Source organism: Pteronotus mesoamericanus, unplaced genomic scaffold (assembly GCF_021234165.1).
Source record: "Pteronotus mesoamericanus isolate MK-2021 breed Mesoamerican mustached bat unplaced genomic scaffold, CSHL_Meso_final scaffold_476, whole genome shotgun sequence".
In the NCBI taxonomy this organism is placed as follows: Eukaryota; Metazoa; Chordata; class Mammalia; order Chiroptera; family Mormoopidae; genus Pteronotus; species Pteronotus mesoamericanus.
In genome coordinates this window covers 2,543,480-2,811,888 of record NW_026555318.1, presented here as the reverse complement: position 1 = coordinate 2,811,888, position 268,409 = coordinate 2,543,480, and the positions used below count along the sequence as shown (strand labels likewise).

At 41.9% G+C, this 268,409-nt stretch overlaps 5 protein-coding genes and 5 pseudogenes across 12 annotated transcripts; 6 read left to right on the top strand and 4 right to left on the bottom strand.

Moving 5' to 3' along the window:
* Positions 1–3,392: 3,392 nt before the first annotated feature.
* Positions 3,393–14,229, bottom strand: STAC2 (SH3 and cysteine rich domain 2). Its single transcript, XM_054593606.1, has 11 exons — positions 14,140–14,229; positions 7,568–7,874; positions 7,117–7,214; positions 6,876–6,966; positions 5,765–5,877; positions 5,597–5,669; positions 5,444–5,505; positions 4,895–4,992; positions 4,465–4,516; positions 3,986–4,123; positions 3,393–3,502 (listed from the first exon to the last, which is right to left on the bottom strand). The coding sequence occupies exons 1-11, from the start codon at positions 14,227–14,229 to the stop codon at positions 3,398–3,400; spliced, it is 1,227 nt and encodes a 408-aa protein (XP_054449581.1). The 3' UTR covers positions 3,393–3,397.
* Positions 14,230–24,717: 10,488 nt separating this feature from the next.
* Positions 24,718–32,846, top strand: LOC129087078 (transcription factor CP2-like protein 1). Its single transcript, XM_054593887.1, has 15 exons — positions 24,718–24,818; positions 25,313–25,464; positions 25,598–25,671; positions 26,408–26,513; positions 26,616–26,722; positions 29,123–29,275; positions 29,517–29,627; positions 30,127–30,224; positions 30,422–30,476; positions 30,752–30,845; positions 31,206–31,296; positions 31,724–31,806; positions 32,053–32,198; positions 32,325–32,376; positions 32,809–32,846. Exons 1-15 carry the CDS (start codon positions 24,736–24,738, stop codon positions 32,844–32,846), a joined length of 1,443 nt encoding a protein of 480 aa, XP_054449862.1. The 5' UTR covers positions 24,718–24,735.
* Positions 32,847–34,895: 2,049 nt separating this feature from the next.
* Positions 34,896–135,448, bottom strand: FBXL20 (F-box and leucine rich repeat protein 20). Its single transcript, XM_054593662.1, is given in 16 exon segments — positions 34,896–41,672; positions 43,146–43,358; positions 44,342–44,398; positions 47,769–47,813; positions 48,424–48,484; positions 50,785–50,915; positions 54,020–54,094; positions 55,201–55,327; positions 57,398–57,493; positions 63,144–63,212; positions 63,885–63,979; positions 65,504–65,578; positions 68,199–68,253; positions 84,311–84,372; positions 135,123–135,286; positions 135,289–135,448. Coding segments are annotated over 16 exon segments (1,593 nt in total). The 3' UTR covers positions 34,896–41,564.
* On the bottom strand, positions 69,609–69,927 carry LOC129086925 (60S ribosomal protein L36-like; annotated as a pseudogene).
* On the top strand, positions 74,419–75,808 carry LOC129086889 (60S ribosomal protein L7-like; annotated as a pseudogene).
* On the top strand, positions 124,906–125,884 carry LOC129086924 (magnesium transporter NIPA2-like; annotated as a pseudogene).
* A 5,188-nt stretch (positions 135,449–140,636) lies between the features above and the next one.
* MED1 (mediator complex subunit 1) lies at positions 140,637–165,431 on the bottom strand. 2 transcript variants are annotated; one of them, XM_054593716.1, is made up of 17 exons: positions 165,060–165,431; positions 162,768–162,874; positions 158,811–158,889; positions 156,144–156,198; positions 155,907–156,039; positions 155,173–155,201; positions 152,289–152,360; positions 151,705–151,779; positions 151,021–151,094; positions 150,567–150,656; positions 149,430–149,541; positions 148,791–148,915; positions 148,421–148,539; positions 147,442–147,643; positions 145,692–145,787; positions 145,469–145,574; positions 140,637–144,089 (listed from the first exon to the last, which is right to left on the bottom strand). In XM_054593716.1, the coding sequence occupies exons 1-17, from the start codon at positions 165,082–165,084 to the stop codon at positions 140,852–140,854; spliced, it is 4,737 nt and encodes a 1,578-aa protein (XP_054449691.1). In that variant the 5' UTR covers positions 165,085–165,431; the 3' UTR covers positions 140,637–140,851. The 2 variants fall into 2 exon arrangements, with proteins under 2 accessions (XP_054449691.1, XP_054449692.1); XM_054593717.1 differs by lacking the exons at positions 155,907–156,039; positions 158,811–158,889; positions 162,768–162,874; positions 165,060–165,431.
* Positions 161,535–161,866, top strand: LOC129086966 (60S ribosomal protein L36-like; annotated as a pseudogene).
* A 7,267-nt stretch (positions 165,432–172,698) lies between the features above and the next one.
* On the top strand, positions 172,699–242,172 carry CDK12 (cyclin dependent kinase 12). 7 transcript variants are annotated; one of them, XM_054593685.1, is made up of 16 exons: positions 172,699–173,799; positions 178,640–179,518; positions 185,994–186,170; positions 187,214–187,353; positions 187,865–188,035; positions 192,369–192,558; positions 197,439–197,495; positions 197,877–197,978; positions 203,164–203,241; positions 204,226–204,342; positions 204,822–204,953; positions 206,637–206,848; positions 207,724–208,176; positions 212,067–212,443; positions 224,307–224,415; positions 242,068–242,172. In XM_054593685.1, exons 1-16 carry the CDS (start codon positions 172,751–172,753, stop codon positions 242,142–242,144), a joined length of 4,320 nt encoding a protein of 1,439 aa, XP_054449660.1. In that variant the 5' UTR covers positions 172,699–172,750; the 3' UTR covers positions 242,145–242,172. The 7 variants fall into 7 exon arrangements, 6 of the variants coding, with proteins under 6 accessions (XP_054449660.1, XP_054449661.1, XP_054449662.1 ...); XR_008530867.1 differs by lacking the exon at positions 242,068–242,172 and having other exon boundaries at positions 212,067–212,870; positions 224,307–224,422; XM_054593686.1 differs by lacking the exon at positions 242,068–242,172 and having other exon boundaries at positions 212,067–212,484; positions 224,307–224,389.
* Positions 242,173–259,835: 17,663 nt separating this feature from the next.
* Positions 259,836–260,476, top strand: LOC129086953 (60S ribosomal protein L18-like; annotated as a pseudogene).
* The last annotated feature ends 7,933 nt before the right edge of the window (positions 260,477–268,409 follow it).

Sequence of the window (268,409 nt, the reverse complement as noted above, 5' to 3'; positions counted from 1 at the left end):
CGTTTCTCCTAAGTCTAGGTAACCTATATCCCCACACAGTTGAACTCAGGCTGAGGTGGGAGGACGGAGGGCACATGTGGGTCAGACAACGACGCCACATGGTGGGTTGGCATCCCCAGCAGGTTCCTGGGCATCCTCTGCTCCAGGCCAGTCGTGTTTCTGGTCCAGGCCCCCCCCCGGAGTGGGCACAGAGGAGGGCAGAGGCTATAGCGGGGGCAGCAGCTGTTCCCGGCTCTCAGGCTGCGAGCGTGCTGTCAGTGGCTCAGCCACCCGAAAAAGCTGTTGTGCTCAGCAGCGCAGCAAATGGGCTGGGGAGGAGGCGGGTTCCAGGCCAGCTGCTGGCTGGTAGCAGATGCAAGTGGGGTGTGCAGAAGGCTTCACTGAGAGGCTCCCGCCGTCTTTTTTGGGGTGGGGTCTTGATCCCTGGAGCCCCTGGCTCAGCATCTCAGGATATCTCTGTTTCCATCTTGCTGGTTTAAGGCACTGAAAGACCCAGGTCCAGTGGAAGAGCTGAACTGCCAAGAGATAGACCTGAGCCTGGCTGGACCACTATTTTGCTGGGTGACCTTGGGCAAGTTTCTTGTCCATCTAGGCCTCAGTGTTCCCGTGTATAAAAGGGGCAAGTTTGGACAGGATAATCTCTATGACCTTGAAGAAGCCACCTAGTACCTCTGGGTCTCAGTGTCTCTATCTGTGAAAAGGGGACACCACCGCTTTCATCACTGGATCATTGAGAAGATTAAATAAAATTAAGTTCCTGTCTTGGTTCTGGGACACAGTAGGTGCCTGTTTATGTGAGTTTCCCTCTTTCTAAGCTTTTGGACCGGATCTGTGACCCTGTTTTTCACTCCTATCATCAGAGGTCCTAGGAAGCGGGGGGGGGGGGGGGGGGGGGGGGGTTATCCTCCTTCTCCTTCTCCCCCACCAGCTCTAAGTCCTTCCTTGGGTGAAGGGACCCAAAGGAAGCTCAGGGCCTGGTCCCATCTGGCCGATCTTGCTTTGGGCGTGGGGGGCTGAAAGCAGGACCGGGTGAGTGCCTCTCGGGAGGAGCGGCCCCGCCCACTGCGTTATCTCAGCACGGCGCTGTCCTGGCACCCCCACAGCCCGCCTCCTGTTCGCTCCCGGCTCCCCTCTGCCTATAAATAGCACGGACATGCTCCCAGTGACGCTGACTGGCGGAGGGGAAGAAGGCAGTTCTGCCCGGAGCAGGTGGGCGGCGAGCACCGCTGCGGGAGGGGCGCTGTCCCCGGCCCGCTTCGTGCCGGGCTCCCGATGACAGGGAGCTTGAGTCATCTCAGGACCCCTGTGTCCGCGACTGTCCCCGCCGCCAACGGCTGTGCCTCGGGGTTGGGAGGTTGCGGGGGCAAGGGTGGGTATTGAGCCCCCCAGTCCCTGGACGCGGCCGGGCCCTCGGGGCAGCGCTGAGGGGGCAGGAGCCGTCTCGGTGCTCAGGAGTGTGCGCCCGCCCCCTGAGCAACGGAGGCGCGCGGGGAACCAGAAAGTGGCCGCAGCCCCACCCTGCCTCCCTCCAGCGTCCCGCAAACCCTCGACCCTCCTGTCCTCAGGTCCTTTCCTCGTTCTCCTCTTTCCCTCCCCAGCCCCTTCTCTCAAACCCCTCCCAGATCCCGAGTCTCACGCTGCTCCAGTGAAGGGGAGTGAGGGGGCTTGGGGACCCCTTCGCTGTCAGCCACACCACCTCCTCTCAGAGACTGACAAATTCTTCCGCCTTCAGGCCCGTCCCCTCTCAGTCGCCGCAGCCCCCACCGCACTCCTTGCCCCTTTTCTTTCTCCCCACCAAGCAGATAACCCAGAGCAGACAGACTGGGACAAGAAACCTTTAATTAGGGGCCTGGGGGCCCAGCAGTGCCCCGGCAGACCCGTCATGCAGCCTTATGTACAGTGGGCATTGGGCCGCCCCAGGGGTATTGCTGAGGGGGGCTCACGGCAGCAAACAGGGCAGTGTGGCTTGAGTCCCCCTCTGCGGGGTCGGGTTGGGGGGAGAAGTGGGGCAGGGCCAGTGGGTAAGATGATGTTCCTCCCACGGCATGGGAGAGCGTGACTGTGCCCAGGATGGGGGGTGGCATCAGCTGGCACGGTCAAGGGCACAGGAGGAGGCTCTGAGCTGGGGGGGAGAGGGAGGTTGGCACCAGAGAAAAGCATCCTGCAAGGAAGTGGTTCCCTTTGTGTGTGCTCACCCGCCCCCAGGGGCCTACTCCCTTCCTTTCCTAGTGGCCAATGATCCACCTTCCTTGTCTCCCACTTCCTCTTTCTCCCAGGGTTCTCTGTCCAGGACAAGGAGCAAATACGGCCAGAAAAGGGACCCCTGCAATGGCAGCCCTGTCACCTGCAGCGCTCAGGGAGGGAGGGAAGGGAGGGCCACTGGGAGGTCAGCCCTGAGGGGAGGGGGCGGTTTCTGGGGCCCCCTGCGCAGGCTCCCCTGGCTGGCTGGTCGTGCTGGGGGCTTTGAGAGTCCTGACAGTGAACTGGGGCTTGTTTGGACCACGCATGGGCCAGCTCTTTGTTTTCAGTCGGGTTTCTGTGTTCAGGTTGGTCTTGGGTATCCTTTTCCAGTGGACAAGGGGAGCGTGAGGCCACTCTGTGGTGGCTACTCTATTCAAGGGGACAGTCTCTGATTTGCCACACACCCTCCCCAGACCTGAGCCCTCGCCTCCTCTGTCCACCCAGGTTTCAAGTAATGGGAGGGATTCCTGCAGAACTTTCCTGAGAATTGATGAAGTGACAGAGGCAGTGAGGCCAGGAGGCGGACCCTGAACCCTCCCATAGCCCTGCCTCCCCTCCCAGCCCAGGGCAGAGGGCTGAGAGCCCGGGAAGGCACCTTCCTCAGGCCCCGCTTCCAAAGGGGCAGCATGGTCACACACACGTAGACCCAAGTGGAGGCTCTGTGGGCAGAGGGGGTCAAAGCAAGAGCAGGGTCTGAGGGGTGGTCCTGGGCTTGGCTCGGGCCAGTGGCTGGAAGAGAAGTGGTCTTTGGAGCCTGAAGAGAAGGCCAGTCATGCAAAGCCAGTGTGGGCACGGAAGGCTTTCCGAATGAAGCAGCAGGGAAGTTCTCCCAAGAATGCCCCTCAGGGCTGCACTCAGCCCTGCAACTGGACCGGGGGCACCTGCGCACTGGCCAGGCCTACCTGAAGCTTCTCCACTCCCTCCCACTCTCTCCTCCTCCCCCACCCCCAAGTCCCAGAAGAGCACGTCTCTCAAGACACCCTGAGACCCAAGAAATGAAACCTTCCTCAGTGTAGAAGGCTCCCAAGCCATAGTGAGCAGCCTCTAGGAGAAAGGCAGAGGGAGGAAAAACATGGGCAGATGCCTGCTCCCCTCCGGGACCAGGAGCAAGGGCCAGGCATGGGCAGGGGTGGCATCTGGGTTCTCTTGGCTCCTCTCAGATCTCGGTCAGGGCGTCGGCTGGCACCAGGCCCCGCTTCTTGCCGCTGCTGACGCGGATGAAACCGTCAGCATCCTTGCTCCTGCCCACGCCCACACAGATCTGAGCCAGAGAGACATGATGCTGAGGCCTAGCACTTCCTGCAGCCCTGGCCCCGAGTCCTGCTATGGCTCCCAGGGGGCCCACTCCGGGGAACAATGAACCTGGCACCAGATGTGATTGGAGACCTCCGCTGGGGTGATGGGAGCAGATCCCATGAGAGTACAGGGTGCAGCAGCAAGACCAGGACATCAGCAGACACAGAGCAGCACTTTGGGGCTGACCTGTGAGATCAGCTGGTCTAATGTGGTCTTACTCCCATATCACAGAGGGAAAAGAAATTGTTTGAGGCTACATAACAAGCCAGAGGCACAGCCAGCATTCAAACGCAAGCCTCCAGACTCCTAGTCCAGTGCTCCTCTTCTCTCCTGAGCTGTCTCTAATGTCATTCAGCCCTCTGCCTCTGGACACCCATCCCAGATCCCAGCAGGAGGGGACTAGAGGCAGCCCCACTGCCTCTAGCTGCCTCACGGCCCAGGCACTCACCTGGTTCTCCTTGAGGCTCATGTGGCCCTGCTCCTTATTCCCAGAGAACGGTTGGCAGCAGCGCCAAACATTCTCGCCTGGCCTCACCCGCTGCACAAAATTGGCTGGAAAGAAGCCAACTCGGTCGCCAATCTTGCCCTGGGGATGAGGCTGGCATGAGCACCAGTGCCACCCCCACTGCCTTCTCTAGACCCAGTGCCCACTAAGAGCCAATGTTGGGTTCTGAGCTCCCTGTATTTGAGCCCCCAGGCGGGTGGCTTCTGCGTTAGGAAGGGCATCAGATGCACCGAGGGTCAGGGCTGAGGCAGGGGGTGTCAAAGCAAGAGCAGGGTCTGAGGTTGGGCCTGGGCTTGGCCAGGGCCAGTGGCTGGAGAAGTGTCTTCGGGGCCTGAAGAGGGGAGGTGGGGCTGTGCCCATTGAGGGCAGAGGTTGGCGAGATGCCCACCAGGGTCCCTCCGCTTCCCACCCTGCCAAGTCACCTTCCACCAGTCCTCGTTAGAGTCATCCACCAGCATGATCCGGTCGCCAGGCCTGGGAGGAGAGAGCCAGGCAGCACCTGGGGCAGGGCGGGCTTGCTGTCCCCACACCCCTGGGCCCCCAGGTTTCCGTGTGCCCCCCTCGGCTGAAGGAGGATTCTTGATGCCCTCAGAGGAGGACACCTTGTGACCGCAGGGACAGGAGACATTCTCCGGGACAGAGCTGGGGCGGGGGACAGGAGCCACGCCATCAGCACCAAATCCCTCTTGGACTCTGGGCAGCTCTACTTCTCTCTGGGCTCAGCAGCCTCAACTATGCCAAGAGAAGGTCCTGAAGGGCCCCCTCGTACCCATGTCCCACGGTCTGGGAGCGTAGACCCTGAGGCTGGAGCCAGGCGGCCTCCCGGTGGGGCCCAGCGCAGAGGAGACTTACTGCAGAGCCAGGTCGTTGTTCTCCTGGGGCAAAAACTTGTAGAGCGCAACATAGGAGTACATGGGCCCCAGGTCCTTCCGCAGGGATGGTCTGGGGGGCTGTGGCTGCGGGAGACCTCTGAGTCAGCGATGGGAGGGTGACACCCTCCTCACCCACCTACTTGCCCTGGCCTTGCTACCTGGGGGTTAGGAGGTGGGACACAATGCTCCTGTGAGTAGGGATAGGTCAGCCTTGCCTGTCTGCTGCACTCACACACCCCAGGGGAGCGGGCCAGCAGGGAGAAGGGAGATGCCCCGGTGCCTGCTGCTGCACCCTGAAACCGCCCACCCTTGGGGGAACAAGAGTGGGGGCTATAGTCATTGGGTCAGTGGTGGAAGGTGTCACACCCCCTGCCTCCCGTGCCCACTCACCCGTGCAGACTGACGATAAATGATGGAGCAGCGATGCTCCCGTTCACCCTGCTCTCACCCACCTATGGGCCAGCGACAAGGATAAGGGACATCCCTTTCCCACCCGGCCTGCTGGGGCTCGGTGCCAGCATCAGCTCACCTGCTGTCCAGGGCTCTTCTCCTCTGGTCCTGACCCGTCGCCCTCTGCAGGGGCTGGGAATACTGCAGGTGCCAGGGGGAGGCCAGGGCGTGAGGCAGCAGGAAGCAACCGCCCTGCGTTCCCTTCCTGCCCCTGGTCCCCACCCCTACTCACCACTGTCAGCAGGGCCCTCCTCGGAGCTGCGGATGCTGCTTTCCCCATCCTCAGTCAGCTCGTCCCGCTCACTCTGGGGACAGAGAGAGAGCAGGGGGGTGTTCAGCCCCTAGAACTTCATTCTCAAAAACCCCTGCCCCCGAGGTTCCCCATTGGTGCCCACCATACCAGGCTCCGTGTGGGGGACTCAGAGGTGCTGCTAAAGCTGGAGCGATTCATCAGTGCCAAGGAGGTGCCATAGCGCAGCGTCTCGTAGATGGGGTCCACCTTGCCGCTGGCTCCTGCCGAGGATCCACCCTCAAGGCCAGTCACCCAGCTGCCAGTCTCTCTCAGCCCTGGCTGCCCCACCGACTCTGGCTCATCATGCCGGAGGCTGAACTCCGGTCTGCCCTTGGCTGCCCCGCCCATGCTCCCTTGTCAGGGGGGCGCTCCAGGGGAACCTGTGCAGACACCTGGGGCATCCTTGACCCCTCGCTCTCCTCACTGTCTCTGTCACTCCATCACTTAGTCCTGCTTCCCAAATGTTTCTAGAATCTATCCCCTTCTCTCCATTTCCACTGGTACCAGTCTGGTCCAAGCTACCACACTATCTCTTGGCGATCGCCGCGGCCTCCCAACTACTCTCCCTGCTTCCACTCCAGCCCCTCCAATCCACACAGCAGCCAGAATGCTCTTATAAAAACACAAAAATGGCCTTCAGAATAAAGTCTGAAGAACAATCCTAGAATGGACCCCAAGCCCCTGTACCCAGGGTCCGGGCGCACCTTCTCACTCCCACTCCCTCGGCCCCTGCCCCCGCCCCTGCCCACCTCAGGCCACACTGCCTGCCCACACCGGCCTTCCTCGGTGCACTTCCTCCCCATCCTTTACCAGGTGCCTTCCTGGTCCTCGTGGTTAGGACGGTGCCTGCTTTATCCTTTCTTTATTCCCTATTTTGTTTTAGGCATTTATCTGAATAGTGATTAACTGATGGTGGATGTAATTATCCATTTCATGTCTCGCTTCCTTACAGACCGTGAACTTCACCTTCTTCAATGCTGTGCCCCTGTGTCCGACATGGTGCCTGGCACTTAGTAGGTGCTCAATAAAGTTTTTGTTGAAGAACAAATGAAAGAATGAATGAATGAACCCTACATTCAGGACAAGAAGCTTCCAGAGAAGGGAAGCGGCAGCAGTGCCCAGAACCGGCACTGCCAGTGTAACTCAGGTGCCCATCTGAGGAATGCATGGGTTTCTCATCATGCCACTGTGCAATCAGGAATGACAGAGGGATACTCACCAGTGGGTGGGGACTCTCTGCTTGTGGCACAGGCTGGTGGCGGCTCATGCACCAGGAGCGGGGAGCTGAAGTTGCGACGGAAGGAAGAGGACTGTGGCGAGAGGGGGCGGAGAGAAGGCACGAGGATGTCACAGCCCACAGAGCACTTGGCTTTCCCCAAGCCCAAGGACCACCGGCAGGAGGAGCCAGCGCTCACTGCCCCACGGGCCGGCCCAGCCATCTCCGCATGGTGCCCACTTACCGTCTTGACCGGGCACTGCTGATGGGAGATCTCCTCGGAGCACCAGAGGTGGACGCTGACTTTGCATGTCTTACACCGCAAGCCCTGCTTGGAGTTTCCTGGGAAGAATTTGAGTTTGGAAAGAGAGGTTGATCAAGAGAGGACTTATCCATGGGCAATGAGCAAAGGAGGCGGGTTAGGGAGTGGGGAGAGAGCAGGGGGTTGGGCATCCTCATGCCAGCCTCTGAGACTGGCACCTGCCCCTGGAATAGTCAGCCTGTGAACGGGCACTGAAGCCTGAGCCGGTAGTAAACACAGCAAAGCTGAGCAACCGCCCACCCCAACGGTGCTCATTTGTCTGCGCAGGGTGAGGGGCACAGTTAGGACGGGGAGACCTGCATTTCAGGAATTTCCACGGGCCCACTCCCCACACCCACCCTGGTCCATGACCCTGCCCGCCTCAGGCACCTACCCACAATAAGCTGGCGGCACAGCTCACAGGGGCTGGCTCGCTTGAAGACATGTTCCTGGAAGCTGTGCAGCCTCACTGGTTTGAGTGGTGCCAGGGGGCGTGGGGCTGGGCAGGGGGAGGGTGCCGGGGTGGGCAGGCCCCTATCTGTGGATGCCAGTGGTGGGGAGGGAGTGGGCAGCGGGGTCGGGGGCGTCAGCAGCACCTCCGTGGGACACTTGAGCTCAGAGCCCGAGCGAAGGAAGAAGTTCTCCACACTCTTACTTCGGAGGATGGTCTTGAGAGACAGCGAGCGCTTGAACCGCTGCAGCTGAGAGAGGGAGAGGGGTTGTGAGGAAGAGGCTGAGAGGGGGCTGGCTCTCCTCCAGGATATCTCTGTTGGTCAGCAGCAACCTGAAGGCTGAGTGCCAGAGGTGAGATGAAACCTGAAGAGAGAGGCTGCCAAGTTCCAGAAGGTGGGCCACAATCCCAGGTGCCTACGGCAACCTCCAGGAGCAAAAGAGTTCCGGCTGAGCAGGCACAATTCGGAGGAGTGGGAACTGCGGCAAACTACACAGCCAGGGAGCCGCCGCTGGTCTCCGAGCTAACTGAGGTTAGCCCAAGTGGCCCGCCCAGTGTTACTGGGTTTTCCAATTTTTCAAAAGAAATCGAGACTTTTATGTGAAATTGAATAGAAACAAATTGAAGAGGTTTCATTTCCTTTTCTCTTTGCAGAAATGGTAGTATATTATTTTTCTTGTACCTTGCTTTTGTCACTTAATAGTAAATCTTGGAAATCATTCCATACCAATACATAAAGAATTCCATCATTCTTTTTTATGGCTACACAGGGTTTCATTGTATGGGTACACCGTTTACTCAAGTTAAAAGAAAACAAAAACGAAAAAACCCCGGAGTGGTTCAGTTGGTTAAGCGTCATCTCACAAAGCAAAAGGTTGCCGGTTCAATTCCCAGTCAGGGCACATGCCTGGGTTGCAGGTTTGGTCCCCAGTCAAGGTGCATATGAGAGGTTTCTCTCCCTCTCTTTCTCCCTCCCTTCCTCTCTCTATGCAAATAAATAAAATACTTTGGGAGTCATGTTCCCAGGTTTCCACCTGTGTCCTGGAACAGTAGGGGAGTGGTCATCCCGGACCCTCAAGCTCAGGGTTCATTTTCTGTCTAGAACACCTCTTCAGCACCCCCGCCACCATAATCCCTCATCACCTGCACAGCCCCACCTTAGTTCAGGGCCCAGCGCCCCCAGTCTGACTCAGGGCCGCAACCCCTTGTCTCCACCTGCTCTCCACGTGGCAGCCAGGGAGGTGATCCCTGACTCTGCTGAAAACGTTTCATGGCCCCTCAGGGCCTGGCCAAGGCCCTTGCCCCAGACATGAGATTCTGCAACTTGGCCAGACCTGCCTTTCCAGCCCACACCTCTCCCCTGCAGCCCAGGCATGAGGACTTCAACGTATCCGTGTTTGAAGACTGTAAGCTATTGACTTTTTTGTCCTCTTCTCTGCCTTATGCAGTTAACACCCTCTTTACCCTAGAGGGTTTCCAGGGGCTCTTCCTCTCCTGGGAAGCTGTCTCTTCTACAGGTGTTCTGTTTAGTGGCGCCCACTCGCACGCCTGCCTCTGCGGCCCGTTGTGCCCTGCACTGGCCTCCACCATAGCTCCAGCCGGGTTCGTGTTATCATGCACTTCTCGCCTTCCCAAGGGGCCGTGAGCTGAGGGCAGGGACAGCTGCTTCGAATCCCGACACAGGGCCTCAACACGAAGTAGGCGCTCAGTCAACATTTGTGGAATAAATGATGAGCAAGTGCCTAGAATCTTAAATGCAGCCCGTGTTTTGGAGGGCAGGGTGGATTCTGCAGTGAGACCGGCGTTCTTTCCACTGCTCGCCCAAACATACCATTCTTGAGTCTGTCCAGAGTGAGGCCTGCAGACCTCTCTGTCCAGATCCTTGCCCCACTCCCTTCCTGTTGAGAGCCCCCTTACCCCTGCCCTCTCCTTTCCACCAGTGAGAGAAAAAGGGTGCCAGAGGCCTGGCTTCAGACGGGGGTATTTGGCCAGGGCTCCCAGCTGGCACACTGGGCCGCCCGTGTGCCATGGCTGCCAGCCTGGCAACCCTGCCAAGAGGATGGAAGCGGTGGCCCCTCCAGCCCCAGGGAGGTCAGCAGGCAGCAAGACAGAGAGGGGAGCAGAGAGGGAGATGTTTGGGCACAAGGCAGGCCCAGCCTGCCAGCTGGGAAGCCGGAGCCCTGGGGTGTCTGGCACACATTGTTGCACCGTTCCTTCCAAATGCAGCTTCCTGGACAGCACTGTGGGCTTCTTTGTGTGTCTCTGATATTCCAGGCCCCAGGCCCCAGTTGCCTGCACGTTGGGGCAGAGGTGGAGGGCCAGGGGGACAATTAATTAGAATACAAATGTGTTCTATCTGCCAAATACTGCTCTGGCAGCTCTCACAGGCCCAGAGAGGCAAGTGAACCGCCACCGCCCAGAGGCCGTGGGCACAGAGCACATGAGGTCTCAAGAAGGATGCGCTACGGGTGGAAAAAACTAAACCTGCCGCCTAAAGGCAAGTTGCTTCACTTCTCTCCCTGAGCCTCAGTTTCTTCACATCCAAAAGGAAGGAGGCAGGACTACATGTTCTCTAAGGAATGCACGGTTCTGGGTCCAAAAAGCGAAAACCCAAACTTACAATGAGGGGCTGCCGTTGTCAGTGGACTAGAAGTGAGCTAGCCCTTTATATGCAGCATTTCATTAATCCTGGCACTACCCTCTGAGGTGGTGACAATTATCCCACCTTTCAGATGAGAAACTGAGGCTCATAGGGATTGCCACTTACTCATCATGAGTCCTAAGCTGGTAAGTAGCAGAACCAGGACTTGAACCAGTGGCTTTAGCTGTTGAACCCACGCGATCAGGAGCACCCTGCTGTTCTGTGCCCTCACCTCTGCCCCTCAGTTTCTTCACGGGCTTGTCTACTAGGTCAATAATGAAATTTAGGGTTAAAAGGGACTTGAAAAACTGGCCATCTAGAGCAGTCCCTACCCTGTCACCCTGCAGGTCCCTTCAGAATGGTTGTCTGCCTGTGCTGATCACCTCTGTGACAGGAGGTACACCCACTGTAGGGACAGCCATTCCATCTTTGGGCAGCTTCAATCGCTGGAAAGTGCTTCCCCATATAGAGCTGAAACCTGTCTCCTGCAATTTTTGCCTACCAGCTCCTGTTCCTCCCTTGGCTCCGGAAAGGGCTACTCCCTCTGACATCAGTCCTTCAAATACTTCAAGATATCAATCACGCTCGCCCTTCCTAAGCCATTACTTTCATGGTAATCCTCACAGGATCACTGTAATACTCCCTATTCTCCAGCCTGTGCCCTTTCCTGGTGGCCCCCTGGCCTCAGTGCCACGTGCCACCTCTGCAGGTCAGGTCCCAGAGGTCTCTGGAACCAAACGTTCTCTGGCACCAGGGCAGCCCCAATTCTGTCTGAGATTCCCTGGCTCAGCCGTGGGCCCCGGGCACCACCTGGTGTGGCTGGCAGATGTCAAGAGCTGTGGCCGGAGGGCAGGAAGGGGGCACCCCCGCCAAATGGCTTGCTCGATGCCTGCCCACTCCAGAGACATCTGGTTTGGCTACGCAAAACTCATCTTGGCTCAGCTTGGCCAGGTATTCCCGTTCCTGGGACTTCTGGTTCCCAGAAATGGTCTTTCCTCATCTCCCCACCAGCTATCTTTTTGGTGCACCCAATGTCCCAGGACCCATTCCCTGGCATGGGGAGAAGTTGCCATGTGCCCTGGAGAGTTGGACCACCTGGATCCTACTCCATCCCAATGTACTAGGAGCTTGGTGGCTTGGAGCCTGAACCACCAGGCCTGTTCTTCTGAATCCCCTCCCAGAGTCGGGGCCTGGCTTGTCTGCCTCCCTCCCACTTGCCCGCACCCCAGACGGTTCCCTCTTCCCTCAGTTCTCCACAGTACGGCCTCACTTCCCACCAGCATCTGAAAGGGCATTAAGCAGGGGGCGGTGGATGATGGCGGACTTGGCATAAGCTGATTCAGAGGGCAGAGCTGGCATGGCAGGGTCTTCTCAAGGATGGCACCAAAGGGGGTGACGGCAAGCCCTGTGTGGTGTACTGGATGGGGACCCAGGACAGGTGATATGACAGTGGGAAGGTTGTTGAGTAGCTTGGGTGCAGGGGTGAGACCCAGCCTTAGGGTGGGCAAAAGGCTGGATTGGGGTTGGCAAGAAATATCCGGGGGGCCCCAAACACTGACATATAAGCCTGGAATGTTGGCGTCACTGCCTGCTGGGCACCAGCCCCTCTGTTGTACCTGCCTCAAAATGAGCTGGGTGGGCAGCAACCAACTCTGTTCCTTTCCTCTCCCCACCTTCTACAGTTGGAGACAGAAGTTTCTTTGAGGCTGGTTTGGGGGGCAGATGGAAGGAGGCTGGCAAGTGTCCTGAGTTATTCCCTCTCTGCCCACCTCTGTCCTCCTGACTGTGTTGTTATTACTGAGTCCTTCACAAGGGAGAGGTACAGGACCGGGGAGCTAAGGTGCAGGGCTCCAGCCCACCCGGCACAGAGGGGCCAGGCCAGATGTGCACCCCCCCTTCCCCCGCTCCTGGGATATCCATGGCTCAGACCCAGGGGTGATGGCATTGGAGGGTCCTTGGGATGGGGGGAGGGCGGCACAAACCTGCCAGGCCCAGACCTCCCTGTCCCCATACAGCTGAGCTTGCAGCTCGTCGACTGCTGAGGCAGCACTGCCCAGCGCTCCTGCCTGCTTCCACTCCTGCAGGCTTGTGGGGCGCTCTCAGGGATGGGCCGAGCTGTCAGGCTTTGGTGTGAAAAGCAGGGCAGGGCCTGGGAGGCCCCTAGGCCCCTGGGAGCATGGAATGGGATTGTGTATGTCTGTCCAGGGTGACTGGAGGCAATTGAGGTCAGGGGCCTTGGAACTCAAGATGGGCTCAGCTCCTGGGACCCTCTGCTTGGAAGAAGCTGTCCCAAATATTCCAAACGATATCCTCCCACCCCAACACCTCTTTGCTTTCCCAGTAGACACTTGGCTCTCTGAGGGGAAGTTAACTCTGTGGTCTGAGAGTCCACAGAAGGGGGGGGCAGGCAAACGTCAAGTATATATCTGAAGGATTGGACAGGAAGGCCCACTGGGTCGCTCTGGTTTAGGGATGGGAATCTTCCTGGGCTGCCTTAGCGAGACTCCACCCTGGCCCTCCTCATCTTCCCCTGGCCACTCTCCTGATGGCCTTGACCTTGAATTAACTGTATATCCTGGGAGGGATAGTCAAGATAGAATGAGGAGGAAAATGGGCATTAGAATTATAGATGAGCTAGTCATACCAGGGGGAGCTAAAGACCCCATCCATGTCTGGTTCTCGCTGCCCCCCTACCCGTCTGGATAATAGGAGTAGGGTGGAAGCAAAACACTAGGTGGAAGGGAGAGGGAAGGGGGTCTCGGCCTGAAGTCTGGGGAGAGAGCAGAGAGCACCCTTGACACAGCGGCTTCTTCTCTCCGCATCCCCAGGCCGGCTCAGGTTGCCTCCCGCAGAACTTCTTGCGGGTCAGTTGTGAGCACCTAGAACTTGGGGGAGGGAGCAAACAGATTTTGGGGGGTTGCGTAGAATGTGAGAGGCGTTCTCCCCCTCATCCCCTTCAACGCCAGGAGTCTGGGCTCTGCCAGACTTCACTGGGGAATAATTTATTCATTGTGACTCCCGCAGGAGTAACAATCATACATAATTAGGGTTAATTATGACATTCATTAATTACGATGACTTCTCTTTTTGCTTTTACCCTTCCCATCCCACCCCACTCCCGTCCCGCTCCCGCGGAGGGGGTGGGGCTCCCTGCCGTTCTGGTCTGGAGCCGCAACAACAGTCCCCCGGTCCCCGCCCGCGGTGGCCTGGCTGCCGCAACCCCCAGCGTGGCCTGGGAAGCTGCGCACCCCTGAGCCGCGGCCTCACGTCCCCCATCCTAACCTGGCTGGGAGGGAGGAATGCAGGACTGCGGCGGGTCAGAGAGAGGCATCCAAAGAGGCTCAGAGAAAAACACATGGAGACGCCGAGAAAAGCCGGGAGAGACGCACACAGAGAGAGATGCCAAGGCAGAGACAAACAGGTTGTAGAGACATTTTCAGAGAGACAGAGACAGAGAGGGACAGGCTGAGCTACACCCAGAGACCTGGCGGACACCAGAGGGGTGCGCCTCGCACGTACACACGGGCGCGTACACCGGCCCACACCCGCTACACAGGGAAACACTCTACCTCCGCCTTCGCTGCGCCGATTCCCTCCAACAAAGCCGAGTTACAACCTCCCTGGAGGGTCGCGGTAGTGCGTCCGCTCATCACGCGCGCAAGGGCGTGCCGTGCTTGTGTGATGGGGGCTCCTTGTGGCCCGTCGTCGCGAACCCACTCCCCCCAGGTCGCAGCGCGGAGCCTTAGGAATCACACACTTCCCGATACTGTGACCCCGGGGCACCCAAGCCCACAGAGGCGACCGCGTCCGGAGGAGGGCGCCCCGGCCGGGGGTGCACCGGACAGGGGTCCAGGCCTCGTGCCTCCCGAGTTACCTTGGTTTCTTGGAGGACAGAGACGGTCCCCGGGGGTGTGTGGGTGGCCGCGTCATCAGGTTCGTTCTCCTTCTCGCTCATTTCGGTCATGGTTGGGGTAGAGGGGAGGAGAAGGTGCCGACACCCGACGGCCGGCCCGCTGGGGGGCAGGCTGAGGGTAACGGGCGTCTCGCTGGGACCCTGAAGCCCTTCTCCGCAGACTACTCCCCAGTGAACCCCAGCAGAAACCCGCCCAGGCAATGCAACCCCTCTCTCCTGCGAGCGGGTGGAGAAAGTTCCCGGTTTGGCCGGTGAGGGGTAGTAATTACACGGGGCGGTGGAAGCGGGACGACCCGAGGCGTGAGGACAGAGGGTCTGCAGAGGATGCTGCTCGGAGCCGGGGGAGGAGGGAAGTGGGGACGCGGGACTGAGCTGAGGGAGGGAGCGACGGAGCTGTCAGTGTCCGGCCGTCTCCGCCGGGCTCTGCGCCCGCCCCCCATCCTCCGCCCCCTCCCTCGCGGGCCCCAGCCCCACACCCTGCAGCCCCCTCCGCCCAGTCCTCGCCTCCTAACTTTGATTTAGGAGGTCGCCTGGTCCCTCCCCCTGCCCTCCGCAGCTCCCTCGCGCCGCTATGCAAATCAGGTTATCAGCTATTGGCTGCCGCTGAGGGCGAACTGGGCGGAGCCTGGGGGCTCGACAAGATGGGGAGGGGCTTGGGAGGTAAAGAGGTGGAGGGGGCAGTTTTACACTGAAACACCCGGAATGGGTGGCGTGATAAGGTTGAGGGATGGCTTGGAAAATCATTAGAGTCTGTGTGGGGTTGGGGGAATAGAAATAGGTTTCATCTGCAGAAGGATAGCCGAGAGTGGGATCCAAATTAGGACTTTCTGATAGCTCAGTGGAGGAAGAATGGGGACTCTTCTGCCCCGCTACCTGGATGTCTCTCTGCCCTAAAGAAACTCTCTCCAAACATGCACATCCTTGGACTAAGAGGTAGAGACTTCCTCAAGCAGAGGAGGGACAACTTAACATCAGGTATCAAAGGCCAGGTCTGACCATTGCTCTTTCGTGGATGGGAAGCAGGAAAATTGTGTCACTTTCCAGTCTTATTGTCTGGACTTCAGTGGAGATGTGGCCTCGGTCTCTGTACCTAAGGTCCTCTAAACTTCTCCAAGATATGTCTCCCTGCCCCCCCTCCTAAAGACCCTTCCGCAAATGGAATTACATCAGGGGGCAAGGAAAGCTAGAGGGGGAAGCAGGTTCTTGCCCTCCAAGGAGTCCTCCAAGTTACTGTCCACTTCTTCTGAAGGTAGCTATTATAATGCATGTTGCTTACCTGCCATTTCACCAAGTACCCCTCCTTCACCTCCTGTCCTGACTGAAGGGTCTAGCTTCATTCCTTGGCCTGTCCAAGGAAACGGAGGTATGTTGCGGGATTGAGAGACTCCTTTCCTGGGTGTGGGTGGAGAGACTTCTGAACCCAAGTCTCCTTCCTCCTCATCCACTGTAGGTGATGAGATGGGGGGCAGTGTACTCAAGGGGGTCCTGCCTTTACGCCGGCCCTGGAGGAGAAGCTGAACCCTGTGTCTGCCCATACACACAGCTCTTCATGCGGCCTCTGTCCTCTCAAGGATGAGCTCACCATTGGAGCACCGCTCAGGTTACTGTGTCCAAGAATAGAGATGTATTTGACAGTGGCAGAAGTAGGACAAGGGCAGACGTGATTGTGGGGGCTTAGCCCCCTCTCCCTCCGTATCCATCCAATGCGATCGCAAGCTCTGAGTGCTAGCTTTCCTGAAAGGAGTTCCAATGGAACCTGGCCTCAAACCAGTCTCTCCAAAGGCCCATTCATTGCCAGCCTTCTCCCAGTCTCCTCTGAGGGCTATCCTTTTCCCTCTTGCCCAGCCCAGATCACCCCCAAGTCCCCTGCCTGGACAACGAAGACATAAGAATGCTCAGAGCACCCTGAGGTAAGGTCATCAGGTCCCCCATCTATCCTGAGCTGGAGCAGACGTGGGTTCTGCACTTGGAGACCTCCTGGGGGAAAGTATGCCTGCTTCTCCCAATGAGAAGAAACTCTGGCTTCCTTAGAATTCAGTACCTGTACGCTCACTAATTAACTGTGATCTGGGGTGAGTATCGAAACCCTTTAGGGCCTTGATTTCTTCATCAACGAAATGGACATAGAGCTGCTTCACTGTTAGGAGAATGAATGAGAAGACAGGCAGGGAAAATTAATTTTCTTCTTTCTCTCCTTTCTTCTGGAATATTTGTCCCTGCCCAGTGCTTTTCCTGAGGCAGAGAGAAGAAACAGCTTCTTTCTCCTCACTTCCCAGGGTCATTTGGAGCCTGTTATTTCATGGGGGAGCCAACCCAGAAAAAGATTCTGCTGAGACACGGAGAAGAATTCCTAAGAGAATCTGGTACCAGTGACCAAGGGAAAGCCAGGAAAATTGGTGGGTCCTGGACCCATCTGGTCTTGGCATCAGAAGCCTGAGGTGGGGCAAATGTGGAGGAGACAGGGGGCTGGATGCCATGACCTCTGGATGTCCTTTCTGGACGTGTTTTAGAGAAGTCTTTCATGAACTAAGTCTGAGTCATTGTCTCAGTGCCAACAACTCCTACTGCAGTGGCTCAGGAACAGGGCAGGAGCAGCCAGACTAGCTTCTCCTGGAGTAGGAGGAGCATTGTCCCATCTCAGGTTCAGGGGCTGAAATGAGGAGGGGGCAAAGCAAGGGGCAAGGTGCCATGGGAGGGTAAGTGGCAGTCACACTCTCAGACCTCCCTAGACTGGAAGTCAAGACAGAGCTACTGCGGTGCTTCTTACTAGGAGAGCGACATGCATGAGAGTGGGTGCTGGGCTCTCGGGAGCCCAGGGACAGAGGGATGGACCAGACGACTTAAAATCTGCGTAGGGCACAACGCCCAGCACATTAAGAGAGCCTGATCCTCATCCCAGTCTGCCCTTTAAAAAAAAAATCCTAACCCAAGGTTATGTTTATTGATTTAAGAGAGAAAGGGAGAGATGTGAGAGAGAGATCTGTCAGTTGCCTCCTGCATGCACTCTGACCAGGGATCGAACCCAGTCCCTAACCTGGTGCCCTGACTGGGGATGGAAACTGCAGCCTTTTGGTGCACAGGATGGCACTCCCACCCACTGAGCCACCCGGGCAGAGCCCATCCGCCCTTTTCTTTCTGTTCTGCAACGTTGGGCAGAGAGCTGTTCTCTGGAGGGACTTTGGTTTCCTTCTGTTTAGAATGGCGGAATTGGACTACATTAGGTTGAAATGGAGAGTTGGATTAAAATAAGGCAATAAGTTCATATCTCTTAGTATTCTTTTGTGGATTAGATGAGTTAATACATGTAAAGGACTGGACAGAGTACACGCACAATAAGTAGTTATTATTGTTATTTTTTTAAAGAATCCTTAACCTCGAGCTTGCAGGTGAGCGTTCGGGAATTCGTGAACCCCTTGAAGCTGTGTAAAATTTTGGAGCATATGCACTTTCTGAGAGAGAGTTAGAGCATTCATCTCCTCCTCAGAGAATTTAAGGCCCCCAAAGATTAAGAACCTTTGGCCTGAATGACCCCCAGGGTCCCTCCACTAAGACACTGAGATTCTCTGATGTGAGGAATTGCTACTCCTTCCACGAGGACTGACCTCTTTCTCCTGTAAAAACCTTCAGCTCAAGCCCCTCCCACTGTGGCCTCTGCCCCCATGGGTTGCCTAGGACAGCCCAAGATGAAAACACGAGTGGCTGTCCTTTCCCTCTAGCTTTAGAATCGACACCCCCAGGGTGGGGGAGTCCAGGTCTGGATTCTCATCTCCCAGGTCAGGAGAGGAAGGGGGCCGAGCAGGGCTGGGGAGCCAGAGAACACCATGAGTGGCCTGGCCTCGCCCAGTCTCCCCTACCTCCCCCTGCCAGTCCACCCCAGGGCCCCAGGGGCAGATACCACTCTAATGAGCTAAGGCTCATGGCAGGCATCAGTAATTATGACTTTATGGAAATATAGAAGGCTCTTACGCAAGCGCCTGACACACTTCCCGGCTGTGGCATCTGGGACAGCCAGGTCCCCCGGGGCTGGAGGAGGGCCCTTCCACCCCCTGCTGCCACCAACCCCCGGAGCTCAGGACACTGGCACAGAGCCGCCCTCCCACTGCTTGTGGCACTGTCCATACCCTGCTCTGGGTGAGCTGCTCCCTCTCTCTGGGCCCCAGGCTCCCTGGAGGGGAACCGCATGGACTCCAGGGTACACACCCCCTCCCCGTCCCCTGCCAAGTCCGAGCTGTCCAGGAGACTTGTTCTTGTGTGAGGGGGGCAATGGGGTTGGGGACGTTTCCCTCTCCTCCATGAAGAAAACTTTTCTTTCCAGGAAGATGCCCCCTTCTACCCTATTTCTTTCTCCTTGAGGCTGGGGATACGCGGCTGACATGGCCATGGTGGGGTGGGTCAGGCCCCCTGCCTGTCCCTCCCCGGCCTTGTGCCAGCTTGCCCACCCAAACCTCTGATGGTGTCCTGGAGCCCCTGCTTTCTTTCTCTAGACCATCTATTCCCCCTACCCACCCACAAAGCATCTGTTACCAAGGTAACAGGAATGTTATCTTTTGGGGTGAGCAAGGGGGTCAAGCCCCGTGGCCTGGGGGCCTTCTCAGGAGATAGACTTTTCAAGAGATGAGAACTGAGGGACCCTAAACTATTAAAAGAGGATCCTTTTGCTAGAGAGGGGCCCTGGATACCAACTGGGTGGAGGCTGTTGCTGAAAGCTGGTGGAAAAGGGAGAGGAGGAAACCTGGCAATAACTGGATCCAGGGTTATAGGGGGACTCTGGTTTGTCACGTGGGTGAAGCGTAAGCATGGTGATGCCGAGGACGCTTTGAGGCGGGGAGGGTGGAACCTGCCTGTAACCCCTTGCTTGGGGTCCAGTCCTTTACCTTCTGGGGAGAGGTTTTCTGGCCGGGAAAATCTAGAGTGGACTGAAGCAGCGCCGGAGAGCCTGGGGCGGGCCTGGGCCCACATCGCCCCCTGCAGGCTGCACAGAAAGCAACACTGGATGTCCTGCACTGAGGCATGTTTGGTCTGCTTTTGAGGGTCTGCATTTCAGACATCTGACCCGTGAGGTCCTGCTAAGTGCCTGGAGTGGCAATGCACATTGGGGCGCCCAATCCCTGCACTAGAGGCCTGACCCAGAGAGAGCAACAATTCAGAGGGTCTTTCTGAGCAGAGTTGGGGGTAAGGAGCAGAGATGGATGTGCTTCCAGCTGAGTTGACAGAGGCCATCAAGTGTACCAAAAGGCAGAAGGGGCCAGAGTATTCTAGACAGAGGTAACAGCCTGGGCAAAGGCACAGAGATGTGAAACAGAACAGCCTGTTCTGGGAGCCGCAGGCAAACAAGAGGGAGGAGGAGTGGTGAGAGGGAAAGGCAGAAAAAAGTGGACTTGAATGTTGGGCCAGGAAGCTGAGTTTTCCTGTACAAAGTGGCTCCTCAAACTCACTCACTGGAGCCCAGCAGGGCCATGGAGGAAGGGGGTGGGGGTGGCAGAGAGCCGGCAAAGGCTTCACTCAGAACTTGAGAGCATTTTAAAGACGTGGCTCTGTATTAAATGTTTGTGCAAGCTTTGCATTTGACTCCAAGAATACCTGTGGGGGTTTTCTTACCAAAAAATTGTTTTAGGCACTAACCATTGTGTGCCTCCGATGCCCTGGAAGACGGGCCATGGCTACCCAGGCGTTTTCACAGCCCAGCTTAAGAATAGTTCTGAGAACGATGGGGGAACGTGCGGGTTCTTCACAGAGGAGCCGTACAGTCATCCCTGTGTCTGGGGGCGGGGGGCCCTCTGGCTCCCAAAGGCAACAAAAAAGAAACGGAACAGGGGTGGTGGGCCCTCAGGGTCCTCTAGCAAAAGGCTTCACTGTGGGATGGGCAGGAAGGAGTCCCGTGCCTTGGCCTGGGTGGACTGTAGTTGTGCAAGGCACTGAGGTGGCTCAGGTTCCAGCCCACGACTTACTAGCTAGTGATCTTGGGTAAGGTGCAGTCCTCTGTTTCCTACTCTAACTGGGAACTGGCTTATCTCACAGGGCGGTTGTAAAGAGCAATGGGACTGGGCTCTCTCCAGGGGGTTCATACAACTCCAAATCCTCCAGGACGGCTGCTCCCCTTGCCTGCAATGCTTTGCCCTCTTTCCTGAAGCTTCCCCATGCTGCTTATCCCAAGGGAATACCCAAGACTAGCAGGACCCCATCGTGGCCTCACCCGATGAGGCCGCAAATCCTGTTTCCTGCACCTGTCCTCCCCATCATTAGCCTCCCCTCCCCCCTCTACCCGAACAGCCCAGCCCACTTTCATTCATATTACTCAGCCCCAGGGCTCACAGCCCAGGAGTGAGACACAGAGCATTCTGTCCCCATTTTGCAGCTGGAAAGGTCAAAGCTTAGAAAGGCCCAAGGTCACTGCCATCATCAGAATCATTTTGCTGGGTCTAATGCGTCTTCGGGAGTTGTCGAATGAATGAATGCATGGGTGAGAAATGCTCCCCCTATCAGTCTTGCTTTCTCTGGGGGAGCAGTAGACTTCATTCTTCAGCTCCCCAGGTTGGACTGTCATTTGGAGATTGATTTTAAAATTCTATACTAAATTTATCAGGTAGAGTGGGACATAGGACAGTGAGTAAGAACAGGGTCTGTGACCTAGATTGTTTGGGTTCAAACCCTGGCTCTGTCTTCTCTTAGCTGTGTGTTCTTGAGATAATTACTTACCTCTCTGAGCCTCAGTTTCCCTATCTGTATAATGGGTGGGATAATAAAATACTAGCATCTGCCTCAGAAGTTAGGCTGTTTGAAAAGCACTGAAGAATAGTTTATTTGACAAATAGACCCTCCATAGATATGTTATAGAAATAAACTTATAAGTGTTAAGTAAATAAACCTATGATGTACTGGGCACTGGGGATACATAGAAAAAGGACACCCACATTTACTGAGGGCTCAGCTATTATCTCATTCAGTTTTTACTCTATGGGGTAGAGGCTGTCATCATCCTCTTTTCATAGTTGCAGCTTGAGCCTCAGAGAGGTTAAGTTACTTGTCTGAAACCACACAGCTGCACTTGAATTCAGTCTATCTTGACAACCATACCCTTTACCTCAACTGTAGCAAACCTCTCTTAGTCCCTGCACTCAAGGGACTTCCACTCTTGGTGAAAAAAATAGACAAAGTACACAAAGAATAAACTGAACACCAGAAGACTGCTATGAAGCAATTTGGTGAAGGGCACAGACAGGACAGGAGAACATAAGCACCAACTGGCTGTGCTTGCAGGAACGGTTAAGAAGCAGGCGGTAAGTTAGATACAGGAAGAGAGGAAAGGGTGTCTTTCCAAGGCCAGACTTACTAGTGGTTGAGAACCACTCCCAGGAGTAAGGGATTGGAGGCTTGGAGCCAAGCCTACGCATTGTCCAAGTCTAGGGGGCGCTGTTTCATGCGGTGCCCTTTGGAGCCCTGCACGGACAGTCCTCAGAGGCACTTTACTGGGAAGAGGGATCGCTTCTTGCGGGTGGAGGTATTTGTGTGCACTGACACACAGACCACACAGGGATGGCCTTATGGCATTGTCAGCTTCCTCTGTGTGTGCGCGTGCGCGCACATGTTCCTGCACACGATGTCTAAAATATCCCTTCCTTTTAAAAATAATTTCGCCTGGAACTCAGGGCCCAGGCCTTTTGACCACCAGTGTAGTGGTAGCAAAAGGTGTCTCCTGAGCCTTGTACCGGCAGAATTCCACCCACCCAGTACAATGTGTGGAGCAAAAGAGAGAGAGAGAGACTGGTAGGTAGTAGTCGCTTAATAACATTTTGTTGAATGAATGAATGAATGACACTTTTCCTCTCAGCCCCCTCTTTCTTCTTCTTCTTCTTCTTCTTCTTCTTCTTCTTCTTCTTCTTCTTCTTCTTCTTCTTCTTCTTCTTCTTCTTCTTCTTCTTCTTAAAGATTTTATTTATTTACTTTCAGAGAGATGGGAATGGAGGGAGAAAGAGAGGGAGACAAACACCTGTGAGTGAGAGATACATCAACTGGCTGCCTCTCACATGCCCCCAACCTGGGACCTGGCCCTCAGCTCAGACATGTGCCTTGACTAGAAACCAAACCTGCGACCCTTTCATTCGCAGGCCAGCGCTTGCTCAGTTCACTCAGCCACACCAGCCAGGGCTCAGCCCCTCTTTCTTTGAGGGAGGGGTAGACCTCACTCTTCAACTCTCCAGGTTCAAATGTTGCCTGGGGATAGAAAGCAAAATCAAACAAAATGTTTTGGTTAGAGGAGAAAAGGACACTGAATTGTTATTTCTCAGCATTTTTACAGATAAAAAGTTACTTTCTTGGCTTAAGGAACCCAAAAGGGTATTATTAGGATGGAGTTATGCCATGGCCTAGAAAATGACAGAGCATTTTGGGTGGCAAAAAAAAATCCATTTAAAAAAATTACACCCAAAAGAATTGCCCCGAAATTATCTGAGTGGTGAAGTTTCTGGGACAGCCATGTCTGTACCCCTTAGGACTTGGGACACTGGAGTCCTTTCTGGTGTCCCCCGCTACCCCAAGGGAAGCTTCTGGTAATTAAACCCTGGAAAAAGATTCAGCACCACAGACTTAATCCTCACTGCCACGGTGGGTGGGAGAGGTCTTGCTCCCATCCGGAAAGGTAAAGAGAAGGAGCCTGGGCCTCTGCCTCCCAGAGGAGGGCACGGCTCACACCCGCAGGGGCATTGCACGGAGGGGCCTGAGACTCCTCTGAGAGTGGGCTGCCTGGACCAGAAGTTTCCTGAGGCCTCTCTGGGCTTAGGGACGGGTTGTTCGGCCCCTGTGCCATGCTGGTCCAGGGGCCCAGTGAAAGAGTGGGGTGGGGCCTGCAAGTAGCCAGGATCCGCTGCCTCGAGCCTGGCTTTTTTCCTTAGAGAGCCATGGAAAACCAGAAAGAGGCCCAGAAACATCTGGGTGGGGATGGAAGTGCCGAGAGATGGAAGGAAGGAGTAGTGACTAGTGGAGAAGAGATGGGACTGGGGAAGGGGGAGGAGGAGGATATTAGCAGCTCTGGAGCCGGAGGGCGGGTGAGAGGGCAGGGGATTGGGTGCTGGAGTTGGAGTCCCACTCCCAGGACTTGCTCAAAAGACTTGCTTGAGGGTGTCCTCAAAGGGGGCCTGCACCAGCCTCCACCTTTTTCACTTCCACCCACCGGCTTCTCTCCTGCTGTTCCCAGGCCTGGGCCGAGGCGGCCGGGACCCCTCGGACTGCCCTTCCCCTGGCCTTCCTGGGATCCTGCTCTGTCCCACCTTGGAGGGCCCCAGGGAGGCCTCTTTGCCTCGAATCCAGCTTTGGGCAATGGGTGGGCTCTCCAAGTCTTTGGGGTCTTATCCCGGGGATCTTGGGTACTTGGGCTTCTTTGGCCCCCACTGGCAGGCACGTTCCCATCCCCTTCTTCTCCCCTCTTCCACTCTGCCTGGCTTTGTGGCAGGAGAAAGTAAGTATAGGAACCAAGGGCCAGGTACCTGGAGATGGAGATGCCCTGCCCGGTGTGGGGTAGAGGGACACTTTGTTTTCCCTCTCCCCCAGGCAGGCTCCTCAGAATCACAGAGCCTGGGTAGCTAGGATCACCTGAGCTCAGGCTGTGTGTTTAGAGCCCTGTCTCTGCTATCTGCAAGGCCCTTGTCTGTTTATACCAAACACAGTAGTTGGTGGATGGGCATCAGGGGCTGGGGCCGTCTGTGTACAGTGACAACAGGGGCTGATCATGGGGACGGAAGCCCTCCCCCAGGCAGACTGTATTTGTCCATAAACACCATCCACCCCATACTCCGGGGCAGAGGGGGGACAAAGAAGCCAACCCCATGGGAGCTTCACTCCTCCTGCTGCCTTGGGACCGGTCACCCACAGGCACACCCCTCTCCTCCCCACTGGCAGCCTTTCCCTCCCTAAGCTGTTTCCACAGCAAGCTGGACTATGTTCTGTAAACTCCAGTCCCCTGGCCAGGCAGCCCCAGCGAAAGGACAGGTGTCCTGCCATCACTCCACCTGTGTGTTGGCGTCAGGGGAGAGGAGGGAGGCCAGCAAGGAGCAAACACCCTTTGCAGGTCCATGTGAGGCTGCATGTCTGCCTTTCCTGTCCCCTGGGAGTGGTCAGGTTCCTGCCACGGGGTCATGCAAGGGGTCCAGACCCATAGGTCTCCAGGAACCTACACGGTTCATGGATCTGGGGCCAACCTTGAAGCCTAAGGGTGCCCCCCTCATTGTCTCTGGGCCTCTTGGGGAAGGGTGAGGGCATGGACGTCCATCCCTGTGACTTTGTCTGCTGTATCGCCATCTCCCCTTCAAGTTAATGATTGGTAGGGAGCACTGGGGACACCGTTTCTTGATTAACCCCCAGCCTGGGCTGCCTAATAGGTCCAGAGTTTCCTAGGCCCCTGGGTACTCAGCCCCAATCACAGGCCCCAGACTTCACCCCGCCCTTTATACGGAAGGGTTTGCTTCTGTATATATAGAGGCGGAGGCCCCAGGTAGACAGCCCAGCGGTTCCAGCCTAACCCAGTGCTGAGCTCTGTCACGCTCCTGGCCCTGCTCCCTTTCCAAGATGCTGTTTTGGCACAACCAGCCAGAGCACCTGTGGCCCAGCCCTGGGGAATTGTACTCTGGGCCTCCAAGCAGCTTGCTCAGGTAAGGGCCAGACCTGCTTCTCTCAGTCCCCAAGAAGGCCCTGGTCTGAGCTGTGGCAGACATGGTAGGGCCATCTGTTTCAAGTGGAGGAGGATGGGCTTCCTGCTCTTGGGTTCCTTTGAGGGTGGGTATGTGGTCAAATGTACCTGGAGTTTAGTGGGTCCTGGGACATCTCAAAACACTCTGACCACCACCTGCTCAGGATACTTTGGTTGGGCATTGACATGGTGTCAGGCAAGCCTGGAGGTTGCAAACAAGTAATTGACTCCAGCTGTTTGCAGGTATCTGGGAGCATCTGGGACTTGTGTCTTAGCAGGGTCTCCCAGAGGCCACAGGAGCTGAGTGGGGGCCCGCTTGGCCTCGGCTGTGCCAGGGTGCTTGCCACAGGAAACTGGGGGCCCCCGGGAAATAGGACCTGGCACAGAGAGCCAAAGCCCCACTGGGGACGGGCTGGACAGGGCAGGGAGCTGGCAGTGCCCTCCTCCTCCTGGCAGGGAGTCTCTGCCCTTGCCCTGCCTGAAGCAGGAGGAGCTGCCCAACATGCCCAGCATGGAGCCGCCCTGCCCCACGTTCCAGTATGTGCTCTGTGCAGCTACCTCGCCAGCCATGAAGCAGCAGGAGGAGGCCCTCACCTACCTGAACCAGGGTATGCTGGGCCTGGGAGAGAAAGGGGCTGGTGGGGCAGCAAGCTCTAGAGGCTGTGCCAGGGTGGGCTGGGGGGGCAGGCACCATCCACGCCCCTCAGAGTGGGGCTCACACGTCCCCTTCATCTCTCCCAGGCCAGTCCTATGAGGTGCAGATGCTCTGCACCTCCAAGCTGGGTGACGCCAACCCGGGGCCCCGGCTGCTGAAGGTAGGTGCGTCCCTTCCCAGATCTGGCAAAGGCTGGGTATGACTGTCCCTCTGGGCAAGAAGCCAGTGTCATCACTGTGATGTCATTGTCAAGTAGAACCCTCTCAAGGCCACCTTTTAATTTGACCTTCGCAGTAATGGGCAGGAATTATTGAGGCAACAGGCACAAGGAGGTTAGGTATTTCTCAAGGAAACAGAGTCAGTAAGTAGCAAAACTGGGATTTAGAAATAAGTTATTCACACACAATTCCTTCTCTCAAACAGTTATTCATTTAGCTCTCATGTATTGCCAGAAACTGTCCTCTGAGCTAGGGATTCAGCAGTAAAGAAACAGATGTAGTTCCTTTCCTCAGGGGGCTTGCATTCCCCGAGTGAGACAAATGTGTAATTACACAAATTATATGTAATTAGAAGTTGATTTACAAATTGCAAATTGATAACTGCTGCGAAGAAAAGAAATGGGTAGAATGACTAAGAGTGGGGAGGGATTAACTCCCCTATTTTACAGATGAGGAAACTGAGGCTCAGGGTCTCTAAGTTACTTCCCCAGTTTCACAGCTTGAGAGTGGCAGGTGGGCATCTGGACACAAACCTAGTGATTCTAAGTCCTGTGGCCCCTGGGAGTGGGAAGCACGTGGGGAAAGGGTGGGATGGCCAGCCTACGCCAGGTGTGGGAGCTGCTTCCCCAATGCCCAGGAGCCCTCTGACCCGTGAACCGCGCCCTCCTGTGCCCACAGAGCGTGGCGCGGGTGGTGTTCCATGACCGGCGCCTGCAGTACACGGAGCAGCAGCAGCTGGATGGGTGGCGATGGAGCCGACCTGGGGACCGCATCCTGGACATCGGTGAGTGGAGAGTGACCATGGACCCTTTAGGGCCACTATCTGGCTTGGTTATGGATGGGGACGGCTGAGCCTTGCTCCCTGCTAGTCACCTTGTGTCTGCAGATGTACCGCTGTCTGTGGGGCTGATAGAACCTCAGGTGCTGCCCTCGCAGCTCAACACAGTGGAGTTTCATTGGGACCCAACCAAGAGGACTTCTCTCTTCCTGCAGGTAAGTCTGAAGCTGCAGGTCAGATGGAGGTGGTGGCGGCCTAGATAGGAAAGGGAGGTGAGTTTAGGTGGGGGTGAGGGGATGATAAGAAGAAATCACTTCTAGAAAACACCTTGAGGGAAAAAAAATATGGATAAAGGTTTATCGAATCTCACCATAAGGAAGAACTTATTAAACACTAAAGCAATGGAAGAAACTACAAAACACTGGACTTAGCTTCATACAAAGTCATGGTAAGGAGACACTAAATGGGAAAAATCGTGGCTAATCTATTATATCCTTGATATATAAAAAGTTCTCATATATCAATAAGAAAAAAATAGATGAAATCCCAATAGAAAAATAGGGAAAGAATATAAGTAGGCAATTTATATAAGGATACTAAATGTAGACAGGTCAACCTCATAAAATGATAACTAAAATTTCATATACATCATGGGGCTGTAAAGTATGGCATAGGGAATATAATCATTAATATTGTGATAACTATGTATGGTACCAGGTGGGGACTTGAATTATTGGGGGAATCACTTCATAAATTATATAATTGTCTAACCGTTATGCTTTACACCAAAAACTAATAAAAAATAATATTGAATGTTAACTGTAATTTAAAATTAATTTTTAAAAAATATTTCATATTATAACTGTTCAAAGACTCAACAAATTATTATTGGTAACGTTCAGGGAAACAGATATTCTCATATCCTGAGAATGCAGATTGGTGCAACTACTCTGTAGGTATGGCGGCACTTAAATTTATTAAATTAATATTCATACCTTTAAAAAAAGATTTTATTTATTTATTTTTAGAGAGAGGGACAGGGAGGGAGAAAGAGCGGGAGAGAAACATCGATGTGAGAGAGAAACATTGATTGGTTGCCTGGCCTCTTGCACTCCCCCAACCAGGGACCTGACCTGCAACCCAGGCGTGCGCCCTGACTGGGAATTGAACGGTGACCTTTTGGTTTACAGGCTGGCACTCAATCCACTGAGTCACATGAGCCATGGCCATATTCATACCTTTTTACATAGTAGCTCCACTTCAAGAAATTTATCCTATAAAAGATTGGGAATAATCACAATGTCCATCAGGAGAGGACTGACTTCTAAGTAAGTTTAGTGCAGGCTTACAATGGAAATTGTGTAGCCATCAAAGTGATAACTCAGAAATATTTCATTACAAGAAAAACTGCTTTCCTATACATAAAGAATAGGCAGAATACAAACTTGTATTTAAAGTTTAATTTCTATTTTGTGAAAACCAAAAATATATGTGTGTGTACACACAAATTTTCCTCCCTATTTCTTGCCCAGAGAAAAGATGGGAAGAGACAGTATTTGAATGCCAACAGTGTATCTCTGAGGGGTGGAGTGATAAGGGAAGCCTATTTCCTTCTATATTTTTTTAATGTTCTCCACACTTTCTATGGTGAATAGATTTCCCTTTATAATCAAACAATATTATCAAAGTCCCTTTTTTGAGTGCCCACCATGGTTTAAGTGCCTGCACTAGGAGTTAGGCACATGCGGCACAGCATCTGTTCTACCACGTCCTAGCATGGATCTTGCCCAGGTCACATACTCTCTGGGAAGCGTGGAGAGAACTAAAAAAATCTCTTTGAGGGTTTTCCCCACCCTCAAGGTTAGACCCTATAACTGTTCTTCACAGGATTGTGGGAGGCTGTAGTGGCCACTGGGTGTGAACAGAGCGGGGAGACCCTGGTTGCCCTTGGAATCCTGGTGCTAAGAGGAACACAGAGGCTACAAGCCATGTGGGGAGCAGGCCAGAAGGCTTTCTGGAGTAGACTGCTAGATTTAGCAAGCGAAAAACAAAAACAAACAACCCCCCCCAAACAAAAATAAACAAGACACTCAGTTAAATTTGAATTTTAGATAAAGATTTAAGTATATCCCATGCAATACTTGGCACATACTTATACTAAAAAATTATTTGTTGTTTATCTGAAATGCAAATTTAACTGGCATCCTGTATTTTAACTGGCAACCCTATGCTGTAATGGGATGTCTTGGCTCAGACGTGAGCAGCGAGAGCTTTCCAGGTAGAGGGTTCTCCGGAGAACGCTGTAGGAGTGTTGGGGCATAGGCTGGCCAGATGGGTCAGCAGGTTCACTATGGGTGAGAGCAGCCACGCAGTGAGGCTTGACTTGACTCTTCAAGGTACTCAAATGCCGGGGCCAGAAACTGTGTTTCTCACCCCATAACCCTGGGGAGCCACTGAAGGATTCTGAACAAGAGAAAGAACCTAATAAAGTTACACTTTAAGAATAGGTGTTGCTTGGAAAGTGGCAGACAGGTGACAGGCAGGCAACAGGTTTTAGGTGGAACCCCTAGACTGTAGGTGGGGCCTGGAGTCACATTGCTTCTTGCCCATCTCAGGTTCACTGCATCAGCACTGAGTTCACTCCTCGGAAAAAAGGTGGAGAAAAAGGCGTCCCCTTCCGCCTCCAGATTGACACTTTCAAGCCAAGTGACAAGGAGCTTCCACCTGAACACCTGCATTCAGCTGGCTGCCTCATCAAGGTGTTCAAGGTAAAGGCAGCATCGGGTCCCCTTCCCCCTCCCTCTCAGGGCTTGTCACCCTGCCTTGCTGGTGGTGTGGATTCTGGCCCTGCTTTGCTGTGGGCCCTCAGCCTACGGCTCCATCTCTGGGACTCTTTCCTTCTCTGCACACAGAGGGATGGGGCTTGATCTCTTTCTTAGAGCCCCTTCTGTAACGAGAAGTGTGCAGGTGAAGAGGGGCCTCTGAGGTTTCCATGTCTCCCTCTTGTAGCCCAAAGGAGCTGACCGGAAACTGAAAACTGACCGAGAGAAGATTGAGAAACAGCCCCTGCACGAGAGAGACAAGTATCAGGCTGCTTGTGAGAGCACGGTCTTTGTGGAGGTGTGTGGGGGGGGGGAGGCAGGGATGGGAGGAGAGGTTTGGAGAAAAGATGCTCATTGCACACCTGCCGAAACAGGCTTCAAGGGCTGTGACTGCTCCAGGACGATCCCCTCCCTCCCCCAGTTACCTGTAAAGACTCCTCCCCCCTTCCCTGTAAGGACTTCCAGGAGCTGACACCTTCCAGACCGCCTCTCCTGTGCCCTGCCATCGCTGCCACCTCCCTTCTCCCCCTGCCTGGAGCGCCTCCCTTCTCGCTGCTGCTTCTGGCCAGCTCCTCCAGGAAGCCTGCCCTAATTCCCCCAGCCAGACCTGCAGGCTAGTTTCTTCTTTTCTTTGTGAGGAAACTTCCTGTTCTTGTTAGGGACTCCTAGGGCAGGGACCAAGTCTGGTCAAGGCAGGTGCGTTGTCAACTCTTAATAGAATAGACGGAGGGAGGTGAGGGACAGCCACCATTGCCCTCGGACTGCCCAGGCCCACGCTGCTGTTTGTTTGCCCACAGTGTTCTCCGTGGCCAGAGCCCAGTGCAGGACCCTACCAACCTCTCAGTCCTCTGGCTCAGATCTCCCCCAACTCCTGCAAGCTCCTGTCTCCGGAGAGGTGAGCGGGGATAAACACTCCCTATCCTCCCTTTGGGGTGAGAGTGAAGAGAACTCCTCCGCCCAGGCATTGGGGACGGCAGGGTTGAGCGATGTGCTGAGGCCGAAGAGCCTCAGACCCGTGCTCTGGGGAACGACACCTGGCAAGCAGCGGGTTGCCCTGCTCCGCAGAGCCCCTGACTCTCGGCTCCCCCACAGGTTCTGCTGCTCACCCCCATTTATCTCGGACACCTTGGGGGGCAGCCCAGCTGAGGTGAGTTTTCCCTTTTCAACTCTCCACCCAGTGTGTCCTAAACCCTCAGCAGCTTCATTTCACGTTCTAGAACGGGGGGCCTGCCCCCTGGTGGACAGATGTGGTATGGCCAACAGATCACAAAACTTCCCTGATGGGGCGCGCCACTTCCCACCAGTAGGATGAGCCTCCCCTGTCAGACTTGCGGCCCCCAAGGGCAGGGACCCTTTCCCCTACCCCTTGTTTTCAGTCTGTCGGTTCGTGGTGTTACCCGGACTGCCTTCTCTATGTCTCAGGATCTGAACCCTGGAGCTTCCATCTTAGAGACGCAGCAGTGGTTGCATTGGCACCGGTTCTCCAGCTACTGCCGGATACTAGCCAATTTCACTGGTGAGGCTGTAGGGTACTGAGGGTGGTGGGACACTCAGCAGGAAGCTGCCCTCTGCCCTGGCGTTTTTGTGTCCTTCAACTAACTTTTATTTAGGACTAAGAGTTGCCAGGCACCATGCTTGCTAGGTTCTCTTCTATTTTTCCATACAATTTATATACTACCCATTGAGGACGGGTCTCAGAGAGGCTAAATAACTTGCCCAAGGATACCCAGCTAGCAAGTGGCAGAGCTGGGGTTTAAATCTAAGTCTGACTAAGCCTGGATATACTAGGGCTATCTGTAGACTAACGTCGGGCTGTGTCCCTTGCCAGCCTTGATCCAAGGCTCTTCCCCCAATCTGGTCCTGTCTGCCTCTGCAGGCACCGATCTGCTGAAGCTGACCCGGCAGGACCTTATCCAGATCTGCGGGGCTGCCGACGGGATCCGCCTTTTCAATACTCTTAGAGCCAGGTGCTGGGCACTGCCAACCAGGGTCCCCGTCCCACCGTAGTAGCACCTACCAATTCAGCTAGTAGTCATGTTTCAAGAATGTTCAAGCCAAGGGGCATCTTGAAGGATACCTATTCCACAGAGAAAGAAATTCTGGCCGAGAAAGGACAGTGACCTGCCTGAAGTTACAAGACAGGCTGCCAGGGCTGGGCTAAAAAGTTAGGCTCCTATGACTTCTGTCACCCTCCCATTTGCATCACTCAATTTCTGGGTACAGTTAGATTTTTCTCATTTCCTCTCCCCCATCATTCAGCATTCATTAAATGCTTCATGTTTTCTCCCTGGAGACCTGGGAGGAAGCAGGGTCTCTCCCAGGGATGGGGGCTCAAAGTGGGAGCTGTTAGTTCAAATATGAAGGGCTGATACGTAGACTGTTTTCCTGGCCCAGGCCCATCCGTCACCGGCTGACTTTGTATGTGGCTCAGGAGGCCTCTAGGCAAGAGAATGAGGTTCCTAAGAACCATGATTCAGGTGAGGTTCTGGCCTCTCTTAAGAAATTCAGGTGTGGCTGCATGAAATCTCTTCTGGCCTGGGGAGAGAGTGATGAAATAGGTGAAGACCAAGTGGACTTACAAGCCTTTTTCCTTCTTTATTCTCTCCCCTCACCCGCACCACCTCCATGAGGCTGTCACCATGCCTTCATCCTCCTGGTATCTGGGGCTTTCTCTGGGCCCGGTCCTCCACTCACCGCCTGCCCTTGTGCCACCCACACCCCAGGAATTTATCAAGAGATTTCTCTGGATGAGCTCAGTGTCATAGAGCTGATGGGGAAACTGGCAGAGCTCTTGGCTCTCCCAGCGAATCAGATCCACCGCCTCTTCCACCAGGGCCCTGGAGGCATCCTCATTCTCCTCAGCGACCAGGTAAAGGGGTGGCAGTTGCTTACAAGGCTCCACAAAGGTCTGGATCACTTGTTTCCCTTCCCCTACTCTGGCTTATTCTGCTTGACTGTAAGAGCTTAATTGTCAGTGACCCCTTCTCCCTTGCAGGTGGTTCAGAATCTTAAGGATGAATCACACTTTGTGGCTGTGGTGAAGAAAGGTAAGGGTTTTGGAGGGCGATGCTAGCTTTGTCAAAGACGGAGATTCATATAGCTAAAAGCTATTTATTGCTCAGGAAAACCGTGACTGGAAAAAATGTTCTCATGCGGGGGGCGGGGGAAATGCCCGCGTTTCTCTCTTAGGTAGTTTATTACAAAGGCAGGCAAGACCCCATTTTTCTTCTGCCCCATCATACCTACATCATACCCGGCAGGAGAGCAGATGCTCGCTGACCAGTCAGCTGGTAGTTCTGGCTATTTGGGTGCTTGCCCTCTGTCCCTGCTGTGACGCTACACACACAGGGAGGCTTCTTAAAGAAGGTGGACTTGAGGTGGGGGTGGGAGACCAGCTGGCTGTGGAAGACGGGCTGCAGCGCACAGTCGCAGCGGTTGGGGCGGCCTCATCCCAGCGGTGCCCTTTTTACTGCTTTCAGTGCAGAATCCAGATGGCTACTACCTGGTTCTGACCTAGGCCCAGGGTCGCCCTGCTGCGGCAGAGACTGATGCCAGCCTGGTGCTCCGGGACCATGTTCACCAGAAAATCCTCATTGCTTCCCCAAGCTCCAATCCAGGTGAAGAGCCAAACCACCCTGTGTCCTTCCCCTGGGGAGGAAGCCAGCAGCCCCCGGCTCACATTTCTTTCTGCTTAGCAGCAACAGTTGTTGGAACCTGGGACACAGCTCCCCAAGATGAGCTGAACTGGTCAAGCCTGAGGCAAAAAAACTGGCAATATGAGCTTTTGCCCCTTAATTCGTTTAAAATTTTACTTACCCCTTCCTTTTTTGCAATCCCCCCTGCCCCCACCCCAATGCTTGTTCAATGTTCCTGGCGGTATGGTCCTCCTGGAGAAATGTCCTCTGCCTAAACTATAGACTAGGGTGAGGATGGAGTCTGGGACAGAGGAATAAATAAATCTCGGTGACTTATTTTTTTTCAATTAGTTTCAGCAAAAACTATTCACGAAGGTCTCCAAAAGACCATTTAACTATCAAATCACTGTGCTTATTAAAAAAAAAAACAGAACAAAACAACAAACTTGCAGTTCTAGGTATTTGGGAAATACTATAGCTACTCTTGAACATTGAGGCCATAATGTTTTATTTTTAAAATGTAGTTGAATTTATTAATTTTTTTATTTTTAGGTCTTAAGAAAGTCTTTCCTTATATTAGATCATAAATAAACTTTTCAAAGTTTAAATTTAAATTTTAATTTCGCATTTCACTTTTAGATCTGTAATCCACCTGCAACTATTTTTTTGGTGTATATTTTCCCAAGTAGAAAATTTTATATTAAGTGCTTTTTTAAAAAGTGATACCAGGCCACATCTTACTCTTCTTTTCATTCCCTTCTCTCAACATTTTATCATAAAAAATTTCAAACATACTGAAAAGGGAAAATCCACATGCACAGAGTGGAAAACAGGCCAAGGCACCCTCTTAAGGATTACCTGCTTAATTCTTTATTATTAATCATTTACCTCAGTTATCATTTACTGATCATCTTTGGTGAGCCAGGAAGCCTCTGGCTAGGGAGGGTAGGAAGTAGGAAGACTCCAAACACTGACTGAATTAAGAACTGATGGGGAAGGGGAAATCTGCTTATCCTTAAAGACCTGGTAAGCACCTCCCTCAGCATTCAAGGCTGATTCAACATGGGAAACTGAGTAGGCACCTGCTTGTACCCCTGGAAAGGAGCCCGTTGGTCTCACACCAGGTCTTTACCTCAGCAGGATGAGTGGACTTCAAGTGGGGTCTATTAGTCCACAGGACTGCCCAGGGGTGTTTCATGGCAGGATGGATACCCTGAGGTTTAAACTTAGATTGCATATTTGGCTCTATTGCTCATCTCCACCAAAAGGACAGGGACCTAGTATCATTAACTTCTGTGTATCTCTCAACCTAGGAGCCTCTAACACAGACCAGACACTGAAATTATTTGCTGAAATGCAATGAATACAAGCAGGCAACATGTGTTTAAAATGTGCCATTATTAACTCTTTTAATCTTCACAACTCTAAAGTACTGTTACAACTACTTTAACAATGAAGATGAGACACCTGACTTTCAGGTAGAAGTCAGGCAATCTGACTTGGGAGCTTGTGTGTCTAACCTTCACACATGCCATCCTCACTCCTTCCTAGCCAAAGTTAGGGCAACCCTCCGCACAGATAAGGGACTCAGGTTGAATTGCTACTATCAAAGACAAAAATTTTTAGAAGCTCTGATTTCTATGTCTTTGGTTTTTCTTAGAGACAGTGGAGTTCAGGGCATTAAAAAAAAAGACTACTAATAAGGTATTAAATAAAGGTTATTAAACAATATTTAAAAATACAAGGATGCCAAAAGAAGCCCCTTCATTCAGCCTCAGGAGCCTTTGCAATTCTAGGGTTCAAGAAAGTTAAGAATCGTAGCTCCAAGTCAGGCTATTTCCGCAGCAAAATGAAAAGTCTTCACAGCTTATTTCCTTTAATTACATCATAAAACAAAATTAGAACATACAGGAAACAATAATAGTTACATAACAATTTATATATTTATATATAAAAACATTTCTTTTTAGTCCAAAGATTTTAAAGCAAAAGGAATCCTCTACTGCCACCTTGGATTTTATTTCGAGTAACGCTCCCTCCCCCCAATCTCAGGTGCCAAAAGTATTGGGTGGAAACAGTCACTTGGACAGCTAATGGAATCCGGTGTTAAGTCACCATGTAGGGAACTGTGTTGGTCCCAGGGACTGCAAGCGTTGGTGGAGAAACAGGAAGCAGCAGCTCCCACACTCTGAAGCACTCCAGGGTGGGCCAAAAGGCTGGGGAAGGCTTAGGCCAGACAACAATGTTTGGGATCGGACACTGCCAGTCAACCTTCCTCTGCATTTTACCCCCTCAAGGGCTGGGATCAGAGGGGGGCCAGTGTGAGGATGAAAGAGACTGGCTTGAAGACAACAACTTCTCCCACAGCACCATTTACCCATCTATCTTTGTCCCCAAGCAGTCTGGCGGGTGGGGACAGTCCTCACAGTATTTCTGAGCACCACACAGGCCCCGCTTCTCAGGTCTGTGCTCTCAGGATCACTGCAAGGTGGGCAAAGGGCAGGGAGAACAGTTGAGAAATGCCCCAGGCAGGTTATTCGGAAATGATTCCCGGGAGGAAAAAGGAGGCTTCCAGAATGGGGGGCATCTGAAGGCTGAGTCATGAAACAGGAATGGAGAAAGGCAAAACTAAGAAATAACCGTCAGTACTGGCCGGCCACAGAGCCTCAGCGGCCAGCTCCAAGAGCTACAATGAGGTGAGAGAAAGCACAGGTAGCTTCTGATGAGCCCCATCCTACAAAAGTTGTAGAGGTTAGTAATTCGGGCGTAGGGTGAGGAGGGGAGTAAGAGAAGAAATCTCAGGCTCACCTCTTCCTGCACTTATTAGAAATAACAGTCATCAGAGAAGCACAGATAAATTATTCTTAAGGGAAGGAGAAAACTTGTAAACCCAGAAGAGTAGCAGCAAAGGTTGCACTTATTACAGATCTATTATATAGCACTAGGGAAGAAAATCATTCAAGTCTTTAGGGGGAAAAAAGTAAACTAATCAAACCATGCCATTTAGAGACTCCTTTCCAAGTTAAGATTTTCTAAGACTTTAGGTTCTCATTCACTAGTGCCATAAAAAAAAAAAAAGAAAAACAAAAACAAAAACAAAAAAAGAAAAACAATGACTTCAGGTGCTGAGAAGGGTTAGACTAAGGTAAGAAACATACATGTGTGTGAACAGCAGTGCAGTAGAGATTTGAATGAATAAGAAAGAGTAGTAAGAGACAATGACAAGCAAAACTTAGTGGGGCAAAGTTCTTCTTTCACTTTAATTAATTAAAAAAAGACATCACTTCAAAGATTTCCTTGGGTTTTTGGGCTATGGCAGAAGAGAAAAGGTATGTCCGGACAACTCTCTCCTCCCACCTCTTTTTGGGGTGGGGATTCACGCTGCCTACCTGCTCTTGCCCTGGTGACCACTGTGCCCTGAAGCAGCTGGGAAGCCCTGGGGGCTCTCTTTCAGTGGTGCCAATCCCCACGTGGATGACTCTGGTTAGGTGTGTGGAAAGCAGAAGCTCTCATTGCCAGTAAAAAGGGTATGGATCTATTTGCACGTGAAGCAGCTGTTTCTGTATGTTCAGGACAGATGCTTATGCCTGAAGCAAAGAACTCCAGTTCCAGAACTGATTCTTTCCTTCACTTTAGAAATCTCATCTACCATTTTCCCACCTCAATTCTTCAAACCACCACACTGAAAAACAGAAAATACAGAGGGTCAATCGATACCATTCTGGTTGTGTTGTGGTTCTTTTTCCTGAAGGGCAGTGAACCACACTGGTGCAGGAAGCACTGAGAGTCAACACCTGGGAATCAAATTCTACCAAAGGCTTACTCAAAACACATGAAGCAGAGATGGAAGACGTGCTTTATGGAATTCCTCTTAACATCCCACGTGTGAGCTTGTCCAACAAAATTTCTCCTGCTGAAAATTGAGTGTAACTCTCTCAGGCTCCATAGATTCACTAAGATTCAGCTGAGAGGTTTTTATTGACTTTCCTAAAGATCAAATGCTTCAGAAATGTACCACTGATGTTCCCAAGAATAAAAATGGACAAAATAGGTAGACTTGCCTTGAGGAGGGAGCTGCAAAAGCCCATTGGGCAGAAAACTCACTTGCTTCAAATGGTAGTTTCTGGCAGATAGAAGGTCCCAAGTGACAAGGCAAGCTTAAGAGAAGCATTGTGTTTGCTCGAGAACCAAGATGGTAAGTTAGGGCATCTGGATACAGCAAATACAGCCAAATTTTATTAATTATACACTACTTACATGGTCTTTGGCAGCTTTCTTTATCTTCCAATGTTACAATTAAAATTTGACAGAAATAAGGGTGAGGAGAGACAAAGACTCCGTATTTTCCCTCACTCTCCTACTGCATTTAGGTTTCTTTGCTCCTAGATCATTGTAAGAAGGGTTCTGCTTTAAGACCAACCAAACATCCTAACCCTCTCTTTAAACAAAACTTGGCTCATTCGCATGGCCTGGGTTTGAGGTGGGTGACGATCCTAGAACTGGTGGGCAGATCAAGAACGCAATCTTTTCATAAAATGTTCCAGAAGCTCAAAGCATATCACTGAAAGTCTGTCAGCAGGATCCATAACAGGGACAGAAATCTACAATTAAATCATGCAAACAAGGAGGGAAAAGGCAAACAGACCAACTTCCTCTCTCACTGGTAGTGACTGCTATGAGCAGTCTGTTACTTTCAGCACAATAAATATTAAATGGCCAAGGGTCTGCAACCATGATGGGCCAGCGTTTCTCCTTTCCAAAATACAGTTCCTATGGATATGCTGCCAATACAGGCAGGCGGGAAACCACCGTTTTCTTTCCAGTGATACTATCATATTTCCTAACAACTTCAAACCAAGACAGGTTCCATTGCATACTTCATTTAGCTGCCTACTGCATTAGTGGGCTATTAAACCAGTAACAATGCATTTTATAAGGCAATTAGGATATAAGAACTTGACTGCTATAGCGTTATAGCTATATTGAACTGTTCAGTTTGGAAAGCCAAAAATAAAGCATCATAAAAATATTTACCAAGTTTGCCTCTAAAATGTGTGATATAAGGAATATGTAAAACTTCTAATTTATATGTCTGCTAAATCAACTTAATTCATGAATGTGGAAATTTACAAAACACAATGTAATACTTTTACATCCACTCAAGAGCAGAACAGGAGAAAACTTTTTTACATTAAGTACAATGTACTTTCATGTTCCAAATATTGGAGAGAAAAATGAAGCTAGACCCCCTTTACTGCTCATATACATGTTTGATTTCAAGTTCAGTAAGCAAATATCAAAGACGACCCAGTGAAAAATGGCTTGAGCCACACGACAGTCACTGAATTCAAGGCTGCTCAGGATAGTTTGCCTAGTTCAGGACGAGGACCCAAAGAGGGAGCGAGGCTGGAGAATTTAAGAACTCGCAGCATCACTGGGAGTGAGATGGAGGCGGTAAACAGACAGTGAGAATAGGATGTATGTAAGAAGGAAATGGGAGAATTAAAAAAAAAACCACGCTGGAATCACTTTGATGGGGCCAATGAAGAGGATGTCAAAGATAGTGATGTAGCAAATGATGCTGGAGAATGTAAGGGGAGAAAAGGCTGCTTGGAAAAACGATCTGGATGTTTAATAACTTCCTTCAGAGGACACTGTAATAATTCCTCCTGGCTATTGGCAGGTTTATGGCAATAACTTTGAGGGTACCTTCTTACTTCTTCCAAATCTCTTCTCTGTTCATGCTGCAGTTTTTCATTATAGAAGGCATATTGTAGGGGGGCTCTGGAGTCAGACAAATGGAACAATAAGCTTTTCCTAAGGAGAGGTACACCTGTGAAACCTTACTAAATTTTCAAAAGTGTCCCTGATGTTGAAACAGGAAGCATTATGCTCAGATAACAGGACCCTTTCCACCTGACCAAAACTTACCATGTTCTGGGTTCTCAAAGTCCTGGTACATTTCATCAGCTGGCTGGTGTATGTTGCAGATTGGCATAAAAAATGTATTTCCTTCCAAGCTTGATAGGCCTGAGGTTTTCTTGCGAAAGAACAAGCTTCCTGCCTGACCACATACTGCTGCATGCTCCAGGCTTTTATTCTCTCACTTGACTCTGTTCTTGGCCCAGATAGGCAGGGATCGCCTGGGCAAGTCCACATGGACCTGTACGTGGGTTCACTCTTTGAGGAGAAAAACAGCATTTCCACGACATTCATATATGGGTGAGTAGGGTCTTTTAAACCTATATATATTTTTCAGGTAAAGAAGTACCTTTAGAGCCTCAACTATTGGGTAATTCAAATCCAAACTCACTAATCAATCAGGGTTTTATGGTCAATTTGTTCAGGCACTATAAAAAAATTATACATTAGAGCAGATGGTTCCTAAATATTACTTTTTAGTTTTGTTTGAATGAGTAACCTGGGGATCTGAATAACATGAACTACATCTGGAAGTGTGTGTACAAGTGTATATATTGTTATGTGTGGGGTACAGCCAAGAGAGTGAGTCTTACCTTAAAAAGTATGTTTCTCACATTGTAATTTGTAAACTGGGTAAGGAGAAAAGGTGAATTAAAACTGTAAGTAATTTGAGTTTTTAAAAGGGAATAATTAAATAGAATTTAAAATAAATATAACGTATTAAATACTGATGGGTCATACACATTTCTGAGACCCTTTCATGTGGCTGCAAAATGAGACCCTTTCATGTGGCTGCCTGGGAAGAAATAAATCACAATTAATTTTCACACATGCTGGCTGAACCAGCACTTGAAGCATTAAAACAAGTCTTTTAACAGTCTGGATCATGCAGATGATCTAGTATCATGGTGGGCTGCACACTAACGTTCTAAAAGGCCAAAAAACAAAAAAGGGCATTCTCCTAAAAAAATCATACAAGCTTTCTAACCTTGGGGTTTAGAAATATACTTCTACTACTTTAGAAACCCATTTAACTCATTCAGCATGATTTTTTTGGTAGTCGAGGAGCAGCTTCTTTGACTAAGTCATGGGCACTGAATATTCTATCCTGCCCTTAGGTCTGATAACCAGGCTGGGCAGAGGCACTGAGCCCCCTACTTCCTCTCAATGTTCTCTTCCTGCTGCCCCAATTTCTCCATCTGGCTACACTTGTATTTCATTCATGGGAAGTCTGGAACATAAAGAGAGATATGGATGACAGGTTCTGAGAAGGTTCTGGTTCCAATATTAGATATGATACCACCAACACTGACCTACAGCTGACCACCTGTTACAGGGTCATTCTTGCATTCCTGATAGGCTGAAATGGGGATAGGGAGATGGACTGATTAGCTAGACAGTGCAGCTCCTCTAGCAGCATTCCTGCTAAAACAAAACAACCTCACAAACACAAATCAGAGATGTGACTGATCATACCTAGATTTCAGTGAACATACAACATGCCTGAGTTAGGGTGGTGGGGGCTTTCAGGCTCAGTTTTGGGATTTGCCATTCCACTCTTTGCTAAAGTGCATTTTGCTTTCCTTATTAAGTTAGTGGAACTTGATGGAAGGAAAAATGTGCAGGGGAATATTGGGCATATCATGCGTATTATCATATATCACAAGATACAACAGAAACCAAAAGGCAAAGTTTACTTTCATCAAAATAGTTTTAGCTCAATTTCTTCTCATAACTTTTCTTGCTTTTGTAATAGTTTCCCTTCAGACTAGCAAAGATTCAGGCAGGTCCCCTAATGGTAAAATTTAGAATTAAAAAAATATTTATTGATAATGTCTCTTTTAAAAATGTTTGGTAACCCCAACTAATCATCCAAAATGCAAACTGTAAACACAACAACAGCAAAAGAGTAACAATTGAGTGTGAGTAAGCAGACTATGAACAGATGACAGACTGAGCAAGAATGCTGGAGGGAGCAACAGAGGACAACAGGTGCACAAGTGTGCTATGGAGAGTGACAATTTGAGTGAATAAGTAATCACATTTGGACCACAGCGATTTCAATGCAACAACTTAGGAAACCTCTGGGCCAAATACTAAAACAGAAGGCGAAAGGGAGCCTTCTTTGTGAGCATGCTCAGCATGTTGGCATGGGAACAAGGAAGCACAGAAGCTGTGTAGTCATCTCACAATGGATGGCTACCATTTACAGGATGCAAAGAAATTTCCTTTCTGGTCCCTGGATACAACATACATTGTTTTTCTATGCTTTCCTTGACCCCGGAGGACTGCAGTTGCTTTTCCAAATTTGCCAAAAAAAAAAAAAAAAATCCCTTAACAAAATAAAGAAACTGTAGTAGCAGTAACACTGGGTTTGTTGGACTGCCCCCTTCCCCCTACCTTGCCTATGATTTTCTTCTGGGTACATCCAACAGGAATGGTAAAGTTTTACCAATCCACTTGATAAAGCCAGCACGATCTTCAGTCCCCCGGTCACAGAGCTAGAGTGGGTGGGGGTGAGGGTGGGTATGTGTATGTCTGTGTGGCTCTGGGAATCTGGATGCTGCCTCACTTTGTAACCCTTCCCAGGATACTGGGGTCGCTTCCACTGGAGACTCCACGGTAACTCTAGAAGTGTCATTAAATACTCAGTTCGCCAAGGTTGACCACCTCCACTGTCATAGGATGATGCAGCATCTGCAGAAGCGCTGTCTGCTGCCCCCTACTGATGGGGGTGGAGTGACAGGTGCGAAGTAGGCGTGGACTTTAATATTGGGTAAATGGGTCTGAAACAAGACAGAAACATTACTAAGAGAGAGGGCTTAAACAGAAAGAGCAATGTTGCTTTTCAGAAAAAACAATGAGGGGCTGAGTGGCCATGAAAGCAGGGCACAGGCTGAACACTAGCAGCCAGATGTTGAGAGGCCTGGGTTCTACTCTGTATCATCCCACGCTATTCTAAATGACTAAATCATCTCTGGTACCCGGAGTTTAACAACTCTGATACCCGCTACCATAACACTACCACTGGGAAAAAAACTTCATTATCAGTTCCTTAACCTGCACCAAAGGAGATTCCTAGTTAGATTCCCATAGTTGAAATAAACTATATAAGCTTAAAATAAGATTTTATTCCAAGTCATTGTAAACAATGTTTCTTCTGATATTTAAAGAATGAAAATTTCCTCTTTTAACAACATGCTTCTAGTTTTTACTGTATGAATAGTTCCTGAGTTCCTACTATGTTCAAGGCACTGTACTAGTTACATTAAGAGGTGTACAAAGATAGTCAACATGATGATCCTGCTCTTAGGGAACTTATAGTCTAGACATGCACATAAATAGCTAAGCTAAAGTAGAAGAGGTGTTAAGGGACTTGAAGAACATATAAAGACTCTGAAGATTCAGAGATGACCTAGTGTAAGTAAGCCACAGAAGAGGCTCTGGTTGATCTGTGGCTCTCCTCTTTTCAAGTAGAAGAAATAGGGCTGCAAGGACTCCCCATTGCAGTCATGCTCTCAGTCTTGTAGGTCTGACGGGAGAGAAGGAACGAGGCCAACTAGAAATCAAGATGAGGTTTGGTGCTCCTTTATGTGATCAGGTGCCATTTGGCCAACATGGATTTTTTTTAGAGGTTGGTTGTAAGGGATAACTAAGCACAGTGCCTCTCTCACAGCAGGTGTGAAGCAGATGTTCCAATAAATGTCTGTTGAGCTGAATATTCTAATACACAGATTCATCCAGCTTCTTATAATCTCCTTGCTGGCAACCTGTCTTCCAGTCATTTGGCTATGCATGGATCTCTCTACTATGGAAGGTGGGGCAAAAAGAAAAAGGGAGAAAATTACTTGATTCATTTGTTGTCTTAAAAAAATGAAAACCCCAGCAAAAGGGGTTGATGTGAAAGGTAATACGAATTAAATTCTTAAATCCTATTTAACTAAATAGTTTATCTTATTTTTTTTCTTTCCTTTAGAACCAAAATCTGGCATATGCTTTTGACTCCAGGCATGTTATTAAGCTCTGGACATTACTGGAGGAACTCTGCTGGGAGGAGACCTCCTTTTCTTCCCTTTAGTGGGTATTTTTCTACTAAATTTCCATCTGAAACTATCTACCTTTAGGTTTGTTCTCCACATTTCCCCCTTTGCTAAATGTGTAAGTAAATGTAATAATCACAGGAATCTAAATCTAAAAAAATAAGAGGAGGAAAGGGTGCTGAGAACATGAAAGCCAGAGAGTGATGTAGCCATCTTTACCCTGAGTCTCTTGATCCCAGCCCGTGTGATTTGCTGGCAGTCATAGAGTTCTATCCGCTCAAGGCTGTGACAGCTCTTCAAGTGCTCCAGGGATGCGTCTGTGATTAGTGGGCAGTTGTCCAGTTCAATCACCTCCAGCTGGTCATGAGCACAGGCCCCATTCCCCAGGTGACGAATTCCATCATCTGTGATCAGCTCACAGTGAGACAGACTCTGTGGCCAAATAGAGCAAGGAAGGACACTGAAACATCCTAAGGCATTCTTCTAGCCAGAGGCCTGTCTACCATCAGAAAGGGGGCCTTTCTGGTTTGATTTTGATGTAAGTGGAACCATTACTAGATCCACATGATAAAATGAAGAAAGCAAACTAGAGTTGCTGGGGTTCTGCTTTTGACAATCAATGATAGACATTTCTGTGTGATTCTAACTGTATTTTATGAATACATGTAATGACTATGAAATAATTAATAAACAAAATAAGATTATCTCCCCCACAAATGAACACTTCTCTTCTTTACAGGGACAAGTAGGGCTCAAGATTTTCCTGTACAAAAATTTCTGGAATTTGGACTAAATGTTGATTACTTGGTACAGGGGGTGCCCAGTTAATTAAATGAAGTTGATTCTTATAGCTGTCAGGTGTGGTTATCGCTTTAGACAAATCTCTTCACTTTATCAATTTTCCTTAAAGGTCCTGATTCTACATGTGAAACTCAAACCCCCTGACCCAATTTTGGACAGTAATGTGTTACCAAATACACCAAAAATGAACCTAGATACAGACGGTCAACCAGAAGACTTTCCCATAGTGTTACTAGAAGCAGTAGCAGAGGACTCCCTGCAGTAAAGTCTTGACTGCTTTTGTTTTGGTCCCAAGGTGAAGCAAACTATGTTTTGGGCTATCTTGTTCCCTGGACCTCTAGAAATTTAAACATCATTTAGATTAGACAGTAATTCATGTGGGGGAGAGAATTCATACTTTCCATGTCAGTGTTCAATCTCCAAGTTTGTTTTTTTTTTAAACAATCTCCATGTATTGATAAAGAAAACATTTAACATTTTCAGTTCCTCCCTTGGACTTCTGTAAGCCGGCAATTTGGAAAAACATACTTTCCCAAAATGGTAGCCAGACACCAAGAGGAAAGGAAGAGTTGGGTTTTGATTAGTAAATATAAAATTTTCAGAGTTAAACTCACCAATACTTGAAGTCGAGGACAGTGTATAGAAAGTTGGATTAATGTGCTATCTGTTATCTGAAAGAAACACGTAAGTTTATTTTAGGTGTAATTCCAAAAAAACTCATGGCTTGTAACTTCATTCTTGACTGTATTTGTAATCTAAACTGATATCCTGATTGATAAATTATCAAAAACAAAATCTTGAGGTTGAAACCCCAATGGCTATCTGAATTTGTTTTTTGAGAAGCTAGGTTCCAAACACATCTAGTATTCTCTAGCCTTAATTTTTAAGTGTATTTTATCGATTACGTTATTACAATTGTTCCAATTTTTTCCCCTTTGCCCTCCTCTGTCCAGTAAACTCCCTTCCTCCACAAATCCCCCCCCCCCCGGTTAGTTCACGTCCATGGGTTGTACATAGAAGGTATTTGGTTTCTCCATTTCCTATACTATTCTAAATTCCCTCTACTTTGTACCTACCAATTATGCTTCTTAATCTCTGTATTTCCCCCCCCATTCTCCTTCCCATTTTCTGCTGCTAACCCTCCGTGTGATCTCCATTTCTATGATTCTGTTTCTGTTCTAGCTGTTTGCTTAGTTTCTGTTTTTTAAGATTCAGTTGTTGATAGTTGTTTGTTGTCATTTTAATGTTCATAGTTTTGACCATCTTTTTCTTAAATAAGTCCCTTTAACATTTCATATAATAAGGGCTTGGTGATGATGAACTCCTTTAGCTTTACCTTGTCTGGGAAGCACTTTATCTGCCCTTCCATTCTATATAATAGTTTTGCTGGATAGAGTAATTTTGGTTGTAGGTACCTGCTTTTCATCACTTTCAATTCTTCTTGCCAGTCCCTTCTTGCCTGTAAAGTTTCTTTTGAGAAATCAGCTGACAGTCTTATGGGAGCTCCTTTGTAGGTAACTTTCTTCTCCCTTGCTGCTTTCAAGGTCCTCTCTTTATCTTTAACCTTTGGCATTTTAATTATGATGTGTCTTGGTGTGGCCCTCTTTGGGTCCAACTTGTTTGGGACTCTGTGCTCCCTCAATTTGTACGTCTATTCCTTCACCAAACTAGGGAAGTTTTCAATTTCTTGCTCTTCCTCTTCTTCTGGCATCCCTATGATTCTGATGTTGGCACTTCTGGAGATGTCTCAGAGTTGTCATCTTTTCTCCTCTTTTTTTGAATTCTTGTTTCTTCCTTCTGTATTGTTGACTGTTTATTTCTTCCTTATGTTTCAAATCATTGACTTGAACCCAGGATTCCTTCCCTTCATTGTTGGTTCCCTGTGGATTTTTCTTAATTTCACTTAGTGTAGCCTTCACTTCTTCCCTTATGCATTTGCCATACTCATGCATTTGAGTTCTCTGAGCATCCTTACCACCAGTGTTTTGAATTCTGCATCTAATAGGTTGCCTATCTCCATTTCACTAGTTCTTTTTCTGGAATTTTGATCTGCTCTTCCATTTGGGCCACATTTCTTTGTCTCCTCAATTTGGCAGCCTCCTTGTGTTTGTTTCTGTGTATTAGGTAAAGTTGCTTTGACTCCCTGTCTTGGTGCACCTGTTACATTTATAAGGCGCAGATCCTTAGGTGTTTGCGAGAGCAGGGGGAACCCGCTTCACTGCTTTGTGGTGCTCCATGTGGAGGAGGGGTTGGAGAGGGAACAATGCCGCTTGCTTGGTACTTGCCCCGTTTACAGTCACTTTACCCACTTCCTGTATGCAACTGGCGCCCCTCTTGCTGTTGCCCTGGTGGTGGTTCCCAGCGTGGGTGGGTTTGTATACATTCTAGGACCGTGGAGTCCCTTTAAATGGACTCTTCTGAGAGACCGGCAGTTTCTTTCAGCATCCCAATCCCCACTGGTTTTTACAGCCAGAAGTTATGAGGCTTTCCCTCATTTTCCCAGCGCTGGAACCCTGGGCTTTGTGGTCTGGCCTAAGGCTGGGATGGCTTGCTCCCCAGGTGTCCCTCCTGGTTTTTATCTGTCACACAGCAATGTCAGACCACCCATCTGCCAGACACTGACACCACCTCCTCGCTGCCGCTGCCTTGACACCGCAGCCACACTGCATCCTCTCCGCCCCTCCAACCTGTCACCTGTCTGGATGAATGTTTCTTCTTTAAATCCTTGGTTGTCGGACTTCCACACAGTTCGATTTTCTGGCAGTTCTGGTTGGGTTTTTTTGTTTGTTTTGAGGTTAGTTGCGATCCTTCTTTTGGTTGTGTGAGGAGGTGAAGAGTGTCTACCCACACCTCTATCTTGGCCAGAAGTCCTAGTATTCTCTAGTCTTAATTTTTTAACAGATCTGTTGAAAATTGTTTTGTTTTTAAAATGAATGAACCTGTGCCCTCATAACTTACCCACTGGACTTTGTATTCTACCTCCTTAGAACCATCACAGAAAACCAGCAGAAGACACTGCTCCATGAAAAAAAATTAATGTGAACATTCTCAAATTTTTAGATAGTTGGCCGATATTTTATAAGCCTTGCCATAACTCAGGATTGATATCTTGGGTGTCAGTTTTCTTCCCAAAGGTGGCACAAAAGGCTGTTGGAATCTGGGTTACCTATGAACATTCAGGAAGGAAGAACTCCTAAAGGAACAACAGTTTTTTATAGTTATCTTAAGACAAAAAGTAAATCAGTGCTTTTCAAATGCTTCCAACTCTTGAGATATTATATTACTCTAATATATAGCTTCACAGAAGCTAAGAAATAAGAAATGTCAAGAGTGCGGGGAGCTGGAACAGGCAGGTGTGTGCACATCACCTGGACTAACACTGGGAAGGACGCACAGGACACTCAGGCATGTGCAACAGATAAATGAATATAAACAAGTTTTAGTTTAGTAAGAACTAATAGCTGCTCAATAGTGTCGTATAACAAGTAATTTTTAAAAAATGGCTTCAAAAGTTACCCAAGTATCTTCTTTATTTTTACCATTAAAAAAATTCATTGCTCTGTCTTCTTTTTAGTTTCTCCCCAATCAACTAATCTCAAAGCTCTTAAAATTAGTAAGAAAAGAAATTGCTGATAGAGAGATATTTGGTTACCTGTCTGAAGGACAGGGTTCCATACAGTGTCAGGCCTCCAGGGCTAATGAGGTAAGGGGTCCACCACCCAGTTAAGCCAAAAAGGGGCAGTGCTCTTCAGTGTGATGGGGCTTTAATTATATTCTAGTATCAAAACCCTGTAGGTCTTTGGAAATGTCTTTGTAGCCTGAATGTTTGGGCCTTCTTTCTCCCCAAGGGCAATCTTATTGATGGCATGTATTTTCCTAGTTCCTGAACACATAACCACGAGTTATCTGCCTGCTGTGCCTGGACGACACCTCAGTAAATGGAGAGTCAGCAGCGCTGCCAGGCACTGCACTACACCAGGGGAGGAAAATAAATGTTGTCATGCGCATGTTATATAAGTTTCTATGCGCATGTTGTCTTACCTGAACACATTCTTCTAGGTCCATCTTTTCAAGCTCATGGCAATTCTACAAAATACAAAAGCAAACATTACAATACAAACATTTAAAATATGGGAAAAATTTAAGGCCAGAAAACCAAATGTTATTAAAATATCAATCTGCCTGACAGCAAACGTCCTTCCCTTTGTTCCATTATATTGGTCAAAGTCAGCTATAATTTTAAATACTACTCTTATACAGTGATATAGACCACTGTAAGTATTAAAATCTTCTGGAGAATACAGAAAATCCCTTAAAACATCTCCATTTAAAATTAGGATTACATGTTTCTTTCAACATTACTCTCACCCACCAGTCGCATACAAATAACCAGGTTAAGTTTCTTTCACAGAGCACTAGAAAATCTCTGCTTTATTTATAGTAAGAAAATGTAGAAAATGAAGTCTTAGGAAGGAGCATCATGTTATCCAGTGTAGGTCTGCATTTCTAGAGCAGTGTGTATTCTACAAGTCTGTAGCTGTGGCACAAGAAAGCTCAGGAACACCAGCCACAGATAGGTTCCCCCACATCCCACATCCTCAATTCTGCTGCTATTTCCACATCTCCCGCCTTGCTCATTCTTCTGAAACAAAAATCCCAAACAAAACCTACATAGGACCTGGAGAAAAATACTCACCCTGGCCAGAGTGGTAAAGCCTACATCTGTTAATTGAGAACACCTTGCCACTTCCAATATCCTGTTAAAAAAACAAAGTGAAAATCAAGACCGTGGTCCCTGAAAACTGCATTTATTAAAACATCAAGAATTTAAGAAAAAACCTCCTATTTCCTAAGGATTATATTACATAGTGACATTAATAGCTAAGCAAGTCTGTATACAGATCTTGCCATTCATTTTCATGGAGTCATCATAAAGTGGTCTTGTAAATACCACATTTCAGAGTGATGCAATCAGAAGAATATAATAGAAGCTTGTAGTTAATGCCAAAATGCATTTAAAAGGCTTCTTGATGGCATACTGTTTACCCCCAGAGGGCAGCCTGTTCCTAGAAAATGGAAATGAAGATACCGTTAATCTGTTGCCAAATTATTCTTTTCCTATTTTACATGTAGGTCTACTCAGAGTTAAACAGATTTTTAAAATGTAATGAAGAAATTGGTTAATTACAGGCCTATCCAACATATTAAATTCCATACCTATGAAAAAATACCCTTAAGTTTCCTGCTTCCTCTCATAGGCTCCCAGGGAGGCCCAGACGAGAGGGAAGCTGAGCTGGCAGCCACTCTCCTATTCAGGAATTGCTAAACACCAACCTAAATACCAGCCACAGGACCAAGAATGAAAAGCAGCTTTTCTGTGAAAAGTTTGGTGGCCTCTGCACAATCGTACCATAGAATATTTATATGTTTGCTTACAAATTACTTATAGAAGTTAAAAAAAACCCCACTAAGGTATAAGAAATTATTATCAACTGTCAATCAATTAGAAATGAAGTGCTGTATCTAATGGAAATGCACAAACTATTGAATCCAAGTACCACATTTGAGTTTTTCTGTTCTAAAAGTTAAACCATGAAGGAGGAGGAAGCTGAACACCCCTCTTTAAAACAAAAGGGAATGGGTAATATTTTCAGATAGGGTTTGGCTATTTCCTTAGCTCCTGAATAAAACTCTTTTCTAGGCTACCAATATTACTAATTTTGACCAACAAGTCTATGATCTATTAAGGAATTTTGATACTGTAGGCAAATTTTCTCTTACTAATTATAGCTAGGCCTTTGGCCAGGTGCTTACAAAGAAAGTATTTAAAAGGTTTACATGATTGTTATATGCAAAATAAGTAGTTTAATGGGTTCTGGAGAAAGACAACCTAGGTTTTTGTATCCCAGGCTCCTGCACTTCCTAGCTGTGAGACCTTGAACAGTTTACTTGACCTCTCTGGGCTTCAGTTTTCTCATCTGTAATATGGAGATAATAAGTGTTTATATGGTGTTTAATTATTAAATAAGTATTGTGGATCATTTAAAACAATGGCTAACATGGCTAACATAAAAGTACAAGTTTTATTTTAACAAACAGAAAATGGTATATGGAGATCAAGTAGTGTGTTTGTGTGCTCTTACAGAATCAGTATGGGTTTGATATCATGTACATGCTAACACAGCACTCTTTTTTAAAAAATTATGTTTTATTGATTAGGCTATTGCAGTTGTCCTGATATTTCCCCCAATACAGCATTCTTAATAAATATTTAGCCAATCCTATATTTAGGCAGAGAGGTGGAGCCATAAAGAAAAAAGGCTTGCTCTAAAATACCATTAATCAGTATAAAGAAGGTTCTCCTGTGGGGCTCTTTTTTCTTTTTAAATACTCTCTGCTATGTACCTGGCATCATTATTACAAGATAAAGTGACCACAGAATTGGCCTTTAAAATCTTTCTTCAGAAAGGAATTACAGATACTCCTTGACTTGTGATGGGGCTATGTCCAGATAAACCTCTTATGAGTTGAAAATAATGTTAAGTCAAAAACGCATTTAATACCCTCAACCTACCAAACACCTGTTTAGTCTAGTCTGCCTTAAATGTGCTCAGAACACTTACATTAGCCTACAGTTGGGCAAAATCATGTAACACAAACTTATTTTATAACAAAATGTTGAATATATTTGTAATTTATTATGCATATTGCTTTTGCACCACCATAAAGTCAAAGGATTATAAGTTGAACCATTTTAAGTTGGGGACTGTCTGTATAAAAGCATTAATAAGAAAAAATGCCTTTATTCTTTTTCTCAAGTAATAAAATGATTTTTTTCTAGTATGGATAGCAGGAAGTAGAAAACAGGGGCTACTATCCCTTGGTGCAGGCCAATTACATGTAGTCAATAAAGTATAAAGCAAGAAGGAGGGCTTCTAAAAGGTTAGTGGCCTTGTAAGTGTCTACCTTAAAGATTTCAAGGTTCCAAGGAATAAACGTAAGCAAGAGAGGCCTCTGTTCTTTTCCCAATTTTTTAAGCTAAACAAGAAATGTTTACCTAAGCCGTGGGCAGTTCTGACCTAGAGCATTCAGGATGGCATCTGTGATGTTGGAGCAGCCGGAGGCACAGAGGGACTGTAACTTATGGCACCCTCTGCATATAGTAATAAGACCTTCATCTGTGATTTGCTAAAAAACAAGAGCAAACCCCCCCACCACAGATATTAGTAATGTAGCAGAACAGAAAAAAGGAAAAAAATGTTATCTCAGTGAAAATAAGTACCAGAAAGAAATAAAAGCAGATTTAATATTAACCAGGTAACAGACCTAAAAGAAAATGAACACATTTTGTTTATTCCTTCCAGTTTCCTTTCATTTAGTTTGCAAGAGAATCTTGCTCATTTTGGGGATAAAGGGATGAAACTATAATAGGATTCTTTTATTGAGAACAGCATGGGGTGCATTACAATGTAGAGTCAATTAAATGGTTTTAAAACCCTATAAAATAAATAAGAATGGCAGTATTTTAATAGTATAAACATATGAACAAATGCAAAACTGATACTAAGTTATTAAAAACATAAAAAAACCTGTGGATGACAGTTGCAATCTCGTATCAACCACAGATCCATTTATTTCTATATTTATGGAGATAAAGAGTTGTGTCCAACTCAATATAAATTTGTATGTTTTAAGTTATTTTAAAATGAAAAAGAGCAAAGACGTTACATTAAAAAAAAAGTCATGTAGGCTCTGGCCAGGTGGCTCAGTTGATTGGAGCATTGTCTCATACACCAAAAGGCTGAGGGTTCAATTCCCGGTGAGGGCACACACCTAGGTTGCAGGTTTCATCCCTGGTCAGGGCGCGAATGAGAGGTAACTGATCAGTGTTTCCCATTCACATTGATGTGTTTCTCTCCCTGCCCCCCAAAATCAATAAGCATGTCCTTGGGTAAGGATTAAAAAAAAAAAAGTCATGTATTAATAAATGTCTCAACATGTTGGGTATGATCAGATATAACTAGAACTTCAATTTGTCCTGCTAGAGTCACTAATTTTGACTAAGCCTCAGAAAAGCTCTCCTGTTACCTGTTTAATCAGTGTCCTTAAACTGCAAGAACCACTGAAAAAAATAAAATCAAGCTTTAAATATTAACTTCTTAAACCAATATTTTCTCAATATTGTACAACTGAAACAAAATACAGATAAAAAATAATGTTAAGGCAGATATGAGATTTGTCATAAGGATAAATTAATTGGATATATACACATGTGCAAGAACCTAAAAAAAGTGCCACACAAATGTGTTGTTATCATTATTGCTAAACAAGGATAAATGAAATGTAAAGGGGGAAATAACAATCAAACATGAATATTTACCAGGCCAATGGAATCTGTGTCACATAATATTAGGAAAGTATTATAGGGCTGTATTGTCTTTTCCTATTTAATGTTTTAAAAAATTTTTATTGAATTTATTGGGGTGACATTGGCTCATAAATCCTTTTCAATGTTTTATATATAAGTCTATAAGGAATTACTGAGGAAGAAGAGAGGAGAAAAGTCAGTCATATTACCATTACTTTAAATTTTAAAAAGAATAAAATTTACTAAACTTCTGTATTTTCAAATTAGTCAAGAAAAAGAGAATGGGTCAAGAATGTACTTTGGTCACTTCATTTTGTACAAGAACATGAAGTCCTATGAATGCTGAGAATCACATTTCATCACACTGTAAGAAAGAAATGACAGAGTGACTTGTATCCTCATATCTGGGTAAAGGAAACCAGTAAATTAAACACGATAGAAGTGGTTCTTTATGCTTATGAACTGTGATTTCTGTCTATTGGAAGGGTAAAGGAAATGAAACTAAGAGCAAATGAGAGGTGTGGTATATATGTAATATCTATGCATATGTGCAAATGTATATGCAACATACTTGTATACACACATATAAAGAATGTGGGTGTAAATGTATATAAATAAAATCTGAAGATGCGCAAGAACAGTTCTTTTCCTGTCACTTTAAGATGATGGTTTTATGCTTCCAATAGTTGTATAAGCTCCTTCTCTCAGGCCAAATATTTCAGTTTCATAAATGAAATTAGGCAAATTCTTGTAGTTAGCAGCTGTGGCAATCAGAATTAAAAGGAAGGGGTGATCAGAATTAAAAAAGAATGTCATTCTTTTAATTCAGCCTCCAAAAGCCTCTTAAGCAGATCATTATCAGCAAGCACAACCCTGTAAGGCCTGGAAGGGCAAGTTGCTTAAATTGCACAAAATGTAGCATCTTTAAAGTTATCACTTTAAAAAAAAGATTTTATTTATTTATTTATTTATTTATTTATTTATTTATTTATTTAGAGAGAAACAGGAATGGAGTGAGATAAACTTCCATGTGTGACAGATATATCAACCAGTTACGTCTTGCATGCCCCCAACTGGGGACCCGGCCTGTAACCCGGGCATGTGTCCTGGCTGGGAATCAAACCAGTGACCTTTTGGTTTACAGGCCAGCACCCAATCCACTGAACCATACCAGCCAGGGCTAAAATCATCACTTTTATATTAAACAGACACTATACTCTTAAGCTGTAGGTGATTAAACAAGAAGAGGAGAGTATAATAAGCAAAAGGCTTAGTGAAAACAAGGAAAACCCTCACCAGTTTTTTTCACTACTAAGAGAGGCTCTCACTCCAAAGCAACACACATGTACTTTTCAAGGCAATACAAAAAAGCAAAGATGTACTGTCAACATTCTAGGACCCTGAATATTTTCAGCAAATTCTCTACGTAAAATCGAGCAGTTTTGGGACATACTCAAAAAAGTTGATAGTCTAAAAGAAACCACATGTGAACTACAAATACTACTTGAATATAATTTAAAGGGTACATTTTGCTTGTCACTGTTTAGATTAGTCGTTTCCAATAGTTACAACCCACTGATAGATGGATCTTAATCGGTGGGTTGCAATAATAATGTTATTGCAAAATAACTTACCCCAAAATAAGTTATCTACTGAAGCATGTAAATAATTTAATTCTGAAGAGTATTCTTAAGTGGAAAAGAAAAGGGTGAAGTTATAGTTAGCCTATTTGGAATTCTGAATAAGCTACCCACTTATCTGTGTCAAAACCCCTGGAAGTATCATCAAGCAAGTAGAGAGTCAGCTGTGTCTGCTGTGTCCCCAGGGTTGAAGAAAAATCACTGGTCCTGATGACTGAAACTCTTACAGTAATAATACCAAAATCCATTAGTAATACAGAAAAGCTATAGTGGGGACTGCTTACTAAGCAGGTCTGCAAGTTCAATGTCACCAGTTCAGGACAGTGTGCACCTATGTACTTCAGAGCTTCATCTTCTAGCTAAAAGGTTAAAAAGAGAAACAAAAAATGGTTACTGACATTGTTTCAAAGGACAGAGATTTTAGTGTATACACGCATCAATACACTCTAAATATAGCCGACTAAGTTTTAAAGGAACAATGAAACAGGATCACATAAAGGTGTAATTTGTATGATCAGTACTGTGGATTTTTCTTCTGATAAATATACTTTACAGCATTTTGCTGAGCATTTATGAAGCTAAAAGAATTTTCACATTTCCACACTCCATATATTGTGGGAAGCAGGAGCTGAAAAAGGAATCCATAGTTTATCTGCTGCTGGAAGATCAGTGCCATGAGTACAGTGCTGAGAACAGATGGCAAGTAATTGATTATAATGATGCATTCCAATCAATATTTTTCAGGCTTCCATTAATAACTAGAAGCTCAAGCTGTTGTTTTATGATAGTCATACTTCCAAAGTTCTGTTTCAAACAATGGAACATCTCCCATCACGGTGAAAGAACGAGGACATTTTTAATGGGATCCAAGGCATGGTTTTAATAACCATTAAAAAAAATAAGGTATTAAAAGCCTAGACCTACTTTGTCACTTCTAAGCCCATTAATTTCCATAAAAATTCCTTCTAGTAATATTTTTAATGACAAAGTAAGTTGGATTTGTAATGTGACTGGCAGGAAAAAAGCATCAACACTATAAAATGTAGGTTGCTATATACTTGACACATTTAAGAAAGATTCTGGGTGATTTAAGAACAAGTTAAAATTGCCAGGCTGCCTTCCTTGCCTATCCAGTTCAAGATCTCAGGCAGTAACAACATGTCAAGTTTTCTTTTCAGATTAAATTGTGTGAAATGCTTCCTGCCTATGGTGCTTACTCATAATGATTTTTGTCTCCCTAGCCTGCCTTCGCTCAAAACAAAAATTTATCTTTTGCCAGATGTTAATTCTTCTCCTCTCCCCTCTCTCCCTTTTTTACTCTAAGGAAAATACTAATTTTTGGTAAACATGTGTCTGGTCAATAACACAAAACAACTACATATTCTTTAAGTCAACATCTTGGGGCTGCCTAATAAGGTTTACGGTTTCTCTATCATTCATAAGCACCACATGGAGTATTTATTACCTGTGTGCAGCCTTTTAAGAATAAGGCCTTGAGACCCCCACAGCCTCTCACTAGTGCTTGGATGCCATCCTTGGTTACTTGGTCACACCAGGAAATGTTCAATTGCTCCAAAAGTGGACATCCCTCACTTGGGATAAAACAAAATGAAACAAACATATGACTAAATCCAATTTCAAAGATACCAAAGTCTCATTTTATTGGCCATTTAGTTAGGAAGTGGATAGAGCCCCATGCTCTCACAAAGAATATACATATTTACTTAATGTAAATTTAGAACACAGGAAATCCCTTAACAACAAAAGTGGGTTTATCAATGTTTGTGGTGGTTCATGTGGAACTCTATCACTAGAGGGCTAGCTCAAATCCAGCTTAACTAACAAGCACAAAGCACAATACTGTTTTTCAGATATATTAGATTTTAATGGAGGTTTATACATTGCAGATTATATCCTTTTTTCACTTATCACATATTTATAAGTTTCTTAGATAGGAAATAAAAATTAAGTGACTTATTCAAGTTAATCAACTAATTAATGAAGAGTTTAGAGTCAAACCCAGATTCTCTATCAGATAACTCACTTATCAAAGTACTAATGAAGACATTTAAACTTATATTTTAAAAATTAGAGAGAAAAGGAAAAATCTGTAAATTTTCCTTATCTCGGAAATATTTAAAGTACTCTTTCCATAGGCTAAATTTAAGGTATTTTGTATTTGATCTCTGGCTTCTATCAAACACTAGCTTCATCTTTGATCTTTGATTTCAGATTTGAACTATGGAAGAATCCCAAGCTCTAGGACTTTCTTTGGAAAATATCAATTTAACTGTTTTATAGTGTGACTTCAGTCAAGTCACTTCAGGAAGCCTGCCAGAAGCTCTCCTAATCCAAGGTATTCTATGTTCTCCCCAAACGGCTGCACTTCTATCATAGCACTTAATCACACTGTAATATGACATGTTTAGTGTTTTTTTTTCCCTCACACTAGACTCTGAGCAACTTAAGGGCATCGACAATATCTTCTTATTTAGTCATATCCCATGGTTGAATGACATTACCTGGCATTCAAAAATGTTTTAGATTTTCTATCTGTAAAGTGTCTGTTCTATCTATATCTACATCACAAGGTTCAAATAAGCGAGATCATTTATGTGAATATGTTATAAACTATAAATGTTGTTATATTATCCTATTATCCTACACAGCAGTCTTAGATATGTATTTGCTTAATATTCATAAGGAAGATCTAGATTTTTAGATTACTTACACTCAACTAAATTTATATTCCTTCTTTTAATAGCTTAATTCTTACTATTTATAAACGTGACCAATATATAGGACCATAAAAGGGTGATAAAAAGTAAAGCTATAGGTGTGGATACATGGAACAGACAGCTGTCAGAGGCAAGGGGGAAGGAGGGGAGGACTGGGTGACAGAAGGTGAAGGGATCAGCCCAAGAACATACGTGCGTAACCACAGACATGGACAACAGTGTGGTGATGGCCCGAGGGAAATGGGTGTGGGCGTTGGCTGGTGGTGGGCAAAGTGGGGGAAACAAGGGACATCTGTAACAGCGCCAACAATGAAGTTTAAAAAAAAGTGAAGTTACAAAGAGAATGGGCGTTTCACCTTCCCTTTAAGATACATTTTCTGTAATGTACTTTAAAAAAATACATTTTCAACACAATGAAAATTTGTTTACTACATGCTAAGTAATTTATATATATTAGATTGAACACATAAAATTTTCATTTATAAGACAAAAGATGTTGGAATACTGGCAACTTTATATGGTCTGGCTTAATATTATCAAATAATGGTATTGTTTAATCCTAATAACAAATCTATGAGATGATATGGAAAACCTCACAAGGGTCACATTTATTCAAGGTACCGGGTCAATAACCTGACTCCAGAGCACTATTTTAATCACTAAGCTATAATATGTGTCATTTTGTGGGGGAGAGGGAGGAAGCCTTCACAAAAATCTAATCATCCATATGTAAATTGTACTACTCTGTTCAGAAATCCTAGTTACCTTTAGCCATTTTACCTGTCTATAATTTGGCCTAGTAGAAAAACAAAAGATCTATTCTGAACTATAGTACATATCCATAAAACATTGTTTCCTTCAATTCCAACTTTATGTCAGTTATTTCAAAAAAACAAGTATTGGACAATCTTATAAGAAATTTACCTCAGAGCTTTTAGAGACATGTTTGTTATTGATGTACAGGAAGCCAAGTCAAGGTGCCTGAGTTTGGAACAGAACTTGCTAAGGCTAGTACATGTACTGAAAAATGGAAAAAGGAGAAAATATAATAAATAAATAATACATCCTTAGTATATCATACACGATTCTCATTCAACTCATGTATATACATAAGAACTGTAAAATTTCTATGCCCCTAATAAAAGGGGACCTTTTAAATTAAGAAAGAGACCAGTGCCATTTACAAAAGATAAAAAAGGCTGTGATGGGTACAAGAATTTCCATGAGGGGAAAATAGTAAATTCATATTTGGAAATGGTAATAGCTATTAACAGCAAACTGCATGTGTGCTGATAATAGATCTACATGCATTTTGCAAATCCAGGAGCACCAGAAAGCTATTACTGAACAGTCAGAGAGACATGAAGACTGAAATCTCTGCTCAAGATAACATTTTGCATGGCAGTAATATAACTGGATTTTTGCAATATATGTAGAGGATGGACCAATATGGGGCTGAAACAACCTAAGCTATGTAACATTACTTCCTATTTTCCTTTGTGAATTTCTTAAAAGGCTTTTTTCTACAGTGATGAAGTTCTCAGTTTAATTTTTTTTAACTAATCATGAAAATTTCAAATATACACAAGAGTAGTAGAGAAAACAACATGTACCATCATTAAGCTTCTACACTTATCAATATTCTACTATTTCTATTTCATTCACTTCCCCCCTTTTTCATTCTAGGTATTTTAAAGCAAATCCCAGACATATATCACCTGCAAATATTTCAGGACATATTTCTAATAGATAAGGATTTTAATTCCTTAATAACTGATATCCAGACTACATTCAAGTTTCCCAAATTCTCTCATAAATACCTTTGTCAAGTTGATTTGATCAAATTACAATCGAAATAAGAACCATACATTCTACTTGGTTGATCTGTTCCTTAGGTTTTTGTGTTGACCTGTGCTTCCATGTCTTCTGGCTGGATGCATAGGAGAATTACTAGGTTCTATAGTAATTTATGTTTGACTTTTTAAGAAACTGCCAAACTGCTTTTCAAAGCAGCTGTACCCTTTTAGATTCTCACCAGCAACCTACAAAGGTCCCAGTTTCTCTACATCCTTGCCAACACGTCACGCTGGTCTCTCTCTCTCTCTCTCTTTTTTTTTTTGATTATAGCTATTTTAGTGGGTATGGAGTGTCATCTTCTATTGGGGTTTTATTTCACAATTCTGTAATAAATGTACAGCACTGGCTAGAATCTCCAATAGAATATTAAATAGAAATGGCAAGTTAACATCCTTGCCTTGTTTTTGACCTTAGGGTGAAGCACTCAGTCTTTCGCCATTAAGTGTGATGGTTAGCAGTAAGTTTTTCGTAGACACCTTTGACCAGATTGAGGAAATCTTTTCTATTCCTAGTTTGTTGAGAATTTTTAATCATGAATGGGTATTGGATTTTTTCATGTGCTTTTTCTACCTAATGATGTATTAGTTACCTATTGTTGCAAAACAAATTACCCCAAAGTGAGTAGCTTAAAACAACAAACATTTATTATCTCACAGTTTTGTGGGTCAGTAATACTGGCACAAACAGCTTAGTAGGGTGTCTCTGACTCAGGTCTCTCACAAGGCTGTAATCAAGGTATTGGCCACAGTTGTAATTATCTCAAAGGCTAACTGGGTACAGATTCCCTTCCAAGCTCATTTAAGTAGCTTTTGGCAGACCTCAGAAGATCCAATTCCAAGTTCACTCATTTGGTTTTTGGTAGGCTCAGGTCCTCACTGGCTGTTGGCCAGAGACCTCAATTCCTTGCCACTTGGGCCTCTTCATAGCACTACTCAAAACAGGGCAACTTGCCCTACTCCTCATCAAGTCAGAGCCCTGAGAAAGAGTAGAGCAAGACAGAAGTTGCAGTCTTTTTGTAACCTAATCTCCAAAGTGACATCCAATCTCTTCTGCAGTATTCTATTGTTAGAAATGAGTCCTGAGGTCCAGAGCATGCTCAAGGGGAAAGGATTACACAAGGGTGTGAATACTAGTAGGAGGTAGGAATTACTTGGGGGCCATTTTATAGGCCATCTATCACATTGAGATGATCATGTCGTTTTTGTTCTTTATTCCAGAGGGCAGTAAATTTCACCAGCTGCCTACTGTTACACAGTCCACAAGTCAAGAATGGTTCTAATATTTTTAAATGGTTGAAAGAAAATCAAAAGAAGGTAATGTTTTATAACGTGAAAATTCTATCACATTCAAATCTCAGCACCCAGAAATAGTTTTACTGGAGCTCAGCCATGCTTATTTGTTTATGCGTTGTCTATGGCTGCTTTTGTAAAACACTGGCAAGTTGAGTGGTGTGACAAAGACTGTTCAGCCAACAAAGCCTAAAATATTTTCTAATCTGACTCCATACAGAAAGTTTGCTCACCCATACTTTATTCTACTAATTGAAATATTATATTAATTGGTTTTCAGATGTTAAACCACAGTTGTATTTATGGGATAAATCTCACTTGGATATGATCCAAAACCCTTTTATATGATGCTGGATTCAGTTTGCTAAAATTTTTTAAAGTATGGCCTTAGCCAGTGTGGCTCAGTTGGTTGGAGCATCATCCTGTATACCAAAAGGTTGGGGGTTTCATTCCCAGTCAGGGCACATACCTAGGTTGCGTGTTCTATCCCCAGCCGGGATGCATATGGGAGGCAACCAATCAGTGTTTCTCATTCACATCGATGTTTCCCTCCCTCTCCTTTCCTCTCTAAAAATCAATACACATAAGGAAAATGAATACAAAAGAAAAAAACAATAAAGTATTTTTGTGTTCCTTTTCCTGAGGGATATGTATCAGCAGAGTTCTTTTTATTGTGATGTCTTTGTTTGCCAGCTTTGGTATCAGAAAAACACTGGCTTCACAGAATGACTTATGAGGTGTTTCCCCCCCCCCGCCTTCTCTCTCTTAATGAATGAACTTGAAGACTTATAATATTTCTTCTTTAAATATTTGATCACAATTCAGGGAGATCAACAAATATTAAAGGAAATAATATTCTGGCAACACTTCAGTTTAAAGTTTCCCTAGTATTATTGTTCTTTCCTTATTAGATGTTCTTTTCCTAGCTTTGTGGGGTCTCAATATGTGCATATGTAGTTTACTATTCAGTCAAATCTATGTAATTACTGTAGCCATTTATTGAGTAGTTCCTCCCTTTTGAAACACAAATTCCAGCCAGTTTGGTCTCCCTGAATTCTAATCTCTTTCTCCTAAAATCAGCCAGGATTTTGTGCTCTGCTTAGGTTCCTTCTCCTTGTGCCATTATCTGGAAAATGTCACCAAGCAGAAAGCTAGGGTACTCACAGGGCTCATGTCATGTTTCTCAATCCTGTGCTGTTTGTTGTCCTGCATCTCAAACTGATTGTTTTCTGTTTTGTAGTTTTATTGTTTTTTACAGCAGGAGGACAGTTACTACTGTCATGGTCAGAAGTAAAAGTCTCCATCTTTGATTCTTAGAGTTTGTATCTTTTTCTTTTATATTATGTTTAAACTATTGTTTCTAATATTACTAGAACAAGCAAAAATCTGAACACTGACCAGGAGTTATCTGATGATTTTAAGATTTTTTTTCCCCCATAGGAGTGACAGTTAATGTGCTTTTGTTAAAAGTCTTTAACTTTTAGAAATGCCTATATGATATCTAGAATGTTTATCAAAATAAAGTGAGGAAGGTAAGATGACACAAAATTAGCCATAAAGTGATAATTTCTCAATTATCAATTTGAAAGTGGCTGACAGACTCAATTTTGTCTACTTTGGCATATGTTTAAGATTTGTTTTAAGAAGTCAAAAGTCAGTAGAAGTAACTTCTTTCTGATGGTTATAGCTCCAACTTCATATGGCTGGGCTCACGTGTTTTGTTTTCAATTGATTTTTTTAGCTTAAGTCATGTTTTAATTATGAAACACATTCACATGGGTATTAAAACTATTAAAACATGATACTTCAGAGGTCTTCCTTTTATCACTTACTCTTCTTGTTTCCTTATCTCTCCCATAAATAACCATTTTTATTAGTTTTTGATTACCTTTCCACTGTTTCTTCCAGAAAATATTAATAACTATGGACATATATTTGTATTATATCCCCTGGCTCTACAAAAGGTATCTTCTTATACAAGTTCCTCTGCAGTTTCCTTTCTTGACAAAATGTCCTGGACATCACTCCAGAGTACTATACAAAGATTTTCTGCATTGCTTTCCTTCTTTTAAAAAAAGGTTTTATGTATGTATTATGTATGTATGTATGTATGTATGTATTAGAAAGAGGGGAAGAGAGGGAGAAAGGCAGAGAAACCCTAATCAGTTGCCTTTTGCATGCCTGAACTGGGGACTTGGCCTGCAACCCAGGCAGGTGCCCTGACTGGGAATCGAACCAGCGATCTTTCTGTTTGCCAGCTGGTGCTCATCCCACTGAGCCACACGAGCCAGGGCCACGTTCCTTTTCTTAAGCAGTCCTCTACTGATAGACATTTGGATTGTTTTCTGATTTTTGTTATTAAGAATAATGTAGTTTTTGTTATTACAAACAGTAAAAATGAATATAGCCTTGTACCTAAAGCTTTTTATATTTTGCCAGTGTTTCTTTGTTATATAAATTTCTAGAAAAATGTGTAAATTATATGTCACATTTTAGATACCAAGTGGTCAAATTCTTAATCTTTATAACATTAGGTATTCCAAGGAAAAACAGAAACAGGTAATTTATCTAAAGTAAATGTTGGGCTACTGGTATGAAGTCAAAGTTGGGGTAGAGGTTAGTAAATTATCTATCATATTAAAGATTTCCAAATCACTCCATAGGAATAATACTTGCTAGTAGAATCAATTAAAAACCCTTTGTCTTTCAAACACTTTCTTATATTAAAAGTTAACAATGTTGTGATCTCAAAGAAGGGAATAAAATAAACAATGTATATACTCTGTGTTTGGAGTATCTTCCTCTTTCCTTCACTCAGGCAACTCTAAAAAAATACCATCTCTTTTATGAGGACTTTTTGAACAGGAAGATTCAGTGAATAATCCTTGCCCTTCCTTGAAACCATGCTTCTTCAATCATTTCACCTCACCTCACAATAGGCAGTAATTTCCTTACATAATATTTAAACATTATTTGATATGTTACCACCAATAGATATCCTTGGGCTTTTTTATGTCTAACTTTGATGTCTATTGCATCTGTGATGATAAACTCTCAAGGATGAAGGATCAAGTTTTATTTCTCTTATATTGTGACCAACACAAACACAGCACATTTAAAGTCATTTAATAAATGCTATCAGTATTGATCATAATAAGCTGTTTAGTCTTGTTTTTTAAGATTTACATCTTTTCATAAAATTATTTGTGTCTTTTGAATGACAGCTACTAGTATCTTCTTGAAATGTAAATCATCCTAGTAATTTATATCATTATTATCCCTACTGCATATATACTGACTACAATTTTTAAGTTTCACTTAAAATATCAAAATAGGATTTGTGCCAGATTCCAAATTAAATTTATTTCATTTCTACTTTAACGTCACTTTCTCCTTTTAAAATATCTTTCTTCTATAAAGCCAAAATGGAATTTGCTAAATGTATTTAGGAGCATGCATTTAAAGCCCGTATAGGTAAAACACAAGGGGCTATGACTTACCCTTCTTAAACACAAAATACTTACGCATCTGTAGTCTTTGTACACCCATTTAAATTTAGTACTTCAATGTTCCTACAGTTTTGTGCAAAGGTCCTTTACAGGAAAGAAACAAAAAGTAAAAGGTGTGAGATGAAATGGCACAATTCTGGTATTAAAAAATTAATGAAAGATATATATATATATATCAGTAGTAGTAACACTGGATATTAGTACAAAAGTAGTTCACGATTACAAATAAATTAATTTTTAACCATAAAATTTTAAGATTGCATTAACAAAATTTACTCAAGGCTTCAAAAGAACTATTTATAATATGGGGAATTCGGCCTTTTTGGAGTGGGTACTTGTTTTACTCTTTTTTTAAAAAAGATTTTATTTATTTATTTTTGGAGAGAGTGGAAGAGAGAAAGAAAGAGAGGTAGAGGAACATCAATGTGTGAGATAAACATCAATGTGTTGCCTCTCGGCCTGCAACCCAGGCATGTGGCCTGACTGGGAATTGAACTGGTGACCTTTTCGTTTGCAGGCTGGTGTTCAATCCACTAAGCCTCACCAGCCAGGGCTCTTGTTTTATTCTTAAAACCACATGGCCCACTATTAGATATTTTTGTGTTATAAGCAATGCATGTGTGTTTGGGTTCAGAATAGGTTATAGAAAGTTATAACTTTATAAATAGCTTAAAACCATTTTAACCTTTTCTGGGTGAGATGGTGCTTTCTTTACTTCAGTCAAGAAGATCAGTTAATCAATAGTTATGTTCTTACCTTAAAGCATTGTCTCCTACTCCAAGACACCCACGAAGACTTAACTTTCGTAAAAAGCCCCCACATCTTTTTGAAATATTCTCCACTACCCGGCCCTGTAAAAAAAGACAGTTAAACAAAAAGATAAGCCATCACACTGACTTTGAAAAGAATACATCCTCATTTTTAATAATTTATAAACCATTTTAAAAGCTTAGTTATTAATTCAGCCCTGACTGGTGTGGCTCAGTGGACTGAGTGCTGGCCTGCGAACTAAAGGGTTGCCAGTTCAATTCCCAGTCAGGGCACATGCCTGGGTTGCAGGCCAGGTCCCCCTCAGTGGGGGGCATGCAAGACGCAACCACACATTGATGCTTCTTTTCCTCTCTTTCTCCCTCCCTTCCCCTCTCTCTAAAAATAAATAAATAAATCTAAAACAAAAAATCTTAGTTATTAAAAAAGCTTAGTTATTAATTCAATAGGAAAATTTCAACTTACTGTAAAGGAAGCTTTCCTGATTAATGCACCTACTTGAAACATGCCTAAACTCAACATTGTTATTTATTTTACTCAATTTGTAAGATATTCTGTATTTGAGAAAATGGTGTTCTGTAGTCCCCTTATGCCTATATTAAGATACATGTCTATGTATGGTCTTATGTCTATATTAAGGTAGACCGCCCCTCCTGATTAAACTGCAGTTACTGAAGGATACTAACTCTCTTCATTAGTTCTGTATCCTTTCCAAAGTGTTCACTATAGTACTCTAATTACAGCAGAGACTCAATGAACACTTAACAAAAAGCTTGCTGAATAAATGTATGGGCCATGCTGCTTTAAACATTCTCTTCCATAAAGATTAGTAAATTGTGAAAAACATAAAAATCCAGCTTAATGTCAGTGGGTATTATTTTAAAAGCACCTTTAAAGATAATGAGAAGTTCATGTGAGGCCTTAAAAAAACTTCTTACAGGAATCCTCAAGACAATTAAGTTCCACTGGAACTTTAAAAAACTATAAATCTAAATTTAAATCTCATTTAATCCTTTTAACACAATGAAGACTCTATTATTTCCATTCTTCTGATGAGAAAACCAAGGACCACAGAGATCAAATTGAGGATAAAATAATTTAAGCTTAAGCCATCACACTTCTTCATTTTAGAAAAAATAGGCAATACTAAGAGATAAAGTATGGATGTGAAGTGAGAAGCAAAAATAATTCAAAAACTGACTTTGACTTTATTCTTTTTTAATTCTCCACACAAACTATCCATAGGTTTTCCAATAAAAAAAATTTATGCAAGTATCATACCCCAACAAGTTAACTCGACTGATTCTTCAATAAACAAATATAAAAGCCTTCCTTAAAATGAGCAAATACAGGTTCAAATTTCCACCACAAAAATTTTTTTGGTCTCATTAACACAAATAATTAAGTATTATTTCAGTAAAATAATTCTGCTTATTTTCAAAAACTAAGTTCTTGTGCACATTGCAGGCTTCCATGAAGTTCACAGGCACTAAAATTAATAGTCTGTCTCCTCAGGGAACAGAGATTTATATGGCTGGGACTAATCTGTTCCATGCTGTAATTACATTCTAACAAGAGAAATGGGGCCACACACAACATAATTATACCTCAATATCCCTCTGGAAATCAAACAGGTCAATTCGCTGCCAGTTACTGCCATCCAGAGCCAGAACATTCCAAGCCTATTTTGAAGAAAGAGACAGAATGAGCAGGAGGCAAAACAAAAGGGAAAAGCAAGCAATATTCGAGTTCACAATTCAGTCTACTAACGACTAAAATTGACCAAAACTTTTCTCAGCCCCCCACCATTAACTCCCAATAAGTTAGCCTTCTTATTCACACTTTATTCTCCAATTAAGATATGTCATAAATGAGTGGACACAGAAACTAGCAGGTACAAAAGATCTAAGGGGGTTGGAGAAAGGACAGACTATATTAAGTATCACAGCCAGAAACTGTTTTCTAACTGGAAGATTCTAGTGTCTAATCCAAAAACGAGATAGTTCAGCTGATGAAAAGCACATCTGTTACTCTATCCCTCAACAAGGATCAAGATGAGGGTGAAACCAAAGAAAGAGGACAGTACTTTGCATATTGCTATAATCAATATATATTTGATCATGCTTGAAACTATGATATGGGGACCTGGGACTTAATAAAAGACACTATCATTTCTCTTTATAATGCTTTCCTCAGATTTAATGAAAATTGGCATTGGGCTTTCCTTTTTTTTTTAATTAAAAAGACTCAGCATGTTTTTCAATCGGTCGTCTGTCCCCCTAACTAGACTCAACTGGTAATTTTAAAACAGTGAAAGTTTAAGACTCCTCATATGTTTCTTAGGTAAGCTAAAGGAGGCTTTTCAACTTTTCAGAATTATGTGAAAAAGGAAAAGGAAATTAACTCAGTAAGAGTTAATTTGTTGTGAATCATTTTGTATTTTAATCAGAGAGCCTTTAAAAGTTTTCCCTATTGAATTTAAAGTGTAAACAAAAGTTTTAATATTGTTGAGCTGTTAACTTAGAATATCATCTCTTACTATAACAATCAAAAGAGATCTGATACTGAAATTTTAAAAAGGAAATTGTGTATACACTTACTGACCCCAGGATAGGTGTATACAATCAGCAAGAAGTATGTCAGGGATATGAAAGTTAACAAAGTTATTATTGTAGAAATCTTTAAGGTTTTCTCAGGAGTTCAATGTTACTTTTCCTTTGGTAGCTTCCTATTTTTCCAATGGTTTCTTAAATGGTTAGAATGGGAGACAGGTGATAAAACTTTTAAAGTTGATATGTTTACTAGATTCTTGGGTTAAATATACCTCTGATTTGGTGTGATATTTCTCATTTCCTTTATACTACTTTCTCCAGCAAAAAAGAAACATGCCAAATTGAGCCTAAAATTAGGACTGACAGGTTCCTTTCCAGAGTCTGTTTTTTTTTTTAAACAAATTAATTAAATACTTCAAGTACAGAGAACAGTAAGGTAACTACTGATGTACTATCCAGATTTAATGAAAATTGAAAATTGGCATTGTGCCTTCCTTTTTTTAAAAATTAAAACATATAATGAGGGAAAAGAAACCTGCAATTGAAAACAATTAAAATTCACTCAAGTCAACGTTGCTAAGACAAGATGCTGCAATTAAACAGGTTTAAACACTGCTCTGAGAATACTGTTTCCCAATGATGGCCTCAGCTTCATATGGAGAGAGAAAGGAAATCCCACTCATTTGTATCTAGGGCAACCACCTAAGTACCAGGGACAGAAATGTCATAAATCATCAAAACACTGATTGTTTCCAAAATAGCTGATGCACAGATTTAGCAAGGCTTTTAGGATGCAAAATTACATTAAAGTTAGCAAGACAAAGTGAGTTTTCTATGGCAAGTTTTGTGTTTTGTTTGTTTTTTTTAAGGAGAGTTGGTGTTGGTAATTTGAAGGAAAACCTGGGTCCACATACAAAGATAAACATAGTACTCTGTGATATAACCACATTATATGTCCAACACCTAGGACTGTGCTATTGTCCAATTTATAAAAAGACAACTGTAGGTACATATTCATTTTATTATTATATATTCATATTACAATAGAGACTAAGAATGGTTCATAAAGCAATTTTTTCACAACAGATTCTATTCTTTATATTAGCGGCAGCCAATAAGATTATGATCTTAAACTGTTTTGTCACAGCAATGTTAACTAACAAAAATGGCTAATTAAGTGTAATGTAGAAACTGACTTTGAGAATGGAATCTAGTTGGCTCTACAATTAAAAAAAAAATTTACCTATTATCGTGGGGGGGGGAGGCAGAGACAAATGTATTTGAAAAAAAAAAAGAAAAAAAATGAAAAAAAAAGAAAAAAAAAGAAGAAAAAAAAAAAAAAAAAAAATTTACCTATTATCTTTTTAGGAAAAAAGTATGGGGAGAATTAGACCCTCAAGAGCCTTCCATATATTTATGTGTTTGTATAAAATGAACCAGGAAAACATAATGAAACACTATTTTATCACAATTCTAAGTAGAGCCTAATCTCTTATTAATGATTTTTCCTCAAATATGTTTCTTCTGTTTGTATTATACAAATAGTTAAAGAGTTCCAAAAAATTACAAATGGTACATGTAGTAGAATTGTAGAATTACATGGGTTTGGGTATGCCATAGGTAAAACAACATCCTTTGAAACTTAACATACAATTAACATCTCAAGTAAATAGTTCCCGTACTACAGACAGAAGCTGGCATCATCAGTGTAAGGAAGGAGTGCCCCGCTAACCATGTCAACCATTCTTACCCTGGAGACCTGAGCACAGCGACACAAGGTAACAACATCCAGAAAAGAAAATATCCTAAAAAGAAATAGACACAACTTTATTACAACATAAAGTAGAGCAATTTACAGATAATACTGTACATATAAAACATAAGGGGAGAAAGTAATTTTTTACTTGATAATGTATAAGTACCATACTAGTTCAATTATATATATCAAGGGATGATAAAATATTTCTAATACAACTAAAAAAATTTTTACAGGGGAAGGGAGGGAGAACGAGGATAAAAATACTGATGTGAAAGAGAAACATTGATTGGTTGCCTCTAGTATGTGCCGCAACAGGGGACTTGAACCTCTGACCTTTGATTTACGGAATGATGCTCTGACCAACTGAGCCACAGTGGCCAGGACTAGGGAGGACTATCTCTTAAAGAATTTTAGTTATGAAGAAAAAAGGATAAAAAATATTCTAACACCTAAAAAACAGCAACTGTAAAATGTTAAGTGTATATATTTAATTCTAATTTAGAAAATTATACAACTCGTTTATACGTAAATGTCAGAAAAACACTGACTAGAATTTTTCTCTTATAGAAGTAAAATACTTATTTTGGAGCATTATTATTTGAAATAAATTTTTGCTTAAAGCCTGATAACTCTTCACACTATAAACCTGGAAAAATAGGTCAGAACACGCTGAGAATAAAGTGAATGGGTCTCTTCTGCTTAAAGACCTTCTAACTCATGAATACCCTTAATTCATTTTGATCTGAATAACAAGCTAAGTTCTCTGCAATTGGCAAAATGTACAATACAGCATGTATTTTATTATTTTAAAAAATATTTTATTTATTTATTTTTAGAGAGAGGGGAAGGGAGGAAGAGAGGCAGAGAAGTATTGATTGGTTGCCTCTCACACATGCCCTGATTGGGAATAGAACCAGCACCCCTTTGCTTTGCAGAGTAATGGCCAACCAATTGTGCCACACTGGTCACAGCTATGGCATATATTTCAAAGATTTATTTATTTATTTTTAGAGAGGGGGAGGATGGGATAAAGAGAGAGAGAAAAACACTGATCGGTCGCCGCTTGCATTCCCTGAATTGGGGACCTGGCCTGCAACCCAAGCATGTGCCCTGACCAGGAATCGAATCAGTGACCTTTTGGTCTGCAGGACAACACCCAACTCACTGAGCCACACCAGTCAGGGCAAAAGATTTAAATAAAACCTTCTGAGTTAGCTTAAAAGAACAAAATTTCATTTTTTAGCAATTAGAGATTAATATCTTCACATTTTGGAATGTGGAATATACTAAGTTAAAAATTACATCACACAGAAATTTACGTGTATTTAGTAAATATTTTCGGTTTTTAATTTTTTTTTTTTAAATTTCTGAACAGGTTTTATTACACAGAAGGGATAGGGCTCAATCCTTCTTGGCTGCTGCCTTCCTCATGGCTGCAAGGACATTGCTCAGCTCCTCTCTCTTCCTCTTGGCACAGATGTGTGTCTCCACCCTTTTCTTGATGAATTTCAGGGCTCTCTTGTCCTTAAGAGACTTGGAGCAGCTCCACAGTGCACCGTTCATAGGGGGCAAAGCCACACACCTCTCGGATCATGTCCAGCACCAACTTGGTGTCCTTGGTGAGGCGCCCGTGGCGGCGGCTGTGCCTCAGCTTGCTCACGTTTTTTGTCACTTTGTGGCCTTTGTTGAGGACCACGGCCATGGGATAGGGGAGGGCCATGGCTGCTACTCCTTAATGGCTACCGCGGTGTAAGGGCTGATCTAAAATTTTTTTATTTGGGTAAAATATATTGTAACATAACACTTACCATTTTAACCATTTAAAAATAATTATTTATTTATTTATTTTCGAGAGAAGGGGAGGGAGAAAGAAAGGGAGAGAAACATCAATGTATGAGAAACACATGGCTGCCTCTTGCACGCCCCTAATTGGCACACAGCAACCCAGGCATGTGCCTGCAACCTCTTCATGTGCCCTGACTGGGAATCAAACTGGCAACCTTTCAGTTTGCAGGTCAGTGCTCAATCTACTGAGCCACATCAGAGATGGCCATTTTAACCATTTTTAAGTGTACAGTTCAATGGCATTAAGGACATTCAAATGATGCAAAACCACTGTAATGTTGTACAACCCGTCACCATCACCCATCTCCAAAACTTTTTCATCATTAAAAAATATAGTACCAAAACTCTATACCCATTAAACAATAACTCCTCATTCCTCTTTCCCCAACTTCTGGCAACTACCACTCTACTTTCTCTGTAAATTTGCCCTAGGTACTTTGTATTAGTATACCAAATGGTATTTGCCCTTTTGTGACTGGTTTACTTCACGCAGCATAATGTCTTCAAGGTTCAGGTATGTTGTATCGTGTGTCAGAATTTCCTTCCTTCTTAATACTGAGTAACTTCCCATTGTACGTTAGATACCACATTTTGTACATCTGTTCATAGACAAAAATACTGAATACCTTTCTTGGTCTCTTGAAGGCGCCTTGCTACTACTCTGATGGCAATACACTGTCCATCTTCTTCAATACTAATTACCAACTCCACTCCCAAGTGTAAATGTAAATGTAAATGTAAATATAAATCTTCCCTATTTAGGTACCTTAATTCCTAAAGCAGTTTATCTAATGCAACAAACACCCTTGGATTGCTGAAATGCAGCAGCTGTCATCCTTTACACAGCACCGTAGTGGAGTTTCATAATCAAAAGATCCTGTTTCTGCCAAATCATCACTCCCTGAGCAATTTGTATAAATATAGTATTCCACATGGGAGGGGCACAGGTGAGAAGCTTTACAGGTAACGCCAGCTGAACTTTAGTAACTTTTCAACAGAAAGGTTCTTCATAAAGGAAAGCACAAAGAGTAGACATTAAATATCAGGCTGCAGATCAAATGCAGACCTAGGAGACTCTCTGAAGCACACATCCCAACAATCGTAATTCTATGCTTAGAGTGTACTGACTGGAGTTTGAAATGCCAAGATCCTAATGAGTTAAGTTTTCACCTGGATTTTGACATTAAGAGTATATTAAAATAAGAGAAAAAAAGACAAATATAATCACTGTGCTCCTTTATTCAAGTAATAAGAGCTTGGTCTTTCCAGTCCTGATTTGGCTCCCTGGTAAGATGGATGTGATAAGCCTCAGTGCCTAAAATCCTTCTACTACTCCACAAGTAGTCTGTCTAAATATCTGCTATTATGTAGTAACCTTTACTTCTACTTACTCTATGCATTTGACAATGATAATTATATTCTTAAAAACCCAAGTATAATAATGCATGGGATAAGCTGCCAAGGGTTTTAGCTAAGTGTGATTTTTTTGGAGGGGGGACTAACAATGAGCATTTATTTTTCCAAATATAATAATATTAATTAACTTTAAAAATATCACTATATTTATAAATATGCATCTGTAGGATAAATCAAGGGGAAATATTTTAAATTTTAATTTACTGATATTTAGACAAAGGAAAGGAGAGAGGGGAGAAAGAGAGACATCAATTTGTTGTCTCTCTCTCTCTCTCTCTTTTTTATTTCTAACTTCCTTTGGGCATTGCAGTCTTATGACAAATAGTCCAAACCTTCTTGAGCAATATCTCTTAATAGAGTTCTTTTAATTAAAAACGTTAAAAAGCATAGAGTGGTCCTGGAGAGGGCATAACAAAATGAGTACTTCCATTCATAGCATGGGTTATCTATGGGCACAATATTTTTGGAGAGTAATTTAAGTGTCCATTAAAATAAAAAAATATACAATATCCTGTAGAAGCAGAAGTGTAAGTAAAGATATTTTTCAGAATGTTCATGGCAGCATTAATTGAAGCATGGAGAAGTAATAAATGACCTTAATACACACCAATAAAAAAATTCTTGAAAGATTATTGTACATTTATCCAAATGGACTATTCTACTAGTAGCCCATATAAAAAGAATGAGGTAAAGCTACATGAACTAACCTAAAAAGGATATCATATTAAATGACAGAAGTGAAAACAAATACTCTACAAATACTGTAGAATAGTATTTATATCATTTTTGAAAAATATAAAATATGTACACATGAACATATGTATTTAAGTATTGTACATATAATATATGTAGATATAAGGGGCTGTATCTGTTACCTTTGGAGGGGAGAACAGACTTTTCAGGGGAGCTACTGAGAGAGCAGGGATAATAAACCATGTGTTTATTACTTTCTATTTTTATCTTGTTCCTTTTTTTAAAGATTTTATTTACTTATTTTTGGAGAGGCGAAGGAAGGGAGAGAAACTTCAATGTGTGGTTGCCTCTTGCATGCCCCATACTGGGTACCTGGCGCACAACCCAGGCATGCGCCCTGGACTGGGAATCGAATCTGCAACCCCCTTCAGTTCTCAGGCCAGCACTCAATCCACTGAGCCACACCAGCCAGGCATTTTATTTTTTTCAAAGGATTTTATTTATTTTTAGAGAGGAAGAGAAGAGGAAAGGGAGAAACATCAATGTTTGGTTGCCTCTTGTGCGCTCCTTACTGGGGACCTGGCCAGCAATCCAGGCATGTGCCCTAGACTGGAAATCGAACCAGCCACCCTTTGGTTTGCAGGCTGGCGCTCAACCTATGAGCCACAGCAGCCAGGGCTACTTTCTATTTTTAAGAAAATGGTTGAGCTCATAAGTAATGTTTTATTTGTAAAAAATTTTAAAAGGTACTAGATCTTTGGTCACATAAAATTATTAAAGCTTGCTGTAAATTTAGAGTTTTGATGTTTGTCCAATGTCTGCCAGAAACTACTGCATTTTCAAAATTGCTTCTTATTCCTCTCAAGAGACCATCAGTTTGAGGACCTGGCCATTAAAACTGTATGTTAGTGTCTTTATTATCAAACTACAGATGTAGGTTTACTAGACCCCTGTTTTAAGAAAGGATTTCAGGTGTAATTATGACATTAGGGTTATTATCCATGATCTTGTGTAGGATACCTGCAGCTCTCATGGACTAATTTGAACTTTGACTCTTTAGACAAGAACAAGTTATAAATTAAGTTATAACAGCTCTCTATATACACTTGGTTATTAATGTCCACACAAAGTTGACATCTTCCATATTAAGCGAACAAAAGCTGGTAGACACAATCTTGGAAGATAATCTACAACCTCTTAAATTAGGGCTGTACTTTGACTCCCCCCTTCCTTTTGAAAGTGAATCTCTTTTTTTAAAGTTTTTATTGAGTCTACGGCCATACCACCCTGAACGCACCCGATCTCGTCTGATCTCGGAAGCTAAAGTTTTTATTGAATTTATTAGGGCAACAATGGTTAATAAAACCATATAGGCTCCAATGTACAATTCTATAATACATCATCTGTATATTATATGTGTGTTCACCATCCAAAGTAAAGTCTCCTTCCATCACCATGAACTTGAATCTCAATGGGAAATTGCTCTTAAACCAGATAGATGCATACACCCTGGGCATAAAGAATAGAAAAATAAGTTTTCCATGTGTTTCTGAAATTATCTTATTTTCACAAATACGGAGAGGTCACAAACAATTGGTGTCATTATCCAGCTACTTATACTTAACTATTATTTTAACCAAAACTATATTCAGCAGAAATTATATAAACCTAATCAATTTATATCTGGTAATCCCATGTGGCACACTGAACCATTTAGTTCCTCAGATGTATAAGTAACTAATACTTGAAATAATTGTAATCAGCATTCAATTTACTAATGGACTGTATGTGCAAAGCCTGTAAATTCTCCAAAATAAATAATATTACAAATGACAGGGTTATGGAAAAATAAGATCCTAACCTATAATACTATGTAATATCTCAAACCCCCCCAACAAAAAAGCTTTGGACCTCAAATCTTACAGTATACCTAAATCAAAAACTCTGTCTCTATTCACAAAGGAGAAACAGTAATCTCTCCCAGATCAGAAATGTATTCTCCCTCACTCCCCTTATCTGCCTAATTAATCGCCACTTACTCCTTAAGTATGTCTCATTTCCTTGGAAGCATCTTCTGAAGCATCTCCAGAAGCTTTGTTATGGATAATCGAGAGGGCCATAAAACTAAATGCTAATTAAGAGAAAGACTGATTTTGTGTTCTTTGAATTAAGACATCTGACAATTTGCACCTGAGAGATGATCACTTTTGGTAGCCTTTAAAAGAAAGGAAAACACTCTTCTCTGGCTGGAACCATGGAGTGTGCAGAATAGTTGTTCCTGCTGTGCTAGAAATCTTAAGAAAAAAGCAGAGGAATTTCGCAGAGCTGAAGATCAGATGCACCTGAGAACGAAGTTTGCCCACAAGATGCTTCCAAAGGCAAGGAGGAAGCTTATGTATGAAGAAGCTAAGCACTATCACAAGGAATATAGAACTGAGATTCGAATAGCTTGGATGGCAAGAAGAACTATTATGTACTTTTATGTACTTGTGGAACCCAAACTGGTATTTGTCATCAGGATCAGAGGTATCAGTGTTGAGAGTCCAAATGTCTGAAAAGTGCTGCAGCGTCTTCCCCTTCACTATAACTTCAGTGGCCCCTTTGTTAGGCTCAAAAAGGCCTCAAGTAACATGCTGAGGATTGTGAAACCATATATCAGGTCTGTCCAGAACAGAAGGTATCCAGCCATGTAATATGAAAAGAGACACTTATTGAAGAAGATACAGGGAATACTGTACATAGGAAAATGATGCCTCAGTCCCATTCAGAGTAGGCACCTTGGGACCTCATACAGTTCTCCCAATCACCATAAGCTGCCACATCATATTTTCCTGAATCTCATAGAGGGCCTGAAATCTCCTCCCTTTCAAAGATGATTTTAGTTTTGGGAAAAGCCAGAAGTTGCAGGGTATCAAATCTTGGCTGCAGAGGAGGTGAGTCACCTGGGTGATTTGATGTTTCACAAGAAAACTGTGGACGATATGCAATGCATGAGCAGGCATGTTGTTGTGATGAAACTGCCAGTCACCAGTTGCCCATAGCTGCGGCCTTCTGAATCATCCAAATAGTTTCCATGGAGGAATACTCAAGCTTAATGCAAAATCTGATGCAGATTCGTTGCTCTACTCACTCAGCCATTTTGAATGTGATAACCACACAGTACACATGCTCACTCAATGGCATCTACAGCCCCTGACTAGTATAGTGAAGTCCTCACTGTTCATGCATGCACACTCCAGTCTACTCTCCTTGGTTGCCAGGTCACACTGATTTCGTACAAACTGTTCTCATTAGATTAACAATGGCTGGACTTTTTCCAGACAGACCGTGTATCGCATGGGGTACCAAAACGTGAAGTCAGTAAAGGAATTGATCTATAAGTGTAGTTATGGCAAAATCAACAAAAAGCAAACTGCCCTGACAGATAACACATTGCTCAATCTCTTGGTAAATGTGACATCATCTGCATGGAGGATTTGATTCATGAGATCTATACTGTTGGAAAATGGTTCAAAGAATCAAACAACTTCCCATGGCACCTTCAAACTATCTTCTTCATGAGGTGGAGTGAAGAAAAAAACCACTATTTTGTAGGTGGAGATGCTGGCATCAGGGAAAACCAAATCAAAGGCTTATTAGAAAGATGAACTATGGTATCTACTATGGTTATTTTTGTAATCTAGTCAGTTAATAAACAGGCCTGTTTTAAAATGGAAAAACTAAGTAAGTAACACACACACACACACACATCTACTATGATTATTTTTGTAATCTAGTCAGTTAATAAACAGGCCTGTTTTAAAATGGAAAAACTAAGTAACACACACACACACACACACTCCCCCCACCCCACCCCCCCACAACCTATCCTGAATTCCTGGTAATTAAACTGAATGAAAAGCTACAAGGAATCATCAATATTCTAAGCTTCTTCAAATAAAATGAGACAGTATGTGTGTCGATAAGACTTAGTACAGCAGTCCATCCTATCCTTAGGAAGGCCTGCTTGCAATTTTGGCCTGTAATGACATTTTGAGAACTTGGATTTTGGTAGAGTTCCCACTATTCCCTCATTGAGCGTCCCTGGTAGACAGCATTTTACTTATGTTGTTACAACTTGTTGCTGGAGAAATTAAGTGCATTCTGTGTGGCTCTACTGGGAAAGGACTCTTGGAAGCTTATGCCTGGTTTCCTCTCTTTTGCCTTACGCACTTTTCCCTTTACTAACTTTGCTTTGTATCTTTTCCCTCTAATAAATGACAGCCACGAATATGACTATATATGCTGAGTCTTTTGAGTCCTTCTAGTAAATTACCAAAACTAGGGGTGTTCTTGGGAACCCTCAAGACAGGACAATTATTTATTTCAGACAAAAAAAAAAAAAAAATTCCCAGCCAATCATTTTTTCTTTGTAAGTTCAGAAAGTTCATCTTCTACCAACTCACACATATTATATATTGCATGATAATTATGTCACAACACCTCCAACAGTTGAAAAAAAATGAAAAATATTTTAGATTCTTATAAGTAGTAATAATCCTCATTCTGAAGCTGTACTTTGTTTTAGAGCCAAAAGGCCATGTGTGGGCTCAAGCAGTCTTATCCCGCATTTCATTTTTACAGTTATCAGTATTAACCTCAGAAGAAATCTCAGAGAAACAAGTCACTTTATAGTAGCCCTTGGAAAATACGTGGCTCTCTGTCTTATAAACACTGACACTCATTTTTCAAGAGGTACTCCTAAATAAATACATATGGCTCTACTCTGAAAGAGAGTATTGTCAATCCTGCTACATGATTTCACATTATGCAAACAGTGGATTCCAACTTGCTATAGCATTGATAATAAACTTTGTTTCAAAAGGGAAGAAAGAGAATCAGTAAATTAAGGTTGGGAGGAAACAAAAATACTTGCTTAATTCATTGGTAACTTGGTTGTGGCCTTGCATTTATAAGGAAACAGAATGGTCCTATGCACACAATTGTCCTCCTTGTAGGTTAACATATGCTGGATTCAATGATGTAATGTATAATTTAAAATCTAACCAAACTAAATGTATATTTATTAAACTGTATTTTAAATTATTTTTTAAAAAAAGACATTATTTATTTTTAGAGAGAGGGAAGGGAAGAAGAGAGGAAGAGAAACATCAATGTGTGGTTGCCTCTCTAGAGCCCCTTACAGGGGACCTGGCCCACAACCCAGGCATGTGCCCTGACTGGGAATCAAACTGGTGATCCTTTGGTTCACAGGCCAGTGCTCAATCCACCGAGCCACACCAGCCAGGGCTATTAAACTGTATTTCAACAGAACACTTATATAGTCTCAATATCGCACAAGATATTTCCCAATAACAAAGAAAAATAATTTCACAGTGGAGAAAGACACTATCTTAACTGAGTGAGTGAAGTTAATATCCAGTAATAAGCATAGTGACATATGTGCCTTCTGTTATGATACATGGACAAGGGCACAACACCATTTTTGTAATAGACTTGTCAAAATGCATAACCTAAATTGAATCATGAGAAAACATTAGACAGAGACAGACTGAGGGAGATTCTATAAAGCAACAGTTCAAGTGTATCAAGATTATGAAAGACACAGAAAGACTAAGGGAATTGTCCCAGATTAAAGAAAACTAAGCAGACAGGACAATTTAATGGAATGTCTAATCCTAGACTGGATCCTGCGCCCAAAAATGATGTTACTGGGACAACTGAAGAATTTGAATAGGTCTGTATATTAGTTAATAGTACTATATCAATGTTAATTTCCTAATTTTAATAACTGGATTGTTTAATTATATAAAATATTAATTATTAGGGAAGGGTATTCCTGAAATTCTTTGTATTATTTTTACAACTATTTCAAAATGAAGAGTTCAAATAACAGTATCTAAGAGATACAAAAAAACCTAATGAAAGGTAAGTTTCTCTTCTATTCCTATCTTCCAGGTACCTGGTTTCCCTTCCTAGGAGCACCTGCTATTTCTAGTCGTGACCTATACACTTTAAACAAAATTTAAACTTTAGGAACTATCACATTCAATGAATTTCAATAAATTATAAAGTGTCAGGTTGAATTTATTAATATTAATACTGATCAATTATCTCTTTGGTGTAATATCAAAGATATCAAAAAAGCCTCTTTTAAAAATTTGTCTTCAATGGTTTAAACAAAATCTATGTTTTATATACTTAAATGCATTCAAAAGTAGTATGTTTTGTGGTGTCATTTCCTTCCTTCTCAGGATATCAATTTTACTCTGTCGCCAATTTAGGAAGGAACTTGTTCTTACCATAAGTACAGGATTTGGAACTCAAACATTTTCCTCACAGAAATCATATCATATGTGGCAGTTAGGTTCCCTGCCTAGGTTAGAAAGCAGCCAATTTAAACTATAATGTACACAAGGATCAGTTCCAAAATAACACATATGAACTAGAACCAAATTCTGATTCACAAAAATGTTGCTATAGAAAAAATATCTGCAGTGTTCCAATTTGAGAAGCTAGGCATATATTATCCTTCTTCAATCGTCCCCTTTTTCCAACCTCTCAACTCATGCCTACTCTTTTCCACACCCTAGAAAAAGAGCCAGATACTCCTAACTTTTCTTCCCACTTGAAAAACCTCACATTCATAATGGCAGTGTGCTAAGCTAAGTAACAAAGGTGTTGCTAACATGGAGTTATACAACTCTTCAGTGCCAACAGGAACAACAAAACTCCTAGATACAGAGAGCAGACTGGCAGTTGCCAGTGGTGGTGGTGGGGGGGGGGGGGAGGGGATGGGTGAAGGAAGTGAAAAGCTACAAACTTCCAGTTATAAAATAAATAAATCATGGTGATGTGGTATACAGCATGGTGACTACAGTTAATGATACTGTATTATATATTGAGAGTTGTTAAGACAATAAATCTTAAAGATTCTCATTACAAGAAAAAAATTTTATAACTATGTGTGGTGATGGATATTAACTAGATTTGTTGTGGCGACTTTCATAACATATACAGATATCATTATATTATACACTTGAAACTAATAATGTATGTTGATAATGTCTCAAAAGAAAAGAAAAAGAGGCAATGACTAAAGCTAGAAAGGGCAGGGGGAAGCAATACTGTAGTCTAAAAAATTATAGAACATGCCCTCATCTCTTGCCTAGAATTCTTTAATAGCCTTCTTATCACTCTACACTCCTATCCCCTAATCTTGCCAACACATAGCACCAAGACTAATCCTTTAAAAAAAAATAAACCGAATCATGTTACTCCCCTGTCAGATCATAAGGGGTCTTGTAGGACATAGTAAAAGATTTGAGTTTCATGGCAAAAACAGAAAAACATAAACCATAACATGGTGTGGCCAATTACCAAAGAGTCAAATAATTTTCCTAAATCTTAGTGAGTCATTAGGTGAACTACAGTAGTACAAAATAATGCTAAGTATTCAAAATTAATGGCATTATACAAAATAACTAAAGTGTCCTGGCCGGACAGCTCAGTTGTTTAGATAAGTGTCCTGAAATGCCAAGGTTGCGAGTTTCATCCCCAGTCAAAAAACATGTTAGAATCAGGGGAACTTCTGGTCAAGATGGAAGCACAGGCAAACATGGATCGCCTCCCCACACAACCACATCAAAATTACAACTAAAACATAGAACAACTGTCACTCAGAACCATCAGAAATCATGTTGAATAGAAGTCGGACAACTACAAAATTAAAGAAACCACATCCATTCAGGCTGGTAGGAGAGGCGGAGACGTGGAACAGGCTGGCCCCATATAAACGTGTGGTGGATAAAAATTCCGGAGGGATATCTTGGGAATGAGGAGTACCAGCCCCACACCAGGCCCCCTAAGGCCCAGGGTTCCAGTACCAGGAAGATAAATCCTCATAACTTCTAGCTGCAAAAACCAGTAGGGATTGAGTTGGTGGAAGAAACTTCTAGAGTCCCAGGCAGTTCCTCCTAAAGAACCCACACATGGACTTACTCAGGCTCACTCTCTCTGAGCTCCAGCACTGGGGTAGCAACTTGAAAGGCACCAGTGGCATACATGGAGGAACTGAAGTATCTGGCATCAAAGCAAAAGCTAGGGAACAGCTTTCTCCCAGAGAGAAAGGCAGGCAGAGACCAATGTCCCTTTTCTGAACCTTCTTATCACGAAGCCACAGAGCTGGTAGGCTGGTCCATATTTGAGACTCCATCAACCTGGCTAACACTGTTTTCTCTGCTCTGGAGGTCCCCAGAGATGCTTTCCCACTCAACTTATGGGCCTCCTAAGCTGCTTTCCCATATGAGTGGCTAGCCTGGGCTCATGCTTCACAACTTCCTAAATCCTCTCAAACAAGCAACAGCCAGCCTCAGTTAGCCCCTAGTCCCTGCACCTCTTGCTAAGTGGCCCAGCACTTGCAGCAACCACTCTAAATTCACAGCTTGGCTTTGCCTGGGAATCTCCAAGCCCAGCACAAGTAGCAGCCATCTCAGATTGCTTTACAGCTCTGGCACAGTGGTCTGGGGCAAAACATACGTGGGAGCTGATGACCTTGGCCTGCACACCCAGGAAATCCAAGGGCCTGTGCACACAGTGAACAGCTACAGACCATGTCAAAACACCACCACCTTGCCCCTGCACAGCTGATCATCCACGGAGGGCAGAGGTTGGTGGTCAGTGGTCGTAGAAGTCCTTGCAGGTGACTGGCTTGAGTAAATCCCTCCCATTGACCTGCCAACAGCAGTCAAGGTTCAACTACAAGAGGAGGGTGTTCTCATCCCACACAAAGAACGAACCTTGAGTACCCAGCTTGGGTGATATGGGAGGCTATACCACTAGACCATACAGGACACCTACTGCATTAGGCCATGCTACCAAAACAGGGAGTCATAGCAGCCCTACCTAATACATAAAAACAAACAGGGAGGCTGCCAAAATAAGGAGACAAAGAAACACGGACCAAATGAAAGAACAGACCAAACTCCAGAAAAAGAACTAAACAAATGGAGATAAGCAATCTATCAAATGCAGAGTTCCAAACACTGGCTATAAAGTTGCTCAAGGAACTTAGTGAGGACCTTAACAGCATAAAAAAGATCCAGTCAGAAACAAAGGATACATTAATTGAAGTAAAGAACAATTTACAGGGAAACAACAGTAGAGTGGATGAAGCTGAGAATCAAATCAATGATTTTGAACATAAGGAAGCAAAAAACAATCAGAACAAAAGAAAAAAGAATCCCTCCCCCCCCAAAAAAAGAGGATAGTGTAAGCAGGCTCTGGGACATGTGTTCCAGCATTTGCATCATGGGGGTGCTAGGAAAAAAAAAGAGAGCAAGAAACTGGAAGTCTCTATGAAAAAACAATGAAAGAAAACTTTCCTCATCTAGCAGCTAAGGAAACAGACATGCAAGTCTAGGAAGCACAGATGTGTGTCCCAAACACGATGGATGCAAAGAGGCCCACTCCAAGACACATCATAATTAAAATGTCAATGGTTAAAGATAAAGAGAGAATCTTAAAAGCAGCAAAACAAACTCAGTTAATTACCTACAAGGGAATTTCCATAAGACTGTCAGCTGATTTCTCAAAAGAAACTTTGCAGGCTAGAAGGGATTGGCAAGAAATATTCCAAGTCATGAAAAGCAAGGACCTACAGCCAACATTGCTCTATCCAGCAAAGATATCATTTAGAATTGAAGGGCAGATAAAGAGCTTCCCAGGCAAGAAAAAACTAAAGGAGTTCATCATTACTACAAAAAGAAGATCAAAACTATGAACAATAAAATGGCAATAAATACATATCTATCAACAACTCAATCTAAAAAACAAACTAAGCAAACAAGAAGAACAGAGACATTAAGCATGGATACAGAAAGCATTCTGATGGTTGCCAGATGGGAGAGGGATATGGGGGAATGGATGAGGGGATTAAGAAGCATAAATAGGTAGTTACAGAATAGCCATGGGGATATAAAGTACAGTATAGGAAATGGAGTAGCCGAAGAAGCTATATGTGTGATCCATTGACATAAACAATGGTGCGGCGATTGCCTGCAGGAGCTGGGGGATGCTGGGTGGAGGGGAGCAAAAGGGGAAAGATTGGGGGGAACAACTGTAATAGCATAATGAATAAAATATAATTAACAAAGAAAAAATACAAGAATCAACTAATGAATGTGTAAGTGGAACAACAACAAAAAAAAATCAATGTTTCTCTTTCTCCCTTTCTCTCTCTCCAAAAAAACCAATCAATAAAAAAAAATTTTTTAAACCCTTAAGTAGCCCTGGCTGGTGTGGCTGAGAGGGTTGAGTGCTGGCCTGAGAACTGAAAGGTCGCAGGTTCGATTCACAGTAGGGCACATGCCTGAGTGTTGGGCCAGGTCCCCAGTAAGGTGTGCGTGAGAAGCAACCACACATGGATGTTTTTCTTCCTTTCTCCGTCCCTTCCCCTCTCTCTAAAAAAATAAACTATTAAAAAAATAAAATAAAACCCTAAAGTATGTCTTAGTATACTCAACATATAATAATGGTAAAGAACATAACCTACTTAAAAATGTTTCTCTTTAAAATAGCTTAATTTTGCTGAAATTTGAGGGATATTCAAGGTATCACTCAATATATTCAGGATACATTCTCTAATGGCCCTGGGTAGTCAAGGGGTTAATTGCTATTATTTAAACTACTCAACCAGCATGTCCATATGAATTGCTTCCATGAAAAAAAATCCATTCCAAGTTCAATTCAGTTATTTTTTTCCTTAGTATCGCCAATGTGTAAGGTACAACATAAAGATTTACAGGATATAGTCCCCGCTTATGAGGATCTTGCAATATAGTGGAGGACTTAGACATACCAACACTAAGGAATGCCAGGAACATTTTTCTTTTCCAGCACTAGAGCACAGATTATTTTCTACCCTGAAGGAGAGATCAGGCTAGTTACGGGCTAGCTACACCGTAGTAGCAGCTAAGAGCAAGAAGTAGATGCCTCCGAACACAGTAGCTTGTTATCTTCTTACAAATGCAAAAGAGAATATTCTTTCTTTCTCAGTCACGATATTCCACATAAGTAAACAAAGAATGTTTTAATTAAGTGCCCAAATAATGAGCACTAAAAATAAGTCCCCTGGTGCCTATTTCTCGCTAGGTGATTCCTGAGTCAGATGTACGTAAGTCGGGAGCTGTGTGTTTTATGTTATGGGTGATCCTAAATGTGGTTTCTACATATTAAGAGTAAGAATGGTGCCCTGGCTGCTCAATTGGTTAGTGTCATCCCAACAAACTAAGATTGCAGGTTCGAGCCACAGTCAGAGGAAGCACAAGAATCAACCAATGAATGCATAAATAAATGGAACAAATTAATGTTTCTCCTCTCTAAAATCAATAAATATTTTTTAAAGTGTTATGTTGGCTTTCTCTCTCAAGTCTATAAACAAAATTTTTTTTTAAAGAACAGTAAAATCCTAAGTGTAATATAAGAAAATAAAGGGTTTCAAATAACTTCCCTTTTTATCTTTAAAATAAAGGGTTGTTGTGCCCTGGCTAGTGTGGCTCAGTGGACTGAGCGCCGGCCTGAGAAACAAAAGGTCATCGGCTTGATTCCCGGTCGGGGCACATGGCTGGGTTGCAGGCCTGGTCCCCCGTTGGGGCCATGTGAGAGGCAGCTGATCCATGTTTCTCTCACACGTCAGTGTTTCTTTCCCTCCTTTTCTCCCTCCTTTCCCCTCTCTCTAAAAATAAATAAATAAAATTAAAATAAAGGGTCATTACTCTTCAGCACCTCAGTATATATAATATTTGTTGCAAATATAAGTGGGGGCAAAGGATGGATTAGAATCAGTTTTCAAAAAAATTAGTACTACAGTAAAATAAAATACACTACACCTCTTTCACATTACATACAAGAACAGGGCAAAGGGAAAATGAGTAAACAAAACCATATACAGCTACAAACTGTGTAGGAGAAAACTGTTTTTAAATTAAACATTCAAAATCTTGATTTATATCTAGAAAATTCAAAGTAAGATTGTTTAACAAAAAAATAAAATTATAAATTCAGATAATCCAGATCCTATGTAAGTCTGTAAACTTTTAAATGGACAAATGATATACACATACAAACATAAAATGAGCATTCACACTTACCGTAATAGGAGTTCCTTGGGAAGTTTTTTATTGATTACGGCTTCATCACTATTTGAGAACATCTGCAAAAATAAAATATTTTGTTGTTACTTAACCTTTTATTATTTCAACTCAACAGTTTAGAGGTAATCCTCTTAGGAGAGAGGTGAATAAGTATAAAGTGTATTATAAGCCGAAGTCATATTTTCAGAGACTCAGGCTGAAAAACATCTTTGAGATATTTAATTTGTTCCCTATCTTTAGGGAAAATGAACTTACAGCAGTCAGAAGACTGACACTATGTGCCAGGTACTGTTTTAAGTGTTCTTCATGTATCAACATTTTGAATCTTCATTTTACATATAAGGAAACTGAATTACAAGATTTACTTGCTTAAAACCATATCACTACTAAGTTTAAAAATGTCATTTTTAATACCCGGCCTGGTAGCTCAGTTGGTTAGAGCATCTTCCCGATAGGCCAAGGTTGCAGGTTTGATCCCTGGTTAGGACACATACAAGAATCAACCAAAAAATACATAAATAAGTAGAACAACAGATCAATGTTTCTTTCTCTCTCAAGTCAATAAATAAAATTTAAAATAAAATAAAAAAGGAGCATTTGAGATCTTGCTCCCTGGCATATATCACCAGTTTGGCTTAAATAAACTCTTAAAGAATTCAAAAAAACTAAAAATAAGTATGACACAAATGTCATTAACTCACATTTACTTTTTCAAGGGGGCGCTCAGAAACCTGGGATAGGGAACAATATCTTTTGAGTTTTATATATCATATAGCAAACCAATAATACTTCATAACCACAACCAGATGCACACAAGTGCTCATTTAGCAAAATTAATTAAAACCACTTCTTCCGCAAAGGAGATCATGACTATAAGCTTGTTTAGTAAGTTGGTTAAAAAAAAAAAAGCTATACTAACTGTACCCAATAAAAAGTACAGTAAAAAAGGCAAATACACATCATTAAGTAATACGCGATGCTTCGACTTCATGCAATGAACATTTACTGAACACCTTGTCAATATCAGACACTGCTCTAGGTAATGAGATAAAAACAAAAGAAGACATTATCTCTGTACTTAAGGAGCTCTTGCCGTACAAAGAACACAGAAATTAGGCAAATATTTTATTACTTATTAGCAAAAAATGACAAGAGGTGTGTGAGAGCAAAGGATGAAACAATTCTACCCACAAATGATATCTAAATTGGATCTTAGAGGAAGACCAGATAGTAACTAGAAAAAACCAAGGAGGTAAGATGTATAAAGGCATGGAGTCATATAAAAGTCCTGGCATTTCATGATTCAAAGTAGGAGTACAAAAAAAAAAAAAAAAAAAAAAAAAAATTAGTAGGACTGTATTTTGCTGTGTATAATGCACATTTTTTTGCCCAAATTTTTGAGAGAAAAATAAGGATGTGCATTATACATGGGTAGTACCTGAAATACTCTTTATCTGTTCTTGTGTTTTGTAATTATTTGTTACATAAAATTTCTTGTACTAATATGTTCAAAAATAAGTGCTAAAATTACTTTATATTACAAAAAAGTATCTAATACAAATAAATAAAAATTGATTTAAAAAATTAAAACGAAAGATTTTTTTCCTGAAAGTTTGGGCCAAAAATGTGGGTATGCATTATACATGGCAAAATATGGTAACTGAAGGGATGTTGAAGTGGGAGGGAAGTAGTGGACAGAATGTATTTTCCCTTCAATCTCAGACATCTAAAGAGTAATGATAATAAATATTTTCTATCAACTATAATAACCTACCTTCCAGATAAATGGAAAGACCTGTGAGGGCAGGGACCATATCTTTCATGCTTGCCATCCTAATTCCAGGATTGAGCACAGAGACTGATACATAATAGGAACTCAATAAATCTAATGAATAATGAATGAACTGTTAAGTGGATGGTAGGGTTAGGTCATGAAGGAAACTTGCACACCAGGTTAGAAATTTGAAACAATTCTGTAGAGAAGAGAAACCTAAAGAAATTAAACTCTGGACTAGGAGCAAGGAGGTAAGCTAAGAATATAATGAAATTATAGCTCAATTAAATATGATGCAGGTCTTTATAAGACTACAGGCGCAGTAGACATTTTTTAAAAAACTGAAGAAAGGGTTTTTATTTTGTCAGCTACACACATGTCTACACCTGTTTTTCTGTGGATGTTATCTGCTTGGAGGATCATTTTCTACCCTTTGACCCTATCTTTGACTTTGTAGCTTTGATGTGTCTCTTTAAGGCAGCATATAGTTGGGTTTGGTTTTCTGATCCAACCTGCTACTCTGTGCCTTTTAATTGATGAATTCACTCCATTTACACTTAGGGTAATTATTGATGTATGAGGATTTCCTATAGCCATTTTATCTTGTTTTCTGGTAGCTCTGTTCCTCCACTGGTTCTTTTCCTTTGTGTTTGTTGTTTTTATTTTGTGTTAGTCCACACTTTTTTCATGTTTCCTCTCTTTTTAAGTTATGTGACTCAGTTTTGGGTTTTCTGTGTGTGGTTACCATTAAATCTACAAAGAAGGCAGTTTCATATATACAGTCATCCTTTTTCTTTTGAATGTATCTGATCTCCATCCTTTACAAATTCAGACCTTTACCCTGTCCCCTTTTATGTCTTTGTTGTCACAAATTAACCCTGTTTATTCCCTAAGTTTGTTGGTGATCTTACTGGCAGTTTTGTGACCTTTTTGTTCTTTGTTTCAGGTAGAATAACTCCCTTGAATATTTTCTACAGTGTAGATCTTCTGGTGATAAATTCCCTCAGCTTCTCTATGTCTAGAAGAGTCTTTATCTCTCCTTCATATCTAAAGGATAAATTTGCTGGATATATTATTCTTAACTGGTGATTTCTCTTTCAGTAGTTTGATTATTTGGTTCCACTCTCTTCTAGCTTGTAGAGTTTCTGCTGAGAAGTCCAATGATAACCTAATGGGATTATTTTATTTTTATTATTTTATTTCTTTATCCTCACCCAAGGACATTTTTTCAATGTTTAGAGAGAAAGGAAAGGACAGAGTAAGAGAGACATTGATGTGAGAGAGACAGAGACAGACAGACAGAAAGACACACAGAGAGAGAAGCATTGATTGGCTGCCTCCCATATGCACCCAGACCCGGGACTATTCACATTCAGACCAGGGACCAAGCCCGCAACAGTTCAGTTACAGGATGACAGTTCCAACCAACTGAGCCACACTGGCCAGGGAATGGGCTTTCCTTTATAGGTTACTTCCTTCTTTTTCCTGGCTAAGGACTTGGTAACAGAAGGTGGTTCAACTACCAAGTTTCAGCGCAGCAAACAGACTATCTTATAATAAAAGTAATGTTACTACCTGACAATCTGATCAGAGAATAATCTGCTTCCCAACAGTACCTACCCTATGGTGGAAGCTATTAAAAGAATCATATCCCTCTTCTATGACTCTAGATATAAAAATAAACAAATCTCACACACAGCTGCAGATGTTTTCCCTTGCTTCATTCTACACAGACTGAATACTGTTGTCTCTGTGGGAGTATGAAGGTATGTGAAGGAAAAAAAGAATATATAGTATCCGGGGAACACCAGACATATAGGAACATCTGTCCAGGGTTATATTTCCCTTATCCTTCTGCATATATGTACCCTACTCCAAGTTAGATAAGATCAGTGGTTCACATTGTGGTCACCTGACCATCAGCATCAGTTTCAAGGGGGCCCTTGTTAGAAGTGCAAATTCTTGAGCTGTACACCAGACCTATAGAATCAGCAACTGGGATTGGGGTGGAGGTGAAGGGGAAGACAGACAACCAGTATTTTAACAAGCCCTCCAGCTGATACTGCTTCCTAAAAGTTTGAGAACCAGTGGACTAAAGTAAACTGAGGATCTCAGAACCCACAGATTTTACAGTTCTCACAGATAATCAGAATATTTTTATTATCTGAAGTGTCATAGCAATGGAGGTTAGAAAATAATCCTAAAAAAGAAAGAAAAAAACAATTCCAGAGGTAGATACACAATAATTTCAGATGTTTTCTAGGAAACCCAAATGGTTTCTTCTTCAGTTGATGATATTGTTTGTAAAATGTTTCACAGAAGCAATCAAATATATGTTTTAGAGATTTTACTATTTCAGCTGAATCCAAACTCTAGCTTTCTCATGCAAAACACAAAGGGTGTCAAAACAAATTAGATTAAGGGTATAGTGAATTACAAAAAGTTTGTGAAGGATTTAAGCTATAATCCATGTAGAGGAAGTGACTGTTCAAACATGTGACATTCTTAGGGAATCTGGTTTTATGTTAGCTCGAGGATATTATTATGTATTTTTATAATCTATTCACAAACAATTACAAGGATGTAGTCAGAGGAAAAAATGTGAGAGCAACTAGATTGTTCTCTCCTTATTATTTGTTTCTAGGTAGGACATTATCCCCTAAGAAAGCAAAGACACATAGCTACAGTTTTGTCTTCGAGGGAAAGGACATTCTTAAATTAAAAAAAGAAATAAAAAACACTTTAAGCGATTTGGTTTGCCATACATTAGCACTTATTATTGCTTTGCATACTACTATCATTGTTTTTCTATAATTACATAGCTGAAAATACAACTTTTAAAACACTTGTTACAAATTTTAATTACATCATCTAATAAAGCTCCTGAATAGTACTTTCTGCTATTAGTTTAGCCTTCTGATCAGTTTTTAAATCTTACTTTGGCACATTTTGGGAATTTCTTTACTAACATAATAAATTTAAATGCTTAGCAAACGAACAAGACCCAGAAGCTTTAAATCCAGGATCTGGGTGAGAAATGACATGAACAGAGAAAAGAAATACTTGCTCAACAGTGACCCCTGCTGATAATTTAATTAATTTAATAGTATAGTTACCAACTCTGCTCCCCTCCCAAAAAACATTTAAAAGATGTGGTATATATTATTCAAGCTTTATAGAAGAAATACAAAAGTTAATTAGTATTTTGGCAGAGAATACTAGTTATCCCCCAATATCTATTCTCCTCTTCTAGAGTAACAGCATCCACAAGTTTTGACTAGAACAGGACTGTGTGGAAAGACTTCATTTCCCTTGCAGCTAGATTAGGGCCAGGTTACTAAATTTTGGCCAAAGGAATGTAAAAAGAAATGATGAGTGCAATTTCAGGAGAGTCCTTAAAGAGAGATGGTACGCCTCTTCTTTACTCCTTCTTTAATTTTACTGCTTGAAATGTGATTAGGATAACTGAACTCCATCTTGTATGATTAAGTTGAAGGGGCAGTTTTAAAGATAAGCAGAAAACTGGAAAAAGCCTGCAGATGACTGTAGAGACACCATGGCTCTGGGCTTTATATGAAGTAAAAATAAACGATCATGTTTACGCCACTTTTAACTTGAAACTCGGATACATGCAGCTTAATTTATAAATATATTTTTATGTTTAAAAAGGTATATATATTTTTAGATTTTATTTCTTTATTTTTAGATAGAAGGGAAGGGAGGGAGAAAGAGACAGAGAGAAACATCCATGTGCCAAGAGATACATCGACTGGTTTCCTCTCGCATGCCCCCAGCTGGGGACCCAGCCCACAACCGAGGATGTACCTGACTGGGAATTGAAGCAGCGGCCTTTCAGTTTGCAGGCCAGCACTCAATCCACTAAGCCACATCAGCAAGGGCAAAAGAAGGTGTATTTTATTTTGCAAGATGAAAACAGTTCTAGAGACTGGTTGCCTGACATTGCGAGTGTACTGTACATTTAAAAATGACAAAGATGGCAAATTTTATATGTATTTTTTCACAAGTAAAACACTGTAAGGTTTTCCTCCCATATTTTAACAATTCTAAATTTAGGAAGCATCTTACATTTAAAACCAAAGCTTTTTTGTGGTTTATAAAATAATGGTGCATTTTATAATTCACAGCAACTTTTAATTATATGCATATATAGTAAATTATAAGCAATGGGAGAAACACAGAAATAAAATAGAATTTAAGGAGCATTTGCTTCTCCTCAAACAGGCTCTGTGCTTTTGCTCATGTTATTTTCTGTAAAGTCCCTGTGCAACCAAACTTTCCTAATCTGTCAACAGAAATAGACTGTCTGTTGGACATGCTATTTATGCCATGAAGCCTTTTCTAATCTCCCTAACTGGGTGTGCTTGTTCCTTCTCCTATGAAACACCAGCGCAACCCAAAGCTCAGAATAACAGTTCAGTGTCCCTTATATTAGACTATAAGCTCGGAAAGGAAAGGGGCCCTGTCTGTTTAGAGCACCACAATACAGTCAGCAAGCAACAGAGCGCTTAGAAATTACTGAACTGATGAATGCCATTTACACAAGGATGTGGAAATACTTTTGACTCTAAATCCCCAATGGGTTTCTATGGTTTCTTCACTTTGTATCTCTATGGTAGAGTGCAAAAATAAACAAACAAACTGTTACCCTAAATTTAGTAAACAAAATGCAAATGACATCAGCATAACAAACTGAATATCATTACAAGTACTTAAAATATATGAAGAAATAAGTTTGGAGATTCAGTTTATGGCCCATTTATTTAAAGGAATATGAGTTATAGTAAATGTTTTTTTATTTTATGTATTTTTTATTGTTTATTTTATTACAGTTGTCCCAGTTTTTTCCCCTTTTGCCTCCCCCCACCTAGCCCACCCCTCTAGGCCACAGTCAATCCCCCCTCTGTTGTCCATGTCCATGGGTTATTCATACATGCTCTTTTACTAGCCCCTTCCCCTTCCTTTCACCATCAGTCCCCCTCCTTCCTCCCCTCCTGTATCAGTCTGTTCCATGTTTCCATGTCTCTGGTTCTATTTTTCTCATTAGTTTATTTTGTTTATTAGATTCCCGTTATAAATGAAGTCATGTGGTATTTGTACTTTCACTGACTGGCTTATTTCACTTAGCATAATAGTATCCAGTTCCATCCATGCTGTCACAAAAGATAGGACTTCTTTATTTCTGCTGCATAATATTCCATTGTGTTAAATGTTTTTAAAAAAGTTATAGTAATTGCTCAACTTCACCATCATGGAATTTCACCTGCATATAGCATTTTTTTTTAAAGATTTTATTTATTTATTTTTAGACAGAGGGGAAAGAAGGAAAAAGAGCGAGAGAAGCATCAATGTGTGGTCACCTCTTGTGCACCCCCTACTGGGGACCTGCCCTGCAACTCAGGCATATGCCCTGACTGGGAATCAAACCAGCAACACTTTGGTTTGCAGGCTGGCGCTCAATCCACTAAGCCACACCAGCCAGGGCTGCAGATAGCATTTTTAAACAGCTTCATTATGGTATAATTCACATACAATAAGATTTACTGGCTTTACACATACATGCCAGTAATTCGCTGTGCAACCCTCACAATTAATTTTTAATGAATTTCTACCACCCCAAAAATATCCCTCAGACCTATTTGCAATCAATCCCTGTGCTGACCTCCAACCTCAAACAACCAGTAATATGTTTCCTGCCTCTGTAGATTTTCTTCTTCTGGACATTTAAAAAAATGAAAATGTGAAATATGTTACCTTTTGCAACTGACTTCCTTTATACTGCATAATGTTTATGAAGCTCATCCATGTTGTGGCACACAATAATAATTCATTCCTTTTTATTATTGAAGAGTAGTCCAGTGTATGGAATGTCACATTTTGTTTAATCATTCCTAGCAGACAGACATTTGGATAACTACACTCTTCCCCCACCCCAAATCAATACATGGCTTTTACTGCATCTTTAAAATATCATAGACAGCTACAGCTGGTGTGGATCAGCAGGTTGAGTGCTGGCCTGTGAACCAAAGGGTCGCCAGTTCAACTCCCAGTCAGGGCACATGCCTGTGATGCAGGCCAGGTCCCTGGTGCGGGTGTGTATGAGAGGCAACCACACATTGATCTTTCTCCCTCCCTTCTCCTCTGTCTTTAAATAAATAAAATCTTTTCTAAAAAATCACAAATAAGTCTGGACAATCATCTGGCCCCCTCCTCTTTCTATAGCTGGGCAACTTAGATCTTATTCATCAGCTTGCTAAACTGTTCCCTTTTCAGAAACATATATACCATCTAAAATTTTTTCTGATATCTTTGTATTTAACAGTTGCAGATTGCTGAATCAAAGCAGCTGAATTTGATGTAAGTTCAATGTTATTTCCTTCAAGAATTAACTCATCTTTCTGGACTTGAAATACTGAACAAGCATCACCTCGACCTCATCAGAACCCTGTGGATTTTTTTTTTTTTTTTTTTTTTTTGCCCAAAAAATCGCTGATTTCAACAAGAGAACTATTGTCCTGAATAACGGTATTGAAGGGGAAATGAACATATATACATACACTTCATATTGTAATAGAAGCTCAGTGTAACGCCTTCATCTATTCTGTACATGACTGCAGGCAGTGCAAATGGCAGCCAATTCCTTTCTACTTCCCCACCATTTGTCACCCTGGAGCCTCTTCTTTTCCCAATGAGACTGAGTTCTACAGTGATGTGATTCAAGTCCCTGTGCAGGGTGCCTCTGAACCCTTCACAATCACTGTATGTCCCTTCAGAGGGATGTCGACCCTTTCTGGAATGTCAACAGTCTGGTTGCTGAGAATGGTCTTCATCCTCACAGTAGTGCCAAAAGTGGGTTATTACAACTTTTTTGTTATTATAACTATCACTGCTATGATCATTGTTTTTTTTTCCCCAATTAGTTTTCTTCCAACATTATTTTGTATTGGTTTCAGGTGTACTGCATACAGGTTAGACAACTGTATACTTCACAAAGTGTTCCCCCTGATATTTCCAGTAGCCACCTGGCACCACACATAAGTTATCCCAATATTCTTTGCTATACTCCCTATGCTGTACTTTACACCCCCGTGATTACTGTCACTACCAATTTGTACTTCTTAATCCCTTTACCTCTTTCACCCAGTCCCCCCAAATCCCCTCTTTCTGGCAACCACCAGTTCACTTCCCGTATCTATGAGTCTGTCTCTGTTTTGTTTATTTTGTTCTTTAGGTTCTACATATAAATAAAATAACACGGTGTCTGTCTTTCTCTGACTTCTTTCACTGAACATAATACCCTCTAGGTCCATCCATGTTGTTGCATATGGTAAGATTTCATTTGATCATTCTCATACAAGTTTTTTGGTTGAAGTGTTTTCATATTTCATGAACAGAACCTAAGGTACAAAATTACTGAGTTGTATTGTATGGTATGTTTATTTTAAACTCTTACTGAAACCACTCAATTGTTTTCCAAAGTGGTTGTACATTTTACATTCCCATCAGAAATATGAGGGTTCTAGTTTGTCCATATTTTTAAAATATATTGTATTTATTTTTAGACAGAGGGAAAGGGAGGAAGAGAGGGAGAGAAACATCAATGTGTGGTTGCCTCTCACATGCCCCCAACCTGGGACCTGGCCCTCAACCCAGGGATGTACCCTGACTGGGAATCAAAACGGTGACCCTTTGGTCCGCAGGCCAGCTCTCAGTCCACAGAAACACATCAGCCAGAGCAAATTTGTCTATATTTTTACCATCACTTGTTTATTGCCTATCTTTATAACTGTAGCCAGTCTGATGGTATCTCACTGTAGTGCCAATTTGCATTTTCCTAATTACTAAGGCTGCTAATCATCTTTTTGTGTGATTACACATTCAAATGACTTCTTTGTTGGAGCTGAATATTCAAATCATTTGCCTATTTATTTGGTTTGTCTTCTTACTATTGAGATTTAAGGACTCTCTACATACAGGCCCTTTATCTACTTGTCTGATTTGCAAGTATTTTCTCCCATTCTGTGGGTTGCGTCCTTTTTTTTTTTTTTTTTGATGGTGTCTTTTTAAGTACAAATGCTTTTAATTTCGATAAAGTCCAATTTATTTTTTAATGGATCATGCTTTCAATGTACATATGAACTCTACCTAGTCAAAAGTCATAAAAATTACCTGTTGTTTTATTTTACAAGTTTTATAGTTATAGTTCTTACATTTAGGTCTGTGATCCATTTCAAGTTAATTTCTGTGTATGATGTGACGTGAGAACACATGTTCATCTTTTTCCCATGTAGACACCCAATTTTTTTTAACACCATTTGTTTAAAAGACTATACTTTTCCCATTGAATTTCCTTTATTAAAACCCTTATTAAAAATCAACTGACCACAAATAATCATTATGTTGGGTTCTCAATACTGTTTCTATTAACCTATATAGCTACCTTTATGCTAATAACTCATTGGCATAAGTTTTATGCTGTTTTGAAATCCAGATGTATAAATACTCTTATTTGGTTCTTCTTTTCCAAAATCATTTTCAAAATTCTGGGATCTTTGCATTTCCATATAAATTTTAGAATCAGTCTGCCAATTTCTACAAAAGAGCCTGCTGGGATTTTGAGAGAAACTGCACTGATTCTATAAATCAATTTAAGAAACTTGCCATCTTAATAATACTGAGACTTCCAAAACATGAACTTGGAATGTCTGTTCATTTACTTAGGCCTTCTTTAACTTCTCTCAGCAACATTTTAAAATTTTCAGTGTATAAGTTTTTGTTACATTTAATCCCAAGCATTTTATTATTTTAGATGCTATTGTGAACTGAACTGTATTTTTAATTCCTGAACTGCTTAATGCTAGTATGTAGCACATCTACTCATTACATTCAACTTATTTGTGGCCTTGAATATAAAGTGTGTGCCTTATACAGCCTAAAGTCAATATTCCATTAAAAAAACCCCCAACCCAGTTTGATAATATATATTTTAAGTATATAACTCATTCACATTTAATGTTATTACTGATTGAGTTGGCTATGTCTCTCATTTTGCTACTTGTTTTTTATGTCTCATGTCTTTTGTTTCTTTGTTTCCCTTTTATTGTCTTCTATTTTAAATAGATCTCTTCTAGTGTATCATTGTAATCTCTCTTTGTTGTTTTTCCTTTTGTAAGTGTAAAATTTCTTTCTTAGTGGTTGCTCTAGCAATTACAATATGTACTTTAACTTATCCCAATCTATTTTAGATTACTACTACTTCAATCAGATAAAATATAGAAACTTCATTCCAACAGAAATCCATTCCCTGCCTCCTTTCTGCTGTTTATGTTACATATTTATCTTAAAAGCCCAATAACAGTTTTGTAGTTGTGTTGTTCAACTGTCTTTTAATTCAGTTAAATAAAAGAAATTATTTACAGCCTTCTATATTGACCTCTGTAATTAACTTTTATATTGCTTTTCCTTCAGGTTATATTGTCTGGAACCATTAATATTTCACATAAGGCAGGGCTGCTAACAACAAATTCTGTGTTTGCTTGTTTGGGGATGTTCTTATGTTGCCTAAATTTTTCTTTTTTTTAATTTTAAAAAGATTTTATTTAGAGAGAAGGGAAAGGAGGAAAGAGAGGGAGAAAAACATCAATGTGCAAGAGAAACACCAATCTGTTACCTTTCTCATGTCCCCAGCTGGGGACCTGGCCCAAAACCCAGGCATGTGCACTTACGGGGGAATCAAACTGGCAACCTTTTGCTTTGTTGGAGGGGACATCCAAGCCACTGAGCCATGCTGGTCAGGGTATGTTGCCTAAATTCTTCACTAATAGCTCTGCTGGATATGGAATTCACTTTAAAATTTTTATTTTTTTAAATTATTTTTGAAGGAAAATTCACATAAAACCCACCATTTAAAGTTAACAATTCAGTGGCATTTAGAGCGTTTGCAATATTGTATAACTACCACCTCTCTTTAATTTCAAAATTTTTAATTCCCCCAGGACACCCCAAACTCAGTAAGTAATCAGCCCTGAGACCTACTTACTACCTTGTGTCCTCCCATCCCCAGGACCTAGCCAACCTCTAATCTCCTTTTTATCACTATGGATATTCCCTATTTTGGATATTTCACATAAATGGGATCATTCAATAAGCCTTTGTGTCTGGCCTATTTCACTTTTTATAACATTATGGAAGTTCATCCACATAGTACCATGTCTCAGTAATCCATTCTGTTTTATGGCTTTGCCCTTTTAAAAACCAGATTGTTTTGTTGTAGCTGACTTGTATGAATTCTTTATATATTCTGGATACTAGACCCTTAGTAGACACATCATCTGCATATAATTTCTCCCATTCTTTAGGCTGTCTTTTCATTTTTTTGAGGGCATCTTTTCATGTTCTTTCCCTACTTTGAATGTCATCCACCTGTTTTCTTGCTTCCATTGTTTCTAATGAAAAGTCAGCTGTTAATTACATTGCTGTTCCCTTGCATATCATGAATTATTTTTGTCTTGCTTTCCAGATTTTTTTTTTGTACTAGATTTAAACAGTTCAACAAAACTGTTTACAGGTGTAGATCTCTTTGTCTTAATGCTGCCTGGAGATCATTGAGATTTTTGGATGTATACATTGTTTTCTGTCAAATTTGGGAAAATTTCACCTGTTACTTCTTCAAATATTTTTTCTGACTCTCCCATTCCTTCTGAGGCTCTTATTACATGTATGTTGGTATATTTTTGTACCACAGATCTCTGAGGTTCTATTTATTGTTTCATTCTTTTCTTCAAACTGGGTAATTTCTATATTCAAGCTCACTGATTCTCCTTCTGTGAGATCTCCAAATTGCTACTGAGTACCTCTACTGATTTTTTCAGGTATTCTATTTTCAACTCCATAATTTCCATTTAGTTCTTTACTATAATTTCTCTCTCTTTATTGACATTCTCAGTTTGATGAGTCACTCTCATACTTTCCTTTAATGATTTAAACCCAATTTCCTTTAGTCTTTGAACATGTTTATGTTTGCTGCTTTGAAAGTGGTAATTGACTTCTTTTAGCTGCGTATGATGAAGTTCAGTAAGAAACAGGCTAAAGAGAGAACTGTACAGTTTGCAAAAAAGTTTGGATGAAATACAGAGGGCCTACAACTTCTTAGATCAGAAAATAAAGCTATTCCTTATCTTCTGTCTCTTAAGCCAGTAAGATTTTCAAAATTAGAACTACCCTCAGGGAAAATACCAGATTAAGTGGGTGGCTGTAAATTCCTTTTAAGACCTCAAAAAATTTTAAATCCATGCCCTGTTAACTCTCTCAGCTACATAATAAGGCCTCTAAGAAAATTCAAGGAATTATTCCTGAATAGCCTGACATAACCAAAGTAGAGCGAGGTCTGTCTTTAAATGTGTTGTAATGATGTAGCTTTTCAGGACATGGAATAACATAAATCAGATTCATAGAAAAATCCCAGAAATATTAAAGAAAGTTGTACCAGCTGTATTAAAAAAGAAACAGAGATCACTCAAAATCAAATGAAGGTTCAGGCCTCCCAACTTGCTATAGGAAGTAAAGTACAGTTAGAAAGCTACCGAGCTTCCAAAGACATTTCTAATGTAAAACGAAGGACCTCTCCAAAAGCAGCATTAAAAGCCCAGAGTGTAGTACCAAGAATCACAGAGAACAATGGATATGAGAATCTTTCCCAGGAAGCAGTACTGGGCCCCTATCAAGGCACCTTTCCTGCTCCTGGTAGGTGACCCTGGTAACATGTGCCTCGGTAGATTTCAGAATTGATATGAACCAACAACTGCTATGTGCCTCCTGTTACTCCCCCCTTTTAGGGGGAATGTCTATTGCCATTATTCTGCCTCTGTGACAACAGTGTGTGGTTATCTATATCTATATCGAATATATATATCTATATACATATAGATATATATCTATCTCTATGGAACAGATAACTTCTTTTTAGTTCATAGGTCTCTGGATCAAGAGGAACTGCACATGAGTACACTCATCCATCTCTGAATCCGTTGCAGATAACAAGTTACAGGTATTTATCTTTATTTATTTTTGAGTAAGACTCTGGAGGTTTTGGGAGGGCATATTTGCATGTGATAAGGATGTAAATCACTGGAGCCAGAGGGGAAACCACAGTAGAACCTGATAATAAAGGTCCCAAATCAATCTTATCTCCTGTGGCAATGGCCTTTTGCAATAGAATTTTGCTGGATCTCCCTTCAAAAGGTAGAGTCTGTTTTTCCCATTCTCTCTGAGTTTTTTCCATTCTCTGTATCTGAGTTAATGTGGTGACTTGATCCAACCAAAAGACTGTGGGGAAACTAACACTGTATGATTTTCAAGCATAAGCCTTAAGAGACACTGAAGCTTTACCCTCCTGAAACACTCCTGCTACCAGGTAAGAAAGCCCAGGATAAACTTCTGAATGATTAGACCATGTGGAAAAGACTACCAGCTAACAGTGACACCAAGGTCTCAGGCTGTAAGTGAGGTCATCTTAGATACTCAAGCCCCAGTCAAGCAATCAGATGAGTGACCTTTTCCAGTGACCAGCAGAAGAACTGCCAGACTAAATAACTGTTTTAAGCCACTAAGTTTTAGAGTGGTTGTTAACAGCAAAAGCCACAAAAACAGACTTGTTTAAAAAGTTATGACTCATGATTTAAATTTAATAGATTTGAATAAAACCTAAGACATACAAAGACAGCCCAACCTAAGTCAAAACTTTTGATGGGAGAACATTTTTAATAAGAGATTAAAGATAAACTTTTTGTAAAGAAATCCAACCATGGCCAGTGTGGCTCAGTTGGGTGTTGTCTGTGGAAGTGAGAGGTCAGCAGTTCAGTCCCTTGTAGGGCCATGCATGAGAGGCAACTGATGAATGTTTTTGTCTCTCACATTAATGTTTCTCTTCCTCTCTTCCTCGCTCCCTTGTCCCCTCTAAAAATAAATACAATCTTTTTTAAAAAGACAAAAAGATTATTAAAAATAAAAGAAATCCAGAGTTGATTTTTTTTAATTATTATTTTTCCTGTAATTTTTACTTATCATGCCATTCCCTAGCTAAGCCAATACCAGATGTTTTCCTGATTGGCTGGTTTTCTTGCCAGAATCTAAAAGGAAGAACATTTTTGTATGACTAAATAAACATAAACCAAAAAAGTCTGTAACTCTTCCACCTAACATCTTGTCCCTAGCAGAACTATAACTACTTTTTAGAAGAAAACTTCTGCCAGTGCATTACCATCTTATGACTAAATTTATCCTAAGAAAGAAATCCCTAGATAAAACATCAAGTAAGGGATACATTTAGAAAACAGGCACATTACTTAATAGGTCAAACTTTCTGCTTTGGACACCTCTAACATCTGGCTCAATATTCCAAACTTTCTTTTATTCCAACTTCTGTTTACTTAACCAAAATCTATATCCACAATTCATTGCTCTCAGCCTAAAACAAGTATTTACTTTTATTCTGTTCTCTGTTGAGTATCTCTTTCATCTACAAAGTTTTAACTGAACCAGCAACATTCTACAGCCTTAAGGATTCCATGAACTTGATGAATCACTAGGTATGACTGGAATTCATGTTGGGTGCTGCTCATTCCTGGAATTTGTGAACGAAATAGGGGCTATATAATAAATCTGACAAGTTCCGTGACTTAAGTAACCCCACACAGTGATCTGATCATAAATTCCTCACTGGGCAGGTCATGGTGGGTAGTCACACCCCAGGCCTATAACTTCTTTAGTAAAGCTCTATCTTTGTCTTAACCAAGCTCTGTCCATTGTTCTTATACATCTAGGTTACATTTTTGAAATGCCAGAGTAATCCTCTTTTCCAGACCCCTCTGAGGCATGACCACCCTCATGAGAGTGCATGAGCTTATTGCCTGTATACCATTTCTATTCACAGTAATTGTTAATTATCTTGTACCTACCAATGTAAAAGAATGTCTCTCCATTTTACTCTTTATTCAATCACAGAGATTTCCCTGCCTTGCTTTCTCACCTTCTTAATCTACCACCAATAGATTCTTTCCCTCCTTTGATTCCAAATGTGTAAAAAGAACTGAAAAAGTGCCATTCTCTAGAGCATTTTGAGATCTTGCTTCCAGGCATGTCCTCAGCTTGGCTGAAATAAACTCTTTAATGTTCTACAGGTCTGGAAGTTCCTGCATTGACAAAACCTTCCATGCCCTACTGAAAACTTCTTTTAAAGTTTGAAGTGGAAGGAAAGAATTAAAAATTCAAAGTAGTGATATAATTACATGTCCTTCCCTCTCCTCTTCCACTCTCCCCAGTTCCACCCCATCTAAATACTCACTAAAGAACTAAGAGGTAGATACTGCAAGTCATAATGGGATTTGACTCAGGAGTAGCAGGCATTGAACTGAATTTCATATTCCAAAATGCCACATGGATTGGTAAATCAAGGGAAGGCAGGGTTTGATTTCCTTATGTACAAATTCTAGTCAATGTGCCAGAAACCGAAAACCTGAAGAATATGTGGAATTTTCTAAAACGTATGTCAGACTGTAATTTTATAATTCACTCACACACATTCTAAATCATCTTACTGCCACAGAAAATATTTCCAAAGCAAAAGCATTTTAATGTAGCCATTCTACTTATTCACAGAAAAAACATTCCCTTATTTTAGATAAGAAACAAAGTGCACAGTACCCTAGATATCCTAACTGCATGCCAGAAATTATATTATAGATTTGAAAAGAACCAAAATAAACAATATGTTAAATTAGGACGAAGATTCTTTAAAATGGAAGGAAAGAAATAACTTTGTAAGAAAGTCATTAAAGGCCCTGGCCAGGTGGCTCAGCTGGTTGTAGCACCTAAAGGTTATGGGCTTGATCCTTGGTCAGAGCATATACATAGGGTGCAAGTTCTTTCCCCAGTCCGGGCACATATGGGAAACAACTGTTTGACGTCTCACTCTCAGATTGATGTCTGTCTGTCTGTCTGTCTGTCTCCCCCTCTACCCCATACCCTGCCTCCCTCTGTCTCTAAAATCAATAAAGATATCCTTGGGTGAGGTTTTTTTTTTTTTTTTAAAGTCATATCAAGTTAACAGCAGGAAGTCTATTAGACTTGGGCCATGACAGAAGCAAAACAATGGTGCCATTATAAACAAGCTAGTTAAACAAAGAATGCATGATATAGCGAGGTATTTGGCTGCTATTAATTAACTGATGAATATCTGGAAAGATGTCTTTGTAATATGCCATATAACTTAACTGAATTTTTAGATAAAGTCAATCATGACAAAAGGACTTGGGAGAAACTGTAGGGTCCTCCCTCTCCCTTCTCTACTAAATCATCTAGGGCAGCAATTTTCAACCAGTGTACTGCAAGAATTTTTAAAACATGCAATACCTATTTACTCAGGGGCACTGACCTTTTCCCTTAGACTGTCAAATAAAAAAATAACAACAGCCACCACAACAATAGTCATCCAGTGTGGATGCCATGTCCTCAACCATAAAATGCAGGTCATAATAACCTATATTATTGATCACATCACATAATAAGGTTGCATCTGATTGGGTAATTCTTGGTACCAGACATCCTTATACACAAGTAAAGGCACCTGATTTTTTAAAAAGTCACTTTGGAGCAAAAATAAAAGGGAGGAAATTTCCATTATTATTATTATTTTTTTTTGGTAAATCAATCAAGATTACACCCATTTTTATCAGATTGGCAAAAAATATATTTTTTGATGTGCCACAGAATTTTAGTAATTAGTTTATGTGTGTCTTTAGATGAAAAAGGTTGAAAATCACTGTTCTAGAGGCTTCTTCTATTTGCCTCTTTTTCTACATATGCTTGAGCTATCAAATTTGTATATTATCTATTGACATCCTGCCATGAATATAAGTATTTAACTTCAAAACCTACCCTAACCTTCCATATCCTGTGTGATTTTATCACAATCTTTGTTTAAATAAGAGTTATTGTGAATGTAAGATTGGAGAGACACTACTTAGTGTTGAGCCGAGTAAAATAGGACTATGCATTCTTCCCTACAAATTAATGACTCACTCGTTTTTTTCCTACTTCCTATATACTTTTCCTGGAAAGGTCCAACATATCATTGTCTATCAATATTCTCCATATGCTCAAACACATCAGATACTGTTTCTTCCCAGAGCCATACCTTCCAGAAACACTCTTCTTTCTTCTACTTCACACTGTTGGGGGATTCTCTAGACTGGCTACACAGCTGTCATCTTGGGTTCTCCCTTGGCTTTTCTCTTTCACTGAATTCTGCTTCTTGAACCTGATTTCTTTTCTCTCGGTATTTAAGGGCACATACTCTAATAACTTTTTTTTAAGGCTCGTAAGAACTGAAATTTTCAAGTTGCTCGCATGCCTAAAAATACCTTTATTCTAGACTCACACTTGACTGATAATTTGGCTAGAAATAAAATTATAGGTTGGAAATCCTTTCCACTGAAGACACAGGTTGATATATTCCTATCTTCCTGTTACTGCTCTGATATATGATGCCATTCTGATTGGTCCTTTAGTTACACTTTCTGGAAGCTTTTAGTACAGTCTCTATATCCTCAGTTTACTGAAATTTCATGATCAAGCCTCTTTGTGTCTTTACTACTCTTTCAGCACTTTCAATATGCAAATATATCATTCAATTTGGAAAATGTTTTGGAAACTTTTTTGGTATCCTTTCTCACTGTTTTCTCTGTCTTCTCATTTTTGAATCCTTATTAGTCAAATATTGGACTTCCTGGTCCATCTTTAATTAAAAATTAATGTTTTTGTTCTAATTGTTAATTGATTCAACTTTACTTTTGCTCTCTCCACTAATTTCTTTGGGGGAGGGGTTCATCTTTTTTAATTTCCAAGAGTTATGTTATTATAAGATTTTCAAAGCAGCATCTTGTTCTTTTGAAAATGGAACACTGCATTTCTCAGAGATTAATACCCCTCCTTGCCCTCCACCCCATCCCAAGACCCCACTCCCTGCTCTGCTCTCTTCTTGTCTCTAGTTTCCTAGAGGGAGGAGAAATAGTGTGCATAGGATTCAACCACTTATTATAAAACTTTTAACCATTATCGGCTTTCAATCTCAAGCCTCATCCTTTTCCTTTCAAACTTTCTGCTACTAAGTGTCGAGTCTTTTAAGAAATTCTGTAAACTTGCTTGTCCCTGACAACAAGCCAGGGTGTACCTTCCTCCACTTGGCTAAATCACTTAACACTTGTCAATCCATTTTTTTATCATCTAAAAATAGTTGAAATTTCTCATCTAAAGATCATAGTTTCTTCTTCCACTCACTTCTGTCCTTATAGTAATATGCCTCTTTTTATTCCTTTATTACAATTTTAGTGCTTTGGAAAGGAAAGGAAATAGAAATATTGAGTCAAACCTCCATGATTAGCCAAAACCCTCATGCACAAGTTTTAGATGTTTTGGGTAAAATCATAAAGAATGTTTACCAAAAGTGTGGAGATCACAAAACTCATGATGATAAATAATAACTTGAATAACAGAATAAGGACTTAACATGATTTTGAAAGGACAGTATCAAGAGTAACTAAACAGAAACTAAGTAATTACTAGTTACATAAATACAAAACAGGAAACTTGGTTTCACAGAAAACTTATGGAATTTTAATTTATTATGAGTCAATTATGTAACTTTATGTAACATTTTGAAAGGAAAGAAAAAGTATAATCTTAGAATACATTAATGGGAAGCAAAGGGCCAGACCAAGGGACAAAACTACCCTACCATATATTCTGAGTGGTTGTTAACAACTCTAATATCACAGTTGACTAAATATCATGTAGAAGGAGGATCCCAAAATACTGAAAGGTTCTAAAACTAAGTCTTGGGGAAAATGGTAGAGATAAGAGGAACATTCAAAGTCTTGAATGAAAGAACATATTGATTGTCTGACCAACTATCCTTCAGAATCAAGTAGTTTTATATTATTCCAGATAGTCAGCATAGAAGAATGGAGACAACTTGTATTAAGACAGATTTGGCTTAAATAAGTCTAGAAAGCTGTGAGATCGCCCCATTACTGGTCAACCAGCCTTCCCAAGTATCAGGGGTGTCAGAGTAGATTCTTCCATTGAGAAGGTGCTTGAACTAGATGATATTAAGTTCTGTACCACTAAAAGAACTAATACAGCAAAGGAACCAAGAGACAAAAAAGATCATTATATAATGCTAAAGGGGTCAATTTATTAAGAAGATAGAGCCATTGTAAATATTTATGCACCCAACATTGGAGCACCTAAATATATAAAGCAAATACTAACAAAACAAAAGTAGATATAAACAGCAGTAAGACAGTAGCAGGGGATTTTAATACCATACTCTTAACAATGGATAGAACTTCCAGACTGAGAAACAATAAGGAAACAAAAGATTTGAACAATACTATAGAGCAAATGTACCTTACAGGCAATACACAGAACATTTCATCTGACAGCAGAATATACATTCTCCAGGGAGAACATGTTAGGCTGCAAAGTAAATCTCAACAAGTTCAGTAAAAAAGAATTCCTCATCACAATGGTATTCTGCTGTGTGTTTTCCAATACCATCAAGCAATTCTCCAGTCTTTAGCAGACAATGACTGGGTGTCCTATCAAATCTGACACCATATATAAGGGTTCAGTCCAATAAGACTGCCCCCACTACAGTCACTAATTGTAAGCCCAGGTTGTTACCTGTGCTTTTGACCAACTGGCTATAGATTGGTAGTTCCCATGACCCCACTCCTGAGATTCAAGCAATTTGCTAGAGCAGCTCAGAGAATTTACATTTGCCAGCTTATTATAAAGAATACAGATGAACAGCCAGATGAAGAGGTACACAGGTAAGGTCCAGAAGGGTCATGAGCACAGGAGCTTGTGCCCCCGTAAGAACTGGGGTGTGTCTTCCTCCTGGCACATGGACGCCACCTACACAAATGTCCTTTTGGGTTTTTATGGAGGCTTAATTACACAGGTATGATTGATTAAATAATTGGCCATTAGCTACTGTTCAACCCCCTGCCCCACTCCTCTCCAGCTATAAAGGAGGAGGAATGAAGGATGCGACTGAAAATTCCAACTCTCTAGTCCTGGTTGGTTGTCCTCGCAGCCAGTCTCACCCTAAAGTTACCAAAAGTCACCTTATTTACATAAATCAGGTGTGGCTGAAAGGGACTTCTTATACATTACAAGATGTCATGTCATTTTATGGCTCAGAACTGAGGACAGTGTCCGGGGAATAGGGGAAGTGAGTGTATCAAAGGGTACAAACGAGTAAGTTCTGCAGATCTAATGTATAGCATAGTGACTATTATATCACATTGTACACCTTAAACTTACACAGTATATGACCATATTATCATCTTGATAAAGCTGGAAACAGATAAAGAAATCAAAAAGGTAACCCATAGAAATTTTTTAAAAATGTAATTAACATAAGGATTATAAAATGTGTTATAGGTTTTCTTAAACAAACCAAAAATAATGCAAAATTAAAAACAGTGCAAACCAAGGAAAAAGCCGTCCAGTGTCATTACTGGGTGTATAAACAAATTAGGATTTACCGGAGAACAAAGGTTTGTTAAATCTTTCTTTGGCAGTATGCTTGATCCTATCTCCCCAAATCAGTGGCGATCCAAAAATGAAAAAAATGAAGACAATGAGATTTTTCATAAATCTGCATGTATTCCACTTTTAAATGTTGGCATATCCTTCAAATTTGGTGTAGATTAATCTGTATTTTATTTTAAAATATCAGTGGTATACCATATATTTTCAAAAATACTATTGGCTACCTTTTATTAGTTAGCCCTCTTTCCCCTCCCCTAAATTTTACCAATCAAGGGTTTTATAATTTCCTAGAAATGTATGTTTTATGACACAGTTCTATAAAAAATTTGATCATGAATGACTTTATGAGGTTGTCTCCCTGCCATCAGCCATAAAAAATGAACATAAACATGTTTACAGATATTTTTAAAATATCAACATTGATAGGCATGAGCCTGTTGACATATAAGCAGAATTTAAAAATTCAGTCATCTTTTCTTTGGGGACATTCTCTTACAAGGAGGACGATTTTCTAATTTCCTACCTGGCTGATGGAATTCTGGAACTAGGTAAGGGAAGTAAACTGGGTGTTCCACTACTCAGTATGACATTTCAGCCTCATCATCCTCTGGGCTTGGTGCCTTAGGTCCTGAACTTCTCAAATTCAATGCCTCCAAAGAATAATCCCCTGACCTCTAAAATTCCTCCCCAAACAAGGCTGATGGCAGCAGCCCAACTGCTCAGGGTGAAGAGGGTGAATACTGGGAGGAATAAAGAGGACTAAAAGGTCTCCATCTCCCATTACAGACTTTCAGTCAGCCCCTCCCCGCCCCCCACCCTGTCCCCATTCTCAGCCTCCATCCGTGGTATATAGTACCTCCATGTTCTGTACTTTTCAGGCAGGTGTCCTTGCATACAAATTATGATCTGCCTCTTGTCATTATTCTTTCCTCTACAGACACTTCAGTTTGACCTTCCTCTCCTGTGCTAGGTGACTTAGTATTTCTGGTTCCCTCTTCCCATAGAAGTACCATTACAGGTGTGTCATAGTTTCAAATATGAAGTTTATATTTGTTTCTATATGATTTTCAAAAGAGCCTGGAAACAATTTTACTTTGCTGTTTTAAAACCAGAAAGGTTTTAAGATGTTTGTAATCTTTTAAGTCAAGTAACCTTGAAAATGAGCCACTACTATCTAAGTGCTAAATGTTTATGTTTGATAATTAACTCTCAAAGGGTAACCCAAGAACTCAAAATGGCTAAGTTAATTTAAATGACTTGTTTTCAAATAGAGCCTATACTTTCTCACTCTATGTCTTTGTATCTTCTACCTGGAAATTTTTCCATTTTTAATGATCTGCTCCAATTTCATATTCTCCATGAAAGTTTAATTGATCCTGTTACAGGAAAAAAACCTCTTTCCTACTTCAGGTTTCTAAAAGGAATTTTCTCTAAACACACTCAAGGCTTCTACGTACCCCTTCACTGATAAAGACCGAGTGACTTATCTGAGCTTACCTGACTAGTTAATCTTAGATAAAGAGCAAACTTGGCCCATCTCTGTGTTTCTACCTTTTCCAGGTGTGGAACAAGCATACTATACTCTCTACTTCTTTAGGGCAAGACTCTCCCCTGCATAGAGTGAGTTTATTAATCCAGTATAGCAATTCTTGGAATTAGGTGGGTAAAGGACTTCAGTTAAAAGGCTCACACAGCAGTGTCCTCCAACCTGGTCTGTTAGTATTAAAAGTGATATTCTGGCCCCCACATGTCAGTCCTGTTTTCTTCATTTGTTCAGAACTTCTGCAAGAATAAGGGATGTTTTACCTCAGACCTCTTCAGAAATCCTAATATTCTCTAAATAGATATGTTCACTTACTTTCCTATACTCCATTGCACATTGCTTATGTTTCTTTTATAGAGCTTAAATTTTCCTTACTGTGTTAACAACAGCATTCTAACCTACTAGGCTGGGAGCTTTTAGAAGGCAGATCAACAACAGTACGTTACACACAAGACACAACATAAATATGTTTTGGATTGACTGACTGAATAGTTAAATGTTTCTTTAAAAGTAATGATGATTTTATGCTTTCTTGCTATTTCAGGTTATACTCATTTTAAAGTCACAGCAACCACATATTAATATTGCCACATTAAAACTAATCTTATAACTAATATTTTGTTTTTCCTTGCCAAATTTCCTCTACAATATGTTGAGTCGTGTACCACTGTTTCTGTTTTTGTCTGTATTCTTCAGGATTTTTAGAAGTTAATTATACATCTTATAAACCTAAAACTGGAAATAATTCAGTTTAAACAAATGAAATGGATAGATTCTAAGCTGGTATCTCATTACTTTCCTATAATATATATAGAACAAAGGCTAAGACCACTCAAATTCATTGTATTCATATATCATCACCAGCAACTTTAGTGGTTAAAAATAAGTAGTACATAAAAATGATTAGGAGAAGACATAGCCAAACTACTGGTGTGGTCACTCTTCTACAGAATAAAAACTAGAAAATGAAAAAGTACATTTTTAGTATAATTAGAGTATTTCAAAACTAGGGAGCCAGAATTGGGTCGCTTCAAAAGACTCAGATCAAAAGTGTACTTAGAGATGACATCAATGAAAATGGCAGAATAAGGAATTTTAAAAGCTCATCTCTTCATAAAATTAAGTAACAAAAAAACTGGCAAAATAATTTTTTTTTTCAATTTTGGGAATTAACCAAAGGTTTACAACAACCTAAGGAGTGCATGTTCAAGAAAACAGGTTGAATCACATTAAGAACAGAGCTTGTGGCATTTCAGTTTATCATAATACCCAAATCAGCAATAGCTTTGAAAATAACAGCTTGCATTGCTGGTAACTGAGGAACCAAAACAGATCTTTTTCAAAGTACAATATTGTAAGCATCCTGTATTTGTCTTCACCCGTCTGGCTGCTCCCTGGAGGATAAACTCAAAAGGCTTGTCTTTATTTTGCCCAATTAAAGAGGGGCCTAGTGCTAAAGAAACTATCCCACTTTGTCCAATACATTTACAGGCAAATGTTTTAGTCACTGCTGCCTGAGTGATGGGTACCAATTGGAGCAAACAATGGACCAACCAAAGACCCTGGGAGGAAAGGGCCAGAAAACGAGATGCCCATAAGGGTACTGAAAGCTCCAATACATTCCTGGGAATATAGAAGGCCACACGCATGCCTAGAGTTGTGCACATGTCCAGGAAAGACTTGAGAAGGCCCTGACCTGGAACCTCTGTATGATCTTGAAGATCTGCAGAAGCAGCAAGTGAAGGCTAAGTTACGCATAATTGTTAACTGTCTGGCTGAGTGCTGAAGGCGTATCCTAAAATATACAAAAAAACCCCACAAAAAAAACTAAAGAAAAAAACCCCAAAAAACCCTCAACAAAGAGAATTTTTGGTTGCAGGTATTTAAGGAACTTTCTGTAGAATTATTAGCCAAGTACTAAGCTAATGAACAAAGGTTCTGGTGGCCATACAAGACAAAGAAAACACACTTTACAGTATTAGTTAAAAAAAACACTAAACAAACAATATTACAATAGGCAGCATTAACAAACCTGAGAGGGAAGAGACTATGATTTCTAGATTTGCCACATCTTAATATTCAAAACGCCCAATTTTCAACAAAAAATTACAGTAAATGCGTAGAAACAATTTGTAAATAATATATAGAAGGGTCTAGTATTCAAAATAAAGAACTCTTATGACTTGACAATAAAAGCACAAATAACCCAGTTTAAAAATTTGCAAAAGGATTCGAATAGACATTTCCCCAAAGAAGACATACAAATAATCAAATGGTCAAAAAGCACACAAGATACTCAACATCATTAGTCATTAAGGAAATACAAACCAAAACCACAATGAGATACCACACCTCACACCCACCAAGATGCTATAATTAAAAAAAAAAAACAACTGTTGGCAAGCATATGGAGAAATTTGAACCACTGTACATAGCTGGTGGAATGTAAAACAGTTCAGCTGCTAAGGAAAACAGTTTGGCAATTCCTCAAAATGTTAAACATAAAATTAACACATGACCCAGCAGTTCCACACCTAAACATACCCAAAGAATTGATCCTTCCCTGGCTGTTTGAAGACTGGCCGCCATCATGAAGGACACAGTAAGTTATCCAGACCAGGAAGTTTATGACCAACAGACTACTTCAGAAGAAACAGTCACTGACATCCGTCACCCTGGGAAGGCAATAGTGCACCTAAAACAAAAATTCAGGAAAAACTAGCCAAAATGTGTAAGACCACACCAGATGTCATCTTAGTATTTGGATTCAGAACCCATTTTGGTGGTGGCAAGACAACTGGCTTTGGCATGATTTCTGATACACAAAGAAAATGAACCCAAACACAGCCTTGCAAGCAAGACAAGGCCAATATGAGAAGACAATGACCTCAAGAAAACAGAGAAAAGAACGCAATTACAGAATGAAGTCAAGGGACTGCAAAGGCCAATGTTGGTGCTGGCAAAAAAAAAAAAAAAAAAGACGTAAAGATTCTCCAATGATTTTTATCTGTAGTGATTGTGTAGATTTTTCATGAGAGGATTAATAAACGAAGAACTTTAAAAAAAGAGCTGAAAACCGGTTTCAAACACATACTTGCTCATAAGAATATTCACAGCACATTTACAACAGCCAAAAGATGGAAATCACTCAAATATCTGTTAACAATGAATGTATAAGCAAAATATGGTATATCTATACAATGGATTATTCAGACATAAAAAGGAATAGGCCCTGGTTGGGTGGCTTGCTTGGACGAAGCACTGTCCCATACACCAAAAGGCTGTGGGTTCAATTCCTGGTAAGGACACAAACCTAGGCTGTAAGTTCGACCCTTGATGAAGGTGCATATTGGAGGCAACCAATTGATGTTTCTCTCTCACGTTGATATTTCTCTCTCTCTACCGCCCCGAAATCAATAAATGCATTTTTTTAATAAAAAGGAATAAAGTACTAATACATGCTACAACATGAATGACCCTTGAAAACATTGTTAAATAAAGAAGTCAGTCACAAAAGAGCACATACTATATAATTCCATTCCTATGAAAGTCCAGAGAAGAGAAATCTACAGAGGCAGAAAGTACATTAGTAATTGCTTAGAACAAGGGAGTGGTGGAAGATGGTTGGGGGCGGGGGGTAACAGGTAAGGGTACAAGTTTCTTTCTGAAGTATAAAAAAAAGTTCCAGAATTGACAGGGGTGATGGTATCTGTGTATATACTAAAAGCCACTGAATTGTACACTATAAAATGGAGAACTTTTTTGTAATGTACATTGTATCTCAATAAAAAATATAATGTAAAAACATGTACTCAAGCCCTGGCTGGGTAGCTCATTTGGATAGAGTATCATCCTGATACACCAATGGTGAGGTTTTGATCCCCAGTCAGGATACATAAAAGAATCAACCAATGAATGCATAAATAAGATAAATAAGTAGAACAACAAATTCATGTCTCTGTCTCTCTCTCCACCCCCCCATCAATCAATAAAATAATTTTAATAGGTAGTCAAAGAGCTCTTTAAAAAAAAAGATAAATTTACGGTAGACCTATTGTATCATCATAAGAATAGCATTTGAAAGACAACAGAACAACACCTTTAGAATGCTGAGGGAAAATAACGGCAATGGAGAACTTTGTACCCAGCTAACTCCAGATGATCCCAGCAATGAGGAGAAAGAAGACTTTTCCATGTATAACTAGGTGAGTTCACTATGCATAGGTTCACTGGAAAAGAACTTTTTAAAAAGATCTACTACTTTCCGAAGGAGAAAAGTGAACCAGATACCTCTGCTTCTTTTATAGGAGTGACAAATCAGAATATTCTCATAACCCTACAAAGAACCACTAAAAAGTTGGGTGAACTATTGAAGTAATGACAATAGTCATTACTTTTTTAAATAATAGACTTTTTTAAAGCATGGAAGAGCCAAAAAAAATAAGTCTAAAAAACTACCAGTCCAAATCTAGAATGCAAGAAACCAAAAGTAGCCAACCCAGTACTCAAGAACAAAACAACTTTTCTTCAAGGATAAAATCATTAAGAATCAAAGAAGTATTTCTATAGGTACAGAAACAATTCACCAACAAAAAAATTAACATTCTTTACAATTTACATATTTTAACAGAGCTTCAGAATATATGAAACAAACACTGCACTATAGGAAGAAATAAATTTAGACATGGCTTGAAAACTTTAATATTCTTTTCATAGAAACCAAAAGACAAAACAGGCAAAAAAAGTTAATAAAGACCTAGAGTATTTGAATAACATAATAATAAGCTTGATCTAACAGAGATGTGTAATGAACTAAGTCAAATAATAATAATAACTTTGAACTTACTGAATGAACATTGTGCAACTGGCACCCTTCCTTGTAAGTATTTTTTATATATGATATCATTTAACTCTTACAACTCTGATGGAAGGATTCTATTGTTATCTCCACTTCACAATTTAAAAAACTGAGGTACAGAGAGTAAATATATTCCAAGGTCACACAGCTTTCAATAGTGATCTCAGCCAAAATGTGAACTAACTGAAAAAATTAGCATTGCCATAATTGAACAGTATACTGCATGTCATTAATTAAAAAACAGTGAGATCTTTAAAAACAATGGATCCTTCATAACTATCAACAACTGAACCTAAAAAAATTAAACAAAAACAAACTAAGCAAACAAGGAGAACAGGAACAGAATCACAGAAATGGAGATCAGAGGGAAGGGGGAGGGGGGAGGATGGGGGAAAACGTAGAAGAAATAAGAAGCACAAATAGTCGGTACAAAATAGATAGGGGGAGGTTAAGACTAGTATAGGAAATAGAGAAGCCAAAGAACTTATGTGTATGACTGACCCATGGACAAGAACTAAGGGGCGGGGTGGGGGGGGATTGCTGGTGGGAGAGGGGTACAGGGAGGAGGGGAATAAAGGGAAGAAAAAAATGGGACAACAGTAATAGTACAATCAATATAAATAAATAAATAAATAAATAAATAAATAAATAAATAAAGGACTGCAACCTAAAAATTTTTTTAAATGGACTCAATGTTTTATTGGACAAACATTACAAGCAGTTTTCAAAAGTACCATCAGCCCTTTTGAAGGGCTAATTTTTAAGTTTAAATAGACATTTTAAAATTTTCTAAGTCACCAATCTAAGGTCCACCTTTCCTCTCCTGCTAAAAATCACTAGTCCTTTTCCTCCTCTACTTTTATTTGTTTACTCTACTGAAAGGGTACTGAGGCCTCCTCTGTTGAGCCATCACAATCTCATGTTCATGTATAAGACCATAATTTTGACGTTAGGAAATTGAGATACTCTGGACCCCAGCCACTCACTGGTAAGCACGCTCTTCTTCCTTCCTGCAATGAAATCCTTTAAAAGGCAATCTCATTTTAAAATTTTTACCTGTGATTGGTTTTTCGATATCAAACGCATGCATTCAATAAACAAAAAATCTTAACATTGTTCCAATACACAGAACATTTACAAAAACTGATGACCACTTGGACACTAAGAAAAATTTAAAAACCTGTTATCATATAAGCCACATATACATAATACAATAAAATCAGAAAGAACAAAAAAAGGGCCCCCTAAGATCAATATATATTACCTGAAAATTTTAAATACAGGCAGGAAATAGCTGAGCTGAGACTTGAACCCAGGCAGTCTGGTTCCATAGTTGTGCTTCAAACACTAAACACCAAAGTCCTTCTATTTATTAAGCTCCAAGTCAGTGTTACCCAAAGTGTGGTGCTCACGTAAGCTCCCTTTTATTTCTCAGATGCAAATTCATAGGTCCAGGTGATTTACCAGCTTTCCATGTAACTCTTTGAAAATACACCTCTCTTAAACCATAGCTCTTAATCCTGGAAAAACGCTTTGCTGTGTACTCCTCATAATGTAAGATAAAAAACACCTTATGGTTTAATTCAAGAAAAAGGCTTTCCTATTACTTGCCGCTGAGAGCACCCAAACTGGATAATACAAATGAATACACACAAAAAGAAACCAATACACAAATTTTGCAGCTTTCTAATGAAAGTAAATCCAACCAGATTTACTTTCAAAATACATCCAGAATCTAATTACTTCTAATACCTCCACCACAATTAACTTCATACAAAAAACCACTATTACTTTTCTGGATTACTGCAAGAGTTTTGAATACCAGTTATATTCTACATCTCCACCAAGCAAGAGTGATTTCAAAACATCAATTACATCATGTTCTCCTTCTGCTCAAAAATTCCTATGGCTTCCCCGGTCAGAAAAAAATTAAGAGTTTAACATGTCCAACAAGGGCAATCAGGATCTGCTCCAGTCTCCAATCAACCTACCTTCCCCACCTGTACTCATAACTCTCTGTGGAGTTCCTACCACAGTTACCCAACGTCAAATGATTTGGCCATAGTGACCTACCTATTCACTGTTTCTAGAACACATCAAGCACACCACCACCTTCTATTTTGCAGTCCTTTGCCTGTAATAGTCTTTCCTTGCTTCATCATTTCCTAAGTCTGCTCAAATTAACCTTAACAATAAAGTCTTTTTTAACCATTCTATGTAAAATATAAACCATGCCCAGCTCTCTTCTTTTTTCCCCCTTATCCTTCCTTTTTGCCCATAGCACTTACTAGCATCACACATACTGTGTATTTACATTTTTTTTGTTTCTTGTCAACCTCTCTTCACTAAATTTTAAACTCCATTAAGGCAAACTAAACTTTTGTATTTTATCCACTTGTATACTTTCAGTAGGTCTAACAATATCAAGCACATATAATGTGTCCAACAAATATTTGCTGAGTAAATTAATGATTAGAAAATGAAACAAAGAACATTTGTAATAACATTATAAAATATAAAGCATGTAGAAATAAAACTAACAAAAACTACATAAGATCTTAAAGGTAGAACTTTATAAAAATCTGATAATAAAAGCTGAATAAATATACAGGGTCTGGCACAAATAACACCCCTTTTTAATTGTAGAATCTTTTATTACAAAATCATAAGCATGTAATTCTGGAACATAACAATATCACACTCAAGTATACCATATGACATTCTAGGTGAAATGTTCAAATTAAAACTCTAAATTATTAAACCCATATTATCACCCTACTAACCACTGTAACTCAAGAAAGCACTACTTCTGCAGGACACTGTATATCATGTTCACTGAATGGGAAGGAAAATGTGTATTATAAAGGTATCAATTTCTCCAAATTAATGTATAAGTCAATTAATTAAAATGTACTAGCAATAAAAAATAGATGGAAGAAAGAACACAGTTCAAAAACAGACCTTTGAATTCAACTAATTAGCTTTATAAAAGAAATGGCATTTCAACACAAGTGGGGAGAAGATGGACTAAATTGTGTTAGGACAGCTGGCTGTTAATATAGGGCAAAAGTTCAGTTAGAACTCTATTTCATAAAATAAACTCCAGGTAGCTTAAAAATTAAGATGTAAAAAAAATTAACATTAAAAAAACTATAAAAATACCAGAACAAAATACGGAACAGTATTTATAATCTTGTGATTAGGGGACACTTCTTTTCATAAACAAAAAAAGCAAACATAAACAAAATGAAGAGACAAGTCGGGTAAATGGGTTAATATCCGATATAAAGAATGCCTAAGAGGGATTTTAAAGAAAGACACAACCCAATTTTTAAAACTTGACAAGGAATAAAATAGACAATTTATAAAAGAAATACAAGTGATTGAGAAAACACAGAGACTAAAACAGGAAGACACTCAACTTCCGTAGTAATGAGGAAAATACAAAATACAATATAATAAAACACAATTTTTTAATCTACCACTGAAAAGCTGGGAAACATGATGTGTTGGTAAAGATGCAGAGAAACAAGTTCACTCATCTATTACAGGCCAAAACATAAATGAGGAGGGCAATCTGACAGTATCTAATAAATCTAAAAAACACATATTCCCTATGACCCAGAAATACTTCTTGGTATTCATAAAGGAACACTTGCACATGTACACCTGGTGGAATGTACCAGAACACTTATTCCATTTTTGCTTGTAATGCCAAAGACAAAGCCTAAAAGTCCATTAATAGCTAGTTACACAAAGTGGAATATTCATATAATGGAATACTACACAGATGTTAAAAGAAATATATCTAACAGCTCTCTAAGACACATTGTTAAAGTTTCAGAATGAAAGACACAATATGAGGCTAGTTAGGTAAATACACATATAAAAGTAATGTTATATAAAAAGTATAGAAAAGGATACTCATCAAGTTTAAAAATGGCCCTTATCTCTTTAGGTAAGAGGGATAGAAGAGGGAAGATGACGATTAGGGGCAGTATAAGGGGAAGTTTTTTTATAGGAAGAATTTATTTATTTAGAGAGAAGAAGGTAGGGAAAAAAGAGAGGGAAACATTGATGTAAGAGAGAAACATTTGTTGCCTCTTGCACATGCCCCTAACCTGGACTGGGCCTACAACCCACGCATGTACCCTGACCAAGAATGGAACCAGCAACCTCTTGCTTTGCGAGATGATGTCCAATCAACTGAGCAATGCCAGCCAGGGCTATAGGAAGAATTTTTATCGTACTTAAATGTTTAATTGTTTAAATAAAATTTTATTCATGTACTTGTTATGTAATTTAAAACTTATTTTAATTTTTTAACTTTTTTATCATCCGTACCAAGGACTTTTTTTTCCATTGCTTTTAGACAGAGTGAAAGGGAGAGAGGAACAGAGAGAAACATTGGTGCAAGAGAGAAAAATCAAGGGAGAGAGAAGCATCAATGGTTGCCTCTCCTATGCCCGAACCAGAGACTGTCGCCCAAACCAAGGATCATACTTGTCTGGACCAAGGTTGCATGCATGGACACCTGGACCAAGGACTGAACCTGTAACCTAGGTATCTGCCCTAGCTAGGAATCAAACACATGATACTTCAACCAACTGAGTCATGTTGGCCAAGGTGAAAACATATTTTAAATTTTAAAAAGAGAAAAAAAGCAAGGTGCTAAAACATCTATCCAGTATAATCTTGTTTGTTCATAAAATATGAACACAACCATATATAACAATACTATTAAATATATAACTTACAGAAGGATTTCTAAGTTAAAAATTTATAAAACTCTCTTTAACGTGAATAGAAAATTTACTTTTAAGTTCTCTCCAAAAACAAATATGAAAGCAACAACTTAATTTAACCTCTGTTTCTAGTCACAACTTAAACCACAGACCTATCCTTGTATAACTGTCTTTTTGTAAAATAAAAATAGGCAGAAGAAACACATGCCACTGAAACTGAGGGACCTGAGGCTAACTGACAATAGCAAAGAGGTTGACGCAAAAGTTTCCTTTGGCTAAAATAATGGTAATGATACAGTAGGGAATTAGTCAGACATAAGCAGAGTAGAAATGATAGGTCAGGTAAGTAAGGTCACCAGGGCTGAAAGCCCCGGGTGCCTGGCTATGAGCCAAACTGGGAAAACTAGTATTATAGGGTGGGACCTTGCTGCCAGGACGACCTTTCCTCCTCTCCAGCACATCGTTAGTCATGTGGTTTAGACCCTTTGACCTTTTATATTGCTGGTCATGAGGTTCAGACCCTTTCCTGATCTTTTGTTCCCTGGTATGTCACTAGTCATGTCATAGACACCCTTAGGGGAGAAACAAGGGGGCCGAACAACAGCCTCATACCCCTTCCATACAAACCCTTGCAAGACCACTCCCTTTAGATTTAAGTGCCCAGATTCTGGCCCACATCAAATAACCTTTTTTTAAAAATATTTTATTTATTTATTTTTAGAGAGAGGAGAGAGGGGAAGGGAGGGAGAAAGAGAAACATTGATCAGCTGCCTTGTGCATACCCCCAACCAGGGACCCAGCTGCAACTCAGGCATGTGCCCTGATGGGGAATCAAATGGGGAATTAATAATCAGTGGACACTCAAACCACTGTGCCACAACAGTCAGGGACCCATCAAATAATCTTAAGAACAAAGCCTCAGATCTGTTGACCACAGAGAGTTTTGGTCAAAGTACAGATAACATCTAGGCCTCAGTTGTGTTTCAGCTTCAGGGCCAGAAAAGTGGCAGAGCCAAAGGAAACAAAGCAAGGCCAAGGCTGACCCTGGGACCAGCTGCAATAACTAATGATCCCCTTCCCCAGAGCTAACCAATCAGTAGAGACCACTTCCTTGAAAGGACACACCTAGAAAGCTGATAAATATTCTACTGAAACGCTCCCAAGACCTCCCCTAAAATCCTCACCTTTGGAAACCAGATAAAAACCCTTGAAACAAAGGACCCAGTGCCCACACTCTGAAGCACGCCTGAACCTATCCTCACTCTTTCATCCCTCCTCCCTCCCTCGTTCTCTCTGCCCTAGCCTTTCCCTCCCCCTTTCTTCCCTCAAAGTGCAGAACTTTGCTTTTTTTCCTCCTAAATTCCAAGGGCCCTTCTTTTGCCTCTAACTTGTTTTACTGAGTCCATGCAGCCCAGCTGGGTAACTTCTTCCACATCTGTGACAGCCTAAATAGACTTTTCTCTTTGAGTTCTTAGCTCTGAATTCCTTCTTAGCTGAACTTAAGGACCTCAAACTAACTTCGTCGGTTACATCTGGTGCTGTTCACAGTTAACAGTAATGATAGGGGAACTCAAACGTTAAAGAGTTTAGCTTCAGTTATAATTGATAGGCTTAAGTGATCAATGCATGTAGAAAGCTGTTATTCCAGGAACTGGAATGTACAACCTACATGACTCCAGGAGGTCAGCAAGCAATTCAACCTTTGTGTTCCAGGGGGTCTTGCATGCCATGGCGACCATATCTGAGCCACTGTATTCCCGGGAGGGAATGACAATGACTCAGATAAAGAATTGTTGATGATCAGATAAAGAAATACTAGGAAAATCACCTCTGGACTGCAATGATTATCTGAATAACCTTTTTCCAAATCCTTTACCTACCCTTTCCTTCTCCTTATAATAAGGTCAGCTTGAGATGGGAAGTTAAGATGGATTTTAGGGTGTGGCATCTGAATAAAGCGCTCATATTCAATCCTAGTCTCTATTTATTGGTTCTGGTAGGGACAGGCAGCATGAATGCTGATGTTTCTGGTTTAAGTAACATTTCACAGAGATCACACACCATTTGATCAGCCATAGTACAACTTAGCTACAGTAAATAAAAGTTAAAAGAAAGCTTACTACACTAGTTCTTGATTAAGTTTTATTTAGACTTCAATCTAATTTTTACAAATTTCTTTAAAAAGTTCATTTATTTATTTTTACAGAGAGGGGAAGGGATAGTGGAGAGGGAGAGAAACATCAATGTGTGGTTGCCTCTCACACGCCCCTAACTGGGGATCTGGGCCCACAATCCAGGCATGTGCTACAACTGGAAATTGAACCAGTGACCCCCTTGGTTCACAGGCCAGCACTCAAATACACTCAGCCACAACAGCCAGGACATTTTCTTTTTTTTTAATCTTCACCCAAGGATATGTTTACTGACTCTAGACGGAGGTGGAAGAGAGAGAGAAACATCAATGTGAGAGAAAAACATCCATCGGTTGCCTCTCGTCCATGTACTTACTGGGTATTAAACCCGCAACCTGGGTATAAATGAGTAATAGAATAACTGTTTCCTCTTTTTACGAGCATCACTGGCATTAAACATAACTATCTACAAATATTATTTGGCTGTCTATGGACCTTCAACCTGAATGTGGTATCCAAGGCTAATTCCACAGAAGAAAAACATTGTTTTCAATGAAGATAATCTGGAACATACACATAATGCTGCTAATTCCACAGAAGAAAAACATTGTTTCCAATGAAGATAATCTGGAACATACACATAATGTTCAGCAGTTTATCATTCTCACCTTAATCATCTCTGAAATAATACTATATTATTATTATAATATAGCAAAATTCAGGCACCTGATGATAGCCATAACATGTAAATTACAGAATAAAACTGAATCATAGGTAGGTAAGTAGTATCAAGACTAAGACAGACCTGGCCAGGTAGCTCAGTTGGTTAAAGCATCGTCCCGACACACCAGGGCTGTGGGTTTGATCTCCAACCAGGGCACGTACAAGAAGCAACTGATGAATGCATAAATAAGTGGAATAGCAAAATCAATTTTGCCCTCTCTGTCCTTTCCTGTCCCTCTCTAACTCAATCCTTTTTTTAAAAAAAAGTAATGTCTGAGTTAATTACACACTTCATTTGAATATATGTTTGACAGTGGTTAGTAGGGTCAGATAGATCTTGGCTGTAACACCTTGTATTTTATGGATGGGATCATTTTAAATGAAAATTTCACATTTACTCAAACAAATAATTTAAACACTCTGAAATATGATATTGTTTCTTGGTATTCTTTCTGATATTAAAACCTTAATTTGACTCTGAAATCTACTTAATCTTTTATCTAACGATATTTTTTTATTCATAAAATACTATATCCTAAATTTTTATTATTTAACTTAGTATATTGCTAACTCCTTTAACATTTTTTAAAAATCTTATTTATTGATTTTAGAGAGAGACAGAGACATCAATTTTTGTTCCACTTAACTTATGCAGTCATTGGTTGATTCTTGTCTATGTCCAGACCAGGGCTTGAACCTACAACGTTGGTGTATCAGGACAATGCTCTAATCAAGTGAGTTACCTAGCTAAGCTATGTTGCTACTTTTTATCTTCAGTAATATATATGTGAAATTGAGTAAAATGTAGCCCAGATTTTGTAAGTCAAACCTAAAAACGAAACTTGCAAAAAGGCTGAATATGAACAGCCTTATAAACTTATATCCAAGGTTCTACAAATACATATAATACTGTTTTAAAATCTCTCCCCTAGTCTTCATGAGGAAGAATTATAGTAAAAAAGGTAATCAGCCCTGGCTGGTATGGCTCAGCGATGGCCTGCGAACCAAAGGGTCACTGGTTTGAATCCCGGTCAGAACTCATGCCTGGGTTGCAGGCCAGGTCCCTGGCAGGGGGTGCCTGAGAGGCAACTGCACATTGATGTTTCTCTCCCTCGCTTTCTCCCTCCCTTCCCCTCTCTCTAAAAATGAAAATATTTATTTAAAAAATAAAAGTTAATCAGCCCTGGCTGGCGTGGCTTGGTGTATTCAGTGTCAGCCTGTAAACTGAAAGGTCGACAGTTCAATTCCTAGTCAGGGCACATGCCTAGGTTGTGGACCAGGTCCCTAATTGGGAGCATGGAAGAGGCAACTGATCCATGTTTCATTAGCACATCAATGTTTCTTTCTCTTTCTCCCTCCCTTCTCCCTCTCTCTAAAATATAAATAAAATTTTTCAAAAGGTACTCAGATAAGTTTTACTCAACATGTGGATGATATACAAGTACCAACAGCTTTTGGTCCAACTGAGATTTACTGCACGGGTATCTGAAAGGAAATTACTTGATATGGTTATAAAGAATATTTGTTTATGGTTGTTTAGGAGAGCCACTGAAGTTTGTTAATAAGTGTGGCTAATAAGCCAAAGTCAGGTTCAAATCTCATACTTTGCAGTTCCCAGAAAACTAACTTTGCTGAAATCTATTGCCACAAACTCAAGTGTTACTTAATCTAAACAAAACATCTTATAAATGCCTTCTATAAATCAAAAGAAGAATAATGGGTAAATTGTTCAAAACAACCTATTCTCAGCATACCCTAGAGTCAAGGATAATAGACTTCAACTCAACTGGATTCAAGTTCTGGCTTTTATACTTAGCTTTTTAATGTTGGGGGGAAAAAGAGTATTTACGTTCTAGAAAATTGCGAAGACACATCCTGTACCTAACATCCAAGATTTTTCTTAAAGTTCAAATGAAATTATAGGGAATATCCTCTTTAATGTGTAAAACACTATTCATTACTTGAGATAGTTCAAAATATCTGTCCTACTAAAGGGGGATTAGGAGGATACATATAGGGGTCACATACACATACATATAAACATATATATAAGGGCCATACATATACATGAGGATCAGTATTATGCAGTCAGTATCCATAAATTCCTTAAAAAGACTTATTCTGACTTAAAAACAAATAGAGCCCTATAACTACAAACTATACACGGTGGGGCAAAAGTAGGTTTATAGTCATTCATATGGAAAATAATACAATAATAATATAAGAATCAACTGTGTTTTGCATACTCACAACTGTAACCTACCTTTGCCACACCCTGTATAATGAATTCCTGGAACTCCTGGAGGAAAAGTTACCTTCCTGTTACTCTTTCTCTAACCTTGTTTAATTTCTGCTTAAGTCTCTGAGGGCTGTCACTTTAGAGAGTAGCAGTTACTTGAATTAGCTCTATCATTGGTAGTGCTACTGTTTCATTTCCCTAAAGATGTATCAGTAGAACCAAAGAAATTACTAATAAAAACCAGCTCATCTTTTCCCTTGGTCCTTCCTTGTAAACATGGAGCGCATGCCACAGAGAAGGATAATTCATACTTGTATGTTTAAAAATAAATCCTCACACCTGAGAGTTAAGTGCTAGTATATTTTCAAGCAGGGTCAATGGATTTTGTTTTCCTTTGAAAGTGTTGAAGTGTAATGTATGAGGATCATAGAAAGTGTGAATGCTTTCCATGAAATTGGTTATCACTCTCATATATCTATCACTGCATTTACCAGAACCCACTAGATTATTTTTCTTCTGTATCTTTCTTAACTAGACTACAAACTCCCTGAGGCAGGGACAATTTTTTGGAGAATTTAAAAATTCTTTTTATCTCTAACATCTATCAATTTCTAACACATAGTTGGTGCTAAATAAATTTTAAACCGAACTGAATTCTACCAATAGCATGCCCTGGTTTTCTATACTGAGATTTTCTGAGCCCTGGACAAAGTCAGATAAGCTTTGCTGAGCTCTGAAACATACTTTTGTTCTTAGGAGCTTGAGAGGTCATATAGTGTGGTGTAATGATTTCATCACTGAAACATTGTATTGGATCATGTAAGATGTACAAATTGTAAAATAATTGTATTTTAGGTGCTGTACATTAGATTCTGCACCTTGTTTATAAGGCTAAACATCTAAGATTGAATAGAAACCTGAGAAAAGGAGTACTGATTTTATGATTTCAAATTCATGGTATGTAAATTATTTCCCCATGGAAGTGAGGCTGTAAATATGTTACCTTTATATTCCTTATTCTAGTGTTTCTTTAACAGAAATTTAAATCATTCTCTCTTAGGACACTTGTATGCCCAATCTACTCCCATTCAATGAAAACCACTGGTTTCAAGGGATTAGTACTGTATAAAAACTTCAATTGTGATTATGACAGCCATTCGTGTTGTTACGTATTTATCTCTACTATGGAATTCAGTTGCCATAAACGAAATTTAGTTTTATTTATTCCTCCTTAATAACGTTCATTTTACTCAGGGGAGTACTATTAAAAAGTAAACAGTTCTGGGTTTAATCTTTTTTTCTTTTAATTGAGGTATAACTGACATACAACATTTAAGTTTAATCTTTAACATTAATCCAGTTTGTATTAAGGTAGAGAACTAGATATTGGAAATCTTATTTTAGAGCTGTAAAGATAAAGAAAGGTAAATGGTTTACCCTAGGGCTCAGTGTGAGTTCACAGTAGTGCCAACATAAGGTCACTGGAGATCTTGATTCCTATACCGAGGACAAACATCTGTCTGGACAAGAGACTGATGAGCTCAGATGAAATTTATGTCACTTAGGGTCTACAAATCTAACTTTTGAGAATTTTAATCTAAATATAATTATACTTTCTTAAGGAATGTATTGACCTCAGTAAAACTGCATTTGTTGTTGTGTAGATATAGATTTGGGAAGCTCTTTTATAAATTCAGCCAGCTTTACTAAGAATACTGAATATTAACTCCCTATCTTCCTGAAGTTATTATTCATGATATTAGAAAATGTTCTAGTATTAATAAGTGTTTTAACTTACCCATGGAGAATACCAAAATATATCAAGTTTTTTCCCTACAAATGGTTTGCAGAAACAAGTTATGATGTGATTTTTTCCAAAGACCATGTAAACATTTTTCAAAAAGCAGATGATGCATGTTGGAAAAGGGTATTAACAGTGCAGTGTTCTTTTTCAAAAATAAATGCATCTCTACTTCTGCACGTTCAATTGTGTCATAGTTTAATTTTCTACAAATCAGAGAATAGAGTTTCTGTGGTATAAGCTAACTGATCTAGTGTTTTAAATGTCAACTTACAGCCCTAGCTGGTGTGGCTCAATGGATTGAGCACTGGCCTGTGAACTAAAGGGTCACTGGTTTGATTCCCTCTCAGGGCACAAGCCTGGGTTGCGGGCCAGGTCTCCAGTTGGGGGCGTGAGAGAGGTAGCCAATCAATGTTTCTCTCCCTCTCTGTCTCCCTCCCCTCTTCTCTCTAAAAATAAATAAATTAATTAAATCTTAAATATCAACTTACAATTTGGTGTCAGATTCTCATCTTAGGAGACATTTATCCATATTTGCCTAACAATACAATAATGGTTGCAGTATAAACTCCAGATTAAAACACTGCTAACGTATTAACATTCAACTAGATTGATTAAAATTCATGTGTTCCTGTTTGATAAACCCAATAAATAAAACAATCAGATGAATAAAGGAATAATGAGTTATATTCTTTCCTTTATAACAGAAATTCACCTTTAAATAGTAAATTCCTCTAAACCATTTAAAATGACATAGAGCGGGACTCCCTCACAAAGGAGTGTTCACAGGCTGCAGCCCCAGATGCCTGCACTTCCTACTTGACAGCTACAAAGGCGCTGGCCCTGCCAGCCCAATAGATTGGCCCATAGGACCTATGTGAGGAGAGTGTGAGTGGAGGTTACGATACATAACGGAGGGAAAGCTGCATGGTCAGTCTGCCTCCTGGGATTTGAAGACCACATCATCTTGCCTTTCAGTACTCTGTCCTGTGATAAATGTGAGTCACCTGAACTTCTTAAGTAACAAAAAAATGAGCCAGGGACCTGAAAATATGACTTCTATATTGCTCCGGGATTGGCTATGAGCTCCAGCTTTTTCATTGGAGTTTCACTGAGGGGTTGCGGGGAGGCCTCTGTGACTTGCCAGAAAAGGCTCCATGAAAGCAGGTCAAGTGGGCCATGCATACCTTAAAAAATGGCTGTGGTGGGCTGGCTGCTAACAATGGGAGCCAATGATGTGGCCAACTTTGCTGCCTATGCCTTTGCACCAGTTACCCTAGTTACTCTGGGAGGAGCTCTCAGCATCCTAATAAGTGCTATTCTTTAGTCATACTTTCTAAATGAAAGACTTAATTTTCATGGGAAAAATGGATGTTTGCTAAGTATTCTAGGATGTACAGTTATGGTCATTCAAACTCCTAGAGGAAAGGGGATTGAGACTTTCAATAAAATGTATCACAAGCTCAGGCATCCAGGTTTTGTGGTCTTTGTGACATTTGTGATTTTTGTGTCCTTGATATTAATCTTAGGGGTAGGAATCCACCATGGGCAGGCTAACATTCCTGAGTATATCCTGATCTGTTCTGTGATTGGAACATTTTCAGTCTCCTGCATTAAGAATCTGGGCGCTGCTATCAAGGAGCTGTTTGCTGCAAAGTCTGTGCTGCAGCATACCCTGGCCTGGATCCTGCTGTTGAGCCTCATAGTCTGTGTGAACACACAGATCAACTACTTGAACAGGACCCCAGACATATTCAACACTTCCACTGTGACTCCAATTTACTATGTCTTCTTCACAACATCAGTTCTGACTTATTCAACTATTCATTTTTAAGAGTGGCAGAACATGCCTGTTGATGATGTCATTGGTATTTTGAGTGGCTTCTGTACAGTCATTGTGGGAATATTTTTGTTGAATGCCTTTAAAGACATAGCTTTAGTCTAGCAAGTCTTCCTGTGTCTTTTCAAGACAACGAAAAAGCAATGAATGGCAATCTCACTAATATGCAAATATGCATAAAGTTCCTAATAATAATGATGAAAGTTTAACATGTAGAACTGAATAGCACATCAGTTTGGGAAAATATCTCCCAAAGAAATGGAAATCTGACAACTTTTTAAGATAGTTAATCAAAAGGTTAATCTATAATTGTTGTTATAAAGTGAATTTGAATATCAGAACATGTCTGAAAAGCGGTATGCTCCAACAATGGACAATCTTTTAAGGTTTCACTAATTTGGACCAAAAAATTACTTTTCTTATTATTTAACTGATGGTAGCTCACTAACATGATCTCAGTACCTGGTCAATTTTTGTTACCGTTGTATTATTATAGCAGTATTTACCAAAATCTAAATGCACTAATGAGAGCTTTAAGTCTATAAAAATACTTTACTTTTTCCACTGGCATAAAAAGTATTAGTTTTCAAACAGTCTTAAAAATATTTCTACTCCACAAAGTAATATAATAATAGTCTTTTTTAGTCCTGGCCAGGTAGTTCTGTTGGTTATAGCATTGTCCTGATATGTCAAGGTTATGGGTTCCAACCCGGTCAAGGCACATACAAGAATCAATCAATGAATGTATAAATAAGTGGAACAACAAATCAATGTTACTCTTTCTCTCTCTTCCTCTCTCTCTCTCTAAAATCAATAAATAAAAGTTTTTAAATAATAGTCCTTATTTATTGAGCCCTGATGCAGAGTAGAAAATATGCTAAATGTTACACAAACATAAGAACTTAATTTTCAAAATCCAGTGCAGTAGGTAGTACACCTATTTCAGATATGGAAAATTTGAGACTTGGAGACATTAGACATTAAATAACTTGTGTAAGGTCACACAGGTGATAAAGTGACAAAGCCAGGGATCAAACTGACTTCAAAGCTAATGCTCTTAAATAGGTCCTACATATATAACTATATAAACTCCATAAATCCTAAGAAATTGAATCACATACACTAGAAAGTACTGGATATTGCCGTGGCTGGTGGGGCACAGTGGACTGAACACCATCCTCGAGCCCAAGGGTCACCAGTTGTGGGATATGCAAGAGGAAACCAATCGATGTGTCTCTCATACATTTGATGTTTCTCTCTCTTCCTCTCTCCCTTCCCCTCCAAAAGTAAATGAATAAAATCCTTAAAAAAAAAAAAAAGGACAGTATATCACACAACCATTATATCCATTCTTTACTCCTTTAGTAAAGGTGTTCATTTGGACAGATATACCACAGCTGTATTTTCTTCCAGTGTCCACCATTTTTACCAGAATTCAGGAAAAAAATAAGCAAGAATCCAAAGCATAATATAGGTTAAGACCACAAAGGCTGATTTGTCTTTACTAGCAGTTGTATGCAAAAAACGCTGGCAATAACTGACTATTCAATCACCAACCTATAGCAAACTGGGGATTTACAGAAGATCACACAATTTTCATGCCAGAAGGAACTTTAGAGTTGAGACAGAGGTCAGAAAGGTAACCTACCCAAGGTTATGTAGATACCAGTACACATATACTTGTGTATGTATAAAAATAAACATACAGAATTCAGCACAAATAATGCCTATTTTTTATTACAAAATCTTTTATTACAAAATCATAAGCATATAATTCTGTAACATAACACTATCACACTCAAGCACACCATATGACATTTTAGGTGAAATGTTCAAATTAAAACTATACTACACCCATATTATTACCCTACCAATCACATTCAAGTAAGCTTTACTTCTGCCAGACCCTGTATATGGGAGTACTTATTTCACAGTTCAAATAAACAGAATTATTTCCCTTTGTAAAATCTTTAAGATATCACCGTAACACTTTCATTCTCTCCTTACTCAAATTAATTTCAAAATTAGAACATTAAAATATATAAATGATATGGTTCAGAAAAAATGACAAAGGATGACATTCTAGAAGGCAAAAGATGTATACAATCTGAAGAGAAACCAGAGTATGGGATGGCATTCCAAAAGAGAACTCTGGAAAACCTTGCAGTTAACATTTATAGTTAACATTAAATTTGTTAATTTGCAGGTAACTGCAAATCCCTTCTTTTCTTTTTCTTCTCGCCACCCACCTCCAAAAAGGAGACCAAAAAACCCCAAAACTGACTCTTTTTTGGTAACTGCAATTCAGGACATAGTAAGTAGGCAATGACCTTCTCTAGGCCTGTCAACCAAGAGAGACATAGGCATAAGAACAGGTACTCTACACTTAAAATCTGCCCTGATCTGATACTCAGTTGGTCAGAGCATCATCCTGATACACCAAGGTTAGAGGTTCGATATCTGGTCAGGGCACATATAAGAGTCCACCTGGGCGTTTTCCAGCTAAGCAAAAGGTGCCCACTCAGGGCACAGGCCTGGGCTGTGGGCCTGATTACCACCTGGAGTGCCTGTGAGAGGCAACGGATCAATAAGTTTCTCTCCCTTTCTCCCTACTTCCATTCTAAAATAAGTAAAATCTTTTTTTAAAAAGTAGTTGATCAATGAATGCTAAGAGGAACAACAAATCTCTCCCTTTTCTTCCCCTAAAAATCAATTAAAAAGAAAAGTGCCCTAATCTAGAAATTTTACTGTTTCTTTTCACCTGTCCCTCCTGCCACATACATTCATTCCCTCACTTTGTAGACAGTAACGCAAACTCAAAGCACATAGAATAAGCTATACCTATGGCATCTTCTTCTTGCAAATTATTTTTTTAAACTGATAATGCTTTTCCATTTTTTATTTTTAACTGATTATGAAATTATATCTACCTGCATCCTACAGTTGATCAGAAAGTCAGATTCACCAAAAAAACCGTAATAGTTGGTACATTTGATTATACAGTATTGGGCAGGTGTTTGATATATTGTCAACCTTAACCTCCACATTGTTAGACATGATTTCTGTCTCAGCACTGAAGTAACACATACGATCAATTTACTACTTATCTTCATGGTGTTCTGTTTCTTTTTTAGTTTTTACTAGAAATTCCTGGGATCAAGGATAGAAATGACAGAACATGTTGCCAATATTTGTTTCACAACTGACTTAATCCTAGTCTACCACGATTTATTTTAATAGGTCACTTTAACCTCAGAGCAACTGAGCAAAAATGAATTAAATTACTTAATATCCACCTGATTATAACTGTCAGATATGAGACTTACTATAATGCCAACAGAATATCATCAAGTCAAATTAAAGGAAATATGATTAGGGAATAAAGAGCTTACTTACCTATACCTGTAACTCACATGCCTACTAAATAGTTATTTGGTATGTGCTGAAAACAACTACTCAGCAAAGCCATTCTTTTAACAGAAAACAGTTTTCAAAAGCTACTGTAAATTTGTTTTGGGTTTATTTTAAATACATATCTTGTTTTTCTAAGTTATAAAATTAAGCCAGATGAAGCACAAATAGTATTGCATAGTTCAATACCATCACCTATTGTTAGTTGTTATTAAGTTTTAACATTTATCATCAAATGAGTCAAAGTGCATTAAGACATAAATCTGTAAAACCACAGTTGAACACCTTCATTTTTCTGAAACAGTTTTGGCAGGGGGTCTGATCTGAGAAGTCACTAAGTCTATAAGATCAAGTAGAAAAACAGTATAAAGACAACTATGCACAAACAGCTAAATTTGGTCAATTTAAGGGCATTCTTTCTTCTTCCTCCCTCCTTCGGATTTTCCTGGTGTAACGGAATATTTTATTTTGAACATCTAAAAATACCCTTCCAAAACCACACTAGTAGTTAGATTACTGAAAATTTTAATTCAGTTTCCAATCTGTCACCAGTTGGGAAACAGTAATAATCTAAGGGCTAGGAATGGAATCATTGGCCTGTAACAAAAGTACTTATTAATTTGTAAGAAAAAATGAGACTAAAATTGAAAGGAGACAGCTCTGAGGAAGACAATAGAAGAATTTTAAAATTTAAGATTAAAAAGAAACACAGACACTAACAGCTTAAAACTAATAAATGACCTAAAACACAAGAACATAAGATTTATTTTTCTTAAAGATTTTATTTGTTTATTTTTAGAGAGGAGGAAAGAGAGAAAGGGAGGGAGAGAAAACATCGATGTGTGAGAGATACATCGATCAGGTGCCTCTCGCAGGCCCCCACCTGGGGTTGACCCACAACCCAGGCCTGTGCCCTAACTGGGAATTGAACCAGCGACCTTTAAGTTCCCAGGCCAGCTCTCAATCCACTGAGCCACACCAGCGGGTGCAAGAACATAAAACTTTAGAAGTGCAAATACTTCTTGCAGAAATAGTGATTTAATGAATGGAAATTTTCAATATAGAAACAGATTACATCTAAGAATGTAGGACTTAGATATCAAGAATACTTTTTTGTAAAGTTTTTGCCACACTAAAAATTTTTAACAACTTAACAGAAAACATGATAATTTTCAATATATAATGGTTTATCTCTATAAAGACTGGAAAGGTACAAACATGGTAATCTTTAAATAATGAAGGACTACCATTAAGTACATGATATAATGTGTCATGCTTCAAAAAACGTCCATGATTATACAATAAACACCTGCCTTATTCCAAAAAGGGCAGATTGTCTGAATGTGCCTAAAGCATAGATCTCTAATTTGGATTTTCTCTATTATATTGCTTTCAGACCGATCTCTAAAGTGTTAAAAACAAAAGACCCTAGTATTACCAGTATTCTTTCTCATTGCTAGGCTTTTCAAATAGAGTGAAACAAATAACTCTCACCCATTAGAAAAATACATAACATTTTCCACCTGCACGAGTTGGAAAATATAGTTATTTATTATGCAAAATGTTCTTTACATTAGAAGATAAAACCTTAACGGGGGTGGGAGGGAGGTCATTATTGAAGCCTTAATAGTACTGTGCAACTGAGCCTACAAATTTTAACCAAGTATCAGAGTGGCTGTTTCAGAAGAAAAGACCAAAGAAATATTGGCCTCTGCTTTCATTCAAAAATTACAGATTTATAGGATTCTGAAACAAAGGGAATCTTAATAATTGATTCTAACTCCTTGTTTTGCAACAGAGAGAAATAATCAACCCGGAAAAATGAAAAGAAATGACCCAAGTTATAGTTAGTTGGTGGCAAAAATCAAGACTAATAGCTAGTTCCCTTAAGTCCCAATGTACTATATTCTTTCCGCCATTCCACATCTTATGATTTTTCTTACTTTGAACAAATTGAATTATAAAATGAAGCAGGCTGTAATATTATAGATTTATCAGAGCAGCAGTAAGGTATAATAGAAAACAATAATGAACAATACTTCAAAGATACCCAAATTGGAGCTTATCACTTCCTGAGTCTTAATACTCCAGCTACTGATTTAGATTGTAAAACAGCATGTGAATATCAGTTAATGTTATCAGTATAACTTTTTTAATAAACTCAAATAAGGTAGAATTTTTCCTCCAATAGTACTTTGTTCTCATAATGGAGCTACTAAGAGCATGACAAAGTAGAGGTTTAACTGAAAAAAAAAATCTAAATTTACACATCTGTCACTAATCTCAGTGAGTGTTAAGGTAACACTGGTTACAGAACTTAAGATGAAGAGTAGCTTCACTCTCTTGATAGCAAACGCAAAATAAAATATACTAGATGAAGAACTCGAGGAAGTACTTCTCCACACATTTTATGGGCTTTTATGTCACACATGCTAAAAACAGAGAATGAGAGAGTGGAGTCAAAAAAAGCAGATTGGAATCTTTGTTTTCCTATTTACTGACTGTCCAACTTGAACATTTCTCAGACCCTAACTTTTCTCAAATGTAAATTGGAATTGTGAAAATTAGAAGTAACTGAGATAAAATACCTAGCTCAGTGCCTAGATATATAACTGTTATTAAATTTGAATTATCAAAATTTGCCACAAAAGTAAGTTTACTATAAATAATAAAAAATATTTGAATGATGAATTTCAATCAAGAGACTAAAACAACTGGGCACACATTATGTTAACTTTTAAGGGTTATTACTATACAGATTTAGTGCCAAAGAGATACAGCAACAAACAACAATTTTCACATCTCTGTATCTTTTTCACTCTCTTATCCAAGAGTCATCTACTTTGGCTATTTATTTACAAGATGCTACATATCTGGCTAACTGATACTCTTCTCCCTTGGTTTCTAACTTAATTTTTTTTTTTCCCTATAGCACTACCCCTGAGTGTGAGATTTAAAGTGTGTGGTCTCCAGTTACAACATCCTAGAGCATAATATACAAGGTACTCCCTGTAAAAAGACAAGTTTTGGTTATGCTCTTTCTACCAGAAAAGAAAATGTGGCCAAGAAAAAGAAAACAATGTTTCACTTTCTGTGTTAACCATAACTAATTTGAAATCAGTTATTATTTTCTATAAAAATTCCCTGCACTCACAAAAATTCTGAGATCAGATATCTACTTACAATGATAAAATGATCAGTCCTTTTAAAAGCATTCTGAAAAAATAAAATGCATTATGAATATTTTGAGAATTTTTTAAAAATTTGATGTAAATATCTTAGATATGAAAAGCCTCCGTTGTTATCTACATCCTCAATCCATTGAAAATATGGAAAACATTTTCAATGAATTAGCAATAAGTTTATTATTTCATAAAAGATCAAACAGTTTATTGCTTTACTACTTGTAAATTAGGACAGTAAAGGAGTAAACGATTTTGCTCTGATCAGGTAGCCCAGTTGCTTGGAGCACTGTCCTAAAACACCACGGTTATGGGTTCCATCTCCCGTCAGGGTGCATACAAGCACCAACCAATAAATGCATAAACAAATGGAACAACAAATCGATGTTTCTTTCTCTCTCTTCCTTCCTATCTAAAATCAATAATTTAAAAAAGATAAAAGTAAATGATTTTTAAAAATACTCAGATAATGAAGCTCATTAACACATATCATTTCCAGCCCTTCTCATTTGTATTCTGGCATGGAACACTTCACATAATAAAAGAGTAGCCTTTTGTTTAGAAATAAACACTCTGATCATGAACTATATAAGGAGGACTTTTTTTTTCCCCTTTTATTCTTTTTTTTATCTTCTCAGAAACATTTAGAAAGCTTTAATTGCCAGTTATATACCAATCAAGGTAAATAGAGATGCTTAATAAAGCAATAAATTTTCTTATTTTTTAATACTACAGATAAACCACAAATTAAAATGTAAATTATAAAAATATTATATAGTAATTTAATTTTAAATCATATACTACAAAAAAACTCTTTCCAACAGTTATTCATACAACCTAAAAGTGAACAGCAAAATGATAAAGAGCTGATTGCAATGGCAAAAGGCTAACCCCCACTAAAATCTTCAGGATTTGAGTGCTTTCAAGGTTCCTGTTAATGCTAAATGTCTGTTCAGTAATTTTAATGACAGTCCCAACTTTTACAGCAGTACTGAATATGAAAACACCAAAAATTGTTTATTGGGTTTCTCTACATTAGGGCAACATAAAGTTCTATTAAAGTATTGGATTGGCCAAAAACTCCGCTAAGTTCTAGACGATGGCACTAGTAGTACTTAGTTGTCTTTAACGTCTTTTGAAACAATTTTGTTAGTGTATTGTGACAGCTGTCATATTAGCACACATTTTTAAAAAACTTATCAAAATTGGTGAATTTTTGTGCAGCCATTTTAATATTGAAGATGGAAGAAGATAAGCAACATTGTTGGTTTATTATGCTTTATTAATAGTTTCAAGAATGGTAAAAGTGCAGCTAAAACACACACAAAAAAGATTTTTGTGCATTGTATGAAGAAGGTGCTGTGACTGACCAAACACGTCAACAGTGGTTTGCGAAGTTTCTTGGTACTATTAACATTTTGGCCAAATTAATTCTTTGCTGAGGAGCTGTCTTATGCACTGGAAGATGTTTAGTATCACCCCTTAGCTTTTTCCCACTAGAAGCCAATAGCGGGAGATAGCTGATATACTCAAAATACCCAAATCAATAAAGTTATTGGTGAAAATGAAATATATGTCTTTTATTTCATGGGAAAAACGTAACAGACTTTTTGGCCAACCCAATAAAAACCAAATCATATCCACTATAATGCTATCCACTAAAGGAAGACCTTTGTTTAAGTATGAAAACTCTACAGAGACCAACTCCTTAATTGTTCTCCACTCCTCGCCTGCAACAAGAATATTGTAGATCTGAATTTAAACTGCCCCCGAACACTTCCTATCTTGATATTTGTGGATAAATTATTTTTCCCATAAGTATAAAAAGAAATCAAGCAATAGACTAAACAGAAGACACCTTGACATAAAAATTTCATCCTGTGTACCTAGTTGGCAAGTTTCCTGAAACTTCTGTCTCACCGTCTTACAATTTCATCCTTCAAATGGAAATGAAGAAAAACACCAAGTGAGATGTACACTGAGCTGTGAGTGATCCCAGGTCAGCCTGATTCTCTGCCAGAAAAGGCCAGGTAACGTTTTCTCTTCTTCTTGTAGGAGTTTCTTTCTCTCAATCCCCTTGATAAACCTTCTTGAAAATTACTCTACCACTGTAATTCATCTGTAGTTACTCCATTTCCCAAAGGAATCATTTCCCTACACGGTGACTGCTCTCTAAAGACTCCTTCAAATGTTTCCTTATTTCTTCATCCATTTCTCAATTTCATGACTATAAACCTCTCTCGTCAGAAAAGTTCTTACAGATTTGAATGAATTTTCTGAAGTCTCTCAGACCTTCGTTCCAATCTCAAAGTCTGTACACATTTTAAGAGTTTCCAGAAACAATGAGCTACAAAAGTACAGACGGGAAAGAAGAGGAAGTATCAGAACAATACCCAACCAAACTCAGCACCGAAAACCCGTGGTCGTTTCTCTCATCCCGGCCTACCACCTCCACTTCCCTAGTTTAACCAACGTCTCTCAAACTCGGACAAATGGCCCCCCTGACCCATAATTTGCCCTCCCGATTCACGAAGGAGCTGGGAGAAAGAAAAGCTGGCTCCGGTCGATCGGAGTTGTGATGCTTTTTCTGCCGGGTGGAAGGAGGCAAGCCAAGGGTTGTGTAAAGAATGGAAAGCCGAGTGATACTGGGGGGAGGGGAGAATTAGGGCGCCAGAGCTAATCCCCCGCCGGGGCCCGCGAGTGGAAGAGACACGAGGCGACCAGCCGTGAGGACGAGAGAAGCAGGGCTGCACCAGGGTTTCGGGTCGCGAGGATGGGGAAAAAAAGTCAGGCAGCCCCAGCGGCCGGTGCGTGACGGCGCTAAGCTAGGTAGGAGGCTCCGTGCGGAGAGAATCTGGGGGACACGAGAGTGGGAATCGCCTTCCTCATGCTGCCCTAGTCCCCCCGCCCCGCCCCAAGCTCACACCTCAAACCTGCTCTTGGTCACTCCGTTCACGTCCCTCCTCATGGGGCCGGCGGGTGCGGCCGGGGCCAGGCGCTGCGGCGAGCGGAGTGCAAAGCCGAGGGGCCCCGGGCAGGCCCAGGAGTTCCGGGACTCGGAGGAGACAGAGGAGGGGCGGGCAGGGACAACGGAGGGGGAGGAGAGACCTCCCAACTGCGGCTAGGCCTCCTCCACCTACCACCGCGCCGGCAGGGGCGACGACTGCTCGTCGCAAGCTCTCGTCTCTCCTCAGCCTCAACTTCAACCCAAAACAAAAACACTCCCCACCTGCCAGCAACGCCGCTTCTCATTGGGCAGAGCCGCCCGGCCTCAGAACGGCGTGGGGAGGGGGAGGAGGAGGAGCGCGCGGCGGCGCGGGGCCGCCCCTCCCCCACTCCCGGGTGCAGCAGACGACAGTCAGCCTGGGAGCAGCCGGAGTGCGGCGGCAGCGTAAACCGGCTCTCGGCTCCCAGGCAGGCAGGCCCACCGCGAACTGGAGGCAGGGAAGTGCCTATCTGTCTGTGTGTATTTGTGTATGGGAGGGGCTGTGGGGCGGGTGCTAGTGCGCGCGTGCTCGCGGACCCGGGAGAGCAAAGGAGGAAAACTGCACGCAGCACTGGAGCCCCCTGTTCTCCTCTCCTTCGCGGGCATGGAGCACGCATCAACCACCAAACACTTGAGCTTTCTGTCTAGTCTCCCCAGCCCCCTAAGTCTTGCCGCTCCTTCCCCGATAGCCTGTGCTGTCACAAACGTCCTTCCCGGCCACCCAGCTCCGTTCCCCTATCACTCACTGTCGCCTTGAACCCAAAGTGCAGCAGGCGGTCCCTGCTCGGAGCCATTTTCCTCTTTCTGGTTGTCTCTAGATTGGGGCAGTGCTGCTGTTGCTGCCGCCGCCGCCGCCGTTGCTACAGCTGCCGCCGCCTCTCCCGCCCCCGTGGATTGCATTACCCGGTGTTGCAGGGAGGCCTGGACGGCTGATGCGGGGCGTGGGTCTCCCTGTGCATGGATCAGGAGAGCAGGGAGATAACTGCGTTGCCCACTGCTCCGGGGATATGCAGTGAGGCCGCACCTCGCGTCTTAGGGTCAGGGGGGTGCTGTCCTAGAGCTGAGCGACTATTCCTTTAGCTGGGGGTGGGGGGCGCGCTTTGGTGGAAGTGGGGGCGGGCAAGAATGAAAGGCCTTTGGCTTCCCCCGCCTCTCGTCCACCCAACCGCCTCTGGCGCCCAATGGGCTCTACCGCCTGCCCGTCCTCCAATCAGGGCTCTGGTTGATGAGAACCTGATCCTGACGCCACTTCGGCGGGAGAAACAAGCGTGTCTGGACGAGTAGGCGGGGGCGCCGGCCAGGAGGAAACGATGACATTTACCTGACTCAGGTTGTGTCATCACCTGTACTTTACCAACTCCAGTCAAGGTCTCGAAATTTATGATCGAATTTCCATGAATTAAGAAATGAGTTTACCCTTAAAACAGCGACAAACTACAGAGTCATGTCCCAAAGATAAAATATTAGAAACTATTATAAATTCCAGTAGTTTTGGCAGCACCACTATTCCTAACTCCAAAGGAGACAAACGTTTGTCTTCACAACTCTTTTTTTTTTTAATTATTTTTCATATCTCTTAATTCAGAGTTTTAATGACTGTCTTGTTACGGATCTCATTGCGAGTTTAAGAACAGTGCTGGAGAGCTTTACGAATTGGCACATTTTAGCTTTAAGGCTTATTACCCAACCCTTCAAGCTTTTTTTTTTCCCCCCATTATCTTTGTAAGGACTTCCTTTCCTAAGCAAGAAACCTAAGCTTCAGAGACTCATTCCTCATGACCACAAACCAAGGTCTAGATACTCTCCCTTTACAGATACTTTTTTAATGTTATTGCTTCACTTCAGCCATATAAAAACAGCCTTTGAGTTATGGCTAATTTAAGAGCAGTTTTCTCCCCAGCAAGAACTACTGATGAATTTGATGACTAAGGCATGCAGAAAATAGTAAAACTGGCTTGAGTAGATAAATCAAATGAAACTTACAGGTCTGTTTCCCTATTTCAATTATCTTTTCCAGTTAACCTGTTTCAAGTAGTACTTACTGGAGGAAGATTTTTACTTTGTAAGTTTTATTTATTAGGTTTTTGTTTACTTATTTTTAGAGGGAGAGAAACATCAATGTGTGGTTGCCTCTCATGCACCCCCACTGGGGACCTGGCCCACAACCCCAGCATGTGCCCTGACTCGGAATTGAACTGGCAACCCTTTGGTTCGCAGGCTGGCACTCAATCCATTGAGCCACACCAGACAGGGCAATTTTACTTTTAGAGGGAGGGAAAGAGGAGAGAAACATTGATTGGCTGCCTCCTGCACGCTTGCAGCAGCCATGCAACCCAATGCCTCACAATTCAGGCATGTGCCCTGACCAGGAGTCAAACTGCAACCCTTCAGTTTGCAGGCCCACACTCAATCCACTGAGCCACACCAGCCAAGGTGAGACTTTTATTTTTTGATAAAAGTTTAGTTGATCACTTTTAAAAAGCTGAATAAATGAAAATTGTCCAAAGGTTAAAAACTTGTAACACATAGGCATACTACTTTTTATCAAAGAAATTTATTTGCATGTAAATAATCAGAATCTTTTGTAATGTTTCAGGGGAAAAAAATCCCACAGATTTTGTCCTTTCAAAAAAATGAAAAACCCCAAAGTATTTACAGAATGGCCATACACACAGAAAATCAAATTTGAAAGATTTAGAAAAGACCCTCCCCGGCTGCTCCTGATGTACATTTCTTTAAAACTCAAAATTTAAAGCCCAGCTTTTACCACTGAGCATGTTTCCCAACCTAGTTTCTGAGATGTTAAGTACTTCCTACCCCTCAAAAAATTAAAGATAGAAATAAGGGAGGAGGATTGAAGGGGGGGGGGGACTAAAAAAAAAAAAAAATGAGATTGCCCAGGGACTGTGAATAATGAGTTTCCTATACTGAAATCTGCTTGAAGTAACGTGACTGAATACTGTGGGACTCACAGACTCCCTGAAAGGTTTTCTTTCTAAGAACTCATGATATTGCTGCACTAAATTTTTAGACCTAGGCCTTAAGGAAAATCTTTCCAAGAGCCACCAACCTGAAGCCTAGTTTTGGCAATTATATCCTGCTTCATTCCCCCAACCCCCACCCCAAAAATACTTGTTTTAAAACACATTGATTTTGAACCTGTAATGTTCATGTACATCAGAGCAGGTTTTAACCAAGGACCCCTAACATGTGCCAAAAGACAGAAGAGGAATCAGGTCAAAGAATACATAAGACGCCAGCAGCAGAAGACAGGTAGAAGTTGACTTCATATCCTTGCCGTCTTTTGAAACAGGAGAATGAGCACACCTAGACAGGAGGGAGGTGTCCCAGGCTTGGTTTATTCTGCCTCTTCTCCTCCACCCTGTGGAGAAATGCAGTGCTCCCTGGTTCTCAGGCAGGGTGAAGCAGTTTAGCCCCGGCTCCCTGTTAAGCAAGTTCAGATGCTGGGTCAGTGTGTGGGGTGTGCCCATCGACAATTCAGGGGCTTATCCTTCATCCAGATCCTAACTCGGGATCCTTTGATCTGGGATGAAGACAGAAAGAGAGAAAAAGCTTCCCAGTTTACTCATTTTGGTATTTGTTGGCTCTGCTTGGGGGAGCTGAGCCCAATACTATGCAGTACATTCCCCATAAGACTTTCCCCACCCAGAACAAACTTAAAGCATGTAATTTTTTTTTTTTTTTTTTCCTGCAGAAACCAATGGGATAGGATTCAAAACTAGGTGAGAAACTTGTGAGAAATCCAACCTGGTTGTATGTCTGAGAGGCTGCTACTGTATCAGCATCACAAGATAAAGCACTCTGGTATCACCTTGCCCATGTCCTTCTTAGTGTCACCCAAGACATTTGACTCTGATACGGTAACCGATAACTTTTCTTGCTCCACTTTGCAATGTTTCGTTTCCTACTTCTTATTACCTTGGGACACAAAAGTGGCAGAGTTGTTGAGAGCTGATGACCAGAAAAGGGAAAACACTAGAGGAAATCAGAGACAGTCAGGAAGAAGGCCAAAGCTGATTTTCCAACTCTATGCTAACTCCAACCTGCAGAAAGAGCTGAATACAGAACTCTTCAGTATCTGATGAAGTCACTCCATTTATCACAAACATACACAAATTGATGACCTGGCTTTTCCTGTTGTTTTTTGTTTTAATCCAGAAGAGTTGTGCTGGGGACTGCCCCGTCCTGCTGATACAGATCCTGAATGGAATCATCAGGAATGGCACAGTGCAGGTGTCAAAATCAAAGTAAGGCCGCAGAATTTTGAGAGGACCCTCCAAATACTGAGAACTTGTGGTGCACTCAAATGGTCTCCTGGATTTTTACATTTATGAGAAGGGCTTCTTATTGATGTCCCCCAGAATCCAGACTCAGACCTATTCCTCCAAAAAGGTCCAATTGTGTTGCTACACAGTAGCAAGGGTTTATTTTCATGCCCACCAAGCATTCCAGGTCCCTCTTACTTCAAGTGAGCTTGAAACTAAGTGAACTATGGCTGCAATTTTTTTTACTGTTTTATCTAAGGGAGCATGAATGATTGAAGTCTGGACTCCTCCTTGTGAAGAGAAAGGAGCCCAGCTCTCAGGAATGGCATCAGTTCTCCTATAAACAAAATGCTGGGGTGTGGACTTTTTGGCACATTGTGGAAACAGGAGAACTATTAATTCTGCAATGGTTTTCATGCCACTCTGGGTCAGGGAGGCTGTCCCACGTTAAACCTTACTGCATCTGAAAACATGTTTACATCCCAAAAAGCCAGCCCAGCTTTTTTTATAAAGAGACTATTAATCAATTACCTCCATAAGGAGGTAACTCCTAATATTCCTATGATGTTTGAATGCCATGAGAAACCTCAAAAAAAATACCATTTTGGTTTTTCTCCTTAAAGTGAAAGGTGGGCTCTAATTTGCTTGGGCTTGATGCTATAATACCAGCACAAGCTACAAGCTCCCTACAACTGAATAAGCATTGCTCTTTTCCCTCCCATCGTTTTGACCCTGAACCTCACAGAGTTAGAAAGAAATACTGTATAAAAACAGATAAAGGGTTAAAATATTACAAATAAATAGCTAAAATTATCTTCCTTCCCCCAAACACTCCTAAGAAACAGACACCAAACATTACTTAAGTGTCCAAAATAACCGAAGTCCTTCATTTGTCCATGCCTCAAATGGACAACTATCCAAACAAAGGTGAACAACCTTTATGCAAATGCATCAAGGAATGTATTGCTTTTTCACTTTCTGCCCAGCCCTTCACATACATGCACTAAAATTGAGTTTAAAACATGGCCTAAAAATGGAAAAGGGGAGAAAAAATATATATATATGAATATTTCCCACAAAACTGGTTCCCACCCTTCCCTCTCCCTACATCCCTCCCACCCCCTCCCTTTCATAAGCAAGTATTTTAACTTTTTTTTTTTTTTCCTGGCAAAGGAACAGTGATTCTTAGTAATCAAACCTATGATCTCTCTAGTAGGGTCTGGTTATGCCTTTCTAAATTCACCCAGCTTAGTGTCAGAAGACATGCCACTTAACATTCTTAAACACAAACTCAGACCTGTCCAACTCATCCCCTATGGTGGTCTGTCTATAAACTTTATAGTTTTTCTCTGGCCATGTTTTTTATCTTAAAAACTAAGGTTCCTAATTGCCAATCAGGGCCACATCCATAAGATCATCATCTTCCTCCCCAATCATAAAGTCAGGGCTGAGCCTTGAGGGCCTGTCTGTAGATAAGATTGTGTTACTTGTCATAGACAAGGACTGGTCTGAAGAGATGGGTGATTTAGACCAACTCTCTGGCTTCATGCTATGAGATTTTTTCTTATCTCGGTCTTTGTCCCGATCCCGATCTTTGTCTTTTACTTTCTTCTTTTCTTTTTTGTGCTTCTTATGCTTCTCTGTGCTGTATTCTGGAAGTGGTCGGATGCCATCATCTGAGCTGGGACTGTTCTGATAAGATTTCTCTGCAATGGAGGAGCCTGACTCGCTTTCACTGTCCAGATTCTGGGGGGTATATGCTGGTGACTTACTATGGCTGGGAGAGCCACGCTCATGCTTTGGAGTGGAACCACTGATGAGTGGAGAACCATAGTTTTTGGAAGAGGCCATCTGAGGCCTGAGCCCTTCTCCACTACTTTCCCCAGGTTTCTGCAAAGTCACTTTGGCCTTAATGCTGGGGGATCCCCCATCATGCTTGCTGATGATAATTTTTGCCACACCCGTGCTCCCCACATTTTTTGACTCTGAAGTCTTCTTAGATGAATCCACTGACCCCCCCGAGGTTGAAACCTTTGATTTGTCTTTATCACTTTTCTCACGCTTGCCCTGGAACTCTCCTCCTGACATGTTATGTTTGGAGGACACAGGATGGCTAGAAGAATTTGTGCTAACCCCTATCTGGCCATCCATTGGGTCTTCGCCTCCAGGGCCACTGGTGACAACCCCATGCTTCAGTTTATCTATGACAGCTGTTAAGGATGGCTTTTTATTTCTGCTGGGAGATTTCCCTTTGGAACTCCCATGCTGGTTCTGAGAGGATGACATGGAAGAGCCACTCGAAGAAAAGGAAGATGATGATGCTGTACAAGAATTAGATGATGGGGGAGTTTTTAATGAGCCTGAGGATCCTAACCCTGAAGATGACTTCATGCCAGTACTTGAACCAGTTCCAGACATATGAGAACCACCAGAACCTGAACTGATAGGGGACTTGGCTTTGGAGGATGGGGGAGTCCCGGGAACAGGCTTCATTGGAGAGGCAAGCTTATCAGAGCCTCCAGGTGGCCTTGAATGAGAAGGGGATATGTTTGGTTTACTTAAAGGGTTCATAAGCGATGATGGCTTTCCTTGAAGTTTCATCTTGGTGCTGCTGGAGCCACTGCTCAGTCCATGCTTGGTAATGGGAGAGGAGCCTGGCTTTCCCCCAGACTGGGATGAATTTTTGGACTGGCTAGACCCAGAAGACCCTTGGCTAGAATATATACTGCCACTTAACTTGGAACTTGATGAACCTTCAGATTTACTGCTTTTCATCTTGCCTGAGTTGGAAGCAGAAGATGAGGAAGAAGAGGAGGAAGAATGGCTATGGTGGCTTTTGCTGCCTGAGGAAGACACAGAACCGCTGCTGGCATACTGACTGTGAGAAGACGGCTTGCCCACCATCACAGTTCCCTTAGGAATCTGAATAGTGATTTTGGGAATGGGTGGCGTGGCAACACCTGGGGGAGTCTGAGATCTTCCTGAACTGCCTGGAGATTTGGATCCACCTGTACTGGTAGGTGGGGTGAAAGGTCGGTTAGAAGAACTGTGAGACGGGGACTTCCCCTCAGTGTCTGCCTTCTTCCGCTTTGGAGGCTTATCTTTGCTTTTGCCATCATTAGAAGGGGTCCGACTGCGCTTCCCTGGTTTGCTATCTAATCCTGGCCCTGACAGACTACTATTACTGGTGCCATTGCCTTCCTTCACTCTCTTTTGAGTCTTGTCTTTCCCTAAGTCCCCAGTGGTCAGTAAAGGACTCTGGCTACCACTGTGATGCTCCAAAAGATCTGCAGAACCCAAAGCCTTACCAGCCACTGCTATAATACTGAAATCAACTGTGTCAGCTTGGCTATTGCTTTTAAACTTAGTCTCCCCATTATCACCTCCAAGCATTGGCACCCCCAAAGTACTTAGTGTCTGAGATGCAAATCCTTTAAAATCATCATTATCTCCACTTTGGCTGCTTTCATCAAAGTATTCTTCTCCAAAACCACCTTGGCTCTGGCTGTTCAACAAATCAGGATTGAAATCTACTCCATCAGAAAAAAAATGATTGGTAGGAGAGTCACTACTGGGGCTTCCAGCAGCATCTGCAATAAGGTCAGCTGGATCAGTGTATGGATTTTCATTATTATTGGTTTGAAAGACATCAGGGTCAAAGAGGGCACTCTGAGAATGCCCAGAGCTTGAAGAATCTCGAACAGGGGTGCCAATGGGTGGGCAATCATCACTAGTGCTGGGAAGCTTAGAGGCTTCTTCTGCAATGTCTGAAAGGATATCAGTTACATCTGGGCCAATGCTGTCTGAACTGGATAGTCGGACCATCCTTTGAATACTGGGCTGGGGGTGAGGTACTGGTTGTGGGTAAGTTGTCGGGGGAGTACTACACTGGCTTGGAGCTGGAGTGATGTGTGGTGTATCCAGTGTATCAGCTGTCATGTTGACATCAAAGATAGGGTTCTGTGAGTCAACATCCATTGAAAATAGCTCCCTCTGAAAGTCATCTTCAGTCTGGTGCTTGGGTTTGTCAGGTAGTAATCTTGATGACTTCTTCTTCTTTGTCTTGTTGCTTCCCGAGCACATTTCCATCCGGGGTGAGCCGGAAGAGGAGTTCTGCCTTTCTAAAGGACTGCATCCATAAAGGGTTGAGAAATCCTGGGCAGGATTATCTTTAAGAAGGTTCATGAGCATCGGGTGGTTCTTGGTGTTGCCGGCCATCGAAGAGACAGGTGGCGGCGTGTGATGAGGAGGGGTCGGACTCGAGCCAATGGTAGACCCCCCGTTCCCTGTGATTTGCAACAAACTGGTAAGAATTGGGTTCTGAGACACCTTGCTGAAGTCCTCCCCATGGCCCACCGACTCATGCCGATCTTTGATGCTCATGCTCATATTAAACAAGGTGGTAATGGGACCCCCCGGAAAGGTGTTGGTTGGTGTAGTGGTACCACTCATTGGGTTGTTGCCTGTGGTCATGCCATACCCTGGGCTGCTAGCCGGGGGCAGGTTCTTTTTCACCATGTCTTCAACTGTCTCTGCAATGAGGGACAGTGCTGGGGTGTCGGCCTGAATGGTTTCAGCCTTCCTCCGAATAGCCCTCATCGTCACAGGGATGGACATACATCTGTTAAGATAAGATGGAAAAAACAAAGTTAACATTGCACTAGTTGCTGAATGAAACCAATTTTTCATTAGGGAAAACAGGCTTTAATTTTGCCTAAGATTTAGATATGTCATCAGAGGTTTGCAGTAATGCAGTTTTCAGGTAAGGCAAGTAAACCCACAGGCAAGAACCATTCTATGAAATGCCAGAGCTTTGATTTATTCTAAAAAGAATCTGGACCAATAGGTAATCGTCAGCCTCTTTTGAAGCACCACCCAAAACAAACTAACCATAAACAAGAATCCAAATAATTAGCTACATAATGAACTAGAATAAAATGGGTAATAATTAACTCATTAACAAAATGCCCTCCTTTTGGAGTTTCACATGTGATTAACGGGATATAGATTTATCTTAACGTACCAGTAGAAAAATCTCTTGACCCATCAAGTTTTAAACCTTAATGGCTTACATCACCCCACAACTATACTGTGAAAAGTACTACTACTGGTATGAAATCTTGTTTATTTTATAAATTTTTAAAAATATTTTATTTAAGAGAGAAGGAAAAGGAGGGAGAAAGAGAGGGAAAGAAAAACTGACGTGTGAGAGGTACCTAGATCAGTTGCCTCTTGCCCTCCGCCAACTAGGGACTTGGACTCAGACCTAGGCATGCACCCTGACTGGGAATTGAATCAGTGATATTTAGGTTCACAGGCTGGCACTCAATCCACTGAGCCACACCAGCCAGGGCAAAATCTTGTCTATTTAAACCAAAACACTGTTTCTTATGAATTTATATTTATAAACCTATGTTTGAAAACATTTTGCTGGAGAATGTGTTAGCAACCTTTCTTACAGGACCAGTTAGTAACAGTTTTGACTCTTGAGGATCATTGTGGTTTCTGCCGAACTACTCTTCCATCTTAGCTCAAAAGCAGCTATAGACAATATGTAAATAAACAGACGTGGCTGTGTTCCAGTAAAATTTATTTATAAAACAGTCCACTAGTACCTGCTCAAGAAAAATCTCACTATTACATAGTAGTATTTCTGGAAAGCTAACTGGCTTAATTGTCTTCCGAAACACTGCCACTGCCATTTTACATATGTTAAAAAGTAACAGAGAGGATAAGTAAAAAAAAAAAAAAAAAAAAAAGGCCTACATCTTTTTTCAGCTTTCTCTCTCCAAAAGAACCCTAAAGCCAGACTTCAAGTTACCTACCTTACTTCCCATTTTTCTCATAATGATATTTTAAAAACCAAAGCTCATATTGCTTTTGAATCCGAAAGCAGAGAAGGGTGAATTCAAAGCAGTGACTAACTGCTTTCCTCCTAAATTTCCAATTCATCATTATACACCTCTTACTGGGACTCTGATGGAAAAGGGCCAGTGCTACCTTTGAACAACTTTGGCAATGAAGTCATCTGTGCAGATGAGTGCATCTGACAGCCCCTTGTAGAGTTTACAGCTCACATGTGTTGAGTCCTGCACATCCATTACCACTGAAAGACAAAATATACAGGAGGTATTTGAGATAGACTCAGCTTCTGACTTTTCAAAAAGAGATAAAGGACCAAACTGCTGCCATGAGAGAGATGGTAGCCACCCATACAACTCACCACACACAAGGGAGTCATTCACAGGGTGTTGAAAAGATACACTGAACCGGGACTCTGACAGGGGACACACTTCAAATTGGAGAAGCCCAGGAGAATCTAAAAGGCAAAGAAAACATCATATAATAATCAACCAAATGTAAGACTTGAGACAAGTATAATAATCCCTAACTGTAAAGAATGAAATTAAACTAAATTTTAGTTTAAGAAAGTAAATCCTACACCTACTATATCATCCACAAGTAATAGAAGGAAGCTGCCAATTTATGTTATAAATATTCCAGAATAAAGTAGTAACTAAAGTTTAATTTTCTAAAATGAAGGCATTCACAATAACCCCTAAATTGTTAAAGACCTTGACAGACATAAAAACCCTGCCTTAAAAGTGAATTCCGAATATAAATATGACCAACAGAAGTTCCTCATTCTATTTGATAAGCAGACATCTAGAACAACTGCCATAAACCCTGCTTTCTATCAGTGTTTGCAGCTGTTAGCTGTGCAGCCCATAATCTGTTGAACAGGGATATCAGGCTACAACCTAAAATGATATACCTAAGCCAAATACACACATTTCTGTCATCATATGTTCCTAAACCAAACCTGCTGCCAGCTCAGAGATAAAGATCACATACTTTCTTGACAGAACACATCTCTATAGGACTAACTTCATAACTAACTTTACAGAAATTCATGTTTAGATGCCCTGAAGCTATTTGGAGAGTTCTAGGATTCAAATACATGAAGTAGAAGGGCCATAAGCACACTTGCATATGCTCTCTGAAATTTCTCATTTCTAAAGCAATTCTTATTCCCATAAAAACTGTCCCCTGATTTTCCTTCCCTGTTTCTTCTTGCTTACCATTTGCACTGATATGTCACTATCACTGAAGTGCTTTACAACTAAAGTAAAAAGTAACTATGGTCAAATAGAGCAGCCAAAATTCATATCAAAGCTTTTAACAGCAAACTGTTGAAAAACACCAGCATTCCAGAATCCTGGGAGAAAAAGAACATTGAATGGTTTCACCCCTCTTTAAACTATACAATTAAGTTCTCAAAAGAACAGGGAGAGGAAATATACTCAGGACTAAAAAGCACTGTCCTAACAACCTAAAATTTAGATATCAAGAAGTCCTCTCTTCCTATAGCATCCCAAGTTCTCCAGTATATCCTGCTGCAAGGTTCAGGCCCTTAGATATCCAATTATATCACTGTATGCAGATAAAGAGTAAGTCCCTTGCAACCCCTCTGCGCCCCCCACCCCCGAAAAAAAAAAGAAGAAAAAAATCCCAGTGGTTTCCAAATGCCAGTTTATAGATTGGTTCCATCAAATTATTTGTGGAGTTTAAAGTAGATTCCCAGCACCTCCCACTGATGTTGTAATTCAGTTCATGTGAATGTGGAAACCAAATAGCTGTATTTTTAAAATATTTTATTTATTTATTTTTTAGAGACAAGAGATGGGAGGGAGAAAGAGAGGGAAACATCAATGTGCGAAAGGGATAGATTGATTGGTTGCCTCTCGCACACCCCCAACCTGGGATCTGGTGTGCAACCCAGGAATGTGCCCTGACTGAAAATCAAACCAGCGACCTTTCAGTTTGCAAGCCAGCTCTCAATCCATTGAGCCACACCAACCAGGGCCAAATATCTGTAGTTTTTAAAAGTTCCATAGGCAATATGATGGGTCACCATATTGGAATTTTCAGTTTCCATTTACCCGTATATATATCAAAAGGAAAGGCAGTACCTTCTTTCAGAATAGTTCTTTTGACACAGCTTCCAATTAGGGTATTATAGGCCACTTGGTGTCTGATAAGATTTAGGATAAGAGGAACCCGTCCAGGGTGCTGAAATGTGATTTTGCTGAGAAGGGTTCCCTGCAGACTTCTGCCATCTGGAAGAGGAGCATCCTTGTTGAGGAAGTAGCAGTGCTGCTGACCTGGAAGAGCCTAGGCAAAAAGAACAAAGGAAATGAATGCTACTCACCCACTGTACTCCAACCACAAACTATCCTAAAAAAAACCTATGCCTCAAAACTCAAAAGCAATTTCTTGGAGAATAATAGAACTCTACTGTTAATTCTTTGATTAGCTGGTGTTATAAATGCCAAATACTCACTTGGCTGAAAAGACTCTCTTTGTAAATGTTCTGCTAGTGGTTTCCTAATGTAGCTAACAAAAAAATTACATCAGAAATCTATATAAAAGAGGTTCCTGAACAATAAATGAAAGATCTTTATTTTTATAAAATACTCTACATATAAGTATAATGCAGCTAGAATTTGGGAACTATTACTTTAGTCTACACTATCATCAAACATTACAATAAACTCAAGTACAGATGGGGTTCTGCTGCTTCTTTAATTTATTCATTACAGTACTTTCTTCTCTGTATGTACCTCTCCAGATAATAAGCTCATGGTACTTGAAAAAATTAAACAATAAGAATGCTTAACACCTACTTAAAAGCTTGTAAAAGTTCAGAATACCATTAAGAGACTTTCATCTGTAATTTCAACAATGAAATGTATGTTGTTTCCTAAGTTAAAAGCTCATGTTCTTTATTCAGTATGTTCCAGAGATTTCTGTAATTTCCTGCTTGACTGAGGAAATAGGATATGATCCAGCAGTCCAAAAGTAGGTTATCTGACCTCAGTAATTCAATAAAAGAAAGATTCTGATCTTGGGTCCAAACATGACCTACACAGTCTACAGGGCCTTACTTACAGCATAAAATCGCATGTTGTGATTCAAAGGTACAGCGTCAGGGTCCTTTGACAGCTCAAACTGAGTGATCAGTTCATAGAGGGGCACATAAGTTGGTTGAGTTTCAAACAATGGAATTCCTGAGGAGGAAAAAAGAATCAACATAATGATCACAATAAGACCATAATATTGACAGCTTAGTTCTTCCTTCGTAACTTCTACTGAGTCCATTTATTCAAAAAGTACTTGAGTACAAAGCACCATGATGTTTATATACCCAGCAGAATTTTTTTTTGAGGCCTTCAAGACCAAAAGAGGTCTAAGATAATCTAAATTTGAAATTTGCTTTCCACATTTATAACAAGATTAGCTCCTGATGCTTAAAACTCACCTGTGCAGTTCTGAAGTTTCTGAACAAATGCTCTAGATACTGGTATTGGCTGGGGAAACTTCAAGAAGAAACAGGCAGGAAGATCAACACTGTTGGCACTGGTGATTGAGGAGAAGGAGGGGGTCCTTCAAACAAAAGGGGAGGGTTGGATTTTGACTTGATATGAAAATGAAAAATCTAAACACATCCTTAGACATATCTGTATCATATAAACATGTGCTCACAAAGCCTATCAAAACTCACTCTTTGAACTTTTAATTGTCCCCCAATTATGGAACATCTTATTTGTTAACCCTAAAATATTCAATCAAATATATCTTTTGAGGCATGTCCTCTAATTATCACTCCAACATAACTCCAAGTCAACCATCTTGAGTTCCATAAGAAAACAATGGAGCAATCATTAAACCAGCGGAATTAGCATAATTCTCTCTCTCAGGACAGAGAATGTGTTCTCTAAGCAGACTGCAGAAGGGAACATTAAAATAGACATTGAAAAAAGAAATTAAATGAATAAAAAGCCAAACTCTAGAAAGTCAAGTTTGGGAAAAGCCAAGTGAAAGTAATAGTTATTTCATACTGGGCTTGAAGTTGAAAAAATGGACTTTGCTACCCTAGAATTAATTATATTTGACTTACCATTTGTTATCAACTGGATGTGACCCCATAATTAATGGTGCAATTGGGAGTTTGTACATAGCAGATGTTCCTTCAATTGTCACTGATGCATTCATGCCCAAAGAGCGAGGAACTGGGAATAGACAAGAAAAGGGGTATTCGCCAAAGTAACATAAATTATAAGGACCTTAACATTTAAAACAAAACAAAACAAAAAAAAAAGCTAACTAGGCTGACTTCTGCATAATTCATCAGACCTATTTTGTTTGTCAGATGCTTTAATACCTATATAACTTAGAAATGCTAGAAGTTACCTTTTTAAAAAAGATTTATTTATTTTTAGAGAGAGGAAGGGAAAGAGAGAGAGGGAGAGAAAAATCAATGTGTAAGAGATACATGGATCGGTTGCCTCACACACCGCCAAATGGGGACCTGGCCTGCAACCCAGGTATGTGCCCTGACTGGGAATCAAACCAGTGACCTTTCGGTTCACAGGTCAACGCTCAATCCACTGAGCCACACCAGCCAGGGCAAAAGTTACCTTTCTAACCAACCAGTATTTCTGTCTGTAAATAAAACAAAAAAAATAAGAAAACAATGCAGTCCAAGGAAAAAAATTTTAAAGGCTCATTACTGTTATTGATACTTTTTTCCTCTAACTTCAGAATCTATTAAATATAATTATGAGTATAGGATAATCAATGAATGAAGTTATAAGGGTACCAAATGAGGTATTAGACCATTTCTCATTTTGTTTTAGTGTATTTAAGTGCAAATAGAAAATAACATCCATTATTGTAATTCTTTAGTAAGTTGGCTGATTTCTTCACCTTTAAATTAAGGGGGATTTTTTCAAGTCAGGTGGTCTTGAAATGAATACTCATTTACTTATTCAACAGTACTTATTAAGCTTTTATTATTATGTGTATATATGCATATATGTGCATATACATATGTAGATATGTGTGTGTGTGTGTGAGAGAGAGAGAGAGAGAGAGAGAGAGAGAGAGAGAGACTGCATCAGGTACAAACTTTTGTAGGGATGGCAAACTTACTACGGAGTAGCAAACCAGAAAGTGCAAGCAGGGCTGGGCATTCACAGTCTTAAAAATACTTTTTAAACATGGAACAAAACCTTCAGTTGTTTTACAGTCTTACCATTATTCTCATGCAAAACGATGGGAGATGTAGTCTTATCATCCAGTAGGTCAGAAGGAGAGGCATAGTACTTCAAGTTCATTAAATGACCTATTAAAAATAAAATTTATCACTACATCATTATCAGGTAAAATACAAATAGAGAAAAACATTCCCATTTCTATATACCTATATACAAGGAAATAGTTTCACAGATATGAAGACTCATACTCCAAAGCAGCTTATGAAATATCACCAAAGCATAAGTATTTACTTTAGGGGCAACAATTTACTTTACAATTAAAAAAATAAAATTTAGGGAAGACAGGTGTTAATACCTTAGAAATCATTAAAAATACATAAATTACCGGTGATTTTCTCCCTCTGCTTTTATAAACCCAAGGTAAAATTTTAAGTAATGACCCTTCAACTAAAATTAGACATTATTCTAAATAAACAAATAAGGATCACATACCCCCACTTCTTGGAGTGAGATAGCCAACACTTCCATGAAGAATCTTATCTAAGGGACCAGCATTGGTTGCTTTCCTGCAAGACAGATGATCTATGTTTGCTTGTGTTTAAGCCCTGCAGGTATTAGTTCACAATGTGAAAATAAGCTCAGCTCTTAAAAGACTTATAGTAATGACTCTGTCCTGTAACTGGGCATATTACAATTGCATTTCATTTTCAAAGAGAAGGGATTATTTCTCAGTATACAGCAGTATATAATGTTGCAAACAAAAATCACTACTATTATTTATTAGATGGGAGGCCAGGTTTGACAAGTCTTAAGATAAAACCTAGGGAATACCAACCAACAACCTAGGAATACTGAAACTCAGAAAATGGAATGCAATCATTATTTGAGAAGTCAAAGGAAATGGACAAGATGTATAATATAGGTATAATATAATGTATAATAATGTACATCTATTAGTAGATATATGCAGGGTAGGGAAAAAAATAAGTTTACAGTTGTGAGTATGTGATAGTTTATTCTTGTATTATTTTCCATACAAACAACTGTAAACCTACTTTTGCCCAACCCTGTATAATAGGACCCTGGTAACAATCCCCTATACGAAAAACTTTAAGAACAAGGTCATATAGAATTTTAAGAGGGGTCATACAGAATTGTCACCTTAGCCAGTCTTACCAGTACATGACTGCCATTTTAGATAGATCCTGTTCTAAGGACTGGAGAGCCAAGTACATTTTAGTCTTCAGTTTGCTAAAAGTAGATGAAGAGAAGAAGAGTTAAATAGTTAAAATACATACATACACATACACAAACAATACAGAAAGGCCAGAGTTCAAGTCTATATTGGAAGCAACTAAAAACTTTTAAAAAGGTTTTTAAATCTAGTGTTCCTTCAAAGCTAATTTGTATCTCTATCTAAAAGAGCCAAGTAGACTAACAGAATCCCAAGTAGCATAAAAGTAAAATTGACAAGCCAGTTCTACAACAACTAATTTCTTTCAGCCCAGAAATCAATATGTTGAAGACATCTCAAGGATTATAGTCTTCTTTTGGTATAATAATCCATTAAGGCAAATACTGTTTATTTAAAATACCTTTAAAAAACATAGCGTTAGAAGCTTAGCTATAGATTGTCATTATTAGAAATCACAAATGAGATAAGGCAGAAGACTTGGCAAATTTCTAAGCACAAAATAATTTATAGATATATACTGATTTTTCCAACAAAAGCAAAGCACAAAACCCCACAAAATACTTACTTGTCTCCTGGAAGGTTATAAAGATTAACAAGACCCTTAAGGTGCTTAGAAAATTCATCAAAATTTTTTTCCCTATAAGAAGTTCAGGGAAGAGGAGAGGGGGAGGAGAATAAAACACATAATTACTACTCAATCTTAACAGCAAAGTACCAAAAATCATGGCTATATAAAACTAATTTTCATAATTTGTTCTTTTTACCCCCAGTTTTCTAGAATCAATCAAAAGTAGCAAAAGAAAAAGAAATGTTTTCCTTTCTTTGCCCATTTTTCTAGAGGTGCTAATAAGCAGTATAAAATATAGTCCAAAAGACCTGTTAATTTATATACTAATTTTCTTTTAAGTAATGAGACTTGGCTTAAATAAATCACTTCCTTTTCCTCTGCATACATAACCAAGATGACCAGATGGAATGAGAATAAAAATACAACAACAAAAAACCCTTTTGATTGGAGAGAAAATGGAGTAAGTAAATTGAGAAGACAGAATACTTGCAAGTAAGTGGGAACATAAGAACAACAAGGATAAATGAACACTAAAGAGAGACAGATGGATGACCTAGAGAAAAAGGGATGGGTAGGTACTATGGAGGCAAACAACACATTCCAAAGGTTGTATGACTAGATCTACTCCAGGAGGAAAAACAAAACTAGTACTACCATGACCCCTGGCTTTCAAGAACCAAATTGTGTGGCTTGGATTCTTAGTCAAATAGGCATCTGTGGGCAGGCTTAGGAATCTAACACAACTCAGCAATTCTCTCTGTATCTTTTTTCCAACTTAAAAAAGTCTCTTGAAAGTTAAATTGCTCTAACAATGTCAGATACTTGGTCAGGCACTTATTGAATACTTACAGCTGGAAGTGCCATGAAGACAGTAAAAAGTAATAGGAGCAGCAGCAAAATATATTCCCTACCTTAAAATTACAATCTATACAAAGTGACTAAAAATATCGGGTATAAAAGCTAACTGAGGTTCCTACTTTCAAATATGCTCACAAATTAACTCTGGAACACCACTAGTTCATAAATTGGAGTAATCTCCTACTCCAGATTAGAACCAGAAATACTGGCTTTATGGACTAAGCCAATGTCCATCTTTCTGGACAAAGGTGGTACTACAGCTTTGCTAGAATTAGAAAGATTATTTTTTATGTTGCATTGCAATTTTCTTTCTTTTTTAAAAAAATATTTATGTATTTTTAGAGAGGGGAAGAGAGGGAGAGAAACCTTGTTGTGCGAGAGAGATACCAACTGGTTGCCTCTCACATGCCTCCAACTGGGTACCCAACCCAGGTATCTGCCCTGACCTGGAATCGTACCAGAGACCTTTGGGTTCACAGGCTGGCACTCAATCCACTAAGCCACACTAGCCAGGGCCAAATTGAAATTTTTAAAAGCTGGTTCGAGTCTGGTGCATTTGGTTGTAAGTACATTAATCTGATCACTGAGAAACCTATAAAACTTAATTCCTCAATATTACCACCCTAAGACATCCATGTGGCATCTGAAAACTTCACTATATTTAAAATATAAACTTGATGTAATGACTTTCTCAAATTCCCAGAAGGTTAATTTTCGGTTTAAATTTAAGTATGGAAATTTCAACTTAATTCAAAGGGAAAAGATAAGCCAGGAGGAAAAACCATCAACTGCTAAAAGAGATTCTTCAAGCCTAGCACTATACTACGATGGGAGTACGTCACGATATGCCTTAAACGCAAAATAATTTTTCTCAAAATCAGTGCAAAAAGTTCTTTTTATGATGTAGACTCAATTTTCTCGAGCCTTCTCTGACTCAATAATCAGATGCTATTTTTGATCCATACAGAATTCCAAAAGCTAGATCAATAGTTCTCAAATATTTAAGAGTGAGTGTTGCCCTCCAGGGACTTTTTGCAATATCTGGAGATATTTTTGATCGTCACAACTCAGGAGATACAACTAGCAACCAGTGGAGAGAGACCAAAGATACCATTAAACATTCTACAAGCCACAGGGCAGCCCTCCAGAACAAAGGCTTCCAATCCAAATTGTCAATACTGCCAAAGTTGAGAAACCCTGAACTAGATAGAGTAGGGTAAGAAATCAAGTTAATTCTGAAAGTGACAAGTATAGACTCTGAAAAGTCTTTTTTTTTTTAAAAAAAAAAAAAAGGTTTTATTTATTTATCTTTAAAGGGGAAGGGAGGGAAAAAGAGAGGGAAAGAAACATCAATGCATGGTTGCCCCTCATGCTCCTCTCATCGGGGACCTGGCCCACAACCCAGACATGTGCCCTGACTGTGAATCGAACCAGTGACCCCTTGCTTCACAGGCCAGCACCCAATCCACTGAGCCACATGAGCCAGGGCTAGACTCTAAAAAATCTTTTTTTTTTTTTTAAGATTTTTATTTATTTATTTTTGGAGAGGGGAAGGGAGGGAGAAAGAGAGGGAGAGAAACAGTAATGTTTGGTTGCCTCTTGCGTGCCCCTCACTGGGGACCTGACCCACAACCCAAGCATGTGCCCTGGCTGGGAATCGAACCAGCAACCCCCTGGTTCACAGGCCGGCACTCGGTCCTCTGAGCCACACCAGCCAGGGCAAGAGTGAAAAATCTTGACCAAAGAAAATAAATTTGTTCCTTAGGAATCTAATCCCCCCCCTTATTGAATTTATTCGGGTGACACTGGTTAACAAAATTGTACAGGTTTCAGGTTCATAATTCTACAACACATCTGTACACTGTGCTGTATATTCACCACCCCAAGGCAAGTCTCCAAGGAAGGTAACTTTGGACTGGCCTCAAAACCTAGCTATAATAAAAATAAATAAATAACAAATAACAAACCTAGCTGTAAAGAACAACATTATCTGCCAATGTCAGGGAATATATCATTTGCTTACCTTAGCTGCTGTGCAAGCTCTGGACAGCTCTGAAATTAAAGAAATTATGTTAAAATGTTAAACTACTTTAAGACCTTTGAAGATACCAAACATTTTTCTCATATTAGTAGCACATGCTTTATAACAAAAACATTAAAACTATAGAAGGTCCTTATTAACAAGATATCAACAAACATCTTCCTACTTGGTAAACAATGGGTTTGGAGAGGGAAATTAAAGATCAAAATGTATGAAATAGTTTTATGAGTTCAGATCAACTTTCAGTACTCCTTTAAAATATTAGGACCTCTCTTTAATGCCATCCTTGGAATTCATATCCAATTGTCTGGTTACACACATTTTAGATTCATCTCTTTTATAGGATTTTTCAGGGACATCAGCTATATACAAGATTATCTGTCCATCTTGACTATAAGTTCTTTGAAGAGAGGACCTTTGTTATTTCTAAATCCTCAACACCTATCGTTCAAGTACAGGTCATGTTTGTTTATATGAAATGGAAAGGGTTCCTCTGGTGTTTCCACTTGTCAAAGCTTTTGGATAATGTTAGAGATGGACCCATATTACTCTAAATTCCATTCTATAGCTATTGATGTTGTAACCCATCACATCACCTCTACAGTGGCTCATGAAAAAATCAAAACCCAAGCTATTTCAAACCCCAACAATTAATTTTAAAATTAATGTCTCTAAGTAAACCCCACAGATTCCAGTGAAATATCGACAACACATACCACAGGATTCTCCCCATGGTGAGCCACTTTTACATCACAAAGCTGTCCTGCAGGATCTAACTGCACTTCCACATAGAACATATCTGACGTGATGTAACATTCAGTGCCACTGGCACTGAGATGAGAGCCCAGTCTAGCAGGAACAAATCAAAACAAAAATTAATAGAAGACACGTAAATAAAGCCACCCAAAGTCAACACTAAGTTAAACATTTTTGCCTACAGATAGTCTACTTACCCATTCTGTCTTGCTATAGATTCCAAACGGTCAGTCATTGCTGGTAAAGATGTTACTATGAAAAGGTGAAAAAAGGAAATCACAAGGGATGCTCCAAATAAAATTGTATTCTTCAAAGACAGAAACACCCTGAATATATCCATCCTTTCAAAGTGATAAACACATTCAAGAGTTCAAATGCTTATAATTTGCACAAAGGTCACTGGGTAAGGGTTAGCTGTGGCCTACACAGTAATAATCAAAAGAAGCAAAAAAAGAAAAGAAAACAAAACAAAACAAAAAAACTCTATTTGAAAAAACTACTGGACCTTTCTCCTTACCCTTTTTCATTACTCATTTGGGACAAGTTGTCTTGTCTCAAAATTTAAAGAAGACACAGTTGTTTTGCTAATGCTTCTAAGAAAGATTAATATCAAAACCAACATAAAAACAGGTGCTCTCCCTCTTGGGAGTACACCCGTGCTTTTCTTCTCTCACAGGTGTGCACCTCCTAAACTCTTACCGTCACCACGAGACTTGCAACCAGGGAAGCAACGGACAGTGGCAACATGTCCCGGGCTTACCCCATATATCTATCTCCAAGTTCCCCGTTTCTCTGACTTTCCGGTGAGCCAAAGCAAAGCCACACCTAGGCGCTCTCCTCTTTCTTCTATCCTAAGCACTTCCTTATTTCACTGTCCCCAGCTTTAATAAATGTATTCTCAAAATTAAAAAAAAAAAAACCATAAAAACCAAAATTCAAGATACTCAAGTGTTTATAGTGGTTTTATTTGCAATAGCCAAAAGGTGGAAATAACCCATGTGTCCATCAATGGGTGGATAAGCAAAATGTGTTACTTATATACAATAAAATATTTTTCAACTTTCTTAAAAAGGACGGAAATTCTGACACATGCAACGAAATGGATGAACCTTGAAGACATTTTGCTAAGTGAAATAAGCAAGTCACAAAAGGACAAATACTTTATGACCCCACTAAGTAGTCAAATTCTTACAGACAGAAAATAGAACAGTGGTTCCCAAGGGCTGGGGAGAGGAGGAAACAAGAAGTTATTGTTTAATGGATACAGTTTCAGTTTGGGAAAATGAAAAAGTTCTGAAGGTGCCCTGACCAGTGTGGCTCAGTTGGGCGTTGTCACACAAAGTAAAAGGTCGCCAGTTTGATTCCGTCAGGGCACATGCTGGGGTTGCAGGTTTGGTCCCCAGTTGGGGCGCGTAGGAAACCAACCAGCTGACGTTTCTCTTTCACATCAATGTCTCTCTCCGTCTTTCGCCCGCCCTTCCCCACTCTATAAAAATAAATAAATAAAATATAAAAAGTTCTAGAGATGGATGGTGATGATGGTTGCACAACAATGTGAATGTACTTAATGCCAATGAACTGTTCATTTAAAAATGTACATGGCCCTGGCTGGTGTGGCTCAGTGGACTGAGTGCCGGCCTGAAAACCATGGGGTTGCTGGTTCCATTCCCAGTCAGGGAATATGCCTGGGTTGTGGGCCAGATCCCTAGTAGGGGGTGCACAAGAGGCTACCACACATTGATGTTTCTCTCCCTATCTGTCTGGAAAAAAAAATCTTTAAAAATAAAAATGGTTAAAATGGTAAATTTTGTGTTATGTATGTTTTACCATAATTAAAAAACCAACATTCCCCCTGACCAGTGTGGTTCAATTGGTTGGACTGTTGTCCCATGGACGAAGAGGTCACGGGTTCAATTTCCTGGTCAAGGCACATACCTAGGCTGCAAGTTTGATCCCCAGTCAGGGTGCGTAACCAAAGCAACCATGCAATGCTTCTCTCTCACATCACTGTTTCTTTCTCTTTCTTTCCTTCCCTTCCTTTCTACTTCCTTCCTCTCCCTCCCTCCCTCCTCTACTTTCTTCCGTCTCTCTAAAACCAATGAAAAAAATGTCCTTGGGTAAGGATTAAAAAAATAAAAATTCAGCTGAGTAAGGTTCACTTGCGATATATCAGAGTAAAATCTTTTTTACTTTCATTTCTCCCCAAAAATAGAAAGGTTAATTGTAAGCATGGATAATCAAGCTCATGATATAAATTTTATGTTTGCTTTCCTGAAAACATTGTTCATAAACACAATAAAAACCTTTTAACGTTAAAATGTCCATCTTCTTATTGAGAATTAATTAGAACATGTAAAGAAAAAAGAACTTTCCCCTGCTATCTATAGTTATGCTTCATTAATTATCTTTGAAATTTCTACCAGCCTCTAAAATAGGATCAAAATGTTTTACTAAAATAGGATCAAAATGTTATAAAAGTTCAGGTAAGAGCTCATCTCAATTCCTTGATGAAAGCAAAACTGATGACAAGCATAAAAAGTTGACCTACCTCAATTCATATTTCTAGTGTCTAAGTGTAAAATAATCTTTCTTAAACAGAGTGTTTTAAGAAATTAGCATTTTTTAAAAATTATTTATTTATCTATTTTAGAGAGAAGGGAAGGTAAGGAGAGAGAGAGGGAGAGAAACATCAATGTGTGTGGTTGCCTCTCACATACCCCCCCCCACTGGGGACCTGGCCCACAACTCAGGCATATTCCCTGACTGGGAATTGAATCAGCAACCCTTTGGTTCACAGGGTGGCACTCAATCCACTGAGCCACACCGGCCAGGGCAAGAAATCAGCAGGTTGCAAAGATGATTACCTTTGAGAGCTTTCTGCAGTGTCTCCAAACAGCTGACCAAATGTTGATGCCCTCCAGAACTCATCACAACCCTCTTCTCCTGTATTAAGTGGGAAAACATTTGAGGTAGAATGTTAACCAAGCCAAAAGTGTTTCAGATAAACATATACATTATCCTAGTAGCAATACTTCAGGATAGTACATAGACTATATCCTATAGTCTGTATACTCTATATTCTGTATATACTTTCGATTTAAGTCTATAAACTTTTTTAAAATACACTCTTTAACTGTTACTCTGTCCATCCAGCCAAAGAAGAAAAGTTCATATAGTACATGGATACATCCATATCCAAATACATGAAGGTAGGAAAGGTATTCCCAGATCTAAAATAAGATAACCTTCAGGTAGGGGGAGGGGAATTAAGAATCAAAATGTAAAAAATGAGATCAGCCTCCTTAGAAGTAACTATATGCTAAGATTTACTCAGTTAAATGGGGTCGCTCACAAGATTTGGCAATCCCCAAATCTAACCAGATGATTTGCGAGTAATATAAGAAATACAATGACACCATAGTCAAAGTGGATTGACTCAGAAACAGATTATATAGTCCAGAAAATGGATTCCCAAAGAGTAAAAAAAAATGGCAGTTTTTCTGACCCTACCCAGGGAAGAAGATTTTCTCTGTACAACATTCCAATCCCCAGAAATGTGAACAGTTTTATGATACAAGGATAGTTTTTCAGGCTTTTCCCTGCCCTAAATCCATTTCCCTTTGCTCTAATTCCAACCTTACAAAACAAACATCTGATTAATTAATAATCTGGCTTCCTTTGTACCTGAATAGACACGGGAGTGTTCTGGACAATGAATACCAATATTTTTTAACTGAAAAGACAGACCCTCTATTTTAAATAAATTATTATTCTCATTTACATGTTAATCTACTAAGATTTGTTATTATGTCAGTTGTTGAAAATAATCTGAAGTCTTGATAAACCAATAAAATCACATTACTGATCAGCAAAAGTGAAAAATAGACAGTGGAAGTTAGGGTGACCAAACCAAGGCACTAGTACCTCAAAATACAGTTCTTAGTAGCCACTTAAAATTCCTCTACGTCTTGATGTCTCTCTAATGACAACACCAATTATATAGAACACATTTCAAACTAGAATATGGTTGCCTTGTAGTATAAAAATGACAACCTCTGAATTCAGACTGTAAAAATTACAATTCTTTTTCTAAAAACATTTTTAATACCTTTTATGTATACAACCCTGAGCCAGAAGATGCACATACATTTGTAAAAGTTACAGAAATATTTTAGCAACAAAACAATTTAATATCCATTATCTGATTTGATCCTTACAACAGAACTACAGCAGGTCCTTGAATAACAACTTCTCATTACGTTGAATGGGCAAACAAAAATTGATTCCTGGCTGGGGCCACTGTCTGTGTGGAGTTTACACATTCTAGCCATGTCTGTTTTCTTCGATGTCCCAAAGACATGAACGTTAGATTAACTGCCACATCTAAATTGTCCCAATCTAAACAAGTGTGTGTGTGTGTGTGTGTGTGGAGAGAGAGAGAGAGAGAGAGAGAGAGAGAAAGAGAGAGAGAGAGAATGCGCCCACAATGGAATGGTGTGCTGTCCACAGTGGGTTCCTACCTTGAACCCTGAGCTGCCAAGATAGGCTCTGGCCACCCAAGACCCTGAATTAGAATAAGCAGGTTGGGTAATAATTTTCTTACTTGTTTTTATTACTATTTCTTAAATGTCTGTATGACTCACATTTATTTTGATGTTTAATATTACAAGTGTTTTGTGTCATTATTTAGAAGTTTGGTGATGGTTTTGTGACCAGAACTATGCCCTAGGAACTTTAACTCTTGTGTATATCAATCAGACTATGATAGTACTGGTTTTGCTGTATGTCATTTCACTTAAAGTTGCAGTTTCCAAGAACCAATTAAGCAAGTACTTAATGTATGTTGAAAAGCTCACAGGTATTGTGTGCCTCTACTTTCCAAATAAGAAAATTGAAACTCAGAGATATTAAATAATTTGTCCAAGGTCATATAAGTAGTGAGCACTGGCATCAAGCTTAAAATACAGGTCTTTTTTTTTTTAATTGATTTTAGAGAAGGGGGAGGGAGAGAAAGAGAGACATCAATTTTTTGTTTCACTTATTTATGCATTAATTGTTTGCTTCTTATATATGCCTTGACCGGGGATCAAACCCACAACCTTGGTGTATTGGGATGACACTCTAACCAACTGAGCTAACCAGCCAGGGCAAAAATACAGATCTTTTGACAGCAAAGTCAGTTCTTTTCCTAGTGCTATACTGATAAGATCATTTGAAACACTAATAAATCTACTAAACTGAGCACACTCTGGGCCCAGGTAAGTTTAGTTGGGGAAGAGAGGGTACTTTCACTGAAGTAAAACATACACACAGAAAAGTACACAAATCCAAAGAGATCCATGAATTATCATAAAGGAAACACTCCCATATAACTATTGCCTAAGTGAACTCATAGAAGTTTTCCTACATCACTTGACTACCACTGGAATCACATGGGTGAACTTTTAACATCCAGCCCCCCACGCTCCCTGTCTTCCATTTCACTGAGGACTCGACATACAGGTGAATGGCTCAGGAAGGAGTAGTAAAGAAAGGTTGATGTAAAAAGGTTTATGGTCAGCTGGGGCAGCCACTGAGGAACAGCAGCCATGGCCCTCCGCTATCCCATGGCTGTGGGCCTCAATAGAGGCCAAAAAGTGACAAAGAACATGTGTGCAAGCCGAGGCACAGCCACTGCTGGGGGCGCCTCACCAAGCAAACAAAATTATTTCGGGAAATGATCTGAGAGGTGTGGCTTTGCCCCCTATGAATGGCGCACCATGGAGCTGCTCAAGGTCTCTAAGGACAAGAGGGCCCTGAAATTCATCAAGAAAAGGGTGGGGACACACATCTGTGCCAAGAGGAAGAGAGAGGAGCTGAGTAATGTCCTTGCAGCCATGAGGAAGGCAGCAGCCAAGAAGGACTGAGCCCTATCCCCTCTGTGTAATAAAACCTGTTCTCTGAGAGAGAGAGAGAGAGAGAGAGAGAGAGAGAGAGAGAGAGAAGGGAGGGAGGGAGAGAAGGGAGGAGAGAGGGAGGGAGGTTGGTTGGTTGATGGAGTGAACGGGTAACTTAAGAATTAATTGTGGCCCTGGCTGGCGTGGCTCAGTGCCTGTTTGATATCCAGTCAGGGGAGTCCAGGTCCCCAGCTGCAGGGGGGCGGTGGTGAGAGGCAACCAATCTTGTTTCTCTCCCTCTTTTTCCCTCCCTCCCCCATCTCTAAAAGTGAAGAAAATCTTAAAAAAAAAAAAACCCTGCAAATTCAACTCCTAGTATAGGTACAATGAAAGTACAATCACATTGGTATCAAGCAGTTTGACAGGAAGTGAAGAATAAATGGCTCTATCCCAGCCTATCATATGTGTCTCTTATTAGTTTCTTAGCACTTCTACCCAAAGTACATCAGTGTACTATAACTCCTGATTAACGCAATTTCATAAATATATCTCCTTCTTGGGTATACTCTTAAAACACCTGAGTACATGGTGGCTATCAACTTTATGATAAGTAAAACTAAAGACAGCCCTCGCTGGTATGGCTCAGTGGATTGAGCACCGGCCTATGAACCAAAAGGTCACTGGTTCAATTCCTGGTGAGAGGTCAGGCCTGGGTTGCGGACCAGGTTCCCAGTTTGGGGCCTGCGATATCGATGTATCCTTCGTGTACCCATCGATGTTTCTCTGCCTCTCTTTCTCCCTTCCTTCCCCTCTCTCTAAAAACAAATAAATAATACCATTAAAAAATATATGAACCAAAGACACATTATAACAGCTAGTTTGAAAAATTTGACATAGAGAGCTTGCTTATTAAATAATTATCAAAGCACACACCACAATCCTCACCATGACTTGACGCACAAGCTTAATGGTTTCACTCCAAGGTCTATTTTGGTTAAATTTTGCATGGAGCCGTTCCAAGAGAGAACTCATCTTACTCAGCTTTTCCGACTCTACAATATAAATAAGAAGACATCATTAAAAACTCTTCTTGCAAGACCTTAGTTTTTCTTGCAAATAAAACCCCCATACATCAAGAACTCAGTTAAAATATTTTTCAGTATCATTTACTTCAAAACATGTAAAGAATTTATTTTTAATGACAAGAAGACACACAAAGTATGGGCCTAATCCAATAAACACCATAGAACAGGACTGCTTTCTATGCAAATTTTTAATGAGAACCAAAAAAGAACCACTTCTAATCATGTTTCAGGACCAAGACTACAATTTAGTGATAAAATCATTTCATGATATGTATAAAATCCCCTGACAATATAAGTAGAGCATACATTTGAACATAGCCTAGTAAGGTTAGTTGGTTTTCAATGTGAAAATACAGACTTTCTTAATCTTTTTTCATAATTTTAAGAGATCAATTTATAAGTATAATTAGGAAAACAGACTTTGTTATTCAGATTTCTCCTATTTGAATCCAAACTACAACTTTATAGACAGAGAAGATGTCAATATCTAAATGATGAGTTTCCAGCAGCCATAAGAAAAAGGTAGGAAAGAATGACTCCTGAACTAAGTGTGTGAGCGAACCTCCTCCACCCTTAAATCCTCCTCCTCTAATTCTTGTACAGCTTAGTATCAGCAAGGACCTGTGCTAGAAACGACTGGCAATGCAAAAACACAATGTGCCTGAGATGGCATCTGTGAAAGGATGTAGCTAAGTTAACCTAGAAATAACAACCACACAAAGCAAAATAAAATATGCTCTTAAAAGCAATGATACAATATGCTCTTCCCCTGGGGAAGACTTTCCCATCCCCTTCTTCCCCTCAGGTGTGTTACCTTTGCCTTTCCCTCTCCTAAGCTCCAAGGGCCCTTGTTCTGCTTCTGGAACTTGTTTCCTGAGCCTACGCAGTCCAGCTGGCTGACTTTTACTACCTCTATGACTTTTTAAATAAACTTTATCTTATTAAAAACAAACAAAAAAACAGAAACATTATTAATTGAAATTCAAAGGGGGGAAAGTTAGCTAGTTGCAAGAATATTACAGAAAAGGTGTCACTGAAAAATAAACAGAATATCAGCAATCAGACTTGAGGCAGTGACATCTTCTAAATCAAGATCCAAACTCCTTCCTCCAATGCCCTCATCTTCTGGATAACTGGTGTGGGGTGACTTCATCCAGTTTATAATTCTGGACACATTTCTGGGAATTCCTACTTTCAAGACTCATTTGATCAAGCACTATTTTATTTGCAAGGGGATTGGCAGTGAGCAAACTAGACAAAATTCCTGCTTCATTTTTTATGTCATTCCTCTGCACCAAAGGAGTAAACCTTCCTTCTTCCTCTACTTCAAAACATATCCCCCTTCCTTTCCTTGAGAAGCCTGATGATAAACATTGTTTTATGAATACTCAAATCTAACATTTTTTGAGCAACTATTCATGTCGTAGGGACTATACAATGATGAGTAAGGCAAGGTCCCTGATCTACAAAGCTCAGAATACAGTGAAAAAGACAAGTAACAAAGTAATACAGTGAGCGGTATTAGTAATAGAACTATGTTCAAAATACTAAGGAAGCATTTAAACTGGAGTGTAGAACTTTGGAGAATCAAAGTAAGGTTCCACAGAAAAGCTGTATTTCAGTTCTGAGTTAGCAGCCACTGAAAGGATAAAAATCAAACGCATATTAAAAAATATACAATAGTACAAGATCTGAACACGGTGATGTTCTAGAGAACTGCTGGCTTTTATTATAAGGACTTAATCATTTCACTCACGCCAAAACATCCTCCAGTACTTTGGCAAACAGCTCTGTATTATTGTTCTTATGTCATTAGTCAGACGTCTCCTCTAGAACGATGTGTAAGAATGATTTTAGCTTCACTCTCCTGGTCTTCCATAATTTTATGATAAAATGTCCTGAGGACCAATAATTGCCCCTATCTAAGCAGGAAACCTTCACGGAAGTTGGGAACCCCTATCACCCCGAAGTCGGAGCTCTTCACCACCAGAGATGGCACGCTCAGAATCTAAAATTCACACAAATCCCGCCTCCTGGACTCTGCGCCCTCGGGAGAGTGGTCTTCGCGAAGGCCATCGGACCCTAGCTCCTCTCACAGATTGGCTCCCCCCAGCTGTGTCGCGCCCCCCTGCTTTTTCCTTCAGTTACTCACCCTCGGTTTCCCCCTGAGCCTTCATCCTGACAGTGGGGAAGGCCTGAGTCCTACACAAGAGGATAAGCCGTCCCCCACCACTAACAGGGGAATCAAGTTAGTTCGGGATACCAGGACGCAGGGCACCAGTACTCCCCACTCTTCCCGGAGAAGGCTCAGTCTGAAGTCCCTGGCGGCAAGAAGAGAAGGGTGCTCGCGGCCGCCGCCATCTTCCCCAACGGAACTTCCCAAAGATCGCGAGATTAACAGTGATCCTGCGAGAGAAAGAGAGAGAGAGAGAGAGAGAGACACACACACACACCCCCACACAGAGAGAGAGAGAGAAAGGGGGGGGAGAGAGAGAGACACACACACACAGAAAGAGAGAGAGAGTGAGAGAGAGAAAGGGAGAGAGAGAAAGGGAGAGAGAGGAAAAGGGAGGTGCACCAAACTATCGCGAAAAAGGGTTAATACTGTTCTTCTCGCGAGACTCTATCAACCCAGCCTTCCCTTAGATTTTGGTAGTTTCAGATATACCGTAGGTACGTTTGGTGCTTGGCAGGTGATAGTGATCCGTTTTTCTTGACATCAGCATTTTGTTTTGGCATTTAAGCAATTCGCAAATTAAAATTCCTGGCTCTCCTTGGCAGTTAGAAAAAGAAAGTTTTACCTTTTGAGGCAGTATGAATGGACCTGGAGAACATCATGCTAAGTGAAATAAGCCAGAGAAATACAAATATCATATGACTTTACTCACATGTAGAATCTAATGAACAAACTGAGCTAACAAGGAAAATAGGGACAGATTCTCACATAGATGGAGAGCGGAAACAGCTAGGTGGGCCCAGGGTAGGGGTGGTGGGGAGAGGTTAGGGGGTGGAGGGATCAAGCAAAAAGGAAAAAGGACTCATGGACGTGTACAACACTGTGGTGGTGATTGCTGGGGGGCGGGGGTATAAGGGGACTAAATGGTAATAGGGAAAAATACAATAAAGATTAAATTTAAAAAATAAAAAAAAATAAAATCCCGGGCTCTCTTCCCTGAAAGTCTAGGTTTTTGAAGGATGTTTGTATCAGGAATATTTTATTATGAAAGGGAAGGAGGGAGGGGGGTAACGGGGCAAAGAAGGGGAAGGGTCAAATCAAGGAACGTGTATAAAGGACCCATTGACTAAGCCAAAATGAGGAAGGATTGAGGGTGGAAGTTGGGGGTGGGTGGGACAGGGGAAAGTGGTGGCGGTAAACTGGAGACAAATGTATTTGAACATTAAAAATTAAAAAAATTTTTCAAAGAATATCTTATTAAAGATAATACGCTTTCTTGAGATACTAGATGGACTAATTATGCAATAAAAAAGATTTTGATTCTTTGTAACACGATGTTACAAATCAGCCCAGTACACTAAATTCCCATTTTTTTAAAAGAAATATTTCTTGAACAATTAAAATGTTTTTAAAGATCTAGGAGATTTTGGATTAAAAGGGTCCCAAAGGTGTTCAATTGATTATATCTTTTTTTTGTAGTCATAGTGAAAATAAGCAGTTTAGCCTGTAGTTACAAGGAATATGTAGTCATATCTCTTGTCTCAGTAAATCGTTACAGAGAGATTTGGAGTTATGCTGAGACGTTAGTTCATGGCTAATGGAACTGAAGAACCATGCTAAAATACAACAGTGCTAGCTAGCATTGGGTAAAACTTCTTAACATAATTAAGGCTACTTTTTTTTTTTAAACGTTCTTTTCCCATCCATACACAGCCTTGAAAATAACTGGTGAAAAGTTTGATTTTATCTAGTTTGCAGTAAGGATCTTAAGCAATTAATTTCTGCTGGTTCTAACGTCTCAGACTTTTCCCACACTTCAAAAATGCAATTCACAAAGCTTCAGTAAATACAGTTCAGGTGAGTAGGCACAGCAGCATAAATTTAATACGATTTAATATAATAAATTTAACAAGTCTTTGGAAATATCTGGGAACATGTTTATTACCACAGAGTTATCTTTAACCATGATTCTTGAAAGTAAAGTTCAAACTTTATTTCTTGTATATTGCTCTTCATTCCTTTGAGTCACCAAGAGTTTCTCGGTGCAAGAATAGCCCCTCATTTTTGCATCCCCACTATCTAGCACTGTACCTGGGTCTAGTAGTCAAATTTTTTACTGGGCCTACCAAGACTTCTAGACCCAACTCTTCTCCCGTTGCCAATCCCAAGCCACACTGGCTTTCTCTTACGGGCAGAAATTTCTTGGACACCTTTCTCCCCCAAAGTCCTTGAACAGGTCATTTTAACTGCTAAGAGGCCTTTCTCCACTCCCTTCACCTCACCAAGGCCTTCTCATTCCAATTTCAACTTCCTCTAGGCTAGATATTACATTATCCTCTCTCTCTTTTTAAAAATAGTTTATTTATTTACTTTTAGAGAGAGGGAAAGGAAGAGAGAAAGAGAGAGAGAAACATTGATGTGCTAGAAATACATCTATCAGTTGCTTCTTGCATGCCCCCAACTGGGGACCTAGCCTGCAACCTAGGCATGTGCCCTGACTGGGACACCCTTTCAGTTCGCAGGCAGCATTCAGTCCACTGAGCCACACCAGCCAGGACACATTATCATCTCTTTTATAACACTTTAAATATTAAAATTAATAAAGTTCATTATGTTTTGTTCAATGCCTATTTTCCCTGCTTGACTATCAACTCCGGCCGGTGTACTGGGCCTCTCTTTGACTACTGTGTATTGACATTGCTTAGCCCAGCCCCTGGCTTACATCAGAGACTCAGAGCATATTGTTGGTATAATTTGATAGGGTTGCCAGATGAAATACAGAACACTCAGTCAACAAATATTTTTTTAGTGTAAAAGTGTGTTCTGAATACTAGATAATATGAATCTAGCAATCTTAAAATTGATGAAGTATAGAGAGCATTTATCCACATGAGAATTTTCCAAGATAATTCATATATGTTTCTTGATTTTGAGAGTGTGTTATTAAAGCTGGGTACAGTGCAACAAGGAAGGGCTTAGGATAGAAGAAGCAACAGGAGAGAGCCTAGGTGCGACTGCTTTGGCTACTGGAAGTCAGAGAAAAGGGGCCTTGGAGATAGATTTGAGGGATTAGCCTGGGTGGAGCTGCTGCTGCCCCTTGTTCCCCTGGTTGCAAGTCTCATGGGGACCCTAAGAGATAGGAGATGCACACCTGAGAGGGACGAAAAGCATGGACATGCTCCTAGGAGGGAGAGTGCTAATAATTCATAATTTAAATTCCTTTTCTGTTGTCAAAATGCTCTTCATTCAACAAGCATCTATGGAGACTAATATTTGTGTATTAGGAACTGGTAATATAAACATGAAAACACAGACCCAGCCTGTGATGGGCTCATCTATTTTTTTATAATTTTTTATTTATTGATTTGAGAGAGAGAGAAACATTGATATGTTGTTGCACTTACTTATGCATTCATTGGTTGATTCTCATATGTGCACTGACTGGGAATGGAACCTGCAACATTGGCATATGGGGAAAACACTCCAGCCAGCTGAGCTACCTGGCCAAGATGGGGCTCATCCGATTTGTACTTCTGCAGATACAATTGGTCACAATAATCCTAAGTACTCAAAAAGCTTTTACTTTATTATGATACCTAAAGTATCAATGTTAGATACACAGCTATTCTTCCTCATGGAAGCTCTCTGTACAGATAAACAGTGATGTCTGTGCTAAGTATAGGTAGAAAATTTTAAATCTTTTAAATCTTAAAAATAAAGTAAACTTTGCCAAATTTGGGTCACAGAATAGAATAAGTTATAATTTCTCATCTAAAAGTGCAAGTGAAACGACACTGTTGAAAATGTGCACTCAGGAAGACAAGCAAGACATGTCATTAAACAAAAAAAAGCAGCCCTGGCTGGTGTGGCTCAGTGGATTGAGCTCCAGCCTGCAAACTGAAGGGTCACTGGCTTGATTCCCAGTTAGGGCACTCACCTGGGTTGCGGGCTGGGTCCCCAGTAGGGGATTGCCATCAAGAGAAGCAACCACCCATTGATGTTTCTCTCCCTCTCTTGCCCCCTCTTCCCCTCTGTCTAAAAGAATAAATAAGTAAAATCATTTTTAAAAAAAGCATTCAAGGTGCACACAGGAAAAGTCTTTTTATATGGCAAGAAGGGGATAATAGGCAAATTTTTAATGAGGGATAATAAATTATTGTAATTTTAGTTCAATAGTTCTTCTGTGTACGGCCTAAACAGAAACTTTCTGAGCTGCTTTGGGGATTTAGAGGGAAAATATAATTATCACTAGACTGATTATCTTGGGGTTCATTGAGCTGCCCTGACTCCCTGCTCTAGGATGTCATGCAAATAAACTAAATCATGCTGTCTTAGAATTTCTGAGTTTGTTTTTCCATAGAGTGAAGCAACCCTTATTTTACAAAAGTACTCTACTCACCAGTTGTTGGGCCAAACCATGTAGGTGAGAGTAAATTTTGTGTTTTAAAATTTGGACACAGTCTGAGATTTCCTAGAATAGAATTTTTTCCATCAATAACAGAAAGTGTAGTACAGTCAAAAGAGTGCTGGCCTAGGATTAAAGAGCTCTCCCTGCCCCTGGTACTAACTACATTTAGTGTAAACATGCTCCAACTTCTTCTAAGTGTCAGCTTTATCCTTTAGTAGATGACTATAATAATATCCATCATGGCCATCACACCAGGTGGTTTATTGGTTCCACTGATATTTATTGACAGGCTTAAAAGAGTTCTGTAGAAAATCGAAAAGTGGTATAAAAATATAAGACATAAAAATTCAGTAAAAAGCTTCATTTATTCATTTATTCATTAGGGGCCTGTAGTCTGTTTCAATAGGTAACAAGCAGATAATTAATAATTATAAATATGATTAATACTGTTTAATTTTGATGATGAATTTTATTTTTCAAGAGCTATTTGACACATTGTCCTAATTCCTTCTGCCATCCCCACTTTTCCATTATACTGTGTGTGTGGATATATCTGGGTCAAAAGCTTGATCTCACAAGAAAAAAAATAAGAGTAATTTTGCCAGTTTAATAAGGTAGGCCAGTCATTTCACTAATTGGTCCATTAAATTTCATGCCATCTACCACCATGTCAGACACTTGTGGGTGGGCTTTACATCCAGGCCCTCTTGCAGCAGTGATGGAAAGTTACCACACCTGAGTTCCAGTACTTAATTCTATCCTTGTTTTTCCCTTTCTTTTGTCTTGATTGCATTAGTTTGACTACTTCCATGGATAATTAAAAAGTTGTCATGAAAAGGTTGGTCCTTTTCATTTGTAGTCAATATTTATAGACTCAAACGTACAAAGCAAAAACTTTTTTTTTTTTTTTAGTACCTATGTAACCAAAAGCAACAAGACCATTTTCAGGGAGTGATTTTTGAGAGAGGACCTTTTTATCTTCATTTAGAATGTTTTCTAGCTCAATTTTCTGGTCAACCTTCCCATCTTTGCATACACACATCCTATCTATTCTTTTTGGCCTAACTCAAATGCCCTTTATAAAGCTTTCTCTTAATACATCCATCCTCCTTTTGATCCTAGGCAATGTTCTGTGTCATTCTCATGATACATCTTTGGTATGAATATATTGTCTACATCTTCTTTAAGGGCCCTTAGTGGGCACTATTACACAGATAAAGGCCTTAAAATCTCACAGGTAAATTTGTTGAAGAAAAGAATGAATACGTTTGGAAAAGTCACAACCTTTCTGTGCCTTAGTTTCCTATCATACACAACCCTATTTCAGAGGGTTGTTGTAAGGATGGAATGAGTGAATATGTGCAAAGGAGTTTCAAAAAATAAGAAAAATAAGCGGTGATGTAAGATGCTACTTTTCTTGTGCATAAATATTATGCTTTTCTTGTTCATAGTTATAAACTGTGTGAAGATAAAAGGCTAAATAATTCCAGAAGAGCCATAGATGATCCCAAGAGGCAATGAGCTTTCAGTTTCTTAGGTTTTAAGCCCATTCGAGAGAGCCACACAATAAAAGAGCTTGTGCTTTAGAGTCAGATATGAATGTGAATCTCATCTTCAGCACTTGGTGGACTAATTTTATTAACATGAGTAAGTTATTTAATTTCTCTGAGTCTGGGTTTCCTTAGCTGTAAAATAAGAATGAGGCTATCTTGTTTTGCAGGGCGGTGTGAGAATTAAAGGTAATGCTCGTATTTTACACTATATAAGTTGTAAGCATTGCTAATATTTAGGGACTTGAGAAGAAATGTCCCCACATTTGCCTTGTGTCCTGTAGACAATACTTTCATTCTTTTACCGAACTCAAGGGGCTCGCGGCTTGAAGTGTTATAGTCCAAGATGAGAGGTCCCAAGGTAGTTTTATTTATTTGCAGCAAGTACAAAGAAGACAGGGGATACATATCCCAAGCCCCAAGCCTAGCCATTGTGGTTAATCACACTGTTGATTTTTTTTCTTTGCAGTTGGCTGGTTGATGTCCTATCAAGCTCCTCCTGTTATTTTTTTTTAAATTTTATTTATTTATTTTTAGATGGGATAGGAGGGAGAGGGAAAGAAACATGGATGCAAGAGTGACACAGGGATCGGGTGCCTCTCGCATGCACCCCTGCCTGGATGAAGCCACAACCCAGACACGTGCCCTCACCGGAATCGAACCAGGGACCTTCCGCGTTGCACAGCACAACCAAGAAATTGAGCCACACCGATCTGGGCTCTGTTTTTACAGCTGATTTACAAAATATTGCGCTTCATTTCAACAGCAAGAGTAGCTGTTTTAGTAAGAACCACTCAGACCTTGAGATCTTTGTCCTAACATTCCTGGTAGTTAAAAGGTATGAAAAAATTAGTTTGCGCTGGAGTCTCTATTTGTTCAGTTATCAATAAAGTTTTGAATTAAAAAAAATCTCCTAACTCCGGTTCCATAAAGCTTTGATCAAATGGGAGAGCGAGGAACTTATCGCGAGAATACGGAGGATCGCGTTTGGTCCTCGGTGCCTGCTCTCGCGTCCTTTGGATCAAGAAGAAGAGAGAGGTGAAACGGAAGCACGAAATACCGCGAGCTTGGTATTCTCGCGATATTTGTTGGGATTGCCCCTCCCCCTCCTCGAAGTGCCGTTTCGGTTTAACCTAGTGTGTGACTGGGTCTGTGTGAGGGAGCGAGTGAGTGTGTGAGGTATTGAGGTGAGGCGGAGGCAGGAAAAGGAGCTCCCTCAGGAGCGAGGGACAAAAGGGGGTGTGAGGCACCTAGGCCGCGGAACCCGAACGACAGGAAGCCACCCCGAGCTGGGCTACCGGATAGGGGGAAGGCCCGCGCAGTCCTCACAGGGCTTCACAGCCGAAGTCGGCCCTACAGCCCTGGGCCGTCGGCTTCCTACTTCCTCGACCTCCTCGGCCCCCGGGACTGAGGATTGGCTCCGCGTGGGGAGGAAGGCAAACGGACTTGCGCGGCTGCCCGTCGTCTCGCAACTCCACTGCTGAAGAACTCTCATTTCTTCCCTGGCTCGTTCCCCCCCCACCTCATGTAGGAGGGTGCCGAGGAGTCGGGAGGGAGGAGGAGCCTGCGCTACGGTCCCTTCCCTCCCCACCCCCTTCTAGGGGCGCTTTGGTAGGCGTGGGGTTGGGGTTGGGGTTGGGGGGAGGGTGGGGGCTACTTTTTGGAGTGCTGGGGAACTTTTTCCCCTTTTTGAGGCCAGGGGAAAGGGGATGCCCAATCCGGAGAGACATGGGGGCAAGAAGGACGGGAGTGGAGGAGCTTCTGGAACTTTGCAGCCGTCATCGGGAGGTGGCAGCTCCAACAGCAGAGAGCGTCACCGCTTGGTATCGAAACACAAGCGGCACAAGTCCAAGCACTCCAAAGACATGGGGTTGGTGACCCCCGAAGCAGCACCTTTGGGTGCAATGATCAAACCTTTGGTGGAGTATGATGACATCAGCTCTGATTCGGATACCTTCTCTGACGACGTTGTCTTCAAAGTAGACAGGAGGGAGAATGATGAACGTCGTGGAACTGATCGAAGTGACCGCTTGCACAAACATCGTCACCACCAGCACAGACGTTCCCGGGACTTACTAAAAAGTAAACAGACAGAAAAAGAAAAAAACCAGGAAGCTTCAAGCAAGTCGGGATCGATGAAGGACCGGATATCAGGAAGTTCAAAACGTTCAAATGAGGAAAATGATGACTATGGGAAGGCACAGATCGCCAAAAGCGGCAGCAACAAGGAATCCAGGTCATCCAAACTCCACAAGGAGAAGGCCCGGAAAGAACGTGAGTTGAAGTCTGGGCACAAAGACCGGAGTAAAAGTCATCGGAAAAGGGAAACACCCAAAAGTTATAAAACAGTGGACAGCCCCAAACGGAGATCCAGGAGTCCCCACAGGAAATGGTCTGACAGCCCCAAGCAAGATGATAGCCCCTCGGGAGCTTCTTATGGCCAAGATTATGACCTTAGTCCCCCAAGATCTCACACCTCCAGCAATTATGACTCATACAAGAAGAGTCCTGGAAGTACCTCAAGAAGGCAGTCTATTAGCCCACCTTACAAGGAGCCTTCGGCCTACCAGTCCAGCACCCGGTCACCCAGTCCCTACAGTAGACGGCAGAGGTCTGTGAGTCCCTATAGCCGAAGACGGTCGTCCAGTTATGAAAGGAGTGGCTCGTACAGTGGGAGATCACCTAGTCCCTATGGTCGAAGGCGATCAAGCAGCCCTTTCACCAGTAAACGTTCCGTGAGTCGGAGTCCACTTCCCAGGTGAGCTATTTGTCTAACAGTCCTTTTTGTCTTAGGGTGGGTTATGAGGAATTGGCAATTAGCAATGTTTGTGGAAGTCTCCGTTGTTCATTGACTAAGAACACTTTACTATTGGCCAGTCATTCAAGTGAGTGAATCTGGTCTCCTCTGAACCCAGAATTTGAAGAGTGGAGAAAGTTACATGCCTAAAACTGCTGAAGGTAGGTACTTCCAGTGGCAGGATCTTCAGCTATAAGCTCCTGTGTAAGAAAAATCATGGAATTCTGTTTATTAAATGCATAGAGTTGATACTGGTTTCCAAAGCTTATCTAGCTATTTTTGTTGCTTTGTTTTAAAATTTTAAGTTAACATTGGTATTAGTGCTTTAGACTTCATTGGATCTGATTAGAGACAAGTTTTCATTTGAATTATCTTGAGGCTGTTTGCCTAGGTTGTCTACCATTTGTTTTGTTCACTGAGTCTTCAAACTTAAGTTTATTTATTTCATAATTGACAATAATTTAATAGCTTAAAAAAGACTGCTATCTTTTCACAGATATTTCTAGTTGATATTCAGCTGATTAGTCCTTTTTCCTTTTGATGGTAGAGCGTAGCAGAAATTGGTTCCAGTCATAATTTGATTTTCTTTACAGTGTCACCATTGACCATGGCAGTTTTCAAAATCTTTCTCTAAAAAATGGCACTAGTACCTTTACTGCGTTATTTTTGCAAGAAAGGCATGTTAGTCTGAAATTTAATTGGTAGAATGAATGGGAAACTGTGTTCTTGCTTTGCACATGATGAGATGTACCTCCCTCTTTGTGAACTTACTTTTGTCCACAAAAGCAGAACATGGGCTTTAGAGTTATACCTGAGTGGAATCTTAATCTTGCTTTGTGCCCTTTGGCAAATACTTTAATTTTTCCATGCCTGAGTTTTTTCATGTGTAAAATGAGAATAATAACTACCAACTTTTAGAGTTTTTGTGAGAATTAAATTAGTAAATATGAAGTTCATATCACAGTGCCTGGTACCTGGAGCAAGTCAGTAAATTGTATAAGAAAGGAAAATGTTGAGTACTAATAGAGAAAGTATTCTAATTTGAAAAAAAACTTATGTATATCTTTTATATGTCAATGTAAGTAATTTTTGCTAACTTAAAGTTGTAATTATTCATAAACTAATTTGAATTGATCAAGCTTCAGAGTTCCTAGCTGTCAGGATCTGAAGTTCCTTAGTCTTTTTGCCTTTATTTTATTATAATTTTTCAAACACAGAAAAGTTGAAAGAGTTGTAGTGAGGACCCATACATGTACTATCTCTATTCTTTTTAAAAATTTTTCTTATTTATTGATTTTTTTAGAGAGAGAGAAACATTGATTCTGTTTTTCCATTTGTTGATGCATTCATTCATTGGTTGATTCTTGTAGGTGCACTGACTCTTGTATGTGCACTGACCTGGAATCCAACCCACAACCTTGGTGTATTAGGATGATGGTCTAATCAGCTGAGCTAACCTGCCAGGACTTCGTACCACTTATATTCAGCAATTAATATTTGCTGTGTATTTTGTGTCTACGTGTATCCATCTCTCCATCAGTCCATCTTTTGTTTTGATTATTTCTAAGTTGCTGACATCAGTATATATCTCTATAAATGCTTTCATAGGTATACCATTAGCTAGAGTTCACTAACTAATGAGAGTTAAAATTTATATACAGGGAAATGGATGTCTTAAATGTATACCATTTATAAAGTTGCTTAGTTTTTTAAGGAACCCTAGGAAATAGTCTCAGAATATTTGTCTTCTTGAGGGAGTAGTTTAATAAGGCTATTCTGAGAATTTATATTGTTGTGGGGTTTGGGAATACAGAAGTGTATTGAGGTTAAAACACTAAAACAAGCTTCAGTAAGAACTGTGGCTTTGCAATGATTCCTTTTGGTTTCATATCTCAAGTTCTCCTATTCACTTAATTGGAACTAGTGCAGAAATGGTAAAAAGAAAAAAATCAAGAAAGAAGAGACACACTATAATGGTATGGGACACAACTAGAAGCACTACATAATAATCCTGGAGTCGCGTGCGCATTTTTAGTTGGTCGGTAAAGAGCATCATATGTTTGTGTTGTGCATTACATATTTTTCCTTATTTGTTGGAATTCAAACAGTTAAGTACAAAAATGTCTTAGAGTAAGAGTAGAGGAACATACAGGTCTCCTCTATGGTATTCTCTGTGTTTTTTCCTTGGGAGAGAGTCAACATTTTTATTTTTTAATGATTTAAAAAAAATTATTATTATTATTTTTAACATTACCATTTAGTCCCCTTAATACCCCTCTACCCCCTACAGTGGAGGGTCAGAATTAAAAAGACAAAATGCTTTGGCAGAAACGCAAGGTCTTTTCATTTACCAAATTAGTAATGATTAAGAGTAGCAACTTTATTTTAGATGGGTAGAACCTAACGTAATTCAGGGGAAAAATACATTTGTTTTTGAAGACAAATTCTTTATTGTTGCCTGAATTAACCCATTTGTTGTCACTACCCTGCCCCCCCTTTTTTTTTTCCTTGAATGTGTCTGGATCTCAAATACAGCATTTGTATCATAAAAATACCTTAAGTATATGGCCATCCAGGTGTCCCATTAACAGTAGGCTTCTGTTCAGAAATTCAAGGATGTTTAGCAAAATTCCTTAGGATTTAGTCATGCTGAAAGATTATAGAAACAATGCTTTGTATAGCATGGTCTCTGACATTACTTAATATTTGGGATTTTAGAAGTTTTTCCTGGGATAGAGGTATTAGTTTTATCCCAACTATAATTCAGAGAAAACCTCTTGTTTCAGCCAGTTTTTTACAAAGGAAGTATTAGTTTTCTTAAAGGTAAGTGGGTATTTGGTAAATCTACTTAACTACTTTCATTAGTTTGTATCCTTATTTCATATATATATTATCATTATTATTTTGAGTACTTTGAATCTAATAACAACTTTATATTTTAACTAAGCTTTTGGAGCACACTTCCAAAAAACAGTAAGAAAACCACGGTTAACATCATGTGAGTTGTTTCCCCTATAGATATATGCTATTTGTTTTGAAACGTTTTAATTCATGCCAGTCTTACCAGTGATTAAAGATGAAGGGAGATACTGAAGATCTGGAATGGAAACAATTTGTTTCAGACTACTGGGCAAATTATGTTTTGTTCAGTTACACTTTTGGTGCTAATTTTGCACCCCCCCACCCTTCACCTTGAAGCCTAAGCACATTATGCTTTATTAAAAAGCAAAAAGAATTAATAAGGGTTGGATTTCAATTTAGAATAATCTGCCTCATAGATTAGATTTTACTTCCCAATCCTTCCTTAATAATGAAAATAAATTGAACATGCAGTAATACCTTGCTTGTCCTGGCTGAGTTGCTCAGTTGGTTGGAGTGTCATTTCCGTATACCAAAAAGATTGCAGGGCTTCCCCAGTCAGGGCACATAAGTAGGTTGTGATTTCTACCCCTGGTTGGGGCACATGCGGGAGACAACCGATTGATGTTTCTCTCTCTCCCTTTTCTTCTAAAATCAATAAATATATCCTTGGGTGAGGATTTGAAAATAAAAATTAAAAAAAAAAAAACCACCTTGCTTTACAAGTTCCTAAAAAATTGATTAGAAATCATTTTATGTTTGGAAATACTGGAAGCCATTATTGTTTTGGGAACTTCTAATAAATGATTTTGGTAAGACAGTTTCTCCAGTTTATAGATTTTGTTAAATTCTAACTCTTGTATCTTTGGGGTTTTGTTTAGTATAGGCACAACCTAATTATAAACTGAGGATACAAAATAATCTTTTCCTGGGATCTTTCTATTAAATGAAATAGTTCTCTAGTTTAAAAAAAATTTACATTTTGGTGAGGCATGCTAGCTATGGTACTTTTATTAATTTTTTTTTTAGTTATGGTACTTTTAATTTCCTAATTGATATAACCCATCTTTAGTATAAAGTATGACTTAATATTTTCATTTTATCAGAAATTTAAACCAAAATTCTAAAAGTAAATATTGTGAATACAGGTATTTACAAACATGGGGGAAAATATCAATCTGCCTTCCTTCAGTTAAATAAGTTTTAGTGTTGTATGATTAAAATATATTGTTATACAGGATTTTGTTCTAATTTTTAAATAAACTTGTTTAGAATGTTTTTAGATTTACAGAAAAATTGTGAAAATAGTACAAAGAATTCTTATATGTCCTGGCACCCATTTTTCCCATTATTAACACATTAGTATGGTACATTTGTTACAATTAATGAACCAATATTGGTTTATTATTATTTGACATGTAATCTATTTTTAAGATTGCTAGATTAAAGTAGGGTTTTAAAAATTTTTTTAATTGATATTTTAGAGAGAGAGAGAGAGAGAAACATTGCTGGGTTGTTAAACTTATTTATGCATTCATTAGTTGATTCTTGTATGTATCCTGGCCCTAAATGGAACCCACAACTGTGGTGCATGGGGACAATGCTCTAACCAGTTGAGCTTACCTGGCCAGGGCTCAAAAGTGGGTTTTGCTTTTTTTAAAAAATATTTTATTTATTTTTAGATGAAGGGGAAGAAAGAAAGAGGGAGAGAAACATTGATGTGTGAACAGTTGCCTCTTGCAGGCCCCCAGCTGTGGACCTGGCCCGCAACTCAGGCATGTGCCCTAACTGGGAATTGATCTGACAGCCTTTTGGTCCACAGGCTGAGCCACACTAGCCAGGGCAAAAGTGGGCTTTTTAAGTTACAGTTCTCTGTAACTGATCTATTTCCCTATATATTGCTAGAGCATATTCATTAAACTACCTTTTCTTTTTCCATTAGGAAATCCATGAAGTCTAGAAGTAGAAGTCCTGCATATTCAAGACACTCATCTTCTCATAGTAAAAAGAAGCGATCTGGGTCACGCAGTCGACATTCCAGTATCTCACCCGTCAGGCTTCCATTGAACTCCAGCTTGGGAGCTGAACTCAGTAGGAAGAAGAAGGAAAGAGCAGCTGCTGCTGCTGCAGCAAAAATGGATGGAAAGGAATCCAAGGGTTCACCTATTATTTTGGCTAGAAAAGAAAACAGTTCAGTAGAGGCTAAGGATACAGGTTTGGAGTCCAAAAAGTTACCCAGAGGTTTAAAATTGGAAAAATCTGCCCTAGATACTGAACTGGTGAATGTAACACATCTAAATGCAGAGGCCAAAAATTGTTTAGATACAGGGAAAGTAAAGGTGGATGAGAACTCTGAGAAGCATCCTGTAATTAAAGATTTGAAAGTACAGGGAACAAAAGACTCTAAACCCATGGCGTTGAAGGAGGAGATTGTTACTCCAAAAGAGACAGAGACATCAGAAAAGGAGACCCTTCCACCTCTTCCCACAGTTTCTTCTCCTCCACCTCCTTTACCAACTACTACCCCTCCACCTCAGACACCCCCTTTGCCACCTTTACCTCCACTACCAGCTCTTCCACAGCAGCCACCTCTGCCTCCTTGCCAACCAGCATTTAGTCAGGCTTCTAGTACTTCAACTTTGCCCCCTTCTATTCACCCAAGGACATCTACTCTGTCCTCTCAGGCAAATTCTCAGCCCCCTGTACAGGTTTCTATGAAGACTCAATTATCTGTAACAGCTGCTATTCCACACCTAAAAACATCAACGTTGCCTCCTCTGCCCCTCCCACCCTTGTTACTTGGAGAAGATGACATGGATAGGTAAGTCCCACAGTCAACTGAGAAAGACTGTTTGATCTAAGTGTAATATATTTTTTGTTCTCAAACTTTGTTAAAACTGCTCTCGTGCATGGCTATTTAGAATGCTTTTATGAGTAGGGAATGCCTTTTATTAGTTTGCAGTGGAAAAGTCCTTATTTGTTACAAAACTTAGGAAGAATTATAAAAGGTAACTTTCATAAGTTTGTTTACTGATAAGGCTAATTCTGATTCAGTTTTTAAAAATCAATAGCGTTTTTCTCCTTAAATTTTTGCACTGAAATTTTTTATTTTATCCTTATCAAAAGACATCTTTCCATTTCTTTTTAGAGAGAAAGGAAGGGAGAGAGAAACACTTAGGCGAGACGGAAGCATCACCTGTTCGCTTCCCATACTCACTGGGACTGGGGACTGAACCCAAAACCTAGAAATGTGCCCTGACCAGAATCGAACCCACACCCCTTCAGTTAAGGGACAATGTTCCAACCAACTCAGCCATACCAGCTGGAGCAATGTTGAAACTTTGAAAAGCTGTAAGAATGATACAATTAACACCCTTGTATGCTTCACCTAGATTCACCAGTTGTTAACTTTTTGCCACATTCACTCTGATATTTGACACTTATGAGTACTTCAGTATGTCTCTAATAGTATCAATAACATAAATAATATTGAATATTCTCAGTGGTCCCCAAAATGTCTTTTATAGCTGGGTTGTTTTTTTTTTTCTCCTGATCTAGGAAAAAAATAAACCAGGTTTATTTCAAAAAGTTCTGCTTAAAGAAATACAATTATTCTGTAGGAAGCAAAAGAACAGTATGTAGAATCTTTATTAACTAGAATATAAGTTTACAATTGGGTTATAGGAAAAGCTGTAATTTTAATGTGTCCTCTGAATATTAAGAACTGATTGAATGATTATGAAGCATGAATCTTGATTTTATGGAAGGCATTAGGAAGTACGTTTATTTAACTCCTTGGCAGGAATAGCTAGGCAAGTACCACCGAACATGATTTAGCAGTGACATATGCCATGACAGTGTTTGTTTCACTGTTTTTTTCTCCTGAGACCCTCCCCTCTTGTTCTCTAGGATATGAGTTTTAGTTTACTGCACTGAACTTCTGTTGTAAGCACAAAAATAAGCACCAGTTGGTCTTGTATCCTAAACCAATTCCCAGCCCTCCATTACTTTCCAGGTGACATAGGTAATTGAACAGTGATACATTTCAGCCCTTTAGGTCTATATTTTTCCAGACTACACTGTGTTTTTTAAGAAGGTACAAGTGCAATAAATGAAGGGAAGAAAATGGGACTATTTAAAAGAATGGCTCTAATATATTCATGCTGGTAAATCTGGTTTTATAAAAAAAATTCCACATGCTTTTTAAAATACTAATAGGTATTTATTAATTCTTCCACATCCTAAGAATTACAAAGGAAAATAATAGAATCTGAAATTTATGTAGAAAAATTTGAGGTACACAGTATACTTGTAGATGCAGGCTATATGTTTTTATAGTTTTTGTTTTAAAAGTAAAATAGTCAGTTAAATATCATCCAAAGGGACCATAGGCCATTATTTACCCACAAGAACTTCATTTAAATAGTATTTTATATAGTGGCTAGAAAAATATTAGTGTAGCTAAGAATCTTCATTTTGAAATGTTTATTTAGCTAACCAAGTAACTATTGACTCTACCTACCATGAGTCATGTAAAGTGCAAATTTTCAGATATGGAGTGATGTTGATAAAGGGCACTTAGGGATTTCTGTAGTTCAGATTGGGGATGAAGGGTAAAGTAAGACTGTTCAGTGCTTAATTGAGTATTTGTGGCTATCTTTAAGAATGTTCATGAGAGCCCTGGCTGGTGTGGCTCAGTGGATTGAGCACCAGCCTGTAAACCTACCAAAAGGTCTCCATTTCTATTCCCAGTCAGGACCCGTTCAGGGGTTGTGGGCCATGTCCCCAGTAGGGGGTGAGTGAGAGGCAAATACACATTCATGTTTCTCTCCCTCCCTTTCACCCTTTTTCCCTTCTGTCTAAAAATAAATAAATTAAATATTTAAAAAAAAATTTTTTAAAGTTTGTGAGAGAATGAAGTGAACAAACTTTTTACTATATATCAACTTCTGATTCTGAGTGTCTGTATTTCAATCCTGTGTAATTCTTAAATGTATGGTTATTACTAGTTTTTTTTAACATATAATACAAGTAAATAATTAAAGGTAGAAAAATGGAAATGAAGATTTCTACCACTTTTTTTACTCTTATTAATTTTAAATTCAAGTTTTTTTTTCCCACATATATGTGTGTATATATTTTTTTGGGGGGTGCCACTATCTGTGTACCAGCTGCACCTATTTTTCACATGAAGAATAATTTTTATGTAAGAAAACTTTTCGAGAAGAAATCTAAAAGCTGCATATGGATCTCACTCTTAGTCTTCTCTATCTTATATGAAATTGCAGCACTTCAAATGTTGACAATATGATACACATCTTTCCTTTTTCTTTTTAAAGATTTTATTTATTTGTTTTTAGAGAGATGGAAAGGGAGGGAGAAAGAGAGGGAGAGAAACATCAATGTGTGAGAGACACATCAACTGGTTGCCTCTGCACATCCGCAACTGGTGACCTGACCAGCAACCCAGGCATGTGCCCTGACTGGGAATCGAACCAGCAACCCTTTGGTTTGCAAGCTGGCGTTCAATCCACGGAGCCACACCAGCCAAGACTGATACACATCTTTTTATTGCCTGCATTTCTTTACACGTAGAACACAGAAGGCAATCAGTAAATATTGGTTATTTGAATGAATAAGTAAAAACTACTGAAGGAGCCAGAGTCAAGGCTTTTGTGAAATGACATTGGCCATATAGTTAAATCATTTGGCATGTGGATTATATAAAGCTTGTATTAGAGGATTTGTCTTCTTTTAATTAAAATCTTTTTGGGGGAAAAAAATGAAACTTTTCTTTCAAATATATAGATTGGGCAGGAGTGTATTAACTGTGGATGGAGTGCAGGAGTGAATTTAACTAATGGTATTGCAAAAGACTTTCTGATTCACGGTTTACAAATCTTGGTTACAAGAAGCAAAGGCTGCCAAACACCCACTTTAATATATTATGTTCTTCATGAACATAGTCATTCTTGAGGATCTCTTGCTTTTAAAGAGATCATCTGCATACTTTAAACTTTCACTTAACCACATAAGGTTTTTAAAATCTTTTGTATTTTATTTTTTGATAGCCTTGTTCATTTGGAGTTTACTAGACTTCCGTAGAGTATACACTATTCTTAAAGGCTGTTTATAAAGTATTGATCTCATAGGAAAAAAGGATCTGTATGAACATTCAAATTTGATTTAGGATTTTGGTAATAGAATGCTTGGTCCCTGTTTTTAATGTAGTCAACTCAAATTTTAATTGAAGTTTGTAGAAATAAATCACTTTTTAAACAACCTGCCTTAAGGGGAAGAGGATAAATGATCACATGTAAAGTAGTTTATACTTTTTAAATTATGAAGAAATTGTTTTAAATAATTTATATAATAAAAGTTCATACTTTTTTAACAATAAAAACTTATTAGAGGTGTTTACAGTGTACAGATTAAATCCTATAAATTTCAAAGAGACTATTAAACTTTGGACAGTCCTGGAGCTTGGCAACTTTTTGTATATTTTTATACATGAAAATTATGCAGCCTACTCACCATATGTGTGAATTGTCTACAGGTATAAATGGGGACCCAGGAAGTACTGATATTAAAGTAGATTAGCACTTCCTGTTATTGAGTTTTTAAGTAATGACTTTGATGTTCAATATCTACTTCCCTATGTTAGAATCTCTTGACATCCATGTGTCCTCAGCACTATATAGATCTATATTTTACTGAGTTCCCTATAGTAAAGGCTGAACACAGTGTTGTGTTGAAGTTTTATGTGCCATCATTATTCCAAGGTTTTGGAACATTGAAATTTGTTGAAACAAGATTTGACCTGTATTCTACTTTTATGCTCTGAATTAGTAGGATGTACACATCCTGTCAAATATTCATTCTTTCTTGGGGGGAAAAAAATGTGCTAATTGATTTTTTTCCCCCAGAGCAATGTATATTTTCACAGCAGCAAATTATATTTGAACTCATAAAGTAAACATTGGATAAAACAAAACCTAAATATAAAACATAGATTGAACTTACTTGAAATGATGGTGAGAGAAGTCATACTTTGATTCTAGTGAAGCAGAACCAAGAAGTAATATATTTCTGAATCATGAAGAATTGAAATTTATAAAGAATATTCTGCTAACCTTTATGCTGTACACCTGAAACTTATACAAAATAATATTGAATGTAAACTGTAACTGAAAAATAAATAGTTTTTGAGGAATAAAAGAGACTGACAGTTGATAAGTGATAAATTTTCTTTCCCTGAATGTCTTTAAAATTGAGGAAATTTAAAAATCAGTGTTGTATTCTTACTCAAGAGTTTCCCGTTAATAGGCTTGTTTCCAGGGTAGAAAAAATTGTATTGCAAATTCTAATGTTGTTAAGTTCATCTCTTCTCTGTAATTTAACAGAGTTCCAGGTCATTCTTTGCACTCCATCTGATTGATATGGTACAAACTAATCTACATTCTATTCTGACTTACAAGGGATTAAAATGATGAAAGTTGGGGCCCAGTGGTTCATTGTTTGGAGCATTGACCTGTACACCAGAAGGTTGTGGGTTCAATTCCTGGTCGGGGCATGTATGGGGTACACAGCCAGTCAATGTTTCTCTCTCACATAGATGTTTCTCTCTCCATCTCTCGCTTTCTTTCTCTCTCTTCCCCTACTCCTGCTGCTTCCTTTCTCTCCTTGGGTGATGATAAAAAAAAAAGATGAAAATTGGTAGGAAGTTGTAGCTTTTGAGATTGTTTCACACACAAAGAGCAGCAGTGTGCTTCAAAAAAGTACATTGCAGCCCAGCCAGGTAGCTTGGTTGGAGTGTTGTCCTGATATGTCAAGGTTGCAGGTTTGATTTTCCCAGTCGGGGCACATACAAGAATCAATCAATGAGTGATTCTTGGGTGGGACATCACTTGCCTCACTTGGGTGGGGCCTAAATGGGTGGGACAAGTCATTTCTCTACCTCTTTCCCCCTTCCACTCTCTCTCTCTAAAAATCAATAAATAAAATTTTAAGAAGGGTACATTTCAAGGATTAGAACTGTTCTTTATGGTTCTCTGAAAGTGTTCATGAAAGAGTATGTTTCATCTTCTAAGTTCCACTTTTAAGCCTTCCATCCCTTGTAGTTACCAACTGTATATACCTGGCCTCTAGAAATTTGTGTGTTAAACTAAACCACCTTGATGGGAGCATTTATCCATAGAGCTTGTTTTCTAAAGAAAAGTATTTTTTAGAGTAGCAAAATTACAAGCCTGTGTAGGCATGCTGTAAAGCTGTTCGAAGGTAACTCAGAGCAAGTTTTGTGATGGAAATGTAGTGCTCGAGTCACAATCTGCTTTTAAAAGAAAAAGAATAGTATGTTTTTTTGTAACCACTTGTTAAAAAGTGGAGGATTCTCAGATTCTTTTCAACCTTCTGATGTTGAAGGAATAGAAAAGGCTTATTATCTAAGATGGTTTTATTTGTAGGCATGAATTACTATGCTGCATTATCTTTTCTGAGGACACGCATAACAAAAAATCCTTCCTTTACTCAGAAGTAAATTGAGATAGTTAAAAAAAAAATTGGATCTCAAAACTGAGGTTTCTAATCTACTCTGGAAAAGCCATTCTTTTTTTTCCACTGACTACTATAATTTGTTGATTATCATGAGAGACCTTCTGCCTCACCTGCTTTAATGATTCTGAAATAGTTGCTTGGACTCTTACTCCTTACATTTTTAGTTTGAGGGTTATTTATTCATTTTGACGGGTCAGATATGGTTGTCTTTTGTATCCAAACCAATAGAATAAGTGTATTTTTCACTAATTTTGATTTCCAGTTTAGCTTTATTTCTTCTTCCAAGTTCTCCCCACATCTTCAGCAATATAGTATTTTTTACATTGTTGAGCTTTTGTTTGTTATTTAAATCTTTGCTGGCTAAAATACAGCGTAGGTGTGGTGACTCCCTGAGTTGCAGTGATACTTTGCAAATTTAAGATGATTACTTCCTGCATTTCATTTCATCTCAGTAAAAATCCAATTGGAATCTTGGGAGGGACATTAAAGGAAGACTTTGTTAAAGAACCTACCAATAATATTTTTAAAATTTTATTGTTCCTTTAATATGCCGTATTTTTTGCACAATTCAAGTATCTTTAACTTTGATAAACTCCTTTTTCTTACCTTGTATTACAGGGTTTTTTTCCCGTTTAAAATCATTGTAATCTTTAAATAGTAAGACAGTCTAATCTTTGAAAGTTTTATTTGCATATTCTTTAAGTAATTATGAACTTTTTCTTCTCTTCATCTCTATTGTTTAGTCCAAAAGAAACTCTGCCTTCCAAACCTGTAAAGAAGGAGAAGGAACAAAGGCCACGTCACTTACTCACGGACCTCCCTCTCCCTCCAGAGCTTCCTGGTGGGGATCCATCTCCCCCAGACTCTCCAGAACCAAAGGCAATCACACCACCTCAGCAACCGTATAAAAAAAGACCAAAGTGAGTTTTGGAGGGACCTTTCCTTAATTACAGCTTTTATTACAGTGGGGAATCCTAGGATCCTAAATTTCATACTTTCTTCTACAACCCACACCAGTAGGATCATAGAAGATTGGGCCTAATGTATATCTTTTATTTTATTTAATGGATAAAAACCTACCAAAGAGACCCATGCATCTGCATCCATAGATAATCTAGCTGGGGGAGTTTTTTGGTGTGATTTTTGTTGTTTTGTTTTGGTTTGTTTTTTTAGAAGAACAATAATTTCCCCAGTCCAAATATACCATGAACATTGATCCCATTGTATTTTTTGAGTTCATAATATTTAGAGCATTGAAGACAAAAAAGCTCTTTTATTCAGGGTGCATTAATCATGTACACGTTACTTAAATCACATAAATTGTCATGCCATAAATGTAGTAGAATCTGGGTTTGATCTTCTCATTGTTAGCGTTCCTCTCTTAATAAAAAGTTACCTTTACTGAACACGTATTACTGCCAGAGTTTTATATTTTATTTTTATTGTAACCCTATGTTATAGGGATTATCTTCCCATTCTGTAGTTGAGGAAGTGAATACTTGAGAGGTAAGAAAGTAAGCAGCAGCCATGGCTGGTATGGCTCAGTGGACTGTGCCAGCCTGTGAACCAAAAGGTCGCTGGTTCGATTCCCAGTCGGGATACATGCCTGGGTTGCAGGCTAGGTCTCCAGTAGGGGGTGGGAGAGGCAACCAATCGATGTTTCTTTCCCTCTCTTTCTCCCTTCTCTCTCTAAAAAATAATTAAAATCTTTAAAGAAAAAAAAAAGTAAGCAGTAAATCTATTATTTTATCTTACGTATTTTTGAAGTAAAAAAAAGAAACCCAACAAACCTGCGTTTTAGCCATTGTGAGAGACCATTTAAACTACTTATTTTATATTATTTAAGTCCTGCCTTTTAAGTAAATTCATAAAAGATATAGGAGTCAGAGAAATCATAAAAGAATTGTTTTCTTTGACTAAACTTAATTTTTAAAAGTAACTTTTTTTGTTTTGTCATTTTTAGAATTTGTTGTCCTCGTTATGGGGAAAGAAGACAAACAGAAAGTGATTGGGGAAAACGCTGTGTGGACAAGTTTGACATAATTGGGATTATTGGAGAGGGGACCTATGGCCAAGTATATAAAGCCAAGGACAAAGACACAGGTAAATATAGCCACAAAATTCTAGGCGTTGGGTTAAAAAGTTAGCAATACTAATAATGTCATATGAAGATTTAGAAAAAATATATTTTGAGTTCTAACTTGATCTCTATAAGTTACTACATATACTAAAATTTTTCCCCAAAATAGTATAATTATTATAGTTTAAAAACCTTTTTTTGTTGTTTATTGTAAATGTTTTAAAAGTTTGCTTGGAATTTAAGAGAGGGTAAAAACAAAATGTATAACTTGCTCTTTTTTTGATATACTTAATTTTTTATTTAATAGTTTTTATATATATTTTTATTACCATTTAGTCCCCTTATACTCCCATCGCCCTGCAAATGAGTTGCTCTTTACTTGGTAAGGGGTTAGTCCTTGAAGATAGAATGATGTAGTTGAATTATTGGTGTATTTTAATGACCAGCATTTTTGGGCCTAACTGAATATGGAATTAAAAATTCAAATCTTAAAGAAATTAAAGATAATGTAACAGTTTGGATTTATTGTGACAGGGGAGCTAGTGGCCCTGAAGAAGGTGAGACTAGACAATGAGAAAGAAGGCTTCCCAATCACAGCCATTCGTGAGATCAAAATTCTTCGTCAGCTAATCCACCGAAGTGTTGTTAACATGAAGGAAATTGTCACAGATAAACAAGATGCACTGGATTTCAAGAAGGACAAAGGTATGTGGGAAGAACTATGTATAGGGTAGATTCGTACATCTTACTTTCCTTTCTTAGCTTGTTTGCCTGTTTGAATTGCTTGACAAGTTTGTACTAAACTCAGGCTTCTTTCTTGAACCTGTAACAGAATCAAGATGTTAGCAGATTGCGCTGTGCTGAAAAGTGCTTATTATAAAATGTCCATTATTCATCAGAGTACTCTTCTGCTTTTAAAAATCATTACTTACTGAAATTAGAGTCTGCTGTGCCACCTAATACAGCCAGCATTTAAACAATTACAAGATTCTCTTTTAACCAATGTTTTAAAATCTATTTTTAAAAATTATAATAATGGAAATTAAACCCTAGATTTATTAGTTACTCTCATTTTTTAAATTTGTTTTTAATTATAGTCTACATATTATATTACTTTCATCTGTACAACATAGTGATTAGACATTCATGTCCCTTATGTAGTGATCACCACAAATTTAGTAACCATCTGTCAGCATATGTAGTTATTACAATACTACTGGCTATATTCCCTGTGCTATACATTATTCCCTATGCTATATTCCACACAACTAATTTTATAATTGGCAGCTTGTACTTCTTAATCCCCTCACTTTTTTTGCCCATCCCCTCACCCCTCTTCTATCTGGCAACCATCAGTTTGTTTTTTATATAAGTTTGCTTCTTATTCTCATTTTTACATCATCCATTCTGGTCATTGTTTATGTGCATCCATATTTTTACATACTTTTTCACTGATGCAGTTTAAAATTCAAAACAGGTATTTCTAAAAACAATCTTCAGGTTTGTTTTCCTGGATTTGTAACTTTTATCTCTTTTGGGGGATAAAATTGTTTATTGCTTCTGTACTTATGTTTGAAGTAGTCTATAAGTGACATGTAATCTATGTTTATTGAAGTAAATCTGAAGATTCAGAGATGGGCAGCTGTGAAGAGATGGCATCTGTGAATATAATCTGGAATGTTAAGAGAGAATATGATTTCAGAGGAAAAAGAGAAGGGATTTAAGAATACACAAACTTCCAATTATAAAATAAGTCGGGGGATGTAATATACAGCAAAGGGAATACTATAGTTAATAATATTGTATTAACTATGTGTAGTGACCAGTGATTACTAGATATAATGTGGTACTCACTTCATAAAGCATATAAAAGTCAAATCTCATTGTGTTGTACACCTGAAATTAACATAATATTGTATGTCAACTAATTAAAAATAAATTTTACAAAAAGAGAATATAAAGTACATGAATTTAGAAGGTAATGGATAAAGTTAAGCTGGACCTTTTTACAGAGCCTCAAAGATATTAATTAACACTGGGGAGGAGCACCTCTTGAGTTTGGTAGCAGTAGTTTTAAAAGTAAATGAAAGGAAATTCTGCTTATGCAACCGTATTTAGATAAATTTATGTAAGTTAGATATGATACTATGTTTATACCCTGGCATGTCTTAACTTTTTCTGATTATAAAAATAATTAAATGTATAGTTTCTGTAAGGATGTGCAAGAAAATGTTAATTGATTGGTTCTGGAGAGAGACTTGTCATTCATGCCATTATGTGCTGCTTAAATAATTTGCCATGTCTGTTTAAATTCTTTTTTTAAAAAATAATAAAATAATGAATGGATAGATATCATGATGCATGCCCATTGTGGAAAAATTAAAAATACAGAAGAATAAGAAAATGTCAGTCATCCTGGCTAGTGTGGCTCAGTGGATTGAGTGCTGGCCTGCGAACCAAAGTGTTGCCAGTTCGAGTACCAGTCAGGGCACATGCCTGGGTTGTGGGCCACATCCCCAGTTGGGGGCGCGTGAGAGGCAACCACACATGGATGTTTCCCTCCCTCTCTTCCCCTTTCTCTAAAAATAAGTACATTAAAAAAAGGAAGTGTCTATCACTTCTCTCTCACTCCATCCCCGTATATCACCATCCATAAAAAACCATTATAATTTTAGCATTTTGGCATATTTTTTTCTTTCTTTCTCTTTTCTTTAAATGCTGTGGCTGGGAATCAAACCCGCAACCATGGCATATTGGGACCACGCTCTAAACAACTAAGCTACCGAGCCAGGGCATGTATTTCTTTCTAGTATTTAGTGTTTTGAGCAATTCCCCATGTCACTAACATGGTTTAATGACTGTGCATGAAGATAGATGAATCGAAGTTTGCTTCTCCAGTCCCTGTTGAACAATTAGTTCCCAGTTTGAAAAAATATGTAATAGTACTGCATTGAGCATCTTTGTGCATAAATCTTTACATATAGATTTCTTTTTCTTTTAAGAATCTTTATTGATTTTAGAGTCAGAGAGGAAGTGCTGGGGGGTGAGCATCAATTTTGTTATTCTATTTATTTATGCATTCATTGGTTGATTTGTGGATGTGCCCTGACTGGGGATCGAACCCGAAACCTTTGCTAATGGGATCACGCTCTAATCAAGAGAGTTACCCAGCCAGAGCCTAGATTTATTTATTAATAGTTTCTGAGAAGGAGGATTATTTGGTCAAAGGGTTTTCCATATTTAATGTTAGATTGCTTTTTAGGAAGAGAATAATAATTATGTCACTCCAGTGGGTGTCCATCTATCTCACTTTAACCTCCCTAACATTGAGTACATACATATTTTCTAAAGATTTTTTAAAATTTATTTTTAGAGAGGGGTAGGGAGGGAGAAAAAGAGGGAGAGAAACATCACAGTGGGGTTGCCTGTGAGCGCCGCCTCCTAGGGACCTGGCCCACAACCTAGGCATGTGCCCTGACTGGGAATTGAACCTATGACCCTTTGGTTTGCCCACCAGTGCTCAAGCCACTGAGCCACACCAGCCAGGGCTTAGATTGCACTTTTTATATTACTTCTGGGTTTGTTCTATGTTTGTCAGTTTTACTTATTTTCTCTTTTTTGAGTTGTCACTTTTATGTCCTTTGTCTACTTATATTTTGCAATTTTTGTCTTTTTTAATTTATTTATAAGGGTTGTAGCCTAATTGCCTTAAGATATTCCTTTAATGCAGTGGTTCTTAACTTTTTGGGGGGTCAGGGACCTTGTTAAACATGGATCAGTTTTGTTTTGTTTTTTTAAATTTTTTTACAGATTGTGTTTATTTACCTTTAGAGAAGGGGAAGGGAGGGAGAGAATAGCAATGTGCAAGAGATACATCGATCAGCTGCCTGCTGCATGCCCCCAACCAAGGACTCAGCCCACGACCCAGGCATGTGCCCTGACTGGGAACCAAATCAGAGACCCTTCACAGGCTGGCGCTCAGCCCACTGAGCCACACCAGCTAGGGCTAGATCATTTTAAGGAAAAAACAAAACAAAACAAAACTTTAAAATGTTGCGTACTTTTTAAAAAAATGTTGCATATTCTGCCCCAGCTGGTGTGGCTTAGCGGATTGAGTGTGCTGGCCTGCGAACCAAAGGGTCGCTGGTTCAATTCCCAGTCAGGACATGTGTCTGGGTTGCGGGCCAGGTCCCGGGGCACGCATGTGAGAGAAAACCACACATTGATGTTTCCCTCTTTAAAAATTTTTTAAAGATGTTGCATATTTTAGTGAGTTCAAAGAGTCCTTGAAGCCTACCCCTAGATTGAGAATCCTTGCTTTTATGTTACTAGGAGACACACTTTCAGACTGGATATATCATTTTCTAACTACATCTAGTATTTATGTGATATTTTTCTCTGTTATGCATCCTGTTGAAAGTGGCAGAATATTATGGATTTCAAATGTTTTACAGTTCTCTTAGTGTACTTCTTTTTTTTTTAATCTTCCAAATTTAGGGAATTTAATTAGATAATTCAAGTTGCTTTCAATTCTTAAATATTACGAATTTTACTAATAATTTATACCAAATAGACCATGCTGCCCTGGCATATTATGTGAGTCCTACTAACTAACATGTACAAACTTCTACAAAAGTAGTCATAGACAATATGGAACAAATGGGTGTGGTTGTGTGTTACACAGAAGACTTTATTTACAACAAACAGACTGGATTTGGCCCAAGGTCTGTAATTAGCCAACTGACTTAGATCATAAAAGACAGTAATATAGCATGACCAAAGCAGTTGTCCCCCTCAAGACAAAGTAATCTAAAGAACCCTGGATGGGCAGTCAGAAGATTAATTCAATTAGTAGTTTTGTTATTTACTATTAGAAAGGGCAAGTTATTCAACTACTTTGAGTTTCAGTTTTTTCACCTATAAAATCACGCAGTTGTTCCAGAGAGCCTTATGGTCAACTCCAAAATTATATTAAAATTTAAGGCATTGTCATTTCATATTCCTTTTACTATTGTTTTTAATTTTTTCTTTCATGTAGGTGCCTTTTACCTTGTATTTGAGTATATGGACCATGACTTAATGGGACTGCTAGAATCTGGTTTGGTGCACTTTTCTGAGGATCATATCAAGTCATTCATGAAACAGCTAATGGAAGGATTGGATTACTGTCACAAAAAGAATTTCCTGCATCGGGATATTAAGTGTTCTAACATTTTGCTGAACAACAGGTAACAGTAAAACCAAATGAGGTTAAGCATTTCTTCTCTTTTCTGAGCCCCTTATTTTCAGTTAGTTAATTGGGGTTATAGGTAGACCCAATAATACAGTTTTTTGCATTTACGTGCATCTGATGTTTGTACCTTAGGAACAACTTATAATAGGGGTATCCTGATCAGCAGTTTCCAGACTTCAGTGTTGATAAGGAATTAACAGAGGTAGGATTGCGAATTGCGAACATTTTAAGGAATCACTCACATCCTACAGGAATATTCAGAGAGTTTTTTTGCCATAGTTAGTAATTAATACTGTTGTGGTCCTAGACAAATTCAAACATACTTTGAGTTCTTAATGAAGCTCTCCCTTGTTTAGTGGGGAAAAACATAGGCCTGCTTTTTTAGCTATTCTTGAGACTTTCTCAGTTATCATATTTCAGAGTACACACAGTTGTACAGTTGGTGATTGACCTTTCTGACCAGCACTTACTTCCATGTTTTATCAGTGTAGACAGACACAAATTTGGTGAGGAACGGTGCTAATTCTTCAGAAGTTTTTATCATCTGCTTTCTTCCTTTCTGGCTGTTTTATCTAAACTGCTTTGGTAATATCAGATGTATTATGCACAGTAGTCTTTGGTGATAGCCCTAACCATTGAGGAATAAAAAGCAAGTTTGGTATTATTGAAATCAATCCAGTGTTTGGTTCTTTAGGAAACTAGGCTGTTTACAGCCATCTTCATCTGATTCACCCATTGCTGTTCAATTATATTTGACAAACATTATCTAGATAGGAATATGAAATGATTATGACATATTTTCTGTCTTTGTGGAGTGGGATGACCAATCATCTAGGGCTGCCCAGGACTCTCCTGGTGTTAGCATCAAAGTCCCACTTGGGGTGGTTGGTCAGTGGAGAGCTCTGAGTTTAGCAGGGGAGGTAAACAAATAAATAGCTCAATTCAGTACACACTTAATTAAGCCTTCTTTTTTTCTTTTTCTTTTTCTTTTCTTTTTTTTTTTTTTTTTTTGACTTTGTGAGCACCTGGGAAGATGCAGTCTAGAGGAATGAATAGGGATTTATCAGAAAGACTGAGAACAGAAAGCCAAGTTTCTAGGCAAAAGAAATTACATGGACAAAAGCACATAAATGTGAAAACAATGTAACATGTCCAGAAAACTAAAATGTTGATATTGGTAGGGAAAGAAGGGTAAAGTTGGACAGTTGCAAGGAAACAATGTAAAGATTTTATATGAGTCACTAAGGAGCTTAAATTTTACAGGTGACAGCCACTGAAGGCTGTTGGTTCAGTTAATTCTTTGTTTTTAAATTATACAATTAATGCATTATTTTAAATTTAAAAAACATATAAACTGTACATATTTGTATTTAAATATCTTTATGAAACAAAATATAGTGTTAAGAGATTATTTGTTTATGTTGCTATCTCTGTGACCCATAATTCTCATTAAAGCTGGGCTTCGTTAATCTACACCCATAGTTTTAATGCTTCAAGAACTTGATGATGGCTAGCAGCTTGCAGCTTTCCTGGACTATAGTGTTATCATACTTTCTTCCCTTCCTTTTGCTCCTCCATAGGGGATGTCTCAGGCCACAGAATAACAGAAGTCCTATTTTGTGTCCTTTCTGGTTGGTGGGTCAGGCCCCTCCCTGTTCCCCAACTTCCCACATTCAGAAAATTCAGGAAACTAAGTGGGATGTAGAAGTCTCATGGTCTAGTCTGATCCATCCAGCTTCTGCTCTTACCCATTTACTTCTGGCTACACAGAGACTTTTGGGTGAGGTGACCAGGAGAGCATCATAAGAAGTCCTTAGCTAGACAAGAAAGAGAAAGCAGTTGATGAGAGAGGGGAGAACAGGACTAATAGGTCACATGGGAGTTCCAAACTAGCAGTATATGTAGATTCAGGAGTTACCAAGCATAGAAAAGATTTAAGAAGATGGAACGCAAGGGAATAATCAGAGAAAGAGGAAGAAAATAAAGAATATCATGAATGCAAAATAGGTGAATTTAAGAAGTGAGTGGTCATAGATGTCAGATGATGCAGACAGATTATAAGACTTAAGAGAATCTGAGGATCAGGTCAGTGGTAACAGTGTGGGGTAAATGGGTAGCTAGCACAATTAATAGGAAGGTGATGATGGTAGGTGTGTCTTTAGCTTTTGATTTTTATTTTTTTATTTAAGGATGCAGAGGTTTTAGCATATTTAAGAAAATTAAGAGAAGGTGAAGTTTCAGGAAAGATCCAAAATAATTTAAAGGAGCAAGTTTCTAGAGGAGTTGGGATCAGGAGAGGAGGCTACAGGTGGTAGTAGCCACAACTATAGGTGTTGATTATTCTTGAACAGGAGATTGACTCACTTGTTCTGTAATTGAAGGGGAAAAAAGAAAGAAAGAAGGTTATAGATGGAAAATGTTTGTAGGTAGCATATAAGGTGTTAGGTAGCTCTCACCTGGTGACTTCTGCTTTCAATGAAGATCATTACTGAGAGTGAGAGGGGAGAGGATGGATTAGTATACGCGCTAGGTGCTAGTGATGTTTCGGTCTAGCCTGTTGTCCCATAACTGTGTCTGTTGCCATTTTAACTTTCAGTCTGTTGTATGCCTTGAATCTTGGATCATCTCAGGCTCTCAGAGTAAGGATGCCAAGAAATTTGAGGAACACTTCTTGTATTCAAGTCAACTGTTTTCATTCTTCTTTGCTTTTCTCAGAATTTGCTTATAAATTGAGCTTTAAAATATAATGAAGTTTGAAGCAAGTAGGTAGGATGTCCATAATCTTAACTAGGAATGATTAGAGTTGATTTAACGTAAAACTTTGTTGTTACAGGCATACCTCGGAGATATTGCGAGTTCGGTACCAGACCACCGCAATAAAGCAAATATTGCAATAAAGCGAGTCATATGATTTTTTTGGTTCCCCAGTGCATATAAAAGTTATGTTTATACTATACAGTAGCCTATTAAGAGTACAATAGCATTATGTCTAAAAAAAGTGTACATATCTTAATTGAAAAAAATACTTTGGCCCTGGCTGATGTGGCTCAGTTGTTTAGAGCATTGTGCTATACTAATGGGTTGCAGGTTCGATTACCAGTCAGGGCACATACCAGGGTTTCAGACGTGAACCCTGGTGGGGGCATATATGGGAGGCAACTGTTAGATGTTTCTCTCTCCCTTCTTCTTTCTCTAAAATCAGTGAACATTTAAAAAGATTTTTTGTTGCTAAAAAATGCTAACCATTTTCTGAGGCTTGAGTGACTTTTTTTTTTTAGCTGGTGAAGAGTAGTGCAGTAAAGCAAAGACCAATAAAATAACTTGCTGTAGAACTTTGTTTTACTATTCTGTCCCATTGCTGATATTTTGAGGAGCATCTCATAGCATAGCCTCTTTTTTTTGCCTGTCTCATCTTTCTGCCTGATCTGAGCTATCACACACCTGAGATATCCCCAGTCTAAAATAAGAGTGAGCTGGCTTTTCACTCCCCAAGAAGTAACACAAGCTGTAACTGTAAATAGATAGTCTACATAAGAATTTAGATAAATATGATTAATCTGAAATAATTAATAAATGTTTTTTAATAGTTTCCCAACATTTTGTGTTGCAGTTATTCAAACATTACTTGATATTGCTGTCAAAGACAGGATACTTAGTAGAGTGAAATGTACTTATGGTCGCTTCAAGGGAGTGGTTCTCAAAGTATAGTTCAGAACAGTGCTGGCATCACTTGTGGGCTTGTTAGAAATTCAGACTTTTGGGCTGTGGCCTACTGAATCAGCACCTCTGGGGATGGGGCCCAGGATACTTCTAACAAGCTTTCCAGGTGATTTTTATTTCATATTAAAGTTTGAGAACCCCTCAAGGTCATAGTTATATATCGTTATGATATAGGAAGTGATGGCAGTATTTTAGTAGAAGGTCTCATTATTATAAAAATTGTTTGCTCTGATCAAAGCTGTGTTCCCTCTTTGAAAAAATCTGTTATAGTCACAGTGTTGTTTACTTTTTATTATTAGAAATGTTAAATTACAAGAAAATGGAGACATTAATGTAATAATACATATACAATTAACATTTTACTGTATTTGCTTTTTATTTTTCTGCTTGAATTATTTTAAAGTAAACTACAGACATCATTACATTTGACCCTAAATACTCTGACAAAATAAACTATTACCTATTAACTTCTAACATTCTGTCTATACATTATATAGAGTCTGGCACAAATAACTCCCCAATCTTTTATTACAGAATCATAAACATGTAATTCTGTAACATAACAATATCACACTCAAGCACACCATGACATTTTAGGTGAAGTGTTCAAATTAAAACTATAAATTATTACATCCATATTATTACCCTACCAACCATACTCAAGCAGGCATTACTTCCGCTGAACCCTGAATTTTTTTCAGTTACGTCAAAAATGTCTTGTACACCTAGTTTGTTCAAACCAGAACTAGTTAAGGGTTATGAATGGGATATAATTGTTAGTCCTCTTAAATCTCTCTTAATCTAGAACAGTCTGATTTTCCCCCTCAATAATCAGTATTTAATATTGCAGATTCTAGCCAATGTTGTTTGCCAAGAAATACAGGAAATATTTAGTTGAGTCAAATCCAAAAATACAGTAGTTTTTAAAAAACAACCCTAAAGCTTGGTAAACACTGAGGTTTGTAAACTGGAGTAGTAAAAAGAGACTTAACCTGGGAGAGTGACCATTAAAAATAGAACTAAGAGCAAGAGCAAAGGTTAAAATTAGTTTTTTGTAATGCTTTTAACTCCTCAAACATTAAATTAATTGTTGTCTCTTTTAGGTATAATGTGGTAGTTGCTGCTGTTACTTACGAAAATGTTCTTATTTTATAGCGGGCAGATCAAACTAGCAGATTTTGGACTTGCTCGGCTCTATAACTCTGAAGAGAGGTGAGACATTTATCAAAATTACATCTGGGAAAAAGGAAAGAATGCTTTTTATTTTTGGATACCCTAGTATCCTGCAAGTTATAGTAACTGTCCGAGTTCCATAATTTTCTAAATGTGTTACTACTTAGATTATAGGCAGTAAATTCTATCTAAATTCTTAGATCAGCCTTAGACTGAAATGAATCAACCCAAATTGGAATGGAAGTTAATTTCTTCCCTTCCTTCTTTTGCACAGTTTACTTTTGAACCATTACGTTGCTATGGAGCTGTTTTCAAAGTTCCTGTCTTCAATTGGCAGCTATTTCTGTTTGCATTTAATTGTACAAGTATATTGCATCAGAAGCCATTGTAAATTTATGTCATGTTTTTTTTACATTTTAGTCGCCCTTATACAAACAAAGTCATTACTCTGTGGTACCGACCTCCAGAACTTCTTTTGGGAGAGGAGCGTTATACACCAGCCATTGATGTTTGGAGCTGTGGGTAAGGCTCCCTTCACTTTTTCTTTTGTTTGTAACTCACATATTGAACTTGTATCCTGTTCTCTCTCTGCATTCACTTTTTTGCAGCTTTAAGTTCAAAAGGGGGGCGATAAATTTTTAGATTTCAGAGAAGTCTGTTGAATATTTCTTAATATCAGAAATACTTTTTTAACATTTCACCAATTGTCATTTTATTTCTTTTAACTTAGTTTGCATTGGAATTCAGATACATTCAAATAAGATCCATGGATTGCAATTGATTATCTGAAGTCTTTTAATTATAGATTCTCCTTCATCTATCTTGGGTCCCCTCGCCCCCATTACATTTGTTCTGTAGAGTTTCCCACAGTCTAGATTTTGCTGATTGCATCCTCAGGATGGTACTTTTTATCATGGTTCTCTATTCCTTTCATTTTCTGTAAATTGTAGGTGAATTCAAGTTTGATTCTCAATCATTCACTGACCCTGAAACTACTTGACAGATGGTTTTGTGTACTTCCGACAGATTATATAGTCAGTGGTACATCATGGTTGTATGTGGGAGACAGAGGGAACCTCTACCCAGAGTACAGGCAATAACTGGGTACAGTATCTGTAAAGAATTTAAAAACAATAAAACAATCCACTACATAATAGTCTGATTTTATTATCACCTTACACAGACAATTCTAAACAATGTCTGATAATATGTTCCTACTAGGGCAGATTTATTTTTGTGTGCGCACCCGCCCTCTCCGCCCCCCACTTTATACAATATATAATTGTATCTTTTTAAAATGTTGTCAGTGAGCATCAGCAAGCCCTGGACAGGTTTGCTTAGGTGGTCAGAACATCATCCCGATACTCCAAGGTTGCGGGGTTCCATTCCCTGTTCAGGGCACATAAAAGAATGAGCCAATGAATGCATAAATAAGTGGAACAACAAATCAGTATACCCCCTTTAAAATCAGTAAATAAAAATTTTTTAAAAAGAAATTAATCAGCTATTAATGATCTACATCATTAATTCATATGTGCTTGTTTTTGATAGTGATAGTCTAATTATATCATTCCTTTCTGGAATAAAGATAACTTATTTATTTGGCTAACCCAAGGTACAAATGATATGGAAAAGGTAGGGATAAAGGTTTAATTTTTTTATTTTATTTACCAGTTTTCAGGATAAAGAGATGGTTTCCTAGCATTCTCTAAAGATGACCAGAGATAGTTTTGGGGCCTTGTTTTTTAGTTTCATAATGAACTCATAGAATTAAACATATATGATGTGTTTTAATTCATTATGATCATCATCCTTATTCCTGTTTGAACTGTCCAGTCTTTGGCTGGTGGGAATTTATTCAGGTTAATTTTGAATCTTCTTGATATATCCATAGTAGTCTTTTATTACCTTCTTCTTTTTCTGGTTCCAGGTTCGTCCTCTTTATTTCCTGCCCCATACCTGGCATTGGCCATTTCTCTAAGGAGTCTTAGTTCCTTTTTGTTGAAAATGTTTACCACTTGTTTGTAAGGGGAATATTAAATTGTTTCTTATGCTGTATGCCGTATACATGCATACTTTTAGGCTTTTGGCATACATACTTGCCAGTGGAGCATATCTCTTTTCCCCATTCTTTGCCTCTATTAATATCATTCTTTAAAAGGACCACCGCAGGGGTTTTGTTTCAAAATTCAAAAGGGGTGAAGGAGAAAGAGCATAATTTCTGTGGTAGCCTATCTAACTCAAATGAAGCTTTAGTTAAATTTTACTGACTCAAGCTGGGTGTGTTTATGTTCTGGACTATTTGCTTTAATAGTATTAGCATTTAAATTGTCACAACTAGGCTCTAAAGTTAATGCTCCATTAAGATGCACAGGGAAAGTTCAGAGCTCTATTGGTACTATTATTTCAGTCTCTGCAACCTGCCACCTTAGTGTGGTAGCAGAGTGTTGATTGCATAATGATGTCTTCCGCATTAAAAGACTGGAAACTGAAATTAAAAAAACACACAAAAACACAATTGGAAATTAAAATTATAGAAAATTAGACTTTCTTTAAAGCCTAGTGACTCGTTGGATTGAGATTTGATGTGAAGTTACTACTTTGGTGATCAAAGGTAGTTTCTCTGAAGATATTTTTGTGGGATGTTCTTTTCAGAGAATTGCTGGAGCAGTTCAATTAGAAATTCTGGGGAGAAACTAGAAAGGCTATACAAGATGTTGTACCTAGAGTCTGAAAACCCAGCTGGGTGGGTGGGTGGGTGGGTGGATGGGTGGGTTGGTTGGTTGGTCTTTGAGCCACTGTATTTGAAATTTTATTTGGCAGTTAATGTTGGAAACAATTAAATTTTATTTTACTTTTTTATCTCTGGATAAGGTTTGAGAGAATATAAGAAGTAAGAACTTGTCATTAACATTAGCAAATACTAATAAAAAAGGTTTGAGTAACTTTAAGAGCTAGGTTTGTTCTGTTTTCTCAAATTTAATCAAGGTAAATAATTTCAAAGTAAAACCATATAAACATTGGTTTTTTTATTTTTGAATAAATCTCATCAAAGCGCAGACCAGAGAAGAGATTCTTTGTCCACTTTTTTCTTTCTCACTTAAAAAAAAAAGAAATATTTAATGCATACAGAAGAGTATAAAGTATTCATATTTTTTCATTTGCTTTTGTTTACTTTGAAATAATTTTAAATGTACAGAAAAGTTAAAAGAACAGTACAGAGTGTAGCCATTTTCAGATTCACTAAATTTTTTTAGCCTTTTAATTGAGGTATAGAATAAACTATATATTTAACATATACATAGTGTGTAAACTAGTAAAACCATCACCTACAAAAGTTTCCATGTGCTCCTTTGTAATCTCTCTCCTGTCTACACTATCCCATTCCCAGGCAATCACTGTTCTGATTTCTAGCACTATTGATTGATTCTCATTTCTAGAATTTTATAGAAATGGAATCATACAGTGAGTGTATGCTCTTTTTTCCCTCTTACATCTTTATCTATTTTTAAAATTTTTTATTCTCCCCTGAGAATATGTTTATTGATTTTAGAGAGAGAGGGAGGGAGATGGGGAGAGAGAGAGAGAAAATAAAAATCAATGTGAGAGAGAAAAGACATCAATCAGTTGCCTCCTGTACATTTCCCAACTGGGGATCGAACACGCAACCTCGGTATATGCCCTGACTGGGAATTGAACCCACAACCTTTTGGTGTATGGGACAGTGCTCCAGCCAACTGAGCCACCTGGCCAGGGCTCCTCTTGATCTTTTATTCAACATAATTATATTGAGATTCATTCACATTAGATTCACTAATTTTTTTTTTTTAATTTTAAGTCCTTACCCAAGGACATTCTCATTGATTTAGAAATTGGGGAAGGGAGGGAGGGTGGCAGGGGAGAGAGAGAAACAATGTGAGAGAGGAACATGGATTGGTTGCCTCTTGTACTTGCCCCAGCTGGGAACAAATCCATAACCTAAGTATGTACCCCAACTGGGAATTGAACCCAAGACCTTCAGATTTATAGGATGATGCTCTAACCAACCAAGCCATACCAGCCAGGCTTCACTAATTTTTATTATCTTGCCACATTTGCTTTTATATTCATATATGTATATAGGTATGAATATATGTCATACAATATACAATATATAAGTAGAATAAAATGTGTTTTTATAAATATACCACATATTTTTTCCCAGAAGTATTCAAAAGTAGTTGTATATATCATGCTCCTTTCCCTCTTACTATTTAATGTACATTTTCTTTATTTAGAGAGAGGGGAAAGGAGGGAGAAAGAGAGGGAGAGAAACATCAGTATGTGGTTGCCTCTCATGTCCCCCAACTGGGGACCTAACCCACAACCCGGGCATATACCCTGACTAGGAGTCAAACCGGCAACCCTTTGGTTTGGCAGGTCAGCACTCAATCCACTGAGGCACATCAGCCAGGGCTAATTTACATTTTCTAAGAATAAAGATAATCTCTTAAATAGTCACAGTACAATTATTAAATCCAGGGAATTTAACATTGAACCACTGTATTTAATATAATACTTTAACTTACATTTCATATTCTCATTTAGTCATTATCCTAAATAATGTCCTAGAAACAATACCTCACATGATAGAGGATCCAGTCTAGTATCATTTATTACATTTAGTTGCCTTTTTTTTTAAAGAAGTGATTTGAGAAGAGATTAGAGTCACAAGAAATAAAGACTTAATTTTTTTTTTTTAAGATTTTTAAAATTTATTTTTAGACAGAGGGGAAGGGAGGGAGAAAGAGAAGGAGAGAAACATCGTGTGTGGCTGCCTCTTGTGTACCCCTTACTGGGGACCTGGCCCGCGACCCTTTAGTTCAAAGGCGGGCACTTAGTCCACTGAGCCACACCAGCCAGGGCTAGCTGCCTTTCTTTAATCTGGAATAGTTCCTAAATCTTTCTTTGTCTTTCATGATTTTCACATTTTTAAGACTATAGGCTTGGTAGTTTCAGGTTATGAGGTTTTGGCTGGAATATTCACTCCATAAGTGTTCTTTTCAAGTATCACATTTGTATTAACATGAACCTTGTTTGCCTCTTTTGATGTTAATTTTGGTCACTCAGTTGTCTTTCCTCCCATTAAATAGTTACTAGTTTTCCTTTTGTAATTAATAAGTAATTTGTGGAGAAAAATTTGGAGACTCTGTAAGTACATTAATATAGTTTTGAAAGACCTTTTCAAAATGATGAAGGTATTTAAGTATAATGTATCTGAAAGTCCTATTGAAACTGCTCTTGACTGATGACAGTAAATTTTTTTACAAATAGTGCCAAAAGGGCTAGAGTATTGTTATATTATAGGAACTGCTAAGCGTCCTTGTAAAATGAAGCATGGTTTTTTTAGTCTTCAGTTATTTTTTTAATTTATAATGGAACATATAGAAAAGAACTCTTGACCCCTTTTCTCTGTTTATAGATAAGTTGTCTCTTATAGTTGGCAAGGATTTGATCTGCTGGCAAATTCAAATTCTTTATACTGTCCATTTTCACTTCAAGAAATATATTTTCTGTTACGAAACTCAGACACTGCAGTTTTGGGTTAATTTACAACATGTTATATATATTATAAAAGTTTATATATATACCATAAAAGTTTATGGAGACACACTTTAGTCAGACTTCAGGGATTTCTCTTCTGACCTCTTGATTTTACTCTTTCTAGGTGCATCCTTGGGGAACTGTTCACAAAGAAGCCTATATTTCAAGCCAACCTGGAACTGGCTCAGCTAGAACTGATCAGGTATAGCCGTACATGTGCTCTGAGTGCCTAGGTGTGATAGGTAGTCACATCCTCTAATTTCTAACACTTTCAGCCATTCTACTAAATGATTTTGTGCTCCTTGTGTCCAAGTAAGTTTCTCTTTACTCACTCAGGTTTACCATGTATTTTTCATTGTGCTCTCTATATAAAGAAGTTGTATTCTACCTACTTTTTAGGTCAAGTAGGACTTTGCACTTTTTTTTATTCTTCATATGAAAGCATGCCATTTTCAGTATAGTTATTCCATTCTTAGGGTAAGATACAATTTATTCAGCACTAATTTATTGAGCCTGTTTTGTAACAAATTTTTTTCTTTGTTAAACTTTAGGATTCAGAAATAAATAAAATAGGTCCTTGCCTTCAAAAGAGCTCAGAGTTTAGTAAGTGATACAACATGTAAGCAGATAATTATAAAATAGAACCTAAAATAGAGGCTTACAGGAAGGCCTGGGTTAGGGGTGGAATTTAGGTTGTTTTATTCGATAAGATTAAAGAAAAGAATACAGCCAGCTAATCTAGACTTTTTAAAAGGTAGTATATAACTCATTATTTGTTATGCAGTAAACTCAATTTTCCATCAAAATTTTCAGCCTTAGGCTATCTTTTGCCAGTTTTTTCTGTAGGGACATTGTAGGGCCAGCTCAACCCTTTGTAATTAACACTAACTGAACTGAACAAAATTGGTAATGAAAATCTCTGTGAGGAATTAAAAACATGTTTTACAAGACCAAATATGTGGATCACTTTAGACTATTGTGCCAATATTTTCCCTTCATTATCTTTTAACCAGTTCTTTCTATCCTAATCCTTCTGTCCGTAAAGCAGTGAGGTCATGTTTTTTTTTCTGCATGTCGTCTAATTTAATAAGTTCTCAAGATGTAATCGTTTCTGCTTCTAGAATCTCCAGAATTCATGATGCTGACTTGCTCACTTTTTTATTTCTGCTTTCTGCTTTGTTTTCAGTCGACTCTGTGGTAGCCCTTGTCCAGCTGTGTGGCCTGATGTTATCAAGCTGCCCTACTTCAATACCATGAAACCGAAGAAGCAATATAGAAGGCGTCTACGAGAAGAATTCTCTTTGTGAGTTTGACAAAAATGTACACCTGATTTCTGTGTTTGACTGGTATTTGGTTTGGACTTGGCCTTTTTCTGGCCTAGAGAATTAGAATTGACCCAATTTATTGGGGCAACACACCATAGGGAAACAGTTTATTTTTGTTGTTGTTGTTTTGTCATAGCCTTTTTGTAATTTTCTTTTTTGAAGGCTTTAACTGATAGAAAACTATTTTATTTTGAACAATTATATATTTTCTCATAGTCTTTTTGATCTTTCCAAGACAAAAAGAGAATGTAATTGCTGGCTTCATATTTTCTACCTGTGTTATAGCACTTCTTAAATCCTCTGTGGAAGAAAACCTGCTTGCTTGTTTAGACAGCTTCCAACTCCCTTTCCACAATTTTACATGGAACTGGAAATTCAGAGACCTTTGACACAAGGTTACAGGTGTACGTACTGTGGGGTCATTGTGGACTTGTTTTTTCTCTCTTCCTTTCCACAGCATTCCTTCAGCAGCACTTGATTTACTGGACCACATGCTAACACTAGATCCTAGCAAACGTTGCACAGCTGAACAGACCCTACAGAGTGACTTCCTTAAAGATGTTGACCTCAGCAAAATGGATCCTCCAGAGTAAGTGCTGGTGTTCATGTAGTGACCCTACCCCCCTTCCCCCCAGGCCTAGGAGATGAGAAACTCATAGTAATAGATCTTTAGGAGAAACTGCAAATGGAGCAGTATCCCCGAATAGTATTATGGTTGATAAGAGAGTCTGTTCCCTTTTTTTTTTTTTCTTAACAATAGATTAGATATGATATTTGTCCTAATTTGACTCAAACTATCTTCTTTTCTTCCTGGACCCCCAGCATATTACCCTATAGGAACCACTTTGAACCTTCTAGTTCTTACTCTTTTTTTTTTTTTAATTTTTTTTTTTTTTAAGAGAGACAGGAAGGGGAGAAAGAAAGGGAGAGAAACATCTACCTGGAGAGATAACAGTGATTGGTTGCCTCTTGCACATCCCCAACTGGGCCCCACAACCCAGGCATGTGCCCTGACTGGGAGTCGAGCTGGTGACCTTTCGGTTCGCAGGCCAGCACTCAGTCCACTGAGCCACAGCAGCCAGGGCTAGTTTTTACTCTTAGCTATTCCATCTATTTGAATTGCCTGTATCTGGTGACCATGTATATCCACACTTGCAAGGACAGTCCTAATTTTAAATAATTTGCATCACTGTCAGATAATTTCTGCATCAAAATTCATGTAGAAAATGTGATCTTTGAATGTGTATCTCTTTCATCAGAGTTTTATGAATTTCTTGTGTTCTCTAAGATCCTTAGGGTTTCTACACTCACATCTCATATTCTGACAATAAAAAATCTTTTATCTTTCAACTTATCACTGACAGCATTATAGCTTTCATGTTAGAGTTTTGGGGCATTTTTTTTCTTACAGAAAGACTGTATATCTTAAATGAATAAGACGTTAGTACATAATAGGTAGTAACTACAAATCCGATTTTCCCAAAGAAATTTACTGCACTAGAATTTTGATACATTGAATGTGGCTTGAAATACATAAAGCTTTTTACTGAAATTTGGGAGCTCTTGTAATAGGTTTTTGACTATGGTAATCTTTATTGTAGGAAGATATGAGGTACTTGGGACTGTTTGCATTATCATGGGAAAGCCTGGAAGCATATTAAATATATTTAAATATTCTAATAAACTCCACAAATGAAAACTATCCAGTCATGGAAATTCAATAGACAGAAAGAAGAATGAACCAGTTTTTTTGGTCTGATTCACAGACCAAATAACACATAAATTGATTTTACATAGAGGGTGTTTAATAATGATATGCTTATGTTGTTCCAAGATTTAAATCACCACTTTGCCTGGACTTTTTGTAGCCATTAACAAGCCAGTCATTTCTGTGCTATTTATTTCCAACTGAAACTTGACCAGTAACATTCTTTATTCTTGTTATACCAACCAAGAACAGTTACAAGACTTAACTATTTGGCTGGATGTGGGCATTTATATAGCAGGTGTGTCTCTGGTTATTAGCAAGAGCCTCACTTCTCGTTATAGAAACCTTTTCGGCTTTTTGACGTTCATTTCCTCAAACTATTATATACCATGATTCCTTTTACACTGCCACTATTTATTTACTAACTTCTCTGTGTAATTTTTTGTTTTCCTTACCCTTTGCATTTCCCACTGTTCTTTGCCTTCCCATTTTAATATCTCGTTCCTCTGTTCACTCACTGTCACATTCCCACACATATGTCCCCTTTGCTTTGTCTTTTTTCAGCCTCCCCCACTGGCAGGATTGCCATGAATTATGGAGTAAGAAACGGCGACGGCAGCGACAAAGTGGTATTGTGGTAGAAGAGCCACCTCCATCTAAAACCTCTCGAAAAGAAACTACCTCAGGGACAAGTGCTGAGCCTGTGAAGAATAGCAGCCCAGCACCGCCTCAGCCTGCTCCTAGCAAGGTGGAGCCTGGGGCTGGGGATGCAATAGGTCAGTGCTGAGATAAAGACTTCATGCTTTTTAAAGCATATTTTGGGAGGTTTTGAAGGTTAAGTTTAAGGATGTATGTGTGTGTTCTCATTTTAGTAAAAAGGAGATAAACCAAGTTTTGTATATGTGGATTAGAAAGCCTATAATAGTTTATTTTCCATTCCTGAAATAAGAAATACTGTTTCTTCATTAAATGTGTGGCTTAAATTAGTAAATTAGGTAAGCCAAATTTAATTTAGTTCATCCATGGAGCTCTAACACACACAATTTGGAGCCCTGTATATGTTAGATTTGATACAACCTTCTTCGAATCTGATCATGTTAAAGCACAATTGCTAAATGTAGTTAGTTCTGTAGACTGTTACCTAAATATATCTAAAACTGTATAATAATGAACTACTATAACAAAGAGGTTCTCCTGTGGTACCACCAGTTTTTCTGAACTACATATTTTCTTTCCTTGGCTCACTTCCCCTTCCCTGTCCATCTACAACAGTAGTTTTCAATGCTGGCTGCACATTAGAATCATCCAGAAAGTTTTAAAAATAAGCAGCCCTGAACAATTGCCAGATCTCTAGGGATGAGGCCTGAAGCCTAGTAATTCTGATGTACAGTAAGGATAGAAAATCACTGACCTTGAAAAATAAAGGTAAAATAACTTTTACTTACAGTACAGAGGTGTTTGAGTTAGTCCATGTATTTTTAAGCAATAATACAAAAAATAAATCGTGTCATGATGATTCGAGGCATGGAAAATGAGACATTCAAAATGAAACCTCATTCACTGGATATTGTAAGTTGCTGTTGTCAGTTGAAGAAAGCAAAGGTCTTTTTCCCTGCCTCATCCTCTTGTGTTGGCTTCACTCTCTACACAGGCCTCGGTGACATCACCCAGCAATTGAATCAAAGTGAATTGGCAGTGTTATTGAACCTGCTGCAGAGCCAAACTGACCTAAGCATCCCTCAAATGGCGCAGCTGCTTAATATCCACTCCAACCCCGAGATACAGCAGCAGCTGGAGGCCCTGAACCAATCTCTCAATGCCCTAACGGAAGCCACTTCCCAGCAGCAGGACTCAGAACCCATAGCCCCTGAGGAGTCTTTGAAGGAGGCACCCCCTGCTCCAGTGGTCCAGCCTTCAGTAGAACAGAAGACCCCTGAAGCTTCAAGCACACCAGCTGACATGCAGAATATGTTGGCAGTTCTCTTGAGTCAGCTGATGAAAACCCAGGAGCCAGCAGGCAACCTGGAGGAAAACAACAGTGACAAGAACAGTGGGCCACAGGGGCCCCGAAGAACTCCCACAATGCCACAGGAGGAGGCAGCAGGTAAACAGACCGGTCATGAATCTCATTGAGTTCAGGTGCTGTTGATCCTCTTAAAAAGTCTCTTTAATATTTTCTTTTTCACATCAATGGCCTCAGTTTCAGTTTTTCTGTAACCTAGTCTACAGGAGAACATACCAACAAGTGATGCATTTCTTGCCCGGCTTCTTTTATTTAAGTCTCAAAGCTTCTCAAAGCACCTTTCATATACTGATTGTTTTTTCATTTCCTAGGAGGTAGGTAAGTAAAGCCCCTGTGTTCTAACCCACAGAAACCACATCCATAGCTAGTGATGCATTTGAACCACTGTGTGTATGGTGGCCAACTAGTACTAGCACTTGAAACTCTGCCTCCCAAACAAGCCATCATCAGATTGTGCAAGTAGTAAGTGGTACTCTAGTGTAGTGGATGCTGGATACCAGAGTCTTGTCTGAAAGTTACATTCAAGAAAACCCTAATAAAATTATCATTGTTAATCTCCTGAAAATTAATCTGGGAATATTTTTAAGTAAATAATTAACACCATACATTTCCTTTTCAAAAACTAATAGAATATAAAAATAATTCCTTTAAAAGCTGTGTTCCTGAAAGAGACAGTTGAATGGATTTTAGATTAAGAAATGAGCATTATATAAAGAAAAACTGAAAAAAGGAAATATGTTATATCTTGATCTCACGTGACCACAGCATGCAATTTATTATAAGGAAAAGAAGTTTGTCTAATCAATTCTGATTCACAGTGTGTTTGCAAAATCTTATCTAAAAGTGTTTTCATCTTCTTGGAAATTTTCACTGTCCATGAAGACCTCATGAATTGGGGAATGAGAAGAAGTACAAGGGTTGAAGATATTCACAAACCTTCAACTTCAGGGTTCTGCATTCATGTTTTATGTGGGATGTCGTAGAAAGTATATGCCTTTTTTCCACTGGTATAGGGTCAAATATATAAGCTATTTTTCATATGTAAAGCTCTTTAAAACTGGATGATAACATAAATGAAATTAACCCCTGTACTTTACAGATAGGAAAACTGCAATCCAGGGAATTTAAATTAGCCTGCCTATGGTCCCACTGCTGGATCCATATTATTGGCAGAGCCAGAATTTAGAACTTCTGTACCCTCTTAATTGTGTTTCGTAATTCACTTTGCTATTCTGTCATCTAATTGCAGTTGTTTTTAAGAGACTCCAGGATGTGGAATAAGAGAAGGCTAATCTAGAATTAAAGCAAACCTCTTTGTATCATCTCTCATACCCATTTCCTCTCTCCCTCAGAAAAAATTTAGCTATATCAAAATATGTGGAAGAAGTGGTTCAAATTAAATAGCATAGTGATTGAAAGAAATTCACTTAATAATTGAGCCAACAAGCTATCAGCCAAATGATGAAATTGAACTAAAATTACGGCCTGGTTTATAGCCAAAAATTGTTTGATTTGCTTTTCAGAGGAGAGTAAAAATGCCACTTGTAATTATTACAGTCACCCCTGGATTAACCAGTTAGTGGTTGCTGTGTCTCTCATGTTGTTTCTCCCCTGCTGCCTCTCTTTAAGCCATTTTACTGTTCACTAGCACTTCCACCAGAGGGCAGACTAAATAAGTCAGAGAAGGTGAAAATCTATCAGTTTGGCTACTGTTCTAGCTTCTCCGTACTTGTTGGGAAAAGGTTATGGTTGAAATCTGATGAGTCAAATAAAGTTTTTAAGTTATTTGTACATTTCATTAATATCGCCCTCCATTAGTACAGACTGTTAAGGATTGGTAATATTGTTAACACTAAATCTTAGTATGATTTTTTAATGTGATCTTTATTTTTAATACCTTTAAGAAGTTTTATTAACCTTTAATAGCTCTTTACAACCCATCTGCTTTTGCTACTTTGAAATAGTTTTCATCCTCTCATAAACGTGAAAGAATTTGAGCTCAAGATTTAGTTCTATTGAAACAACTAGGCTAGTTACATAAAAGACAGAATTTGAATGTGAAAAGTAGTATACCTGGAAGAGTATAAGTTTAGTTTTAACCACTTTAGCAGTTGGACATTTTTAGAATTGTTTGCCCTCAGTGTTAAAAACAACAATCTGGTGTTCCATTTCATGTATTGTCCAAAAAATACTTTTACAAATAACTGGTACTGTGATGTTTTTATGTAGTGAGATATGTAGCATTGACAATTAAAAAGTTCTGAAATCTATAGATGTTTGTAGTCCAGTTAGCTCTCCTTTTTCAGGATGCCTGCTTTCAGGTTATGAGTTTTCCATAGTTAATTTTTTTGTCCTTAAATTCATTTTTCTCCTACCACCTAGTTAACCAGCCAGTCTGTCAACAAGTTACTTGGGCAGGTACTATATATAGGGTAACCAACTTAACCCTGTCCAGTCCTGGTTTTAAAAGTGAGAGTTGGCAATTTGGGAACCCTCTCAGTCCTGGGTAAATTGGGACTGTTAGTCTCCTACTTGTATGTTACATATAACATCTGACCTCATCTGTCCACTGCATAACTTGACAGTTTTATAGTGTTTTCGTGGTGCTTTCATCTGCATGCTAAGGAAATACATACATACTTCTTTATTGATTATATTTGCAAAGTATAATTGTGGTAAATAAGCTACCAAAATATCTAATTATAACTAAAAACTACTTTTTGCTTGTCTGAGTAGTGACTTTTTATTACTAGCTCAGATAAAAAGAATTGACTATATGGACACTTCAAAATATGCTTCAATAAGGAACAGAAAAATCCATCATTTGGAAGATATCCCAAAACATTAAGCCTTTTCTTCAGCGGGGTGACTTCCAGCTCTCTAAATGCACTGTTTTGACTGTACTCAGTTTTATATGTTCTCAAACTCATGCCATTTTATATCTCTACTCTGCTGTCTTGGCAGGAGTTCATTTTTAGACAATGATTGGCATGTTTGGGCAAATTTAGCCAGCAGTGGGGGGAAAAGTCTGGGGAATGGTTTGAAAAAGACAAAGATCTTTGGAAAGACAGAGTATAGTATTAGTCGAATGCATTTCTGGATATTCAATTCTTATCACTGTCTCTAAGATTAATAGATGTTTATCAATAGTCTATTCTGCATGATATTGCTACAGTAATTTTTGTCATAGCATGGAAGAAATTCAGGAGACTGGAAAACAAAATAGAAAATTATTATAGACAATTACTTTAGTCTTTATAATTACTGTAACATCCTAGCTGAATGACAGTGGTGGTTAACATTTCCTTTCTTTAGAATGTGGTTATGGGGAAAGGGACTGAACTTTGGAGAAGCAAGAGTACATTTTCTACATGATGGTAATGAAAGGTTGTTTTTGTTTTTGTTTTTGTTTTTTTACTTTATTTCATCTTTCCTGTATGTTCTCTAAGTTCTGTTTCAGGTGTTAACATTATATTATTAAACATTCTGTAAAACGTGTTAGCCGAGTCCATGCAAGGTCTCCTATTGTACAGCAAGATTGTGTCCTAGAAATGTGACTGCAGCATGTGTATTGTTCCCTCTCATCTTCTTTCTTTCTACTTTATTTTCATTAATGTTTTGATCCAACAGCAAAAAGGGGCAGGAGGCTGCCAACAGCCTACATATTAGAACAGTTCCTTAAGGAAGGAAATGGAGGAAATTTCAGACAAAAATCAGAATAATATTTGAAACATGTGATCTTTTACACCAGCTGTTAGATCCAGAATACAACTGTTTTGCTATTAATCACTTGATTTTATTTATAAATTGACATTTCCTGATCCCAAGATTTTATTCTTTATATATATTTGGTTACTTGTATCGATATAATTATGTTGGGCAGTATGTATGTATGTGTGTGTGCGCGTGTTTGTGTTTATAATCACATGTGATTTTTAAGATGGTGTTTAAAAGAAGTAACCCTTCCACAGCATGTCCTCCTCACATTCTTCCACCAGAGAAGAGGCCCCCTGAGCCCCCCGGACCTCCACCGCCGCCACCTCCACCCCCTCTGGTTGAAGGCGATCTTTCCAGCGCCCCCCAGGAGTTGAACCCAGCCGTGACAGCCGCCTTGCTGCAACTTTTATCCCAGCCTGAAGCAGAGCCTTCTGGCCACCTGCCACATGAGCACCAGGCCATGAGACCAATGGAATACTCCACCCGACCCCATCCCAACAGGACTTACGGAAACACGGATGGGCCTGAAACAGGGTTCAGTGCCACTGACACTGATGAACGCAACTCTGGTCCAGCCGTGACAGAATCCTTGGCCCAGACCTTGGTGAAGAACAGGACCTTCTCCGGCTCTGTGAGCCACCTTGGGGAGTCCAGCAGTTACCAGGGTACAGGGTCAGTGCAGTTTCCAGGGGACCAGGACCTCCGTTTTGCCAGGGTCCCCTTAGCGATACACTCAGTGGTCGGGCAACCATTCCTGAAGGCTGAGGGAAGCAGCAACTCTGTGGCACATGCAGAGACCAAATTGCAAAACTATGGGGAGCTGGGGCCAGGAACCAGTGGAGCCAGCAGCTCAGGAGCAGGCCTTAACTGGGGGGCCCCAGCTCAGTCTTCTGCTTATGGAAAACTCTATCGGGGTCCTACAAGAGTCCCGCCAAGAGGGGGAAGAGGGAGAGGAGTTCCTTACTAACCCAGAGACTTCACTGTCCTGAAAGATTCCTTCCCTGTCCATCTTCCATCCAGTCCTCTGAACCTTTAATGAAATCATTTGCCAGAGTGAGGTAATCATCTGCATTTGGCTACTTCAAAGCTATCCATTGTATTCCTTGCTCACTTGCTACTAAGCAGGCGACTTACAAAATAATGATGTTGGCACCAGTTCCCCCTGAATGAGTTATAGCCAGAACATTTACTTCAGTTCTACCTAGTAGATCCAAGTAGAGAATATGGAGAGGGCCATTAAATTGACAAGTAAATGCTTTATTAGTTCATTGCCTGCACTTCTTGAGCAGAAGAAGAAGAAAAACATTTTCAGTTTTGAGATGGCTCAGGAGAGGCTCTCTAGGTTTTTAAAGTTTTGGTGTTTTTTTAAAATGGTTTTTTTTTTTCTTTTCAATCATTTTTTGTTTTGTTTTTTAAAGAGAATAGTGTTCACAAAACTTGAGCTGCTCTTAGGCTTTTGCTGTAAGGGAAAACGTGACTGGCTGATTTAAATAAATGTTTCCTTCCTCTCCACCACCTCACATTTTTGCTTTCAAGTAAACTCTTTTTTCCCCATTGAGCATCTTAAACATTCCTTTTTTCCAAATAAATTACTCATCCTTAAAGTTTGTTCTGCTTTCGCAAAAGATATGCCCTCTTCTCCCTGCATATGAAGCAGGTTGTAGAAAGTGGCATTCTTAGGCAAATAGGTAGACTTTACCCCATCTTTTCCCTTTTTTACCCCAACTTTATAGTGTTTGTCTTTTTTCTGTTTTTTTGAGACATTTGTTTGGAAAAAATTAATCGTTGAGATGCCCAAGAACCTGGGATAATTCTTTACCTTTTTTGAAATAAAGGAAAGGAAATTGAAACTCCAATATTGTTCTCTGTAACTCTTCAATTCTAAAATGTTTTGGTTTTTTTTTTAAACCATGTTCTAATGGTGAGGTTGATTTATAAATACAGACAGCCTAGGCCATTGCTGCTGAGCTGGGGTTAGAGATTATGCCTTCATACCTAGAAGGCCAGTAAGAGCAGTTACCATACTGTTTACACATATATTTTTATGTCAAAAAAAAAAAAAAAGCTCTTTTGAAACAGCATATAATGTCAAAGTGAAAAAACAAATCCTGAAAATACATGGAAAATCCTGGAAATGTAACTTAGAGTGGGTATTTTCCTGAAGATACATCAATACGCAAGACCTTCTTTAAAAATAATTTTAAAAGCAGAGCATGAGAAAGAACAGTATTGACATATACACATCTGAGCATGTATATCCTGCCAATTCTTTTAGGATTTTCCTCCGGAGAGTTTGGTTTTGGATTTGATAAAAGGGGTTAAATTGTGATTTCATGGCAAGAATTTTCCCTTCTTATAAACAGGAAATGGAAAAGGGAAAGGCTTTCAGGGTGGGATAACTTGGGAGGCTTCTCATTCTGGCTTCCATTTCTGTGTGAGTACCAGCATATAATGTGTTTTAAAACATGCACATTCATATAAATTATCTGCACAGACTTAGACATTTGTGAAACATAGCTTAGCTCCCTTTTTTACGAAGGCAAATGTGCTTCAGCATCTTGAATAGTTTTCAGAACTAAAGTGAAGTTTCATGTTTTAATGCCAAATTATATTAAAAAATTAAAAACTACTTGTAAGAGAAAGATACACTAATAAAAAACTTTAGAGAAATGAAAGAAGAACCCTCTTCAGATACTTACATGAAGACTATATTTCCCTATCACTGAAATTGGTAGATTTATGGTGTGTGTATTTCTTTATTCTCTGGGTTTTGGTCTGGCCCTGCCCTCAGGGCCAAACATTGATTAGAAAGAACCTTCTAGCCATTTTGGCATTGATGACTTTTTATACCAGTGTGTCCAATTAGAATTGCTAGGCTCACTGACATGGTATTGGTAAATTGCATTAAAGTTCATCTTAACCTTTTGTCTGTTGACTTTTTAGTCTTCAGACATGGGCCTTTGTATTTTAGAATATTTGAATTTGAGGCATTGGGCCCCACTCTCCCACTTTTGATTAAAGAACTCAAAAGTATCCAGTGGAAAAAAAAAATTGGTTTCCCATCAAATATGAATAAAACTTTCTACATATTTTAATTATATTTTGGTTATCATCAGTCATCAATAATGTTTTTCCTTTCCCACCTCTTATTTTTAATTATGCCAAATGTTCTAAATAGTATCCTTAAGGCTCCATTCACCCATCCCTGCTATTAGGGAAGGGGGTGAGTATATGTGTGCATGTGTATGTGTATGTATGATTGCATCTCACCCCCAGTCCCCATTTTGGGAGTCTAACCTTTAAAATGAAAAAAAATTTTTTGGTAATTTTGACTTTCTAAAAGCAGAGGAAAAAAGAAACTCACTTAAATATCCTGGAATCTGTGTGGAGGAAGAAAAGGTATTTGTTAACTTTTCAGCTCTGTTATCTATAAACGTGATGGAAGTAAAGGTTTGGCAGAATTTCAACTTGACTATTAGAAAACTACAAATTCAAATAATTCGAAAATGATTTTGTTTTAAGTATTGTACCCTGGGAGATAAGTCCATTAAATACATTATTTTGAACAGATGAGAAATCTGGTTCTGTTCATGAATGAGAGGCAAAGCTAGTTTAACCATGGTTATTTTTGTGGCTTTGAAAACAAATTCTCTTGACCCAGCCTTCTTTGTATTTTCTTCAACTGTCCATAGGAATAAGGATTTGAAAATGACATCAGATCTGTATGTTTAAAAGCAGGGCAGTTAGCACAAATTTGTAAGTAGGACTTCTGTTAGCTTATGCCATAGACATCACCCAGCCACTTATGTGTGTGTGTGTATGTGTGTGTGTGTGTGTGTGTGTATATATATATATAAATATATATATATACAATATACATATATAGTTACTAAAATGGTTACTAGTAGGTTTTGAGAGAGAATGCTACATCAGAGAAGTGTCAGTTGCCACCACATTCTTCCTGATTTAGGTTCCTGACACTGTTCCTCTCTCTTGTTTTTGCCCCCCATCGGGTATACCTTGTCTATGTACAGATATTTTGTAATATATTAAATTTTTTTTCAGTTTATAAAAATGGAAAGTGGAGATTGGAAAATTAAATATTTCCTGTTACTATACCACTTTTGCTCCATTGCATTTACTTCTTAATCTGTACCCTCTGAGCAAATCCAATTAGATGTAAAAGGCATTTTTCCCCCTCCATTTTATCTTAGGGGTTCTTTGTCTCTGAATTGCTGTAGATTCATAAACTACCAAAAAAAAGTTCTCAGGGTTTGAAGAGGTGCTTCAAAACACTAGACTAGGAACAAGAGAATTTAAAAAGCTGGGGAAAACTGTAAAATGTGATTTTTTTAAAGTAGAAAACAGTTTCACAAATAGTGATAGTCCCAGGTCATCAAAAGAGTTGAGCTTCATGTACCCTGACTCCTCCTGAAAGGAGAGGTAAGTGGGTTTGAGCTCACCTGTCATCAAGGGAAGTTGGTAAGAAGGTGTTTAGACCAAAGGATAGTCTCTTAAACCAGAACCACCACCACCACTACCACCACCCCTGACCAGTTCCTGTGACATGAGTAAGGTCAGCATGGGAATTGTGTTCTAGCTCTGTTGAGGCTTCCTGATACATTGCCAATCCAGGAAATGAGTCAAAGTTGTTAAAAGGCTAAAGTTCCTATTACCTCCAAAATATTATACTGTCTCCACTTGAGGAGATAATTGCTTTCCCTTCTCTTTCATGGTTTAGGACTCAGAACTAATTTTTTTTTTTTTTTTTTTTTTTTTTTTGGTAGTATGTGCTGCATTCCTGCTAGTTATGATATAAATGGGCAGCGGAGATAAAACTCATCAGGAGACAGAAAGGACAAGAGGAGATAGGTATCAGGAAGTTATGAATGGGGCAAGCAATTAAACAAAGTTAAGGGGTACACCAGAACAAGGAAATGAAGAAGTTGAATTTTCAAGAAGTGGTGGTGGTCAGGGTTGCCCACTTGCTTTTGAATTCCCAAAGTTTAAGTATGTTCCCTTGCCAGTGGGCTGTCACATGTTTATCCAGGAAAATGAAGAGCTCAAAGATTGAATTCCTGGAATCCTGTGTTAACTTCCAGAGGAAAAGAATTCGTTTTCAGTCTTTATATATTCCAAGTTCATGACTAAGAGTGTGAGTTTCAACCTACTAGAGAATATTGTTTCCACTTTATAGCAATTGCTGTCTTCAGTTTTGGGCCTAAAGGCTGAGGACCTAACTAACTGGACTTTTTTCTCTTATCACACCCAAGGCTGTTTCTAACTAGAAACCATATAATTCAGTACCTACATTTCTTAGGTACCTATCTTTTCCCAGACAGGCATCCTTAACTATATGGTAAGGTTAATGCCTCAGGGAAGTTATTTAATATTTTTGGTGATAAACTGGGATTTCCATTGTTACTAAAAATTGCCCCATAACTTGACTGTGTTTTAGATTTTGAGTTCTGTATTCACAACTTAGTCGTCAACTGACAGGCTAGTTGGAGTAGAAGTGGGGAGTTCCTCGAGTGAGTACATAATCATTCCAAGGCACAGATGGAACTGCTAGTCTTCTGGTTGTTCTGAGAGGCAAGGTGAGCAATCCTGGACACTTGGGTTAATTTTACTGTCCAGGTGTAGCATTTTTTACAGCCTTAAGAATACTCTCAAGTTAGTTTACTCCAAGCCAGAGTTGGGACTTTAGGTGAAGTATGACACCTGAAGGAATTAGTAGGGTACTTTAACCACTTCTCACTGTATGCAGCTGTCTCTCCATCCCCTGTGCACCTACTTCTTTTCATTTGCTATTTTTCCTCTCCCTACTCACTACCTAACTCATGCCTCAGGCCCTACCAGAGGTTTTGATTGCTTATCTTGGTAGGGTATTTAGAGTGATTGTTGCTTTGCAGTTTTGAAGGGTAGTTAAGCAATTCAGAAGACAAATGTCTCTTCCAGATCCTCAACTTGGGTGAAAGGTGAAGAAAACAAAGCAACCATGTTCTCTTACTGCTAAGAGCTGTGAAAGGAGCTTTTAATTAAATGTGTGGGGTACTGAGATTTTTTTACTAGTCTAGGAAAAACAGAATCTCAACCTTCACTACATTCTCTTCCCTCATCCCAAGACTGTTGCTTTTGCTGATGACATTTCTAAGCTCAGTTGCAGATGGTGTCTGTGGGGAGTAAAGTTCGGTGAGAAAAGGGCCCTGCGATCCATGAGAAGGTAGATGAGGGCTGCCTTGATGCCCTGATGATTAATCACCGGGGAGCCAAAAACACTTGGGCCCCTAGGTTGTCTTTATTTCAAAAATTGGTAGTCCAAGGTTGAGAGAAAGAGGCCGATAAGAAATCAGTCTTTAATACTCTTTAGATGGTTGGTTGGTAGCGAAGCTTTCTCAATATACAGCCCTCAGCCACAGCTTACTTCTCTGGAACAAGAGGGTATAGCTATGAAGTAAATTAACTTAAACATAGGTCCCCTAGGACTTAGTATTAGATGGATTTTTGGATGTTGGATGTTTTGTTCAGCCATGGTTGTAAACTGAAGATAATGTTAGTTGTTTTAAAGGAATGAAGGACATTTTATCCAAGCCAAACCATCCCTAAGGAGGCAGCATGGAGAGAACTTAAAAAGGCTACAATGTAACACTCATAGCTAAGTGAAGAAAGCCTGGGTCTTGGAGGAGGGTGTCTTTTCCTTTAAGGAACCTACCTGATGGGCTGTCTCAAGGAGAGGATCCTCTTCACTCTTGTGTCTCAGAATTACAACACTGCCTAATATGATACCTTGATGAGGATCATCGGGTAGGCAGGCCCCACTCTTCACCAAGTTTGACACAGTGTTGAATGCTTTTGGTCCTGGAGAAAAGAGGCTGAATTCAAAGACAGCTTAGGAGGAGCCTGATCCCATTTATAAATTCAGGAACTTCTGGGTTTGGCCTTATACCAGTATTTGCCATTTCTGTTAGGGAGCTAAATGTCTCTCATAAAATGAAACTATGAGAAGGAGATGGAAAGAAAGGAGAACTAGATCAGCCTGCTGGCTGAGCTGTAGAAAAAGCGTATAATTGCTTATTTAAAAAGATAGCGGTATAGGTGGAAGAAAAAATTATTGTTGGGCTAGTGAAAGTTCAGGGATGATGCCTTAGAGGTCCACAATTCATTTCAGGGAGGCCCTATATTAAAGCACCATTGTAACAGTAGTGTTAACTGTGGTTGGAGGCTTGGCCTAGAACCCTTAGTCTGGGAGGTGTTATGAAGACATTTTTACTAGGGAAGCTAGATTATATTAAGCAAATAACTTATATAGGGACATTTTGCTTAGCACTGCTATCTACATAGTTCAGAGGAGAATAATTCAGGAATAAGGAGGGAATGATACAGATGCATCATATTAAAAAGTTATTTGTAGTTTTGGAGTTTTAAAACTCTCCTGCAAGTGGTTTTAATGTATTTTAGGTCAACCTGGAAACTAGTATTATTCCTCTCCCTTTCATTTTAGATCCAAGTGAAGGCAGTACATAGAAGAGCAAACTAACCAGAATGTTAGAGCTACAAAAGGACACTAGTTTGTTCAGTGCCATTCTTAGCCAGTGGGGTGGGAGTGGAGGTGGAGAAAGAAGCCTAAGGTTTTGGGAGGAAGAAGGGAGAATCAATAGGAACTAACATTGTCAGGAAACTGCTGTGTGTCAGGTGCTCTCCTAAGCACTTCGCTTTTATTACCTTGATTTTAAGCACCTGAGGTTAAGGGACGGCAAGATTAAAAGACAAATTCACATTATCCTGAGCAGAAGTAGGAGATAAAGGGGAGTGGCAGATAACTTTTTCCTGTCTAACCACATAGGGCTAAACTAGAGGAAGTAAAAGAGTTGGGTTTGAGAGTGAGGTTAATTTAAGGAAGTACTCACTAAATAGTGAAAGAGACTTAAATAACTTCTCTATTCCTAGGGACATTCCAAAAAATGTGATGGTCAGAAGTAGGCTAGAGGGAGGGCTGATAGAGAACAGTATTACTATGAGCTCTAGGATTGATTCTAGAAAGTCAGGTCATGACCTGAGAGTATAGGATTAACCTTAGAAATAGGGAACAAAATGGGGCTTCTCTTCCTAAGAGGTCTTCAAAGAAAACAGTGTTTATATACTAGGATTTGAGGAGATAACCAAATTCTTTTGGTGCTTGTGCTTTTTTTGTTTGTTTTGCAATGCACTTTGAAGTCCTTAAACAATTTGTAATTTTGAAAAGACTCGGTCCCAAGTTCACTATTGGTAGGGACAGATGACATCTTGAAAATTGACATTGAGAATAAGATTGTACTCTTCGTAGTTGTTTGATATACCCCAAGAGTTACAATACCATGAGGGCTGCTTCAGTGGGGAGTAATGTCTTTAGCTGAGTCATATCCTGAGTATAGAGCAACTTCTGGGGTGAAATTATGGAGGGTCCCACCTTTAGGAAGCTTCTGGGTCTAGGGTGAAATAAGTCTTATACCTGAGTGAGAAGTAGGGAATTGGTATTTATTAAGTCAGGTTATTTTTAAAAAATTATTAACAGGGGAGCCAAAATAAAGGAATAATCAGAAAAAAAATGGAGTTAACCAAGAAAGATTCTTTGAAGGTATGAAGATAGCAAACATGGAACAGAAGAAAGGAAGGTACTTAGAAGGGGAACACTTACGGAAAAGAAGGTTCATGTGTGTGTGTTGTGCAGAGGGCTGTGAATGGACTAGTCAGGGCAGTATGGGAAAGGAATATTAGGAAATGAAGTCAAGAGGAGCAGTCTTGTTGGCCTAATGAGGAATTTAAACAATTTGGTAAGTAGTAACAGCAGAGCATGATGAGATGAATACGATGTTGAAGACTTGCAGCTGTATTGTATTGCGTGAAGAAAGCAGGAAAGCTTGTGTAGGATATCATTTTTCTGGTTCAATGAGAAGTTCTAAGGACCTGCATTCGAGTAAGACTGGAATGGGAGAAAGGAAGCGGATTCATAGGAATTAGCAAGGCTTGATGATCGTTTGAGTGTGAGGGGGAGGAATAAAAGATAGCCTGAAGGTGATGACCCCAGGACATATTTATGCTGTAGATGGTGATGAGAGCTTGGAAAGTGGTAGCTGCTTTGTTTTTCAGAAGTAGGAAGTGTTTATTAACTACTTGATGGGATGTGTCTATGTTCAGTGTTGTAGAGTCTAGGGAGGGGCACTCCTGAAAAATGGTTGTGTGTGTGATGTGTACCTACATGATCACCTGTACTCTGTCCTTTTCAGATTGGAAACCAGGTGAAAGTGTTTATTGCTGGGATGTGCCCATAGACTTAAAGAGTGCTATCTCACTCTGCATCTGGGAAAGAAAAGAGTGGTTTTATTTGCTTGGTTTTTTTTTTCAGTTTCTTCCCCTTTAATGCTTTGAAAATGGGATATGACTAGCCTGTGGCAGCATGTGCCTGTGGATGCACAATTCTCTGGCTTGATTCTTGGAAGGCCTTTTTCTGTCCCTCCCTGGGGGTCATTTGTATCTCTGGTTCCTGCTCCCAGAGCCATAAAGTGGGAGCCCCCATTTATTAATTGGGTTGGGACTGGGGAGGGGGTCGGCGGGGGACTCTTTAGTGTGGCAGGCGGGGGTCTTCCCGAATGAGCCCATTAGCCAGCCCCAATGGCAGCTGAAACGGGGCCGCAGCCAAGTCCTCTCCGTTTCAAAAACCCTCCATCGCCTGCAGCAGATCAGAACAAGGCCTGCGGGAGCCCTTAGCTTCTGATTGCAGCTGTGAGGAAGGACAAAACAATTTATAGGAAGCCAAGTAGCTCCTGTCTCACTGTCTCTTTCTTTCTGACTTTAGGGAGGGAGAAGACTGGGATGTGGTGTTTCCTCCCACCATAGCTTCTTACAAGGCACACATAGCCCTAAAGTACAAGAGAGCAGGAGTGAACTTACGTGCATTGGTTGGACATTTATGTCGATGTTCTGAATGTGTTTACACACATCCACACACAGTTATATCAGATAAGCAGCCACTACTTATATGGGACTCTCTGGGGCCAAACCAAATGTGTGTTGAGACTCTTAAACAGTTTAGGGTGCGTGTTGTGAGGGGGGCATGCTTATAATACTCTTTCCTGCCCATTATACCCGCCTTGTCTCCACTCTGCTTTATCAAGATTCAGGGTTAGCGTTAAATCACTGTCTTAATATCTTTTCTTAGTAATAGAAGGAGTTTGGCATTTAAAGGAAGGCCTCCTAACTCACTTATTTGTTCCTTAGTTAAGCCAGCCTGAAAAAGGCAGGCATCTGTAGAGGAGCTGCTTATTGCATTCACCCAGAGAGAAGGTCCTAAGGGCAAGAATGTCTCACTTCGTGATGGAAAGACACTTGTGTCTTCTCCCTTATAGAATTATAGATGGCTAGAGCGAGAAAGAAACCCTAGAGATAACCCAGCTCAACCACTCAGCGGAGCAGGAAACAGGAGCTTAGGGAAGGGAAGTGCCTTGCCCACTATTTCATAGTAAGGTAGTTAGTAGCAGCCAGCCTAGACTACAATCCAAGAGGCCAGAATGTTAACCAGAAACTTAATCTGAGTATAGAGCCCCCAAACTTTAAGATCACCAATTCCTGCGAGCCCTAAGCTTCCTTAGAAAAGGAAGGCAGAGCTGTGAGATTTTGAGGGGGGAGGGACAGGTTGAGTGGGAAAGGTAAACATGAAAAAAATCAGTTAAAAAACAAAAAAACCTGAGAAGTTTTATATATTTTTACCTCAAAGATTAACTTTTCAATGATATACAAATTATACAAGGGTAATTTTTATTTAGAGTCAAGAGCTCTGGTTTATTGGGAAGCAAGTAGCAGCCGTCGCCAAAGATCCTAGTACCCTCAGAGTTACCCCAATTTCAAGGAGCACTTTGCGACCATATCTGAGGTTGGATAGCCAAAAAAGACCCTCAGAGGCAATGTGAGGAATTTACCCTAAATCTTAATTCAGGCTTCTTTACATTACAATACAGTTACATTAAAGAGCAAAATCAGAAGGAAGGGAGAAACAAAACATATCTCACCTTCTGGGAAACAGGGAAGTCTGAGAGTAGGAGGGATTACAGAACTGAGTAAAATGGGATATTTGAGATTACATGGATATTGGGAATGGAGAACTCTACCCATCCCACCCTGCCCCCCTTTTTTCTTTTTCTTTTTTGTAATTTTGAGTTGTTGGTTTTCTCCTTTGATGAGATAGAAGGATGTGGTATGGTGGTGCTCCACAGTGATGTAAGCCCTAAGTAGTGTACTCAATGGGCTGACAGGCACAGCAGGTTCTGAAGTCACCTTACCCTGGTGCTAAGACTCCTCCTCTTTGGACCTCCCCCAGATGTATCTACAAGTCCCTTCCAATGCTTATGCATATGAGCCTGGGAGCCACTGATGATCAGAGAGGGGAATGCTGAAGAGGCCCTAGCAGGACGCAGATTCTTGGGTGGAGAAAGGCACCACTCCACTGCTTAGAGATAGTTATGGGTCTAGGTCAGAAGGGCAGTGGGTCTGCAAAATGAACATCGTGTGCTGATGACAAAGAAATAGATCTTAGTACAAAGCCTCATATTTTTTCCATCACACCCTAACTTACAGCATAGGGGGAATGTGGAGTTGGTCCCCATGCAAATTCATCTTTACTTAGCGCAGCGATTTTCAACCTGTGTGCTGCAAGAATTTTTAAAACAATGCAATGCCTGACTATTTAGTTACGAGCACTGACCTCTTTTCCCTTAGATTGTCAAATTTAAAAATGACAACAGCTAACATGATATCCATCAGGTGTGAATGAATCAAAACTACCTACTTTTTTTGACACATCAGCAAAAATATTTTTGAGTGTGCCACAGAATTTTTAGTAATTAGTTTATATGTGCCATGAGATGGAAAAGCTTGAAAATCACTGATCTCGGAAATGTATCATAGACCTACATGTTCGAATTCCATCATGTCTACTTCCTAAAAACATCTTTATTGTCTCACAGGATTTTCTTTTTTTCTTTTTTTTTTTAATGCCTCTGAACCCTTCTTGAAGAAGGTGTTTTGGACAAGAGAGCCCTGAGTCCAAGCTGATGATCTGATCTAAAACTAAATGGCCTTTTCCAGTCACCTCCTTGCATAAACTTTGCTTTCACGTTGAACCTTCACTGCCCTTTATAATTTTGGGTTTCACAGCTTCCATTTCTATTGAATTCTTAACTTTACTCTTACGTATAGGAACCATGGTTTTTACTTTATCAGACTGGGAACTAGTTTCCTGGAGACAGGACTCTTAGAACAATTAAAACTCTCTGGGAGCATACTTAAAGTGTATTAATCCTTCTGGGTTTCATGAGCTCTGGTTGCAGGGAATTGGAAGAATGGTGACCATCACCATTACTGTTATCTACCAAGGCCATGCTTCTGGGTAAAAGACCAAAGACCCTCTTTGGTGTCTAGTCCCTTGTCTCATGTCTAATGTAACCTGTCATTTTCTTTTACAGGTGGCAGTAGCAGCAGAAGGGATGGACCCTGCGGAATTTGGTGATACCCATCAGTCACCTGATATCCAGAACCCTGGCAGATTCAGTGTCTTTCACAGACGCAAGCCAGGTAGGGACCTAAGGTCAATCAGAGACTGTGGGCCTGCTTTTGTAAGGGACTCACACATACACATTTTCTCTAATACCCTGTCTCAGAAAAGTTTCTTTTTTCCCAAATATCTCCAGAGGTTGTTCTTTAGCTTTTTATTTGACCCTCCTGGCTAACAATCCCCCGCCCCCGGCTACTGTGGGTAACCCCCTTTATAAGCATTGGCAGTCATTTCATTCCCGTTCTTTCCTCTTGGCCAGCTGTTCTAATGGATATTTCTCTATGGTGGGATGCTGATATGGGTTACTCTCAGCCTCTCCTCTATAGTATCTGCCACACTCACCTACCACCTCATACATACACATAGCCTTGTTTTCCTCAAGAAGCTATTTTCCTTTATCCTAAGTCAGGATAGGGCAGTACTATCCCTTTTTACTATGTTTCATCAGCTTCTCCACCTCCTTTCCAGGTTAGATGGAAGATCCACCCATCCAAACACTGTGCTAGACACCAGAAATAGAGACCTACAGGCTGCTTCTCTATCCTCAATGCCCAGAACTGGGCAAGTAACCAGACTCTATACTCACCCCTGCCCTTCTTGCTGCCAGGTGGTTGTGCTCCTCTCCCTACCCACCAACCCCAAGCAGGATCATATTTCTCTCTGGGAGTATTTCTCTCTGTTAAATATCTTCAACGAGAGGAAGGCCTCGGTGACACAGCTCTCTGCCTTGGTAACTTCCAGCACTAATCTTTTAGTGAGAACTTCCTGATGTTAAATCTCCACACCCTTTTCTGTAGTTCAGAAACATTTTTCCCATTTAGTGGATACGGGAAGAAGTGGCCAGTAAACAGATGGTATTTTACACCGGAGGGGAAGGATCTAATGACAGGCAGCCCTTCTCTTTGGGCTAGAAGTCTGAAGCCCCAGATGTGCACTCTGCCCAGTGGCGTGGAATCCTTATAGAGTATCTGGATCTCTTGAGGAAAGGTGTTTTATCTGGTGTCCATTCCCAAGGACAAGGATCTCAGACTCTGAAGTGTCTGTCCCTATTCATTCCCAGACCTCTCCAGAGAGTGGAGAATGGATTGTTGTAGGGCAGAACCCACCTCTAGGTGATACTCTGTCTTGAGCTCAGATGGCAGGTATTGTCTGGCGCCTGTAGAGAGTTGGCAGAGGTGCCAGAGTCTCTCCTGCCATTGGAGGTGACATAAGCTTACCTTTTGACCTTAGGCCTCTTCTCTCAGCAGTGGCCCTTTCATGCCTGCAATCCAGACAGAACTAGCAGCAGGCTTAAACAAGTGCCAACTCTGGGTAAGGTGCTTCTTCTCCTGACAGGCACTAACCTTGAGTTGGAGTTAAGATGAGGTGGATGGAGGGATAGGCAGTTGTTAGAAAGCAGGAAATCCCCCTGGAAGTGGTCAAGCAGTAAGTCTGAGGCACAGAGAGCACTAACATTTGCAACCCTGCCCACCTGTCTGTCAACCTGGCTGATCCCTCAAAGCCGCTCGGCCACTTGGACAGCTGCAGTCTTGGTTTCTGCCACACGAGGGTGCTGCTGACCAATTAAAACTGCCCCTTAGCACCTAGAGTTTGGGCAACTGGGGGCACCTTTTCCTAAGACAGAGGTCAGAAAGACCCCAAGAGAGCCTGAGGCTGGGACCTAAGAAGCCCCCAAAAAATAACTAGTACCACTTTTTCTTCCTTAAAAATGGCCTGAAACCCTGAATACTTTGCCCTAGTGGCCTGATATCTCAGTATGTTCCGAACTGAACTTGGGAACCCCCCTAGCTCTAGGCACTGAACACCTTACACAGGTGCTTCTCTCCCTCAGGGTGTGGTAGCCTCCAGCTGTGCACTCCACTGTGTCCCTGCCTCTAAGACTCACTTTTTAACCCAGAGGGTGGGGGTACCTGTGCTTTTCAGAGGAAAAAAAATCTCTTAATTGTTTTAAGAGAAGTATCTTCGTTAGTGAGAATGTGTTGGAGAAAGGACAGAGAAGACAAAGAATGGGAAAGTTCAGCCTTCTGTGTCCCCAACACAGACCTGCAGAACTCACGATGACCTAGTAGATATCTACAGCCTGAGTGGTGGGAGGACACCCCCGGACACCCCAGGGCTGTGAGCCGAAAAAGGTGTCAGGAAGCAGGATGGGGAGGAAGGCTGCTTTGGCACACAAGCCTCACACTGACCTCATACCGTGTAATGTCTTCCAGGGATTCAAGTGGCCATGGGGCCCTTATGGGGATGAGGTACCCCATAATTGATCCTCAGTCTCCATGAGCCTTCCAGGCTGAACCGGCTAAGGGAGATGACAGAGGTTCTCCTCCTCCCTCCTACCCCCATGCCCGAGGGCCCCTCCCCAGGAGGACAGCTTGATTAAACAGTCGGTGCTGCTGGAATTACTGCACAGCTGGCGCTCCCCCCAGCACCCCGAGCAGAGCAGCAGCGCAGATTAAAATCTCCAATTAGCGTTAAAGTGAAGTGCGGAGGTACTGAGGCTGCCAAGGAGGCCAGGCAGGGGCCCTGGGTCGGCAAACCACCCCCATTCCTGCTTGGATTCTAAGTGCCACCCTTAGTCACCCCTTCTTTTCTAGCTCCTTTCCCAACAGCTCTCAGTGCCCATTGGCTTTGCATTGCCTGAGGACTTTACCAGGAGTGGTAGGGGTGGGGGCAGGTGCTGACAAAATGCTGGCGACATAGTACATGTGGAGGAGAATGAGAGTTATCAGCGCTCATCAAGGGAGATACCCTTCTCACCGCCTGCCAGGCAGCCAGGTCAAGGTGACTTCACACTACTGCTGTTTCTTTTTGTCTAGAGAAAGGGCAAACTGAACAAGTCTTTCTAGACCCTCTTACCTATAAGGTGCTGGGGGATGTAGTGCCAATACAAACATTTACCCTTGTATATTTTATCTTATCTGACCCATTTCCTCCTATCCAAATTATGGCTCCTTCCTTCCTCCCTCCCTCCATTCTTTTCTCAGTTTTCCTGTGGGCAGGGATAGGCCCAGCCTGGCTTGGGAACATTGCCATGCCCTGCCACCTGGGTCCCAGCCGTCTCTTTTTTATCTTCTTTGCAGTGTGGGGAAGAGCAGTGATATGCCAAGAATGGAGACCGCAGATTTTCCCAACCCCTGAACATCACACTCCCACCTAAGGGCCCTCTACCATTTACACTTCTGCCCTTCACCACCAAGCCCAGGAGGAGGGCAGCACAGCTAGCCATGCCCTTTGACTTCCCTCTGCCCCTTTAAGGGAAATGGAAGTGGGTACCCAGCTGACTCACACCTCCAGAAATTAGACACCAGGGCACAGTGCCACCCTTCCAGGCTGGCACATGCTACCCTGGCAGAGGTTCAAATAGCAACCCCCTACCTCCATACCCCCACCCCTATGTATTCCTCTTCTCTCTCCCTCTTTCTTCCTCTCTCTCCCTCTCTCTCTCTCTCTCTCTTTTTTTCTCAGCTCAAAGCACAGCTGAGCCTTAAGGGGGGCGGTAGGGGGACCAAGCTGGGGCAAGGGGGGTGGAGAGCTCCAATAGCACGTTTTCACCTGCCATTTAATTGGATGTATTTTTAATTAATGGGACCTCAGGGACCAACATGAGACAATCTGATCTCTGAATAGGGACAGGGGAGGGATTGGGAAAAGGAGGAGGATTGGGCCACTGGGTGCGGTTACTGGGAACCCAGGCCCATCAATCACTGGCCACTTTGCGTTCTGGCATGGAGAATAGTGAGGTGGAGGAGGAGGGGAAGCACTGAGAAGAGGTGCCAGGATTTACCCCCAACTGCCAGGATCTCCAAAAAGGATGGAGCTTTACCGGTTGACTCAGGTCTGAGGCCCAAAATTGCAGCCAGGATATTAGGTAAGGCTATTTTCTTGCTCCTGGGGTTTTGACAAGTTGAGCTTGTCCCAGTGAGTTCTATAAAATGAAGTGAAAGGAAGACAGGAACAGAGGTTCGAAGAGAGAGAACAAGAGCTAAGGACCATGGAACCAGAGACTGTGGTGAGAGAGAGGAGGGCAGGGTTCAGAGATATTTCTGTATGTTTAGACATAAAATAAGTGCCATGGAGATTATTTGCAGAACAGCATGGAAATGAGGTCTGGTGCCTTTGGGCTATGAATCATAGAACCTCAGTGTTACAAGGAAGAGAACTCGGAGCTCATCTTGCTGAACCCTTCATTTTACAGACATGGAAAAGGAGACCCAGAAATGAGAAATCAGTTGAATTCTCTCCTGGTGTTGCTTTGTATTTCTGAATTTGAAGAATTCCTGGGAACACAGGGGAAGGTAAGTAGATAGGTTGTGGAGAGGAAAGTCAAGGGAAGAGTGTCGGCAGGATATTATTCTCTGCTGCTTGGAGCCTCATGTCTCTGGCCCCTGAGTCTTGGAAACAACTCAGGGGAGTCAGGCAGGTGCACTGCTGAGGGAACATTTCTCTTACACTCTCTGTTCCAAAGATTATCTCATCCATGTCCTTGCTTCTAGGCAGACAGTTCCAACCCCACCCCCACTCCCATGGGATTTTACCATATTTTATAAGGTCCACAGAGAAGGAGATACACCAACTACCCCAGTTCCTTAACCTAGAAATAAATCCCCCAATGATGACTAAATATTGAGCTTTTCTGAGATTTTTATCACAGGTTTCCCTGCTGTAATGTAAGCTACTAGAAAAAATTAAGCCAAAAAATATAGTAAGGAGTGGTCTTATACCTGGTGTCCATATCTAAGCAGAGAGCAGAGATGGAAACAAAACAGGCTCTGAAAGCTGAGTCAGAAATGCCCCTGTGTCCATGTGGTGCCACTGCCCCAGAGCTCTCAGCCAGGCCCCATCTGCTGCATGTGGTGTTGGTGCACGCTGGGGTGAAGGGCACGTTTCCTGCTGTCCTCATCCCCACCCCCTGCTTCCTTCACTATTCAGACACTACAGTTAAGAAGAGAGAGAAGGAAGAAAAGGGACTTTCCCACCAGGTTGCCAAAGGTGGCATTTCCTGGCATCACCTTCCTTCCTCAAACAATTTAACATTCTTTGTTCTGTGCTTTATGAGACTAAGTTGGGGTGAGGGCAAGGATGGGCAGAGAGCTTGGAAAACAGAGTGGGTGGAAACTTTGTCACTCTCCAGCCCCCAAACACTTTCTCTCCCCCACTCCCAGAATTGTCTTCTCCGTCATCTTAATACCCCATTTTATATCCTCAGAGCCCTGGTCAAGAGCAGGACGTGCCTAAGTGTCCCCAGCCTCACCCTACTCTGTCCTTAGACCCTCAGGGTCATCTCCTTGGCTGTCTGATTCTCTGCCTTCTTTACTGCTGACAAGATGAGAAGGGCCCCTTGCATCCCCCAAAACAGTCTGGAAAGAATCCTTCTAGCTCCCCCACTGCTTCTGAGAGCCTGCAGGGGTTGAGGTGTAGGGTAGGAGAACTGTGCTGGGGAGTTGGAAGATTCTCCTGTCAGGGGAGATCAGGAAGAAGCCTGAAAGTGAGGAGAAGATAGAGGAAATCTGGGAACTGAGAGGCCTGTAGTCCCACCTGTGGGGATGGCTGCCTAACATAGCACAGGCTGTTCACATTGAATATTTTGAGGGGATTTATTAGATGGCTCCTTTTTACAGAGCCTCTGTTTCTCCTCTGAAACACAGAGCAGTGGAGAAGAGTATGCAGTAAAGAAGGAGGGGGAGCCCTGGCCGGGTGGCTCAGTTGGTCAGAGTGTTGACCCGTACACCAAAAGGTTGCAGGTTCAGTTCCTGGTTATGGCACATCAGTGTTTCTCTCTCTCTCTCTCTCTCTCTCTCTCTCTCCCCCCACCCCCACCCCACCCCCTTTTTCTCTCTAAGATCATAAACATATCCTTGGGTAAGGATTAAAAAAAGAAGGAGAGTAGAAGATGTCAGGCTTTCATAGACCCTCTTTCTTACTCTTTTTCCACCACTACTCCAACAGTGGAGGCATATTGGAGGGGCTAAAAGGCCCTTAAAGCATTCAGTCTTGATTCTGGATATTTCTCTAAGGAACAGAGCCTCCCTTCCCCCAACCTTGCCTCATATTACCAAGGTTCAGCCAAGGGTCCCAGATATTCATCTCTGGAGTCAAAGCCTGCAGCCTGCTCTGGAGTCCAGAAGAAACCCTGAGCCTTTGCAGCGAAAGAGGGATAGACTTGAAGTAGTACAGAGGTAGCAGCACCCAGAATCTCCTGCACTCTGGAGAACAGAAAGCTATTGAGGAGCTCAATACTGGTCCAGTGTTTAGCTTTTCCTCTTCCCTCAATGTGTCCCCTCAGTGCGCCCCACCAGATGGAGTGAGATCTGGATATCTGAGCCTCTCACTCTGACACCTGAAAGGCTGTCATGCAGATTCGCTCTCTAGTTCCCACAGCCATGGAGGAGGGGAAGGAAGGCACCTCAGAGGTGGCCATGTCATGTGTCCATCAGTACCCAGAGAGAGAGGTCAAGGAAAAGAAACTGACCAAAGAGGGATCCAGGAACTGCTCCTGAAACAGCCTCCTTACCCCATTCTTTCCTGCGCCCCCTCTCACACACTGACAAGGCTGTATGGCCAACCGCACCAGATCTCCTGGCTGGCTATCCCATTCTCTGTGCAGGCAGCCGGCTCTCTGCTCTGCACAGAGTACATGCCGGGATCTCTTGCACTCCTTTGCTCTCCCTTCTCAATGTGTGTGTGTTGCAGATTCCTAGAAATAAAGAAGGGGGATCTGGCCCTGCGAGTAGGAAGATGGTGGGCTCTGGGGCCCTTTGAGTATATTTGCTTGGCTGGAGGAAGGGGGAGGGAGAATGCTGCTGGCAGCTCAGCTGAGCTCAAGGTTTTGGTGACTCATAGCAGCTGGGGGTGGCTCATGAAAACAGCAGAGGGGAAGGGTGGTCCAGGCCTTTTAGAGCCTTCTTTTGCCCATTTCTCCCCACTTTGAATTCTGTGGATGAAGGTCTCTTATCTGGATTGTGGGGCAAAGAGAGGCCCTAGCTATGAAAGAAGAGAGGGAAATGGGAAGAACAGGGGAGGCTGAGCATCCCAGTGAGAGGCTTTCCAGTGAAGAGAGGAGAGGCCAGTTATTCTTACTCCTACTGTAACCATTGGCTGCACAGGAGATACTGAGCATCCACATGTGCGGGGGAGCTCAGTGCTCCTGGGCACCTTCCAGAAGAGGGGCTTTCCAGGCAGATACAGCTACTTCTCCCTGCCCTCACTCGCCTGCTCAGAGCTCTGGGTACCCAGCTGACATCACATGACTTAGGAATTTAAAACAAACAAACAAACAAACCCTGGCTTGTGTGGCTCTGTGGATTGAGCATTGACCTGTGAAACGAAAGATTGCTGGTTCAACTCCTGGTCAGGGCACATGCTTGGGTTTCGGGCCAGGTCTCCGGTTGGGGGTGTGCAACTGATCTATGTTTCTCTCTCACATCGATGTTACTCTCCCCTCTTTCTCCCTTCCTCCCTCCCCGAAAAGAAATAAAATCTTCAAAAAAGCCATTATTATAGGACCACTTGGTCTCTATACCCTCTTCCCTGGAAATAGGCTCCATAGATCGTCAATGGTGCTGATTTTCTCCTGCCTTACAGGCCAGGTGGGCAGGGCACATCCTCTCTATACTTTCTGAATCAGGGGGATGGTAGGGTGCCATATCCGAGATCACACCAGCAGCAAAGGGCCAGAAGATGGACCAAGAGAACCATTTACATCTTTGACCACAGTCCCAAGGGCCTCCTTGTTTCAGGAAAGGGAAGCAGGGATCTTGGATACCAGTGTATCCCAATACATAATAATAAATATCCTCCCTCTAAACTCAGAGAAGGATGGGCTAAGAGGAGGGGACTTCTTCAACAGAGTTTGCATACTCATTTGCCTATTTCTATGCCTTTCATTGCTGGTGGCTCTGCTCTGCAGCTGAGGTGAGGCGCCTTCTCCTGGGATGCAACTGGAGACTCAGAGACGGTTTTGGTTGGAGAAAGGGATAGATCACCTGTCTTCATGTAGAAACATGGGACCAGCTCCACGCCCCCAGCTCTCCCTGACAGCACCAGGAGCCCAGGGGCCCCTGCTGGAACATCCATAATAAAGCTCGGTACTGTCCTGAAGCAGTAATCACCTGGCTCGGGTATAAAGGTAGTGCTGTAAGGGAGTGCACCAGGTGCGGCTCGACGTTAAAGTAAGTGAATGAGTGAGTGAGTGAGAAATACAAGAATCACTCCTCAATACCACATGCTTCTCCTCTTTCTCAAACTCTCCTTGGCCCTCCTTTTCTTCCATGTCCCTTCAACCAACTCCACTCCTGGCCATTTCATTCCTTCCAATCTGAGAAGACATGGTAAGTAGTTGTTTGTCCCTGTACTTTTCTCTCTCTCGCTGTCCTTCTTTCCTCCCAACACCCAGATAAGAGTTACGCCATTTGAACTCTTTCCACCAGTGAATGCTATCAGGATCTGAACCCAGGATCCTCAGCCTCTGCCACTCCTGACTCTGAGACTGCCACTCTGACTGAGGCTGACTCGTCAACCCTCTTCCTCCCCACAAGTATAGCTAGGCCAAGACTGGTATGTCCACTGGTACCAAGGGCCCTGATCCAAAGCAGAGTGCAGCCCTAGGGGTGTTGTGGAGCCCGGCCCTGAATGCGTGTATGCCCGTGCATTGGGCACACTGGTTTATTAGTGTTATTTCAGCATTGTGATGCAGAGAGAGTAAGTGTAACAGCTGCTCCTTGCTTGCAGTGTTTATTGTTACCTAGAGACAACCTCCTGGCTTTTTCCCAGCTCCCCCTCCCCCCTAGCCCAGCCCCCTCCCTGCCAACAATCCTACTCTCCCCACACTGATGGGAAATTTATAGCTTGCCCATACCATACCTTTAACCCTCTCCTATCCATAGGGTAGGTGGTGAGGGACATCAAAGGGAGCAGTGGGCATGCTTGGGCCCCAGCAGAATTGGATAGAATAGTATATGGAAGGGGAAGGATGGAGGGAGGGAGGGACAATACTTCCCTTCCCCAGTCTAGTGTCCAGACTCAGGCCCCAGTTGCCCTCCCAGCTCTCGTGTTGAGAGAAAAAGGTTTGGACCTAGCTTTGGGATCCCAACATTCTCCTCACATGATTATTCTCTTCCCTGGGCATCTCTGAGGCCCCCAATTGAACTGCCTTGGTCCTGAGCAAGTCTAGCAAGGTAGTACTGAAACAGGAGGAATAAACACTGAGTGGCAGAACCCCCAGCCCCTGCCTTTCTGTAGAGATGTCATTTCAAGACAGACAAGAAGCTCTGGCATGAGGAATGTTGGCCAGACCTTCACAGGTGGGTAGATGTCAAACATGAAGCTAACTGCTGAGCCTGATGGGAAAAACTGTCCACTTTAACTTCACCCTGAACCTGGCACTAAGGCCCCAGGGGACTTCTGGGCCATCCTCTAAGCTTGTCTCCTTGGTCTGGTTAGGCTGTTTCTTTCTGCTTTTCTTTCTGGTCCATTTTCTGCTGCTCATCTTTGGTTTGATAACCTTGGAGCAGATCCAAGAGACCAAGGGACTGAAGTGCTCTAGTCATGGCCTCAGCAGAACTGAGGAAGGGGAAGCTCCTCTAGCCCCTCCTCACCTAGGACTTTTCCTGGAGGGACACCTATACTCACCATCTCTACTGCTAACGAGAGGAAAAAGGATCAGATTTTAGCATAAAGGATAGAGGTTAGTCATATGGGAAAAGCTCATGGGATACAAGACTTCAGAATGGGCCTGCTTTTCTTCAGAGATTTTGCTTCTGCCTGGGATGGATTTAAGTTTGTACCTACGCAAGTGGCATTGAAAGGACAGGGTTACTTTTCTGGGGCTCCTCTAGATGTGGGCCTCAGTGCAGGCTTCGCACAGTGCGCCCCTCCTCTGAAAGTGGGTTCCAGTGCTAGCACTGCCATTTATCAGCTGTGCTACCTTGGTGAGTCACTTAACCTCTTTGAGCACTGCTTTCCTTGTCTGAAATGCAGAGAACAACCTTTTAAGGTTGCGGAGAGAATTTAGTGGAATAATGTTTGTAAAGCACCTAGGACAGTGCCTGGTACTCAGTAGGTGCTCAGTCAGCAGGGGTTGATACAATAAAGTCTGTTACTTTAATGAAGTTAGCAGGGCTGACTTTGCCTCAAAGACTCCATTAGTCCCCTGAAATTATAGTCCAAATATGTGTATATGCATATGTAAGGGAGAATGGTCATAGTTTTCTTTATGGTATAGACTTGGGTGTGACAGTCTCCTGAAAAGGAAATAGCCCTGAATCCCTTAACTCATACTCCCCAATAGCCCAGTTCCCCCATTCTCATTCTTCTCAAGTGAGGAGCACCTTAGGCAGTGTTCTGCCTAGAAGTACAGCTTCATCTAGGGAAGCTTGGAGAGGCAGCCATTCAAATAGCTCACATTTGCCAGGCACTTTACAGTTGTCAAGTACATTTACCTACATTAGCTCTTGATACCCAGAACATCCTAGTAAAATGATCTACCATTTATTGAGTGCCTACATTGTGCTGGGTGTATTTCAAGTGTGTGTAAAGTCCATAGAATATTTAATCACCTAGATATGCCATGATTTATAAGGCTCATGTCCTATTTTTAATTCTTTAGATAGTTTTACTGTTTTAAATGATACCACAACAAACATTCTAACACATAAAACTTCATGCATTTTTATAATAAATTCCAAGAAATGAAATTATTTGGTCAACAGATGTAAATATTCACCCCCATGGTTATGATCATTTTATTGATGTACCCTAATGAGAACAATATTTTTTAATCTTTCTCTTTGGAATTCTGGAATGGAAACACAAGGACAGCCCTTTCTCCCTTTTATACCCAGCAGAGACATTAATAATCTTATCATAGGCTTTTTTTAAAAGTGAGGTAATTGTAGACTCACATGCAGTTATAAGAAATAATACAGAGATCCCTTGTACATTTTGCTTACTTTAACCCAATAGTGACATTTTACAATACTACAGTATATCACAACCAGAGTATTGTCATTGATACAGTTCACCAATCTTGTTTAGATTTCCCCAGTTTTACTTGTTTGTGTGTGTAACGTTATATGCAGTTTTATTACCTGTATAAATTTGTATAGCCACAACTACAGCCAAGGCACTGAATAATTCCCATATCACAAGGGTTGCTCATGTTTCCATTTTATAATCATGCCTATGTAACCCCCTCCTTAACCCTTCGCAACCACTAATCTATCTTCCACTTCTAAAATTTTACCATTTCAAAAATGGAGTCATATACTATGCAACTTTTTAGGATTCACTTTTTCCACTCAGCATAATTCCCTGGATATGCATCCAAGTTTTTGTATGTACCAATAGTTTGGTTCTTTTATTTATTCCCTGGTATGGATGTACCGCAGTTTAACCATTCACCTGTTAAAGAATACTTTGTACTTTCACTTTGTACTTACTAGTAATTAATGAAGTACCTCATTTCACTTGATGTGCTGAGTGCTTTATATTCACAGTTTTAATAACTATTATTTATTTATTTTGGAGAGAGAGGAAGGTAGGGAGAAAGAGAGGGAGAAAAACATCAATGTGTGAGAGAAATATCAATCAGTTGCCTCTCACATGTGCCGCAACCAGGGACCAGGCCCACAACCCAGACATGTGCCCTGACTGGGAATCAGACTAGCAACCTTCGGCTTTGCCAGATGATGCTCAGCCAACTGACCCATGCTAACCAGGGCTATATTCACAGTTATTAAGTTTCTTAATCTTTCAGTCATGGCACTGCATTATTTTTTTAAATAGTTTATTGATTTTTTTTTTTTACAGAGAGAGAAAGGAAGTAAGAAACATTGATCCACTGCTCCAACTATCTATGCACTCACTGGCTGACTCTTACATGTGCCCAGACCAGGGATCGAACCCACAACCTTGACAAATTGGGACAATGCTCCAACCAACTGAGCTACCCAGCCAGGGGGCATGGCACTATTATTATTTCCATTTCATAGATGAGGAAAATTGAGGGTCACAGTAAGGGATTTCTTCACTATCACATTCTATTAAATGGCAAAGGAGAGCCTGGAACTTAAGACAGTAGGGCTCTTTCACTACACCAGGCTTTCTGAGACCTTAAGATTGCTGGGAAAAGGGTGTGTTGGAAGAGAGATGTTGGAGGCAGGAAGAGCATTGGAGCAGCCTCGGTCAATTCAGGTCCTCACAGCTAACTTTGGTACATAGATTACAAGAGTAGCAGTGTCATGGAGCAGGGAGAACATGGCATGTGTCCTTGAAATTGTTTCCTCTTCATCAGGGAAGAACAAGGCTGAAGTGGATGGAGCCCGTAAGCAATCTTCCCACAGACCTGAGGCCCGAAATGGGAAAAGGAAGATCCAGCCTTTGGCTGTCTATCAGAGAATGAGTGGGTCAAGGTCCTCCTTGGAAATGTGAAGTTTAATGTATCTCTGACAGGTCTAAGGAAATTGAGGCCCATGACAAAGAGTGAGCTCTCTATTCTGGAGGGGTAAGGGAGATGCAGCACCTTTTTTCGTTTTTGGTTGTGGTGAGGGCAACTACAGTTCATTTACACACATACTGCACCTTGGGCAGGCTCAGTGTCTGGAACATGGTACAGGGGGCAAATCGAGTGGAAGCAAAAATGCCAGTCTAGTGTTTAGTCCTGACTTCACCACTACTCTTTCCCTCCAACCAAGTCAGAAGGAGTTGTAGAAATCATTTGGTCTGTCCCTCAGCCTCTGGGCACTGGTTGAAGCTGACAGGTGGAAACCTAGAGTTGGCCCAGACGTGATGGACGGTAGAGATGCCAACTTGCAGGAGAGAAGGTTTGGCTCCTCTCCTGGGAGCTGAGTCTGGCCAAAGGCTGCCTCCTCCCACCTCTTGCTGGAACCCGCTCTTTTATAGTTGATGTCACCATTGCTCCCTTGGCCTATTCCAGTGACTGTGGACCCATAACAATCTTTTCCATCTACTAATGGCTTCAGAACCAGGCTGACCACACACACCACTCTTCTCCATCTCCCTTGGTCCATCAAAAAATGTTACATGTTCTCTTTGGTGGCGGCTACCATCCTTACCCAGTAATTTCAGCCATGCAGATAAACACTGAGGCCCTCAGCATTTATAGGAACAACACACATTGTTGAAAAAACCAGGGACCACTATTCTGCATCTCTTGTCTTTTGGTTGGAAGTTGTTAGACACAAGGGAGACCATTCTTTACCAGCTCTTATCCCCACTGAGACTTCCTGACTGCCAGAGGTCCTAAATGTGGTCAGGAGACAGCCCTCTTCCCTTGAAGCTAAAATGGCTCCTAACCAGGAAATATCAGGACCCCTACTTACTCTCCTTTTTTGGCTGCTTCTCTACTCCAGGTCCGCTTCTCTCCTGCCACCACTCCCTTCCCATTCCTCCTTTCTCCTCTCTCTCAGCAAGTTTTTTATGTGATTACAGGCACTGCATGGTAATTAGTGCTAAACTCATTTGCACAACTACAGTTAATTGGCTACAACAATTAATTAATGTGTTGGAAATTTGGCACTGGAAAAAAAAAGTTTGTCATCAAAAAAAGGGCAAAAAATTGTAGAGTGAGGTACCCATAAAAATTGAGGGCAGGCTTCAAAAGCCCAGCTGGGCCTCAAACTTCAGGCCGGCCTCAGATGCCTTCCCACTCTCAACTTTAACACATTTCCCTCCTTCCTCTTTAATTTTTTTCTCCTCCTTTTTCCCTCTCTCTCTTTTTCTTTCTCTCTCTCTCTCTCTCTTTTCTCTCTCTCTCTCTCTCTCTTTTACAACTTAAGCAAACTCATTTCCCTGATAAAATATAGCATGACTAATGGCTAGAGCATGTAAAAATCATTGGGAAAATGTCCTTGGAAGACGAATGCATTTTCAGCAGAATAATTAACTTAATTAACAAATTCACATGCATATTCATCAGGCTATTAATGTCTTCTCGGCTCAGCTTGATGAACATTGCGGTAATAACCATCTCATTTACATACTGCATTCTACTGCGATCCAAAACAGAGACAACATACAGGCGTATACACACACACATACACTTGCACAAATACACACAACATGCCTGGACCGCTTTGATTTCCAGGTTGGCTGTGTGTGTGTGTGTGTGAGAGAGAGAGAGAGAGAGAGAGAGTGAGAGAGAGAGAGAGAGAGTGTGTGTGTGTGTGTGTGTGTGTGTGTGTGTGTGGGTAGGAACCCCGACTGGGTGATGTGATCTTCAGAGGGTCATGAGTGAGGCGGGGTCGGGGTGTCCACATGTGGATGTCTGAGCGAACTTTAATTCATTCTCTCTCTCTCTCTCTGCCTCTTTTTCCTTGTTTCCTTTCTTCTGTGTCATTTTCTTCTTCTCTCGTGCCGTGCCCCCCCCCCGCCCCCAACCAGTCTCTCTAGGGAAAAACTTGGTCTCTGTGCCAACTTTTTCCCTCCTCCCCTCCTCCCTCTCTCTCCTCCTTCCCCACTTCCAACTGCTGCCAGCCGGCATCAGCACCGAATTGCCATCTCCTTGAGCTCTCTGTGGAGCAATCTCAGAGAGCAGTAAGGTGTGACGCGGGGCTCTGCCGGCTTCGCAGCACCGCCTGCGGAAAGAGCGCAGGATGGCGGAGGAAGATTAAGAGAAATCGCGAGCAGGGCTGGGCTGCCATTGGTGTGTGCAAACGCCGAGGAGGAAGGGAGAGGGAGAGCGAGGAGGGGGGGTAGACAGGGCGGGGGGACCAGCAGCTGTCGGCCTAATTCTTCTAACACTCTGCTTGTGGTCATATTAGAAAAACAGATTATGCCCCTCGGTGCCACTCACTTATACTTGACAATAGTTAATGTTCTCTATCTCCATTCTCGGGTGCTGACAACAGTGGACTTCAGGTCAAAGAGGATGGGGTGTGGGTGGCCAAGGGGCACCAAAGACATACCCCCTTATTCTCTCCTGACCTTCAACCCCAGCCTGTACTAGCCCTCTGGAAAGCAAGCCTTGGCCAGGATTTGCATCAGATGCGACCATTTGGCTCTGCTGTTTGCAGCCCCTTAGGAGATGCAGAGGTCAGAGGACACCTGGAAGCCCTTTCCTCTGAAAAGTCACTGCTCCTTTAGAGTCTTAATAGGTCACATTAGGCCGAAGTAAGACCAGTTTTGTGGCACCCTTTCCTCTAACCTTTCTGTGGGCCCTCCCCGTCAATCCAGAGGTTGGGGGCGGGCGGAGACGGGGGCGGGGGGCGGGGGTGGTGTCAGAGAAAGCAGTCCATGAGAGGGCTACAGAAAAGCCATAAGCGAAACAAGGCCAGGATTGTTTCTAGGTTGCTATGGAAACCAGGTTTCCTCCCCCTGGCAGGAAGGGAGGACTGCCTGAGGCCTGCCTCCTTCCACCAATCCTAAAGGCTGTAAAGGCGGAGTTTGCTAAGGCCCTGAGAATAGAGCTGGTCTTGGAGGACAAACCACCATTCCCAGCAGCACTGTCTGCCAGACCGCAGCCCTTTGACCTCCACTTTCCCTACCCTCTCACCCCAAAATTCAGTCAAAGGAGGCTTTTCGTCTCAGTGCCTTGTCCTCTATGGAGACCTGTTGCTTAGCAACCACTGGTGCCTTCTTCCTAATAACTTGCAGGGACTGAGAGATATAATATCTGTCTCTATATTCAATTCTCCTCCCCTGTCTATTTATATTTAATAACTGAAGCCCTGTATTGGGTTCTCTTGGCACTTGTTTTAGAGTACTTTTTAGAGAGAGTGAGCTGCAGCCTGAAGAAATAAAGTTATACCTGATGAAGAACTTCCAAACAGGGAAAAGTGGAAGAAAAGATTGGATTGGACAGGGAAGCTGTGGGATGATATGTTTTTAAGTGTATATAGATAGAAAAGGAAAAAAAATATTTAGAACTTGAATGTGGGGAGAGGATGTCTACAGGGACTCCCAAGGGTCTGTTTGGGGACCTGGGGTACACCCTAAATACTGCTTCCTGGACTGACATTTTCCATTCCCCACACCCTGTCCTGCCCCTCCTTCCTAGCAACTTTCAGTCTAGAGCCCTCTCATATTTCTGTATGTGGGAGGTCTGTCCCTCTGGGGATGTCCAATTTCCTAGTGTCTGGATGTTGGTATCCAGGAGGGGGCTGTGTAGATGTACATCTAACAAGGCCCGGGTGTCTCCCAAAGTTATTCAGTCACAGGAAAGGAATTCTAAGCTCTCTCCTAGAAAGCTCCAGAGCTGACCTGGCAGTGGAGACTGTACAGTATCACTGAAAATGAGGAGCAAGGAAGGCCCACATGCAGCCTACTGGAGTCAGAAGGCCTGGGTCTGAGCCCCCTCATCTTCTTCTCCTGTGATCTTCATTATTCAATTAATCTTTCCCTTGTTGCTTCATCGGCAGATCAATAATAAAGTTGACTTCCTTGGACTTTTGTGGGATAAATTTAATATGTAAAAGGAAACACTGAAAACTGTCAAATTTAACTAAAATATTATTTCAAGGTCTGGAAAAGGTCTGACTGCTGGGAACGGGGAAATCATGTTTCCAGTCTTGCCCTGGGCTAGGAGCGCCATTTGTTTTTTAGCTAGAGAGGTATGATTCTTTGCCCTCTAGTTGGTGGGGTGGGGAACTATAAATCAAAATCAAACACAGATCTGTCTAGGGAAATTAGCATGCAGTGTCCCCATCATCTTCCCTACCTCCAGTCCCCAAACTCTGACCTCTCTAGTCCTGAGTGGTGAAGACAAAAGTCCTGCCAACATCCCAACCCGAACCTTTCATGCTTCTGGGTCAGCACCTTCCCTGCATTCGTGCTAGCTCACAGACTGTGCAATTTCACCCTTCATACCCCCCTTCTCAGCACCCCCTCCAACCCGAGCCTTCTGTGGGAGACAGATGGGGTGTCTGCAATGGAAAAGGCTCTGGGCTCTACGCCGCCTTGGGTGGGCAGCCCCCCTCCCCATCTCCCACTGCTCCTCTTCTCCCTACCTAAGACACTCAGATTCACCCCGGGCAGCTTTGGGAGCTGCTGAGGATTCCAGCTCTCTTCCTTCTCAGACTCAGCTCAAGAAGTTGAGCCAGGATGGTATCTTTCTCCAAGACCTAGACCCCAGCTCCTCTTCGTAGAAGACCAATGCAAGGAGGAATTAGATTAGGGAATGGTAGAGCCCCATGAGAATGAACTAATGTGGAGAGGCAGGGAGAGGCTCAGAATCCCTCACTGAGGACCGGATGGCTGGGTTTGGGGCCTGAGTTGACAGAAGAGACTGAGCCTAAGCAGCTCCTTTGTTCCAGAAATCTGGGGTCCCTGGAGGGAGGCTTAGCTTGGGGAGGGGGAGAAAGGGAGCTAACACTACAGAGCACCAACTGTGAGCCAGGCATGATGCCAGAGCCTTTCCATACTTGTAGTCACAACTAGCAGGTGAGGAGTCAGGACGAATAGGTGTCTCGTGAGCTCTCAGCATCTCCCGGCGCAGTTGACCACCTCCTTCTCTGATTCTATGATGTCACTGCCAATTCTACTTCTCTGGCTGCTTTTTCTCTGTCTCCTTTGCAAGCCCATCCTCAGCTCCTTAGGTTCAGCCAAGTCCTTTGATCATGTACTTTCATGGTACTATATACCCTTGCAGGGCACTTAGAACAGTTATTTCACACTTATTTGTGCTACCATTTAAATAATGATCTTATTTTCCCCACCAGATGGAATGTTCCACAAGGACAATGACCACGTCTGTCTTGTTCACCAGTGTGCTCCCAGTGCCCAGCACAGCGCCTAGCATAAAGCAGCTGTTTGATAAATATTTGTTGAATGAATGAATAAATGAAAAAATAATCTCTTGCCTACATTCAGCTTTTTAGCCACTCCCTCACCCCAGAGCTCACTCACTCCCAATGTATGGGCCAGGGAACAGGGTGCCTAGGAGGTCTTCTCCTTGGAAAAAGCCATCAGGACAGGACAAGCCCAAGTTCCAGGATATGGGGCCTCTACCCTGCTAAAGCCTGGCCCTGCCTGTCTCTGTTTTCCACCTTCCCCAGGGATTGAGAGAATTCAAATTGCCAATAACTCCTCCCCATAGAGGGTCCTGAAATCACGCGTGAGCTGGAGGGAGGAGTTCCATTGGACAAGTGTCTTTCTTTTCCACCTTAGCTGAGACTGCAGAGACCATCTGCTGCCTCCCCTCTGCTTCTGTCCTCTTCTCCTGGACTTCAGGGAAGAAGATGGTTTGACCGAGTGGGAGGGATAGATGGTAAGAGAGGGACGGGGCTGCTTGTTCTTTGAGGGACAGGCTGGTGATGAGCCTCAGCCAGGTGATTGGTGCAGAGGAACACAGGATGCGGCAGCCTCATGGTCTTTGGGGCTATACTCCCTAGGTCCTGGGAAGCAAGGAGTGGACCAAACAATCTCTGGGAAGTGGCCAGCCCTCAGCCCAGGCCTCCATCTGACCCTTTTCCTGCCCTTGACCTCAAACGATATTCACAAGTCTACCGAAAGTTAAAGTTAGGCCAGCCCCTCCTTCTCCCTGGCCACTCCCCATTCTAGACAACTGCCTAGTGCAGAACATCTTTCCCAATGCAGCTCACACCACAGTCCAATCCTCACAGCTACCCCTCATCCAGTCCCCTTATCTGGACGGTACCCCTCAGCACCCAGGTATCTGGGGTCCTAGATCTGGAATCCACTCTTGGCAGTGTTGCTCTCTCTGACCCTACCTGTTCTCTGGGCCCCTAATGATGCTGGAGAACTCAGGCTATGGGCCAAGTCCTTGTGTCCTCATCAAAGGCAGCATCTGTCTTCTCCAAGACGATAACCCTGTGGAGAGGGGGATGAGACAGGCACAGAGGAGAAACCCCAATCCCGTCTAGGCCCTCACCCCAGATTCCACTGCAGGCACAGGTTGAGGGTGAGGGCCAAGACAGACACGGAGGCCTGAATTCATGAATGCCCCTGCACAGGCCTTCATGCCTCTGAGCCCCCAAACGTGTGGGCCCCTCCTGGCCTCACCCAGCTACCTGTGCTGCTGCTGCTGCTGCCAAGCCGGCCTTCTTTTATTCATGCGTTGTTTTATTGCTGGCAAATGCGGCTGCTTGCCGCTGTTAGAGGCGTTCCTGCCAAATCCATCCCAACATCTTGGCCTGGCATCAGGGCGGCATGCTAATGTGGAAATTTAAAGAGCCGCTCAGCTTTAAATCGGAATTTTAAATGAGCAGCAGCGCTCCAGAGGGACCCGGGTGAAATCGAACAGTATCTGATCCACCCTTCCTACTCCCACTCCTATAGAATCACCCCACTTTCTCCCAGCTCTCTCCTTGACTTGGACACTAGATGAGGGAGAGGCATGGCCCCCAGTAGGGGAAGAAGGAGCTCCCAGGGCACAGGCATACTGGTACAAGATGGAGTCATATATGTCAGTAAGGGGCTAGGATCCCCCCACTCAGGACCAAGGAGGGATCTACTGCTTGCTGTCATGGGAAAATGGAGGCAGAGACTCTCTCCATGAGGGAGCCGGGCTAGTGATGGGAGCTATGCCTATCTCACTTCCCATTTTACCGGGAAGCAAGAAGAGAAGGCCCAGAGCAGAGAAGAGGTAAGGTGGAATTCCATGAAGACACTCACGTGCAACAACAGTTGTACAGACTGGGATGTGTGCACAGAGCTGTGTGTGCAGGTCAGGATGCTTGCTGAGGTGCCTGTATCACATGTACACACAGCTCACACATCGCCTATGCATGGAGAGCAATTATTCACATGTGCAGGGCAGTCTTCCTTCCCATATCCAGGCCCCTGTTCTAACCGGAGCAAGCTGGTTTCTGCAAGTTGCTAGCCGGAGCTATGCTCCAGGTTTATCCATAAATCCTAATACACTGATACTCCCCAGCTCCTGGCAGCTACCTTGAGTCAGCTGTGGTGGTGATAGAGCCCCACAGCAACTCTGGGGCACCTGAGCTCATTTTGTGCATTGTCATGGCTACAGTATGGTGCCTTCTCTGGTGACCATCAGATGACAAGCTCAGACCTCTCATCTGGGAGAGGTAGCCTTCATTTCGAAGGGAAGAGGGGGCTCATGGGAGGTGAGAGAGGCAGAATCTGTGCCTGTCTGTGGCCCCCTTTCCTCCTTACCTTTCTCCAGGAAACAGGTAGCTCCTCATTATCAGAAAACATGTACTGGGTCCCTACCCTCAAGGAGACAGTGTGCTTAGTTTAGCACAGTGCCTCACAATTTTCTGTGATGGGTTGACAGCCCCAAGAATCTGGATGTCCTATCCCAATTGGAGGATCCACAATAACTTGCACGGTTACCTCAGCCTAACCAGTGTTAGGCTGCCAGGCCAAAGGACACTTCCTGACCTTCCCCGGGATTCCCCCTCCCTCAACAAAGGTTCAGCTTCATGGCTGGTGTGGCCGCCAGCCAAGGGCTTGGGGCAGGCCTGGGGCATGCAGCTGGCACCTGCCCACCAGATCCCCAAGGAGCACCTTCCTCCCCCACTCCATAGCCCCATTCAGATGGCCCCTGGGCTGCAGAGAGTCAGAGCTCACTGCTCCCCATTCCCAGAGTAACCTTCCAGCTGGAAAGCCCATCATCTTTCTTTCCACTGTAACCTGCTCCAAGATCCTTCACCCGAACTAGATATACTAAAAATCCACCAGGTACTTTTTCCAGGCAGGATCAAATACTACAGTAGGGATTGGGCTGGGACTAGGTAGGGGGCCCTGAGGGGTGAGGCCCTCTGGGCTGGAATTATGGGAGAAGTGGCTGGAATTATGGAAGAAGATGCTGAGGTCAAGAGATGGCTGAGGAAGAAGAGCTCAACGGGAGTGAGATACAATGGGGGATACTGGGGGGTCATGAAGTGAAGGGCCGAGTGAATCTGCCTCTCTCATCTGATTACCAACACGTAAATAATATGCAAGCCACCCCTCCTTGTTTGGAGACCATAAAGCCTGTGTTTTTGGAAGTAGGCTACAGAGGGACCACCAGGCAGTGTCTCTGAGACCCTCAGAAATGGGACACTTAGGCTCGAGAGAGAGACCACAGTGCAGCCATCTGGCTCTAGCTTATTCCCTGGATGGATTCCCTTTCTATAGGCCTCAATTTCCCTATGTGCGAGATGGCAGGACCGGGCTGGACGGACTCCAGGGCTGTCCAGTACTGACAGCCCTGGGTTCTCTGACCAGGGGCCCAGTGCCAGCACATTGTGGAGGGACTGATTCTATTCTGGGGTGGAAGCTACTTGGTTCTCTTGCCCCTGCTGCCCATCTCAGCAGTTCTGTCATGGCCCCCCCCACATCCCTATGCACCTGCCATCCCAAATGTGTGACAGATTCCTGGAGACAGTGTTCTCTCCTACTCTGTGCCTTTACCCACACTGTTTCCTCATCTGTAGAGACATTATTATCTACCTTTCAGGGTTATTGGGAGACTTAAATGCAGCAAGAGAAATGTATGTGTGGTGTCTGACACATGGTAGATGCTTAACAAATTTAATTTTGTCCTTGGAATGTCCTTCCTGCTTTAGTCCTGGCTAACTCCTTCTCTAACTCCCACAGCCTTACCTACCTTAGTCTTCCACCTTCTGGGCATCCCTATGCATTTTTTCCTTCTCTTATTTCCCACCAGCCTGTGAGCTCCTAAAGGGGAGGTACTAGGTTTTGTTCAAGATGGAATCTCCAATGTAAGTGTATTAGTTTCCCAAGGCTGCAGTAATAAATTACCACCACCTTGGTGGCTTAAAACAAATTTATTCTCTCATGTTTCTGGAGGCCTGTAGTTCAACATTAGTTTGACTGCACGAAAATCAAGATGTTGGCAGGACTCTTGTGCTCTCTCTAGAGGCTCTAAGGGAGAATCTCTTCCTTCAGCTTCTAGTGGCTGCTGGCATTCTTTTGCTTGTAGCCACATCACTCCAATTTCTGCCTCTGTTCACATCTCCTTCTACTCTTCTGTGCGTGTATAATCTCCCTCTGCCTGTCTCTTAGAAAGATACTTGTGGTGACATTTAGAACCCAGCCAGGTGACCCAGGCAGGACAATCTCCCCACAGCAAGACTCAGCTCAACCACATTTGCAAAGACCCTTTTCCCAGATAAGGTAACATTCACAGGTTCTGGGAATTAGGATGTGGACATATCTTTGGGAGCCATTATCAGGCTACCAAAAATGAGCAAAGACATCTTTAAATTTGTTAAGCATCTACCATGTGCCAGACACCACACATACATTTATCTCACTGGATTTAAGTCTCCCAATAACCCTGAAAGGTAGATAACAATGTCTGTACTCTACAGATGAGGAAACTGAATGAGGCTCAGGGACACTGAGTCACCTGCTCAAGCTAACATAGCTAATAAGTGACAGAGCCAGGATTTGAAACCAGATGGGCTTGGCTCCAAAGCCAGTGTGATTTTTGCCTCACCAATAGCATCCAAGCCTACCCCAGGCCTTGGCACAAATTTCTTACCTGAATGAATGTGCAGAAACAGAGAGGTGGACAAGAGCAGGAGAGATAAGGTCCAGCCTTCCTAATGATGTTGACTCAGGCTTCCTTTTGCCAAAGCCCTCTTACCACCCCCGCTAATCCTCCCACACCACCCCTGACCCCTTGTTTTAGAAGCCTGGAATCTCCCCCAGTTTGCAGCCCTTTGCCAACTGCTGCTGCCCAGAAGAGTGGCACAGTGCCTGGACTTCAGGCAGAAGATATCAAATCACAGAACCAGAGGGATCTCTGGAGGTCACCTCTTCTATCCCTCTGCCTATATACAGGCCCACAGGACAGGGCAGAGAGGGTCAGGGTAGTGGGCAGAAGAAGGGAAAATTAACCACTTCTGCCTTTAGCCATTCTTTCTCTTTACTACTTACACAATTTGTATCAGGAAGTCCTCACTCAGGTCTAACCTTCCAGGCATCATGATGTAATGAAAGCTGACCAAAGTCAGATTGTCCAAGATTGTCCAAAACATAAAACGAGATTTTAGCTAATTAACTTCACCTCTCTGGGCCTCTAATTCTTCATCTTTAAAATCGGATCGATAGCAATGATAATGATGCATCTCACAGGAAAGAAGCGTCTAACTCACGGCCTGGAGCAAGGGAGGTGCTGCAGGAATATTTTCTAACAGCCGCTCAGCCCTCCAGCGGAAGCCCCTTTATCCTGGGCAACACAGGGCTTTGCTCACCTCAGCCAGTCTGGTCTGCCTTGCGCGCTAGACTGTGAACTCCCGTTGGCAGGACCTTGTTCATTTTTTAATCACGCCCGTTCTCCTCCCCCATTGTCTAGCCCGCGCTTGGGCACGTAGGCTCGATCTACGTTTGACAAACAAGTGAGGGTATCAGTCGGACCCCCAAGACCCGAGAGGCACAGAACGTGACCCCCACCATCAACCTTTCTGGGCACGACCCTTTCCCCCGGGGTAGGGGAGGCGGCGGCTGCGAGGAAAGGAGGCGCTGCAGCTTTAAGATTCCTCTCGGGCGTCCCGGTTGCCAAGGCGCGGTTGCCAGGGGCTTGCGCTGAGACAAGTCGGGCCTCCGCTCACCGGCTCGGTGCTTCCGCCGCCGCAGCCGCCGCGGTCGCCGCGGCCCGGCCGTGCCGGGCTCCGCTCCTCCGAACCGTCTGGCGGACTTGGCACCGGCCCCGACTCCTCGGTGCCCCCGCGGTGCGTGGCAGGCTGCGGCTTCATTATCCTGATTGATTCCTCCTGCTCCCCGACACCGTGGGGGCCCCGGCCAAGGAAGGGGGGCAGAGGCGGCATCTGCGGGCCCGTTTCCGGGCCGTCTCCCCGCGACGCTTCTCGGGCTGCCGGCCCCTCGGGGCTCTGCTGCTGACCGCAGAGCGGGGAGGGAGGGCCAGCCCGGCCTTTGCCCCCACCCCACCCCCTAGTCCCGTTGGGCATGGAGGGCGCCAAGAAGGATCGGAGCTGTCTGGGGCTTGGTGTTTGGGACCAAGGTGCCAGCCGTGGGCCGTGAATGGTGCGGGTTTCTGCAAAGGTTTTGGGCCTTCCCCAGGAAGATATGGGGGTTTGGGGTGCAGAGGGAGCACAGTTATGGACAGGACTTCGGAAGAATAAGCCTTGGCCAAATGGGAAAGGTGACATCGTCAAGGAGCACTGATCACCGGGGGCCAAGGGCCGCCGGCACATGTCTTATCACATGCCTCCCGGGTCGCCTTAAGTACAGTTCTCAGGGGAAGCGGGTACAGGGTATGCCGAAACAGAACAGGACACAGCAAGGATTTGAGGTTAAAGGAAGGCCAGAGGCCTCTGTGTGAGTTAGAGAACCTATCCCCAAATCTAGCAGGGGGTGGTCTGGCCACAAAATCCGGCCCCCCTGGAAACCAAGTACTGAACAGCTGGGGGCCAGGCCTGAGAGTGCCTTCCTAGTTCTGCCACTTGGTTTCTGACCTGGGCAAGTCACTTTACCATTCTTAGCCTTGGTTTATTCATCTGTAAAATGGGGCTAAGACCTCTCAGTTGTCAAGGGCTAAATGGGATAATAGGTTGACAGCAGGGCTCTACCTAAGTTATCTGGCAAGGAGAAAGGGAGGTGAGAAGCAGGCATCCATCTCTGCTGCTGTGCTGGATAGAGCCCTCCTCTCTCCTCGAAGGAGGTAAGTCTTCTCCAAATGCTTCAATCCCTTTAGGTAGGAGATGACATGGAACCTTCCAGCCCGAGCTGCTTCCTTGGCAGGGTAGAGGGACAAAGCTGCTCTCCACTTCATTGGCATGGCATGGATTTAATTTCTCAGTTCTCATCAGGCCCTCTGTCACTCCTTCATTCTCTCTCTCTTTGGGACCCCTCTTTCTACAAGTTCAGACAGTTTCCCTCTGGTACAGGAACCCTGTTTTGTACAAGGACCAGACCTGGGAAATTTCTAATACAGGGTTGGCCCTTTTGGCTAACTCCAATCTTTAGCTCCTGTCAATCCTGGGAAAGAGGGAGCTCGAGAATTTGAGGCCAGCATTTCCAGACCTGTGGCAATCCTGTTTGTGAATCCTGTTTGAGTGGCCAGTGGCCTGGGCCACTCAGGCAACTAAGTGTCTATATCTAGGTCTGTTTCCTCATCTGTGAGTTCATTAATTTATTCTTCCAGCCCGTATTTCCTGGATGACCACACTGGGGCAGCATGGTGCACCCAGCAGGTGGGAATTGCAGGAACAACAGAGTGGGTGGGAAGAACTGCACTCTGAAGCCACGGATCTTCTGGGGGGGAGTGGAGGGAACAGACAGACACATGTGTCAGCCTCTTCAATACAAGGTTATTTGCTGCAGGACCTTCCAGATTCTAGAACATTCCACAGTGTTATGATGCTTTCCCCCTTTTTCCTGAACACAGCAGGCTCTTGTCCTGGACTCCTTAGCCAGAAGCTAATTGTTTTCCTGAGGGGGGAAAAAAATTATAAAAGTTGAGTCTAGAGCTTTGTTCATTTTATTTTGTCGGAATTATCTATTTTTATAACATTATGCATTGCTTTTATATTTAAAATAAAAACATTGCCAGCTTGGGGGGAAAATGTCAAGGAGGAATTTTTTACCCTGGTGACCAAATGCAGGTCAGCACCTTTATGCCAAAGGCACGCTATGCCCTTGATTAATGCGACCCCTGTGAGCAGCTTCCTCAGTCTACCCACTGGCCTGGCTGCCCACCCGCCCCTGGCTGGCCCGCTCTGTCATCAGCACCTATAGGCCTCGACTCCACTTCCTATTAATATGAACCATATGGGACCTCACTGTGGCGTCTCTAGGCAGAATAGGGAGCCACAGCCGCCTAGTGGCTGCCAGGGAGGCTGGCAGGAAGGGGCATCTCCACCAGGCGTCTCCTGGGAAACAGTGAGCTCCCCAGAGAAGGGACATTTGGAAATAAAATTCCTGCCACTGTGTGTTTGTATGTGTGTTGGGGCGGGAGAGGGAGTGAAGAAACATCCCCAGCCCCCTCTGCTCTTCTCTCTTCAGGGAAAGCCTCCCTCAGCAGCTCTTCTCCCTCCCTCCCCAAACTCCAGCCCCCTCCCCAGAAACAGCATAGGCTTTGCTGGGACTGGGTAATATCCCTCCAGATTTATGACGCAGGCAGAGAAGAGCACTAGCCTGAGAGTTAGAGCCTATGTCCTTGGCTGCCCTGCCCCACCCTGTGTCCTTGGTCAATATACCCCCTTGCTGGGTTCTGGGTTTCTCCTCTGTAAAATGAGGGTACTGGATGAGATTTCCCCATTATCCTCAGCACAGTGGGGCTCCTCCACAAGGTCCAAGAATACAGTGGGGGCACTTGAGGTTATTTCCTTCGCTTGGAACAGATACCTGATAGGAGCTAATGATTCCTTGTGTGACCTTGACTGGTCACTTACCCCACCTGCATTCATCCACTCAGGTATTTGTGGGTGCTTATGGAGAAGGAAGTCAATACTCACAGAGTCCAGAGACTGCCCACATTTCCATGAAAGAGGCACCTCAGCAGCGCCGCCCCCCGCCCCCCCCCCACCCCGCCGCCACTGTCCTGTGCCAGAGGCCAGCTGTATGCCACATACCTTCCGTGATGACCCTCTCTCATATGAAACTGGAAGGTCCTGGAAACTTCTCTTTACGTTGTGCCCTAAGCCAGCTTAAGGGAGAAGCCATTGTGTCTCCTGGGGAAGTAAGGAGAGGGTCCCTGCTTCCTCCTTTCTCATGGTGATCTGGTCTCCTTTGCTCTCCCTTGCCCTTAAGGGACCGAGCCCCCACTCCCACCCGATCTACCTTTCCCTAGAGAATATGGGCTGCATGAATGAAAGCAAGCGGCTCTCTCCCTGCTGGAGTGCCCCTCCTCCTGACCTCACTTCCTAGAGCACCCCTTCCTCAAGAGTCCCTCCCTTCCAGGCACAGTGGGCTTTGCTGAGAGAACTCTCCATGTAGGAGACAACCCCCACAAGTTTTGGAGGAGATAGAGGAGCTCCAGGAAGAAAGGGGGGCACTGCAGAAACCCAGGAGGCCCAGGCCTCCTTCAAGTGTCCTTTTAGGAGGAGACATTGGCCCGCCCTCCTGGCCTGATTTGACTTTGTGGCTTCTCAGCCCTCGGTCTGCCCTGGGGGAGGGGCCAGGGAACCAGGGGTGGGAGAGAAGGTGAAGTGGGGGCAAGGGGAGAGAGAAGCGGCAGAAGTGGGGAGGGAAGTGACTGTCACCTTTATTGGGCACCTACTGTGTGCCAGGCTGTAGGCTCTGTCCCAGTTTTACCTGGATTATCTCATCCAGTTCTCGGCCCAGCCCCTGCCAGCTTATCTATCCTGCTCTGACAGAGAAGGAAACTGAGACTCAGAGGTGTTATGTAACTTGCCCAAGGTCACACAGCTTGTCAGGAGTGGAAGCCAGGATCCCAGCCCAGGTCTGTCTGCCTCCAGTGGGTTCTCTCTGTTGTCAGAAAGTCCTCCTCCTGGAAAAGCAGGTCTGGGGTTGGGGTTTTCAGTCAGAGCTCATCAGGCTCCCCAGAGGCAAATCTATTGTCGTCTGCCCTCCGCCTCCTCACCCATCTGCCAGGCAAGTCGCAGGTGAGCCCCCTGCCAAGGCCCCTGCCCCTGCCCCAGGTGCTAGCTCGGCTTTGCCGTGCTCCCCGCCTCTCCCCGGTGCCCCGAAGGTGGCTCCGAGGTCACCCCACACCCCAATGCCTTCAGTTCTGCATTTCCAGATTGCAGGAAGCAAAGGAAAAAGCAGGGAGAGGGAGGAGGTCACTTGAAGGTTGGAAGCAGGGGCTCCAGCCTTGGGCATGAGATTGGGGGTCCTGGTTATCCCCTCCGATGCAAAGGGTCCCTTTCCCTAACTCCCACCCCACACCCCCAGAGACATCCAGAGCTCTGCTTAGTTAATGAAATACAAAAGAAGGAATCGGGGTGGGGGTGGCTGGAGAGCTCTGGAAAGCGAGGGAGAGAGGAAAAGTTGGGTCTCTTCCAAAGAGTTAATGTTCCACAGTATGATCGATTAGGTGTCAGATGTAATTTCAAACCAATACAAGATGAATGGCATAATTTTCCCTCTCTCATTTTAGACAGAATTAAGAATCCATTAGCTAACACAAATTTTTGGCAAGTTTAATAGGATCTCAAATCTACATTCAGAGGAAACGCTCCCCAAAGCATGTTCAAGCTTTTACTCCTTGGGCCCCTGGCCTCCAACGTCCTCCCGACCCTCAGGAGCCCTCTGTTGTCTGTCCCCCACATGCAGCCCCCTCTCCCTTCCCCTGGTCCCCCTACATGCTCCTCCTCAACCCAGCCCAAGATTAACTGGCCTGACCCCTCTCACAAAGGCCGGGCCTGCCCACCATTGTCTTCCAGTGTCAAAGGGTGGGGGGAAGGGGCGGAGGGCTGGCAGTGGGCCCAGGAAGGGGGGAGGTTGCTGAATTGGCCCCAGGCTCCAGACACACCCTAGGGAGAGGGGTGAATTGATTGGGGCTTTGGGGCTGTTTGAGTCTCAGCCACTCCTCAGTTTCACCCCCAGAATAGCCCTTGTTCTTAGACAAAACATTACCTAGTTCATGGGGGGGAACTCAAACCCCCTTCTCCCTCTTACATTTACATATATTCACATAGTAAGCCTGAGAGAGAGGAAGAATAGCTATAGGTCCATTTTATAGATGAGGAAATTGAGGCTCAGGGGGGTTTATTGGAGCCAGCTGGGTCCTCAGCTGGGTCCGAGAGTAGACCTTGTCTCTGCTACTTGCTAGAGCCCTAAGGCATTCACCTCCAGGTCTCAATTTTCTCATCTGTAAAATAGGAAGAACATTAATACCAGCCTGTAGGATTATCCTAAGGGACAAATGAGAAAGCTCTGGATAAAGGAGAACCTTCATGACTGTCCCTCCAGGCAGAGGTGCCAAATGTTCACTCTGCACCAGCCTTGTGAACAAGCTTCAGCCCCTACCCTCCAAGCTCACAGCCTGTGGGGGAGACAAGCATGCAAACTGAGCCCTGTCCCGGGGGCGGGGGGAAGAAGCTGGAATAATAAATATGGCAGCTTAACCTTACTGGGCACTTACTCTGTGCCAAGCGTGGGAGCAAATTTTTTGCATAGAGTAACTCATTTATTCCTCACACCCTTATCAGACAGATACTATTATTTTCACCCTGCGTTCCACATCAGGAAACTGAGGCACAGACAGACGAAGTATCTTGCCTAAGGTTACCCAGATAGGTAGGGAGGGGCAGAGTTAGAATTCCAGCCCAGGCAACCTGGGCCTATGACTTTTCACCTGATACTAAGCAGAGGTAAAGGCTGGGATGGTAGACCACCAGGACGTGATCAACCCCCTCTGGGATCGAGGAAGGCTTTGCCAAGACAAGGGCTTGAATAAGGTCTTAACTCATGAGTAGGAATTTACCAGCTGGGCAAGAAAAGAAGAGCATTCTAGGCTGCAAGAGCAGCATGTGCGAAGGCACCAAAAGAAGACACGGCAAAGGGGATGGATGCACCGTGCCAGCCAGAACATGGGGTTGGTGTGGAGGATGGCAGGGAGCAAGGTGGGGTGGGCAGGCCAGAGGCTTCGTTCTCACAATCCTGCTCTAAAAATCAGGAAGCCTGACTCCTGTAGACAGCCTTGCTTGCCATGCTTGGGAGTTGTGACTTTTTTACGTTGTCATAGTAATAGGTAGAACTATTGCCTCATTTCTTCATGACAATAACCGCACAAAGAAGGTACTATTATCCTATTTTTCGGTGAGTGAACTGAGGTTCCGGGATATTACTCTGAATCTTTAGACAGGGAACTTGCCTAAAAGATATGGCTAGAAAGTGACAGAGCTGGGCATCAAACCCGTGTCTGACCCCAGAGCCCAAGCTCTTACTCACTATGCTCACTGTGTCCTGGTATGCAGTGGGGAATTTTGGAGGAATTTTCAGTGGGGAGCGATGGGTTTGGATTGAGTGTGAGGAAAAGGATTTTGACAGGGTGTAGAGGTTAGAACAGAGTGAGACTGGAGACAGGGAAGCCAGTAAGGAAACCATTGCTCTGGTCCAGATGAAAGTTCCAGATGGAGAACAATAGAGAAAAAGGCCCCCACTCATCCATGGGGATGAAAGAAAGGGCCTCCTGGAGCTTAGGTAATCATAGTCATAATAATAGAAACTATTAAATGCCACCCCTGTGCCAGGGATTTCCCATGAGCCACTTCCAAATTGTACAATGCTGTAGGGCATATATCAGTAGCCTCATTTTACAGATGAGAAAGCTGAGGCTCATGAAGGTTGATCAACTTCTCTGGACCACACAGCTGTGATCCAGCAGAGCTGGGACTGGCCTGAAGCCATGGCCTTTCCTCTCACCTCCCTAGCCAGACGGTGGCTGGACCATACATCAGAGGTCAGCTCTTCCCTCTTGACATGGGTTAATGTTTTCTGGCATACATGTTATGGAGCTGGCCCCCGTTTGGGCCCCAGCAAGTGGCCTTGAACTGAAGGAGGTGGAAAAGGGGATGCGGAGGAGTAGAGGAGACAAGCTGGAGAGAGATGAGCTCTGGAGCTCTGAGCCAGCAGTCATTTTTCCATGTAACTTAGACCTTTAAGAAGATGCACAAAACCAGGCATTCAGGAAGGCGAGTGAATTTAACTCTCTTAGCCTTTAAGTGGGGAAGAAGCTTCATACCTTTACTTCATTTCCTAACTTTTGGGAAGCCCTTCCTGCTAGCTCCCATCCCTCCTAATGGAGTCGTGAACAACCCCAGTTACCAGTTTCAAAGACGAGCCCCTGCTCCTACATCCACCAAGAAAACACATCTCTGTCACCTTCCTCATGGAGCGGGGAGCCAGAGACGAGGGAGTATTCCCCATACGTACTTACGTGCCCTTGTGGGGCTGCATACCCAGGTGTAGGGTGGGGTGGGGTGGAGAGATTCCCCCGGGCGGGCGTATCACTGAAAGGAGGAAATGACCAGGCTCCGTGGCCCAGCCCCTCCTCAGCAGAGAGGGAGCGGAAGGCCCTGAAGCAGCGAAGGAGGGGAGGGACCTGCCCCAGTGTAACCTGGAAACAGATCCCTGGCTCCTGCCTTGAAGGGAGGAGGGTCTCTGGGTTTCAGTAAAATTCTTTGGCATCAGAGCTGAGGGTACATAAAGGGAACTATATCCCTGCCTGGGCTAAACACTTCAGGAACAGGGAACTTCTGGGTCAGCCCTGGGTCACCCTAAGGGAGAGAACTTGGGGAAGGGACTGGAGACAATACTTAAGGAAAAGCTTTGAGGGAATGAACTTGGGATTTGGAAGCAAAGGGGCTCAAGTTAGAATCTGTGCCCTCCTGCTGCAAAGGAAGAAGTACCCAGGACAGGTTTGTTCCTTTATTTGACATATTTGCATTGATAATCCTACTATGTACCAGGCACTAGGATATTTCAAAGATCCTTGCCTTCAAGGAGCTTACATTCTAGCTGGGGAGACAGACATAATATGTCAGTAAGTCATGTTTATGTTAGAAAGTAGTGAGTGCTATGGGGGAAAGTTCTCAAAGAGGTGATTTGGGGGGGGGGGGGTGGGGGGACGGAGCTTGCCATTTGAAGTAGGAGGTTAGGGTAGGCCACATTTGGAAGGGCAGCATTTGAGCTAAGACCTGCAGGGCTGAAGAAACTGGCAGCGTGGCTGTCAGGGAGCAGCCATTAAACAGGCTGTGAGGCAGGCCCAGTCCGACAGGCCAAGATGGCGGTGGACCGAGGGGTGGAGGGAGATCAGCTGCCGGCGAGGTCTCCGTGGGAGTTGGGGGAGGCACAGGCGGTGCCCCCTAGGCCTCTGGACACACAAAGTTTTCTCTGGGGACAAAATGGGGAGCTCTGGCCAAATTTGCAGTACAGGGAAAATGCGATCAGACAAATGTTTCAAAGGCTCACTGTAGCTTCTATAGGAAGACTGGACTGTGGCTGGGGGAGGGGAATAGGGAAGAGTCAATAGGGGAGACCAGGTAGTTGCTGAGTCTAGCTGAGTCTCAACCTTCTCATTTGTCAAGTGGGAATAAAAATGCGTCCCAGGAGATATTCAATAAAAGATTTGTGGGTGTATCCCAGCCTTTAGCAGGTGAGTTTCAATGAAGCCTTGTCGAGTGAAAAAAACGAATGCTGTCGTTCCATGCCCCGCTCACACACCCAACTCCCACCCCTAAGCCCGAACACAGCTCCTTGAAAGCTTCTAGAAACCAACAAACCTGGCTTCTCATTCTGATTAGCCACTCTTTTTCTTCAGTAAAGTGGGGATAATCATACCTACTCCCCAAGATAATTGTAAAGATTAAATAAAAGAACGTGTCTAATCCTGCATCCCCAACTGGAAGCTACTAGCCACATGTGGCTATTTAAATTTAAATTAATTAAAATAAAATAAAATTTAAAATCCATTTCCTCAGTTACAGCCACATTTCAAATGCTTAATAACCTCATATTGGCTAATGACTACCACATTGAACAGAACAGAAAAAGAACATTTTTATCATTGCGGAAAGTTCTGCCTGACAGTGCTGGTCTAAATCACTCCACTCAGAGCCTGGCCTAAGTTGTATGCAAAGTAAGTGAACCCCATCCTCCCCGGAGGACTCAGGTGGCGAGACTGATTATTCTTCTGAGAGCCTGCCAGAGAGCATCCATTTGCTGTTCTCCAGGGTTGAGCATGAAAAGTAAGAGCAGGGAAGAGTCAGGGGCTGGTCAGGGCAGGGCGGGAGAAGAGGGGGAGGGACAAGACTACAGGTTAGAGAGCTGGCGCTGAGGTTTGCACAGCGAGTAGAAATGAGCGTAACATGTGTCTGGGGCAGGAAAGAAAAGAAGACCAGGCAGGAAAAGAGAGAGGAATCCAGGCACCCAAGAGCTGGACCCCAGGATGTGCCTTCATTGCCTGCCCCTAGAGAGTAGATGCCACTTTTGAAATTCTTGATCTCAGTACCTTTATTATTGAGTTCATACATTCATTCATTCATGTAACATGTGTTTATTGAGCACCAGGATGTTCCTGGTCCTGTCTTTGATGTTGGGAGTGCTATTACAAGTCAAGTCCCACCCACAGGAAGCTTACATGAATGTGGGGAGGGAAGCAGACAATGAACATGATGAATGTGTAACATACATAGCACGTTAGATAATGATATATATTAAAGAGGAAAATAGAGCAGAGGAGAGGAGAGGAGGTGCAGTTTTGGATGAAGGAGCAGGAGCAGCTTCTTAGATTAGGTGATATTTTGTTTTGGTTGCCTAGGGACGAGGGGGCATGGGTTTCCGGTAGCCATGGAAGACATACAAAAGGCTTGCCAATCTATTTATCTGCTCCATGATGTCTTCATTAGAAAAGTCAAAATGCTGAAGAAGCCCACGTTTGAACTGAGAACACTCAAGGAGTTTCTTGGTGGAAGGAGCAGTTCTGGAAAAGCTACTGGGGAGGAGATGGGTGCTCAGGTTGAACGAACTGACAGATACAAGCCCCCAGCCCAAGAATCTATTTAAAATTCAGACCTTTAATGGTGACAAGTAAAAGGTCCTGTTTGTGATTTAAATAATAATATACTGTTATTTAAAAAAAAAGTCACTCTGGCTGCTGTACCAAAAATAGATGGGAGGGGACCAAAGGCAGAACCTGTGGTCCTCCAGGAGGGAGTCCTGGCAGCTGGGACCCGGATGGCAGCAGCGGGCTGATGAGACGCGCTCGGTTTCCGCGTTTATTTTGAAGGCGGAGCAGACAGGTGTGCGTCTGAGTCAGGGGTGGGGTGTTAAAGAGCACTGTCAAGGACGACCCCAGAGTTTTGAGCTTAGGAAACCAAAAGAGTTGAGGAACTGGAGTCCTGGAAAGGGAGAGGGGCTGGCCCGAGGGCCTCCGTCACCAAAGGCTGCATGGGGCTCTGAAGGGAGACAATAGTATTAGCCAGGTCCTAACACATCGGCCTTCTGATCTGAGTTCTAACCCTGCCACACTGCCGGCTTCTCACAGCATCAGTTCCTCAGCCTGTCTTTCAGGAGCTGCAGAGACTGACTGGAACCGATGTGACTCATTGAAGGAGCTGGGAAAACATTTGTTCCTTCTCTTTCTCCTTCCTTCCTGACCTTCCACCTGAGACAGCGCTGAGCCAGGAGCCAAGGAGAGGGCAATATTGACACCTAGGCTGGAAGGCGTGCGGGCTGGGGCTGGCCTTGCTCCCCGCGGTCTGAATCCTGCAGTGGGCAGAGGAGGTGGGGAGCATGCTAAGCCCCCGGGCCTGAACTGTGGGCAGCCTGGGCCCTGCGCACCTTCCTTCTGGGGGCAGGAGGACTGGTGCCTACACATTTGGGGTTGGCAGAGGATGATCCCTGAGCCAGTTCTCCCCGAACCAGTGGGAGATTCTAGGAAGTCTTTAATTACCGCCTCAGAGTGGATGCTAGGTTAATTCGATGATTCGAAAGGTATGTTTTTCAATTACATTTAACGGAAAGATTTATAGTCAAGTAAAATATAATTAGTAGGCTGCCAGCAGACAGGCCTCCTGAGAGAAAGAAAGAGAGATGAGACAGACCCCTAATGGAGCAGGTTGTAGCCCAGGCTACAGGACCTGCTTACAGCCCCCCTCTCCCCCCAGAAGATGTCAAAGCACTCATCAATCCAGCCATTCAAACGCATTGACTAACTACCTCCTCCATGCTGGGCACAGTGTTTTCTATGGGAACAGAACAAATATGACGGTCCCTCCCCTCAAAGAGCTTACAGGCCAGCAGAAGAGGCAGACAAATAACAAGTCAACAGTTAAGGACAGTGCTGCAAAGGAAATAACAGAAGCTAAACTACAGAATAACTGGAAGCCCTCTTTGGATAAAGGCATCAGAAAGGGTTTATTGTTGAGGTGAGGGGACAAACTGAGAACTAAGGGATGAAAAAGGATTCATCCAAGAAAAGCATGGGAGGGAAGTGTGGGTATTGTCTGGGTCAAGAAAGCAGCCCAGTCCCTGGCGTGGGGAGTTGATCTTGGTGTTTGCAGAGTGGAAGCGGAGGCCAGTGAGGCTGGGGCATGGGCAGGGAACGGCAGAGAATGGCACTGGGGAGCGAGGCGGGGACCAGATCCAGCTGGAAAGGAGTATAGGTTTTAATCTGTGTGCTAAGGAAGCCAGTACAGAGTTTAAACCAGGAAGTGGAAGGCACGGCTTATTTTTTTTATTTTTATTTTTTGTCCCAGCTCATATTTTTGAAAGCTTACCCTAGATGCTGTGGGGGAATGAATCAGAGGGGGCAAGGCGGGAGGTTAGGGCAGAGTCTCAGAAGGGAGATGATGTGGCCTGGATTAGGGGGAAGTGTTGCGAAAGAAGAGGAGAGCCTGGACTGGGGTGAAGACTGGAGAGGGAATCAGCGGGTCTTGGTGAGAGAGTCCATATGGAGAGTGAGAGACAGGGAGAACTCAAAGCAGATGCCCAGGTTTCGGGATTAAGCAACTAACCTGGTGCTGCCATCTACTGAAATGGGGAAGCCAAGAGAAGAAACAGGTGGGGAGACATGTGGATGGAGAGGGTTCAGACTTCGGCCCCGCCCAGACCTGGCGCCATCATGGGAGTTGACACCCACCACAGCAAAGATCACAAGGTTCCACGCAAGAAGCCTAAGAGCCAGGACAACCACCTAAGGCTGTTGGTCAAGCTACCAGGTTTCTAGCCAGACGAACCAATGCAGCCTTCAAGCAAGTGGTTCTGAAGAGGTTGTTCATAAGTCACACGAACGGGCCACCTCTGTCCCTTTCCTGAATGATCCGGAAGATGAAGCTTCCTGGGCAGGAGGGCAAAACGGCTGCAGCTGTAGGGACTATAACCGATGGTGATGATGTGCCTGTGCATGAGGTGCCCAAACTGAAGGTGTGTGTGCCTCGTGTGAAACAGCTGCCCTCGAGCTGCATCCTCAAGGCCAAGTGTCTCACCTTCCACCAGCTCGTCCTGGACTCCTCCAAGGGTGGTGGCACTATCCTACTTTCTGGTCCTCAAAAGGGCCGAGAGGCGTACAGGCATTTTGGCAAGGCCCCCGCCGCAACCCATGACAGCCACACCAGACCCTATGTGAACTCCAAGGGCCGGGAGTTCAAGCCAGAGCTACAAAAACTAGCCCCAGATCCTACCTTGTTATTAACAAATTTTTGCCTGGCTAGTATGGCTCAGTGGCTTGAGCACCTGACTGCGAACCAGAAAGTCATCCTTTGATTCCTGGTCACGGCAGTGCCTGGGTTGCAGGCCAGGTGGTGAGAGGCAACTGATCGATGTTTCTCTCCTACTCTCTTTCTCCCTGCCTTCTCCCTCTCGAAGAAAAATATATAAATAAAATCTTTAAAAGTTTTTTGGATGTTGAAGATAAAATGGAGTGCAGACTTGGCATGGAGGCCGTCTAGAGGCTTCCCTGGTGTGAAGGGTGGAGCTCTGGATGCCCCCCACAGGAGGCGCTGTCGCCACCCCACTCTTGCTTCCCAGTTTGTCCTTCAGCTTGTTTACCTGTCCAACTTCCATTCCTCCTGCAGCACTTGGGAGCACTTGCCTCTTGAGTTCGGAAAGAGAAATCTGTCGTTCTCAGCTTAATCCTTTCACTGCCTAAATCCCTGAAATTCTTCCGCTGCCTTCATACTATACCCCTATTCAGTGAGCACCCGCTGTAGGTCAGATACTGTGCTGGAAACGTCGGCTACCTTATTTCATCTAATCCTGCTAATCGCTTTTCCATAGTATTCATATAACAACACTAATAGTGACAACTCTTCAGCTGCCACTTTACATAAATTGTCATATTTAAACCTCACCGAGGAATATCCTGCCCAGGGTCACATAGCCAATTAGTGTTGAGATTGGGATGAGAAATCTAGGGTTTCTCCAGTACACACGACTCTCTGAGGGGAAGGGGCCATGCGGGTGTTGAGGGGAGGAGCCACTGGATGTCTTTCCATCCCCCTCACTCTTTCCCACGTGAAGCACAGGGGCGGCATTATCTTCCCAGGCTCCCCTGGGTGCCGAGGGCAGGCACTCCTGGTGACAGCTGAGGGCCTGCACCGTGCTGGGGAAGTCTGTCCACTTGCTGGGGAGGGAACAGTTGTCAGAGAAGCTACCAGTCCCTTAGATTGTGGCCTGGTATCACAGGAGGGAAGCGCCCACTCATGAAGTGCGTGAAGGGTCCTGTTCTGTGACACAAGAGGGTGATTCTTGCCTCCCTCATCCTCTGAGAATGACTTAGGTGTTTGTGTGTATGTGTGTGCATTTGGGCAGGAACTGGCGTGCAAAAGGTGATCTGCACACATGTGCAAACCAGAGCAGGCCTGCCTCCCCTGCATTTCCCTCAGGATGTGTGTGTGTGTGTGAGGTGATGGTTATTTGATGGTCCGGGCCCTCACAAAGGCAAGTAGTTTGTACATTTCTTCACGCGCGTGCCTGTGAAGGGAGCTCACACAGGATGGAAAGGGCCTCGCCCAGCGCTGAGTTCTGAGCTCAGCTCCCCACCTCTCCTTGCCTGTCTCCGACTCCCTGCATTCCCCGCCCCCCACGCTCCCCATGCCGGGCAGAATGCCCTTAGCCTGTGCCGGCTGGCACACATGCCACATGGTGCCTGGCGCGTCTGGGCAAGGATGACGCCCCCAGGCCCGGCTGGGATACTAAGCCACCCGCTGCCTCCCCCACCTCCAGAACGGAGCGTCCTCATCCTGTCCCCTTTCTCAGCCAGGGACACAGGGAGCAGGCAGGGACACAGCACAGACAGATACACACAGATGCAACTGGAGACACCCACAGGCTGTGCCCCAGGGAGACACAGACACAGGCGATCGCACAGGCCCTGGCACACTCACACGCGTGTGCCCACACACCCAGAGAGACCCGCGGGCGGTCACTGCTTGCACAGATCCCAGCAGAAGTAGACATGTTAGGCTGCCACCCAGCCGGCGTGCCTGTCTGTGGTGCGGAACCACACCCCGTCCTCCTTACAGGAGGTTGAGGCCTGGGGTGGGTGGAAGACAAGCAAGAAGGAATGGAGGAGAGAGAAGAGAAGGGGGAGAGCAGGAAGAAAGAGAGGAGAGGATGCCAAGGGGAACTAAGGAATGTCTGAGCACTGGGAGGTGAAGATAGAAGGCAATCCCAGCCCCCATCCTTGCCAAAGAGCAGGCTCAAAGATTTGTCCGTCTTTGCCCTTCAGGGCCAAAAATAGGAAGAGTTTGGTAAGGAGCCATGGTAGGTGAGGGCCCTGGGTGTGTTGTTCTTGGTGGCCTGCAGTTGCCCCTTCTCAGTGCCTCCTCGTCCCGGAGGACCCCGGGGGAAGGAGACGGACACCAGGAAAGCCCTACCATGACCCTGCAGATAGCTCCCCATCTGATTTCTTATCCTAGTGTGTGTCAGGCAAGTGCACCACCGTGCTGATCTGGATCTGTTCTGGGGATTGCAGGGATTCGATGGCTGCTTACCGCTTATCCACAAGGTTAGATTATGGGTTCCTACCTCTCTCACTTGAAATGAAAACTTACCTTAGGTGGGGCTGCCTAGTAGGAATGGCTCTCCCACCATCAGCCCCTTAGTTGTGAAATGTATGGAACATGAGTAATGCCCACTTTCCTGATGGGGACGTTCCCCAAAGGGCTTATCACATGAGCAGGCAAGTGGGGATAAAGGGGAAGAGGAGAGGGAGCAAAAAGAGTAAAGGGGAGGAGAAAGAATTGTGAGGGTGGGTGGAAGGAGGAAGGGAAGAGGAAAGGCTCTGGAGAAAGAGGAAGGAGGAGAGCGGACATGCAGATGGCAGCAGCAAGACAGGGCATGAGGGACCCAGACAGACCCCAGCGTCCAGGGAAAGGTCAGGCAAAATATGCCAGGTGGAGGAAATTGCTTCCCTTGATCTTTTTAGGGACCCAGGTTACACGGGAAGTCCAGCCTGGTCCTGCAGCTGTTCCCAATAATATCCTCCATCCAGAAGTTCGGGCCGAAAGACCCTATGGGCCAGCAGCTGCCCTAGCAAAGAAGGGAGGGTCAGATGTAGTCAAACCTGTGTATGTGGTTTCCTCATGGGTGGGATGGGAAGAGTGGGTGCCTTTTGGGGGTTTCCACCTTTTTGTGTATGGGCACTGGCAGGAAGGAAAAACACATGTGTGGGTGTTCAGTGGAGAGTAGGTACTGGACTGAGGGTGAGACGCAGGCATAGGAACGAGAGGCATAAGGAATGGATAAGTGGAAGAGAAAGAATGTTGAATCTCTAAAAACTTTGGGCCTCCTAATTATTCTCTCTCTCGCTCTCTCTCTCTCCCCCATATTTTCTACCAAAACACAAAAAACAAAACAGCCAAGCCTAGGATGCAAGCTGGGTATGTGTGCCCCAGCGCCGTGGTCTGTAGCATAATGAGAGTCCCAGCTTCATAGGGTGGTTGAGATGATTATCAGCTTATGTAAAAATGCTTAAGTCAGTTACTGATACATAATAAGCTTCAAATATATGTCAGCTTCCATGTTGTCGTATTTTGGTCTTGCGCTGCCTCAGTTGGGAACTGTTTCTTCATGTTTAACGAAAACTTCTTTTCTGGAGAACAGAGGGGGAGGCCCATGGTAAGGAAAGCAGTAGGGTCTAGGGAACCAGGTGCCCACTGGGGGCTGTCAAGGATGTTTTCCTGGATTCCTAAAAAAGCTGGACCCCAGACCCACACCCGTGCCTTCCTGCTCAGACTGGAGCCTCAGTTCTCCATCCGAGTCGGCGCAGGTGTGAACAGGAGTCGTTTCTTCTAGGCTGCCCTGCCAACCCTAATCCCTTCCCCTTCTCTCCCTATCCTTCCGCTCCGGTCTTATCCTCTTCCTTCTCAGGAATCTAGCTGCGAGGAAAGGAATTCCTCTCACTAGACAGAGGGGTGGGATTGCCCCACCCTGCACAGGCACAGCGGAAGGTCTCGGTCTGCAGGTCAAGGAAGCACGTGGGGGCTGGCACAGGGGGGCGAGGGGTGGCAGGGCAGCCCCCATGTCCTCCCGTTCCCCCCAGCTCCTGTCTCATCACTGTCACCATTCAATCATAGCAGATGGGCTGCAGCTGTGAGCGCCAGCCCGGCACACAGGCTGGTCCGTGCCACTTGGGAGAGAAGGAAGAGAGAGGGAGGGAGGGAAGGAGGAGGAATGACGGGAGGAGGGAGAGAGGAAAGGGAGGAAGAGGAGGAGGAAAAGGAAGAGAGTGGAGGAAGAGAGAATGGCTTGAGGAGAAAGGAGATGTGGTACCTTTTATGTCTCTCTCTTCCTAGCAAGAGAGCAGAGGCCAGGGCTGGGCTCACAAGCTGGGCAGTGCCAGGCGAGATGGGCATATGCCCTTGATTACTACCAGGACCACAGGCCAAGCCTCCACAGCCGCCACAGCCTCATAAATCAGTTTTTAAGTAGCAACCACATGGACATTTCCCAGCTGAGAGGCCTGGCCTCTGTCGGCCCAGCTAGGGCAGCCCTGGCGGTGGGGCAGGTGCCAAGCCAGGGCACAGGAGAGAAGTGGTCGTCAAGGCTTGGTGGAAAGTGGGCTTGGGTCTTACGCTCGCCAAGCCCGGGGGCAGGGGCTCCTACCAATAGGGAAGACGTAAGAAGGTGACAAGTGGCCGGCAGCAGGTCCAGAGCCCCCTGTTGGGACTCCCAGACTCTGTCTATCTCCCTGGGGAGAGCTGCTTACAGGCGAACAAGGCCGGAATGGCCCCTGGAACTCCCTCCCTGCAGGCCCCCTCCCGTTAAGAACGGAGTCAGTGAGACGGTGAGGGCAGCGTGCATGCCTGTGCCTTGGGCGTCCCAACGTGCTCACGGCTCCTGGTGGGCAGGAAGGAAACTCCCCAATACATAGCCCAGGCCCAGCAGCCACCAAGCCTCCCGTAAAACTGCTTAAATGAATAAGCGCTTGAATGCGAAGGGGCCCAGCTATGTGCGTTCTCAGGAGTGGGAGGATGTGCATCTGAGTGTGCTGACCTGATGGTGGAGGCTGCCTGCGTGCGCGTGTGCAGGGTGCTCTGGGAAGGCGCATCCCGACAGGCGTCCCTCACACCTTCCTCTTCAGGGACTCTGCCCCGCACGTGGCTCCTCTGAGCCCGGACTCTTGCCCTCCGAGGATCGGCCAGTAGGACAGCAGGGCCTGGACTCCACACCCCAAGCCCGATCCCATGCTTGGCGCCCCTCCTCCCTGCCCCGCCGGCCAGCCTAAGGGGCCGGGGTAGGGGAACGGGGAGGGGCGCGGGAGTCCCGCCCATGGAGCTGCAGGCAGAGCCAGCGGGGTGAGGGCGCCCAGCCTTCTCGAGCCCGGTGTCTCCTCCCTGGGTGAACAGATGTCTCGGAATTTTAGATGTGTTCTCCGCCCCTCCTCGCAATAACCCCCCCTCCCCAGCTGGCACTGGCTGTGGCATGGCGCCCTCCCCCTCACCCATCTCCGATGGCGGAACCAGCTGATGGATCTGGGAGCGCGCCTGGGCCAGGAGGCGGGGGAGGCCCGCGGGGTGGGCCCAGCCCCGAGGCTCCCGGTGCGGGGAGAGCCGGGTCGGCGCTGCCCCGGCCCGCACCCTCGCCTCTCGGTCCTTCCCTCCTTCCGCGTCGCCTCGGCCTCGCCTGCTCCCGTCTGCCCGTGGTCTCCGGCCTCTGACTCCCCCGGGCCCTGCCCCAGCCCGCACCCACCCCGCCTTGCCAACCCTCCCCGTAGATCCTCGCGCTTCCCCGCTGAAAGTCCTCCTGGCAACTTCAGCGACATCCTCCCCTCCGGAGACCCAGTCCCCTGCACGCCTTGGACCACCTCACCCCCAACCTGCCGCCAGCCTTCCCCCCGTAGAAGCCCCGAGTTAATCCGGAAAATGAGGAGGGGGCGCGGGCAGAGAGGGGATCGGGATTACGGAGGCCGAGGATCGCGTGTCGTCCGGGCTCAGAGACACCCAAATTTTCTAATCACTGCTAATTAATGAACAATCCAATTCCGTGGACCCCCGACTCGGGGAAGGGGGCTGAGGGCAGGAGGGGGGCTTGGCCAGGCTTGGCAGCAGGGGTGGTGCCGGCGCCCTCCCCCACCCACCCCCACCCGCCAGCGTTCCGAGGTAACAGGCATTTGCTACCCAGCGCGTGCCAGGAGCGATTGGCAGGTTCGAGTGGGCACAGTCATTCCGAACACAGATGTCCCTGCGCTCACTCTTCTGATATGAATTCTGTCAGCTCCGAATCTCAGGGAGACGAGCAGACAGCCAGGCAGACAGAGTTACAGACAGACATGGGCACAGACAGAGCAATTGTCTGGAGGACACAGGACTCCACAGATATTTTTCTTCCCAGGGAAAAAAAATTAATGAAAGAAAAAGAAGAAAGGTTGCCACTAATGGGGGGGGGGGCATGTCTGAACCCCTGAGAGTGGCCCTTACTCCTCCCATCTTCCCCCGGTTGCCTGCCCAGGCTGTTACAGTCGCCCGCACGGCCCCACAGCTGCACCCCTGAACTTCAAGCGCGAGTGGTTGTTGCAGCCAGAGCCGCCAAAGTCTGGGAGGTCTGCTCGCTCAGACAGGACGCAGAATCCCCAAATCCCTGCGAGTTCCAGGATACCACCAAGGCACGGGTTCCAGCGCTCCAGAATATCTGACATTCAAAATTCCAGAACCCCCACACCTAGGCAAATTGTGCCCGTGTCCAATCCTCGTATCACCCCCTCCATTAGAGGGGAGAGTCGAGGAGAGCCCCACATGCCTGGTCCTCGCTGGCTGTCCCAGCCTTGGCAACCAGCCAAAAACACAGTCTGCCCTTTGGATCAGGAATGCAAAGAGGTTAAGCCCCCTGACTCTCGACCCTTTCCGGTGCTTCCTCCCAGCTGCGGTTCTTCTCACCCTGACCCTACACACCTAACCTGGCCACCCCGTCCCTGCCCGCGCCGGTGGCTGTGGAGCAAGCTGGTTGGTCGCTGGGCGTCTGTGAGCAGGCTGGGCATGCAGAGCCGCTGGGGTTTGAGCCTCCCTGGGCAGCCCTGCTGGTGGGAGAGAAGAGGTGGGCAAAGGGGGCAAAGACGCTCGCTGGTGTCGGAGGAGAAGGGCACAGAGGGGTTTGGGTTGTCGGTCGTTGGGCTGAGGTTTTTTTTTTTTTATCTTTCTTTTTTTAAAGAAAAAGCCCCCATCCTGTGTCATCATTTTTATGGGATCTGCAATTCTGGCAAAAATCTGTCTTTAATTTAGCTGTCCATATAAAAATCCTCACTGTATAATAATGAACAGATGCCATGGAATTTAAGCTGGAGCTTCGGCTCCTCCCCGCCTTCCCCTCGCGCCTGGCACCGGGCACCGGGCACCGGCTGAGTGGCGCAGACTGGCACCAACGCGCACGCAAAGGGTGGGCAGGGGGCGACCTGGGCTCGGCGCCAGGGCGCGAGGTGGGGAAGGGGTGTCCAGGCGCCGGGCTTCGCCAGGCGGGAGCTGCTTCCTGGGAGCACCAGGGGAGAACCATCTGAGATTTTTCTGTCTTTTGAACAAAATGATCAGTAGCTAAGGGTTTGGGTTTGGTTTTGCTTAGGGGCTTTGTGGTTCTTCTTAGATTTTTTTTAAAAAAGCTCCGCCCTCCCCCTAATATAAACCCAAATGTTTTTGATGTTTTAATTGAGTTGTTTTTAACCCTCCCCCTGCCCAGCGCCCGGGCCGCGGCTTCGGAGCCCAACTGAACGCGAGTTCGCTGCAAGCGGGATCCGTTCCGCGTCCCGCCGGCCGCAGCCTCCGCGGATCCCGGGTGCCAGCGCCTCCGGGGGCTCCCACGCAGCTCCCGCGGGGCAGGAGTGCCTTGTTGCCCTCCAGCAGTGAGGCCCCACGTGGCACCTGACCGGGGAGCGGGAGAGAAGAAGTCAAGAGAGAAAATCCCACTTGCCCCACACCTAGTCTCTCTCTTTTCCCAAGGGGAAAGAAAAAGCTATTCGGGTCCGAGGTCCCTTGCTACCTCCGCCTGCGGTCGAGAGGACAGGCGTCCGCTTGGGATTGAGGGGCTGGTTCTGAGCCCCCACCCCCTTCCCTCGCCTTTAATGCGACTCTGGCGAGAACAGATGTCCCAAGCCGGGCGGACTGCCCAGACCCCGCCCAGCTGTGCCCTTGGCGAAGACTTGGCGGAGGGTAGGAACTGGCATGCAGGCCCTCAAAAGAACTTGGGGGCTCCTTGGGCCCTGGTGGGA

Excerpts from the sequence above, each read along its gene's own strand:
- STAC2 (XM_054593606.1), bottom strand. The coding sequence starts at position 14,229 with ATGACCGAAATGAGCGAGAAGGAGAACGAACCTGATGACGCGGCCACC. Across the intron at positions 7,215-7,567 it reads GTGCCGCCAGCTTATTGTGG|GAAACTCCAAGCAGGGCTTG; the intron begins GTAGGTGCCTGA and ends AATTCTTCCCAG. Across the intron at positions 4,517-4,894 it reads AACAACGACCTGGCTCTGCA|GCCTGGCGACCGGATCATGC; the intron begins GTAAGTCTCCTC and ends CTCTCCTCCCAG.
- LOC129087078 (XM_054593887.1), top strand. The coding sequence starts at position 24,736 with ATGCTGTTTTGGCACAACCAGCCAGAGCACCTGTGGCCCAGCCCTGGG. Across the intron at positions 31,297-31,723 it reads TTCAATACTCTTAGAGCCAG|GCCCATCCGTCACCGGCTGA; the intron begins GTGCTGGGCACT and ends TTCCTGGCCCAG. Across the intron at positions 32,199-32,324 it reads TCATTCTCCTCAGCGACCAG|GTGGTTCAGAATCTTAAGGA; the intron begins GTAAAGGGGTGG and ends TCTCCCTTGCAG.
- MED1 (XM_054593716.1), bottom strand. The coding sequence starts at position 165,084 with ATGAAGGCTCAGGGGGAAACCGAGG. Across the intron at positions 151,780-152,288 it reads TATAACCTTCCAGGAGACAA|CAAACTGAAGACTAAAATGT; the intron begins GTAAGTATTTTG and ends ATCTACTTTTAG. Across the intron at positions 145,575-145,691 it reads GAATGACTCCCTTGTGTGTG|TGGTAATGGATGTGCAGGAC; the intron begins GTGAGTTGTATG and ends TTTGTCTTTCAG.
- CDK12 (XM_054593683.1), top strand. The coding sequence starts at position 172,751 with ATGCCCAATCCGGAGAGACATGGGGGCAAGAAGGACGGGAGTGGAGGA. Across the intron at positions 187,354-187,864 it reads AGCCAAGGACAAAGACACAG|GGGAGCTAGTGGCCCTGAAG; the intron begins GTAAATATAGCC and ends TTATTGTGACAG. Across the intron at positions 197,979-203,163 it reads ATTGATGTTTGGAGCTGTGG|GTGCATCCTTGGGGAACTGT; the intron begins GTAAGGCTCCCT and ends TACTCTTTCTAG.